Source organism: Siniperca chuatsi, linkage group LG4 (assembly GCF_020085105.1).
Source record: "Siniperca chuatsi isolate FFG_IHB_CAS linkage group LG4, ASM2008510v1, whole genome shotgun sequence".
Taxonomy (NCBI): domain Eukaryota; kingdom Metazoa; phylum Chordata; class Actinopteri; order Centrarchiformes; family Sinipercidae; genus Siniperca; species Siniperca chuatsi.
Window position 1 is genome coordinate 12,042,247 of NC_058045.1, and position 284,390 is coordinate 12,326,636.

General features: G+C 39.7%; 19 protein-coding genes, 1 long non-coding RNA gene and 1 other non-coding gene across 60 annotated transcripts in view; 12 read left to right on the top strand and 9 right to left on the bottom strand.

Moving 5' to 3' along the window:
• Positions 1–1,138: 1,138 nt before the first annotated feature.
• tpm1 (tropomyosin 1 (alpha)) lies at positions 1,139–13,441 on the top strand. 13 transcript variants are annotated; one of them, XM_044192048.1, is made up of 10 exons: positions 1,202–1,447; positions 1,806–1,931; positions 2,108–2,233; positions 5,638–5,771; positions 6,131–6,248; positions 7,322–7,392; positions 8,216–8,291; positions 8,519–8,581; positions 8,703–8,772; positions 12,567–13,441. In XM_044192048.1, exons 1-10 carry the CDS (start codon positions 1,334–1,336, stop codon positions 12,647–12,649), a joined length of 981 nt encoding a protein of 326 aa, XP_044047983.1. In that variant the 5' UTR covers positions 1,202–1,333; the 3' UTR covers positions 12,650–13,441. The 13 variants fall into 13 exon arrangements, with proteins under 13 accessions (XP_044047975.1, XP_044047978.1, XP_044047971.1 ...); XM_044192037.1 differs by lacking the exons at positions 1,806–1,931; positions 12,567–13,441 and adding exons at positions 9,353–9,431; positions 10,513–10,729 and having other exon boundaries at positions 1,207–1,447; XM_044192040.1 differs by lacking the exon at positions 2,108–2,233 and having other exon boundaries at positions 1,139–1,447.
• A 1,521-nt stretch (positions 13,442–14,962) lies between these two features.
• lactb (lactamase, beta) lies at positions 14,963–18,794 on the top strand. Of its 2 annotated transcripts, none has more exons than XM_044192049.1 (6): positions 14,963–15,541; positions 15,656–15,722; positions 16,769–16,959; positions 17,061–17,379; positions 17,480–17,645; positions 17,859–18,794. In XM_044192049.1, the coding sequence occupies exons 1-6, from the start codon at positions 15,164–15,166 to the stop codon at positions 18,382–18,384; spliced, it is 1,647 nt and encodes a 548-aa protein (XP_044047984.1). In that variant the 5' UTR covers positions 14,963–15,163; the 3' UTR covers positions 18,385–18,794. The 2 variants fall into 2 exon arrangements, with proteins under 2 accessions (XP_044047984.1, XP_044047985.1); XM_044192050.1 differs by having other exon boundaries at positions 14,964–15,529.
• A 2,535-nt stretch (positions 18,795–21,329) lies between these two features.
• Positions 21,330–23,929, bottom strand: LOC122874348. The gene is made up of 3 exons (XR_006377592.1): positions 23,813–23,929; positions 21,578–23,376; positions 21,330–21,366 (listed from the first exon to the last, which is right to left on the bottom strand). It is a non-coding gene; the product is annotated as an uncharacterized LOC122874348 (long non-coding RNA).
• Positions 23,876–55,064, top strand: tmem266 (transmembrane protein 266). Of its 2 annotated transcripts, none has more exons than XM_044192051.1 (11): positions 23,876–24,528; positions 25,966–26,074; positions 33,029–33,217; positions 46,099–46,253; positions 48,268–48,341; positions 49,291–49,347; positions 49,509–49,647; positions 50,461–50,576; positions 51,228–51,420; positions 53,151–53,213; positions 53,308–55,064. In XM_044192051.1, the coding sequence occupies exons 2-11, from the start codon at positions 26,061–26,063 to the stop codon at positions 53,940–53,942; spliced, it is 1,635 nt and encodes a 544-aa protein (XP_044047986.1). In that variant the 5' UTR covers positions 23,876–24,528; positions 25,966–26,060; the 3' UTR covers positions 53,943–55,064. The 2 variants fall into 2 exon arrangements, with proteins under 2 accessions (XP_044047986.1, XP_044047987.1); XM_044192052.1 differs by having other exon boundaries at positions 23,876–24,521.
• Positions 55,065–55,068: 4 nt separating this feature from the next.
• Positions 55,069–62,743, bottom strand: etfa (electron transfer flavoprotein subunit alpha). The gene is made up of 12 exons (XM_044192053.1): positions 62,589–62,743; positions 61,306–61,455; positions 60,626–60,707; positions 60,317–60,399; positions 59,749–59,848; positions 59,409–59,519; positions 59,044–59,145; positions 58,792–58,860; positions 58,608–58,690; positions 57,221–57,286; positions 56,563–56,643; positions 55,069–55,565 (listed from the first exon to the last, which is right to left on the bottom strand). Exons 1-12 carry the CDS (start codon positions 62,625–62,627, stop codon positions 55,530–55,532), a joined length of 1,002 nt encoding a protein of 333 aa, XP_044047988.1. The 5' UTR covers positions 62,628–62,743; the 3' UTR covers positions 55,069–55,529.
• Positions 62,744–64,377: 1,634 nt separating this feature from the next.
• On the top strand, positions 64,378–69,470 carry isl2a (ISL LIM homeobox 2a). 2 transcript variants are annotated; one of them, XM_044192060.1, is made up of 6 exons: positions 64,378–64,762; positions 65,221–65,410; positions 65,836–66,050; positions 66,611–66,894; positions 67,867–68,034; positions 68,708–69,470. In XM_044192060.1, the coding sequence occupies exons 1-6, from the start codon at positions 64,705–64,707 to the stop codon at positions 68,822–68,824; spliced, it is 1,032 nt and encodes a 343-aa protein (XP_044047995.1). In that variant the 5' UTR covers positions 64,378–64,704; the 3' UTR covers positions 68,825–69,470. The 2 variants fall into 2 exon arrangements, with proteins under 2 accessions (XP_044047995.1, XP_044047994.1); XM_044192059.1 differs by having other exon boundaries at positions 64,391–64,762; positions 65,791–66,050.
• A 1,505-nt stretch (positions 69,471–70,975) lies between these two features.
• scaper (S-phase cyclin A-associated protein in the ER) lies at positions 70,976–131,957 on the bottom strand. 5 transcript variants are annotated; one of them, XM_044192055.1, is made up of 32 exons: positions 131,631–131,954; positions 124,684–124,801; positions 123,606–123,682; positions 122,650–122,847; positions 120,210–120,310; positions 119,651–119,767; positions 118,852–118,979; positions 118,662–118,741; positions 118,455–118,586; positions 117,592–117,942; positions 116,055–116,222; positions 115,866–115,932; positions 115,647–115,764; positions 115,230–115,341; positions 114,646–114,786; positions 114,112–114,267; positions 113,875–114,017; positions 113,642–113,723; positions 113,394–113,546; positions 111,751–111,858; positions 108,058–108,194; positions 103,826–103,891; positions 103,232–103,358; positions 95,011–95,126; positions 86,756–86,879; positions 84,891–85,120; positions 83,106–83,261; positions 80,508–80,742; positions 78,802–78,951; positions 72,663–72,854; positions 72,032–72,080; positions 70,976–71,724 (listed from the first exon to the last, which is right to left on the bottom strand). In XM_044192055.1, exons 1-32 carry the CDS (start codon positions 131,796–131,798, stop codon positions 71,618–71,620), a joined length of 4,407 nt encoding a protein of 1,468 aa, XP_044047990.1. In that variant the 5' UTR covers positions 131,799–131,954; the 3' UTR covers positions 70,976–71,617. The 5 variants fall into 5 exon arrangements, with proteins under 5 accessions (XP_044047990.1, XP_044047989.1, XP_044047991.1 ...); XM_044192054.1 differs by having other exon boundaries at positions 118,455–118,741; XM_044192056.1 differs by lacking the exon at positions 131,631–131,954 and adding an exon at positions 130,495–130,881 and having other exon boundaries at positions 118,455–118,741.
• A 1,764-nt stretch (positions 131,958–133,721) lies between these two features.
• On the top strand, positions 133,722–136,140 carry rcn2 (reticulocalbin 2). The gene is made up of 8 exons (XM_044192061.1): positions 133,722–133,791; positions 134,315–134,455; positions 134,552–134,654; positions 134,741–134,937; positions 135,030–135,143; positions 135,270–135,363; positions 135,464–135,603; positions 135,817–136,140. Exons 2-8 carry the CDS (start codon positions 134,315–134,317, stop codon positions 135,958–135,960), a joined length of 933 nt encoding a protein of 310 aa, XP_044047996.1. The 5' UTR covers positions 133,722–133,791; the 3' UTR covers positions 135,961–136,140.
• A 245-nt stretch (positions 136,141–136,385) lies between these two features.
• Positions 136,386–146,813, top strand: pstpip1a (proline-serine-threonine phosphatase interacting protein 1a). 2 transcript variants are annotated; one of them, XM_044192063.1, is made up of 15 exons: positions 136,386–137,141; positions 138,473–138,573; positions 138,667–138,741; positions 138,877–138,911; positions 139,011–139,117; positions 139,232–139,294; positions 139,769–139,867; positions 141,029–141,074; positions 141,287–141,366; positions 141,938–142,036; positions 142,146–142,242; positions 142,629–142,716; positions 142,854–142,930; positions 143,802–143,896; positions 144,008–146,813. In XM_044192063.1, exons 1-15 carry the CDS (start codon positions 137,112–137,114, stop codon positions 144,137–144,139), a joined length of 1,224 nt encoding a protein of 407 aa, XP_044047998.1. In that variant the 5' UTR covers positions 136,386–137,111; the 3' UTR covers positions 144,140–146,813. The 2 variants fall into 2 exon arrangements, with proteins under 2 accessions (XP_044047998.1, XP_044047997.1); XM_044192062.1 differs by having other exon boundaries at positions 136,390–137,141; positions 143,799–143,896.
• tspan3a (tetraspanin 3a) lies at positions 146,321–152,232 on the bottom strand. The gene is made up of 7 exons (XM_044192064.1): positions 151,892–152,232; positions 149,893–150,084; positions 149,354–149,428; positions 149,030–149,131; positions 148,737–148,889; positions 148,512–148,595; positions 146,321–147,200 (listed from the first exon to the last, which is right to left on the bottom strand). Exons 1-7 carry the CDS (start codon positions 151,952–151,954, stop codon positions 147,108–147,110), a joined length of 762 nt encoding a protein of 253 aa, XP_044047999.1. The 5' UTR covers positions 151,955–152,232; the 3' UTR covers positions 146,321–147,107.
• A 1,481-nt stretch (positions 152,233–153,713) lies between these two features.
• LOC122875159 (cholesterol 25-hydroxylase-like protein 1, member 2) lies at positions 153,714–154,797 on the bottom strand. Its single transcript, XM_044194001.1, is given in 3 exon segments — positions 153,714–154,174; positions 154,176–154,242; positions 154,784–154,797. Coding segments are annotated over 3 exon segments (540 nt in total). The 3' UTR covers positions 153,714–153,715.
• Positions 154,798–155,485: 688 nt separating this feature from the next.
• Positions 155,486–161,153, top strand: si:dkey-24l11.2 (uncharacterized protein LOC100034462 homolog). Of its 3 annotated transcripts, none has more exons than XM_044192069.1 (12): positions 155,486–155,773; positions 157,128–157,745; positions 158,422–158,481; positions 158,588–158,640; positions 158,723–158,867; positions 159,003–159,394; positions 159,469–159,697; positions 159,792–159,906; positions 160,039–160,156; positions 160,252–160,363; positions 160,711–160,823; positions 160,980–161,153. In XM_044192069.1, the coding sequence occupies exons 2-12, from the start codon at positions 157,140–157,142 to the stop codon at positions 161,047–161,049; spliced, it is 2,013 nt and encodes a 670-aa protein (XP_044048004.1). In that variant the 5' UTR covers positions 155,486–155,773; positions 157,128–157,139; the 3' UTR covers positions 161,050–161,153. The 3 variants fall into 3 exon arrangements, with proteins under 3 accessions (XP_044048004.1, XP_044048006.1, XP_044048005.1); XM_044192071.1 differs by having other exon boundaries at positions 155,486–155,692; XM_044192070.1 differs by having other exon boundaries at positions 155,487–155,672.
• Positions 161,154–161,289: 136 nt separating this feature from the next.
• ch25hl1.1 (cholesterol 25-hydroxylase like 1, tandem duplicate 1) lies at positions 161,290–163,531 on the top strand. The gene has a single exon (XM_044192072.1). It carries the CDS (start codon positions 162,022–162,024, stop codon positions 162,853–162,855), a length of 834 nt encoding a protein of 277 aa, XP_044048007.1. The 5' UTR covers positions 161,290–162,021; the 3' UTR covers positions 162,856–163,531.
• A 149-nt stretch (positions 163,532–163,680) lies between these two features.
• kti12 (KTI12 chromatin associated homolog) lies at positions 163,681–168,735 on the bottom strand. Of its 2 annotated transcripts, none has more exons than XM_044192074.1 (9): positions 168,481–168,735; positions 167,338–167,389; positions 167,198–167,250; positions 167,062–167,117; positions 166,880–166,959; positions 166,567–166,726; positions 166,390–166,449; positions 164,630–164,698; positions 163,681–163,882 (listed from the first exon to the last, which is right to left on the bottom strand). In XM_044192074.1, the coding sequence occupies exons 1-9, from the start codon at positions 168,629–168,631 to the stop codon at positions 163,739–163,741; spliced, it is 825 nt and encodes a 274-aa protein (XP_044048009.1). In that variant the 5' UTR covers positions 168,632–168,735; the 3' UTR covers positions 163,681–163,738. The 2 variants fall into 2 exon arrangements, with proteins under 2 accessions (XP_044048009.1, XP_044048008.1); XM_044192073.1 differs by having other exon boundaries at positions 166,390–166,452; positions 168,481–168,733.
• A 1,193-nt stretch (positions 168,736–169,928) lies between these two features.
• On the bottom strand, positions 169,929–179,529 carry znf592 (zinc finger protein 592). Of its 2 annotated transcripts, none has more exons than XM_044192068.1 (9): positions 179,412–179,529; positions 175,696–177,932; positions 175,030–175,208; positions 174,767–174,940; positions 174,521–174,680; positions 173,743–174,003; positions 172,557–172,669; positions 172,288–172,429; positions 169,929–172,171 (listed from the first exon to the last, which is right to left on the bottom strand). In XM_044192068.1, exons 2-9 carry the CDS (start codon positions 177,910–177,912, stop codon positions 171,686–171,688), a joined length of 3,732 nt encoding a protein of 1,243 aa, XP_044048003.1. In that variant the 5' UTR covers positions 177,913–177,932; positions 179,412–179,529; the 3' UTR covers positions 169,929–171,685. The 2 variants fall into 2 exon arrangements, with proteins under 2 accessions (XP_044048003.1, XP_044048002.1); XM_044192067.1 differs by lacking the exon at positions 179,412–179,529 and adding an exon at positions 178,421–178,622.
• A 4,934-nt stretch (positions 179,530–184,463) lies between these two features.
• slc28a1 (solute carrier family 28 member 1) lies at positions 184,464–190,885 on the top strand. The gene is made up of 18 exons (XM_044192080.1): positions 184,464–184,677; positions 184,916–184,995; positions 185,074–185,150; positions 185,339–185,430; positions 185,606–185,795; positions 185,899–186,040; positions 186,301–186,414; positions 187,179–187,250; positions 187,342–187,422; positions 187,543–187,623; positions 187,806–187,931; positions 188,378–188,508; positions 188,602–188,770; positions 189,145–189,333; positions 189,475–189,556; positions 189,648–189,746; positions 189,835–189,940; positions 190,108–190,885. Exons 1-18 carry the CDS (start codon positions 184,674–184,676, stop codon positions 190,226–190,228), a joined length of 1,956 nt encoding a protein of 651 aa, XP_044048015.1. The 5' UTR covers positions 184,464–184,673; the 3' UTR covers positions 190,229–190,885.
• On the bottom strand, positions 190,590–204,487 carry alpk3a (alpha-kinase 3a). 4 transcript variants are annotated; one of them, XM_044192076.1, is made up of 15 exons: positions 204,155–204,487; positions 203,568–203,713; positions 203,108–203,140; positions 202,598–202,719; positions 201,941–202,058; positions 200,437–201,802; positions 195,070–197,626; positions 194,441–194,588; positions 193,774–193,901; positions 193,641–193,676; positions 193,272–193,546; positions 193,074–193,162; positions 192,756–192,973; positions 192,614–192,662; positions 190,590–192,526 (listed from the first exon to the last, which is right to left on the bottom strand). In XM_044192076.1, the coding sequence occupies exons 1-15, from the start codon at positions 204,221–204,223 to the stop codon at positions 192,193–192,195; spliced, it is 5,688 nt and encodes a 1,895-aa protein (XP_044048011.1). In that variant the 5' UTR covers positions 204,224–204,487; the 3' UTR covers positions 190,590–192,192. The 4 variants fall into 4 exon arrangements, with proteins under 4 accessions (XP_044048011.1, XP_044048013.1, XP_044048012.1 ...); XM_044192078.1 differs by having other exon boundaries at positions 203,568–203,846; XM_044192077.1 differs by lacking the exon at positions 203,108–203,140.
• A 1,397-nt stretch (positions 204,488–205,884) lies between these two features.
• On the top strand, positions 205,885–214,439 carry malt3 (MALT paracaspase 3). Of its 9 annotated transcripts, none has more exons than XM_044192085.1 (16): positions 205,886–206,027; positions 206,327–206,394; positions 206,510–206,634; positions 207,049–207,187; positions 207,313–207,488; positions 207,716–207,812; positions 208,257–208,292; positions 208,420–208,623; positions 209,536–209,713; positions 209,934–210,008; positions 210,160–210,186; positions 210,262–210,389; positions 211,841–211,990; positions 212,622–212,776; positions 213,466–213,582; positions 213,716–214,439. In XM_044192085.1, the coding sequence occupies exons 2-16, from the start codon at positions 206,352–206,354 to the stop codon at positions 214,052–214,054; spliced, it is 1,989 nt and encodes a 662-aa protein (XP_044048020.1). In that variant the 5' UTR covers positions 205,886–206,027; positions 206,327–206,351; the 3' UTR covers positions 214,055–214,439. The 9 variants fall into 9 exon arrangements, with proteins under 9 accessions (XP_044048017.1, XP_044048020.1, XP_044048022.1 ...); XM_044192086.1 differs by having other exon boundaries at positions 205,934–206,043; XM_044192082.1 differs by having other exon boundaries at positions 205,885–206,027; positions 210,160–210,389.
• Positions 214,440–215,567: 1,128 nt separating this feature from the next.
• trnah-gug lies at positions 215,568–215,639 on the top strand. Its single transcript has one exon. It is a non-coding gene; the product is annotated as a tRNA-His (tRNA).
• Positions 215,640–216,795: 1,156 nt separating this feature from the next.
• LOC122874364 (FERM domain-containing protein 5) lies at positions 216,796–278,671 on the top strand. 4 transcript variants are annotated; one of them, XM_044192093.1, is made up of 14 exons: positions 216,796–217,226; positions 259,042–259,146; positions 260,669–260,711; positions 262,663–262,741; positions 264,856–264,953; positions 265,730–265,853; positions 266,779–266,866; positions 267,048–267,136; positions 267,780–267,843; positions 267,960–268,051; positions 268,902–268,976; positions 270,018–270,086; positions 270,288–270,394; positions 273,918–278,671. In XM_044192093.1, exons 1-14 carry the CDS (start codon positions 217,125–217,127, stop codon positions 274,502–274,504), a joined length of 1,722 nt encoding a protein of 573 aa, XP_044048028.1. In that variant the 5' UTR covers positions 216,796–217,124; the 3' UTR covers positions 274,505–278,671. The 4 variants fall into 4 exon arrangements, with proteins under 4 accessions (XP_044048028.1, XP_044048029.1, XP_044048031.1 ...); XM_044192094.1 differs by having other exon boundaries at positions 216,797–217,226; positions 267,969–268,051; XM_044192095.1 differs by lacking the exons at positions 216,796–217,226; positions 259,042–259,146 and adding an exon at positions 260,953–261,057 and having other exon boundaries at positions 260,680–260,711.
• Positions 278,672–279,610: 939 nt separating this feature from the next.
• blm (BLM RecQ like helicase) overlaps positions 279,611–284,390 on the bottom strand; it is a 9,660-nt gene continuing 4,880 nt past the window's right edge. For both annotated transcript variants that reach the window (XM_044192092.1, XM_044192091.1), the window contains 15 exons: positions 284,093–284,269; positions 283,864–283,982; positions 283,636–283,749; positions 283,410–283,508; positions 283,171–283,319; positions 282,970–283,076; positions 282,352–282,512; positions 281,992–282,187; positions 281,570–281,760; positions 281,326–281,470; positions 281,006–281,205; positions 280,712–280,904; positions 280,494–280,616; positions 280,164–280,368; positions 279,611–280,037 (listed from right to left, as the gene is read on the bottom strand). In XM_044192092.1, coding sequence (XP_044048027.1) covers positions 279,851–280,037; positions 280,164–280,368; positions 280,494–280,616; positions 280,712–280,904; positions 281,006–281,205; positions 281,326–281,470; positions 281,570–281,760; positions 281,992–282,187; positions 282,352–282,512; positions 282,970–283,076; positions 283,171–283,319; positions 283,410–283,508; positions 283,636–283,749; positions 283,864–283,982; positions 284,093–284,269 — 2,366 coding nt within the window. In that variant the 3' untranslated portion in view covers positions 279,611–279,850. The remainder of the gene's footprint in view (positions 280,038–280,163; positions 280,369–280,493; positions 280,617–280,711; positions 280,905–281,005; positions 281,206–281,325; positions 281,471–281,569; positions 281,761–281,991; positions 282,188–282,351; positions 282,513–282,969; positions 283,077–283,170; positions 283,320–283,409; positions 283,509–283,635; positions 283,750–283,863; positions 283,983–284,092; positions 284,270–284,390) is intronic.

Sequence of the window (284,390 nt, forward strand, 5' to 3'; positions counted from 1 at the left end):
CCTTGGACTCTTGGCACTGAGTGTTGGATCCATATTACAGACTAAGGCAGGTGCATGAAAGAGAAGGCAATCCTAAAAATATCCTTGGGAATCTTTGTGAAGACTAGAAGACACTTGGTGTGTCCTCAGTCACTGCAGTTGTGTGCTTTAGCTTCACATTAGCTCAGTGCATTCATAAAAATTTTAAATTTAAACATCTCAAAAAGGGGTCTCATGCATTGTAACAACAGAATATAGAATTGTATAAAATATAATGTAACACATTCTTACCCCATCCCAATTTAAAGCTGCTAATAAATGTACTGCATATATATAAACTGAAATATACTTCTTTAATGGTTCGTAAAGAAATTAACATCTCTCAAATGCCAAGTCTATCAGCAGCTCAGCTGCGGTAATTGAGGTATAAAACCTATCCTGCCTTGCTGGTGCTGGATGCTGTGCTGCCACAGTCAAATGACACATCAACAGTTTACAGGGAGGATATCCGATACATTATCAGGTAAACACTTCCCTGTCTTGAGCCCCCCAGACTGTGAACAATGCCTCTAGGGCTTGCTTGGCTTACTGAAAGCATCTCTTCTCAGACAGCCCACTTGCCTTGAACTACTACAACTTATCCCAGAGGAACTTAAGCTACCTACCCACCCACACACATTCTCTCTCTCTATCTCTCTCTCTCACACACACACACACAGAGACACCAGTGGCTGCAAGTTGACAAAAGCCTGGTCAAAGTGTTATTGCAGCTGCCTTGTTGTCCCATTCCCAGCCTGTCACAGGGCAAAATGAGACACAGAAGAATAGGAGAACACTGTCCTTGTGAAATCAGAAAAGAGCATTTACATGACACATGTCCCAGATTTCAGTAATACTGGAAACTGAACAACTGCTTTTTGCAACAGTGGAAAAAACAAACTGTACACAATGGTGACAATAATGATCTAGTAAGAAATGGTCATCTATCTGCCATTCGTTAAATGGCTTCTGTACATTACCATTAGGGAGCCTTTCCGTGGGATCTGCCTGCTTGTCCATCACACCCCATATAAAGGCGTATGAAAAGTCAAATGTTTTGGAGCAACGAATAGGAGCGCAGATCCTTAAAGAACGCCCGGGCACCCACACACGCCTACTCCAAAAAAGTATTGGATGTCCAAAGGAATCCAGTCACCCCCCCCTTGAAAGTACATATTTGACAGGGCACAGTAAGGCAGAGCCTGCACTCCAGCTTAGCGTTCAGTTAGGCACAGACGCCCGAGCCCCTCTCCCACTCTCTCCTTGGTTTTCATTTGGACGTTTTGTTGGTGCAGCCGAACAGCAAAAAGCAGCCATGGATGCCATCAAGAAGAAGATGCAGATGCTCAAGCTCGACAAGGAGAATGCCTTGGACAGAGCTGAGCAGGCTGAGTCAGACAAGAAAGCAGCAGAGGACAGAAGCAAACAGGTCTGCTGATTTTTTTTCTTTTGTGGAAAATCCCAAAGATCTATAGAAAAAGCAGGAATACCAGTAGCATTATTAAGATGCTACCCTTTAAATGGACCGCCTCCTAAATACGGATTAATTACTTTCATGGATAATCCCAAATAAGGATTAAATTAAGAATAACCCATCCTTCTTTGTTTTTGTTTTTTTGGATGTTACAAATCCTCCTCTCCACTGTTTTGGTGATGTAAATATAGCCTAGAAAATGATGTTGATAATTTAGAAAATGTGAGAAATCTATTGTTTAATAATAGCGAATGATTGCATGAATATTTCATATTCTGTTTAACTTTATAATGTCCTTTATATGCATGTATAGTTAGACGACGAAATAAGAGAGTTGGAAAAGAAATTGCGTGTTACTGAAGACGAAAGAGATAAAGTGTTTGAGGAGTTCCAAACTGCTGAGGAAAAGCTGCTGACCGCTGAGGAGGTCGCCACCAAGGTATCTGTTCCTGACGTGCATGAGCTTCCCTAACTTTTCTCTACTCTTTTTCCCCTGTCCTGTCCTCTCCTGTCCCGTGTGTCTCTCTGTACGCGCTCTTGCGCCTGTGCGCGCTCACGCAACTCCGTCTCCTCGCTGATCACCTCTGAAACTGTCTGCACTGAAACTCGCCTCAGCTTGAGGACGATTTGGTAGCTCTGCAGAAGAAGCTGAAGGGAACTGAGGATGAGTTGGACAAGTACTCCGAGGCTCTTAAAGATGCCCAGGAGAAACTTGAGCTGGCTGAGAAGAAAGCCACCGATGTAAGTAAGGAAGGGATTCACAATGGCACCATTCCTGCACCACGCTTCCTCCACATCTTCATTCTCTCATCACTGTGAGTGTGGGAAACGACAGTTCAACACCACAGAGAAAAAAGGTTTCCTCTCTGTGGCAATTCAAACTGCCCTCATCTATTATCTCTGAAATGATTTTCCATTTTGGATGGGTATGTTTTGCACACCCGCCCATCTTGGAAAACTGACCATCAAAGTCCAAATTTACTTTTTGATCAAATGTCCAATTATTGTTGAACTGTCGCTTTATGTTTTGTCAATGATCACAGTCACTTACAAGTCAGCCCAAAGAAAGTCAGATTGGCTGTTTAACTGATACAAACATTATATGTATTAAATTAGGCCTAAATTAATCCAAAGGCTAACGCATTATATTAATACCATATATTGTATGGCCTAGATGTGTTCATTTTTATAGGTCTTAGGCTGAAGAAGTCTTCTTCAGAGTGAAACGTGAAATAGCCTAATGCGCAATCTTCCTATGAGTGCAGGGAGCAAGCGCATGGATAAATATAGCCCACTGCTTTATATGGTCAAGATAGAGCTCACATCTGCGGGCTGCGCTCTTTGCTTACCACAGGGGAAAACACAGTTTCCCATCAAAATGTCCCAGGCAGTGTACTAATTAAAAATAAATGCACTTAGCTTATTTACAGAAACATTTAATAAATGATCCGTTTTAAAATATTTGGTTGCTCAAAGTGCATTTCCCCTTTTGTTTAAGTACATGGCAGGAAAACTATGTAAAGAATTTAGATTTAGGCATTTAAAGGTCTCGACTTGCTTAGGAGAAAAAAACACTTTAGATCCTCATATAATCATTTTTATTTCACGATAAACAATGGCGACGATCAACTTTAAGTGGAGACACTTTGTTCACAAGAGTCAATCAGAGGAATCAATTTGTAGTGTGGCTTATAAATTGCCTCCAGGAAAACCCGTTGTAATAATCCTTTAATTGGATTCCCCCGGGGAGTTAGGCTACAGTGTGACTACTTTATATTCTAGTGGGTTTTAGCCTATCACACTTGATGCTTTATTCCCTATAGGCCTAGATACTGCTGCAGTTTTTTCCCTTAATATTCCCATAGGAACGTTTGTATGGCTGTAGTGCTCACGTGAAATTAACTACTACTCAGTATTTTATGGCCTTGTTTTTTCCCTTTCATATTCTTGAAAGGATTTTCTGTGATATTTGCGAAGTCTAAAACGTAGCCTGTAATTACTGTATTCAATGAAGACTTATTGAATGGCCTGGTAGTCTCGAAATATTTTACTGCCATGTGTATTGCTCACAGATGACCCGCAGAGTGCGCTGTGTCTCTGTCAGCTCGCTACAAGCGTGATTATGACTGGGTGTGTTTTTGTCATTAAAAATGAATTGTTATTTTGAATCAATTAAATTTCACATTTTATTATTGTATGGGGCAATGCAGCAGATTTTCACAATGTAACGTTTTGCACAACCCTGCAGGATACTTATTTGTTTAGGTCTATTTTGAAATCAGAGGTACTTCCTGAACAAGCAGGCATTGCAGAGCGCGTCTCCACGAAGCTTGCGCACCGTCCAGTCTATCTTCACGCAGCTTTCAGCACAATCAAGGACGTCATCTTGCTGCTTGACAATTTCTCGGAAATTGTGCTGCAGCTCATAGACTAGTCTTTACAAAAAAAAAGGGAAAAAAAGTTGTACAGTAAACAATGGCCGGAGCTACATCGCTGGAGGCAGTCAAACGAAAGATCAAATTCTTGCAAGAGCAGGCGGACGGTGCTGAGGACAGAGCCGAGAGATTACAGAGGGAGTTGCTTGCGGAGAGGAAAGCCAGGGAACAAGTAAGCATGTTTACCGCGCGTTCAGCCGGACAGGAGCTGCTTATCAAACGCAAAAATGACACATCCTCTTCTTGTAGCCTTTCCTGTGTAGCCTGTGTGTGTTCCGCTCATGATAGGCGACAGCTTGAATCGATACACAGTGAGATAGCGGGGTTTTGTCTTGATGCACCGCAGTGCTGCAGGCTGAGCTTTACATGGCTCCACGCAGTGCCACCACAAAGTGCCTTACTGAGGGTTTGACAGCCTGCTGCTCCTGGCTAAGCGCTTATAATTGGTAACGTTAGGCCGCTGATGCCAAAGTCAAAGCAGTTGACCAGCCGTGGCACGTTGCATCACTGTGTTGCTTCATCTCCTTACTTTGTGCCACTTGCATCTCATTTGATGCACTTTGCTGTAACCGTCCCATTCAACCTGCTTTCAAGGAATTTCCGTTTTTTATATTCTGCAGGCACGCGAGACGTAGGTTAAACATTTGTTTAAATTATCTTCAGCAACCAGGAAGTTGCAACTAAGATGTGGCAACATTTAAGGTGCCAGTTTGCACTGTGAGCTTATGCTCTTTGACTTGCCCTTATAAGGACAATAGGTTTTCACAGCTACACAAGTGATTTCCCTCCGTGTGAACATAGCGGCAGTTACCTAGACGGGAAATAAATCTTTCTCCTGAGGCTTATAGCGGGCTGAGTCTATCACGGGTTCAGTCTGACAGTTTGTAATAGATCTTATTCATCCAAGAGGTGTTTTAAATGGGGTTGAAACCATTGCTTCAGTTTATAGAGCATTAGTTACTTACTTGTCACACTTTACACAACTTGCACTTTGGTCCAGCACTGCACACACTTTAACATGAACTGCAGGGGGAACAGAGTTAGTCAAACTTCAGGTGGTTGTAGCCTGTTTTCTGCGCTGTCTTCAAGACTCATACCTTCTAAGCAGACACCAGAAAACAGAAGTAGCTACAGGTTGGAATAATCATAGAAAATGTCTGCTTTTTTCAGTCCCTATTAATGCAGATTTTCAAGATACCAGCTCATTTAAGGTGGAGCAATATGTTGCAAATGTGACCAGTTCAGTTACACTTAAATGTCTCCTACAGTTGAGAAGTATCCAGGGAGTGTCCTCTGGTTGTTTGTATACCATGTGAGCAGTCTTTTTCAGTATAATTGTCTCAGGGCGTTTGACTTGAGCCTTGTTAATGTTCTCTCGGGGGCCTAGTAATGAGGCAGGGTATTCAACCTTCTGTCAGCTCGGGACTTGTTATCATTATACATAGTCAGTGAGGAGCACAGGCAAGCCTCCTGGGAGGGCTTTTCCCAACAGGTGGTACACAGGAACACTTTTGAACACTGATTACACTCACCCACCTGGACTAAAGCAACCACTAACCACCCCCCCCCCAAAAAAAACCCAAAACTAATTCACCACCTTCTGTACATTCTTTGGGCTGACATGTATGTATGCACTTGTGTGATTTCCAGGTTGTATGTTAAAGATGGTGACCTCAAAACTCTCCTGACGTGCTCCTCTTGTCTCCCTAGGCTGAGGGAGATGTCGCTTCCCTTAACAGACGTATCCAGCTGGTTGAGGAGGAGTTGGATCGTGCTCAGGAGCGTCTGGCAACTGCCCTGACCAAGCTGGAGGAAGCTGAGAAGGCTGCTGATGAGAGCGAGAGGTGGGTTCTTGTGAGCAGCGAGGACTCAGGCCTCTGGGCTCTGGCTCTGGCTCTCTTGCTGCAGAGACCATGTAGCAGGGCTGTGTTTCTATCCCTTTGTGTGGGGTACAAGCAGAGCCTCTGTGCTGCAGAGCTGGATGTCAGACAGTACACTGTCACACTAGATGTGTTAGATAGTGCAGTCATTTCTTAGCATCCCAAATTCTGTATTTTCTCCCTCTTTCATGTCAGAAAACAATTAACCATTTGCCTTTAGAGGAGTATATGAAAGGTTTACCAGCCAGCACTACTGTGCACCAGACTGTCAGGTCTCAGCTCCTGATGTCTAACATTCCTAAGCTTTGTTTTCCTTCACACAGAGGCATGAAGGTTATTGAGAACAGGGCCATGAAGGATGAGGAGAAGATGGAGCTGCAGGAGATCCAGCTGAAAGAGGCCAAGCACATCGCTGAGGAGGCTGACCGCAAATATGAGGAGGCAAGTTTTCCAGCCACTGGCACCCCGAAACAAACATGCAGTTGCTCATTTACTTAATCTGTTAATTCTACGTAACTTTTCTATGTTTAAATGACAGATTAGGAAGCCTAATTATGGCAATACTTCTGAATTTTCAATCCAAAATCAGCATTCACATGCATTTTTCTGAACACTTAATTTTACTTTAGCATTTATAGTCAGTATATAAACATTTAATAAATGGTTTATAACACACTATAATGTAGTTGTAAGCAGATATAAGCATATATTAATGTATTTGTCAACAACTTTAACTCTTGTGGGTACCCATAAGTGGAAGCTAGTGTATGAACAGATAATTAATGACAATGTAGTTGTCTTAACCCTAACCCACAGTTGTAATTAGTGGTGTAATGTACTAAGTACAAATTTGAGTTACTTGTACTTTACTTGAGTATATCCATTTTAGAGTGAAATAATAAAACTTTTTACTACATTACAGATTTTTGACAGCTTTAGTTACTACATACCTTACAAATTAATATTTTGCATATAAAACATATGAAGATCTTATAAGATATGATGCTTTGTTATAGATTAAACTATCCAGCATTATATACAATTAGAGCTGAATCAATTAGTTGATCAATCTATTAGTCGACTGACAGAAAATCAAATGAGAAACTAGGGAGTATTTATACTTTTGATACTTAAATTACATTTTCCTGACTAGCACACTTTTACTTAAGTAACACTTTCAATGCAAAACTTTTACTTGTAATGGATTATTTTTTACAGAGATGTATTAGTACTTTTTCTTAATTAAAGGATCTGAATACTTCCTCCACAACTGGTTGTAATAATATAAAATATGTCTTCACAGAAGAAGTTATAACTGTTGACAAATACTGTACATTAATAAACACTAAAAATACCCTTATATCTGCTTAACTACATTATAATGTGTTATAAACATTCGTTAAATGTTTATATCATGCTTATGAAGGGAAAATAAACCCTAAACCACGTCCTAACTGTGTCACAGTCATCAAGTATGTGTTGTGTTATAACACTTTGTTGTGCTGCACCTAAAGGTGGCCCGTAAGCTGGTCATCATTGAGGGTGACCTGGAGCGTACAGAGGAGCGCGCTGAGCTGTCAGAAGGGTAAGATGTTTCAACCTTTACATGCACTTAATCTGCACTTACACTTGCATGTACACCGGCATTTCAACAGTTGGAGCTTTGAGCACTAACACACAAAGTATTGGACGTGTTTCCATTTGAACAGTGTGTCCTGTGTTCTTACTGTATGTGTTGATTTGCATGCTCTCCTCCATGTTTTGAATGATTTTGGCTTGCACGTGTACGCCACACCCACTAACAGAAGAGTTCGAAGAGCTGAGGATGAGCTAAGGGTTTTGGAGCAAGGCATGAAATCACTAAACTCCTCAGTCACACAGGTACTACAAACAAAAACTAACACTAACACCTTGATGAGTGGCTCTTCCCACTGCCACTCATGTGGCTGAGTTAAGCCTTTGCTTTGCTTGCTGTGCTTATTCTTTTTCTCTTTTATGTTCTTTTATTCTGGGTATATTAGACTCTTTCATGCCTCTAACATGGCAGAGACTGTCCAAGAATAACACCTCACGTTTAAGAGAAGCATTAAAAAGCATAATATTTAGATGCGGAAATACCGTTTGCCAAATTATTGATTTCATCGTAACCCATTACTCTTACTACTACACTTTATGTGATGCGTGATATTGCTATTCTCACATTCCTGCTCTGTTAAGGCATTTTTAAGGTACTTGGGGTTTCCTACTTGTTTAATCCCTGTAGTTCTTATTTATTTTGTTTCCTCTCCCCCTCTTTCCTTCTACCTGTGTTGTGTCCACCTCTGGTTCTGTCCATCCTTGCTCCCCTCCTTTTCCTCCACCCCCTCTTCTTCTTCTTCGCAACATTATCCCCCCATCTAAAACACCAGCAAATGCTCTGAGCTTGAGGAAGAGTTGAAAACTGTGACCAACAACCTGAAGTCACTGGAGGCCCAGGCTGAGAAGGTAAGCGCAACCTTCTGGTCGAGTGCATGCTGTCAAACTCCCTCATGCAGGGTGGATGGGGAGCAGAAGAGTCTGGGGAGCCGAATCTCTTCTCTTCAGTTTTATTTCATAATACTTATCTGTATAAATGTATTAAAATGTGTGGTGTCAGTTTGAATGCACTAGGACATTCAGAGTTTGACTCCATGCCCATATGTTTGACACCTGCCATTGTTTTTGTCCCACAGTACTCACAGAAGGAGGACAAGTATGAGGAGGAGATCAAGGTCCTCACCGACAAGCTGAAGGAGGTAAAGTTTCACAAGGCCTTACCTGGGGTTGCAGGCTGAGTCCAGGGTCATTTATATAAGCCACAGGGGCTTTATCACAGTTCGAGTGTCAGACTAACTCAAATCTGTCTCTGTAACACAGGCTGAGACTCGTGCTGAGTTCGCTGAGAGATCAGTAGCCAAGCTTGAGAAGACCATTGATGACTTGGAAGGTATGATTTTTTTGTCCCTCACCCCAGAGTGTTACTCTGGTTATTTAGAAATTGTTTTCATTGATGGTATTTGGGTAAGTGCTCAGTAATTTAAAAAAAAATCTTTAGCCAATTCTTTGCTTACTCTATTTCTGCTTCCCTCTTAATCTCATGAGGGTTCTTTTTCAGACAGCATGATAATTTTGTTGCAGTGACCCTTATCCTTCATCTATTAGCTGATTTGTTTTTGAGTTTCAATTTAGGAAAGAAAGGCTTTGATGTTTATCGGCGATATCAGGCCTAAATGATGACTTTGTGTTCAAGGAGTCATAGTGAGGGCTAAGGGCTGAGAGCCATGTGGCAGTGAAATACATGGTCCATTTCTTCATGGTGCTGATGAATTTTCCATTCTATCATTTTCTGGTGTAACTTTGTTTTCCTCTTTCCCCCCTGTTTTCAATTTTTTTCTGTCACCTCTTCCTATCTTCCTCCCTGTCTTGTCAATGGTCTGGATGCTTCACCCTTCACCTCCTTGTCACGCCTTCACCTTTGCTCCCTTACACTGCACCTCCCCCCTCCTGCACCCCTGGCCCACCAATAGATGAGTTGTATGCCCAGAAACTGAAGTACAAGGCCATCAGCGAGGAGCTGGACCACGCCCTCAACGACATGACTTCCATGTAATTTTCAACTTGCTGCACCTGCTTGTTCCGTCGTCACCCTCTCTTCCCCTTGCACCTCTCTTCCCCGTACAACAGCTGCCTCACCTCCATCGTCTCCCTTATATTTCCTCGTACCTATCATCTAGTACATCTAACTCTTGTATCTGTTCCTGCACTTAAAATAGTTATGCAGCTATGTTTTTATATACTCCTAGTTTAATGTCTTAAAACAGACATTGTGGTATTCTGTGTCTGCATAATTGAAGCCCACTTGCAATAATTCCAGCTCACTTTAAGTGGTTTCCTCTCACACTTCTTTAGTAGTGTGTTTATGATACTTTATGATACCTTTGTATCAGTATCACTGGTGTTTGAGAACACTGTAAACAGGACTGAAGTAATCTTATGCATGAACAAAAGTAAGAGTCTCTGTTTACATTTCTTAGTTGGTTCAATTGCGAATTATATTACTTTTTTTGTGAAAAGTAATGACAAGTAATTTGTCAGTCAATTTCGATTTCAGAGTCGATTTCAAAATATTCATGATATTTTCAAATTATATTGTGATATCCTAAGCAACACATGCAAGTTGTCTATTGAAATGTTGTAGACTGTGTTACGAAAGCATTTCAATGAGTCTGATTCACTCACTGTGATTCAAGGTTATGAGTGTTTCCTCTTTCCTTTTCTACTAACATGGTCTACTTCTGTCCAGAAGAAAGGCCCCCTGTGTGTTTGTGAGAGCCCCCTTTGTTCTGTTGCAGTTTAGCATCACTGTGGTAGATCCCCCAGTTTTGCTAAATTAGTGTTGACCCTCAACATTTGGCCATTCTGTGGGAGCTTCACAATCTGTCTGGTCCAGCGCTGCTCCTCGCGTTTTAGTAGAAATGTCTCAATGTAATCAGAGGGAGGAATTGGTCCGACCTTCAGTTTGTGTTTCAGCGTGTTCTACCTCACAATGCGTTTCCACTACGCATTGTGGTTTTTGTAGTGTTGTGCCGTGACTCATTTGGTTCTGGTGTATTGTGGTGCACATCTTAAATTTCCGTAGGTCCCACACAAACCCCCTGGTTCACTTTACTTCTTCTCTCCCACACAGATAAATTTTTTACACCTCATCAAAGACGTCTCCTGCCGGCTGAGCAGCATCTGTCTGCTCTCTCCAGCCTTCTCTCCATTTTCCCTTCCCTCTTTGTCTTTGCTTTCCTTTCCTCCTCATGTTTTCTTCCTCATGTCAAAGTTAATTGCATCACATCTCTTGTACAGAATCCTAGAATCTTTCTGCATTGTGTAAAAAATAAACACCCTTCCTTCTATGTAAGCTGTATCTCTTTACTCTGTCCTTTTTTTCTCTTTTTAATTTCTATTTATTTTCAAATGGCTCTAATAAAACCAGGAAGCCTTGATTTTAAATTATGTTTTTGATTTTGCTTCTTCATCTCCACAAACCATTAGTTGAGCTTTACCCTGCTTCGGTGTAGTTTTATAGATTGCAAAGGATGTTCTTTTTATTTTCTTCAAATATTGTTCTGTGAAGCTGAGATATTAGGGATATCACAGTAGTGCTATAAGCACAGAAACCTCAACTACAGGTACTTGACTGAAAGCTGAGCCAAGATGTCTTCTCTCTTAGCATTTGATGCATGCAAGCACTTTTCAACATTTAGTACTGTGACAGGAGGAGCTGACTCGAAAGATTTGAGAATTGGAGGGAATTAGTGTTGGATTGTTAGCAGGAAGATTGCAGTAGAGTAATGGGTGTAATGGTACAGAACAGTATGTAAGATTTGTTGAGCCTCATCTGGTTGCTGGAAAAAAATTGGATGAAACTGCTATCAGTGATTATGACACATGGGCTTTGTATGATACACAGTATCCTGTCATTTACGTGAATAAATATAAAATCAAACATTCCGAGTGTTTTTTATTAAAGTTGTTCCCGTAAATTCAGACACAGAAAGATAAGCAGAAGTGAGCAATTTTCAGTTGTTGTGTGTTTTCAAGTGGGACTGCAGAACAATATTTGAGCCAAATCCTTAAACTCATACTGAGGCTACAAAATGGTTAATTCTCAGTAACAGTTTATCCAGTTCTAATGTTGACCAGCCGTATTTGAGCATATGATAAGATACACTTGATAGAGAATTCCATGACCAAAATGGCAGATACAGTATTCATAGTGTTCATTCTTTTTTCTATTTTGTTGCCACACTATCCAATTTTAAAGATTTTATTTTAAGGATACGGTTCGCTGCCACAGTACCTTTCTGGGTTAAATCCTCTGTTTTCACTCTACACACTGTCCTGCCTTGCTTCACCTGTTGCAGACGAAATCTAATAAGTGGATTGCCTCTCAAAAAACAAGAACATCAAAACACTGTTTGATTGATGATATTTGAAGGCTATTCAGATATTGTCAATGTTTTTTTTAGAAAGATTAAGAAAGTCTCTGGTGATCTATTCTAGAGAAGGTATGTGTCCACAGGCATTGCACTTCCTCTTTTCCTCTTTTCCTCTGATTTCATGTCCTCTCTCTGTTTTTCAACTTGCTTTCTGACTGCAAAGATCGCCTCTACCAGCAACTTGAGAAAAACCACCTTCTCACTAATGAACTACGCGTGGCTTTGAATGAGGACTAAATTGTGTGAATGTTTTATCTGTTTGTTACGGTTTGTTTTTAATGTGTGTATGACAATCTGATCCAGTGTAAGATCCAAAGCTCTTCCATTTGCATTGTCCACGTACGATGCTGGCACTGCTTGAAATTTGTGTTGCTGTTTTTGGAAATATAATTAAAATATAGTGAAAATCAGGGATTATCTCAAATATATCATTTTCTAGTCTTACAACCTAGTATTATAACATTATACAATAATCACTTTTGTATGGATTGTTGTGTTTATGTGTCTTAATAAGAGCTTTGTTGTAGACTATAACCTGTTTGCATGGTTGCTTGCATATCATAATATGAGCTTGTTTACTCAGTGTTTTTTCTCTTGTTTTCTGTCAGTGTAGGTCGGGTTTAAAAGCACTCAGATATAATGACTAACCTGAATGATGTAGCCAGCTTGATTATTAATGCAAGCTAACCACCTAACTCACTTAATGCTCGCTTGTGTGAGATTAAAACTTCTTCATTTGATGTTCTAACAGAGAAACTGTCACAAGCTAAAGAAGAGAACCTCGATATGCACCAGATGCTGGACCAGACTCTAATGGAACTGAATAATTTGTGAAAGCACGGTCTGACCCCACACACACTGTGGTTTTGGCTTTTTGTACCTGCACCTTGCTTACCATAAACCCCTCGTCTCGTACCTTGCCCATGGTGGAGATTCAAACAGCCAGATGCTATTCCTATTGCACCGTCCTGCCTTCAGCAGAACTCAACCAAGGAGCAAAGCTAAGGGGAAGTAAAGCTTAACCATTCCCTTTGATGAAGCCTAAACTGAGAAACAAGATTGTTTTCGCAAGCCAGTTTTTATCTTATAATGTCATCTGCCTTTTGCAATCCTTGAGATAGTTTTTTATTTTCTTTTTTTTTTGACAAGTCATCTGGTGAAATGACATGTGCCATTAGTTACAAAGATTGTTTTCAACATCTGCATTGAAGCTGATCTGGTACGTTCCATTCCACCTTGATTATGCACATACCAAAGGACAAAGTGGAGAAATTTTGCACTTAGTTAAACCTCAGTATTATGCACATTTTGCATTCTGTAAGACAAACTATGTTTAAAAAGACACATGCCCTCCTCCCAGAACATTTGTGTAAGTATACATTGGCTTTGCCTCTCAGTATGTATACTGGTGCTACTGTCTTGTTAAGCAATGACCGGAAATTACAGTATATTCTTAGTTTTCTTTAAAACCATGGTTCAAAATTTTTTCATCTTGTCTATAAAGTATGATTTCAGTCATCTGGTTGTGCAATGTTTTAGCGTTGTATTAATGTAGATGTTTCAAGTGTTTATCATATCTGAAATGTACAAATGATGAATATAAATAAAAGCACGTTTTGAAAGTTTTCTAATTTTGTTTGTGGTGCATGCATAGCCTTTAGGCATAGGTCTTAATAGATTTTGGGGTGACTGAATAAAACCTGATGCAATGTAAACAAAAATAAAACTTAAATATACCTTATCTTCCCTATAGAGGTGTAGAATGTGTTAAATTTTCAGAGCAAATGAATCTGTTCATTTTGCAGCTTTATTGCATTACTTCTGACTGATTTTTTGCTTGACCCTCAGTTTGACTTCCAGCTGAGCGAAAAACATTGTCATGTGTTTCTTTGGTTCACTGGAGCTCACTAAGCTCTACTGGACCATATCAGTTCAGTTTCAGAATAATCAAACCATGAAGCAATGGTGGAAAACTTTCTAAATGTCTTTAGTTGAGTAAAAGTAGCACCACCATAATTTAGAAACTTACTAAAAGATAGAGGTCTTGCATTCAGTTTAAGTGTATGTATCAAGGTAAAAGCTTACTCCTGAATTAAGGTGCCTTTCATTTGTGTGGAATTATTGTTGCATTAACCTTTAAGAAGTGTTGTGCCTGGACCTGACTTATCAGCATATTGTTGGGCAGGTTATTTAAACTCCAATAATCTACTATAGTTTATGACCTTATGATAAACTATAACTTTACATAACTATATATTTTGCATACTATCTTATTTTACTCAGTAGCCATCAGTGTAGCTGAATCAACTGTGAAAAGCTTGCAAAGTAAAACACTACTATAGTCTATAGGGAGAGCAGCTCAAAATGGTATATATATAGTTTATGCTAATATCCTGTGTGTGTGTGTGTGTGTGTGTGTGTGTGTGTGTGTGTCTACATATATATACATGGTACATATACCATATATATACCATATATTAAGTATTATTTAGTAGTTTATGTAGGCATGGAATTTGAAAAAAAAAGTTCTTCACATGTGTTGACAGCATCTAAGTAGTTAGTATGACCTATATGAAAGTCCTTTGTTGCACCACTCACAAGATAAGGGTGTGTGTGTGTAAAGTTGGCATCCTGAGAATTAGTCAGTGACTTGACCCCAGAAGTGAAATTGTTAATGACAATCAATCAGTGCACTTTATTTCAGACCTTAAATACCAAATATATAATCAAACTTTAAAAGCAAAAATCCTGGGGCCTCAGACCCCCAGAATAACCAAAAGCCCCACACTGACTGGGTGTTTGGCACATTGCATCAAATTTTATTAACTGCAAATTTGTTAGGGAATTAAAGTGCAATATCAGCCAGGTGGGTATTACCTGTCTTATAGCGGGGCCCTGTCTTAAAATCTAGTTTTATTTTTATTTTGGTTATCATTGTGCTTACATGGTGCATCTTACTAAATAAAGTTGATCAAATTGCCTCCACATTAATTGACAAAGAGAACCTGGTGTCAGTTAGTATTATTTCTTCATAAGAGTAACAGTCCTCAGTCATGTGTAGTATGCTGTGTGCTGTGTAGCCTACTTTATGGGAGAGATAGGGTAGTAGACCTACATACATAATGCACAGAAGGTGGGAGATTAGGGGGGTCAATAGGGGCCAAACAACGACTGATACTGCATTGTGTCATAGGTTTATTCTACCTAGCTCGATTGTCTCTGGATCGTGATTTGATTCATTTGGTCTGGTTCGACGATGCTAACAGAAAGCAAGTTGTTGATAACTGGAGCTAATCAACCAGGGGCTGTTATCACCAACAAAAGGCAAGAGAAGCAGCATATCTAACAATGTCACGATTGTTTTTGCCAAATCGTTTTTGCGCCAAATGTACCCTGCTAGCAGCGCAAAAGTCTCCTTTGTTGGCACCGCGAGCCGGAGCGCGAGTCAAGCCACAGCAGTCAGATAAGCGGAGTGTTTTTATTCAGCAACAAAGACGATATGTCGGAGGGTCAAACACAGCCTTTTTTAAATACAGGTCAAAGTCCAGGATTTGGATATGTGGGGTTGGTGTGGGGATTGTTTTAGCTGTTGGACTGAAATACCGCACTGACACAGCTAACGGTTCCTGTGATGATAAAGTAGTGGAAGCACAGAGGACTGATCGATACAACGATGCCATAAAAGTTAGCAGGGACCTTGTGGAGCGGATAAAGGTAGGCACAGAGGTAGGCCTGTGAACTACTTGGTTTTTGATTGACCACCACTTTCCCTGCTTTCCCCTTATATTCCACGCCTAACTTCAATGCCACCTGTATCACTTCAGTGTTTGTGTCACTCAGGCTGAGGTCGGGGCTCCAGGGCTGGTGGTTGGGGTCTCTGTGGATGGTGTTCAAGTCTGGCGTGAAGGTTGGTGCCTGAAAAGTCCACTTTAAAGGTGCTTCGTGTAGCATTTATACAAACGACAATAAAGCCTGTGAAGGTAGTCTGGTGTGCACAGCATCATTTTGTATTGTGGGCCCACCTTATGATATTATTATTATATTAATTGATCGATTAATTATTTTGCCTGAGAAATAACTTGAGAAAATAGTAAAGAATCTCTTCACAATTTCCCAGAGCCCCGGGGATGTCTTCAAATTACTTGTTTTGTACTAAATATTATATGATATTAAACAGTGAAAAGCAGAAAATCCTAATATTGGAGAAGCTTGAGCTTGTAAAATTACTCAAACGATTAATCGAATCTCAAAATAGCTGCTGATTAAATTTTTGTCCTTCAGCTAAGCCAATTTTATTGACTAATCATTTCATGTGTAGGTACAATGCTAACTGTATGTCCGTGTTTTCACAACATTGAATTGATGTTATGCCAACACTTGCATAATTGTGGACTTGAGCTATGTAAACAGGTTGGGCCTATGCATCACCAGTTTGGCTGGTCCAGAAGACAAATTAATGCTATGTTATATCAATGGTCAAGGTTGCTGAAAGTTCCCATCCTTTCCATTTTTGGCAAAACATTGATTGGAGATCCATTGAAAACCAACCAAATTATCAGCATGGGTTTACTACATAGGAGAAACCTGGGAACAATAAGAAAAAAAACATGAGACAAATAAATTATTCACAAAGAAATAGCTTTTAAGCTTTAGCTCACTGCTTTGGAACACAAGTGGTTCACTTCCAGTTGTCAACTTAAGTGGCCTTTTGCTTGTGCCATGAATCAAGCCAGCAGATTCACAGAGAAACCTGACCCAACAGCACACAATGTGAAATTGAACATCATCCTCTGCCATGGTCTCTATGCTTTACTGAAATGTCTCAGAAATGATGTAATAGTGGGATTTTAAAGTAAATGATTTTAAAGTGCAAGACATGGAATCTTTAACATAATCCTCTGAAAACACATTGATATTCTTATATGATGCATTTAATTTCTTCGTGTAATTCAGGGATCGGTTACGCTGATTTGGAGAATCGTGTGCCATGCGGCCCAGAAACAGTGATGCGAATCGCCAGCATCAGTAAGCCCCTCACATCTGCAGCTGCTGCACGACTGTGTGAGGAGGGGAAACTAGATCTTGATGTCCCAGTCCAGAAATATGTCCCAGAATTTCCCCAGAAACAATTTGATGGACAGGATGTAAGTTACTTGAACAAGATGTCAGTTTCCTTATTATCAGTAATAATATCATGCTGTTTTGTGTTCATCTCACATTGACATTGTTTATTCTGTTCTTTCAGGTCACAATAACCCCTCGTTTGATTCTGTCCCATCTAAGTGGTATACGGCATTACGAGAAGGATGCAAAGAAAGTGAAGGAGGACAAGGAGAAAGCTAAGCGACTTTTAAAGCCACCGGTAAAAGAGAAAGAGGATGAAAAGAGCTCATCTGAATACAAAGATAAACCCGCAATAGAACAGAACACCAAAGGCAAAGAAGCCGCTCCGGCTCAGAAGAAAAAAGAGTTTGAGCACGAGGAATACTACTTGAAGGACAACTTTGAAAGTGTCACTCAGGCCTTGGACCTCTTCAAGGATGACCCACTTATTTTCAAACCAGGTAAAGCACATATTTGCTTGCTAAACCATTTAAATATAATACAATTTCAACATTTAATGTCTTGATAAGTATGATTTATTTTTTTTTTTACCATGTGCAGGCACCACTTTTCTGTACTCCACCCACGCCTTTACTCTGCTTAGTGCTGTTGTGGAGCAAGCTGCTGGACAGCACTTCCTGGATCTCATGATGAACATGTTCCGTGAGCTGGGAATGCTCAATACTGTGCCTGATGAGAATGGCCCAATTATTTACCACCGCTCCAGGTAATCTATAATCACCAATGTCAAGTTATGTCCAAATTACTGACAAGTCAAGATGAGTACAGGGGAGATGTATCAGTAATATCAGAGAAGAACTTTGTAGAGATCTGTTATTTATCCAAGGTTGTTTTGATTGCTCGTGTTTGTTTTCTGAGTGCACAACCATGATAAAAATCCAATACTGAGTCCATATTAATTGTTGATTCTCCTCCACAGATTTTATCATCTCAACAAGAGAGGACGTGTTGTGAACTGCCCATACGTAGACAACTCCTACAAGTGGGCAGGAGGCGGCTTCCTTTCCACTGTGGGTGACCTGCTGCTGTTCGGTAACGCTCTACTCTACAGCTACCAGGTAGCCCACCTGAAGGATGCTGAGGGCTTGCTCCCTGGCTTCCTCAAACCCAAAACTGCCATAGATCTGTGGGCACCAGTTGACAGGACAGAGGCCAGCTGGGATAAGGATGGACTGTATGCCCAAGGCTGGCTGGTAGTGGAGCAACTACAGAAATATGGCCAGTGCAGGAAGCGCAGACACTACGTGTCCCACACAGGAGGCGCTGTGGGGGCTAGCAGTGTCCTCCTGGTGTTACCCAGTGATGAGATAGACCAGCACCAAGGACAGACCCCCCTCCTCCCACAGGGGGTGGTGGTCACCATCATCACTAACATGCAGTCTGTGGGACTCAACAGCACAGCACTGAAAATTGCGCATGAGTTTGACAAAGCCAGAAGCCTGTAAGAGCAAGTTGTTTACAGAAATGTGACTTTAAATTTTAGTGAATTTTAGTGAAAAGTATTTCAGATAAACCTTGTCTACCTATATAATTGTGATACAGCTTTTAAATAAGTCCAGGATGTTTTAGGAAATGGCATAAATCTTGAACATGTACTTTCTATAGGTGTTATGAATTTTTCAAAGTAAACTCTACTTACTTTCCATTACAACACTTGGCAGGGAAGCCATACTGCCACTAGGTGGAAGCAAATGACTGCATTTCTAACACAAAAAGAAGGCCACTGGCTTATGAAATCAGTTTGTTGTCTTAATACAGAGGGTCATGCATTTATACCTTTTTAAAAGCTAACACAACAACATTTTAATGTATATATTTCTGCATTTGAAAGTAATAAATACATTTCATACTCAAAGGCAAGAGGTCTGTTGCTATTTCAAGCAGCATGGTACACATCCAAAGTTTCAGGGCCCACCCTGTACAGATATTTCCTCATAGCAACATGACATATGTAGAAAAAACCCAGTTGTGTGTTGACCTAATACTGTCACTCTATCAATAATCAATAGGGTGACATTTTCACAATGTACTCTCTGCTGAATCAATCTTTGAGATCACTATAATAGAATAGTGTTAAAATTGACTTCAGCCAGTGAGTACAATCCTGACTTTGTCTTTGAATTTAACAAAACAATAACGATTCAAGCTTTTAATGCCTGAATGAGTTTGCTGCAAAGCTAGTTCATTAATGGTGACAAGAATTTTAGGGAGTAACTAAGTCCAAATCTTTTTTTTTTCTTCAACAGTTGGTTGTTAGCAAAATAGGAAGACTAACGAACTGTTGGCAATGCAGTCCAACAACTTTTAATTCTCTCCTAGGCTTGCTGAATTGAAGCACATTTGATGCCACCATTCTCATTATGAAACTCCTGGGATCTCCTGTGCCCCTGTTTTTAGATTTAAAGGAACTGATGAATGGCTTGGGGTATGCTAATTATACAGACTCCCACACAGTGTATCACTAACACTGTGTGTGTTCCTGCATGTCCAGCTTTGTGAGAGCCAGTTTGAGTTGTAAAACTGCAGAGTGAAGACATTTTTGTGTGAGCTCATCCTGACCAGTCCAGGCTACTTCAAGGGGCAATTATGGTTTTAGGGTTAAGATTAGATTTAGGATTAAGTTAAGAATAGGCTAAAGGTTGAGGTTAGGAATGGAGTGCTGATGGTTAGGTTTAGAGGATGGGCAATGACTTGTCCCTCAGGATCCTCACAGGTATACAAATGCAAGTGTGTGGATGTGTGTGGGTGTGTGTGTTTCATGTTCTTATATTCCGGTAGGGACTTTAACCTGAGCGCACACCAACCCATGGTGACTAAAATTGAGGTAGAGACAGCTTTTTGAGGGTTAAGACTTAGTTTTAGGGTACAGGTTACAATTAGTTTAATGTTAGGGTAAGGGGGTAGGGAAAGCATCATGTCAATGACTGTCCCCCAACTGAGATAGTGAAACAAACGTGTGTGTGTGTGTGTGTGTGGTCCACAAAAAACACACAGTCAAACCATTCAGTAGGGATCATTGCATATATTTACACAATTACAAAATATTTACTAATAGAATATTGAGCATATCTATTAATTGATACAAGGGGTTATTTCAGAATTCCATATTACCAGTTAAATATTTTGAATAATATTTCACAATATATTTTTTACATAGTCCAACTATGCTTTGTATATATGTTTCAGACAAAGCACATAGATTGAAATGTGATTTAACACAAGTAACACCATTGCCAACTTCATAGCTGTGTTGAAAAGGCTACTGTGCAAGGTGTGATTCCCACCCACTCACACTTGTTTCACATCCTTATGTGTGTGTGTGTGTGTGTGTTAGTTAGTTAATTACACCTTTCTGTAAAACTGCATGGAATCCAGAAATCCCATGAGACAATTAATAAGCTATTAGTTCTTCACCTGCCTTGTGGCCTTTAGTTAAGGTCAGTGCAGCAGTTTTCATCTGTCTATTGGTCTTTCATTGTCCTATACAAAACAGTACTAAGTCCAACAAGGCAAGTGACACTCACAATTATTTCATAATCCAACACATAACCAAAAGAGAGAAACATGTACATCAGAAGAAAGATCATACTCTTGGTTTTACTCTCCAATACTGTTGTGGATTGTTCTGTTGGCTCTGCTGCTTGGCTTTCAACATCCTGTGTGTGTGTGAACACAAGTAATGGTTATTATTTTTAAAAGAATATATTCTGGCTGAAGTACAATAATACCAAGACCTAACACATAAAACACTTGCACATTCTAATGCTATTTTTAGACACCTTGAGAATGTAGGTAATACTAAATCCATTATGTACTTACTTGCGTACGTAGTAGATAACAACTGCCAGCATCACTAAGATGAGGAGGGCAACAATGACCACGGCTGCAATTAACCCTGCTTCCCCTGCATTGGTGGAAACACTGAAGAGCTGGAACTGCTCACATCTGCTGCCTTTGTAATTGTCATTGCACCTGAAGTAAGATATGGCGTACAAAAAAGGAGACAGTCTGTCAATAATATTGCCATGTTGTGACATACATACATACATATATACATATATATATATATATATATATATATATATATATATATATATATATATATATATATATATATATATATATATATATATAGTTCAAGGTTCCTGAAGACTCATTCTTATATCAAAGATAATTAAATATTACATTTTTAATTTAATTGTAACTTACACACAGGAGAGTGTATTCATGGAAGGTATTTTATAGCATGTCCCTCCATTCATGCAATAGGTGGCTTCCTGCCCATCACAGGGATCTCCATGATCTACGCAGACATAATAGCAACATTTCAAGAAAGATAGCTCTAACAGGACTTAATAGTCACTTGTTCAAATTATTTGATGTATAATTACCTGCCATCATTTGGAATGTTTTTTTTCTTGCTGTTTCTGAGAACACAAGAAACATTTTTTTGTCACACAAAAGGAAGTAATCTCTCACCACCAAGGAAAGCATGGCATAACCAGAAGTTTCAGATGCCGATGATGACCTACATATATAAGCAGCTTCTTAAATTTGAAAGGCGTCATGAAGTAATATTGAGTTGTGAGAGTAATATATCATCATCCTGACTGAAATTAATCAAAAATCTGTCCTTACCTGCTCGTGAAATCCCAGCTTTTGGTAGTTAGTGCCGGTTCCCAATGTGAGTCATAGTGAAGCTTCAAAGTAACTCAGAACTGCTTTTTGTTGGACCTCCTAAGAAACTGTCATGTGGGCGTGTTCCTCCCTTTCGCCTAAAAAAATGTTGTGATTGCAGTTTGTCCACATTGTAAATGGCAAGCGAAACGGCAGGATACTACCAACTGATTGTAGGATTTTTGTTAGTGTGTTATTTAACAGCATGTGAGGAATACATACAGAGCTCTCAGAGGTCTAAAAAGTATCCCACAATGTTGATCTCTGTGTGAGACAAACAGATAAAGACTGAGTAGATTTGTAGATTTGTTTTTGTTCTTGGAGGTTTAGTTGCATCATGAGATCAGGCAGAGGACGGGTGAGGCAATCACCTGTTGTGCACGAGAGCTCAGTGTGGCTGGGTTTGGTATGCAAAGAAGGCATGAATGGAATCGTGGGAACTTCTTTTTAGTCTAAGAACACATCACACCACTTCCTTCAGACAAATAGCTACTGCTGAATCCTCAGAACCGTTAGTTGACTCCTCAACTGGCCGTTTTTAATACTTAACTGCGTTCCTATTAAGAAATGTGTTGTCTTGAGCTATGTAGTGATTGTGCAAACAGGGCTAGTCTTGTCGCAGATTATACAGGCCTCAATCAAGCAACATTGTGGAGATGCTGAATTGATTTTGAGGACATTTCTGTTTAGTGTCTGATCATCTGATAGCATGTTATGAGTAGGCTACTAAAGGCTCATAGGCCTACCATAGTTATATTTCATTTGGGTAATTATGTTGGTACCACTTTCTAATTGGGTACCCTTTTATAAAGTTTTTTTTGTAAAAAAAAAAAAATAAATTAATGGTAATAAATCATTCACTAATACTTTATAGATCAGTAATAAGCATCAGATAAGAACAACTTATGGGTTGCCAAGTTGTGAAAAATCCCTTGGCTGTTAATATGGCATAAAATGTGCTCTATCTTTCAGTTAGCTCCATAGTTGATCATGAGGACCCCTCAATGGACCACTAACCTTCTGGAAAAGGGCTGCGGAAAATCTGGACCAAAATCCATTTATTAACGTATGAACATTTACAACTGTAGTCTGCAGAGGTGACAAATTATTGTAAAAACCCTTTATTAAAGACCTATTAACATTTGTAACTGCAGACTTGATGGCTTATTAGAAAGTGAGAACCCAATGAGCATTTATTGATGGATCACTAACTTTTCTAACTGTATTGTTACAAAACAGAAAGGATAAACACCAGCCAAAAGGACTTTTTAATATCCTGGCAACCAAAAGGTTTCTCCCTTTTAATAAGTGTAACTGATCTATAAAGCATTGATAAATTATTTATTAACCATTAAAAAACCCATTAGCTACAACTTATAGTCCTTATTAGAAAGTTGTAGCATATATTTTAATACCAATGACAACATTGATATGATATTTTTTATTCACTTACCCTTTTTTGGGTCCTAATTCCTGTGCTACATTTGTAAGATACAACTCAAACATCTTAGCAAGTCTACCTGGGAACAGCGGTGGAAGAAGTATTCAGATCCTTTACTTAAGTAAAAGTAGCAATACCACAATGTAAAAAAAAAAGCACAACAGTATTAGCATCAAAATATACTTAAAGCGCCAAAAGTAAAAGTATTATATCTTATTATGCAGAATGGCCCATTTCAGAACCACATATATAATATCACCTGTTGGCTGCTTCTCGGGCAGCCCCTTCAACCTGTCTGCAGAGGTCGTCCTTCACATCACTGGAATATAATTATTGATGCATTAAAATGTACATTACTTTAATGTTGCAGCTGAGGTGGAGTTAATTTTAATTACTTTATTTACTGCTGGGTAGCTTAACCAATAATAATATGTCATAATGTATTAGTTGATTTATATTTTGCATTAATCATTTTGAGTAGCAACTAATTTTAAAAGTAACTAAAGCTATCAGATAATTGTAGTGGAGTAAGAAATGCAATATTTCCCTCTGAATTGTATTGGAGTAGAAGTATAAAGTTGCACAAAGTGAAAATACTCAAGTAAAATACATGTACCTCAAAATTGTACTTAAGTACAATACTTGTACTTAAGTAACTTACTAGTTACATTGCGCCACTGCCTGGGAATATTACAGTGACGCTGCAGACTGATAAATGACATTAAATACAGCAGACTCAGTCGTCATAAACTCACCATTGAGCGCCACAGAAACACTTGAGGTCACTGTAAGAGTATTAGGGATTTTTTTTTCTTTTCGTGCGGGTGGGTTGTTATCGCGAGGAACTCTGAAGCTCAAGAGGTGAAGTGAAGCGAGAGTGTTTTTCTACGTCGATGCTTCTAGGGTGGCATAGAAAGACGGACGTCTGCAGGCTCTTATGGCTTAATAGGAAGATAGAATACATATATGCTTTAGTTGATATTATTGTGCGTGTTGGGTTTGTTTTGTAAATGTAGCTTGGTTCCCTCCGCGTTGACGGCGCTGCTCGTCACACATCTGTAGCCGCTGGAATCTCGTTTTCAGCACCTGGACAGCTCCCGGTCGTGAACCTCTTCTTCTTATTATCGGGCACATGGAGTCCCTGGTGTGATTGTGGGGGAAGCCCTGCGAGCACATTATGCCTCCCTCCGAGGATGTCGTTATCTTCCTGATTCAGTGACAGCCTCGTCGTCTCCCCTGAAGGATGGTGCTTTCAGTCCGGAGTAGGTGTTTTCGTCGTGCGCTGTCTTCTGAGAGGCGATACGGGTGCTTGGCCAACGCAAATTTAAGGGGAATCACAGCCTACACACAGCAAGATCCGAGCTTCCCTCACACTGATCGTCGGCGAGGAGGGAGATATTACCATCATCACTGCGAGGGCAAAGGAGTCACGACCACATTTTACACAATGTAGAGCACGAAAACGTAAGAGGTCAGTGTGTCTTTGTGCTTCTTTTCGAGTCAGTAGTTGATGTATTTGTGTTGGCTTAAACAAGAATGAGACCGTGTGGCCTCTAAGCACAGTGGGGAAATGTTAACAGCACCATAACGGTTTATGTAGCTACGACTTGGTGGGAAATTATTGCAAATGCATCTTGATTAGGTTAAATGCAGAAATCCTGGACAGAAATGGCCCACAGTGCTTGTTTAGTGAAATGAAATAGTAAAAAAAAAAAAATGCTGCCTTGTGGACAACCACCTCCGCTAATGAAGCACTTAATGCACTTATAGTGGCAACTCAAGATGCTGATCTCTCTGACACTGTGATGTCCAGAAATATGTTCCTCTGCAGTAAATCACCTCCTGAAACAAATACACACAGCTTTTAACCCACTTGCCTTTCTGGTCACCTCTACAGTGATTCCTTACAGAAAGTGAAGCACCTTGTTAAGTGTTTAAGCTGCATGAACCTCTTTGACTTTCAGCTCATCTTATGGCCAGATCAATATCTTTTTTACTGAATATTATTCATTTTTGGGTGCTGCAGTGAAACAGTCACTCTCAGCCCTTGAATGACCTGCGCTGATTTATCCTGAGTAGCATTTAATCTGCTGTGCTTCACTACATTACTCTGCTGTGGTCTGCTGCGGCTGTGAGTGCTGACTCCTCACCTCTCCATGTCTGAAGGTTTTCGCTGTGCCTCTGTGTGTCACACACTACCCCGAATCCATGAAATATTGTGTAAATCATGAAGGTGTAAACAATGCAAATGTGTAATCGTTGCAGTTATAATTCATCCCTTGTTGACAGCTGATTTCAGTGTCACATTTACTTTACAACGCTGTGAATTTAGGCTTGTTTTTTGTAATAGTGGACATTTCATGTGGTCATGTCATGCCTGTTCCCTGCAAAGCAGCTGGAGTGGGCTTTCACTGAACGGACCTGGACATCAATGGCTCTCTATCCTGTGGCACAAAGAGCTAGCATCCTGCTGTACTTGCTATGCAAGAGGTGTGATGTTCCTCAGCCCCTGATTAACAGAGCGGAGCGTATATTGGAGGAGATTTAAAATCCATTACAGTTTAGTGCTCCCCAGGAAAATAGTTGAACAGAGCATAGCTAAAAGCTGATGTTAGGACAGGGCGCCTTCAGGAAAAGCATAAGCACTGATACTTCATTGATAATTTTGCATGCATTTGTGTTATACTACTCAACTGTATATAGATATTGAATGATTTTGAGATTATATGTTCATTTTTGACCTTGGAAACAGCAGTTGGCAAAACAATCTCCCCTCAAGGTCTATTAATTGCTGCTCTGGAACGCCCAGTCATATCTCCCGATCTTCCTCAGCAGATGGAGTTTGCTTCATGATTTCCTTTTTCTGTAGTAATTACATTCTTCTTTTTTTTTTTTGTATTTTCTACAGGTGTGGTAGGAGCCAGGTGTCTGCAGTGGTGAAATCACATTTCACACTTGGGGTCATTTAGTGTGGACGTCTATTTGCAGCAACAAGACCTCAACATGAGCAAACCCCAGTAAGTATAACACCCGCCAGAATCTTGTTTGAAACCACGTCTGAGAGAGTGTCAAATCTCAAATCTCTATTTATGAATATGCAGTCTTATGCAAAGGACATCTCAGCGTGGTAGGATATGATTAGCAGAATGGGACCTGCATAATCTCATGCCCCTCCTGTGAATGACTTTGAACAGGGATCAGTGGGAAAGTGGAGCTTGGCCTCATCCAGCATCTCTGAGGAGTGAGAGAGCGGCCAGCCATCTCCAGTCTCCGCTGGCATCTCTTAGCATTCAGGAGGGATGCTCACTTGTCATCTTCTCTTATTAATAATTACTCTGTGTGTGGTCCTCCAGACAGGCCCTGCATTCTGATGACAACCAGGGTTGGGGCTAAGAGAAGGCAAAAGAGAGGGAGCAGGGGAATGGAGTGGAGTGGATGGAGGAGGAGTGGAGTAGAGTGAAGGGTGAATGCAAAATGGGTTCAGTCAGCTGCATCTTCTGGTTAAAGGCACAGGATGCTGCTTCCAACCAACAGAGATCTCTGTCCGAGCCTCAGACCAGCAGATTAGTGCAGCTGATGACTACAAGTCCGTTTGAAGGAGAACTTTGATACAAAACACCTGTAACCAGATAATATAGAGAATGGTTAGTAGTACAAAAGCATGATTTAATGCTGCTGAATGCCGGTGACTCTCTGTGAAGTGACAGATGGGAAACTCTCATGCAGAGAAAGGTCTTTGGAGTTATTTTCACCGCCGCTCTTTTAGACTTGATGCTGCCGTAAATCCGCTCTCTCGCACTCTCGCTCTCTCGCTTTCTCTCTCTCTCTCTCTCTGATGTGGAAAAAGTGGGAGGCAGGATGGGGAAATTAATAGATGTTCAAATACAACAAATTCAAAGGCATTTATGGTACATATTTCACAAAACAATTTAATAAAAAAAGTAAAATCTTTCCACGTCTGTCTGTAGTTTACAAAAAACAGTGTATGCAACGATAAAATTAAAAAAGAAAAATTAATTTTTATCAAAAAAGATACACAAGCACTGATTAGGCAGTGCTCTTCCTGTTTGCCTAGTATGGAGCTGTTTGTATATTTATTTTCTCATTCATTCTTCTCAAAGAGTGAACACCACACACCCCAAGGAGCCCAGTGGCTTTGAAACAGGTCAGCTAAAATGTACTGTAACTAACTTCAGTGTCTCGTGATCCAGTGCCACGCTGCTGTTAATTTCTGTGCATAATGAAGCCCTCTCTCCAATCACTAGAATAAAGTCTGCTGATTAGCAGGTCACTGCTAAGCAACTGTTATCTATGTTCATCTCATCATTCTGATTTTTAAATCTTCTGTGTTGAAATTTAGAATTGCAGTTCTCAGTTTTATGCCCGTACACTATATTTATGGTAAATGTATTAAAAAATCTATTAATAAGCCCTTCTTGATACAATCCTTTGGATGTTAATATTGCTCTAATACAGAGTTTCTAGTCTAATAAGAGGCTCCGAATGTCATGCACTACATTTCCAGTAAAGAGTTTACAGTAAAATATTTAGGCTATAATGTGTCATGGTGTTTATAGTATTATTCTGTGGAAGTTTCTAAAAAAATGTATTAAATTTATATAAGTGATTTAAGTAATTTTCCAAACATAGATTCCCTTTTAAGATAATGCATTCAATCACTAAATTACATGGTTATGGTTAAGTCTGGAATTATTCTATATTTTTCTTATTGTCAACAAATCCCATGAAAAGACCAAAACCAACAATTAATTGTTCCTACTTACAAATATTGTCTGTGTAGACAAAACCTGATATACTGTAATTTATTCTTATTCCTCTGTGCCATAGAGCCCCATTGTTGTCCAAAAAATATTAAAAACACATCAATGAGCCACAATGTTGGACTGAATGACATGTTCATACATTATGATGAACCTGGGCACTGTAGTTTATTTTGAATCTATCCCATATCCCGTCCTGGAGCAATAAATTATCACTAGCGCATCAAATGTGTATTAATCTGCAGCTGAAAATAGTCCTCAACAAATGCACTATTACACAGTTGAGATGTGGTGTATTACCACTACATATTGAAACGTGAAGATACAGAGTCGTGACTGAAGATGAAAGAATCTGTGAATATTGTGAGCTAAAGGAGGTGGAGAACGAAATTCATTTTATTTTATATATTATGATTTATGATAAATATTGTTCAAAAAAGTACATTTTCCTGATTTAGATTTGATAGGTATTGAGAATGGAGCTTTAATTGAATATCTTTTTGATAATGTTTTTACATTTTCTGTATGTCTTTCTAAAGCATTGGATAGGAGGAGAAAAGTAACATGACTATTCTATATGGATTGAGGACTATTGGTTTATGAATTGGATCAAATATACAATATTTGACACTTGGATGCAGATGTAGTTTTTGTCTTTTTTGGATTTGTGTATTGTGTCTTGTGCTTAGGGGGCTGTGTTTGTAAATTTGTTGTATTTCCAATGCGGGATATCTCCTGTAGTGTTATTTGTGGGAGGTTTATGTCTGTTTGGATGATGTTGATGTATTGTGCTGTTAGATGGTGGTGGGTTAACATGTAGGAATGCTTGGTTTGTTGTTAGTTAATGTGTACGTGAGGGATGGGTCATGTAAATGACCTGACACGAAAATAAAATATTTATTCATTACTGCTGTTTGGTTAATGTTTGCTAAAAATAACAGTGCCCAGCTGTTTTAGAAAATGAAACTACTGACTGCCTTGCCCTTTAAAATGTTATTGTGTCCATATCCAACATAGTTATGGTTGGTTACTTGAATGCGTGTGCCTGGCACTGAAGATCAAGCATCTGCTGTGGGATGTCTGCAGAGTAAATCTTAATGTTTCAGGCGTCATCTTCACTGCCTGCTAATTGAGGCGATATGGACATAAAAAGACAGATTCAAAGCTGAAGTATTTTCTGTATTAACAGTAAAAAGAAGACTCCAAAGACAAACAAAAACACATTCACTCTTCATTGATGCAGTGGAATTGTCTACTGCTGTAATTTCCCTTTGGACCTTGAAAGAGCGGGCGTTGCAGAAAAGATCTGATCTTACAAATGTACCATTGTGTCAGGAGCTTGTTGTCAGGGCTGCTGCTGCTGGGAAATCTGGCCGGTGCCCATATAAGTGATTTGGCACATTGGTCCCGCTTTCCTGATGATATCAGGACAGTGAATTGCTGTGCACCGAGGAGTAGCCAAGTGTCCGTATACAAACTTATTGGGTGAGACAGGGCAGCTGGGTTGCAAACAGCTGGCCAGAAATACTGTGGCAGTGAGCACTCAGAATGACAATGATACAGATGCCCTCTGCAAAACACCAGGTCATGCTGAGGCAGCACTTTAAAATCATGACAGAAGCAGAGAATTTATTGCTCAGAATAGGTGATTTAAGATATGATGTGACAGGCATCAGTCTCGCCCCTTATCACCTTGATAGAATAGCTATATTATACTCTATTTGATCATTGTTGTTGTCCTGCATTGGAATCGCATTGAACTATAATGATCATAAGCTGTTTAGTTTGACTTTACTTTATGTTAACAGTTATTTATCCATGGAAAGTTCACTCTTGCACACACACTTTTTTTGCCTTGCTGTACAGTTACGCCTTGGTGCTGAAGGTTGCTGTGCTATTGGACATGTCAGCTACAGTTTCACAGCCATTGTGAGAATTTGAAGTAAAGACCACTCTGCCACAACTGCATCTTACACCAAAAAACTATTATCTGCCAATACAATACAGAGAAAAGTTTTGTGCAGATGTTTTAGACCCAGATCTGGTTAACCAAATAACAAAAAGTATGAAATAAAATACAAAGTAATATAACTTGAACACATTCATGAGGCATTTAATATGTCCTGACATAAAAACAAAAGATTAAATGAACTCTGACTTAGTCTTAGTCTCAAACTGGTTTTAATCATGTCTTAACTTTACATGTTACTACAAGCAGACTCACTCTTGAGTGGCAGTAAACACAGCCCCATCTATGGCCCTGGAAGTAAACATATTCACTCCTGATGAATCTTATGTCAGCATTTTAAACCTCCTTTATTTGCACTGGTCTTAGTATTCAGAGTAAAAAGATGTACATTTGTTTTACTTTCTGTTGAGTTCAGCAGTATTGGTCTTTAGTGGTATTTGAATACCTTTCTCACAGAAGGTGATGTAATGTAAAAATGCTGGGGGAATATCTATGCATCGCTGTTACTCTGGAGGAGCCAATCCCTGGCAATAATTACACACAAGGAAATAGACCTCCTTAAAAACACTACTGTACTCTCTAAAACCCAAATTTATATTAAAGATGGGGTCTGCAATTCTGGAGAAATCCAATACCATGACAAATACCATGATATAGAGCGAACAACGACACAGCAAGTAATATAACTAACGCTAGGTTGTGGATTAACAAACTGTCCCTACAGTTGCTGCTGCAAAACTATCATGCAGTGAGGACGAAACGTTTTCCCAGAATGTGACAAAAATACGTGTATTGCATTAGAGTCGCATACCAAATTACAAGTAACAAATTACTAAGAACATGTTATATTTTTGACCAATGCATTGACTTTAATCAGCATTACCAGTTTAAGTTCCTCTTTTGTGTAGTAACAGTATAATTACTGTAGTGGCTGTCCTGAATTGATGCAAATTCAGAAAAAGTTGAGGTATAACCAGTTTTATTTTAGTGTTTTGCATTATAATATAGCAAGTTCATGTAACTACAGCCTTAAGACATGGGTTTAAGAACAATACTATGTAAAAAAATACCAGACCAGCATTTAGAAACATTATCTAGTGTAGAACCATGGGTTTTTGCACCTTTTGGGCTTTATGGTAAGCCTTAGCTCTTACTCTGTATGGGTGTGAAATTTCCCCCCCAGCCATGCATGCTCTATGTTAACCTTTTTGCTTCCTCGTGGCGTTTCCTAATATCACATGCCTCTGAAAAGATCCCACCCTTTAGCATGCTACTGGCTGTCCTTGCCTGCATCGTTGAAGGGAGCAAAGTGTTCAGATGTGAAGCCTCCACTGCCTCCCCGGGATGGCAACCAGCCACTCCACTGGGCTCTGCACATAATGGCTCCTGGCCTGCTTTGTGATTGTCTGGAAATGTGATTTTGATGCACTAAACAGTTTGTGTCTGTCATGACTGATTAGCGTCCTTTTTGGTCAGAGGTGCCAAGTCCACAGATAACACTGGGATGTGCAGGTGTGTTTTGTGGCGAGCATGTTAATATATGGGCGTTTGACCCTCAAGCTAAACAACACATCTAGCAGGACTCACATAACGAAAGGATTAGATATTTAAAGGGAGGAAGGACAAGGCACTTCATGTAGTGAGGACATGAGAATAAGAGTTTGTGTTCCATAGCCCTATTGTGCCATGTTAAGACAATATATTTCAAGTGATTCTTGGTTTCCTGTGAGAATAACAAAATAACATTTCAAGGGAGTCCATTAAACAGCTATGAGTCAGGAAATAAGTCAGGAAAAAGAAAGGCCTATTTTCCTTTTCAGGTCTGCCTACATTAACATTTAACAGGAAGGTGGGTCTGCTCAGTGATCTTCTTCTAACTGTTTCCTCCCACTCTGTTTCACCTCCAGCACAGAGGCTGTAGAATTCACCAACCAAATGGCCTTTGTTCCCTCTGTCTTGTAATCAATGCTTTCCTTCAATGTTAAGCACTTGAGTTATTGATGTCTCCACACTGGCTGCACTGGGACGGCTGCCAAGCCATGTGAGACTCCTGTTCCAGGGTGGCTTCTCCTTGTCTGCTATTGGCTGAGCTCGTAGGATCCAACCGTCCCTACACATTTAAGTTTTAGGACCTCAAAGGCAGTTAAAATGACACTTTGTCTGGTTCTGTCAAATATAGCTAACCTAACAGAGAAAATACAGTGGATAAATCAAAATGGAGAAAACAAAGCTGAAACAACCGTTTTTGAGGCCCTCTGATGTCATTTATCCCATTTTAAAAATATTGTTTTGTTGTAGGATGGTACCGGTAGTTTTGCATATTTTGACCCATGCACACCATACCCTACACTAAACCATAGGTTTTTATTTTGATTTCAAGCAGCCATTAGTTTGCATTAATTTCCGTGTTCTGTCAAGTAGGAACTTAGTCCCATTATTAAATCATAATGCAGCTTTTAGCATTCAGTGGCCACTCATGAGTTATGTTTTCAGAAATCCAAATGCTGTAGGGAAATAATGAATGTTGTAAAAAGAATTGTGTCAGTTCAGTTGGCAACCAATTCTGAAATATCAAGTGTCCTTGAGTGCACCAACAGAGAGAGTTTTCAAAATGGTAACTGCTGGCAACTGGACAATAGCATGATTTTAACCAAAAAGGCAAACAAAAACAAAATTGTTCACTGTAATAGATCCCTAACCTCAAGCAAGTTTCAAGTTTGAGTTTCAGTCTGTAGTGATGAATGGAAACCAGTGGCTGCCTGGAAGATGGAAAATGACTCTAAATATTAATGAATGCTTTGGAAAGTAGTCTGAAAGGTGATTTAATCCGGAAACTGTTAATATTTCCATGTGTGGAATGCAAACTGCCATATTTACTGTGGTTTGAGACTAACATCACTGCATACTCTGCTAACAAGAAATGTAGATCAGCATGTCATCACTTGCCAGGTAAATGTGTCCTTGTTGAGGGTGCCAGCAAACATTGCAAACAAGGAATTTCACACCATGTTTCTGTTTTCATTCATCAAAATTAAGCATATAGTCCCAGTAGTTATTATCACACTTTGCTAGCTGGAGCATTTTTCAAGTAGGTGCACTGACTAATTAAAAAAAACAGCACACTTTCATACAACCTTGCACTGCAACTCTGCCGTCTTTGCTGACATCCATCCTCTAACTCTAATGCTGCTCTGGGTGTGGTTTGTGTGTGTGTACCATAGCGCACCTCCCCAGGCCGGAGCTTCAGAGCTAGAGGTGATCTCCCAGCAGGTGGAGGAGGACAACCAGTGCGTGGCCCCTGTCCAGCTGGTCAGCTTCGCCTACAGAGACTTGCCTTTGGCTGCCCTGGACATATCCCTCGCTGGATCCCAGCTCATCTCAAACCCAGATGAAGAGGACAACAGAGAGGGGTACGTCCCATGAATTTACATCTGACACCACCCTTCACTTTCTGTTGTTGCTTGAGATAATTTGACCACAATCAGTAAAACAATCTCTAGAGATGATTGTTGTTGTTGTTAGTAAGAACTCATGACTGGTTTGGCTAGCCTGAAAAAGCAACTTGAGTGTGGTCATAAGGAATTTTAAGCTCTTTAAGCTTTTTGTTCTAAAACTACATGAAGCAGAACACTTTCAATTTCATCGTTTGAAGCATATCAAACATCATACCTTTTTCAGGAAGCTGGAAACAAATTAGTAGCATGATTATCAATGAAATCTTTCTATGATTAATTTGTATACTATAAAGCCTAAAAATGTAATTACATATTGATTGATGTTCCTGATGTTTGCCACCACAGTTAAGAAGATACTAGAAGTATAGTGTCTGAGACATTGTCTCTGCTTGTTGTGTGAAAGTGCAACATCCATAATTAAGGCAGAATTGCAATTACTACAATCTATAATCTACCCTGGCAGAGAAAAGCTCTGCCGTCACTCTCTCCATTGCTCGTTATTGCACATGGTAATTACACCTGCCGTATTGAATCACCCCTCATTTTATATTAGAGTCCGGGAGTCGAGGATATTTGGCGATGAATTTATTAGTGTCACCATGTTAAATAGACAATGTCTCCACTGATGTGCTCATTTCAGCTCAATGACACAGCAATTTCTCGCTACCAGACAGGCTTCTGTTCATAATGTCGATTTCTGGCACAAAACAAAGAGTGTTGTTAGCACCATAGCTTTCCTGAAATGTCAGAGCCCTGTGGTGGTGCTGTTTCTGTCCATGAGCCTTGCTTGTCCAGGGTTCGTGTTGTTTTCTTATCACCATATCAACATGCTGCAGGCCCAGTACTCTCAGGACAGGACATGCCCCTCCTAGAGCACCCTTGTAGCAAGTGTCCATGGCTCTCCACTCAGGAAGCATGACTCACAACCCTTTGGCATGCTGCGATGCTGGCATCCATGCAGAGAAAGTGGACAAACAGCATAAGCTTAATTAGAGCATCCGGCATTTTGCCATCCAGGCCCTGGTGTGTCAGCTGACCACGTCCGGCTGGACTTTGCCTGGTCAACAATATTCTTTATCATGAAAAGTAAGAAGGTGTTCATTCTGATCAGAGAAACACCCTCTTCATGTATTCAGCAGACTAGTGAAAACAGTGTGCAATCTGTCACCCATGTGAGTGTTACTTCAACTTCAACTTTTAACTTTTTTGTCCCCAGAGGGCAATTGGTTTTCCAGCAAGGCATAGTACAATACATAAAAGAGCATGGACATACAGTACATTAAGGGGAAGGGGAGGTGCCCTGAATACAGCACTTGCTAGTGTCCAACCTGCAGGGTACTAAGCCACAGCAGCAATAAATAAATTACAAGGCAAATTACATAAGTAGCGGCAGAATATGACCATATAAATACACAAGGAGGGTAATATCATCATCATCATCATCACAAACCACATCATGTCATCACAACTACACTATACTACACACAAGTGAGTAGCCTTGGACTCACTAACTCTTCCCCCAGCCTGCATTCAAAAGAGAAATGGCTGTGGGGGTGAAGGAGTGCTTGTACCTTACCCTTATGCTTAACAGGGGGGAATCTGAACCGAGAGCCAGAAGACAAGATCTGAAAAGGGGATGGGCGCTGTCGGATAGGATGGCTTTAGCCTTCATCCCTACCTGTCTGTTAAACAGGTCAGAAAGCATACTCTGCTGTACTTCCAAGATCTTACTGCTCACTTTCACTATCCTGGTTATGCATTCTTAGCCTTGTTGCTGTGTTTTCCGAATCAGCAAGTTTAAAGAAAAAGTTCAGACTCAATAAAATAAAACTGAGTCTGTTTTAAGTAAAATGTATAAAATAGGATCATGAGGGTCTTGTCAACATGAATCTGAGACAGGACAGATGCTGCTGGGTCTTCTTGCACAGCATCTCAGTGTCAATTCAGCTTGTTATCAATTAAAATCCTGTGGTACTTGTAGTTCTCTACAGAGTCTACCACATGTCCCTTGATGATTGTACTCTGAGAAGCTGATGCCTAAAATCAATACTCATGTCCTTTTTGTCACATTTAGTTGTAGAAACTAATATACAAATCATGTACAAATGTGTCGCACCAATGTACAAATTCATCATCAACAGGACCGTGTCTGTTTTCATCGGCATGGAGGAGACTGACTACAGCAGAGTCATCGGCAAACTTTAAAATGTATCTGTTGTTGTGCCAGCTGCAGCAGTCGTCAGAATACAGAAAATATAGAAGAGAGGTGAAAGGACACAGCCCTGAGGGGAGCCTGTGGATGTTGACAATTCCCCTGACATGCATCCATTTACCCTCAATCTCTGGGTTCTGTTAGTTTAAAAATCAAGGATCCATCCCACAGCATTAAAATCTAAACCAAAATTCTTGATGAGCTTGTCTATTAAAATGTGGTGGGGTTGGATTGTGTTAAAACCAGTCGGAAAAACCACAAATAGCAGCTTGGCATGTCTTTTGCTACCTTCAAGATGTTTAAAAACAAGGTTTTGCAGAGAGGCAGTAGCATCTTCTACCCTTCGCCAGCCCTGTACACAAACTGTAATGGGTCAAGCAGGTGCTCAGTATTGATGAGAAGTTCTCTTTTCAGCAGTTTTTCAAAGGACTTCATGACTAGGGAAGTCAGAGCAACTGGCCTATAATCATTAAAAACCTTGGGGTGATTGTTTTTGGCCACCGGGATTACTATGGTATGCTTCCAGCTGTAAAACAGTAAGGTAAAAATCTTGCAGCCGGTCGCTGCACGAGCATGCGCCCTGGTATGTTCAATGAGCCTTTTAGATTGGAATTCCTGATTTTTATTTTTTTATTTTTTTTATTTTTTTTATTTTTTTTTATTTATTTTTTTTAGGTCACAAGCATTCCAAGACATACCTGTCATGACAGCTTCATACACACATTCGTTGTTTGAAAGCACTCTAGCACTCTTGGAAAAAGCAACAGAGCCAGCTTGTCGCCACAGGTTCTGGCTGCCTTTGTGACTCATGTGTATAACCTCAGAGGAATGACACAAAAATGGGATGTGTTGTATGCTGCATGGTTATAAATTAATCAAGAGTATCAAAGAACCTAATGGCAAAGCAATGAACTGACTAATTTACATTGCTCTGAAAACTATTTTTCTCTTGTTTATTGGAATGTATAGTCACAGAGACTCCTCTGCATACTGTAGGCTAATTTTAGTCTTTTGTAAATGATTGTATGCAAGAATGTAAACCCTCTTTCTTAGACTTGCTACTGATGTTGGAGTGGCTTTGTTTGTTTTCTCAAGCTACTATGATTTACATTCCTGAAATGTTTTTATATCTTAGTTATGTCATTTTGTGACTGTCCTGTTTAGATACATGAGCAGGTGCGTTCTGATTTCAATTTCATCATAAAAATGACTGTTGTTCGGTTTGTAAAGTTTATAGTGATCTCTGGTCAGTGCTTTGGTTTGGATATGGACATGGTGAAAGGTTAAGGTCAAAGGAATGGCCTTATACCAATGGTCAGAGATGGGAAAAGAAAGGGCTCATTACTTGTGAATTGATCCTAAATCTTTGATGATGACGCCTTGGTTTTGTTTGTTCCATATGGCTGTGAAAAAAGAGCAGAAGAATACACACCAGAGAAGCGCATTTAGTCTTGCATGGCAGCTTCTCATGGCTCTTTATCAGGAGATGTGGGCGATTATGTAGGAGGTGGATGTTCTTGCGGACTACAAAGGGCACATGCAGTACTTGACAAGATTCTGTGCAGTAGTGAGCTGGATGGAAATATTAATAGATTTTGGCAGCACCATCTTCTCCAGAACTTACTGGAAAGTCCAAGATGAGGGTGGTGTGATTTCACATCCACCTTTGGTCACTTAATTATTGTCTCATGTATGTTATTGTATAATTTTAAAATTCTGCCTTTTTTAATAGTGGATCTTTTTTTGGTGTTGCATGCTTTGTCATGTTTCTTTATTTTGATTAAGCTGTAGCAACCTAACCAACCTTGCAGCAATCCATGCCTAATAGGGGTTGAAAAAAGGGTATAAGCAGGTCTTTAATAGACGTGTAATTAGTGTAAGTGACAACAGCTGTTTGTGTGTGTGCAAAGCATACACAAATTGACTTTTAAAATATGTTGGTGCTTTAATTATTTTCAAATTTGGTTAAAATTTGGAAGCTGTAATAAACTATGACAACATAATGGAGTGTGCATCTGCTTAATCTATTTTTTTAATCAGAGGTTATTTTCATTTGCCTGCATTTGCCAAAAAATAGTTTTGAATGTCACCAATACCTTCCTTCTACAGTCATTTCAGAATGTCATAGATCACAGCATACTCAGAGGACATTTTAGATGAGGCAATTAAAAGAATAATATAGCTGTGTATTTCTTTATTAGACGCTGTACATGTGAATACAATTGAATTTTACGCATCTGAACAAAGGTGCAGCAGCAAGGTGGTGTGCTGAGATTTTCTTCTACCTTAATCCTGAACTCTTATTGTGACCTCCAGACTGGTTGGAGTCTCTCCCTGCCTGCCCCCAGTCTCTGGGACCCCGGGCTGCACATCATGCGCTTGTCCTGGTTTATCTTCCCCAGATCAGCCTGCTGCCCACAGCTGCAGTAGCATATGTCGTTGATCTCCAGGGGACAGACTGAGAGGTGTGAGGCACAATGATGCAGCAATGACAGATGGTTCATATGGGTCAACCTGCTGCTTTGACTGGAGAAGAAAGGAGGCAGAGGAGATAAAGAGAAGGATGGAGGGAGGAATGGAGCAGACAACCTTCCTCCAAACTTTCATTCACAAAGCTGCCGGCTGCAGATCACAAGGAAATGGCTCCATTTGATGAATGTAATATCTGTCCATGTTGGACAGCAGTGTGGGATTAACCCTGTGCCGTGTTGCATAATGACAGCCACAGTTGCTAGCTGATACAGTGTCGGGTGAAATGTTGGATATTAGATAAGCTTAAGTGTGCCCAGACCAGCCTAGATTGATTACATTACTCAACATAGTGCTTAGGCTTCCCCAAAGAAATAAAATTCTCTTGCCACTTTTCACTCACTAAAATGCATTAATATAGCAGTATATCAACATGCACATAATCAAACCCAGGTTGGCATTACTCAAAGTTGAAGTTAAATGGTAAAATTTGAAAAATCTTGAGTGTAGAATATAGCACTGAAGGACCTTGCCAGAGTCTAGTATGAATCTTGGCAGCAGCAATATTTCATGAGACTTTGAAACTAGAGCCATACTATACCTGTTCTACCTGTTATGTGCTGATGGATGTCTGAAAAGAGAGCAGGACCCCCCCAATTCTTTTCAAACACACAGAGGAACAGTACTCTCCATCAAATTGGCTCTCTTGCCTGGCACCATGTGCGACACAATAGATGACATTTGAGTGCAGGGTTTGAGGGTTTGTTAATATTCACAGACATGCAAAGTGTGAGATTGCTTTTTAGGCTGAGAGCGAGAGAGATCAAGTGTCCTGGTGAAAACCCATTTATCAGGGACAGCTTGTCTGCTGCTCTGCACATGGAGCCCCATCCATCTCCATTTTCTTTGTATCTGTGGCCCATTTCTCTGGCAAAGACCAGCTCTGAGTCCCCTCTGCTAGGTTGTACCGTGGTGAAGGATGCAAGGAGTGGAGAGATGATAGCTGATCGCACTTTGAAACCAGTGGAAAGGTCTGGTTATACTGGAAAGCTGCATGCATTTTCATATGAAGATAAAAAAATGTGTTTACTTACTCAGAGAGAATGCTAAAGCCTAAACTTTTATTTATTGGCATCTGTAATCGATTAATAGCGATGAGACATGGAAGCTCTAAAATGTACAATTGATTATCTATGATAACTTCACGTTATTCAGCATATTTATTGCTTAGCTGGTTTTCCTCTCTCAGGGCTTCTTTGCTTCTTCTTCGCTGTGATAACACAGATGACTCAGCAGTGGTTACACAATAAAGGATTTAGACAGTTGTTATGTTGGCATTTGTCTTGATTTTCAAGCCATCTAGGCAGATGCCCCACCTGTGCTTTCTAAAGAAACAGAAGCTTTCAGGTAAAAAACAAAAGGCATACATCAGAGATTAAATGAAATCCTCTTCAAGTGTATAAAGTAAGTTAAGGAACAAGTGTAACATAGCCTGAGTGAGATGAAGTCCTCCAACCTTTGCTGTTCAGCAGCTTGCAGGCACACAGTTGTGGTCCATTTTCCCCTGCCCAAGCCTGCTGAGTTCAGCAGATTGGTGTGAATTGGTTGAATTTTATACTGAAGGAACCATGGGGCTATATAGTTATCAGTACAGAGAGGGAGAAATTGAGAGGAGACAGAAAACCTGAGTCAAGTAGTATCATTTTAAAATGCTGCTGGAGTAGTATCTGACATTGCCCCTTACACCTTCAAAGAAGATACATTAAATTCAAAAGCCAGTGTTCACATGTCTCGCTGACAGTCAGTCAAGAGATTCATGAGATGTCTGCCACTTGATAAAGAACATAGTTTGTCAAAATAATCTATAAAATGAACATACAAGTACTTTTCAAAAATATATTTAGTTTGTAATTTTTAAAGTCTTACTGTACCAGGCTGCAGGTTGGGACCCTCCTAAGGGTCCCAAGATAAATATGAGGGCTCACAAGATGACTTAAAGGTTTGTTTGTTTTTTCTGACTTTCACCTATTAAAGCCTACACAAAATTCTTCAAAAATTGATTCAATATGAAAAGGGAATATTACTCTGCTGCTCACAACTCATGTTTTGAATAGACCCTACCCTGAGATTAAGGGTCACGTGTAGACACAGCTTCATTTTCACTGTACTAAAGTGACAAATTTGAAAAAAAAAATCCTAAAAATAATTTTAACATTTTACCAAAAGCATAATTTGCAGTTGTGCTTGAATAAATGAATGGCCGCTGGCTGCTAGCCACAGTGGTCAAGACTCAGACCACTGTGGCTAGCAGCCAGCCACAGTGGTCTGAGTCTTGACCAGAGAATTTTTTTTAGCCTCATCGCATGATTAATTAATGAGTTTTGGAACCAAATGTAATTGTGTGACAGCTGCCACAGGTTTGGACCCAAATGTGCTGGAGTTTTTCACCGGGCAAAGTTGCTTTGTTGTAAATGTGCAATCAATCAAGAGATCCAATCAATTATTTAGAGGCCTTACACAGCAGTGCAAGTCGTTTAGAGCGACACTATTATAGGCCTTCCTTTGCAAACATTTTGAGGGAGATGTTAGTGTTTGCACTTGTTCATTAGTTGTTTGTGTGTGTGTGTGTCTGTGTGTGTGTGTGTGTGTGTGTGTATGTGTGTTACAATCAATACCTCAGATGAGTTGATAGAGTCTTTCAGACTCATTACTTCTGAATGAATTTTCCTCTTTGCAGCCCCTCCCTTCTCTCTCACTCCATCACTTAACTCACAAACACACACACAAACAGAGCACCACCTCTCTGATTTAATTTCCATTTAACTTGTACCTAATGAGTTTACATTGTATTTTATCCTGTCTCAATTACAGGAGACAGTATAATAAAAGAGATACTCGTTGTGATAGGCTCCCCACCTCAGTGAGAGTTACTTAGCTGGGGCTGGAGCCAAAGCTCTGTCCTGTCTGTGTGAATGGGCCCCAGCAGAGCGACCAAACACCTTCCTCTGTGCCAGTCACTCTGCCTGATGTCTTTGTCCGCTCTGTCCTATCTGGCCATTCTGCTGCAAGGGCCGCTGCAGCCGGCATCATGTACAGCGTGCCATCACTTCCATCTCAGGCTACTATTGATCACTCTCATGATCTAATCCCCTCGTTCTGTGCTGCTGTCGGGTGCACTTCGATCTTCCCTCAGTGTGTTACCATTGTAGCCACTGGCCTGTTAATGTCTTTATGACCTGTCCACAGCACATGCCACCCTGCATTTCTCATTTCCTCCACACACAATGTTCTCTGTGTGTGTGTGCGTGTGCGCGCGCGTGTGTGTGTGTGTGTGTGTGTGTGTGCACACACATATACGTGCACGACCAACCATTAAGGTATTTCCCATTCGATCTGCACCTGCCATGACCCTGGGAGAGAGTGAGGTGATTTTCTTCTAAAGCAGCCTCACTTCCTCATAAATACTTCAGGTCCTCAGCGTTCAAGGTTTAAAGTGATTTCCCTAAAATTAAGTTTCTGAGCTTGGAGTAATCCATCACTGCCATTTACTCTGCTTCCAGACAGGGTTTTTCTTTACAGGTTTATTAAATTAATACCTTTTCTGCCTGGCTTTTGGGAGAGGTCTGAATGAATTTGGATTCCACACAGAATGAGTTAAATCATGCTTTTCGGTCCTGAAGGTAAGTGAAGTGTCTCTTGGAGTGTGTGCTGCTCATTCCATCTTTTAACTAATGGTCCACAAATGTCCGGTGACTGTGTGTTAGGAGTATCATTAGGTAAATGTTTCTTTTTCTTGGCTCTTGTCCACTGGCAGATAGGGTTTGACAATGTTCCTTGGGAACAAATCAGTGCCGGGAAAGTCTCCATGGTATCTGTTAATGATACCGTTACCCTCCACCACCTATTTGCCACCCCAGGTGTTGAGCTCCTAATCTGTTGGCATTGGCTGGTACTGATGGTTGCTGCAGAGGGCTGAGTGCATTGGTTAGCCTCTGGGAGAGCATTGACACAGCGTGGCCGAGCTCCAGCCTCTCTGCCGACCTTGGTGAGAGATGGAGAGGATGTGTAGCTGTGCTACACTGGAGGTTCAGCTGCAACTGCAAAATGATGCCACTCACAAGGATCCCCTCTCTCTTTTTCACCTCAAAGGATAACTCTAGTTTATTACATTTTAGGTATTGTTTTCATGGTTTTGGCCGTGATTCCTATCGGTAACATTGCACTCCCCAAATTCATTGCTGAGATCTGGGAACATAGGGACATTGTTGCAATGCAGTCCAATGGGCCAAGAAACAAGAGACCCATCGGACAAGTTATAAACAAACATTTTTTGGAGGAAAAACCCCAAATAAGTGTGCCTGAAATGTCCATGATAACCCCTCATTGCATAAGTAGGTCACACTTGCACCAAAAAGTCAGTTAGTAAACTGTGATGGATTTTTATAACGGACAATTTGGGTAATAATTTTACCATTTACAATTGTTTTCTCTTCCATGTACAGGTGAAACTACTAGTCGATTGACACAATAATCATCAGCAAAAATACCAAAGCTAGAATACCAAACATCCCCTGTTTCCAGCTTCTGGAATATGAGGATTTGATACCTTTCATTGTCTTATATGATAGTAAAGTGAAAATCGGGTTTTTGGACTGCGAGTCAGACAAAACTAGACATCTGAACATGTCATGTTGTGGTTCAGGAAATTGTAACAAGCATTTTCACTATTTTCTGACAATTTATAGACTAACCGATTGATCGAAAACGATGAAAAGTTCCAATCTGGCTTTCGTCAACACCACAACACTGAGACAGCCCTTCTCAAAGTCACTAATGACCTTTTAATGAATGCAGACGCAGGCATGTGCTCAATTCTTGTGCTGCCTTTGACACAACTGATCATGGCATTCTCTTAGATAGAGGCACTGGGTGGGCATATCTGTTACTGCACTAAACTGGTTCTCATCTTATCTGTCCAATAGGAAATTCTGTGTCAGCATTAATAACTTCATGTCATTCTTTTCCCATATCAAGTACAGTGTGCCTCAAGGTTCAATTCTGGGACCAATACTGTTCTCCATATACACGCTTCGCTTGGGTGATGTCATCCGCAGACATAGGCACAGTTGTACCTCCCTGTCAAGCCCACTGACCTTAGTATGCTGAGCTCTCTGCAGGACTGCCTGTTTGACATAAAAAATTGGATGTCAATAAATTTAGTTCAGCTCAACTCAAATAAAACTGAAATCATTGTTATTGGGCCCCAACACATCACTAAACAAATGCTGCCGTCTACTGGTAACCTGCAATTTATGTTTTGAGCAACATATCATTAAGCTTGTCCAGTCATGTTTTTATCATCTCAGAAATATTGTAAAAGTATGATCTATTTTAAATCTTAGTGATGCAGAAATTGTTGGACATGCTTTTATCTCCTCACGCCTTGATTATTTTAGCAGCCTGTTGTCTTACTTGTTGCCTAACTTGTCTTAATCAAAAAAACTCTGAAACGACTGCAGACTGTACAGAACTCAGCAGCTAGGCTTTTAACCAGGACAAAGAGGTACGATCACATCACATCTATTTTAACCTCTTTACATTGGCTCCTTGTTTGTTTTAGGATTGATTTTAAGATCTTACTTTTAAGGCTCTTCATGGCCTGGCTCCGGACTATATTTTAGATCTTGTAATCCCTTATGAACCTTCACATAGTTTGAGATCTTCAGTCAGGGGTCTTCTGTCTAAGAAAACTAAGGGGGACAGAGCTTTTGCTATCAGGGCCCCGAGGCTCTTGAACAACTTGCCTGAAGAAATTAGGTTGTCTGAGTCAGTGTCTTCGTTTAAGTCTCTTCTCAAAACACATTTTTATCAGAAAGCATATCCTGATTTTACCTGAACTGGCTGTTTATATTATTGCTTTTGTGTATTTTATGTATTTTATTTCTTTATATTTCATCATTCACTGTGGTATTTTATTTCTCTTGTTACGAAGCATTACGTTATTTATTAATATGGCACTTATCAAAACAGTTTTATTTATTTTATTTATTATTTATCAATTAATTGAGAAAATAATAATTGTTTGCAGCCCCACTGTAATTCCAAATAAGTTTAGCTATCTTGGGGGTTTGTTTAAGTTTAATCTTCTGACCGTTTGTATTTCATACCCTGTTGGACTTCTTTTAAGTAATGTTACCACATTCACAAATCCTAGCAATTAACTTGATGAGTTCAGCACTATCATTAAAAATAGGAATGATGGCCAAAATGACAACAAATAAGACCCAAGTTATAATAAACCAGAAATATCCTTTAACTCAATCTGCAGCATTCTCTGTTCTCTCTTTCTCATTCTTCCTTCTCCAACTCCCCCTCCTTCCTCTCTGGCTCTCTCTCCAGTTCACTTTTGGACGAATCCCAGTGCCTTTGAACCGGCTGCACCCCGCTTCCTCTCTGTGTTTGCCTCCTTCATTCTGAGCTGAACCAAGAGGAGAGTAGAATAAATTGCATCCTCTCTTGTCCTCTGACAGACATTGCCCATAGCTTTCTTCCTATGGGAGAGAGGTGGCAATGGATAGCTGCTATTTTCAAAGAAGCATACTGCATTTCTCAGTGTTGCCTCGGAGAAAGGAAAGCAAGTGTGTGTGGAATGCAGAGCTGTGACAGGAAGGGAAAAACCCTGTGTGTCACTTGGAGATTTGTTATTATTTACTGACCATAAATCCCCAGTAGTCCCAGTCACTCACAGTCTCTGATTAGAAGAACTTGTAGGGGAGAGTAGGGATGGGATTAAGGCAGGTCTGACACTTCAGGCACTATGTACCTGGACAAGGAGCAAGCACACAAGGGACATCAGCACACTCCACACTAATGGACAATATATAGCAATGTGAAGATGTATAAAGCAGTAGCTGCTAAACCAGTGGTAGGAATTACAGCGTGTATAACACATATTCTGGGATCAGGAATTATAGGTGTCCCAAATTTCTCCCTCACCCCTTCACTCTGCTCTGCTCTCTCAAAAACCAGCTAGGCATGCAGGTATGAGAGCATAAACATTGTGATGGAAAAATCAGATGAAGGCATTGTCATTCAATTAAGCGATCATCTTTTTGTCTGTGTGTGACTGCACCCTCCAGATGGTGCACACGCAGCCCCACTATCATCCCGGGAGAGCTCAAACAAGAGTAGAACCAGTGAGATAACTACCAGCCTGGTTGTTAGCAAAACAGTCGCCCAGATGGATTAAGCCAGTCAGCTATCCAGTTTTTACCCTGTCCTACCACCCAGTGAAGCAACAGAGAGGGGAATTAAACACAGGAGACTCTAATCTCTCTAGAACCATACTTTATTGACTGTAAGATTATAGATGTGTAATATGTCTAAACAAATATAGAGATTATAAAACATCTACTGACTCAGGTATCGCCTCCTCTATAGATGTTCTGATATTAAATCTATTAATGCTATGTATACAAGCATGTTCTGATGAGACAAAAACAAATTATTTAATGTTTGAATGTGGATCACAACAGATGTAATGTAATCTGTCTCCAAAAATAGGCACAAACAAACTAATGGCTGTTATAATAAGTAGACTACACTGCTTGGTGATGCACAAAAGGAGAGCTTTAATGGGTAGAGGAAGGTTGCAGAAAAGGCCAGAATGAAGGGTTTCTTGAGGAGATGAGGAAAGCAAGGCAATGGCTAGGCAAGGAAGCAATGACACCATGAATTCCTGAACAGAATGACTTCATACTAATATCATCATCATAACATCTCAGTGCCAGCAGAACATTTATGTACATTTAAGTATTTATGCTTCACATTAAATTCAGGAGTGCAATTTAATTTCAGCACGCACGCATGCTGAATTCGTATGATTTGCATGCAGAATAGTACCCTCTGCTGAAAATATTTAGAAGAACGTTGACTGATTGAAAACGGAAGTCAAGGTTGAATACACCTCACGATTTGTGTATCTTGACGTTTCTTGTGTTTTATTGATTAGACCTTGGATGCTTCCTGTCAGATCCGCACTCTGGAGCAGTATTACATTTTAAAATAACAGCACAACAAGACCCACCATTTGTCTTTGTACCCACAACTCTTCTAACCGCCTTTCCTCCCCATCTCCGTCTCTCACCTCCCCCAGGTCGAACTGGCTGAAGCCGTGCTGTGGGCGAAGGGCAGCGCTGTGGCAGGTCTGTCTGCTGTCAGCGGGCTTCAACTGTTTCCTGGTGGCCTGTGTCATTCTGGTCGTGCTGCTGCTGACACTGGAGTTGCTCATAGACACCAAGCTGTTGCAGTGTGAGTGGTAGAAACCAAGTCAGCGTGACTTCACCTGAGATTTTCAATATAATAAGGATGTGGTTTTGAGGGCATTGCAGTGGGGAGGTGGTTTGTTACACTCATTGTTTATAGTCCTGGCTTGCAATAGCATTTTTGGAGAGGGGAAAAAAGTTGACTGCTCAGCACAATTGTTCATTAATTGTTATACAATTATACAATCTATGCATTGACCCAATGCCTTGGGTCAATGCATAGATTCGAGACCTATGACAAAGGAGTAAGAACTTAATTAGCACAAAAACTAAGCTGCAGATAGATCATGCACTCATCTTGTTAGACTGATCTGCAGTTTGGATGGAAGGGTACCTGGCAGAAGGGTTAAAGGTGTCAGAAATGTATAAAGCAAAGAATGAAAAACAAAAAAATATAAAACCATTTTCTCACAGTGTGACAAAACTCTGGTGTGGAAATAGAAATTTCATATGTGAAGCTGTTTCTTTGATTAAGGATAGGCACTATTTATCTACACCTAGCAATATAAGGCTGGCAGCAGCTGTTACCAATGTACTGTAAACGAGCAGCCAACAGTCTACCTTTTCTGGCGAGCTGCCTTTATTATATCACAGCCAATGGTAACATTAACAGTGTTAGTTTGAATATGTGCACCGAAGCACACCCTTACTATATTATGCTATACTGTACTATATATACAATACTATACTTACTAGAGCTAGACCAATAAATTAACCAGGCCAATATATCAGCCAATATTAGCTTTTTGCAGATACATAAATAATGGCATATATAGTCAGCCAATAAATAACCAAAAACAAATTTGTGTTTTAAGTATAGTAATTTAGAAAATGTCTCCATTACATAGTTTGTCTACCAAAATAACTTAAAAGTTAACTGCAAAATGTCACATTGTGGTCACATTTCTATTCAAATTTAAAGGATCCTCATCAAATATGTTTTTGCGTTTGTTAAAAAAAAAAAAGTACATGTATGTGAGACGGTGTAGTCCCTCATTCGTCCAAGAGTGTTCTGTCGTAGAAAAGGTTTCAGTCGTAGTCATCTGGACACTGTTTTCAGAATCAAGACGTTTCGGCTCCCATTCGGGAGTCATTCTCAATTCTCAATTGTCAATTGAGAATGACTCCCACATACATACATGTATGTGAGCATGTACAGAAGGCCTGTAAATACTAAATGCTAACCTGGTCTTATACATCTACTGTATAATGAGTCTGTGTTACTGAAGATCTATCCTGGCACCTGAGGCTCTGATCAATCATGGTCTGGCAAATATAATCCTCCCATTACCATAGCTTTCCACAGTTAACACAAAAATGTCAGGTGGTCGAAATACTACTGTATCACCTTCATCTGCATTATCTGGCATGGTGCAGACATCCTCATTTATCAGAAGTGGCTGAGTGAAGAACACACACGGCAGAAATGTCGCTCCAGCCGTATCCAAATACATTCAAGTCTTTAGTGTTCCCCGGGAACTGACTGACTGACAAGACGGGGCAGACAAAGGGAAAGTAAGACAAATGCGTGAAGAGAGATTAGCGGACAAAGAAATCAGGCAATACAGAGTTGGCTGGTGGATGAGTGTGGGGAGGACTGGAGGAAGATGAATGGACTGATAGACAGATCACTGAACACGGCAAACAAAGACAGATGGGGGGAGAGGTGGTGCGTGAAGAAAAATGCCTCAGTTGACAGCCAAGTGCAGTTTGAAGCTGTCCACAATTAGCCTGATGAATAGACAGGAAGATACAGACACATGAATGTACAGTAGGTGGTGAATTCATATTTATGATGTTGCTTCATGCCTCTGTCATGTGCATTTATGTGTGTGTGTGTGTGTGAATGTGTGTGTGTGTGCTTGAATGTGCTTATTTTTACCACTTTATTGCACTTTGTCAGTGTTTAAAAAAAATACTGCAGCATCCATCTTTCACCACTTCATGTCTCAGAAACTGTCCTTAAAAAAATAACCAGTTATTCTGTTTTATTCCTACAGTTAATAATGCATTCCAGTTTGCCAGCATCATCCACTGGATCAGCCTGACTATTCTCTCTGTGTTCTTCACTGAGGTGAGTCTCTTATTTTCCTCGATCAACACAAAAACAGTCTCACTTACAGCTGATGCAGCGGCCTGTCAATTAATGATATGTTGTTCAGTATGTGGGGCCAGTGAAGTGCACAGATTTTCATTCGAATACTAACAACACCATGAAACGCCCCATGCCCTCTCTGATAGCTTGATTAGATTCTGATTAGTAGAGGTGAACATGAGTACAGCCCCATTAATAGTGTACTTAACGGAAGCAACTATGAAATCACACAACTAAGATCTACGTTAGTGTTCTGAAAAGACTTGTGTAACTGCTGTTGTTAAAGCTGGCACAGTTGGTCCCTCTCGGGTTATTCGATTGATCCGCAGCACAAACACTTTAAAATGCAGATGCAGCTTTTCTGTGCTGCTAGTTTTAAATAATTTCAAGGCCGCAGGTGTGCTGTATTGATTACCGTTTTCTTTACAGCCAGCCACATTTGCCTTAGTTGCCTACACTTGACCATCCCACTGCTAACTTTTGTGTAACTGGAGTTTTACTTACCAATAAAAGTGATACACTGATGAAGTAGAAACTGCAGGGAGGCTGCTTTTGGCTCCAGTGCAACCTTGAATATCTAAAATGAGGATGGGGGCTTGGGGATGGCAGAAGAGGAACAGAGACAAAGGGAGAGTTGTTTGCCCTCTGCAACCCTTGCTGCATCAGCAAAAGAAGCTAAATGCTATCACGCCGCCTGTGATGTGTATGTATATTATGTCATTGATGAATTACCAGTGGACGGATGAAAGAAATCGCAACTGCAAATGCCATTTACTGGGAATGTCAGGTTTATTAGTGGGTATTACTACCCAGTGTGCTCTGCGTGCATCATCCAGTTTCTCCCTGTTTAGCTGTCATTGTTTTCTTCCATCTTACCATGTGTGTAACCTGCTGTCTGTCTCCATCTCTGTCCCTCTGTCTGTCTCAGACGGTGTTCAGGATCGTGGTGTTGGGCATATGGGATTACATAGAGAACAAAGTAGAGGTAAGCTCCCATGGGTCCCATTAGTCCTGCTACTCGGGGCCCCTTTCACTGCAGTGTCATTCCCTCAATGTCATACCACTCTGGAAGCTACAGATATAACTGTAACTGTGTGTGTGTGTGTGTGTATGTATGTGTGTGTTTGTGTGTGTGTATATTCTCAGGTGTTTGATGGAGCTGTCATCGTCCTCTCACTGGCCCCCATGGTGGCCTCCACAGTGGCCAACGGCCCCAGCAGCCCCTGGGACGCTATCGGTCTCATCATCACACTGCGCATCTGGAGGGTCAAGAGGATCATTGATGGTGAGGCTGGGAGGGGCTCGGGGCTGATGTCCCCTGCGTCCTGTCCTTTACTGTCAGGTCACAGAGATAGATACTGCAGTGTGCTCTATGCAATATCAGCTACACAACCTTGAGGTTGTTTGCTCAATTATTTTTTCCTCCTTTTTCATTATTTTACACCAGGAACGATGGTAGCACATCATTTGTTATAATGAACATGTAGTTTTGAAGCTCACACATCAGCTGCTACATGCTAATTATTTTATCATATAGGTGCAGAGCATGTTATTTATTGGAAAGAATGCTTTTTTTAAACTATGTTGCTCCCCCTTGTGGTTTTTGAATATAGTACAGTACGTGTTCAAAGAGATGATTGGTGAGTGTGAGCAAAGAACTTTGTTGTCACCTCTTGCACTAACTGCTCAAAGAGGTAGTTTTTTAACACATTCAGATATAACACAATCCAATACAACACCACCAAAACTAATGTCTAAAAGCTTACCGTGAAATGAACACCTTTTCTGACACAACCTCAACAAACATGACTGAAGCCTCATCAACCCATCGTTTGCAAGGCCATTGTGTTGTTATTTTGTCCACCTTGTGTAGAGTACGCTGGTAGTGGTCACTTATCATGTGCCAGTGAATGTGGAGAACATGCAGGCTTTAATTTCAAGAAAACAGTGGTTGACTTTATATCTACAAGATCCACATTGGGAGGGGGAATGAATGAATGAAGTCAATGTAGTGTTTTGTTGAAATTAAAATTGACAGACACAAGATTAAATGCTTCTTTTGTAGGAAAACTGACTATAATATCCCCTATTGTTTTAGCCTATGTGCTGCAAGTGAAGGTGGAGATGGAGCTGGAGATCCAGCAGTATGAGAAGGCCAAGGCAGTGAGGGAGGAACAGCTTGACCGGCTCACCCAGATCTGCCAGGAACAGGCAGTATGTCCTCTTATCTGTCTCATATCTCTTGCCTTCTTACAGTCTACAATTTATAGCTGCACATAACCAGCAGGGGGCAGCAAAGTGCTATGCAAGGAAAAAAATGTAATCTACTCAAAAAGGCATTTATCCCATTTTATCACTAGATAATAAGTTTTACAGAAGTCTTGTGGATATCAGATAGCCAGCACTGTGCATTATCGCAAAGCAATCTTTTGCCTACTTCACAATTTAATAATGGTAGTTCAATTATTGTTTTTAAGTCATATTACTCAGCTGAAGAATAAGTTTAACTTTATAAGTGTAACTGTGAGTGCATCCACTGAGTGCTCTATATTTCTCAGATGTCGACCCAGAAGGGAAGAGTGTCTACTGTATGTCTGAGAGTTATACTGTAACTATTAGAGAGACTGGAAATGTGCAGTTTGGCACCTGCATACTGTACTGTGTATACAATGGTTAACTGTGATGTAAGCAATGCAGCAATGTAATAAAACACATGGCATGACATGCAAATAAAATGCCTGGACCTAAGTGGATGGAATATTAGCAAGTCGAATATACAAAATGTTGTTAAACAGTCTTAAAAAATTCTGTGTGTATTTACTTTGAATGTCTAAAGTTCTCACATTTGTCCCTCTTTCCTTTCAGTTTGAAATCAGGCAGCTGAGGGCCCACCTGGCCCAGCAGGACCTGGATCTGGTAGCAGAGCGTGAAGCAGCCATGCAGATCCACCATATGTGGGGTAAACAGAGCAGCAGTTTCCAGGAGGTGGACGGACTGGCCCCTGGGGCCTCCGAGCATCACAGGCCAGCTAAAGCTAGAGAGCCCAGGGGTACTGCAGGTAACCGCCTGGAACACCCAACTCCATTGTATTACAGGCTATCAAACACCTCTGCGCATCAGGGGGAATCCAGACTGTGCTTTCTACGGTACATCGTGTCCACACAAAGTAGTTGGTTGAATGCAGAGACGTCCTCAGTGCCTTGAGCCTTTCTAGGCAAGACATGGCCAAAATGATTGAGACATAGGCTCATATTGGAAGGTTGCAGGTTTAAATTCTTTGGGCTTGTTGAAGATTAAATGAGAAATCTTTCCTCTTCCTAAGCAGCAACACTGATCTGTCAGAAATAACACAATACTTATAATGTTTCAAAAGAATGTAACAGACCTTTATGGCTATTAAAAGTGACAAGCACAACATATCACTGCAACCTAGACACATCTGCAAATAGTAAACAACCCCTCGCTCTGAAGCTCCATGTTGGAGGGTGGGACAGCGTATTAATAGTGAACATCACCCACCGACACAGTGTTGGTGTCCTTTTCTCAGAAACATTCGTCTCACAGTTCACATCAAAATTCTGGTGCCACATCCAGATGGACTATAAACCTTTCACACAGTGACAGGTCATAACTTAGAGGGCTTAAAGCAACAAAGCGCTGTCAGGGCTCAAAACACTGAGGCTTTTCCTTTATCAAAGCTATAAATCATAGTGCGACCTGCCATACATCTGAGCTACGGTGTTTCTAGTCAGACATCCCTTTAACTGGGGCTGCTCCTCATATACTCACGTTGTATTGATCATCTGGAGATGGTGCCTGTCACAATTAAGGCTTAACAATGAGTGGCCCCTCTTGAGACATTCATAAAATGAATATGTGAAACCCAAACATAAATGAATATAAGCCATCCAACAGTCCTGTGGAACCTTGAGTAGAACTTAAGAGAAATACTTGGACTGACTTAGGATGTGTGAACCACATCCACACCAAGTGTTCATTCAGGTAGTGCTAAAACAATTTGTTGATTGATTTATTAGTAGATCAACAAAAAAAGTTATTTATCAAGCAAAAATGGAAAACATTTACTAATTTCACCTTCTGTAATATGAAGATTTTGTACTTTTCTTATATGATTGTAAATGAATACCTTTGGGTTTTGGACTGTTGGTTGGACAAAACAAGCAATTTAAAGACATAATCTTGGGCTCTGGAAACGTGATTTATTTTGGCATTTTTCACTAATGTTTAATATTTTATAGATAAAATGAATAACTAAAAAATTAAAATAATAATTAGTTGCATCCCTATATTTAGCTACCGTGGGCTTTCTGGGTAACTCTTTACTTTAAGTCCCCCTATTTAGCATTTATGATCAGTATACAAACATGTAATAAATGGTTTAATACCAATGTAGTTGTGAGCCGATATACGGACAGTTTAAGTGTTTATTATTATTATTATAATATAATCATTATTTTATATTATTACAACTCTGTTTTACTATATTATCTATTCAGTATCTGTTTATACATCAGCACTTATGGGTGCCCACAGGAGGAGTTATAATTACATATCTGCTTACAATTACATTATGTGTTATAAAGCTGTTTATTAAATAAATGCTAAAGGGCTACAAGTAGTGTGTTAAAGTGTTACAGCTTTCTATTATCTAATTATTATAAGTTGTATTGATTTTTAATAATTCGAAAAGTTACTGTTCACACGTTGGACTATGAAACTAGTCTGGTCTCTCAAGTTGATTTAAGTGGCCATTTTGACCTTCTTTAGATCACCATGGTCAAGATGACATGAACAACTACATCAGCCAGTACTACAGTGAACCAAGCAGTGGTGAGCATCATCAAGATCCTGCTTCACTCTTTTCTACAATCCACGTAGCACCACAATATTTCAAGGCCCTGTACATTGTGTGTCGTTCTTGTAGATATGGGGATCCCAGACCCTGCACGTGTCATCACCACAGCAGCCATAGACGTCCACCTGCCTAACAACCCCAGCCAGCTTCCCTCCTCTTTGGTGAGTGCTGACGCAGTGACGTCCAGCCGTTTGCAACGCACCGGCAGCTCAGTCAGCGAAGCCTCCACCACCACAGTGTCCCGCACCAGCTTCAGCGCCCGCCACAGCATCAGCAGCCACACGCTTGGCTCCACCACGGACTGCAGCTCCACGGTGCGCGAGGCCTCCACCTCCACAGATTTCAGCGACCAACGCTGCTACCCTCCACCCTACAGCAGCCCTCTAGCCCTGGGCACTCAGCCAAGAGGGAGTCCCAGCGCTGTGGTGCAGGAGCTGCTCTCCTCTCTGACCGAGGACTCCTGTCTCGCCCAGAAGGGCCTGGACCCTGTCAACCTTAAACCGCCCAGCCCAGCAGGTTCCACCAAAACCAGCCCTGAGCTGGAGCACAGGGTCAACATCTACAACAAGAGGAACCAGGAGAGCAGAGTGGGGCTGCACTCCAAGCCTCTCATCCATCTGCAGGGCAACGAGCCTCTTCTAGAGGAGAAGTACAGGATGATGGAGCCAGTAGACGCCCCAGTCAACCGTCTGTCAGAGACATAAGACTCTGCCTGACACGTAGAACTTCACAGGACTCGCTCTTCAGATCAACCGCAAAAATTAACGCTCTACTAAACAACGGTGTTGTTGGGAGTCACTGGCACATAAACTGTATGTCTGTCATCCTCTTTGTACTGTTGGGACTGTGGGGATGAACTTGGAACATGGAAGACTGGAAGAGGCAGACTTGTTATCAGGCACCATTTATCAGGAATTGACACTCACAAAAACACTTTTTGACTTTTATGAAAAATTTTAACAAAAGAAACCAGCAACAGGGCTCGAGCCCAAACTTTTCAAACAACTGGTCTGCGCAGAAAAATTTGGCTTTTGATATGTTAAGTTGTGGTTTGATCTCTAGGAAGTGAAAACAGTGAGGGGATGGTGCTGAGGGCTTAGTTCCTCTGATACACTTTGTAGGAATTGGAGATGCTGGACTGATCAGATCATGTATTGGTGGGCCACCAACTGTGAATCACAAGTGCAAGCTACACGGCATGGATTTATGACAAGTGCAGGTCTATCAGCTGTTTTAGTCAGTCTAGTGTCTCCAAACTCACAAAGAACAGTCCTCTTTGATGGGACTGCTGCAGGGTACACTGGATCAGTCTAATCTCTTTCTAATCTTTGTCTTTCTATATTAGCAATGTTAACATTTTTATCTAAATTCTATGAGTGGAAAGAGTGTGGCAAACTTTTGACTGGTGGATGATTCAAGTGATTCACAGAGTTTTTATCCAGGTGCCATGACTGGAATCTGACCAAACCCAGCTGAGTCAGTGTTTACTGAGATTTTGCAAACTACAGCATGTCCCTAATGCACCGAATTAATTGAAAATCTACCTGCACATGATAGATTTGATATCATTCAGGTGTAAAATATTACCTTCTTATGATTTTAATGTTTGGAAGCTGTGTAAATATTTCAGGATAGGTTTGATCATCATATCACAGCCAAAAATAGTGAGGGAATTTAAGTAGAGCTACAATTAAAGTGTCAAAAAGAAAATTATAGCATGAACCTTCAAGATTTGCCTCTTAAATATCGAAACTAACCCTGTTTATTGTACTGTCAACAGGCATTTTCTATCTCCACCAATAAAGGAAAAACATGGCAAAATGAAACGACTAGTTATTAGTTGTCAGTTTAATACATTATTTTTCAAGAGCATCTCAGCAAGTACGAATCCTCTAGGTTAGCATGAAGAGCTACATCTTGCAGAGTCAGAGGTCTAGAGACAAGTCAAGCATTCCCAAAGATGCCTTTTACTGTACCAGATTACAAATTAAATACATATTACACCCAGTACTACTGGAGACATTAAACACCCCCCAATAAGTACAACCTTATTTCATTGATATTTAATGCTTGTATAGTATGTAAAAACAGTATTTATGTCTAGTTTGAGAGTGTTCTTCTGTTTCCAGTCAGAGAGAGATGTTGATGATGAAAATTATTTCTGCAAGCAAACACTCACAGCTTCAGAAATGTGTTAAGGCATTGGCTATGGGTTCCTGTGGTCGCTCTCTGAATTCTTCTTACTGTGGGTTCCAGCTGTGGTTGGAAGTTTGGTGGGACTTTGTTTCTCCTCACTTGCCCAGTGCTTCAGTCAACTCAGGAACAGCCTGAAGAGAAAACAGCGCAGAGACTTAAATATAATATTCTACCAACATTTTACACAGGCACTATGGTAGGACCAAAAGCAGTGAATATTTTCTGCAGGAGTTTGTTGCTTGAACTTAAACTACATGTTTGTAATTGATCCTGTGTACTTTTAAATGAATCACTTGTTAACTAAACTTAAATACACTGTGGATTTTTTTTTTCAAACTACCAGATTATTCAAAATGTCTCTCCTTGTGAGTCGAGCAACTTCAGAACTGAATCATCACCGTCTGAGTTGGTCCGAGGTATCAATTGTCCATTTGGGGAAAAAGTAGAGAGCCCATCCATTTTAATCAGCTATCTGAGGAGTGATCACATGTAAGGTGATCTCACCCAGTAGGTCACAACCCTACTGCCACAAGCTATTATTACTAATCACTTCTACAGAGTTTGTCAGGACACCTGGGCTGCTCATGCACTACCGAGGGGCTAAATAAAACATGACCAACAGGACACACATGAAAATATAACCTACTAGCTTTTCACTAGCAGTACTGCACTCCAGTGTTAGTCATGCCAACACTCCTGGCTCACTATCTCGAAGTACCAACTAGATACAAGAAAGCAACTAAGCGTGTAAAAGGCCTGGCAAGTGGAAGCTGAATACAAAACCGAAGCCACAAGTAACTAGTGATCACTTTTTTATATCTCCTGAAACGCTAATATGTTTGTCTCTTAACAGCAAGCTCAACCACATCTCTCCTCTGATTAATTCAAGAACTTAATAATTCAACAGATGCACATTTCCATTAGGTGGAATAAGGCATCGTGCAAAATTTATCAGTGAGAAGGCAAATGTTATATTCTGACTGTCACTCTGGACTCTTAGCTATGAAAACATACAGAGTTAGTCTAGGCAGAAGGTGCATGAGTGGTGTTTTTGTCTCACTGCTTGGTTGTTTCCTAATGTAAGATCAGATTGACATTACTGCAGCTATATCTATCCCAGACACTTACCTTGAAAAGATCAGCGACCAAGCCGTAGTCAGCCACCTGGAAAATAGGAGCCTCTGGGTCCTTGTTGATAGCAACAATTGTCTGAATAAAAAAAGAACATATTTAAGCACGTGTACACAACAACATAATGAACAAACTGCCTGAAATGTTACCTGCCTATGTCTCCTGCTCAGCCAAAAGCACAGAAACAATGATCATCCAATTAATAAAAATAGAATTTGGACTTAAATACAGAATTTCACAGAAATGTGATATTTTACGGCAACAGACTAACATTTCGTTCTTAATTGTAAACAATACATAAAGATACAAACATCATGGCAAAGGGTGTGACAACCAGAATTATGTTTGTGTGTGTGATGTGCGCACGCAGACACTGGTATGCAACTTCACATTTTTAATTCATGTTGTACTAATTCCTTTGTAGCAAGGTAACAGCTGTTTTACAAATTCTGCCACATGTCTGTGACCAAACTCAAGAGAGCTAAGGCTACTTGATATCATCAGTTTTCATAAAATCTACATTGCAAGTGAAACATTTTGTTTAGTTTAATATATGGGAAAAAAACAGGTAAGAGAAAATGCATAGAAAAGGATAAGAAAATGGTAAGAAAGGGGAGGTTGGGAAAATCCTTTCATGTGGCTCCAGTGACTTTACCTTGCTATCTTTCATTCCAGCCAGGTGTTGAATAGCTCCAGAGATACCAACAGCAATGTACAACTCCTGTGGACATGAACAGAAGATAACCAGACAAGTGTTACTTGCTTGTAGACATGAAGTGTAATCTCAGGCCTTTGGAAAAGGTACACCTCAGAACTACGGCACAGCAGAGCTGACTGATGATATAATGGCCACGGGTGTCTAATCTATCAGACGGTGCTGGGGCCAGTGTACAAAGGGTCAGCTGTCTACACATCTCCCCAAACCCGCTGGGGAAATCCTCTCTGCCTCTCAGTTTAATGCACTGCCATATGAATATTTCAGTGCTTATTTAATGTTGCAGCTGAAGTCTCAAAGGAGCAGAACATCAATGTGTGAACACAATAGTGTCTCATAACTGCAGAAAATACATTAAGCAACATTTTCCACTAACTAGACAATGGCAACAGAATCTGCAGGTTTCCATTCTTACATTATCAGTTTATAAAGCGTAACTTGTTCCCATGAGATTATGAAAACTTATAAGGACGGTCCAAGCAAGGTACTTTTGGCCATTGCAACTGAATCTTGATTTTTTAAACTAAGATCCTACATCACCTTACATTCATTTTAACACCATCCCTGGATCAATTAAATCAATACATACATCTCTGGATGGTGGAAAGCATGTTATTATGATAACTGACCGGCATTTTACAAGTACACTCATTTTACAACTTAACACACTCTATTCAGATACTAACCACTGACTCAGATGTTTACACTAAATTTTGTGACGATAAATTGTACTTTAATCAGCAGAAAACAGATTCTCGTACATGCATACATCATGTAAATACATTGTGAATCTTTCATTTTACTGAATACACTAAACATTTTTAGATAGGTAGGGTGAAGAAACAAACCAGGTTTATATTATATTTAAATCAACTTAGCCAAATTCAACAAGCTTGTCATAACATGTGGAAAATCTAATTTGGACAGTCTGGCCTGGCCTGAGGCTCTGACCAGACATCCACTGCACTCTGCTTTAATGGATCAGCTAAATCACTTAGGTAACTAAATGTGCCATCAAGTACATTTTGCAGGGCCTAATGTGTGGATAATCGCAGCTGGGGTAACCCGGCTGAATCACTTAATGGGAAGTTAACCTTTTTAAAAGAGCAGCCACCCTGACCATACTGAATTGCAGGCTTGCTGTGTAAAGGCAAATTTGTCCACTCTGACACAGTAACTGAGTTCAAGTGTTCCCTGACTTGAAACCTGTTTTTGAATGTGAATGTTCACATTTTGCCATTTGAAAATGTTCCATTTGTTATTTTCTTGATTTACTGGGCAAGATGAATTAAATCCAAATAACCACTTCAGAAAAGAAATAACTTACTGGTGCTACAATCTTGCCTGTCTGTCCAACCTGCATGTCATTAGGGACATACCCAGCATCCACTGCAGCTCTGGATGCACCAACTGGAAAAAGATTATTATTATTATTGTTATAATTTAAACTCTACCTTAGTAAAAATGAAGTGCCCAAGTAATTAATAACAAAAATTATAATCCTATTCTACCTGCAGCATTCAGCTTGTCAGCAAGGTCATAAAGTAGCTTGAAGTTATCTCCACTCTTCAAGCCCCTTCCTAGGAGAAGAAAACACCATTAGTCTATTTTGTGAAAAAACTCAAATTTGAAAAAGCAAACATGCTACTGAATTCTCTACAAAACCCCAACAACTACTACAAACACAGAAAGTGGCTTTGCAATTGAATGGTGACATTGCTTTGGCCATCATTTGTATTTCAGAACACAAAAAGATTTCACACCTCCTGACACCACAACTTTAGCACTGGTCAGCTCTGGACGGTTGCTCTTTGTCAGACTCTGTTCCAGCCACTCAGAAACTCCAGTGGGAGAAGAAGCAGCAACTGCAGTCAACAGATGAGAGGATCACAAATGACAAGGAAGAACCTTGTATTAAAGATACACTGGTAATGATAAACAAATAAACATTTGTAGAGGAATACTGTATGATTTTTTCTGTATCTGTATTATAAAAACAACATCAAAAGTGGTTAATCAATTACCTCACAAAGAAACCCACAACAATACTTTAACATCCATTATATCAAATCACATCTTAACATGCACTGTATCAGAGCTCTCTGGATGAATCTGGGAGCTACTGTACCATTTTCTGAAGTACCACTTCCTCCCTCTGTTGGAGCTGCCTCAAAGGATGTCCCTCTGACCGTGAAGACCTTGATCGCCTCATTACATTTCACAGTACTGAGAGCATTTCCTATGTAATCAAAATATTAACATGCAATATTAAATATTTGAAAAGCAGAAAGAACCTGCCAAAACTGAGTAGTGTATAAGTTACATCTGTGTCATACCAAGGCTGTATCAAATCCAGTTAACATGATTTAACACTTCTTCTGAAGCATTTTATGAGAATATTTAAAAAAAAAATAAATAAATAAATAAAATAAATCATGTAACTTCTTTACTATAATAACAGGGCTTACCAGCATAAATAGTTCTGACAAAAGTGTCTGGAGACTTGATCTCAATAATATCTGAAACTGGAGCAACATCCAACTTGGCAGCCACTCTGGGAAGCAGGTTCTGCAGAACAAAATGGTGGTGAGTAAGCAGGGAAATAATCACTGATCAAACTTGTTGAAGAATGAAGAGGAGAAAGAGGGACTACTTGTACTTAACAGTAGCAATACCACAGCGTAAAAATACTCTGTTACAAGTAAAAGTTCTGCATTAAACATTTTACTTACTTTACAAAAGTATTAGCATCAAAATATACTTAAAGTACCAAATTGCTGGGTAGCTTGGGAAATTTTATCTTAATCTATAATATTACATAATAATTTATTTGTTTATTATATTTTGTATTATTAATCTGCCAAGTAACTAGTAACTAAAGTTATCAAATAAATGTAGTGAAGTAGAAGTATAAAGTAGCAGAAAATGAAAATATTCAAGTAAAGTACCTCAAAATTGTACTTAAGTACAGTAAATGTACTTAGTTACTTTCCTACTTTACCTATTATACAGGTATCGCTCTTGTCCATGACTTACCTTTCCGAAGGCAGATGCACCAGCACAGATGTGGGTGAAATTGAATTGCTTTTGTGTTTCCAGGATAAGTGGAGTCAACTCCTCTGAAGAAAGAAAATAGAATGAGAAAGCCGAAACAAAATCAAGTAGGTCTGCCTGTGACTGCAGCAGTGCCAGTTCTAGCCAGCGTAAACATATGAGCAGGGAAATCAAATGAAAAACAATCTCCCTTCCCTCAGTTACTACTGCCAAGCTGCCCTTGCCTTGAGCAAGTCAAGCATTACATCATCCAGCTGTGAATATGAGCGAAGTTTCCTTTGCGTTACATACCTGGTAGGAAACCTTTGTAAGAATCCTGTTGGGCAACCAGAATCTTCTTCACACCTGGTACTTTGCTGATTTGCTCCACAACCTGAGAAGACAGAAAACTATCTGATGTATCTTGATTTCCTGGTGACCTTTTATATTGCCTTCTTGTCTCCGCAATATGCTACACTCTTAACTAGGGCTGCAGATATGGTAAAACAATCATATTGGAATTATTTTGACATATTACGATTGCTATCGTAATATGTCAAAATAATGATCTGGAATGATCTATTTTGCATCACAATTTTCATTTTCACTGAAAAAACTATTAAAATCATGATGATGTGACATTTGTTCGGGTCTGTACCAAACAAACATGTTTTCTTACATCTGGAGAACAAGATTTGTAGGCTAGGGCATCTCTGCAGCACTACAGTACTTCATTATAATGTTGTTTTCTCCCACATTTACCCTTTATCAAAAAATTGCAGCTTCTGCAATTTGGATATTACACTTATACACATATTGCGTTTAGGATAATATTTCGATGATTTGTGCAACCCTACTCTTAACTATCCACTCTTTTTGCTTATCTGTATATTAATGCAGTATTGTCATGCCAAAATAACATCTAAATTATATCACAAATACAACACATCTGGTAATCCCTTAAGCAGATCAATCTAAAAAGCTTTGCCTACCTTTGCGCAGTCTGTTCCAGCAACCAGACAAGACACCTCTCCACCTAGCTTACTGGCGGCAGTGATGGCATTGAGTGTAATAGGGGTCAGCTTGTCATTGTTGTGCTCTGCAACCACCAAGGTGCTTTGAAACCTTTGGAGGATACCAGTCTGTTGGAGAAATTGTCAACATCTCGGTATACAACGCACTCACGCATCAGTAAAACAAAAGATCTGGTGGGGCCGCCTTTTGAATGGCCTGTCACATTTGAGATACATTATAGACACTGCTTATGACTTTCAAAGTTATTTGTATAAATAAAAAAATGGAGAAGACTAGAGCTGGGCAATGTATCAATATTTACCACTGAAAAGATGTTTTTCTTCATCTTGATAAAACATTTTGATTTATTGATAAATTAACAATACAAACTAATCACTAAATCAAAATTACTAAAGAAATTATATATATATATATATATATATATATATACACACACACACATATTTCTGGGCTGTCATTTCTGCTGGCATGCTTGATCCTTCAATTTCCCGTGTGATCAAAGATGTATAGGACATTAATTTGTTTGTAATATCACTCACCTCAAGGATTTAATTAGTTTTATTTGATTAATCAATGTTAGTCTAGGTTTTACTGATACTAATAGTTCTCATTGATTCCGAATCATTCTACATATGCAATGTCGAATAATCGGTGCACATTTTGAGTAATCTACAGTGCAACCTCTGAAACAGCTGTATCAGGCTCTGTCAAAGTAATGCAGGATAATACCAGCCTCATCTGGGTATGACTGACCACTATCAGTGTATAAAGGTCATTCATATTAAGTCAAACAAATATAGAAAACATAAAATACCAAATACTACTTATTAGCCTATTATATACTGCTACACGTCTCACAGAAGATTCAATGTTTTTGAGTACTGCTTTAGTTTCTTAACTGCTGTTTATTGTTACGAGGTTTCATAACCGCTAGGCTAGCTATGCTAACACCAGCTAGCACTAGCTCAAGAACAAATAGTTCACTTATATCCTTGCTATATCAGGATGTATATATAGAGATAGAGTTAATGTCAGAATAAGTCAACCAACGCTGGCACACGCAATTTCAAAATAGTACCACGACCTGCCAGACATGACTAAATTAGCTAACGTTAGCCATCTAGCAGCTGCTGCAAAAAAAACAACTAGTAACGTTAAGCTAACTGACATGTTTCATGTTCTTAGTGTGCTATGACAGATCAATAAAATGTCTGTTAAGTTATAACTGTCACACTCTTACCAAATGTTTCAGACTTGTTTTGTTAAAAGCTCTGTTCATCTTGGACCCTTCTGGCTGCTTGCTCCTCAGCGCTGCAGAGACAAAAACTGTGCCAAAGGTTATCTGACGTTTGCAACGAGTTCTCGCGAGATAGAAGAACGCTGACTTCCGGTCATATTGCTCTCTCTCTCGCTCGCTCTCTCGCTCCCTCTCTCTCCGACATTCAATTAGCTTGCAAAAAATCTAACAATTAAAAATATATATTTTAAAATAAACAGTAGCTTAATGCGTTATGATAATTTAAACAAATTGATACATACATACGATTCATTGAGTATTAACAGTCATAAGTTATTTAAGGCTATGAGTGAAATTTTGTTCAATTTCTCCCTCAAAGACAAGATAAAGTAGGACGACACTTGAAACTCCGCTTTAGAAAGACCAACATGTGGGCTATCTTGCTGCTCTTCAGCCTATTTTCTTAATTATAGTGGTACTGTTACAGCTACTGTCTCAAATTGTCTTTTCAATCTGTATAATTAACCCGAAAACATGACAGGCCGAAAAATATTATTACATTTCATAAATATGATTAAATATCGTTACACATATAGTCACAAATATGTGAATAAATCCAATATGTGAAAATAAAGTCCCTTGTCTTTTTGTTTTTCTGTGTAGGAATATACTTTTTTGTTGAATTTACAACCATTAGCTCAACATGTGTGGGTTGCACAGTAAAGCCCACATAACAATGTGTGCTGTAGAGTATTTAATCAAATAAAATATTTTGTGAACATTTTATTTTAAGCTATAACTTATTTCCCAATTACCTATATCGGAGGAGATATTAATACATTTGACTGAACTGCTTTAACAGCACCTTGTGTTTTCAGCGGGCTACATGTTTCTGCCTTGTAGAACGTTAATGTTCTCTGACTGACTGAGAAACAGATCCATTAGGCTTATCTGAAGATGATTTTGAACTGCAATTAAAGACCTTTTTTCAGTGTTTGGTATTATAGACTGCTTTTCCACAAAAGCTAAATTTATTGTGCTCATGCTCTCTCGCTCTCTCACTCTCTCCTTCCCTCTCTTTTACGCTAATGGATATAAATGGTTGATTCTTGTTTAAATAATAGTAAAGAAATTATGAATAGTCATCTATCGGGTGTATACATGTTTACAGTATTTATTTCTTTCCTTTCAGCTATCAATCACAAAATGTATGAAGCTCTGGTGTACGAATTTATGGATAATCCATATAACGCAAAAGAAAAATACTTTTTAAATTGTGCAGTGTATTGATCGCTCTATAGATCCAAGATCTCTATATGATATTTCATCCAGTAGAGGGCTCTCTACAGTAGGGTGAGAGTATTGAATATTAGCTAACTATTACAGTCACTTAAACAAAACAAAAACAAAACAAAAAACTGTATTTTATAATAGTTTTTACAGTAAACAATCCGACTCTTACACAACAACAATAATAATATCCGTTTAATCATTTATAAGTAGTACTAGAACTAAGGAACAAAATGATAACTACTGATATTAATTCATTTTTTAAAATTAACATTTTCAACACTGTATTTTAGAGGAAATCCAAACTATTTGATGGATTTACTACAAACAAAATCTCACAACAAAACTATAAAACACAATATCATAGTAATATAGGATGTGGATGAGCTTACCATAAACAATACGTATTATGAGCCTACAGAGAATGTGACACCAAAGGAAATAACAACAATAGCATCTAAACTCGCACTTGCTGTCACACGGTAAGTCCCTGTAGCTGCTCTGTGAGTTAACAGGGAAATTGCTTTTACTTGGGAAACAGAGATGGCCAGGCAGCGCGCTGGGACCAAAAGATAAAAAGAAATCCCTACTCTCACAGCCAGTCCAATGAGGAAAAAAGGGGAGGGGGGGTCCAGGAGGAGATGTGCATGACACCCTCTCCCCGGACCCACAGAGGTCCAGGTTTGCAGACGTCACTGGTCGAGGATCTTTGTTTTCTCTCCACCTCTCGGTGGAGGACTACGAGTTTATCATCCAGTCAGGGACGGGACGGTCTCCTCTGCCGCTCCTCTCCTCCATCTATCGGCTTGCACTGGGCTATTTCTCCTGTATGGTGGATATCCTGCTCAATGCTTCTTTCTTGGATGATATGGGGGATCATTCAAAAAGTACGTTATTCCTCTTTCTACTCTTATGTTACTATTCTGGGGTTTTATTTTGAGTTTGTAAATTTCACCAGCGTGTAGCCTCTTGAAGTTGATAAATTTCGAGGTTTGTAGATTAATATCGAAAACTGCAATTAAGCAACAGACCTGTCCCAACGACAAATCACTATAATATTCATACAATATCCTTATATACAGTAAACTTATATTGTATCTGTGGTGCTCATGAGTTTAAAGTGACCCATGCCATAGGCTGCTTGGTTATACTTTCAGCTCCTGTGGACTCATTATAATAATTCAGTAATATTCTTAGGAAAACCAACAGGTTTGTTGTGATACTGCACAACATTTTCACTCCTTGAGGTGAAGGGGTGAAAGGGGTTTAACAGGGATGTAATGGGGATTAAAAGAGCGCACACAGTGTTGCATTAATGCATCCCCCCTCCCCCCCTCATACACAGAGAAGTTGGGAATCGCAATGTGTGTGGGCTGTGGAAGTCAGATACACGACCAGTACATCCTGAGAGTGTCCCCGGACCTGGAGTGGCATGCAGCCTGCCTCAAGTGTGCAGAGTGCAGCCAGTACCTGGACGAGACCTGCACTTGCTTCGTCCGAGACGGAAAGACTTACTGTAAAAGAGATTATGCAAGGTAGGCGTTTTCAGGATTTTTTACATTCCTTAATTTTACGGGCCATGTGCTGGGAAAAGAAAAAAGAAAAGTGGTGGATATAAAGGGGGCAACTGAGACGAGATAAAATAACATTCACATAATGATAGTCCATTTCGATGGCAAATGTGCAGGGTGTGTAAATAAAAGTGCGCAAAAGTGTGCATCATGAACTGAATTCAGATTTGTGTTGCAGGCATTCAGTTTCTATATTATTTAACTGCGATCATTATATCAGCTCACAGCTTTTTTTTGTGCTTCTTTTGATTGGAACATGAACTGAGAGCAACATCAGATTCGTTTAATTCAAGAACTCATAGGGCCACTGCATGAGACCAATACGTCTCCGTGCTCCTTTTCAGGTTATTTGGCATCAAATGTGCAAAGTGTAACATGGGCTTCTGCAGCAGCGACCTGGTGATGAGAGCTCGGGACAACGTGTATCACATGGAGTGTTTTCGGTGCTCGGTTTGCAGCCGACACCTCTTGCCGGGGGACGAGTTCTCTCTGCGGGACGACGAGCTTCTGTGTCGGGCGGATCACGGCTTGCTGGTGGAGCGGGCCTCTGCCGGGAGCCCGCTCAGCCCGGGGAACATTCATACCAGACCGCTGCACATCTCAGGTAGGCTACAAACTGGTTTATTATGAAGCTGGACTTAAACCTAACACAGTACACTAGAAACTGATCTGGATAGGCCTAAAATCGTGGATGCTATATTATTATTATATAATAATTATTGTTATTATTAGGCCATTATTGTTATTAACAAGCCTGCTTATCTTTCTTGCAAAAGTTTTGTTTTTCTTAGGCTAAATTTGAACAAAGTCGACAATTTAATTTTGTGTGCATACAGGCCTACTCTGAAAATGATTTTCGGGGCAAGGCTTGAGGCGTGTCAATATAATTCACAATTTTATTCTCTAACAGGCTTAGGCTGCATGTACTGTAGGACAGTTTTAAACCTAATATGTCTCTGGCACCATATGAGTGCAGTGACCTTATACTATTTGATATTTCTATAGTTTAATATGTTCATAAACTGCAGAATATTTGTTGGATATTTGTAACTTTAATTTCTTAATTTAAGTTTACTATAATTCTTACAGACATAAAACATTAATTTGCTTATTTAGAATAATTGATCTGAGTTTCTAAATTGTTTTTTTTCTTCCTCTCCTCAGACACGGTTTCGGTCCGGCATCCTTCTCATCACCGGAACCACGTCCACAAGCAGTCCGAGAAGACCACCCGGGTCCGTACGGTGCTGAACGAGAAGCAGCTCCACACCCTGCGGACCTGCTACAACGCGAACCCGCGACCGGATGCTCTGATGAAGGAGCAGCTGGTGGAGATGACCGGCCTGAGCCCCAGGGTGATCCGCGTCTGGTTTCAGAACAAGCGCTGCAAAGACAAGAAGAAGTCCATCCTGATGAAGCAGATACAACAACAACACAACGACAAAACCGTGAGTTAATTATGTTTTTACTGTCATAGTATGCTATAACTTTAAAAAAGAATGCATTGTTACAGTATAGGGCAGGCCTGCTCGTTTCCCATTTCAAGTCCCCTGTATCTTAGGCAACACCTGCTTTCACTGTCACTCTTTCCCCGCACAACTTGTGATTCATTCCTCCTCTGGTTTGAAAAAAATATGCAAAACTCAACATCAGTCTGTGTGAATGATCATGTAACCACGTAATGTTCATGTGCAATGTTACTGCCACACATTTGCTCGATAATATAAAGAAAGAAATAGCCTGATGACGTGCTAGAGAAAAGCCATGGCAGAACGAGAAAAAACGTGAAATCAAATCAGATTGATTTAGAAATTTAAAAGGGCTGATAACATGACATAAACACCATTCAGACTGATAATTGTGAATAAAAAATACCTAAAATTATTCGTCACACAAGTCTTTAAAGAATCAGGAATAACATCAACCCTTCTGACACCACTAACAACTGCTTCTTGTGTTTTCATTTTCTCCACTTTCATTTTAAGTATACAGATGGTTTATTTTCAGAAATCAGAAAATAATTGTAAATTGAATTATTGAATTATTTTTGAATTGAAAAATAAAAGCATTTTCAGCAGAGCAGACCAAATTAAACCCACTATTGCAGCATTAAATGAGGGCTATACAGGCTCATCTAAATTTATTGTGCTTTTTCACAGATTAGTGGTTAGTTAATGATCATAAAGTTCAATATTTTCCTGCATTTTTTGTGTTTGTTGTCGCGCAAAATTAGCTGTTGGTTCCCTCATAATGACAAACAATGTCTTGATTTTTATCTATCTGTGCATCACTCATTCTCCTTGCATGGAGTCATGTGGCTTTACAGCAGAAAATCCTTATCTTCAAGTGTCTTGACCCTTTCCAGACTGCATCACTGGACAATATTTGCTCGAACTGAGTGTTTTTTGTTCCTCTTGTAGAATCTGCAGGGCCTGACAGGCACACCTCTGGTGGCAGGCAGTCCTATCCGGCACGACAACACCGTGCAAGGGAATACTGTGGAGGTGCAAACCTACCAGCCACCGTGGAAAACCCTCAGCGACTTCGCCCTGCAGAGCGACCTGGACCAGCCCGCCTTCCAACAACTGGTAGGGTTATATTAAATAAATCATATTTAAAATAAATTATAGGCTATTAAAAATAATACAAAGGGGCTGCTATGGGCTTATATTCACAGAGAGAGAAAGAAAAGGGAAAGAGAGAGAATTCTCATAAAGAATAATTCAGACACACAAATTAAGATGATAAGGAGGAAGGGGGAGGAGGAGGAGCTGCATTTAGTTAAAAAACAACACTTAGAAACAATTATTCCACCTAGTAATCACAAAGTTATCTTAAGACCTGATTCGAAATATATTCACGCCTTTTGATTTAGATTCACGTGCAAACAAGCTGTTTCTTGTTCCAAACAGTTTCTCAACCTTGTGTCGGCCCCCACTTGGAGTCACTTGATATGTTGATGGGGCCTTGTGAGATTTACAAGACTGATAAAGTGATGTGTTTTCATATGTTTTTTATAGATAGGCCAACTAAAAATTAACTAGCCTATGTGATTATTTCTACATCCATTTGGAGCTCCCATATAGCTTACTCTTGAAATTACAGCATGGGCCTGGTCATTCACATGTTGACATGTCTTTAACTGGAGGTTCATGAGAAGATTGGCTCCAGCAGAGATAGACAAGCTGTTAAAAAAAACAACATACATTTAAAAAAATATTTCTTGTTTGTTTTTCTGACTCCCTCTGTTTCTTCATGCAGGTGTCTTTCTCCGAATCGGGCTCTCTGGGCAACTCCTCGGGCAGTGATGTGACCTCTCTGTCGTCGCAGTTACCGGACACACCGAACAGTATGGTGCCGAGTCCCGTGGACACGTGAAGATGCCTCGAGGTCAGCTGGAGCCCCCGAGCGCGCACCCGTGTCCTCTGCAGGGACGCGCAGAGACCTCAGTGACATTAAATCAAGAAAAACGAACAAAGAACCAGGATTATGCTCGAGGATACATTAAGGTGCTGACTGGAGGGTTGGAGGTCTGACTATTCCCTTTACATTTAGGCATTTTAGCTCACTGTCTTGCTCACGGACACCTCGGCAGGAGTCAGGGCACACCGCTGTTGATGGACGCCTTCTACCACGATGCCAATGCCTGAACTGGCCATAACGCAGTGAATATGTTATGGGATTCAAACACGTGAGCCTGTATTGAACGTCTGAACATTAATGCTTACAGTATGTTTATCAGGAACTCAGAATGATATATTACAAACTGTATAGACGTGCATGATTTGTAAGTTTCAATATCAACTCTTGTAAATGAATGAAACAGGTGAGATGTGCATTGTTCACGTTTTCTCCAGAAAATAAGTTATTATTATTTATTATGAGGACAGACATAGCCGACCTTATCAATAAAACCATAGTTCTAACTGATTATTGCATGCAAAATCCATTTGTTCGTTCCGTAAACCTTCAGACGATTTTTAACTACGGTCGGCAAAATAAATCACCTTTAAGGTCAACGGAATCTGCTGCTTCTAATGCTTGAAACTTTTTAAGTGGAGGTTAGAGCTGGAGGAGCTCCCCTGTTTACACTACAATGCAACCTGTTATAAGGGCTAATTCAGTAAAGACTCAAATAAATACATACATATACACGTTTAGGCAATTAGAAATGTAATACTTAATTGTTACAAATGTTCATCTGCCCAAATGTTTGGGTGCCCTTCTCTGTCAGTAAGCTGCAAGCTTCAGTTCACAAAACCCTGGGGTATAGCCTAGAAACCCTGCTTATATTTAGACATGCTCAATTTCTGAGCCAAGTGGATCAGTGACTGGTGGCTGACAAGATATTATTAACTATTTGGCCAATGTGTCATAGGTCACCGAATCAAACACAATGGGCGGTTTAATTCGCCTCCTGGTGTTATTTTGTTGTTGTTGTTGAAATTTTGGCCTACAAATAGCCTGGGCCTATACAGCACATTTTGCATGATGTTTTGTTCCCGTCATAGTGATAAAACGATAAAATTGGTCTTATTTAGACAAATGTCATAGTGCCATACCAACCTGAGGCCCATAGTTACAAGTCTAGACAGAGGACAGGCAGCGGCGGCCGCTTATCTGCATCTGGCATCACCTGCAAAGGATACACTGAATGGACCCACAACAAAACGCGCAGCGCTGAGGGGACTCCCAGGCTGCGGACGCATCCTGGCGTGTCTTGAGTTTATTTTCATTCCAGTAGGAATCCTGAACGGCAAATAGCCGCTGGACAAGAGAGCATGCAGGTCAAGCCGGGACTGACACACTACACCTCAATTTGTTGGGGAGGATCGGCTTTTATCAGTGACGGGAACGGGAGTCTAATTGAAATTCAAAATCCTGTTAAGGCTTTAAGACATGCTGATATACTTAATCTTTAAACGGTGTGCAAGAGTACAACAGCAGCAGTAATTCATTTAAAAAGAAAATGTTAACTAGGAAAATACTAGACAGGGCTATCTAATGATAAGCACCCCCCCCCCCAAGGAAGCTCTCACTATTAATTTTAAAATAAGTACACTTTGTACGAATTTGAATAGTGAAATTTACTGATTTTTCGTCACACCTGACACAGAGGACTTTAAATATTAAATAGGTCCCAAATTTTCAACACAAACACTGCTTTCAAACGAAAATTAGACAAGCTGGGTGAATGCTCCAGAAGTTTGACACTGTAGAAAATGCAAAGGGCAGTTTTGTAAATTTGAATTTTTTTCTTTTTGTCTTTTCTCAACACATTTCTTTCACACCAGTTCTTATATATTCATGTTTCTTTCAGATCCAATAACGGAATTTGTTTTCAAGCAAATTGTGTTTGTCCATTAAATCATAGACCAAATTAGGTCATTTTCATTATCCAAGTTCATGAGGGTCTAAGTGACAGAAATGCAAGACTTAACAAACATCAACACTTTGTGGTAAGTCATACTCATGATATTAATTTAACTTTGCAGTTTACACAAAATAAAACTGAAGAACAACAATACATAACCATAAGTATTTTATTTCGTATGATAAAGGTAAATAACTCAATAAATTATATTAATTTGTGAGTGCCTCCTAACAGAGAGAGAGAGAAAGAAAAAGATGTGAACTTGAAAAATATAACTCTTAACAATCAAGGCAGGTCATGTAAATTGTAACGGACATTATGTAGACAAGAGATAACATTCAGGTCATTCACATTAAAAAATGAGACAAATACAATAAATTAATACAAACAGTATTGATGACAATGCTTGGCAAATCATAAATTACAGTATAAGTAAATGTTTCAGGTTTTCTGCTTTGAAATTTTCATTTCTATCTACAATAGAAACAAAAAGAGAAACAAATGGCTTGTTTAGACATTAAATGCAATAGTTGTGCGTGTGTTATAGCTACAATGTACAAACAAGACATTTTGTGCAAATTCCTCATAAACATCTGATTTCCAAGAAGACAAAACAGATGCACTGACACAGGATAAGGCTTCACAATCTTTACATTTGACAACGTCTGAAAGAACGTACTTTACATGTCAAGAAAAAAACAGAACAAAACAAAAATCCCAAAACAACTCCACATCTCAGTCTCTTCTGTAGTATTTATACTGGGCATTATCCATTCTGAGGACAGTGTGCGACTCCATTACTCGTCCTGCTTCTTGAGAAAAAACTGCAACGCTGAGTCCCACTGATCTCTTGGAAAGCGGTTAGACAACTCACAGTAATCCAGCGGCTGGGAAACTTTACACACTTTGAAAGAAAAGAACAACTACATTATACTGGGTGTCCAACAGAAATCCTTAATCCTTTTAAAACTGAAATTAAATCAGAATTTCACCAAAACAAGCCCAACGTATGCTGAGAGAAATTCTTCATACTGAAAGTAAATTAAAAATATTATTGGAAATCGATTGGAGAACCTACATGTCAAAAATAGCTCTTTTTATATGAAGCAATTTTAAATAATTAAAATATCTTTATAGAACTAAAAATATGAAATCAATACAATTCTTCAAATTTTTATCATGCATTTGATACATTTATCAGAATAACTTACCTGCTTGCTTTGTTTTGTTGTCTGAATCCTTCTCATTTGCAGCACAGTCCTATAGGAATTAATTAGTATTAGCACTTACTATAACAGTATACTGCAGGTACTACTAGTGTTTTGTATGTACAATTTCATTTGTCTTATCTAAGATTAATTCAACCTTTGAGCAAACCCCCACGCATAAAATATTAAGCAAAATTTAAAGCTGCTACTACAACTCATTGGAATTTAACTAATCAAACTAAATGTTTTTAGTATAATGGGTGATAAAGAACCATCCAGGATCAAACTGTTTCACTCCGAGGAATGTTCTTGAGGTTAACTCAACAATGAGGGCAGCGGGGCAAGACACCATGCATTATTGCTTTGTTTGAAAGAAATGACAATAGCTTGTCTCCCTTTGAATGGAAGTTAATCAGCGTCTAAACAGTGGTGGTTGCAGAGGGGTGAGGGGCGGGTTGTCAGAGGAAGATGAAGGAGACAAGCTGTTTACTGAGAGTCGAACCAGTGGCAGGTAAATCCACTGTGAAGGAAACAATTTATCTTTGTAAAAGCCTGCCTGTTACAGATTCACCGGGGCTCAGATTCATTTATGTGCATACATATACTGTGTGTGTGACCATGTTCCCATATTTACCTGTATGAATGTAGCCAGCAGCACACAGCTCATCTCCTGCTGCAGGATGACCTTGTTTTGGGAGTTGTTGTAGCAGGCTGAGATGAGGGAGGGGAAGAGCACTCTGATAAGGCGCGGGTGGCTGAAGTACTGGAAGGGCAGCTGACACAGTTTCTGCAGCACGCTGGGCTGGCGGCCAGACTGCACTATCACCTGGAACACACAGGGAGCAGGGCCAGTCAGTCACTAAGCCAGTCAGGCGGCCAGTCAGTGGCAGTGCTGGTTGTAAATCACCGCCCTGTGCCCCTCCCACATGTAAATCTTGCCACTAAAACAACACACAAACAGCCATTAGGAGGAGACCGGGGGCACAGCCTCCCACTATGCAATTATGGGCTATAAAACACAATGATGGGATGTTTTGTTCTTCCTTTGTACCAACAGCAATAGCAGAGCTGCTGTAACATAAGAGGGAAAAGAGAAATGTGAAATGAAGTCATTATCAGCAATTAAAACTTCACTTTCAAGTTCTGTGTTAAGCTCTTTAAGCAACACTGATGCACAGAAGCAGTGCAAAAGTTTACCCCCCTTATAGGAGTGAAGCTCAGGTTGAGAGGGCATTCATAGTGCAACAGGGAAATGAAGGGGTGGGGTGGTGGGTGAAAGGCAGGGTGAGCAAACCTCCACTGACAATGTGGCCACCCCCACTTTAAGAAATGAGCAATAACATTAATGGTATTTTCACCCTGCCGACATCCTGCTCTCCATCACAGCCCGTCAATCACACACCATCACATCCGGGCCACCAGTATTCCAACCAAATCACTCCCTGCCTCATTTGATTAGAAAGGGGACCAATGCAAAGGAAGGGGTCCTGGCCTAATGCTCTGGTCATCTCCCCTGAGCCTGGGAAGCCCATCAGCCCCCTTCTGAGAGCCACAGGGTCAGCATCTTAAATCCTGGCTGAAAAAACGCTGCACTGCTTTACAGGTACAGACTACAGGACTGGGGGCTCAATGCCAATGGAAACCAGAAGGGCAAGGTGAGGTCCCCAAGTCATGGTGACATAAATTCACGAGATTTACAAGATTTTAAAAATACACTCTCTAATACTCTTCCATTGGCTTCTCCTTTGATAATGCACTCCAAGTTTGAGCAGCAGGATAAACAAAGCGATAATTCACCGCTTTTATCAGTTCAAGGTGAAGCTTCTCAGAGCTGCCGTCTACAGCAGCGTTCAAAAGGGACACAAAACAGTGCCATTTCCTATCATCATTTGTTTAACGACTTCATATGGACAGTTCAAACAATCTGAACTTTAATGCATTACAAATACTTATAAATGTGAAGAGCACTGAATTTGTCAACCTGAAATGTAAGTGTTAATTTTTGAAGCTAAGAGAACACATCGTTTCTGCACTGGTGTGTTTTACTGAGTGTAGTATTGAATTAAAGAATGGTCTTGACATTACAAAGATGAATACCATGCTGTGAATATGTGTGCGTGACTCAGTAAGTGTTTTCCCAAAGGAATGTGGGACTCGTTGGACAAATTCATCCACTGAAGGAAGGGGGGAAAAAAAGGCAAGCTCTGGTTGTTTTCAAAAGTAGAGCTGCTTATTTTCAGTGCATGTAGTTTTAGCATTTTCATGCTACCTTTCACTAAATCCTACATCATATTTATCTTGTCTGTTGCAACACTGCCCAAAGACAAACTGGCGGGTAGGGGATGTCATACATTTATGCAGCAGAATTCATTAGAAAGTCAAAACCATGATTCTGCAAAAGCTAAAGAATCCCTTCATTCTTGTGTTTTAATTCAGAACATTTATGGTTAAGGTATCATAATTTAACACTAAAGCAAGTGCTGCTCTGAGAAGATCCAACCCACAAATCACCCAGCGATCTCATAATCCTCCACTACGCACAGTTCCATCTTCAGCTGCCTAAACAAATTGTCCACCCTCGAGTGCCTGACGCAGAAAGACATAAAACAAAGACTGGTGGCAGCAAGAGTCTGGAGGTAACAAAGAAACACAGTCCCTGCCAACTTTCCACGCCTCCACCAGGTGAAAAGCAACACCAGAGCCCGAAATGGTTTCCAACTAGAGATTATGCCGTAGCGTTACTTCTCCCAGCTCAGCTGAAGTATCTGCAGCTCAAAGCCTGACATCATAAAACTAACAACAAGCATTTGAACCCATGCATCTGGCCCACGTATAACCCAGACCCTGTAGAAACTCAAGTGTCTTGGCTGCTCTGCTCTTTCTTAAGTTCAGAGACCTGGCATTTTCAAACAGTGCCGAGTTTTATGATGCTTCCATTACATAACTTCCTCACTGTCACAATGACAACAAAGAGTGTGTAAAGTTAATGTTCTGAAACGCAAACAAATTCCTGGGAAAACCCAGCGTTGAAGCGGAAACCAAAGTTAAAGCAGATTTAAGAATGGAGAGGAAAAAGAAGAGAGTCATCATCCAGCTATGCAATAAAGTATAAATCTCAAACAGCATAATTAGCCTGTGTGCATGAAGCTGCAGCACTGCTGGATCAGGCAAAGAAATGTTAAAAAAAATAAATTTCTTACTGCAAATCTAATTATACATTTTTAATGTCACACAGAAGAAAAGTGACAATCTTGAACGTGTAGAGGAATCTCCATCCTCCTCTCTAGACAGCTTGAACACTTTAGGAGGAACCAGAGCTGGGCCATATATGTGACACTTGAATCCACAAGATAAACCAGATCAATCAGAGTGCAACTGCCTTACTGATAAGACAAGCAGCACAACAGACACCACAAAGCAAAGTTAGTCAAATAATGGTTTAGTGCTTCTTTACAACATTTACAATGGCCTAGAGATGTGCACAGGATGCTGTGTAAATTGCCTTTGGACGATTATGTGCTAGCGACGCAGACATTGACATACACACTCTAACTTGACTTTTAAGGCAATTGTCAGTTGTTTTAAAATCCCATAAAAAAACTGCTGTTTACACAATAAAGCTTAATAACTCTTTATTTATCTCTATGAGCTGACGCCGTCATTCCATCCCAGATCCTACTGCTGATAATTCTGCTCTGAAACTAACCTGATGACAGTGTTACAGACAAATGGAAACTCCTCACTGAAAGGTTTGCTGGGATAAAAATGTCCTCAGCTTCACTTAAAGTCAGTTGGAACTGCGTTCACCCTTGAAGCAGAGAATAAATCATCTACCAAGCTAACAATAAGACCCTCTCCTGCCAGTCAGTGGAGAGTGTGTATGTCTGCGTTTCTCTGCCTCTGTTTACTCTGCTGGGTGATACAGAGTGTGCATTCCCCTGTGCTGGCTCCCTATGGTCTGCACGAGCTGCACTTACCCTGCAGGCAGTGAGGGCTTGGTTGTCTTGGCAGTAATGGACTCCTGAAGGGAGCGTTTCAACATCAGGTTAACAGGAATTACAGGCCTAAAGCTTGGTTTGGGCCTGCGGGGCAGAGGAAACGCCCTCGTAGAGAATGGGAAGAGGAGGAATGACCCCACAGATAAGGTTGAGCTTCGGAAATGTGTGTGGGATGTTCAGTCTAGAGATGATCCATAGCTCATGTGATGCTTACTGGTATAAAGAAAACAGTTTACAAAATATAAGCACAGAGGAGTCATGTAATCTCAGGAGCCAGTGTAGCAACGATCCAATTACATTTATAAAACGTCCATATGCTACCTGAAATTGGACCTGCTTCTGTGTGTATGTGTGTGTTATAAAGGCAAAAGCATGTGTGTTTGTGTGTGTAGCTCACTCTGCTTGCGTGTGTGTAGCCATTTTCCATGTACTGAAAAAAATAAAATAAATAAAGAAGCCAAGTTTTCTTAAGATTTCCACACTCTCAAACTGCTTGTGTCTTTCTAAAAAGCAAGCAGGAATCAGGTGGGTTAACATGTCAACAGTTTACAATTACAGTCACGTCAGCTCACACATTCAGCAGATCATCACCTTGGATGATTCACAAATGAATCACTGTATTTAAAGACAAGGAGATTACCGGCACATATCTCTTCAGGGAAAAAAGAAGTATAGTAACATGTCTGTTACAAAATAGGTGTCTTTCGTTCTGCTTTTTTTTTTGTCAAAAGGTTTCTACGGACGCACCAAACAGACAATGAAACATATGGCTACATGGCTTAGTGGCCCCCATGAGCAGAGACACACTTGAAAAACACACAAGCCTACATATGTCACTCTCCCAATGGCTTTTCGTGTGACAAGGTAAATTATTCATGCCCTCCAGAGCAGAGGGAATACATCACTACGTATGGTGCTGCTTCAAAGTTCTATTATATATATATATATATATATATATATATATATATATACACACACACACACACGCACATACACAAAAGCTGGTGTGCCGACAGTGAATCAGCAGTCTCCGCGACCGCACAGGCCTCGGGTCGGGCTGCTTTTGTGTTCTGCCAATGCTTACATTAGCTTGAGAAAAGCTCAAGCTGCTCTAAATATTCTCCTTCACGCCATCCATCTTGGTGCGGAACTGAATGGACACATTCCAAGAACTGGACCACTGGCAAAGATCAACTCTGTGTGGAGGTTGTGTGGGATCTTGTTTCCCAACAATCTCGATTAGATTTTTTTTTTTTTTAACTAAATCCTTAACCTGAAAGCAAGGTAAGGATGTTTTTTGTTTTGTCAAATAAAATCAAGCATGGCTGCTCGCAGTGGGTGTACAAAGACAAATCATCTGTCACACGCTTAATTTAATCATCAGTGCTTATTCAATTATTCAATATAATATGCAAATTGGATCTACAATGACCAACAAATGCTAATTCTGTACATCAGAATAATTAAATTGAATAGGAGCTGAGAGGTAAGGAAAGCGCCACAGACTGGAGAGAGATCCTTTAATTACAAGTAAAAAATCTGGTAAATTATAATCAGTAATCAGCCTATAAATTGTTGTGAAGGGGGTTGACTGCGACCGCGCGAACATAAATGACATCAGAGGTTTGAGAATGAAGCTGTGACTGCTGCCTGTGTGGGTCGGACTTAACATAATCAAAGCCCAGCCAACTGTAGCATGGCTAATCAGGGGCCCGGTAGACGGGCCACGCATGACAGCCAATTACACAGCAGCCAGGTCTGCTCCATCACATCCTACTCACTTCCATACAGCCCCCTAAGTAGTTGTAACACCGAGGCCAGCACGCTGCTCTGCTTTACCAGGAGGGAACAATGGGTCACTCTGTGGGACAATAGACGACACACAGACCAAAAGCAGGAAGGTGCCAAGGCATGAATCTTTAAACAGGTGCTTTTTGTTTCAATTACAAACTACACCCCTTTTCTGACAAATAATACATGAACAGAACAATAGTAAGATTATATTACCAGACTCTTCTAACTCAGTAGACAGCTTTTCACAACTAAAAGCATTAAATGTAAGTTGTGCTGAAACAATTAAACGATTTGTAGACTGACAGAAAATGTATCTATTACAATTTTAGCAATTTATGTGTTTAAATTGTGTTAAGTAGAGCTGAAACAATAAGTAGATTAATTGATTACTTGGTAGACAGAAAATTAATAGGCAACTATTTTGATAATCAATTACTTGTTTTAGTCATTTTTCAAGTAAAAAGCCCAAATATTCTCTGAGTCCAGCGTCTCAAAATATAAGGATTTCATGCTTGTCTTTTCCATATATGATAGTAAACTGAATATGTTTAGGTTTCAGACTGTTGGTTTAATAAAACAAGCAATCAGTAGACATCAGCTTAAATTATGGGGAATTAAAATGGACATTTTCAACCTTTTCCAAACATTTCTTAGACAAAATGTTAGTTGGTCTCATGATCTCAAGTTTTTTTTTTTGCTTACATAATTTCTGAGTACGATATAATGAAAAAAAAAGAAAGAAAGTTTTTACTATTGGCCTGACAAATAAAACTTTTGGTAATTAAGATGAGAATTTGTCATAACCTTTTATATTTTACACACTGATGAATTAAATAATTAATTGCCAAATTGGCAGATTGATTAATAACAAAACAACTGTAAGTTCCAGCTTTAACTATAAAAAAAAATTACGTTTAGAGTAGTTTGGTTTTGTTTGCTTGTGTATTGAATTCAATTCTGTGCAGGTTCAAGCTGGTTTACCTGGTTGTCAGGGTGGTTAACTGTAAAGTATCCAATACAGATGATGACTTCGTGCAGCAGCTCATCAGAGGAATGCTGGGTACAGTACCAGAGCAGGGAGCTGACGATGTGTCGGAAAGCTAGAGACAGACCCTCGGCTCCTAAAACAGACTTTGAGGTCACAGACAAAGCACGTTAGTATGTTTTACAGTAAATTAAGCATAAATTGTCTATGACTGTGGTTACAAAAGAGCTCAATACAATAACAAAACAAAGTAATAAAAAAAGACTATATGTTTTGCTGGTGGGAACATGGTGTGAGAGTATAAGCAACTGAAGCGGGGTCCCAACATTAAACACCCCAATTGCGCTCAGAAATGAGATGCTAGGAGCAGCTCATAGACAGTATTTATTAAACATGTCAGTGTGACAGAGCACCATAAGATCATCACTATTCCACTGGAAGTTTGGATGTGTTAGCATTGTAACATCCATAAACGCAATACCTGAGAAGCTAAAGGCTGTTTTTAGGCCTCATAACTCATGCATGCAGGCAACATATTCAACTCACTGAACCATGTAAGCGGCTGTCAAACGGAACAAAAGCAAAATGTTATTTAACAATCGATAAATAAATTTAGATTAAAAATAACCAACAACAACTCCCAGTTTGAAAAGGCAAACAGGAAAAATACTATCTTGTGCTCCTTTTTCCACATTAATTTTCGAACATCACAGATTTGTTGTGGCAAATTCTGCCAGAATGCAACCAGTGCAGAACCCAGATATTTATACTGCATTGAACCCTTTTGAAATTCCTCTCTAAACATATTGATGCTGCAGCAGAGCAAGTTAACGGCCTGGATTCTGATCATCCATCCACCGCAACACATATTAGCCAGTGCTGTGAAGTAATGGGAAACACAAGGTGATTACAACTCCCGGCCCCAAAAAAGAAACATTATTTAAAATGTTCATAAAACTCCGGCAGTGAAATGCTTTCATTTCCAGCTGTTTTGAGTTGCCTGAATGTGGCGGGTCAGTGAGAGGAAGCTGCTTCAAAGTAATTACCACAAGACATTAAAATAATTAACAGCATTCTCGCTTGCTCTCGTGCCTTTCCGTCTATGTGGTGACTTAGCACAGTGAAGCTGTCGCCCTCTCCTCCTCGGGGTGGGTAATGTACGGCCCTGCATACAGTGCTAATCACTCGCGCTCCATCCTAACTGCTGACGCACCGGACTCTACTCAACCCCAACAACTGACCTGGGGTCAAAGAGCAGCTATGTTTATGTCCACAGGTCAGTTTTGTCCTGAGGAGAGTAACTCCTCTTCTAATGGCGCTTAACAGAGGAACTAGCATCAATCTGATCATGTATACAGATTTATTAAATCCAGAGAGGATAATTTAAATATTTGTAGGCAATTTTATGATCGCCCGCTGTTTGTGTCAAACAAGTTATTTAAATTGCTCTTTCTACTGTTTATTCAAATTCATGTTAGTTAATGCCAAGATACCCAGCTATTCCTTCTACAAACCATGTACTGTGAATGTCATTCTATAAAATATATATCTACAATCCAGAAAACATCAGATGCAGAAACGTAAAGAAAATTAAATCTATGTCTAACAGTCTGTCACCAATTGCAAAATCTGCTAGATCTTTCAGGAATCTTTAATTTGTGAAAAGTGAAAACAGAATATATTTTGGATTTTTTATGAATACCTGGAAGGCGGATAGGTCAAGCAGGGCAAAACTGTTGAGGAAGCGGATGCCTTGCAAAGCCACCTGGATGACCCCGGGGCTGTAGGGTTCCTGACTCTGGGAAGCAGACTCTGGAGAGAAACTGTGCAGCAGGATACAATACAGGGTGTGCACCACTCCCACCAGGTCTGTGGACTGCAGCAGGGCCGTCAACCCAGTTGGGTCCTGGCGTTTATTGTCAAATATAATGGGAGCACTGGAGAGGAAGAGAGGGGAACTGTGTGGTCAGCAAAACCAAAATAAATGTAAGTGTTCATTTATTAATTACACACAGATATGATGCTAGGACATACTACGTAGCATTATGGTCTTTATTTTGTGCCTTTCTGCTGCTGGTGTCATGCACAACAAACCAAAATGAATGTCAGACTGTTCTCTTACTGTGACATCCCAAGACTAAGGATGCAAATAACAGTATAGACCTCTGCGGCTTCTAGATTTACTCACCAGACAAGGGCTTAGAGATAACTTTTGACCCTTTAGATAAGAGATACTATAGTACTGCTGTATTACCTGACTTAACTGACTGCCGTGAATGGAAGAGCACCAAGTATAAAATGTGTTGCATATTGACATGTTGGATCACAGCTGCTCTCAAGTTTTTGTTTTTCATGTGCTTCTGTTCATTTACAGAAAAACAGTTTTTCATTATTTGCATGCAAGGAGCTCCCAATCCGTTTTGACTTAACTAGTAAAACTCAATGCCAGCCAGTTTGGTTGCAGCTGAAGAGTGGGACCTTCAAGATTCTAGATCAGCTCTTCCGCTCCCACTCCAGCTACAGTAAACAAAGTAATGCCATGACGTGAAGCTCATGGCAGTGACTTCGAGTTGGCGGATTGTACTGAGCTAGCCGACAAGGTGCTAAGTGCTCTGGCACACTTAATCAAGGCCCAGCTGAGAGGATTCAAGGTGATATGTTTGTTTGGCTCCAACAAGATGCCACCCCATTGGTTAAAGGCATCCTTTAACATCATACTTTCAATGAAAATCACATTTAACAACAAAGCCAGGGCTAATGCTGGTTGGAAAGAGGAAGTACCAAGTTTCTTTGAATATAAGCATGACAGTATTGAGAAAAGGCTCCATTTAGTAAGTCAAAGATCTAACCAACCCATTTTGCATTACTGTAGGAGATTTAAACATTTTCATGGTTTTAGTTTTTAAAGGGAATTTGTCATGCTAGGAGCTTCAAAAGATATTTGACATTTAGGTGGAGAATCCAATCATAGAAAATTAACAATTACAACATTTTTAACACAACATGAAATAAGTTAAAGTATTAAGTATCTAATCATAGTGCCTGCAGGATCAACTGGATTATACATTCAGAATTGCTGCATTATCTGACATAAAAAAAACCTAATATGAAAGTAATTAATGCAATAATGTTATTAATTCTTTTCAGTCGTGTTGCAAAAGACTCCAGTGAAAACCCTCGGCTAGTAGAGACAATTTAAGACTACCGCAGCAGCACCAGCTATGATTTGCAGCCATGTAGAATGGAGGGTGTGTGACCTCTGGATGGAACCTTCAGTGCATGCTGATACTTGATGTTAGCCAACAGGCTCTGCGTGAAATATGCTGCTAGGCAAGAACACAGCCTCCTAATGCCATTATAATCCCCTGACACAGCAACTGGCATGGCCAAAATATTCTACAAGCCCACTGAGCATTCTTATATATGACACACAGAGAATCTTGGCAGAATAGCATTTGCTGGCTGCTGTATTGATCATAACACTGGTCTCATTAAACCTGCAAAGTCTGACACTATGTTTTCTCACAGATATTCAGTGACAAACCCAGAGTAGCTGTCAGGACAAACGTCCTGCTGTAGCGGCCTTCTACAGTGCTGCCGTGAAGCAGCTGGTCATTGTCATTGCCAGCTGCAAGGTGCTGCAGCACACTGGGCGACACTTAAAATGCAATGACAAGATCTTGGAGTAATGTACTGCCAAGAGGTGGGGTTGTTATGGAAGAAAGCTTGATTGATACCCACATTCAGTATACAATTAAAATGCATAAAGCTTATTCCAGTTCAAATTTTATTGTTACGCAGGACATCAAAGCATATCTGGCCCTGCTACCATGGTCAGCATTTCTTTTCCTTGAGTAAAATGAAGTGAGGAATTGTGGTACTGATGTCCCTTGGTGTGACTGTGTGCTTAGCCTCTGTCAGCGGCGCCACTGAACCTCTCTGAGTGGAGGTCACTGTAGCACACATGTGTGGGCTCTCCCCACACTGCAGGCTAAGGTTTATGGTGAGTGACAGAGCGCTGGCTCAAGTAGATGCCTATCTCTATCTGCAGTAACGACAGCTTAGCCAGCTAGTTGGTTGGAGGAAACGACCTGCTGGCTGATTGCAGACGAACCACAGTCTTTGTTTGAGTAACCATGAGCCCTGTCTTTATGGATCCTTGTGACATTAAAGAACTGACAGTGACTCACATCTCTGTGATTAGACGCACAGAGAAAGGTGTGTTTGTGTGTTTGTCAGAGGAAGATCAAGAGATCACAGATTTGTTTATGGTGTGTAATAGAGTAAGAGACATGCTCACCGTCCAGTTACGACAAAACACAGCTTACACATGCTGTGCAGCAGAGCTGAGGCTTGCTGGAGGAAAGCAGACATCTTGGGGTGCTCGTCTACAGGACTTTGGACCGACAAGAAGCACCCGTACAGCTTGTCAATCAAACCCATGTTTACTACATAGCTGGAAGAAACACAACAAAAAAAAACATGCAGTGGTATAAATGTTAAAAACAAATTTACTATGGGAGACTTTTGTAAAAAGCTAATCTCACAAAGGCAAACAAAGGCCTTTACTGTGCATACTTCCACAGCACTGCAGCTGAAAGCAGATACCTCACCTAAGTCCTCCACCCCCTGCTATTACTGTGATATCTCCAATTTGTCTTTGCCAATGACAGGTCTCATGATCATGTTCCCTGTACTCTTTCAGCCACAAATCACTGCTAATAGTGTCATTAGAGGGCTGTTGTGGCCCCCGTGCCAGCCCAGCTCTGGGCCAGTTTGCTGACCTGGGGCTGTCTTCTCACAGCTCCGGTATGCCTGGACCTTTGGGCTCAGCTCAGGTCCCAACAGTTTACGGAAATCTATAGAGCACTACAGTTGCCAATCAAGGCTTTCTAGTAGCTCATATGATCACTGTGAAGCCACAGTTCCTCATCTTATCACTGTCTTGACTCTTCACTTCTTTCACATACCTTTTTGTTAGAGCTGTCACTCATTGAGGTCCTTTCAAAAACAGGTGATTATGACTGTTTTCAACCTCCACTGCAGGTCATCTGACACTTGAACCAAGTACTACTGTTTTGACTTGATCCTCTTCCACAGCTTTACTTGGGTTGAAAGAATCTTTCCTCACACTGACTGCTTTGTTCAATTCCTGCTCTCTGTTTGACAACCTGCTTGGTGGTCGAACTTGCCACTTGGTGTCTCATCATTTGAGCATGAATTGAAAACTTTTATGATAGGGGATTAAAAGCAGTGAAAGCCAAACTGAGACACTGGTAATGAGAGGAAAGGAAATGGTGATCTCTTCTCTATGTGATATATAGGTTGGCATAATGGGGGAGTGTTGCAAAAGCTAAAAATGTTTTGATCTTTTGTCCTTCCTCACTAGCATATATACATTATACAAGCCACTTGAGGTAAATCTTGCGCTCGTACTTGGGATTACCAGTCTGACGACACCATTTTTCTCAGGCGCTCCCCTGTCTCCAGGGTTATGACTGGGTCAGTGGATGAGAGTGGTGGGCTTGTGCAGCTGCTCCGTCCAGATGAATCATGGCTTGTGGGAGGGATGGTAGAAAGACTGTACTCTTCCACAAGGCTTCATCAGGCTGGGCCTGCCTTTCCTCATAGTCCACATTTCTCCAACACAGCCTCGACTCCTACAGCCCAGACCCACATGGCTAGCTCCAATGCCAGGTTCAAGGAGACCTTTCAAAGCTTTGGAAGTGCTCTTTGTTTATGCTACTTTCTGCCCCCCCAGAAATTGATTTTACTTGAAATGTGGCACTGAATGTGTGGAAAAAGTACAAGTTGGAAGGAATACACCCCCATTCTCACACTACTCCCATTTTAACAAGACACCAGTTGGACCATTTCCAATAGATCTGACATTGTGTCAGCCTATTCTTTACATAAGGCACGCTGTTGAGGAAATCAGAGGTTGACCAACTCTCAACCCAGTGAAGAGGAGTGAAGGAAGGATGTACTAAAGGAGGTAAAACGGTTGTGAGATGAGAAAAAGAGGTGCCATGTATGAGGAGGAGAAGCAATGTGAGAGTAGTACAGAGCATGGGATGGAAAATACCTGATTAGGTCTTGTGTGCGAGTGTTGAAGGACTCTGTGGCAGAGCTCTTGACCTTGGCATCTGGGGAGGAAATCCATGTTTTTTCACCTTGTCCAGGCTCAGCGATATGTGGCCACAGGGACCCCAGGATGGTAGCAATGGTCTGCAGCAGGCCTGTCGTCAAACCCTCAAAGACTTGTTTGTTCACACTGCGCCCAAAAATGGATTTGTCCTCATCTGGGACATATAGCTGCAAGAATGGAAGAAAAAAAGAATGTTTACAGAAGGTAGCCTACCTGTATATTGAGCAATTAATAAACCTATGTTCTTTGATAAACCCTGATGCTGACAGGCTGCATTAGAAATCTGACAGCATCCAAATGCCACTAGACACAATTTCATGAGTGTAGAAACAAAAGACAGGTCCATTTAACCTTTAGCATGTGCATAAATGGCCATTCAATTAAGAGAGTTTACTGGCCAGCTTTAGGCCAAGAATTAGTAGATTACACTCACTGTGATTTGTAATAGCTACAATAAAGGCATATAGTAGCTGTTTAAGGCATTTCCTCAGCCACACAGATGACAAAAAAGCTGGTGTAAAAAGGTGTACTTTCAATGAGCTACATGCTGACAAGATGGAAGCCTAAATAAAAAGGCTGTAGAAGGAAAAGAGACAGTGAAGTCCGATGAGAATTTTTCTCATTTGCATTTCCAGACAAACTTCAAGAAACACACAAGCAGAGGTCCACATTTAAAATATGGTGCTGCTGTTATAACGTGGAGAACCTTGCAAAGGTAAAAGTTCTCATTTGGTCTAATGGTTGGGGTGAATGCTGACAGCATAGGTAAATCCACCAACATTCTCCACAAATCTAATTAAAAGCGTACATGCTCAAATGACAGTGCAACCCCCACTGCTCTACTCTATTGCTCACGAACACGCATACCAGAACATAGCCATGCACATGAATACGCACTCAGTCAAACAATAACAAATACAAAGCTGTGTTGTGTCTGAGTTGTAAATTAAATCACAACTTATTAAAGCAGGGTGTGTAGGAGCATAAATATGTTTTGAGCCCAATTCTTAATCTGAATTAAACACATGGAGAACAGTTAGTTTGTCTCCTGCAGTGCTGTTGGATGTCAGTCAGCAGAGCAGCTGCTGGGATATGTTTTATATAAACTGAAGCATACAGGATAACCTCTCTCTGTGTGCCCTAAGGAAATATGACTGCTTTGGATTGGAACTCGGCACTGGAGAAGGAAGCCCCAGTAGAGTTCATGCATGTACCACAACCCTGTGCCTTGTCCTGTCTGTGTTGTGAGTGTAGTCGGCCCCAGCGAGCCGCCACCGTTAGAAGTTTGGAGTGGGCTGATGTTTACAGTCCTTCTTACAGAGTGCTGAAGGATATGGGTTGACATGTCGCCGCAATGCAGCCTGCCTGACTGACTGCGCTCTCACATTCCCTTAGTCAGGAGGCATCTGTGGAGAGGTTGGGCAACGGTTTGTTACTCGCTAGCTTGTATCTTGCTCTGTCTTTCATTAACACTGTGGCAGGAACTGACACCAGCAAAAAGGCAGGGTTTTCTCAGTGGTCAAAGCACTGTATATCAACAGCTGAATGTAAAGAAAACAAAGAAGGCTTAATGAAAAGGCTAAATGTATGTGTGGCTACATTAGTTTGATCACGCTTTGAACACCCTGTATTCAAACATATTCAGCATCTCCTTTACATTTACTGTGCTTTATACAAATTGAAATAATGCTGTTGGCACAAACTAATTACACAAATATTGAATACCATTGCATAATTTATGAAACATTTTGTTTGTGATGGCAAATTAGGTCTCAGTAATGTGCTGGGATGCATAAACTTACTGTTAGCTGATGCAGCAGCAGGTCCATGAGGAGTGCTATCTTGTTGCTAAACAGCACATAGGAGCAGTTGATGGGGCAGCAGGAACATGTCAGGTAGTAGGTATTTACAGCAGTACAGAGGGATCTAACACAGAAAGATGACAAACCATTATTAATCACAAGTAAAAAAAAAAACGAAAAAGAAAACACACCTGAAGGCAGGCTGCTACTCCCCTTGCAATTTGTTAAAGAAACACTACTACTGGGATGTAAATGTCTAGCCCTGGGCACTGACAAGACTATCTGCAGTCATCAGGAAACCAAACACACTCTTCTGTATTTGTGGTTCCTTAAGGGTGCAGTTTGTCTTCACAAGTCAAAAGCATATCTCACTGACAGCGCGAGTAAGGAAGCAGATTTGAGGAATAAAACACTCATATCAGCTACTTATACAGAGACTCCCCTCACTACAGCCACCTTTAGAGGAGCTGAGTGCAATCTCAGTCCCATCTTGGCTGAGATGGTGCAGCATTTCCGCTGGAGAGATAAAACTATTCCTCTCAGCAGCTCCTCACAGCCGCCAGGCATTGGCCAAAGCTGAGCCAGTCAGCATGCCTCTGTATTATGTCTGCTCTAAAACAAGCCCCAGAGAAGATTAATGCTTCAGATAACTGACCAATAGTTCTGCTGTGACTGCTACTCCCCCTCACCCCCGTTTCATCAGTTAATATTTTCTGACAACTGTATATTTTAGCCATTGGCAGAATGGCGTGTCCTATCTGCTCACTGGAAGAATGGAATCTGCCTCTCCAGTGCCTAAAGTAGGCCATGTTTATTTCAACTGGTAAACATTTTGATATCTACCGAAACCTTCACATCTGCTGTGCGTTTTCGGTCAAACCACGCTGGCATAGTAAAGGAAAATAGATTAGGCTGAGGCAGACCCAAGTCTGTCAATAACTTCCTCTATTCTTTGCTATACATTTGCAAGTGGGCAGATCAGTCGTTTCGGCGCATCATTATTGACATTGCAAAGTAAAGCTGTCAGACTTGGAATGTGGTGTTAATGTGAGAAGCACTATATTTTGAGTGATCGGATAGTGTCCAAATCTGACATCAAAGCTTACGTCTGTCCACCTGAAAACAATAACAGAGCAGAGTCTTCTTGCAAATTGTTAATGTCCTATATGGCAGCTATATTGACAGTAATTTTATTAAAGCATAAAGACGGCAGAAAAAGTTAAGGTAAACCCATAATGGTTAAGTGCGCTGATAGAGCAGTCTGTATGGAGCAAGAGGTGAGGTAACATGAGATCCCAACCAAACTATGCTGTGTGCAGCCATGCTGCATCAGGACTCTGATTCTCTAGTGAACATGGGACAAAGATCAGCTTCTATGTAAATACCAAAACGACAACTCAATTACTTTTTCTCAAATACTATTGTATAATTATATGCTTCACACAGCTTATGAAATTCAAGCTGTGGTAGCTGCTGTGTACATTCCTCCAAAAGGACAGGAGCTACTTTAGGTGCCTTCAGTCACTACCCTGGTATTTAAGATCATGTCCCTGTTGAGTAAAGTAGTACACAATAGTAGAGATATCATATGCCCTATCAGAGATAAAATGACTAGGCAGGACTGACTTGATTACTGTCAAATAGCGGTTTCAGGACAGCCAGATAAAGTTCATCTTGGTCAATGGTAGCATTCAGGTTACACATGACAACTGAGATTTGGTGCTCTCTTCCTGCCAAATGTTCATTGTGTGAATTTTACAAAGTATACCTAGGAAGCAGTAGTGTCACCATTTTTTTTTTTAGAACCGCTTCAATCCTCCTTGGAATGCTGCCATACAAGTCCTAAACTGTGCATAATTGGATATTTAATTGTTTCTTCAAGAAGGAACGAAAAAGGCAGTAATCTACTTTGAACTCTGAACTTCTCGTAAAGATTTATAAGTTTTAGATTAGCAGACTGGAGAGGCAATGCAAAATGTCTGACTCATTCTGGTGTTCACGAGACCCCGAGTCCTGGGATTGTTTGACAGAACAGGTAAAAATATATGGTTAAGAGGACACACTGAAACCTCGTCAGGGTGCCCTGGTAATCTAGTGGTTAAGATGCAAACCATGTGGTTACAACGAAAAGGATTTGATTCCATTTGGGGACATCTGTTACATGTCATTCCCCTCTCTCCCTGTGTTTCCTGTCTCCTGTCAATAAAAGCTAAAATGCCCAAAAAACAATAATTTTAAAAACATTTTCTCTTATCTAAGACATTCACAAATGACAAAAAGAGTCAAGGACAACTCATGAGGATGTGCATGGATCATATCTTTTTGTTTTTGTCTTTGGATACAAGCAGTTTCCACATTGCATCTTTGCCATCTAAACATTTCATCAACATGAACTTTGTCAAACTTAGAATGAAATTGTGTAACCGGTGTGTTAATTTGATTCTGTTAGCAATTTTGTTTTGGTAGTTTTGTAATGTTAAGAGAGCTTCAACTGTCGGTCTAACTATGTCGGAGACCTTTTGACCCTCGTTCAACTTTTCAAATGCAGTTTGTCCATGTTTGGTATATGGTGCAATGATTTTTGAGACTGCTCCCCTTGTCACATAAAATGTAGGTATATTTACGTTTAGATATACTGTAACCCATTTTCAATGTTGTTTTTCCATTATTTGGCCTTCGCAAAAAGATTTTGTTTCTGCTATTTGGAATTTCCCAGAGTATAATGCATATATGCATAGATACATCATTCATGGACAAAACATAGTGGTTTTCACTTGAATTAACACATATTACTTAAGAGTATAAACAGGGTACTGTAAAAGTTAAGCTTTTAAAGAAATAGATTTTATTAAAAAAAAAAAAAAAAGACAAATACTTTGAAAGCAGTATTACACACCAGTGATTTAACTATTTTTAATAATTTAATTCAAGGCATAGCTATATTTTCTCTCTTCAACCTGACAAGCATATTCTAATTAAATCCCTTCACTTCTGTCAAGACAGATCGGGCCCTCTGGCTTCACAATCAACTCACTCAACTGCTCATGTAATGAGCATGCAATTGCTTTGTAACATAGCTAATCAGGCTTGTCTTTGGTCATCTCGGAACAAATGAGGAGGCTGTCAAAGGCATGTTTGAGTTATGCCCTTACACCAGCTTGTACAATGAACCATCACAGTGATCTGTCTTTGGTTTCCTCCCACCTAATTGAGCTTGATGAGCATGACACCTGATAGTCCACCCTCTCTGGGAATCTCACTATCTCAATACCCCTCAATGACAGCTCCAGTGAAAGATTTTAAGGAACAATTCGGTAAAGTGCTACGCCACCCTGTCTCATGTTGCACAAAAACTTTGTGGGGAATAATGTGTGCCAGTCTATCTAAGCAGGCAACATTCCTCCACCTTCACCACTGTGGGGTTCTCATTACATTGAGATCATGCTTCGCATGTCCCCAAAATGACCACAGCCACAATCTATCGCCACCCATCCAGTGTATTATCTCTCTTAGAACAATTCTGCTTTGAAAATAGAAGTAATAAACTATTGTCACAAGTTTTAACTGGTGGACGAACATGATGGATCCGACGCTGATAAAAACAGGTGATTGAGAAACAATGTGAGATGCAAATAATGAGCGATGTAATCTACACACCTAAACAGGTTAACCTCACACAGCCAGGGGATACCATTTTACCCGTAAAGCTATTCAGAGCCATAGAGAAATGAGGCCAAGAGGTAGAGGGATGGAGCACACCTGATCCTGTCTCGCCCCCCTACAGCCCTCTGGGGCTCTGCCTGGGTGGCCAACAGGCCTATGCACAATAAGAAGGGGGGGGGGGCTAAGAAGAAGAAACTATTCCTGATTTGTTCACAAAATGCAAAATTATTTAAAAAGCACCTAGACTTCACTGCCTGGTTGACTTTACAGCATAAATCAGAAGTAACAACCATAAACACAGTTTCCCTAGCAGGGAGATATACAGTTATGGATTGTGTCCATCTTTCAACAAAGACCATTTATTATAGTAAATAGCCAACTGTTAATTCAGTTGACAACAGGACAACAAGCATGTAAAAGGCTCTTTATGCTTTTTGTCACTGCCTTGAGTTATCAACCCTGAGATCTGTGCTTCTCAACCTGAGTCTCACATTTCTCGCCCTCAGTGTGTTTCCTATGTGCGCAGTCAAGCCTGACTGGAGCAACGCTACAGAAATCTGACCAACTTCCAGATCAGGTTGAGTCCCTGCCTCTTAAACAGGGTAAATTTGTGTTCAGGGGAAGAAAAAGAATCCTAAGCCAAAATAAAAGGTGAGGAGCAAATCCATTTCCTTGTGCTGTCAAACAATCCCTTCATTCACTGCAATCTAAATGACATTTAATTTGATTCTGCTGTTGATCTCTCCGATACTCTGAGTGCTTCCAAGACATCTACTCTGGCTGTCGTGCCACACTGGCCAGGTATGAAGGGGGGAGAAATCTGATGAGCCATCACACACCATCATGCACAGAAACATGAGTGTGTGCACGCACGCACACACACACACACACACACACACACGCTCACAAATGGTGGACAACATCCTGAAATAAAACCACAGATAGCAGGTCTGATTTCACAGGATACGCCAGGTCATGTGAGACAGAGGTGGAAATACAAATTGGGTTGCACGCAATATCCAAGGACTCCTAAACCCTGTTCTTGAGATCACCTGTTAAAGTCAAGATTCAGTGGAAATTGTCAACATACAGTGTGACCAAAACATTATAGACACCTCTGTTCTTTTTGCTGTTTGGTTTTTAAAAGCATAAGGTGTGTGCAGGCTGATGGAGCATAGTGATGAGACCATTTGCAAGCAGTACATCAGTCTTCCTCTCTTCTCTTCAGTGACCCCTATTGTAAGACAGAAGGACAAGCCAAACAAAGATTCTTGTCATCTTTGGGTTTAACTGATAATATGTAGTTGTCATAACAGAAAGACAAAAAGGATTCTTCCATCCACACTAACTATTGAAACACAAACAAGAGTTGGTCTATTTATTCATTTAGTCCTAACTAATATAATAGTGATTATATATGCTACTGGTACTGATGCTGGTATATATGATGGGTATAACGGGTACTTCATACAGTACAACACTACATATATAGATAGATCTCAATTTAAAAGCATAATTTTATATTAAAGTAAACAATTAAGAAAACTAATCTGCAACAAATTCAAAAATTGATTTGTTCTTTTGAGCAAAAATACCAAAAAATTCACTGGTCCCAATGTCTCAAATGGGAATATTTACTGATTTTCTTAGACTTCAATGATAGTTAATTGAATATCTTTTGGACTGTTAATTGGATAACACAAGCAATTTGAAGACAACACCGTGGGCTCTGGAAACATGTGATGGACATTTTTCACTATTTTCTAACTGTTTATAGATGAAACAATTAATTGTTGTTGTTAAGTGATTTAAGCATATGAATTAACGAGAAAAATAATTAACATGATGCAAAATTTGAGATGTTATTGTGCATTTTGTGAGATATCAACACTCCAGCTGAATAAACCCTGACCTAGACAATCCTGTGACCACAGGGTTACACCAGGACATCAACGGAGCCTCGTATAGGAATTAGCTCATTAATGTAATGGTAACAATATGGAATCAGCCTCCCTGGGGAGAGATATGGCAGGAGCATCTCGGCAGCTGCCTTTTTTGTAAATCACTCTGCTTATCTGGTAGGAGGAGGTGATCAATACGGCAGCGTCACTGTAAACAGATAATGTAGCACACTCTGGGGCTAGCATCTGTATAGCAGCCCATTAGGCCACACAGCCATCCAGATGACGGATAGTGATAACTAGACAGCCGGGCTGCTTCCTTGTGTTGTATCTCGTCGCCAGTTCCCAACTACACTGACCTGACTGAGCGGCATCACAAAGTGTGACCTCTCCTGTATTTGCCATGGGAGATTTGTTTGAGTAAAATTGTGACTATTCAAACCTGCACGTGGATTCATAAAACACAGTTGTAGCCTACATAGTCGTTACAAAATCTATTTATTATGGTACATTCTACAAGCTACAGAACAAGCTATTTCAATCTACACTACAGAACATATTGTATACAGCATATGTGGTCAGGATGAATGTCTCCACAGGGCTGGATGGACGTGTCATTACGGGCTTATCTCCAATTCAGTTCTCAGCTCTCAGCTGGCAAAGCAGTCAAGGGTCCAGCAGTATTAGCAGCACAGGACTAACTGAGGCAAGCCGGTGAACCAAGGTATCAAGCTTGATTCTAAACAAGCTACTAAAATAAACTATTAGGCCTGCGAAATACCGTAGTGTTTGTGTGACTGCTGTTAATCTCATGCACGTGTAAAGCTCCACTGCAGATAAACCTGTGGAAAGGTTTAGATTTTTTAGAAAGAAAAACTAATTCAATACTATTCTTTTATAATTATTCATAACTCACTCCAGAGATTGATTGGGCTAGTGTGCAGAAACACAAGGCCCTAGTCTTCCCCTCTTGTTCCTTCACCACAGCAAGAAGATGCATTAAAAGCCAAGGAGGTCTTGTGTGCACTTAAGCTAACACACCGTCATGCACGGATGTGCAAACAAACTGTGCAAACAAACACTTTGTACAAGAAGACAGTCTCTCCATTTGAGATAATAACATTTCTTCAATTCAGAAGTCTGCTTGAAATTCCCTCAGATTACAATGATTGAGGAAGAGAGAGTACAAAAAAAATCAATATACATGTGATGCCCTTTAAAAGCCTTATAAATATAAGAAGCATTTGTCCATTAGCAGAGATTCAGAGACCAGTAAATGCTAATGAATGGGAGAGCAAGGCCATTCGAGTCCATTACAGAGTCCCACTAGTGAGTACGGCAGCCTCTCTGAGGTTATCTACTGGCAGGCCATGCAAACACCAGACCCACAACTCAAAAATACTCTGCACTCTAAATGATAGATGGGACACATGTGCTTTTTGTGTTTCGAGTGAAAAGAATGAACACAAATTGATTACGGAAATGGAAATGCTTTCCATTTCTAGAACGGCAGTGCTGTTACTCATTAATACATTTTGAGAATATTTATTGAGATGAAGCAATTATAAACAGTGATGAAGTAGGTTAGTTGAGATTAGCTCATTCACTTTATGCAATTGCAAAAACAATCACAAAGAGGAAATAAAGAAGTGTGTTATCAGTAGGGTCAGAGAAAGGATACAGTCAAAGAGAAGTCATTGGGAAGAACGACTGTAACAGCTGTTTGAGGCCTTGTGAATACACAGCACAGAGTAGACAGACATTAAACAGTGTGGATCCCTTAAAAGTGTTGTCTTTAAGTTTTGTAATCAGAAATGTCAAAATGAAATCTGTTAATACTATTTCTATTCTTTCAAGACTCTGGAGGCTTTTTGTGTGGGGATAAATGTTAGCCAGTGTATTTATACACAGCCAAAGAGAAGTCATTGGAAAGAACAACTGTAACAGCTGTTTCAAATGTTAAACTGTGTTTATATTTTTCCAGTGATTAGGGTGTCCTGCCAGTCATAAATAACCTAATCCATTTCTGATTCTTTATCATTTACGTAGTAATAAAAACATGTAGAATCATTTTTTCTACTAGTAAATCATCAAGTAAGCCAGTCCATATGCGTTTTCATAATCTATTTGAGTACAGCCTTAATAGAAGCTATTGATGTATTTAGTCTAACAAGATATTGCATCAGAACATACACCGACATTAGATAAATACCATGGACAGACATGTATTAAAATATGTAATGTGGTATAACAGTTACTTGTGCTATTTTGGGGCAAGTTAACAAAAAGAATACTGTGAAGAAAAAGAAGAATGTGTATTTTCATCATGTAGAAAATCACTCCACACCTGTTCTAATCCTGACAATAAACCTAAATTTAGACTTACACCTAGTCAACAAGATCACTCTCACTCATGGCTAATGTCACCACTGATCTGAACAACAACTGGTCAGCATTTCAGAAATTAACTGTTCCGATCATAAGCTAAAGAGACAGCTCACCCTGCTGGCTTGAAACAGAAACTTGATTAAGTCATGACAATAAACTGAAAGGCATAGCAACTGTTCTTTTGTTTTGAGCTGTGTGTTAAATCACAGAAAAATATTCAAGCAAACCATCCACTTTTATCCATTCAAGTATATCATTATGTTTATCAAAATGTAAATATTTTAATTTGGTGACGGTACTCACTTGAGAGGAATACGAGGGACTGCAGTGGGTGTGGAAGCAGCAGCGATGACCTGCAGAATTTGTTCAAGAGCCGACAGGCCGCCGCCCACTTGGAAGGCCACTTGGTCTGCATTGTTCTGTGGAGGCAAGGACAGAGAGAGAGAGAGAGAGAGAGTGAAACAGAGGTACAGTCTGGGGACAAGGAGCCACAGGCTGGACAGGGGATTACATGGCTCTCACCAGAGGGGGAACCTCTCTTTCTCCTACAGGGGCGAGGGATTGAAATCTGAAACAAAGTGATCCCAGAAGTATTCCTGTTTAATCTCAAAAGTGCACAACCCGACTCCGCCCCACAACAGTTTCAGTGGAAGGCAAATGCTCCGCAGGCTCCAGTTAGCACCAGGGTGGTCTTAATGGATGACCACAGACCGAAGTGAAACGGAGAAAATGCAACTTGGCCCAAGAATGGGGCAATTACAGAACTTTAAAATTAAGACAATCATTCTAATAGGATAGGATACAGACAGACATTAGACTCTTATCATAATCAAACCTAAATTGATAATGCATTAGATCTACTGTGGTAACAAAGATGCCGCATTTACATTACTGTACCTATGGTGTCAGCATTTACAGGGATTAAAGAGCCATGTAATCCTTTTCAGACTTTTTTCAACCTTTAACACTATCCAGCCTCACACGCTTGCTGAAGAGCTCCTCTCACACTTCTAGTTACTTTAGCTCTGAAAATTCTGCACTGATAGCAAACTTTTCTTACAACCTGATTTCAGGGTGCTTGACTAAATGGTCCCATCTCAAAGTGATGCTTTGCCTCTAATGGCTCTGTTCAAATTACTTTTTTCCTTTCTATAGTCGTATTTATTTAATTGTAGACTAAAGAGTGCAGACAGTATGTTGGAAAAAAACCTTTTCAAATATTCAAATGAGGGGGATAGCAGTGGACATGGTAAGGCCATTGAACACATTATTTGCTAGAAACTGGAAGTTGAAGGCTCTCAAACCAATAAATACACCAATACATTTTTAAAGGGTATAAATCCCATACCTACTGTACAGTAATTACAGAAAATGCATTGGTGGATAATCTTACAGTAAATAGCAGGCCAACTGTTGTTGATGGCAAACTTTTAGACAAATGGAGATCCAATTTGAAAGATACAGTACAGTTTATTTTTCCCATGTTTTAAGTATTTATGGGAAAAAATATTTCTTTGAATATCAAGGTTAAATAAATAGCTTTTCAATATTTTAATTTTCTGTTAATGGCTTTCTGGAATTATGAAAACAGAATGGGGAGCTTGAAAATACCCAGTCAACAAAGCGCAACTCACTAAAATGTTAAAGAGAAATGTAATGAGGGAGGTTAATGTCATTTGACTTCCTGGTCACTCTTATAGGGTATTTTTATTCACCTTGTAACTCGAGTAAAGCTACCAGTAACATATTTATTGCTTGCACAATCAAACTGCTTAATTTAAACATTGAACAGTTTTTTATGTCCATACAAGAACTTTGTTTTGCATTTCCTTTATTAGTCTCTCTTATGAGTAAGCTTGACTCTTTTTGTTTTTTTACATACTGGTCTACAGCTTTATTAGGTACACATCCCTGTCACAAATTGCTTGTTCCTTCAGTCAGTGAGGACTTTAATAAACTACACTGCCAATGTTTCCACACAATGGTGTAATAAACAAACAAACAAAAAAACATCCAGTCAGCAGTAGTCCCATGGATGAGGATATTGGCTAAAATGACTTTCTTTCATACTACCATGTTTATAATCATTATTTTAAATCATTTTCTGTAAACAGAACTTGATAAGGGAATAAAGGAATTTTTACTATTTTATTTCTTCAAGTTGAGTGCATTAGTTCCTGTCATGTTTAAGTTGCATTATTTTTTCTCACTTCACTTACAATATAATAAATGTAATACAAATAAACTAACTCAGTAGAGGGAAAAATACATCAGTTCAGTACACTAGATTTATGAACACATGTAAATAGTTAGGTTCTGCCCTCCTGTGATGATGGAGTAATTGGCAGTAGGTCAGATGCTGTTGCTACAGTGTCTTATAAATCAACAAGTACAAAGCCAGGAGCGAACGCTGACTATCAGGCATGTTTGTGCCTGGGTTGACAGGGAGGAAAGGAGCTGGAGGGGAGCTGCTGAAGCTGCTGATGGAGGGCCTTCTTCACACAACTGCAGAGGGCTGTGTTACACTGCAGGTCACTCCTCGAACTAATGAGGTTATAGGCTCCTCAGTGCTGTGACAGCACTAAAATCCAGCCACTTCATAGTGCTTTTGTTCCGCAGATAGGAAATTGCCAACAAGCCTGAACACATTGAGAGAGAAGCGCTTTACCAAATTACAGATAAGCTCTTCATCTGTCATTCATGCCTGCTGCTGAGGTAACTGCTCCTCGATACCAGTGTTAGACACATACAGAAGACGCTCTGAACAATCATTTAGGGTTTGGGACAAAAACATTAACAAACACACCAAAGACCCTTTGCCTTCAACATAATGAGAAATGTCTGAGTCTCAAGAGTCTAAGCAGTGTTTGTTAAAAAAAAAAAACAAAACAAAAAAAAACCTCATTATGACTTACTTTCTGTATGTTGCCAGCAGTTTCCATGCCTAATCAATTGGGTCTCAGTCAGTGAGCTTGGCTTAACCCCTCTCTTAACCCTCCCCTCAACACACCTACCTAAAAGCTTCAATGCTAAATGAGAAAAGGCAGCTCTTTCATAGCAGCTTATCAAATGGTATTAAAGGGGGTAATTGGGACCTGCCCAGTCCTGGCTGTCTCCTGTGAAAACCAGACAAGAGTTTCTTGGCTAGTCAGTGCCTTTTCTACTCTGTTGACAGATTTATCTGTTGTGATAATGGAACAATACGAGTGAAGAGGATTAAGTTCAAACTACCTGGCATACTATCTTTAGGTGGTCTGTGCATGCAATGGTACACAGAAAACAAAGAAGGCACCAGAGAATTACTGTGAGGACACACATTTCACCAGAAACACAATGTTTAAAGTAAAGGTTTGTTTAGCATGATAACAGCTCTGCGAATGTTGATCTTTGTGCTGTGCAAAGCAGTTGATTTTCTGAGCAAATGGGAGACAGCATCTAGTGATGATATATCCTTTCTACAAACCTAACCATACAGGGCAACAGAAATCATGTTTGTATATAATTACAGTGACAGCGTATTTATACAGTAAGCTGAATTTGCATAGAAACTTAACTAGGAAGAAAACAATGTTTTCACCCAGTTCCACTCAGTGTTCTTAAAGAGATAATCCCACACTTTGGGAAATACACTTGTTTGCAGTCAAAGTTAGATAAGAAGATCAGTTTCCTCCCTATGCATTGAGGCACATCATTTGCACACTCTCACAGTTAAGAATAAAACCCAAGAGACTCTTAGATGCATAGGTGGCTGGCTTGCTACTTGACAAGATAGAATATGTAAGTTATATCAAATCAAGTTTATCTATAGAGCACATTTAAAAACAACCAGAGTTGACCAAAGTGCTGTACAATAATTTAACATAGACAGAACAAAATCACATAACGTGGTAGCATAAAAACCCTATTGGATACAAAAAATGAATTGGTAAAGGAGAATTTTTAAAACGTAGAGGACTAAAAGTGATGCATAAAACCATTAAGGGCATTCAAAGGCCTGAGAAAACAAGTGGCTCTTAAGTTTAGCCTTAAAAGTGTCTATAGAGGAAGAACACTTAACTGAATAGATTATATAGGATTGGAGTTGTCAGAGAGCATATTTTTCAGCCACGTTAACCACATGGCTCTAGGGATTGCAATGTTAGTCGGTTGGTTGGTCTGTCGGTCCACCACATTAGTCCAGACTGAAATATCTTGACAACTATTGGATGGATCGCTATGAAATTCTGTACAGATATTCATGATCCCCAGAGGATGAATGCTACTGACTTTGGCAATCCTCTGACTTTTCATCCAGTGGCACCTTGAGGATGAGATTTGAGGTTGTGAGTACATGTCCACGATTTTCAGCATCTCTGTACTGATGGATTGCCATGAAATTTGGTTTAGACATCCATGTCCCCCTCAGGATAACTTTGGTGTTCCTTTTTCATCTAGTGACATCATCATGACAAAATCTTTATTTGTCCAATTCATTGGTTTATGACTAAATACCTGCAAAACTAATGACACATGTACAGACTCACAGAGCTGCGAGTGTAACTGTAGACTCTTGTTTACTTTCAGAGGGTCACTGCACAGATTTTACATGTCAAAGTCAGTTTACTAGTCACAAGGAGTACTGTTTAGCCTTTGAAAATGGGTATATAAAGTTCTGTAGTCTGAGAAAAATTAATGAAGTGACATACTAAATTGCTTTTTTAATGAAGGCTGGTAACTGGTAACCCTTGCTCTCATTCTTTGCACTATGCTAGGCTAAACATGTCCTGGATTTTCAGCATCTCTGTACTGAAAGCACAGAGATGAAATTCACATTGTGTTCCTTTAAGTTCCAATCTGTGTCACACCCCAACAGAAGCTACAACAAAACACATTAAACAGGATGAGCAACTCATTTTCCCTCAAACAGACAAAACAAAAAAAGAGCCACCACCAAGAGCTGAGCATTAAGACACAAGCAAGAAGGATGGCTCCTGAATTATACAACAGGGGGAATCTTATTAAATTATTGTCCAGGGTGACCATTGTTACCCCAGCTGATGGGAAGCCCAAAGCAGCTGGCAATTCCTGCTACAGTGTCCTCAGACCAGCAGACAAGCCAGATTGCACTTTGTAGTCTCATCCCAGACACTTTAATTAAAGCAGAGAGGAGGGCACAGCCTCAGTTGTCCTGCCCCACCAACAGATGGACAACAACTGGCAGAGTTCATTAAGGACTGGCTTCAACTTTGATCTGCACCTTCAAGTCATGAATTCACTCTTTCGCAACTAAAACTTAATAATGACAGATGAGTATGACAGATCGCTCTCTCCTCACATGAATGTCATCATTATGCAGCCTTATAGAAAAGCTTGATAGTGGATAAACAAAGCTCTGTGGGCCGAGTAGACTGTAAACCACAACAAGGCTGCTGGAGTAAACATTTTAAGGTTGAGTATAAACTTGTGTGTTTACAAGACATAATGGCATATGATTTAGTAGACTGTGTGAGTGCAGTGCAAATATGGAAATGGGTAATTCTACAAACTGTGTTTATTCTATAAAATGAACCAAGATTAATCAAAGGCCAGTGTGGTGCAAAATCAAACCTGCCACAGAAACCACAGACAACCTCTAGTTGTAACTATTGGTGTATTAGTTACAACTATAGTTTAGAACTATTTCACTCCCTATTGGAAACAAAAATGAGGCTGTTTGGGAACAAATGACAGCCTAGAATGAGAAAAAAGCAACAACTCACAGGGCTGAAACTCATAGATGATTTTCATTTTCCATTAATGTACAAGTTATTTTTTCAATTAATCATTTGATTATACAACAACCAAACGGCAGCCTCCATGATAATTATATACAGGTCTGATTGGTCAAAGTGACAGGAAAGGAAATGTAAATATTAGGGCTGAAACTAACAATTATTTTATTAAATATTAAATATTCTATTATTTATTTGATCAATAATCTCTCTCTCTCTAAAATTTCCAAAATAATGACAAATGACCATTATAGAGGCCAAAGGAATGTTTCAATATTAAATAGTATTAAATATATGAAGCTAAGAAAGCAAGCAAATTTTACAAGCAAATCTACAAGCTAACTTACAAATGTTTGGTAGTTTTGCTTGATGAAGGACAGTTATACAGAGCATTTTAAAAATGACTAAAACTAAATATTCATCCATTAACAATCATACATGTTTAAGATAATGTTAGAATTGATGCTTTTGAAAAACTTTGGTAATGGTCAATGTTATTCACAGAAGACAAACAAGGAATATGGCCATATTATTGACACATACTGTAATTACAGCATCTGTTTTTGTAATGCTATACAGTTTTCTTAAAACCAAGTAAGCAAGTAAGTAAGTAAATAATGTACAACACACTGACACTTTAACTCAAGAGTGGCAGAAGAATATTTTGCTCATAAAGATGGTTAAATTTCTAAAGTGAACTGAATAGCATGCTGCTCACTTTTGCTATCTCTGACAAAGTTCTGACACTGCTGATCTGGGCTGTATCTGTCAGTCTACTTGAGGCCCAAGCAAGAAACCTTATTATCCTGCCACTCTGCCCTTCACCTTCCCCCATGTCCCCAGATACAACTCCCACCAGTCTCCCTGGTTGGCCCATCCAGGTTCTGACAGCTGGCAAATGAAAATGTAAAGTCTTTGCTTCTCAGAGCACCATGCTCTATGCAGTTCCTTATCTGTCATACGTGTTGCCCTTTTCTAGATACACTTTAACTGAAAGCAGTGGTAAACACTTTGGAAAAAATGTCTAAATACAAGTGCTTAATAATAAGGCAAGTGTGCAGCAAAAAGAAAAGAACAGCACACTGGGAAAACTGCTATTCTCAATCACCGAAAGTAAAGAAAAAAAAAATCAGGTTTGACACAAAATAAACCATTAGAGGCCACAGAGGGAGAAACACACTGGGGTCAGAGACTAGACGAAGCCTAGAAAGCAGGGGAGGAGTGAGAGGGGTGGGACCCAAACAGCAGTGCAGGAGGGGGAGTGTTGGGTGTTGTCTAAGGAATTAGCAGAGAAAGTGGAGACTGAATCAGATATGGGGGAGAAAAACAAATCTCTAGGTGAGTCAATGACATGAGAGATGCTTGTTAGGTCAAATAATCTAAACGGGCCCGACTTGACGTGACTCAGGGGCCAGACAGCCATGCTGACGGAGACTCTATTTATTTGACTTTGTCCAGGGATTACAGAGGGAAGTGCTCCCCAGGCTGCCTCATTGGCCAATCACATTGTTCCACTCAGTTTTGGGTGGATGTTTCTGTAAGAAGTTGGTGAAGCAGAACTTGACAAAATAGTTTAAAAATTAGCTTTTAAACTGAAGTAAAAAACAAAGCAAAAGCATTCAGACAGAGCCTTGATCAGCCTCTTTGCCAGCAACACTACTGTTGAATGGAGCACATCTCCTGTGGCCTACTGACCTCTGACCTCCCACTGGGACTATGTGGAGCTGAGGGGAGGAGCCCTCATGTAGTGACAGCTTGTGAGCTACTCACATCACACCGGTCACCTCCTCTCTCCTTACAGGACGCTCTGCCACCCACCTCAGCCACCTCTTTCTTTGCCTCTCTGGGGAAATTCGATAATAGCCTCTCCAGCCGTCCCCCTCGTCACTGATGGGACACCATAATCTCTCTACCCTCACGCCCAGAGGCATGCACAGTGGGATGTTGTGATGGCTCGAACCACAACTTGGCAGGAAATTTATGCCTCATTACAGGAAGTGGGCTGTATATTCTCCCCATCATAAACACGGTGGCAGGTGTTTTAATTCCTCCTCTCAGTATCAAATTGATGTGAGTTTTACTGTAAAAAAAATGCCATGCAACAAAACCTCTGGGGCAGATGTTTCAAATCAACTATAGTTATAAATGTCTGCCATTATATCTGACAATTATATATATTTATACAGCTGTAAGGAAGTGTAAGAAAAAAGCAAAATCTCTGAAAAAATGTCAAATTCGCTTGCCTTTGTTCAATAAAGTCTTGTGCATCAATGGCATTTCATCTGGAAATCCAATTTACTATTGTCTAAACCAGTGACATCTGAGTCGTGCAAGCCACATAGACAGGAGACAATGCTTGCTCTCGTGCTAGGAAGCTCCTCTATTGGTACCATGTGCACAATGAAAACACAGTTTATCTGGTTTTCATTAGCCAATAACCAAAGGCAAGTTGGTTTGGAGTAAGTGATACTCTACATTGGGAGGGTAAGGCACAGGGAGACACAGCCAAACACAACTCATCACTGAAGAGACATGCCAAAGGGCTGGCATGACCTCTGCGCTGCTGCAGCCTGTTCAGTTGACAGACAAGCAACAAAGCGGGACACTCTCTGCAGACCAGCACATAATTCACCAAAGAGGACGTGACGTAGTACAGACAATTTCAAACCAATGTAATAGACATCTACGTTAAAGAAAAGTAAGGGTATAGGTGCATAAAAATTATTTAATCATTAATATACAACCAATATATTAAAAACCATTTGTTGCTCTACCTGTTTCTCTAAGATGCGAGAGATCTCTCCCAGAGTTCTGTCTAGTCCAGACACTTTGTTGTTGGTCCACTGGCCGCTGTCTTGGCCCTGCAGCTGTTTCAACAGGTCCTTCACCAGGCGCTGCAACCTGAACATGCAGGAGCAAATAGTTATTACAAATCTATTTACAAACATCAGTTCTTAAACCATATTTCCATGCTACCTCAGCCATCTCCTATCCACCACAGAAGAGCTGAAACTATTAGTTGATTAAATGATTAGTCAATCAACAGAAAAATAAAAAAACTTGATTATCAATTAATTGTTTAAGTCATTTTTCAAGCAAATATTACAAAAAAATTGCTGGTTTGAGCTTCTCAAATGTGAAGATTTGCAGTAAATGACAGTAAACTTAATATCTTTGGGTTTTGGACTGTTGGTCTGACAAAACTATGGAAGTTTTTACCAAATAATCAATTAATTGTGAAAATAAGGGTCAGATTGATCAACTTAATTGCAGCCCTACTAACCTATCACAGCTTTATAATCATTAGAGTAAATGAAGAAAAACTACAAAACTTCAAATTATGAAAAAAAAAAAAAAAAAACACTCACTTGGCCTTGTATGGGGAGTCAGGGACCTGTGTCCTTGATTCCATTGACGTCTCATATTCCTTTGCCCTGCAGAGGGAGAAGTAGGAAAAAGTCTTTGAATCCCAAAAGTGTTTGGTCTGTCAGTAAAGAACACAACGGATGAAAGTGTGAAAAGAGAGAGGAAAAAGTTCAAGCTGAATCTGTTTATTTGGCCTGTCAGACATTCGCCAAGTAACTTGGCTTAAAATAATCAGGCACCAGCTCTGTAGGGACGGGTGTTTTGCTCATATCATGAAGACTTAATTCTACCTCTAAAATCAACCTTCCTTTTTTATTTCATTTTTAACAAGGGAGGCTCAAGTTCTTCACCACTCATTGTCAAATAAACAGTTAATGAGGGTTACAAGCAACCTGTGTTTTGAATGTGTGACCTCCTAAAAGGTCATGGTCATTAGGGGACTGGTATTTCTGTGGCGTTACTCCAACAGCCAGACTCTGAGTCTGAGAAACACAAACGGTGTGTGTGCGTGCGTGATAAACTAGGTGGAGGATTCTATCCGTCAATCAGGCATTCCCAGACATGATAAGTAACTATTGATCAGTTAGATAGAGCGCCTTCCGGTTACCCATCTCTACATTGATAGGATCAAAAACTTCCTGGAAGACGACAGGTGGATTTGTCCCGGCAGCCCGGACATGGACCAACCAATCACAATCTCTTGTATTCAAGGGAAGTCATCTGACAGCAATTGATAACTCACCTCACAGCTAGATCAGGACATTGAGATACCAAAAACTGGGGAATATATTCTAGCATTCAGAAAAATAGTAGTGTTATTACTAATTTGTTGTTCCATGGTTTAAATTATTTACTTACTATCTTGTTTAGATAAGTGCTTCACAAATAAAGTTATTATTCTTATTATTATTTGTACAGATGTAGTTGTTACATAACTCTTGTAAAAGACGAGAATAAAAAAATGCAGCCTTGTCGTATCAAATATTTACCAGTTTGGGAGCTATATTTTAAATTAATATTTAGGTTAAATCTAAACAAGCAATCTACAAGATCAGCCATACTACTATCAGAAAGAAGAGAAAAAAGTACACTCTTTCTGTGATAGATATCAATGAATATAGACCAAGTTGTGAGCGAGGATAACAATATACTTTTGTGCCACTCTTCAGTATTAATTCTAGGTAGTCATTTTCCGTGTCCTGTGAGTAGGATAAATGAGTGGCACAGATTTGCTTTCAGAAGGGTCTGAACTATATCCGCCCTGTTTGTCATTCATGATATTACAATATTAATCTTAAACAGGGAGCAATTGCTGAGCAATTCATTATTGTCAGAAGTAGCCCGTGTTAAATGGACCTCAGGCAATACGTATCAATGATCAGCAATAAGAGAGAAAGCAGAAATCTATAAGCAGTTCATAACACAACATATCTTAATTCCTTATACTCCTATTTCTTTTACAGAGACACACTTCTCTCCAGTGCCCCTGAAGCACATTCAAACCTTGACTACAATGTACACAACACAGACCTAGAAAAGGAGGCCAGGCATCAGTTCAACGGCAATAAAGATGAGTGCAACCTACAGAAACCTAAAATTATACTAATACTTAACTTAATGTACTTAAAATCCATTTAGCTTGTATGTACATTGCTAAGGATTTATTTTCATTTACAATCAGGACCTTTTTACCTTACAGCAGACTGGGTAAAATGAGTTAGGGCCATGCTTACCACCTCACTGTATTCCATACTCTATACAGGAGTGTCTTTGTATACACACCACTATCTGAGGTCCACACACACCACAACACACTGGCCACTCTGTTCCCTGCTGAGCGAACCACAAGCAACCAGCTACAGGCAAGCAGCTCGTACCAGAGCCTAAGTGGAGAGCCTAAAAAGTTCAGAACCCATCTGACACTAACTGACAGGCTACTTACATGAAAACTTAACAGCATATTTTCCTTCCCAAAAACACTTATTATTAGAGAGGGTTAGCCAAACCACAAAAAAAAAATAAAAAATGTGGGTTAAAATGTGTGTGCACCGCTTTATGACAGAACAGGGCTGCATGTTGGCTTGGTGAAAAGTCTAGTGAGAACCACTCACGTTTTACGGACACCATACGGTGTTCCAATAAAATGGCTCATTTCCACCCAGCGGTGAAGCGGCTCACCTTCATGTTTACTGGGGCTCTGTGTTATTTATGACCTCTGAAAGCCTGCTGCCTTTGAGTGCTAGTCTCAGCAGGGCTGGCGCAGGAGTGACGGTGAACAGAGACAGATCATGTTGTCACATTCTCAGTACCGCTGAGCCTCACAAAGCCAAAAACAGCAGCACTGAGAATAAAGCACTGTAGCAGAATGGGATGAGTGTGTCAGTCTGTAGCTGCCTCTTATTCCTCTTTTGAATAAAGAGAATACATACTTTGTCCTGAAAAGCATAATAATAATAATAATAATAATAGTAATAATAATAATAATGAATTCTCTTTTTAGTAATCTCACTCAGGGTCATAATATGACCCAGGAAGAAATGTCCTCCAACATGGCCGGACTTCAATTGGCAAGGGAGATTCACGCAAGAGTGGTACAAAAGTCTGAAAGATGTTCTAAAGAGGTCATCTAGACAGGGCTGCTCGCTAACTCCTCTCACCAAATTTTCTCGAAACGTTCTACACAATGGATAACACAAAACAATCCAATTAACAGAATAAAAATGATTGCAGGTGAACAGAACTCGGCTTTTTGCAAATGATATAGACAATTGATGTTACTATCCAAATAACTCACATCTTCATGTTAAATCATAAAGATAATAAAGAGCAGACTCTTTGCAATAATTCAGTTAGTGTTGCCAAGTTGTTTCATAATTATCTTCTGCACATCTGAAGATTTAATACCGTACCTAAGTTTAGAAATGATAAATGCCCTTTATAGATCTTTTAAATACACACATTTATTATTATCATTATTACTCTGTATTATTATTATTATTATTATTATTATTATTATTATTATTATTATTATTATTAACTACAAATTGAATAATTATTCCAGTAGCCCACATATACTTCATGAGTGGGAGGGCATATGCAGACAACAGCAGAAAACAAACTCCTGGAGAGAGTTTAAGGAAGTTGTTTGGTTTCTCTGTACCTTTGCTCAAAGGAGGGGGTCTTAAAATTAGACTGATCTTAGGCGAGTCAATTTTGACAGTTTGACATTTTGGAGTCGTCCCTCTGTGCCTCTCCTAAAAACAGTTTTTCATACAAAGTTGGAGAAACTTATATGGAGGCAACTAAGTATTAAAATACTGGGGCATGTTAGATGTATTTTATTTACAGATGACAGGAGAAGGAAATACGGTTCCTAGTGTTGATGAATACATTGATCCAGTGTACAGTATATACTAATTACTTATAATTTGAAGGTTTCTTTTTAGGTTGCTTTCTTAACTACAAAAATGTGACATTTATAGGCTACTCTACTTGTCTACTATACACATATTTGTTGTTTGTTTACATTATGCTAGTGATTCCTCAGCCACTGACTGAGGTTGATAGAGGCCATATCTTGCTTTATGCCTCTTAATTATTTTTAGTATGCAACGTTCCTGTCTTTAGAGTGTACATCTCAGACATTAATGTTATCCTGCTAGTAGTAGAATACTTCCAATAATCTGCATCAATAACATCTTACAGTAAGTATTATCAACATTGTGTCTCTTTCCACTGTTCTCCCTCCCTGTTGTGACAGCCAGTTAAATTAATTGAGCTCAGGTCCAGGTTCTGACACACAGCAGCTCTGCCTCCTATTTGTTGATTACTATTGATTTTCTTTGATACTTCATTTAAAAATCAATAGCTCAGAAGAAGAAAAATAGGCATGGCTCATACATACTTTTAACATACATCCTGTACACCGAGGAAGGCTCCAGATTTGGCAATGCCATGGCAGCAATTTGGAGGAAAGCTCTTTACAGGTGAAAGCCGGGGCCCTACAGATCGATTTGCAGTTTTGCTTCCCAATCACAGAAAGTGGTCATAAATTAAGCTCATCAGTGTTACCGTGTGGACAGCCAGGATGCACATAACATCTGCTTTCCATCTCCTTGTCACTCATAAAAAAGTCCTGGCACAGTTTTGTCCTCTATGCCTCTGAGAGGGTGGAGGGAGAAAAAGAGAAATGGCAGACTGATTATCAGAAAGAGAGAGAAAACGGATGTATTACCTGGAGTTCATCCTGGCGCGGAGCTTCTTGGCCTTCTTCCGTGCCTTCTGCCTCTCTTCTCCATCCTTCATGCTCTCAGAAGACACAGAGCTGTCCGTCACAATATCCACAATGTATTTCTTCAAGGAAAGATGCTCCTAGAGTAGACAAAATCAATACATCAAAGACATTGCTTGCAAATGTTTGTACTATTACTTACTAAGTTTCTAAAATAAGTACTTTTACTCAAGTACTGTACTTAAGTACAGTTTTGAGGTACTCACAATTTACTTGAGTATTTCCATTTTCTGCAACTTTGTAGTTTTACTCAACTACATTTCAGAGGGAAATACTCCACTACATTTATCTAACAGCTCTAGTTGCTAGTTACTCTGCAGATTAAGATTTTACTTACGAAATACGTAATCAGCAAATAAAATACAGTATGATGCATTGTTATAGATGAAACTACCCAGGATACAAAGTGGGTAAAATTAGCTTTACCTGGTCGGCTTTTACTACAATCAGGTATTGTTACTTTTAAATAAGTAAAGGATGACAAAAGGCAAAAGGGAGACCATATTGCCTTATTCTATGAAGAGTTGTGTCTGTCTATTGGACACTATTAATCATTAAGACGTGTTGTCTTCTTCTCAGTGAGAATTTACCATGTAAAACAATTTTTGTCAAAATTATTATGGAAATAGAACAGCAAATATAATACTTGTTAAATGTCTCTAAGTAGAGGTTATACACTTAAGATGTGGCACTGAATATATTGTGTGACATGTAGATCTACACGTCTCAATAACACCATTGTATCCTGTAATTACTTCCAATACTCTACAGTCTTTTGAAGCCCCCACCCATGTACATGTTAAAAGGCTGGAGGTGTTGCCTCCTGTCTGGCCCTGTCAGATGATTCTGATACTTCCACCAGGAGACAGGGGAATGTAACCCAATTTGAACAACATGATGCATGGGCAAGAAACCAATTACCCAATTATGCTGTCATCCAGCACCCCAGAGGATAGGATGGCCTCACAGATAAAGGGTTTCCATTCAGTAGTCAAGCTAACCTGTGTGTGGGATGCCATACCCTTTGGTCACAAGTGTTGTCAGTGCACCTGCTGCCTGAATAGAGGTTTTCACTTAGGGTCGTTTCACTTAGGTGGGCTAAAGTGTGCAAGAGTGAATTAGTGCCACAAAACTTCTAAACGAATCTAAAAGGTTTCTTTACCCTTTTGACTTAAAGGCCCTGAATACCTATTTTCTAATTGAGCTTCTTACTATGAGCAATGGGGTTTCCTAGGAAGGATGTGTGTATTTGTATGAGCACACCTCTGCCCTCTACTCCGTGATACTACAGGTCAGTCATGACTCATGACTGTAGCTGTTCCTCACTTGGGGGGCAGCTGTTCAGTAATCTCTCTGAGAGGCTATCCAGTGCACTAGCCACTCACTTAATGGAATTGTTTCAGTAACACATACAAAACATCTTCAAAATCACACGTGACATAAAAGAGTACCTGAAATATTGAGCTGTCAAATAGAGTACAATGCTGACATGTCATCCTTTAGCAAATAAATATATAATGATTACATCCCATTTCTTGTTGCTAGGCGGCTAGTTAGAATGAATGTTATGTAGACATTCAGTGTTTGAGACAATCAGACTTGATTACCACTGAACCATTGTAACAAAGAAGCAAAGACGCTGGTCTAAGGGCAATGTTACCTCACAATACCACAGACTGCCTCTGGTGGGAGTAATATGATACCACTCTAAACATCTCTCCCTTTCCCTGACACAAACAGACATATAACAGATCTAAAAGGCGGCCAAAACAAATACAGAGACTATGGGATATCTTCATCCACTGCCTCTTTTGTCACATACAAAGGTCTGAGAGGTAGGCTTTCCATTTGGCGTGAAACAAACAGCTGTATTTCATGTTGGCTGTTAAGTAAGATATGATACTACACTGGATTGAGTTACCATCACTACAATGGTTTACATGACAATTTTGTATCGAACTGCATCCTATCAGTGACATTTAAGGAGGGGACAAGTCACACAAAGACAAAACTATTCACTAGATCTCTCTTTCAACAGCAGCTTCACTGCTATAACTAGACGAATGTCAGATCTCAAAACAGTGTGGGGAGGGAGAGGCTCGCTTCAGCTGGCAGTCTGGATATTTCATCACCGTTCTCAATTTGTGCAGCTTTAACTACAAGACCTTTAGGACTATTCAGTACCGCTGGGAGGTCAGCTCTGATACTCTCTGCTGCCTGGTGATCTATCCACTGGCTGTGCGTGCCAAGCACTACAGACAAGCAGAACAGAAGAACAGCCTTTCCTCAAGAGAAGCCACCTTTTTTTTGAGCTGTTGTGGCTAAAGGTGATCAATAAATAGAGTCCATATGTCGGAAGCCATGGGTCTGGGATATTACCTGCATCTTATTAAACCAGGACAGATGGTGAGTATAAAGAGCGATTGCAATCTCAAGCCTTCTCCCCATACATAGATCCTGCCCTGTTGATAATCATTGTATTTTTAATTTAATTCGCAAGTCTTTCAGAATGAAAGAAAATTACTAAATATGAAGGCGCAGGGCATTTGCTGCCCGCTTCTGCTGAAAAACTATGGAGTAACCTCTGCACAGTTGAACCAACCATTTTCATTTTAATTAAAAATCTTTCATTGCAGGAAGAGTTATGGAGCAGCAGTCTGGAAAATAGTTGGCAGTGGTATGAATGAAATAGTGGACACCAAAATTAGCTTTGAGATAAATAACAAGGGGCCACATAAGTCTATCTAAACAAAGTCTCCGTAGACCTACTGGACAACTTGATTAACTTTCACATAGAATAAGAAAAAGTAGTTATGGACATCTAATATAATTATATAATCTATTAGAGATACTACAATGATTAATAACCCAATCCAGTAATAAACACGCTTAATACAAATTGTCAAGTACAACATTTAGATTTAGCCAAATGCAGAACAGGACAAGGATGACTTCAATTTAAGCAAGGGCTTAAACTAGACATTATGGTTATTGGTAAAACTATATCATACAGTAGGAGACATATTGCAAATGTATATGAAGTAGTGCTCATATATGAACTGTTTATAGGGCTATATTGGTGAAGTGTTTCTCTCCATTGCCTTGTTTATCATACTGTCAAACAAAAAAATGACCTGCATTTGGAAAGGAAATGATTTAGCGGAAAGGAAGGAGGGGGTATCAATTATTCCCCACTGAAAAAAGCTTTGAATGAAGGAATTGCTGGGGCCAAAGGTGCTGCGTATAGCACCAACAGTTGTCAGCCTCACAATGAGCACTGCTGAAAAGTCAATCTCATATTGCAGCCTGAGAGGTTACCTTGCATTAACGAGCTGCCTTCCCATGGAAAAGCACTCCATGACAAAAACAGCCTGGAGACAGGGGGGTGATGTCACCCCTCCACTCAAGCATTAAACCCTAACTGTGTACTTTTCAAGGCCCATTTGTAATCTCACAAAGCCAGCAACAGAACCGTGGCAGTATATAAGGGGATGCATAAACAATAATAATGACCATGTCATAAAAGACAACCACGATGTCTCTTTGTCTTTTTACATGACACAAGAAGCAGTAGGGCAGTATTCTTTGACAGGATGAGTGAATGTTTGTTCCTGGCAGGGTGTGGGTGATACGCACCACTTCCTCATCAGAGAGCTCCCGTCCCTGGATACTGCTACTGTCTCGCACGGCCTGTTGGTGCCTCTTGCCCCTGGTGTGGCTGAACAGGTGCACCTCCGAGGTGATCTACAAATACAAACACAGTGGTCAGGGGTCACTGCTGTGGGAACAATGGAGACAGAGGCAGGAAAGGGTCAACAGACCCCCATGGGACATGGTGAAATGATATTCCACATGGGCTTGGAACATGACCTGCCTCTCCTGAACCTGAAAGAAAATAAGATGCCTTTATGGTTGTATTTTCATTGTATTATCTTTTTTTTTTATATATACAGTGGTGTTTGCCCCCTTCCTGATTTCTTATTTTTTTGCATGTTTGTCACACTTAGTCAAAGATAACACAAGTAAACACAAAATGCAGTTTTTAAATGAAGGTTGTTATTATTAAGGGAAAACAAAATCCAAACCTACATGGCCCTGTGTGAAAAAAGTGATTGCCCCTCCTATTAAAACATAACTTAATACACCTGAGTTAAATTTCTCTAGCCACACCCAGGCCTGATTATTGCCACACCTGTTCTCAATCAGGAAATCACTTAAATAAGACCTGCCTGACAAAGTGAAGTTGACCAAAAGATCTTCAAAAGCTAGAGATCATGCCGAGATCCAAAAAAATTGTTTGTTGATCTGAAACATTTAAGTGTGACAAACATGCAAAAAAATAAGAAATCAGGAAGGGGGCAAACACTTTTTCAGACCACTGTATATACTAATTGAGACTACGTCAGCAGAGTGTAGCTGGAGAAACACAATAACTCCCTTCTGGGAACAAAGAAAAGTTCAATATCTGGAGGGGGGGGGGCATCAAAATGCCTTACAAAATGTCTAAATAAAAGTAGTGCAGGTCTGAGTAATGGCCACAACAAGAAGCAGGTGTACAGCAAGCAATGTTGTTCTTCCATCTCTGGAAACAAGCCCATTTAAAATGGTTTGTGTTTAATGTCATTAAATTAAGTGCTTGCTGCTGACCAATCTATGATCTCTGGTGTCAGATGCTGGCCAAGGTCATCTAACATTTAACAAGATTCCCTCTTTCACCCCCGACCCTCCTCTTTATCTGATGCTGGTTTGAAGCCTCAAGGTGTCCCAATCTTGTTGCCATGGTAGCCGGTCCATCAGAGATAAATGTGTCTGCTTGTGGATTTGTTGCCTGACACTTGAAAAAGCATAAGCATGCCCAATCATAAATCTCTGTTTAAGAGTCCACGTTTAATCAATGCAGTTAAATCCTCATTTGAATGTGCCCTCTTCCAAAATCCTCTGAATCACCTTTCTATCAGCATTTTTATGTATATACAGTCAGCAAAATAACACAGGGGAGGTGCCCAGAGCTGTTCTGCTGCAGCATCTGTGTCTGTGTTTTCTTTTCCTCACACACACACAAAGTTACACACATATTAGTTCAGGAGAATAAGATAATTAAATGAAAGGTTGGAGAACAATTCAAGCCCATTTGAAAGTAATGAGGTTTAACATCCCATCTCTCTACGATAATAGAGGCCATGGAAGTTGTACTGTTAGATTCAACATAGTGCATACGAGTTAGTGATATCAATGGACATCAGTAAGCCCTGAGACGGACATGATGAAACTGTACATACCACAACGCCGCACAGAGAGCACTGTTTCTTGCGCTCATACGGTGTCAGTTTGGGGGCGTAGTCTGTATTAGCATGTCGACCACTGCTGAGCTCAGCAGCCTTCTCCTTCCTCTGCTCGATTTGCTCCATATGCCTACGGCTGCTCTCATCATGCTATGGAAGGGACCAAAAAACCAGGGGTCATATAGGAAGCTGGGATTCCTGTATGGTGTCCGATGGAGATGCAAGGTGGCACGGTATAAACTTACCTTCATCTGAATTTTCTTCTGCAGCTCCTCCATGGCCTCCTGTTGAGCAGCACTAAGAGCAGCCAGACGCTCCTCTCGGTCTCTTCAGATAGGACATAGAAAAGCAGTGTGAAACAACTGCACATGTAAATACAGTCTCACATTTATCAAAGTGACTGTTGGAATCAAATGAGAATTCGTGCAGCCACCTCTGTGTATATACTTCCATACTGACGGGATTTGGGACTACATACCTGGCCCTTTCCCGCGCTGCATCTTCTCTAGCTTTGTCTTTTTCCTGCCTCTGCTGTTCAATACGAGCCTCCTGCTCCTTCCTCCGTATCAGCAGCTCCTCCACCCGTGCCTGCCGCTCTGCTTCTAGGACCCGTTTACGCTCCTAAAGAGGAAGTAGAAGAGATTGAGATTCACCTAAATGTGAAAATTACAAGTAGAAAAATTTTATGTGAACTGAGCATTGGTTTTTGTAGCACCTGCACAGCCTCATCTCTGGCCTGCTTCTCCTCCTGTCTCCTCTGTCTATCCTCCTGCAGCTCGTTAAGGCGTTGCTCATACTCATTTAACTTGGCCAGGGCATCGTGCCTCTTGTTTTGGGCTTCCAGAGTGTTGATGAATGCGATTTCATTCACCTGTACAGACACATATGCTTATGAACGAGGATATAAACACACCAAGGGTATATAATGTGTAAATAAACATAAATGCATATACACAGAGAAGCTTGGGGGGGAGGGGTCAGTTTGGCTGTCTCTAGGCTAAATATTGTAACCTATGAAATGTGTTAAAAAAATAGGAACTATATTTTGGCTAGAACCAGTCGAACAGACACACCTCCAATCCACAGCAGTTATTTTATAGGGACATTGTGTATGCATTAATGTAATTTAACACTTAACACGTGTAAATAAAAAAGAAAACGTATGACTGCAAATGTCCCACTTCCAGAAAATTCCTCAGCTGTCACACACATTTGGTTACTGCTTTTCAGGGGAGATCCCCTCCTCTACCTTGGCATCTTCTTCTTGGGCCTTCTTCACAATCGCCTGGAGCTGTAGCTCTCGCTTTAAGTCTGCATGTAACAGCTTTTCCTCCATCATCCTCCGACGCTGCTCCAACAACTCCTCCTTCCATTTCCTCACCTCCTTCTCCTGCAGAGAGCAAAGAGTGAGAAGCAGGAGTGGGTGAAAATAAAAACAAAATAAAATAATGTACATTCTCCAGGACAACACAGAAAATGGATTCTTAATCTATCAGATGCTACCCTTTCCAGTTTGTCCATGTGGGGATTAATGCGAATACACAACACTTCATGTATTTATGTGGTTAATCCTGATTTATTCTAGGACTCACTCATCTTGCCATGGCCTGGAGAACCAAAACAAACTTCATGAAAGGCTGTTGATTTTGGCCAGGGGTCTCTCTCACGAGTGTCTGCGGCCAGCTGGCCTGAATGCGACTGGAAGGGGTTATAATATTTAGTGATTCTATCAGGCAGTGTGCTGACAAAACCTCTCGTTAAGAGCCAGGCTGGGCTTAGCTTGCATGGAGTTTCTTTAGGGTACTTTCCATCAACTTGGCACAGCTTACTCACCCTCTCCAAGAGCTTCTGCAGTTTGAGCGTCTTTTCCTCACGGAGTTTGTCCCTCAGCTGCTGCGCCTTCAGCTGTTTCTCCTCATGTTTCTTCTTTGACTCTGCAATAGTTCTGTCAAAAACATTGAAACAAATCATTCATCCGTCTGTTTCCTCTTTATCAACAATGTGCAGGGGCAGACATAGACTCTAGTCACTAAGGCCTGTTCGGACGTTCTGGGTGGTAACCTAAAATGAAAGAGATCAGAGATCAGTGGGCCTGTGACTCCCAGGCTGCTGGGTTAAATCCTTGTCAAAATAAAGTGAGGGGATTGCAAATGAGTAGATTGAGGAAGGCACTAGACAAGTAGAGAAGCTCATGTGTGAATGCTGTCAATGTGTGTTAGTGTGTGTGGGTGTGTTAAAGATGTTTTGCACCTTTTGCGTGACGGTGAGGACAATTTCTCGTGCATGTGGATCCCATGTCCAGGAGGTCGAGCAGGTTCCTCTTCTACAATGTCCCCCCATGAGGTACTCTGACGCCATGGCTCACGAGCTACAGAAAAGACAAGCAAGGGAAATAAATAGGCTTCAGTGTAATGTTTACCATTACAAAGAATGAGAGTTCAGTTTTCATTTAGCTGTTGACCTCCATACCATCATAATCTGCTAGCATGTCACTCCAATCTATATTGGCTCCACAACCTCCGTTGCCGATGCTAGCCTGTGGTAAAGATTTTTTTTTATATGTTAACATACAACATGTAAAAAAATCTAAATCCAAACTTTAACTTGCTGTCAAACAAAAGGTGCATTTACAGTATAAATGAGAATGATTAATCTTACGGAGAAGTCACTTTCGTTGTCAGTCTCCAGGTCGTTGTTCTCGGCCTGAATCTCTCTGGTCAGCTGCTCTTCCTCAGCGATGGCACTGGCAATCGCCTCCTCGTTGGCCTTCTCCAGACGGTCGGCAAGCTCCTCTTTCTTGGCCAGGACCTCTGCCATGGACTGGGGCTGAACACATGACACAGATACCACCTCACACACATAGCATTTCACACTTCATAAATGTTGAGTTCATACAAACAACCACTGAGGAACCAGAAAAACAGAAATCTGTTGTTGGCATATAATAGGCGTTTTTCATGGCCGTCATTTTGACATGTCACAGTTGATAAAAACACAGGTATATATAGTCAAATTTAAGTTGGCTGAATTCCATTTAGCTGCTTCGGTTGCAGGGTCATGGTATTGTGCATGCTGGACCACTGTCACACTGTCATACCTTACTGGGACACAACTGAGTGGAAATTATGAAATATTTTAAAACAGACAAATGTGGTAAATATTTCTAATTGAATCAAAAGTATTTGATGTGTAGCACCTGTAGTACTAAATTTTAGCTTCTGTGCAGTTGTTCTGATTTGTACTTGGGTGCATAATCCAAAGACTGAGGGGAACACCATATCAACCCAATCACAGTTTGTACCACACAATCATCACAAGAATCACAAGTGAGGACGCATTCAAGAGTCATGCAGGGCACATTTACTGTGAGGATGAAGAGATGGTGGAAGGAGGCAACTGATGGTTTTGCACTAGGAAACTGTTTACTTCAACCTTTTAAGTATTTTCTGAGTTTATATATTTTCATGACATGGCAATAAAGGGGAATGACTCACAGATTACTCCAGAGCAGCAACTACTCTAAATCAATTAAAGAGCTTTCTCAACAGTATGTGTCTTTTACGTGAGGTATGTATGGGAAGGTTAAACAGTTCTGGGTCTAAATCTTAGGCACACAAGTATCGCCTGGACAAGGTCAAAGACTAGACGGTTGTTAAATTAGAGGCCAAATAGCCTTCACAACTACTACTTTTTTTCCATGTTTTCATTCACCACCTGTCAAAATCTGACAGCATCCCACTTAGAGGTGTAGTCATCCTTGATTAAGTGTATGGAGCTCTGTGTTTACACACTCCATGATGCTAAATAATAGTGACAACACTTGATTTAGGCAGACAATGTTTGCCTAAAATGTGATGCTGGGTTGAATACAAACTGGAAAATCAGTAAAGGTTTTGCAGCATTATTATTTTTTTGCACAGAATTTTAAAAGTGGCCAAAATAACTAAAACCAGTTGAGAGATTAGTTTTGGGCAACTCCCTGGAAGCACTTGCTCGAGTACAAAAGTAATTTACTCACAACTATTCTTCACAGTGAACGACGCTATAACAACACTACACAGAGCTATGCAGTCTTGCTTGCACATTTGGTCTGGAGGTTTCTTAAGCTTGACTTTGTTTAGGCGGTAAAGGACCCTTAGGGATCCCTGCCCTCCCGCCCTCCCCTCCCTCTGCTCCTCCATCTCTCAGCACTCACAGTAGAAAGCTCTGTGGGGTCCAGCACACTCTCCAGTTTCACCGCTGCCATGGGAGTCTCAGCCTGTCCTGGAGCAGATGTGGCCATGCCCTGCGACGCGCCCCCCTCAGCCCCACTGTCCCCCAAGGCCAACAGTGCACCGAGCACATCCGTCTGGGGAAGGTCTGGGGATGCGGAGAGGACCAGAGCAGGGACTGGGACTGATAAGGTAATGTCTGTTGGTGGGACTGTGACTGAGGATGTGGTGGGCTCTGGGGCTGGGGAAGGGGTATGAGCTGCTATGGGGGGAGGCGCGTCTTCACAGGGTGCGTCGACACACTGCCCCGAGTCTTGTACACTTTCTGCTGGGGGCTGCACCAACAGTCACACAAACACACGCAAACTCAATTAAAGACATGCATATTTCAAGCAATTCATGAGAGCAATAATAAAAAAACCCAAACCAAACCAGTCAATACTCAACACATAGCTGAAAACACAAGTCATGCAGGAAAGCTGGTACTGACATGCCCTAAACATCCAATTATGATTAAAATAAGCTGATAGATTGTAAATAATGATTTGTATTTCAAAGTCAACCGATGGCTATAACACACTCTTACCAAGTGTGCCTTGAGGCATCGACAGAACATTTATTTCATGAGAGTGAAAATGGGTTTTCTGCCTCTGAAATGTCAGTTTACAATCAATCGCCTTAAAGTTGATATGCCTGTCTGGACAGTCTGTCTATGAATACCATGGAGCCCAAAACAACAACAAATGTGGCTGATAAAATGGTCTAGTGTTACTCTGCTACTCGTGAATAATTGATATCCATAGACTGCTCAGGGAGAAAGATGTCACAAGGTACTGAACCTTAGTACCTCCATCATGTGTCCGTTCTCTGGACATCCAACCTTCTCCAAGGGGTCAGGCTCCACAGGGACTTGCTGCTCAGTGTCCGTCTGGGTCACGTCCTTGTCCAGGGGACACTGAGGATGGAGTTGTTGCTTCTCCTGTGGCGGCAGATGTGACTGGTTACACTTGGCGCTGTCCTGTTTTGGGGTGACATGAGCCAAGACAGGACTGACCTTAGCAACTATGGCGGCAGAGCGAGGCTTGGCAGCACGTCCTCGCTGGACGGTCTCCCAGCCCTCAGCATCCTTTTTACCTGGAAAACACATGGCGTACTGTGTCAGTCAAGAAGAAGAAGATGTGTTGCTGTGTTCTCCATGTTAGAAGAAACCGCATTCTGGCTCTGTGCAGGAGGAGATTTCTTACCCATTTTTTCTACCGGGAAGGTGGTCGGTTGACTGGAGCTAGGGACGGACTGAGTACACTTCACTCGGTCTGCCCAGCTGGGGCCTGTGTGGGAGAGCCGGGCTGCAGTCAGTGTAGATGGAGGACCACTGAATGACATATACACATACATACACACACACACACACACACACACACACACACACACACACACACACACACACACACTGCATGAAAACAAACAAATGTGCACCTGTGCAGTGGAGCCTTTACTGTCGGCAGGTAGGATTTTCAATTTTATTATGCTATCACATCTAATCTCTGAGCGGCTCTTACTGTGCTGCCTGTCTACAACACTTCAGCGGACTGAAGACAGTGCCTATCTAACAACCCTGCACTCTCCACTCTGAGATAACATGGGACTGTATTGGACAACAGGCCTCCGTCATGATCAATATCCATTTCCTGCAGCATCCGATTACAGAGCAGTGCACATATTGAACTGATGCTTCAGCAGTCTTTAACTGACACTTTCATCTACACCTTCCACTGATTCTGTGGCCAAAGAGTGAGAGACTCAACAAATTGCATTAAACAAATGCTTAACCATCAGCAATCAATGTCTGTATTGCTAGATAACGTAGTCTGCATTTTCTAACCCCTTCAGGATGCCTTATGATACAATTTTAATCACATAAAATGTTGCGTTGATCTTTAAAACAAAATCAAATGTCTAATGGTGACGATGAAAAATGGGGTTTGGTGCAGGATACAGGCCTTAAAACAGGACTAAAGATAATGACAGTGAGACAGAGTTTACCCAAAGTTGAGTGTGCGACGTGCACCGGGAGAAGGGACCATTCTGTCCGCTGAGGGGCTTGGCATCACATGGCGTCCCGGAGACATCTTACGCACCTCCCAGGCTAAGGATGTGGGCCTGAACAAAGTGAAAGTGGCGAACATTACTTAACTAACACTAATTCCTAGTTGCTAAACACACACTGACTTGGATCACACTTTGGCAAATCAGTTAAATGGCTGATTCACTTGCAGCAATTTATGCAATAAATTGAGCATGTCAAAGTTTCAGGTTGTCTTATTGATTAACAGTACGCTTTAAATGAACAATTTGGGAGGCAGCGGGAATCTCTTTTCTTAGTCAATTTACGGTTGCAGTGGTCACTGTGTTAAAGAGAAGCCAATAAACTCATGGATCTCTTTGAATTAAAGCCAAGGCTATTGATCCAGTCTGTTTGTGACTCAAAGCCAGGGACCAGACACCATCACTTCTAGTTTCACCTCAGGGAACAATTGAAAATGGGGAGTGAATGAGAGTGAGTGATAAAGAAAGGGAGTGAGAAAAATAAATGGAAGATCACCTGTTCTGGGCATCTGTTTTCTCCAACTTCTCCTGAAGCTGGATCCAGTCTATGAGAGCTTTGAAATCCCGCACGTAGTTGTCCAACATCATCAACACCTCCTAAAGACAGCGGTTACAATAGGATGGAGAGTTATTACACAGATATAATAAACACATGAAGAATGGCACAATGTACAAACCAATAGAAAGGTAGGTTTAAAAATAAATAAAGATAAATTGTATGCATTTGTGTCACTTGAGAATATTTGTTGGACAATATTCATGTAAAAAGCTGTATATTTCATTTCATAAATCTAGAAAATACCACAACAATTAAAAAAAAAGTAGCACTCAAACAAATACTTAAATCATAGAGCAGAATGTAATTTTAAACCTCAATGTAATTATGTTTTCGTAGATTTTGTATTGATATTTGTATAACCATTGCATAATCTAAGCATAAAATGATGCATTATATCTTTATGTTAGTATTTTCTACAGGCTTGTGATATTAACTATTTCTGGGATCAATTAGGCGTCATTTCTTTCAACTAAAACCAATAACTGGCATTTCAAATGCTTGTTGAGAGCCCAAATCTGCCTTCAAGTCAGTGTAAAAACTGCTACAGAGGTAGGTAGATCAAGAGTGTTGCTGGCACGCAGGAGCTGGCCCACACATGTTCATGTGCAAAGACAAACAATTGATTGAAAAAGTTTGAGGAAGAACAGAGAAGGCAAATTCCTTATAGCAAATGTCTATTATCTACACTTGGACTGCCTCACAATGTTGGTTATCCAGAGGTGGTGGGCTGTGTGGAGCTTTTTCCCAGAGCTCTAATGAAACGAACACAACTGATTGATGGGGAGCGTGAAGGGAGTGGTAATTGAGAGTAAAGCTTCACAGTGCTTTTAGTTAATAGACAAGTCAGGCCAGTGAAAGATGTGTCCAGCAGCAGGTCGGCTGATTAGAGCTGGTTAACAGGCAAAGACCACTGCTATGGCCTGGTGTTCATTTGGTAATGAAGGCCAAGATGAAGAGAGGTTTGTTGCTTATCTGACAGATAAACCAACGGTGAGTGAAGGCACCATAAAGTGGCTTTCAGCATGTTAACAGGCATACTTACCTAAATACAGCCCTCACATAACATTTCATGAGGAATGACAAAAAGTTTAACCTTCCAAAAGCTAAAAGCCTGTGGTTCTTACAACAAGAATGAACAGGTACAGCCTAGGTTAGACTGAGTGACCTCAAGTAAATAATTCACAGTTTTGATTGTTGTTTTTTAAGTAAGTCATTTAAGACCAAAATAGCCTATTTCAGTTCACTTTAAAAATTATATTAATAACTTAAGAGGTGTGGGCTTTATTAATAAGCATATATGAATCATTCTGCTGGGTGAACAATTTCCCTCTGAGTGGGAAAACATTTAATAGTAGGTCAGTTCTCATTTAAAATTATACAAAGCATTACAGTAACATTACAGAGAGTTAGGCATCACTTCCTGACAATGGTTATGTTTATGTCCATACGTTTTGGGGTTGAAAGTTTTTAGCTATTTGTGCGAGAGCACACAATGCAGATTGCCCACAGCTACACTGGGGGTTTGTGGCTGGGGGATATCAGAGCACTCTGCCTCCCCTCCAGATGACTCATTCATCTATCAGTGTCCATTAAGCCCAAGCTGGGTGGGATGGGGGGTTATGAACAGCACTGAGCTCCATGGCTATTAGACAGCATTAGGGTGTAGAGAGATACAGTGGTATGGGGGGAAAAAAACACGTACTGGCCAGATGTCTGACACAGGCCAAGTGACAACATGTTGATCACACCACAGGGAGCTGCGCTGTGGCACTGACAGCAAGCCAACCACACCACAGGGAACTGGGCTACGGTACTGACCGCAGAATGTCACCAGAACCATGCTCAGCATAATGCAGCATGGCAGAAGAATCAATAAAACACAGGACCAGCAATATCATACCAGTACGCCCTGGAGCAACATCACAGTGCCACCGCAAGGCTTCACCAAAACAAAACACACAGATCCACAAAACAGGGAAAAATGTCACAAATGCCAGGATGTAGACCAAAAAGGAGCCGAAATGGCCAAGCACCATTTCAGCAAATGCCTGATGACAAACACAATCCATATACAATATTGTTTACAGTCTGTCATCAATATTCAATCAGCCAGGCCCAAGAGAGAGTCCTGTGATAATTCTCTCACCAGAAAGCCTTCAGAGAGCCCCTCTGACATTAAGCAGAAATCAAGAAGAATGTGAGCTCTTTGTTATGATCTCAATGTCCCCCTCTAGTGTTCATAAATCCTAACACCCTTCAGTCTCCCCAAAGAAGGAATTTCTGTTTTGTCAGTTCAAATCATGAACCCACTGATCTTGAAATTAGAATTTGCATTTCTACATGGGACATTGTTTTTTTCTCCTCAAAGCAGACTAACCCTGCATTCCACGACGCTCTGATCAGATTCACAGGTGACGTAAATCTCGTCCACAGCACGACGGAGGTTGTCAAAGAGGAAAGCCCAGTAGCGTGCTCGCAGGTCCACCTTGCGGGGCTGCCTGGCTTTGGTGGGGCTCTTCTCTGCCCCCTTGTCCAACAAGGCACCAGCTGTGCCTTTACTTTCCACACCAGCATTCTGTGGAGACAAAGCATGGACCAAACATTATAGTAATAATTTATTAATATCAATCTAATTTAATAATTTATTAATAATAACTTATTACAGTGTCATGTAAGTCTCTAGTTGTTATATAGCAGCCACAGCACTTTTTTTTTGTTGGCTGGGACAGGAGGTGCAGATATTATATACCTTTTATTACCAACCATGCATAACATGAGGAAAATAGGGAGATTTTAACCAATTGCAGCAATGGTGACACCACGTATTACCCCAGTGGTTTCAACCAGAGTGCGTCAGGAAGTATTAAATATTAAAATAGAAACTATCAATATATATGGGAACTAAAAGAAAATACTACATTAGGTTAAATAGCATTTTACAAGCCCAATCAGTGGCAAATTGTTGTTAACAATATTGCTGTCACACTATAATGCCCCATCCCATAACATTCTCCTTCTAGCCTGCTGCAATCTAACGCATATCTTTTTTTAAATTTCACAACCTTATGTAAGAACATCTAATGGACATAAGGCTATATTGAAAATGAAGTTCAGAAGCAGCAAAGGAATATTCAGGCACTTCCCATACTATAATTGCAGACTAGGATTTCTCCCCTTTTTCCCGTGAAATCAGCTTTTCTAAGACTGACTTACACAATGCAAAAACAGGAAGTTTCATGATCATCACAGATCCACTTGCAGTGTTAGGCAAAAGAATTAGATGACTTAGCTTAGTGAATGGTGCCCTCTAGTGAAAAGAGATGATATACCAACCTGTTTCTTATTCCTTTGTTGACCAGAATTTATCCTCTGGGCCCTGGAACTGCCACTGGAGTTGCTTTTGGACTTTGCTATATGAAAAAGACAAAAAATAGGCTTATATATAGTAACTGATGATCATGATGAAGGTAACAATCAACATGCATATATGATGATCATGGACAATTATTGTGTTGATAAATGTTGATAAATCCAAATGTCACAAATGTACAATAACAGAAAAGTGGAAAAAAACAATAACCCTAATTGAAGTGTTGAAGGTAAATAATTGACTATTCAGTTGCAGAAGATGCATGTCAACAGAACAACCCACATGAGGCCCACAAAAAAGAGTGAGAGTCAGAGAAAAACTGAGAAAGTGTGAGAGGCTGTGGTGGGGGTTTCTGAGTAGGATGGTCTAAAACAAGTTTTCTTTGATATAAAGCGTAAATAAATGTGATGGAGCACTGCAATGCTATACAGGAAACTATACTGTTGAACAGACAAGTTGAAAGTTACTATCTTACCAGTTATTTTTCTTTGAAATTTAGGGATTTCAAAAATTACATCAAAAGCTTTGTGAAAACAAGTCAACGCCTATTACATAATAGTATATTAACCAAACACAGTAAACCACAGTATAGCGGGGACTTGTGCCACCAAAAATGTAATGTTCTACATAACAGAGGACCAGGCGTCGGTTTAAGCTTTAGCCCGCATAAGAGATTCTCAGCACTCTATCTTCATTTATCAGTATAGCTATGAGATGAAAAATGATCATTGTGTTCCAGCTGATATTGTATTACAATGAACAGCACTGTCTGGTTTGGGTATGATCACAGACTGTGCATGACATTGCCAAAGACAGTCAGTGTAATGCTCCAAAAAAACCAAAAACAACTAAACATGTTCCACTGGCCCAAAGATATAGGAAGGTAGGTGTAGCTGCTAAACATCATCAGCAACACCTACCACTGAATAAAGACCTAAACAATAAAAATGTCATACTCCATTTACTCTTGTGATGTGCTGTATGGCAATAATGTAGCATATTAGCATGTAAAGAAAGTTTGTTTTGCATGCAGCTACCAACCTTCCTCCTCTTTGTTCTCTAGAGGTACACTCCAGGCAATGAGGTTTCGAGCAGCACGGCCCTCTTCAGCAACTATCTTCCTCACCTTGTCATGGCTGTTGGAGCGCTGAAAAGATGCCTGCAGGAGAAACAGATTCAACACATCAATTTTGCACTTTATCCAAGAGCAAAGGAAAGATGGTGTAGAGCATGACAAGATGACATATGTGACAAACAAATGTGGGATTCATAAGGTGAATTTGAAAATGATCACGATATGCTGCCCAGGCTACGGCTAGTTTGACATTAGGAAATTCTGAGAAACATGATGTATTGCAAGACAAACACAAGGTGTCCTGACATTCTCAATGAAGCTTCAGTGGAATAATAGACACAAAGCTGAGGGGCATTTTCCATTACTTTCCAAGTTGTGACACCATAGAATGCAATATGGGCTTATTTCATGGCCACACATAAAAAGAAAGAAAGGATGCTTTTTAAAAACATCATACATTTTTTAAACTTGGTTTGTAGTCAGTTTAACTTTGGTCATACTCTTATTGTCCACAAATTACATGAAAATATTAACCTGTGTAGCCAAAGCCTGATATACTGTAACTTGTTTCTCCATGGCATAGAGCTCCATTGTTGTCAGAAAACTATTAAATAAACATCAATGAGTCACACAGTTGCACTGGGTGACATGTTCCTTTATTATGATGAACCTGGGCACTGTAGTATTTTGAGGCAATCCCACATACACTCTTTTTGCTGCAAATATTCACTAGCACAACAAATCTGCAGCTGAAAATAGTCCTCAATAAATAGACTAACTCCTGTTAGAGTAACATTTGCTAAAAACTACAGTACAGGAAATTACTTAGCATTTTTTCAAAATGAAACCATTTACATCGTCAGTAGGAATGAATGGGCTTGGGGCTGAGTGTCACAGACATGGTGGGGATGTTGGAAAGTATTTAGAGACAGACTAACACATTGCTGGTTTTGGTCTCCTCATGGGATTGTATTGTTGCTATGGTTACCTCCATTTTAATACACCTTGCACACTAACTTTGTACAGTGGTTAAAGTAGTGTGTACACCAGTACAGTGTGTTTTCATAGCCCTTCAAATAATCAAGGAAATCAATTATATTGTGTATTTAATCAATGCATTACGAATTTTAAAAGGTAACTGAAATCAAACAGTGCGTAACAGACGGCCTATAGTCCATTTAAGACACACCATTCAAATCTAAAACATAAAGACATAAATACCACAAAAAGGCAAGATTGTTAAATGTTTGTAGTACAGGGAAGATATACCTAACCTGTGCTTCATAGTAACGCAAACCTTTCCAATATGTGCAAAACAAGCTTAACAGAAAATTCAAAATTAATCAAAAGTACTAAATGCCATTAAAATTATTATATTAAATCCATAATCCTTTCATTTAATGCAACCGCAAGGGGGCAGAAGTCTTATAGTCTTCTTGTGCCAGTCCCAAGTCTGGATAAATGCAGAGGGTTGTGTCAGGAAGGGCATCCGACGTAAAACACATGCCAAATTAAAAATGCGAATCGTGCAAATGACTTCCATACCAGATCGTTCGGGGCCCGGGTTAACAACGACCGCCACCGGTGCTGTTGACCTACAGGGTACCGGTGGAAATTGGACTACTGTTGGTCAAAGACGAAGAAGGAGAGGAGGAAGGTGTGTTCGCAGGCAGTGAGAGAAGAGGAAAGCTAAGAATGTAGGACTGACAGTAGGGACTTTGAATGTTGGGACTATGACAGGGAAGGCTAGAGAGTTGATTGACATGATGCAGAGAAGGAAGGTGGACATACTGTGTGTCCAGGTGACCAACTGGAAAGGTAGCAAGGCTAGAAGCTTAGGAGCAGGGTTCAAGTTGTTCTACCATGGGTCAGATAGGAAGAGAAACGGAGTAGGAGTTATCCTGAAAGAGGAGTTTGTGAGGAATGTTCTAGAGTGTTCTAGTGAAAAGAGTATCAGACAGGTTGATGAGTCTGAAGCTGGAAATTGAAGGGGTGATGTTCAATGTTGTGAGTGGTTATGCCCCACAGGTAGGATGTGAGTTAGAAGAGAAGGAGAAACTCTGGAGTGAGTTAGATGAAGTGATGCAGAGCATCCCCAGAGGTGAGAGAGTGGTGATTGGTGCAGATTTCAATGGGCATGTAGGTGAAGGGAACAGAGGTGATGAGAATGTGATGGGCAGGTTTGGTCTTCAGGACAGGAACGCAGAAGGACAGATGGTGGTAGACTTTGCAAAGAGGATGGAAATGGCTGTAGTGAACACTTTCTTCCAGAAGAGGCAGGAACATAGGGTGACATATAAGAGCGGAGGTAGAAGCACTCAGATGGACTACATCTTGTTTAGACGTTGTAATCTGAAAGAGACCAGTGACTGTAAAGTAGTGGTAGGGGAGAGTGTAGCCAGACAACACAGGATGGTAGTGTGTAAAATGTCTCTGGTGGTGAGGAAGATGAAGAGGACAAAGGCAGAGCAGAGAACAAAGTGGTGGAAGTTGAAAAAGGAAGAATGTCGTGTAGTTTTCAGGGAGGAGCTGAGACAGACTCTGGGTGGTCAGGAAGTGCTCCCAGATGACTGAACCACTACAGCTACTGTGATCAGGGAGACAGGTAGGAGGGTACTCGGTGTGTCATCTGGAAAGAGGAAAGTGGACAAGGAGACTTGGTGGTGGAACGAGGAAGTGCAGGAGTGTATACAGAGAAAGAGGTTAGCTAAGAAGAAGTGGGACACTGAGAGGGCTGAAGAGAGTAGACAGGAGTACAGGGAGACGCAGCGTAAGGTGAAGGTAGAGGTGGCAAAGGCCAAACAAAGAGCATATGAGGACTTGTATGCTAGGTTGGACACTAAAGAGGGAGAGGTGGATTTGTACAGGTTGGCCAGACAAAGAGATAGAGATGCGAAGGATGTGCAGCAGGTTAGGGTGATTAAAGATAAGGATGGAAATGTATTGACAGGTGCCAGGAGTGTGATGGGAAGATGGAAGGAGTACTTTGAAGAGTTGATGAATGAGGAAAATAAAAGGGAACGAAGAGTAGAAGAAGTGACTGGTGTGGAGCAGGAAGTAGCAAAGATTAGCAAGAGTGAAGTGAGGAGGACGTTGAAGAGGATGAAGAGTGGAAAGGCAGTTGGTCCTGATGACATAAATGTGGAGGTATGGAAGTGTCTAGGAGAGGTGGCAGTGGAGTTTCTGACTAGTTTGTTTAACAAGATCTTGGAGAGTGAGAGGATGCCCGAGGAATGGAGGAGAAGTGTACTGGTGCCAATTTTTGGATGACATTGTGATTTGTAGTGAGAGCAGGGAGCAGGTGGAGGAAAATCTAGAGATGGAGGTCTGCTCTGGAAAACAGAGGAATGAAGCTTAGCCGCAGTAAGACAGAATACATGTGCGTCAATGAGAGGGACCCAGGTGGAATGGTGAGGTTACAGGGAGCAGAGGTGAAGAAGGTGCAGGACTTTAAGTACTTAGGGTCAACGGTTCAGAGCAATGGAGACTGTGGAAAAGAGGTGAAGAGGCGAGTGCAAGCAGGTTGGAACGGGTGGAGAAAAGTGTCAGGTGTGTTGTGTGATAAAAGAGTATCAGCAAGAATGAAAGGAAAGGTGTTCAAGACGGTGGTGAGACCAGCGATGTTGTACAGCTTAGAGACAGTGGCACTGAAGAAAAGACAAGAGGCAGAGCTGGAGGTAGCAGAGCTTAAGATGTTGAGGTTCTCTTTGGGAGTGACGAGGACGGACAGGATCAGGAACGAGGACATCAGAGGGACAGCTCATGTTAGATGTTTCGGAGATAAAGTCAGAGAGGCCAGATTGAGGTGGTTTGGACATGTTCAGAGGAGACACAGTGAATATATTGGTAGAAGGATGCTGAGGTTGGAGCTGCCAGGCAGGAGGTCTAGAGGAAGACCAAAGAGGAGATTTATGGATGTAGTGAGAGAGGACATGAAGTTAATTGGTGTGAGTGAAGAGGATGGAGAGGACAGGGTTAGATGGAGGCACATGATTCGCTGTGGCGACCCCTGAAAGAGAACAGCCGAAAGGAAAACAAGAATCCTTTCATTTCAATGAAAAATAGCAATACTCAGCAGTACCACAAGAGAGCGTATTGCAATATGCTGTTTCAATTATTTGTCCCATCCCTGGTGTGTGGTTTTGAGCCGGGGGTTGAAGCCACAATACTTCAAGTTTATGGAAGAGGTCTACTGGCACTGACTGTGACAAGAAACAGCTAGAGGCAGGAGCTCTAAACCGGCTTTATGCCCAGCATGCATCATGGTTGACCTACACATTGAATATGCATCAGTGAACTTAACTGTAACCTCGGGTGAAGCAGATACTGTGAACCAAATTTAATGCTGCGAGAAGTAATTCAACACATCGTTTACCTATGGGACATTAAGATGCCCTGTGATGAACCATGACATCAACATCTCTCTGCATCACCATCTCACAGAGAAGCATTCTCTCACATAACAGTTTGGTGAAACGGCTTATGCATTAATGCATAGACCGAATCTGCTTAACACCCTACAAGCAATAACATCTACAACTCAATTTTGCTAGGCAATGACAAAAATACACAGTGTACCCAATAGTCTATTTGATATAATTTGGCTTTGTAATCTTAAAATCACTAAACATTCTGACTTCTGGCAATCTGATTACAAAACAACACAGAAGCTAATACCTAGAGGCTTATCATTCTGGATCTTCCACTCACTGTGTTTCCTCTCCCAGCAAAACAGCCTGTACCACAGTACTGTTCATAAATGATTTAATCTAATGTTGACTAATCCAGAGAAAATGTGGGTATTTTGGTCAGACAACTATAATATGTGGTTTAAGACTTAAAATACATTGTTACCTTAAACCAACACAAAAATTGAGAGCCAGTTCTCCTCTTAATAGCAAATGAGTCATGGAACAAACCGTTCTCTCTTTTCCTGGCTGCCTCTCACTAGCAACACTATTCAGACAAGAAGGCTACAGCAAAATTATTCCTCTACCAGAAGAGGGACACAGTCTGTCTTGTCCAAGGCTTTGAGGTAATTCAAAGCAAGTGATAATTAGGCCAAGGTTTATGTAAAAATAAAATGTAACAATATTTTCAGACTATCCTTTAAAGCTAGTGGAATAATGTGAACATGGCTCATTAGGGGTTACACATGCAGAAACAGCATGCGTGTATTGGTCTGATACTATTTAATGTCCCTAAGGGAGATACCCAGCTGACCTACTTTTGGTGAGCAAAATTCTTAACATGTCGACTGGCCTGGGTTTTATTCGGCCAAGTAGAAAGAGACTACAAAGAGATAAAAGAACATCAATCAACACAGCTATAATGAGCAAGAACTAGTGAGGTGGGTCAGCGTCAATGCACCCTCTCCCATCTACAAATTGTAAATATTTACTCTGTGTTTCCTGGGCTTGGCAACCACTGGATGACAGATGTTGTGAGAATACCTTACCTACTCACAACTCAAGGCTAACTGTGTGCAGCAGCCTGAGGCAAAAAAGGCTTACAGCAACATTCCCTTGATCCACTTAATCAGCTGCAAACAAGCTGTCTCCTGGGCTGCACTGTAGAATAAGATACATTGTGGAGCATAATTCTGGTTATATTCTCTAGCCAGGCAATCCTTCCCCATGCACTGTGCAGAGTAAGAGGCAAGTGTAAGGTTTCCCTTTTGGCAAGGTCTACAAACAGGTGCAAGCAGCAAGACAGTGGGTGAGATCTAGCTCATTAGGAGAGACACAGAGAAAATCAAAAGATTAGAGGATACATACAGAATAGAAGTACAGTCTGTAAGCAGGTTCCTCGGCCTTATCCACCCCTGACATACTTTTGCAGCCCACTTCAGACAACCTGTTCCCCCTCACCAGCACTGCCACTTGTGCAAGGTGACATCGTCATCTGACAACAGGACCAAAATAGACTCCTACTGTGTAGTCCACACTGCTATAGCAACTTGCCCAGTGCCAACTCCTCTCCCAGTGGCGATTGAGAGAGACAAGTGCTCAGTAGTCCACCAGTCCTGCCTTTCACTTTGACTACTCTGTCTGTAACTCTGTCTGTAATCTAGCCTGAGCCCTCAGTGCTCTGCTGAGTTAGCAGCCACTTCTTAGGCCCGACTCGCTGCCTGCTGCTGTCTATCTGTCTGCCACTCTCCTCTGCTCTGCTCTCCACTGCATGCACCTTCCTATATTTACAGCTTCTCTGCTTTCCCTGCTCTGCATCAGAGCCCCCACTCTCTCTGTTTCTCATCTCTCACTCTCCTTCTGCCACAACACTGCGCGGTCATGTGTACACAGCAGGCCTGCAGCTCTGCCTCCCATCCTGTGTTGCCAGTGATGAGAGTGTAGCTGCAGGCTCAGAGACAGTATGTGCTAACGCAAGCCTGGCCATGCATTAACCACACAGGGTGATGCTCTGGATCTGATTTGACTCAGCATTCAATGATTCATAGGCTGCTGGGGGAACAAAACACACAAGCCCACATGGTTTACTGCCTACGAATGAAACAAACTTACAAAGTCTGCAAGAAGAAGTTGAGACAAACAGGGAGAGCATTTGTCACATTCTTGTTTTTATGACGATATGACATATATATATATATATATATATTCTCACAAGGCCAATTATCGTCCTTTGGTAACAATGCACCAGTGGGTGTGTTTAACAAGGGTATTGATGGAGAGGGAAACATTTCAGCAACTTATGAGACCACCAGAGCTGACACCATCACACCTAAAGAAGGTACTGTCATCCAAAAATGCTCCTTTCCTGCTGGAACTGTTGGCTAAGTGAACCCATTCTAAATTATCCAGTCACTTAGCTCAAGCTAGCTAACAGTGCATCGGAATTCTACTGTTCTTGACAATTATTTCAGCTATAAGCAACGAGCTAATAAGTCATTACGTACCTTTAAAGCGGTTATGGATGCATTCTTGCTTTTGCCTCCTCCATGAGAGGATCCCGAGCTGTTGCTACCAGACCTCTCCCTCCCGTCTCCACCTTGGCTAAGTCTCGGGCCGAGACGGTGCTGCCCAGCGCCACGCCGTCGTCCATCATGGCGGTTGTCTTTGGACATCGACAAGCGGTATGTTCAATGATCTGTCAGTGAGAAATAAAAGTCTACGAAGGTCGAAGTTATCTTGTTGTCAGAGTTGATTGAAAAAAACATGTCAGGTAAATACATGACAGTGAGGACAACCTAACAGCAGCAAGTATGTTGAGTTTACATTTTTGACTGGCGATGGGATTATCCAATAAATTCACCGTAACATGGAAACAACATACGCGTCAGCCAATCATGTACAGTCTAGTCTGGGTCAAAGGGTGGAACAGACTTTCTTTGGGCGGGACTTCAAACTGTCTACCATGGCAACCATGAAGATCGGGCGGGACGTTAGGTTGATTTCTCACTGTGTCACATAATCTACAGACAAAACAGGAAACCCAGAAGAGAAGTGAACCTGCCTTCAAAATAAAAACATTTGGGAGCAGCCCTTCCTCCCTTGAAACTATGAAACTAGATACACCAAGCATGAAAATATTGCAACAATTAAAGAGAGTAGAACACATTACACTAGTACTTTAACAGCTCACTAGTTCTTTAGACCTTTCAGAACAGTATGTTATCTGCTTGCACTATTTGTGTATTAACCATGTATAGGCTACACAGTTTACAGTAACAGTTTGACCTGTTTATAGGCAGTGTATGGTGTCATCTATTTGTTGTTTATATCGCTGTGTCTATTTTTTCACCTACTGTACATAGCTTATGTTTACCTTATGTTGCTCAGTTTAGCTGTATGTCTATCTTGTACGTTTAAACATACTAGGCCAATAAAGTTGATTCTGATCTAATTGTATATAAATCACTAAATGGTTTAGCCCCAAAATATATTGTTAACCTGCTTGTACAATATGAAACTGCCAAGCCACTCAGATGTCCTGGAAATAGGTTGATACTATTCATAGAGCAATAACAAAGATCGGTGAGCTTCTTTTTGTTGTATGTGCCATACTTATGGAACAAATTACCGAGGATCTAAGGTGTGCCCGAACTATGACCACCGTTAAAAGCAGGTTTAAAACCCTATTAAATCAGGCCTGCCTCTAAATTTGTATATATGTGTTAATTTTTATTTTCTTTTTTCGTTTTAAATTCACTCTATTATTTTCTTCACTTTGACATTGCGTTTTAATTTTTTGTTTTGCATTCATTTTTAAAGTTAAAGTGTCTGTAAAGCACACTAAAACGTCCTCAGAATATTGATTGTGCTATATACTCACTTGCAATGCCTTGCCTAAAGGGCTGCTAAAATCTACAGGGAAAACTTGTTTGAGACAGGCTGTAAAAACAATTTCCCCCAAGGAAAGAGTCTATCCAGTAATCCAACACCCAAAAAGTGTCAAATACACACATTAATTCAGAGAAAAACTCTCAGTGTCAACATTTTATTTTGGTTTGCCCTGTCTGCACACAAACTCACCAAAGTTATTCAGATCACTCAATGAACATGCTTTGTGAAACAGGCCCTGAGCTGAAAACTAGACTGGAAAGATAAATTGGGGAAAGTGACAGTTGTCTACAGCTTTGAATCAAGTACAAATGTCACTTTAGGATGGAATACTGAAAGATAAAATATTTTAAGGAAGACAACAAACCTGGAAAAAGCACATGCATCTACCAACAGAATTCATTTCTCAGTTGCCCTTATAGATTTGTATTAGGAAACTCAGTCATCAATAATATATCCTCTGATTGTCATACATACAAGTTGCAAAGACAAGGAAATGTTTCCATGCAAAACTAGTAGCCATACCTCTATGTTCTTAAGTGGAAACTTCAAAGTATACAGTTTGTTAATTTGTCTTTCTATATTTTTATCAGCCCTGTATGCATGGTATCATAGATAAGCCTGGGTTTACATGCATTAGTTAGATTTTTAGTTCCAAAAAAGTTTGACATACGCCAGAATAATAAAATGTTTATTTTGAAATTTGTGACCGGAAGTACCTCTAGCCTCTCGTGTGAATGATACTGGCGTCAACCCTTGTACGGAGAACTTTCCACGGTAATAACAACATCTTCCCCTTACATTATTTGTCAGCTTTGTCACAGTTACTTTATTGTTGGCTTGTTTGCGTTGTCTTTAACTGTGCCTTTTTATTTTGGCCACCGCTGTCGATTTTGTCCTCGATTCTGCCTGTGTCTCTATCTGTCTCATTTTCATTCTCTCTCAAACACATTAAGTATAAACAGGAATTAATTAAAACTAGACAAGAACTAGTATTTCTACCAGGCGGTTTTATTTTTTGCCTTTTTGTCCCCCTCTCTCTTCATCTCAGCCGCAGTTGTTCCTGGTAGATTTTGGTTTTATTTTCATCACACAGGACGAGGTTCTCATGTGAAGTTTAGTTTGTTTGAACTTCCACCAGCTGACCACAAGGTCGCGCAGTTGCACTTTGACAGCTTTGTTTTGCCCTGGTCATTTGAGTTTTCAACTAGTAGTTGAAAACTAATTAATAGCACTCTCTCGTGTTTTCAATTCCACAGCCCATTTTATTTTACTATTAATGAACTGTGTTACTCAACAGATGGCATCCTCTGCCTTGTTGGTGTTGCTGGTACTTCAGTTTGGATTTGGACAAAGCTCCCATAAACATCTTCAGGAAGATCATTATATTGGCCAGCAGCACAACCCTGAACATGACATGAACGTCCTGCTGGGAGACAAGGTTTCTAAATATTTTTAGTAATTATTTTTAACCCAATTTCTACTCCACATCCATGACCTGCTCACTCTTTGCTCTTCTTATTTTATGCACTTCTAGGACACTGAGGAGATAAAGAAACTTAGCCCAGCAGAACAGAGGAAAAAGATCATGGAAATTGTAAAGAAGATTGATACAAATGCTGACAATCTGCTAAGTGCAGGTAAATGTATGTCTCTCTCAACATTTGTAAAGAAAGCAAACATAAACAGAGGTGATAAAAGTTCATACCCAGTGTTTTATCCAAAGAGGAGGTGACGCTATGGATTCAGCACGTCTACAGAAAATATGCTCTGGATGATGCGAAGGAGCGGTTCCCTGAGTTTGACACTGACAAAGACGGTGTTGTGACATGGGAGGAATACAACATGGTCGCTCATGACCAGCTAATTACTTTTGATGACAGCACTGTTCTGGAGGATCCAGAGCAAGAGTCTCTCAGACATGTAAGTATACTTTTATTGTCCTGTTATTACTCACATTATACCACAGCCTAATTTATCTATAATGCCTTAATATAGGCTTATATGCCCATTAGCTCCATCTGAAGGAGAGGAGGCGCTTTGACTTTGCTGATGCGGACGGCACATCCGGGCTTAATGTGACAGAGTTTCTTGCCTTCACCCACCCATCTGAAGTGGATCACATGGCTGTAAGATGAGTTTAGCTCCTACTCAGAACTGCAGAACCTGATAGGATTATGCATTCCTCCACCCATTACAAGAGTTCCCTTTGTGTTTCATGTTAAAATTGATTGATTTCCCTTTTTCTCTAACAGGATTTTGCCATTGAAGATGTGTTGGGTGAATATGACACAGATAAAGATGGATTCATAAGTCTAAGTGAATTTATTGGAGATGTTCGGGGTGATGGTAAGACCACAGAGATTATTTTGAGTCACAGAATAATTGTTTTTAAATCCTTCTGCTATGCCATCCCCTACGCGGTGTTAACACTATATTTTGCTATCAGAGGATTCTCCTTCACAGTGGGAGATTGAAGAAACGGTGCGGTTTAAAGACCTCTATGATCAAGATAAGGATGGCAAGTTGAATCGAGAGGAGCAGCTCCGCTGGGTTGCGCCTAATAGCTACGGTTCAGCAAGAGAAGAGGTAAGACTCAACTGTTCCAACGTGTGCCCAGTTTGTTTTGGCATAATAGATACAATTAATACAAGATATTGCGTTTTAATACATGGGCAAATAGTGTATTTGGATGCTCCTTTAGCTATTGCTTAGTAGGTTTATATATAATTTCGCTCTGTGATGGTATGGCAGTGTATTCACTAATTTATTTTCCTGGCTTTGCTCTCGTGTCATCAACAGGCTCTTCATCTCCTCAAGGAGATGGACCATGATGAGGACGGGCAGATCTCAGAGGCTGAAGTTTTGAAAAATCAAGAAACATTCATGAACAGTGAGGTGACAGACTATGGCAGACAGCTGCATGTATCACACGATGAATTATAGCAATACTGTATGTTCTTGTTTATTGTAGAGTTTTCTTATTTGTTTCCATGAAGGTGCAGTGTAGTTTATTTCCTGTTTTGTACTTTGACATTAGTCATGGGATTTACGTTGCTCCCTGGAGATTGTTGACCTTATGTGTTGTAGTGGCGATTCTTCAGAATAAAGAAACACTCACGGCAACCACTTGTCTTTCTGTTGGTTTACTTCAAACGTCTGCAGACGGACTCACAGCAGCAAAACATACATCAGTATAATCTGCTCAGAATGAGTACAGTGGGAAAGGAGCATCAGTTATTTATCCAGTCTTTAGGGTCAGGCTCCTCAGCCCGGGGGGGAAGAGTGTCCCTGAAGTCTGGACATAACAGTCAGTAGGATGTTTTGTAGTTCCATCTCATCATTATCAGTGTACTGTTCTCATCACGCAGTCAAGTACTGACGCCAAACAATTACGTATAGCATCTGTATGTTATTATATCAGAGAGTCCGTTTGTTCTTGCCATTACAGTGTCTGTAATCAATTTGCGATAGTAAATCACCTATACAAAATAACAGGGAAGCATATATTGCAACACATAATATACAATACACATAATACATCACCAACTCTCCAGCTACACCGTTTAAAATGACCACAGTGGTGTGGCAGCACCTCTCTGACAATGTTTCAACAAAATCTGCCCATCAGAAGCTTTACAAAATAGTAGGTGTTGCAGGTCTGTTATATTGGATTGCATAATATTGTAAAGCTTTCCTGTTATTTTGTCCACTCCCTACATGCATATACTGAAGAATAGGGAGGTTCAACTAGGAATATGATTTTAACCAGTTTGGGAGCAATTGAGGTTTATTTTGATTTACATTTATAGAACAGGTTTGTTGAATTGTGGCGATATATCATCATTAGTTGTACTTTCACATGTGCCAAAAGTGAACTGACATGAGTATCAGTCCAGTTGTGGTAAGCGCTGACATGTTGCAGCTCTTCCTCATTTTAATGAGTGAGTGTTGCTGTTTGAAAGGCTGGTTTCCTGAATGTGTCATGATCCGTTTCAGTTGCATCGAGCAACAGCCTCTTACACTGCTGGGCGTAAAGACATTGACTTAAAGTTGAGCAGATTCACCAACAGGGACTATTTTTGACCACTGCCACGATGACATTACAATTTAAAGATGCCTTTTGGGTGAGTTAGAGTGATTATCCCTACATTTTTATTGACATTTATGTTTTTACTGAGTTATGAAGTCAGTGTTGTATTCAGTATGTTCACTGGAGTTTTGAGGTAATATCTTTTGTGTACTTTTCCACTTCTACTGTATTTATGCTTTTCATTTTGTCTGGACAGTATCTACTATACCATGTACTTATAACATATTTAGTTATCTGTAGCCTATCTTTGACACTTTGTCCTGTCTTTAGACTTCTAATCATCTTTGCTTTCTTTTCTTTTTCTTACTTTGAAACTCACTGAATGGGTAGTGACTTGTTGCTTTGATTAAAACATTAACTTTTGTTTCTTTTATGTACGAGGCCCTGATAAGCAACAACAAAAAAAGTTTTTATCTCTGGGTTGTGTACTCTAATTTCTATCTAAAACCAGATCTTTCACACAAACAGTTCTTTCTCAGTACAACTTTTTTTAGATAGTGTATGAAGGCCAAAATAACACTTTAATACAACGACATTATGGTGGTAACTGTGTGTTCTGCATCATTATTGAGGGTTTCCTGTCAGTCAAGCTAATCTCATCTTCCTTATGTGCCTTTGATTCTGCCTTTCCAGAAATGTACAGAGCACCTGTTAACACGTGTCTGCAACAATGCAACAGACCAGAACTCAAAATGTTCATGTCACCAGTTGCCAACACAATACTTTACACAGTCATTTTTTATCATAACTATAAGCAAAGCATCAGGAACGGGCTAATCAGAAACAACAATCGGTTGACCTCTATGTGAAGTTGTGTGCTTCAATTTCCCTCTTTATTCTCATCCTATCATTACTTATTTTCAGTAAGTAAAATGTAACTCAATAGCAATACAAATCAGATCAACGTCAGAGATTTTTACACCAGTATTTTCACTTCTACTAGTCAAATTTCAGCAAAGTAAGAATACTTTTACATAAAGGGGTTTTTGGTACTTTTTCCACAGCTGCTTTCCATTCAAACCTCAGCAGCAGCATGTAACAATTTCCATTCTAGATTAGATACAACTATAACACCCCAACGTGGGAAAAAAAATCAGTCTCAGAAGTCATCAAAGTAAAACTTGCTGTTGAGTGTCATTTAAATCCTCAGCTATTGCCTAAAAGTGATCATTTAGGTCTTTTAAATACCGAGCAATAAAGAAACTTTTATTTCCAATGGACATAAAACATTTTCGATTACCAGCATTTATTTTGACTTTTATTCCAAAATTTAACACTGTGTGTGGTTTGAATTAAGGCTGAGATTCCCTGTGAACATTTTCCGTTGTCACTGAAAGTGTGAGTGTTATGGTTTCATGGTTCCAGGGAGAGGACTTCATCAGTAATATTGGGTATGAGATTATCAGTCAGAGACTTCATGACGGTCGACGGACATGCAAAGACATGGAGGAGCTCTTGAAAATGAGGTGGGCTGCCAAATTTTCTGTAAATTGTACGTGAGTAAATAAAGTGAGCTCATTACAATGTGGTTCAGCTCTGTTGTGGTTTTGTCTGCATAGGGCATCAGCAGAGGAGAAATATGGCAAAGAACTGGTCACAATCGCCCGCAAGGCTGGGGGTTTTTATGAGATTTGGTGTGTGTGTGTGCATTTGAGCACTGATATACTCTGATATACAGTATTTCTGAGTCTACCTTTATAAGCAATACATTTATTGCATGAAATTTCAGCATCTTTTGAAAATGTCCTGTGTTCATTTTGTTTTCACAGCACTTTGAAAACATCTTTTGATGAAATGAAAAGACGTAAGCACAGCATCTATTTCCTGCATTATTTTGCTTGTGTACTTCATACATGGCCCAGTCAGTTCTGAGTTTTTAGTTGTATGTTTTGGTGTGTTTCAGAAATTGAAAATGTAGGAAACTTGCACATTCAGCTTTCTGGATTCCTAAAGGAGGAGGTGAAAAGAATGGAGCAGTTCAGAGAGCGACAGAAAGAACAGAGAAGAAAGGTACCCATGAAAAACTTTTTTCTCTCTCTCTTTGCATACAGCGGAAATCTAAAAAGAGTTGCTTCTCTCAGTGTCTCAGTTTTCAGTAAAATTGTGTTGTCCTTCACTTCTTAGTTTGAAGGCATCATGGAGAAGGTCCAGAAGACAAAAGTCTCCCTCTACAAGAAAACTATAGAAGTAAGGTCAATTCATACGGCACTTGTTAACAGTTTTACAGAAAAAGTCAATTCAGTTTCAGCGAATGTATTTATATTACTCTACATAATTATGGCAGTGGTTAACAGCATGAATCAGCTCAGGTGCAGTTTTAGTGCAGCTACATCCTGCTTGTATGTGCAAGAAAGGTGCATGAAGTGCACCTAGGCCTCATTCTGAAAAGACTTTTGGAGAAAAGCATTGCTCCATATATTTAAGATTTGTAAGAAGAAGATGGTTTCGAAAGAAAATAAGTGTGTGTGCCATGTCACACTAGTGTGATAGACACTTAGGCCTGAGCTGATATTTCTCTCTGCTCAGAAGAAGGAAGTGAGGTTTGACTTGATGCACTTTGTTTTTTCTGTACATACATAACATCTTCACTCCTTCCTGTCAAGAGTTCATATAGCACGGGTGTCATAGTTTCATATAGTTTCTGTTCTGTTTCCCTCCTAGTCTAAAAGATCCTATGAGCAGCGCTGCAAGGAGGCAGATGAGGCAGAGCAAATCTCAGAGAAGATGGGTCCCACAGCCACTCCCAAACAGATCGAGAAGGTACGTCTGTACTGTGGTATGACTCATTAAAGGTCCAGTGCAATAATTTCAGTTCAGTAATGAAAAGTTATGCAGGATCCTAAAAGGATGAGTGCTGTTTCCCAGTTTTTGATTGTTCATCTAATTTATTGTAACTATTAGTGTCCTTTCTTCTGGGCACAGATAAAGAGATTGTTTTTTCTCTTAATAAATCCATCCAATGAATCTTGAAAGATCCCCACTAGACATGTTTTAAGAAATATAAAACTACTCTGTTGAATAATAAATAGTGTCTGATATGTTTTTTTCAATTTCCTAGTTAAAAATTCTTAAAATTAGATCTACTCCTTCTCCCTCCTTTAAAAATCCATAATCTATGAATATGCAAATATTGTTCATTTGAAAAGTTACTACTGGACACAAGATGTCTCCTGCTTCACTGAAAAATCCATCCTCAGCATACAGTATGCGCACTGGAGGTTTCAAGTTTCCACATCACTCATGTGTAAATTGAATATTGGACCACGATTGGCTTCCAAGGTAGTTGTGATGTCACAACTTGCTTGTACGTACATGTCTTAAACTCAGATTAAAACTCTGAGCATGGAGAAACTTTTCCCTTTTAGCAGATTCATTTGAAAACAGTCTTCAAGTGTCAAACTGTGCACATGCATCATTCTGCACAGTGAAGATCAAACATCCAACTGAAGTAACAATAAGAATGTCTCAGTCTTTTGTTTTATCATAACTGTCACTGGCATTTGAGAATCTACGGGGCACCTAATGCATGCTATTAACAAACGCTAACATCAAATGTAGGTACATTTTACATAGACTACTTTTTACTATTAAGAATGATTGTATATTTAAAAAGAACTGCTGTTGTTGGCAACCAGAGGGATTGTTTCTCAAACAATACTGACACTTATTCCACAGTTACTCCACACCACTGACAGAGATTGGGAAATTCAATTATCTTTGCCCTGGACTGTATTATTTAAGTCATTATAAGCTGTGAGTTTGTTTTACAGTTTCTGTTCTGATTTAAAATGTCATTTACAAAGATTATGTCAAAAAACATAAACTTATATAAACTATATTTCCTTTTATTGGGAAAACTACAGGCTTGCAGATATAAAGTATAAATATATGTGTCATTTTGTGTTCTCTTTTCTTTTTCAGATGAACAACAAATCCAAACAGTGCAGAGACGCTGCAGAAGAGGCTGGTAGGGACAAATAATAAGATGAAATAATGACAACTGTTTCATACAGGAAGCTGCTATGGTTTACCAGAAACAATATTTTTAAGGATGGTGGTCAAATTTACTTCCCTTTTATTCCAGAAATAGGTTTAGATGCACTATTTAAATCCATATACTGTTATGTTTTTTATGTAATGTTTAAAGTTTTTAAAATGAACTCTTTCACTTATCTTTAGAGAAACAGTACATGTCAAACATTGAACAACTTGACAAGACTCGTCAAGAATGGGAATCAACACACATCAACACTTGTGAGGTAAAGTAGCAGAGAACATGCACAGTATTTCTCCTCTTACTGTGTTTATCAAGTGAAGAATGCACATTATAGCTTGATGCATTTTAAAATGTACAGATTTAGAGAGGCCTGTTTCAACGAGGATGTGTAATACTTCCTATAAGCAGGCTATGAAGTGAGTCACTAATCTACGAAAATGTTTCCAGGCAACAAAATCTTCCTACATGTGATAACATCAACAAAGCTAACGCAGCCATTTAACTACTTTATTCATCCCTATTCAAAAGGATGTAAGCTTGCAACACAGGGCAACTCACACACACAATAAAGCAGGAAACAAAACAGGAAAGCCAGTGCCACTGAGAAATACATAAATTTGAATGTATGTATGAAGTATTAAAAAGCACTCACATGACAGCTATGAAACTTTGAGTTGACAGATCACAGAGAGATTAAAGGCCATGCTGGACGTTGTTGTGCAAGAAGTCGCCTGTTGCATTACTATATTACAGTACTGTGTAGTGTTGTAAATGTGCTGTGCTTCAATGTTTTCTAGATTATTTACTATTTTTCCAATCACACTGTTTTGCAGGTGTTTCAGCAACAGGAAGAGGACCGCCTCAATGTGCTAAGGAATGCTTTGTGGGTGCACTGTAACCATTTATCAATGCAGAGTGTGAAAGATGATGAGGTGTGTGCAGCTGTTCTTGCACATCTGTATCGGGATAGACCCTCAACAAGCCCTTGCAATATACTGTACTGTATATTTAAAATTCATTCTGGACAAACTGCTCTTTCAGTGTTACGAGGATGTGAGGAAAACATTGGAAAAGTGTTGCATAATCACAGACAACAACTGCTTTGTGGAGATGAAAAGCACTGGCTCAACCCCCCCAGGTAGGTACCCTCCCTGCAGCCTTCCTGATTTGGATTTGAATATGTTCCAAGTGGGAAATTTTAATATTATCTCTCAGCTAGTGCTAAAACATGCAACCAGTAGGCGATATGAGGGGGGATGCCATCCCCCTTGTTAGCAAAATGACCAAAATGAATCCCTGTTTGTCTCCTGTCATCCCCCCTCTCCATCCCCTAGTAGCAGAGAGAGTGCAGGGGCAGAGGGGTTGTTTAGTGGAATGTTTTCTCTCAGTCCTGCCCTTCTGTCAGTTTTATCTTTGATCTATAATATTCTACCCTGTTAAAAATGAAGAAATCACCACTGGAAACAGGTGAACCCGTGAAGCACTTGATTTTTTATTTACTGAATTGCAATGGTCCTTCCACAGCTCCAATTGAATACCAAAATTACTACGAGAGGGATGCCACGGCTGAAAGAAATGGCACTGCTGGATTCGTAGGAGGAGTCATGAAAAGGTCAGAATTACACAATGGAAAGCACTGTGACCAAATGAATGATGATGAAGATGATGACAATGATTATTACGTAATGTTTTTTATCCTCTCAATACATTTTTATGTATTTCTTACTGAGTGCTGTCCCTCATTCGTAGGTTTTCAAATCTTCTGCAGGGGAACTGTTCCAGTGGCTCCAAAATGAGCATCAATGAACTAGTTGCACAACCTACTGGTATAGTACTAATGTCATTCAAGTAACACTGCAATTTCCAAAATGATGACAGATATGACTGTGAAAGCCACTTGATCCTTGTAACACACGATGTGGAGCAACTATAAGTTATATACTGTAGTTATTAGTCTTTACACCAGTGATTCCTAACTTTTACTTGTACTTGTACTCCAGGGGCCACTTCTGCAGTTTTGAGGGGGTATGTGGAAACATTGTGGAGTAGCTCAGCTAATTAAAAAAGATAGAAGTTATGATTTGGTTGAAGGCGTGAAGTAAATTTTTGTCACAATTGCCAATAAACTACCTTCTACGACAGACGTGCCTCCAACATGCTACTGACCTGAATCAGTTTTAACAACTTAACTTAACAAGTGTTGATTGAGAGTGAAAACTCTCAAGACTAGTTAGCAAGCAAGCAGAGAATGGAAAATGAATGGATACATGGTTTAAACGTCCAGCTTCTGCCACTCCAGGTGGTAGTAGTCCGAATGCAAACTTGACCAAACCTACACATTGACAATTGCAGGATCACATGTTTTGTAAGAAAAAACAATATCCACTTTTACATAATAAACAGTCTCAAACATCCAGGTTGAAATCAGTACAACTGAACACATTTGGAACATGACAGGTAGTGCTGATGAAGGGATACTTGAGCTCACCTGTGGGGGTACATCAGACAAAAAGGGTTGGGAATCATTGCTTTATACCACCACCAGCATCAGATCATTTGTTCAGCTTGCCAATGATCTGATGAGATGTCGTACTATCAACTTAGTCACTGGTTTCGGAAAAAAGTTGCAAATTACAAGTGGCTTCATACAACAACTGAGACAGTGCTGATTTGCAATCCTGTCAAACTTCTCAGCAGAAACATCAGAAGGAGTATATGCTTCCATTCCTGGACATCCGGTGACCCAGCTGAGCAGTGACCAGTACATGGCCTTGTATGACTATGAGGCACAGGTCAGCGTCTTGGCATGGATGTCTAACCTCTACATGAGACACATTCAACTGTTCTAATTCTTGTTCATTTTAGGGGATATCTGTTGATTGATTGTTTCTGTCCTTGTTTAGGGGGACGATGAGCTCTCTGTATCTGTTGGGGACATTATGGTTGTCATAGATCAAGGTGAGGACGGCTGGTGGACGGTACAACGAAATGGACTTACTGGATTGGTTCCAGGCTCTTACCTTGCCAAAGAATGAGTTTAGCTGACAGCCATACTGTATGTAGGACTGTATGACTACTACATTTCCTCATGTAATATTTTGCCTTGTCATTTCAAATGACCTTATAGTTTGATCTTATCTGTTGTTCATATTTCTGTTACATGCATCATTAAAGCCCCTATGAGTAGGATTTGATCATTTCCAACTTTGGCACCCGCTATGTTAGTATCATAAAGGACTGTGGCAGAGAGTACACCCCATAGTTGTGACCCTGATACCTAGAGATGGGCAGATGATATTGAAGCTTGTTTCACTCCTGTGAAGCGCACTACTTCAACACATTGTGATAGAGCTTTTGTCAAATGGGTAATATCATGTGACTGATGACATCCGAAGCTTCAAACGTCACTGGTGCTTTGGAAAGTGCTTCATTCAGTTTGACAGTTTTCAGTTAAAGTATGTGATCTGCACATTAGTGGGATAAGAAGAGAGGAGAATAATTGAGAAATATGCCGATGTACATTAGAAAGACAATCATAAGTATGAGAACATTTCTTCCCGATACCAAGTAATAATGTAATAAAAGTAATTTAATGAAATATCACTCACCAATCACATCACGACTATGAAATGTCACATAAATATCAACGATGAAGTTTAAAAACATGAGCCCACGGTGGCACTCGGACTAAACTACACCAAAAAGGTACATTAATGTTTCGTGTCAGCAAAAATATTTTATCTAGGCTTTTTGGACAATGCATAATTATTTTACTGTAACAGAGAAATATGGCGATGCACAATAACATCTATATTTAGTACAGCACTTCTGAACAAAGGTATACAGATTTAATAATAACACGTAGGCTTCTTGGACTTTTATTGCACACAAGACTAAAAGTGTTAATATCAGCGATGTGTGGTGGTGCTTCGGCCCCAGTCTTGAAGGGCTGCTATGACTTTACTGTGTTTGCTGAGTTTGAAGCCCCGAAACTTCAAATCTTTTTCGGCACAAATAGAAAGAAAGCCCCAAAGCTTCATAAGGCTTCATCTGCCCATCACTACTGAGACCATGTGAATGAAGGGCTGACTGTTCCAATTTTTATGATTGTCTTGTTTTTCTTCAAAAACTCATGCCATTAGAATAATTTGAAAGACACCTTTATCATGTAATAATCCTACAGATAGGGGCTTACACATACAATAGCATGAGACATCGTTGAATGGTGAATTATTTATTACTATGGCACATATTCACATTACTTTGCCCTTACTGCTTGTGTGTTGAGTGCTCCTCATACCAATGACAGCTGAGAGACTTAGTGATCTTTTCCACAAGGTCAATGCACTAAGTTTATGCATATACTGTGGTATTTTTGTATATTTGAGGTCCTAAATGTTGATTTCAATGTGTTATTGTTTCTATTCTGAATGCCAAAAAGTGTGAATAGTGTGTTTACTGTATTTGTATTTATTCAATATTAAAGACAAATCTTCAGGTTTTAATTTGTTTTTTGCACACCATCAATGCTAATTAACAAAACTGAACATGTGATGAAACCTCATTGCCCTATTGTTTCTCTCATGCCCCATTTTCTGTGGATAAATACTGTAGATTATAAGAAGACCAGACCAGAACAATCCAAACAAAGTCGCTGAAATACATCCAGGAACTATTCTTGCTGTGCCTGAGCAGTCTGCTCTCTTTGGTTCAAAGGTATCTGGTTACTCTGCTACGGGTGATGCATTGCTAACTCTAATCAAGTCTATCAAGTAACCAAAGCTGAGCCCTTTTACCTACATTTTATGAAGATCCAAAATGGTTGCTCTGTGGTCACAAGATGTTCCAGAAGCAGACACAACTAGGCCTAATGATTGCAGTAAGAGTTATAATATTCATACACGTTACATTTTGAGCCCATGGTAATCTAGGACCTTGTTTGAAAACGTAAAGCTACAAAGCATAAAAGATAGACAAAGATCAAAACATCTGACTAAATATGTGAACCCCTTACACCCCTCCCTCATGGGAAACACCTGAACTTTGACCTCTCTTTTTTGGGACCAAGTTGACCTTTCCATCCGACGACAGCCAGTGAATATGAGCTTTGTCAGTATAGATAAAAAAGTCACACTTGGTGCAGTAACTTCATCTCTTTGTAAAGATGTGAAATTTCTGTCTGAGAAATTAAAACAATAAATCAGAAAACACACTCATTTAATTTCAAACTTTTCCCACAATTTATTTACATTTTTGAGTCTTGCCATTGCTACATATCAGCAAATCAAATCCTAAAACTACCATCAGTAGACTGTTGAGACAAAAACAAACAAAACTGCTAGAGGACAAAGTATCTAGAGTTAAGAATGCATTACTACTTGAAAAATCCCACATACTGAAGGGGATTACAAGGTTTGATTCTTAAACGAAAGATCAGCAAAAGTTAAGTTACATAGTATTACTCAAAAACTTGCTGTGCCATTGACTTGGGCTATGGTGTCCACTATTTCTTGACAGAATACTGCTGCTGAAAGGTGAGAATTTAACCCAAACTGAGCTGTAATAGTAGTAGTAGTAGTAGTAGAAGTAGAATAGTAGTTGCAGTAGTAGTGAAGGTACAAGGTAAAATTATAGTCTTTCATTCAAGTACATGACAGATTTAAATATAAAATATTCAAATCCATACACATAGTGCAAACTAACATATAAGGAAATTACCCTGTCCACTTTTTCCTCCATACTAACAAGGTTTGACTAACAAGGTTTGAGTTTGGTAAGAATGAGGTCTCCCACGCTCTCCTGCCATCCTCAGAGCAACAGAATTTACATTTACATTGACCATTAAAGAATTTGGTCAATAGCTTTTTTGGAAAAACAGGTAAAATATATAACTTTAGTGTGGTTAGTGTATTAAGGTTAGTGTGGTAATAGATTATTTTCACGTCATATTTTCATCTCACCAATGACACATGTAAATTCTAAAAGTGTGTGTTATGGTCTCCTTTATGCATAGGTGCCTCCTGTAATGAGAAGCTCGTAGGCAGGACCTCTGCTTCTGCGGCACAGCACAACACAAGCACACAACATCCCCAGCATCTAGAAGAAAGAGACAGATGCCGTATTAGTGTTTTTAGTTTTGAAATGTGAAATGTTTTTATCGTTAGCCAGTTACAAGCCTTCAGAATTTCACTGTAGTCGCTTCTTTGTTTGGACTTGAGATAGAAAACAAATAGACCAAAATAATTAAAGGAATAATTAAACATTTTGGGAAATATGCTTGCATTTTACAAAATACAATTGCAAGCAATACATTTGCTTTCTTGCTGAGACTCAGATAAGAAGATCAATATCACTCTCATGTCTATATGGTAAATATGTAGCTGGAGCCAGGAGACCGTTAGCTTAGCGTATCACAAAGATTAGAGACAGAGGGAAACAGCTATCTTGTAATATTTGTTATTTTTGGACAGAGCCAGGCTAGCTTTCCCCATTTCCAGTCTTTATGCTAAGCTAAGCTAACCGGCTGCTGACTGTAGCCTTCTATTTACTGGACAGACATAGGAGGGGTATTTATCTTCTCAGACATGTAGAAAATGATGTACGTGTTGGGATTTTTAAATCATACTGCAAGTATCTCTTTGTTGTAAAACACTGTACTCAGCCTTTTAGTGTTGCAAGCACGCTCCTCTCCTTAATGACAGCTAGCTCTACACTGCAAGCATTTTGCGGATTCATAAGATCAGATGGTAACAAATCTTTTATCGCTCTCTTATTAGCAAAGACCAGTATACAAAACATTCAGCTAGCAGCTTCTCATTTTTAGCCGTCGCTTTCACCAGCTAGAATGACAAGTGTCACCGGTGGCCATATCAGCTGTCGGGAATTAAAAGTTAATTCTGTGAGTAACTTGATGGCAGGCCAAAATAAAACTTGGCTGTTGTTGGGCGTGTGTGCTCTCTGCAAGCTCTCTGTCTGTAATCTGCCAAAGATTGTTTATGAGGTAAAAGAATCATCACTCTGTAAACACCAGTGTTTTTCTAGTTCAAACAACTCCAACAGTGATACCTCTTCTCTCTAGCTGATCATGTCACATCAGTTTCAGGAGTCGCATTCTCCCAGTTAATCTCACATTCATATCATTATAAATAATTTAAGCTTATCAACTAAATGTATTTGATTTTAAGTAGCTCGTGAAAAATAAGGTGTGCCAAATTTAGGAGGCTACACATGTTATTTCAATGTGTCAGATAAATATCATAAAGAATTTAATATGTAAGTATCGGATCGGACTCTGTCAAAAACAACCCAATCGGGACATCCCTACAGAAGTCATGAGTTAATATCTTTTTTTAAATTAAAAACTGGTGATGTTCAACAAAACAAGGTATCTTGATGAAAGTTACATACCTGGATGGCAGCAAATGTCAGTGCAGTCCAGATGACATACATCATGATCTCCTTCAACTTCTTCACAACCAGAGCTTCACAACCCTACACACACACACACACACACACACACACACACACACACACAGAAATATGTTCAAAGATATGAAATTATAACAAGTCACTCTTATTTAAAAATAAGTGGTGTTTGCTATAAAAACATGACAAATTTAGAGGTTGTTTTACTTCTTGGTAGAGATCTTCAGGATGAGTGAGGGACCCCGTGCAGCTTCCAACGTTAACTTTGCAACAGCTGATGGGTACGCTGTTGTTTTTGGATTCTTCATACCAGTGTGTATACTGCCAGTCTGAGTAATTGTGGATCCCACAACACTGAAGCTGTGGAAATAAAAACAATAAAAACTCAAGATTACTGTCAACTACTTGCTCAGTCAGAACAATTCTAACAGAAATACAGGTAAAACAACAATAAAATCATTATATCTGGTTTACAGAAGAGACAGGATTTCTATCCTTACCTGTCTCTGAACGTAGTCGATGGCACGACTCTGGGCATTGCTGTTGGTGCCATTATACTCATCATACACTTTCTTGATGGAACTATTAACTTCATCTTCAACCTGGCAATGGTTAAGAAAGGTGAGACTAAACATTTGATACACATCTCCTTGAACAGTACAAACCAACATGACTGCAAACACAAGCAGATTACATTAGGTTATCTATGTTTGACAGATTGTCCCTGCTCTTCTGGGTGGGTGTGATCTGCTGGGATACAAGTTAAAGCATGAAACAAGGCCAAGAAAAACAAACATGTACTGACTTGTATTTGACTTTCTCACCTTTGCTCTGTAAACGTATCCGAGAACCACCACTGCCACTTCCGTCATGAAAACCAGCAGGAGAATGACGACAAACTGTGGATTGAATTTCAAGATTTAAGAGGCACAGACAACAGACACTTTGGGAAACTAACATGCATATAAGTAAAAAGTGGATTGTCTGACACTTGCTCACGTTAGACAGAATACCACCACTTGTGAGAAAAGGGTTGAACGATAGGCTTTTTGTGCAGTTTCTGCTCCATGGATGAATACAGTATATGGAGTCAGTTATTTAATATCTTTAATCTCTTCATATATATATTAATCACATATTCATACCTTCTGAAGTTTTTTACTTTTGCTATGTCTAATTAGATGTGATAAATAATAAAATGCTTTTAAGTCAAATTTGAAATGTTAATGCCCTGTTCTAATGCATCCTAAAATTCCACTTTTCTCTTCATGACGTTTCAAAGCTCATCATTGATTAATCACTTATTACACAAGGGCATTAGTACCCTATCTATTGAGGTAAATTTCTAAGCTGGTTCACTGACCGCTGTAAGTCCGCAGTAGCTTTCTCTCACTGTAGCGCAGCATCCAATGAGCCCAATAATGAAAAGGAGGGCTCCAACTGCAATAATGGTCACTGCTGGGATGAGAGTGTACACGTCTTCAAAGAAGTGATCGTAGTCATCGTATGTAATGAAGACATAGGCTCCAACATAGCACAGTATACCAGCAGCGGCCTGAGGGTGACAAAACACAGCAAAAAGGAAATCAAGTGATAACACACCATGAAGAACTCACTTTACAATTCACTAGCCTGGAAACCAGACAAATCTGCAGAGCTCATGTTTCATTTAATAAGCATTTGTGAATTAGTCTGGCAAAGCCAAGCTAGATATATATATCTAGTATATATACATATACATATATATATATATATATATATACTAGATATATAGTATATAGACCATAAACAATTTTCCGATGGTTATTGTTCAGTATCTAACATGCAGCAGCATACAGTATATCATCACTGACAGTACATGTATCCTCAGTGGTGAAGTACATAACTCTATTTAAGTACAAGCTTGAGGTACTTGTTCTTCACTTGAATATTCCCATTTTATGCTACTTTAAATTGCACTACATTTCAGAGAAAAAAGCTTGTTACTCCACTACATTCATTTGACAGCTATAGTTACTTTGCAGGTTCAGATTTTACATACAAAACATACTGATTTTTGTAGGTTTAACTACCCATAAGTATGTAGTTAAACTTAGCTCCACCTCAAACTGCTGCAACATTAAAAAGCTACTTATGTATTAATGCATCAGTAACCATAATGTACTATTAGAGTATATATAGTAATTACACACTAAAAATAAATGTATTTAAGACTTTATGTACATTTTGCTGGCAATATGTGTAAATGAGTCCTTTAAGGTAAGTAAAGGATCTGAAAACCTCTTCCATCACTGCTTATTAAAAGTGGTAGTGATTTACATTTACTCAAGTACTGTATTTAAGTACAATTTTGAGGTACTTGTACTTTACTTGAGTATTTTTATTTTATGCTACTTTATACTTCTACTCCACTACATTTTGGAAGCCAGTATTGTACTTGAACTCAAATGCATTTATTTGACAACATTAATTATTAGTTACTTTGCAGATTCCGATTATTAATACAAAATATAAATCAACTAATAAATGATGATGTATTATAATAGATTAAGCTACCCTGCAGTATATAAAGTAGTTAAAATCAGCTCCACCTTTACCAGCTGCAACATTAACGTGATGTACACATGAATGCATAAATAATTATAATCCAGTAATATAATATTTATTTTTCTTAAATGGGCCATTCTGCATAATGACTACTTTTACTTTTTGTACTTTAAGCATATTTTAATGCTAATAATTTTGTAGTTTAACTTATGTAACTACTTTTACACTGTGGTATTGCTACTTTCATTTAAGTAAAAGATCTGAATACATCTTCCACCGCTGCTTATTAAACACCTGCGAACTGCATCGTCATTCATAATGACTGGACCTGCAGATTACGGGAAGGATTTGAGGGCTTTTTACCAACACAAGATGAACAACTTCAACATATTTTGAACTAGGTTAGCTAAACTGTCTTCTGGCATTTTTATGCATTTATCAGCACGTATAGCTGAGTCACAATCTCTGCTCCCTGGTTGATTAAGTTTAACCTACTACCCACAGTGAGGGTCAAAAAGTGATAGTTTGACTTCAGCAAGCATCACTGCATTTCTTTAAGCAGACAGAGGGTCTTTTTACTCTGAAACGCAATGAGAGGTGCATCATTTAACAATGTGTTGTTTGCGGAAAATCATTAAACCTAACAAATCGTATCTCTTAAATCTCTGTCTTTCATACTGTATTCTCAAACTAATCCCTCCCTGGTTAAACAAAGGTCGGCTGCCGCAGCTAGCAGAGCTGCTCACTGGACACACAGCTAGCTAGCTGGTGGGCTGTGACGCACGTTCAAAACTGTCAGAAATCTCCAAACTTACCCAAAATATCAGGTTCAGGAACACCAGGACCGTCTTTGAGGACGTGATGCCGCACTGCCCCATCTTCAACACGGGGATTTAATGCTGTACGTGTTAGAAAATAACGCAGGTTTCTACTCAGACATGTCCCGGCTAGCTCCAACACTCACACGCCATTCCCCAACTCTGTCACTGGAGCTGGTTGCACCGGCGACGCAGCGCCACCAACACAACCAGAATAACAAACCCTCTACAAACAAACGAGTTAACCACCCATTTAGTGAATATTATAAGACTAGTTACCAGAATAAGCAGTAGGATATATTATTTGTGATATATGCAGTCAACTATAAAAAAATAAAAGTATGTTAGATTCAATCGAAATGGTAGTTGGAGTTTTTTGCTGACATCTAGTGTTGGAAAAATATAATTTGACTTTTGCCTGCTTGTCCTTTATACATAAAACATTTTGAAGTATCAGTACCTCTCTGGGATCACTGGTCAGATTACATGACCTGAAAAATACAAGAAACATGCCGCTGTCACAATAGAAATCCTAAAATAAAGTAATTTATGGTTGAAAAATAAAGGGGACCTGAGTCAGTGGTCACTAAATCATCAAATGTGCATTTTGTTGTGATTTATACATTATATGTATAACTAATGACACCCCTGCAATGAAGATTTAAAGTGGAAATGTAGAAAATTATTTTGTCCCTTTTGTCCACACAGTCAAATGAAATAAAACCAACTGAAAGGAAACCTAAGTAACTTATTACATTAATCATTCAATATTTATTCCAGCACCCTTTGCACTCTGCACCCTTGCACTATTGTATTCTTTTTTACAAGTTACAGAAACAGTTTGACTTGTATACAGACATTGTATGTTGTTGGTCATTGTTGCTTTTCATATATATTTATATACGCATCTATTTTTTCACCTACTTGTATGTACATAAAAGTCCTATGTTTACTTTTACCTATCTTTGTTCAGCTTTGTTGCCCTTGTTTTTAGCTGTATGTCTATTTCTTCCTTCCTGTGAATTGTCCTCGGAACTGTGTGTAACACTGAGAGCAATGATGAATGAATGAATCCACATTAGGACCTCACCTACAGTGGACACTTTTAAAACTTCCCTATATATTTTCTATTTATTTTGTGTTTTAAATATATTTAATTTTATTGTTTCATATATTTTGTCCCAGCAGCCTGTTTCTTTTAATTTGTGCAGCACTTTGGTCAACATCTGTTGTTTGTAAACATGCTTATAAATAAATTTGACTTGACTTGGACTTTGACATGAAAAACCGGGGTCAATGTCCTTGTATGTGTACACATACTTGCCCAGCAAAGCTGATTCTGATTCTGAAACATTACACTGGTAAAGAGTGGGAAAGTGGCTCAGAGGATGTATTATTTACGTGAGGAAGAAGGTAATGTAAGCCATGTCTAAACCTCAGGATCACTTTCAAAGTAAAGCAACCAGACACACTGGGAGACAGATGCATTTAGGCATTATTTAGAGTGTGCACATAGTTCAAATTCTTCAAGATATGATGAGCAGATTTGCTCATTACCAGTAAAGCTGCAGGAAACTCTAACACATCTTATTTTGACAGTGTTGTTTTTCAAATACAATAAACTAACATGCCTCCATTTGTGTGTAAAGGAAAATGTAGATTTCTCTTCAACATTCACCTCTTTACATTTTAATATCCACATAATCTGTAAAAACAAACACATAAAAGCACCAGTCTCTATCTATAGCTGCTACCAATAGTGTTATAGACTTCTATTTCATAGCAGTAGAGAAGCTGAAATCAGCATGTGTGCCAAATATTTTATCCCAGTGGCTGAAATGGGGTGCAAAACGGTATGAGACGTGATGTGGACCAGGGGAAATCATAGCCACAGTCATCCCCTTTAGAAACGTAGACATGCAACACCATGAAGGTCCATGTGGTGAGTAGGTGGCATCTCAGGATCACAGGACTCAGAATGATCCAAAAGCCTGCTGAGACCAGCTCCCAGCCGCTGAGACACTAAGTGGCAAGAGCAAAGAGAGATGAGTAATTATGAAGGATGGCATGGAAAGTGACATACAGCCAGCAGATCCTGTGATGGAGCAGGTGCCAGATGAAGTACTGGAAGTCAAAGAGCAGGAGGTTGCCTATCACCCCAGCAATCAGCTCCAGCAGGGACGGAGCCCTGTGCGGCAGGTCCACAGGTGGCCTCCATGCCCACTGGGCCACTGATGTTGGCAGCACAAGAAACGCACGGTTGAACATGGTGACACCTGCACAGTGCAGTAGTATAGAGGCTGTGGCAACAGCTGGGTTGGATCTTGAATTGCTGGACCCATGCCCACCTTTATCCTATGATGTCGCAAACAAAGAAAGGAAGGCACAAGACAAAGTAGGAAGACACAGTCAGAAGAATGGGGAAGAGTGGAGATCTCAAATAGTCTCTGTAGCTGAGCCTCAGGCTGTTTCATAGAGGCTGCAGCAGAGTTGTTTCCTAAGCATCTTATCCAAAGATCTACACTGGTATCTGTAAGATCCATCCCCACGTAACAATCACAAGGTGAATATCTTATGAATGAGGAATGTAGACATTCCAACCAGAAACAACTGCTACGATAAAGACTTTATAACATCTTTATAACGTCTGCTTGTGCTTTGCTCACTGTGTGGTATCAAGTGACAGCTGGGTGCAACAATACAGCAAATTATTCATACACCCTGGGTAACTGGTAACATATCGCTCTCCACATTATGATAAATTGTTCAGTATGGGAAATTATTCCAAAATCCTATTTCACTCTCAAACTTTCTGTTAGTGCCATGTCTCTGCTCAAGTTCTTGTGAGTTTATCTGCCATTTTACAGGGATACACAAGTACAAGCACACTGGAATTCTTGCATTGTTCACTCAGTCGCTTAAAGAAATAAAGACCAACAAAGAGGAAAAGGGAGAAAGGAATAGTAAACAATCAAACAAGTCACACTTTAAATAAAAACAAAAATAGAATAAAATAACACAAAATGCAATAAAATATTAAAAACATATAGTATATGTAGTGTTTCTTTGGTGTGTTCAGGTGCGCTCAAGTGAGCACTTGTACTGATGCAGTACAGATTTTACCAGCAGGTCTATTTTCATGCAAACCAAGTGCACAATCTGGATAATATTTAGTGGAAAATTTATAAAATACCAACATTCCTATACATAAAGTGAATGTTAGATCTATGAGAAAGTACAACAGCTTTCATTTTTCATCATTCTGATGTTTGAAACGTTTTAGTACTTTAACAGGCTCACTACTACGCAGACCTACAAGGAAATCTACAGTTCCATTAAGACCTTAAGGGCAAACTCCATCTGCTGATAAAGATCATGTGATATGATTGAAAACTCCAGAGCCGCTACTAAATGGACCTTGTGGTGAGACTGTTTTCTCAACATGCTATGTTCAAGAATAAACTTTGAACCTGGGGAAAAAAGTGCACTCTTCGCGTCCATTTCCACTCCCAAACTGTAGAGGGCGACAAAACCAATTTCTATCCAGTGTACAACAGAGGACCTTTCGACAGACAGCCTGTAACTAAAATCTTCATAACCTTTACACGTGGTAGTCTCGTTTGGTTATATCACGGACCGGATTGTTATCGCAACCGTTTTGGAACCTTTTTGTCGCACGTAATGACGCAATATTACTGCGCTGTTGTTGTTGCACGAATACGTTTCGTGTAGCACGTAACGGTTACAGTCCACGGTGTAATCACTGGACAGGTAACTGGTAAGGCCACTCTTTAAAAGGTTATTTGAAGTATTTTTAACACTTATAGTTTCATCATTACACCGAATACACTTTTACGCCGAGCCTTGTTTATATTTGAGGTAATGTCATTTTCCAATAATAACTCCTTTGATCTGAATGAAATGACTAACATTAGCAAGACACGTCCCCCTGTCAACTGTACGTAAAGTTTAGCTAGTTAAGTAGATAGCTAACGTTGGTCTTTTTCTGTCCATAGTGAACACTAGGCTGGTTAACATTGGCGTAAATAGGAGGGTAACGTTACTTAAATAAAATACTGATTCGGACGATAAATGGCCCCCTCTTCGGCCAAATGTAATCAGTTCCAACAAAAATGTTTATGGGCAATTCTAGCTTCATAGATATTTCACATAGATCATTCACGTGGGGCAATAAAACTGTTTCATTCCATTAAACATCTGAGATATTTAACAGAGACCAGTCTGATGTTGATGTTTGCCCAGGCCTCTTACAGATCATGAAGCTACATTATATGGCCAAAGTCCAACTCAAATCACATTTAGTTAATCGTTTTGTATTACTAAAAGGAAGAAAGGAGGTCTTTGGGGAAATATCAGAAATGCTCCTTTGTCTCAGCTAGCTGGAGGAGCGTGTTAGTGTCTGTGTCTGATTGACAGCAGCTGGCAGGCTGCCAGAGTGCCAGTGTTACACTGTAGGGAAGATACTTGATTTGATAAACAGATACCGCCATCATGAAACCAAATAATGTACATTTCTCCCTTTTGGTTTTAGATTTGTTCTCAAAGGAGAATACAGGACAAGTGATTCACAGAGCGGATATGTATGCTGTAGCAGACACATTTTTTTATTTCAGTTGTACTTGCAACTTGCAACCCCTCAAGGGGTCCCAAGACCCCAGTATTTCTTGTGAAATACTGGATACTTTATCTTCTTCAGGCCTCCACAGATCCTTCAAATTAAACAATCTGAGAAGGAAAATCACTCCTTAGTTGAACTGCTCACAACTCATGTGCACACTAAGGCTATAACCAGTGATGAGGGGTCTCAAGTAGATATTACTTTACTTTATTTTAAGGGATCACAAACCAAAAAGGTTGGGAACCAATGTTTTCATCTAAAGTTTTCTTCCGACTTTGAGGCAGCAGTTTGTCTGTTTCAACATGACAGTGCCCCTGTACACATAAAGAAATGACTTTCCCAGTTTGGTGAGGAAGAACTTCAAATTCCTTGTCGCCCAACATCAGTGCCCCGACCTCGCAAAGGCTCTTTTGGCTAAGTGAGAGCAAAATACCTGTAGGCAGGTTCCAAAACTGTAGCAGCATTATTAATGCCCATACAAATCACAAATGGGTGTAATGTTTGTGCACTTACTTTTGGCCCTGTAGTATTTATATGTAAGTAAAAGAAGTAGATACATGTCTATAATTTGTGTTACTGTATTCATTCATTCAGGTGATAATAGTGATGGACCATGGTGTTGCAGAGAAGACAGGTGAATCAGAGCCTGTGCTTCATACACAGCCGCTTTGTCGCTTCTTCTCTCAAGGAAGACACTGCAATTTTGGGAAGAAATGCAGATTCGTACACATAAGAGATGATGCTGAAGCTCATGAGAAGAAAACCATCAGGACACCCAGCCAGTCAGATGTAGCATCTCTAAACTCAGAGGTCCCTGTGGGAAATGTGGGGCGCAGGCCTCCTCCCACTAGCAACTCCAGGGTTGTCCCAGCAGCTAGCCGCCGCCCCTGTCGCTACTTTATCTCAGGCCACTGCACCATGGAAGACAGATGTCGCTTCTGGCATCCACCACAGTTGTCCCCACTGGATGGCCAGCCTGTTCCCAGCAATTACACAAGACCTGCGCAGAGGATGCTACCAGTACCCCATCCAAGCATCCTCCAGGAGGTCAAGCTGTGTGACCTGACAGAGGATGTCGTCAAGCAGCTTCGAGACACCGAGATCGAGCAGCTGAAGAAACGTTTTCCCAAAGACCAGCTGATTATTCAGGAACGAAGTGATGGGAAAGTTACTTATTTCAGGGCAACTGTAGAAGCCACTGATCCAGACTGGGTAAACATTTTCTTCTACCTTCTTTTCCCTCTCCTCCTCTGAGAGCTTAGAGCAAAAATCCACCCACATATTATTATTTCTATAATAGAGTTTTAGTTTCACTTTAATTTGTGAATTAGAACTAGTCTCTTCTTAATTGATTAACAGAGTGAGACTGTATTTGAAGACAAATACTGAAGCTTCTTCAGACAATAAATTGTAGAACAATTCCTACTATGCTGTTTCAGCATCCATGGTGATTTATAGAATGATTGTTAATTAGTACAGGATAACATTGGATAACATTTGTATCAAAAAAGATGCACCACTGAGATTACATTGAGCCTATTTGTTAAATGGGAAATGGGATAAAGCGGTGATTAAAACTTGGCTGATTTGAAAACAAGTACTTGCTATTCCACTGTTCACTTATGGTGTTTCGTAGCCAGTACCTCCCAGTATAGGGTAAAACATAGTCAACCATTTAATTGAATAAATATTATTGGCATATCAGAACTGTTAATCAACCTAATCAGCATTGTTACGGAGGCCATCATCCACCAGTATTTTCTGTAAATCATTAATGAACCAACTTTTCTTACGCTTGTCATGCTTTGGTTTGACAGTAGGTTACATAGGTGGAAATGACTCTACAGTATTATCTGGAAATATACTAACTCTGCATTTCAATTTCTAGCCTTTTGATTTGAAAGAAATCGTCATCATGATGAGCTTCCCATACAATTACCCCCAGGAGGTAGAGACCACTTCTTCCATTTACATGACAGGTTCTGTAATATACTATACAGTGAATGGTTTACATGAAAAGAACAGTTCCTCATCACCTTGATACATTTTCTTAGATTTTCACATTGGACGTACCGTTGGACCAGGATCTGCCACCAGTAATGGCAAGGTAAAAACATGTGCAGTTTATTTTAACATTTAATGTTTAGAGTAATTGGCGTTGACATTTCTGTAAATCTCTGGCTACACAGACATGTACAGCAAGCATCAATAGAGTGGCTTCAAGCCAAGCATGCAACCAATCAGCTTCTGGGAAAGGTAGAGCTGCTCTTCCGGCCTTTTCTTCGCTGGCTAGATCGTAGTTTGGAGAGACTGTTCACTGAAGGCGCCAGGCAGGTGAGAACCTGCACGTACAGATTGTGAATTGTGATTGTATGTTTTCTCTTTGAATTTAGTGAAATTACTTGTAAATCGCTGCTTTATATTATCAATGCTGATAGTAAGATTTTCTTGTTTTGAATGTTTTTGCAGTTGAAAAAAGACATTGATTTAGAAAGAGCTGGATTGCAGTTCATACCATACCAGGAGCTCCAGGCAACAGTGTGTGAAAAATCTGGGAACGATCATTCATCTGACCCTGCCTCTGACACTGCTGCTGCAGATGAGGATGTCAGTGATGAAGGAAAACTGGGAAAGACAGAAGGCGAGAGGACAATGGAGGGAGGGAAGTCAGTGCAGCAGGAGGATCCAGGTTGTGATGAAGGGCAGCAGCTGGAGCAGGAGGAAGCCAGTCGTCTGGTGGAGAACATTAAGATCAGTGATCCCCGCAGAGGCACAGAGGTGAAGCTGCTGGGACTGAGGCTGGGAGAGAACACAGCCACTGTTGTGGCCCAGCAAATCACAGTTTGTCTTCAATGTAACAGGTAAGGAAAAAGAGCTAAATGTCATATCCACATCACAAATTACAATTGCTTGACTGTATTTGTACTTTCTGCAGGTGTAAGGTAACTGCAGACCTGCCACTGACAGGAAGGACACCCTGCACAGCTCAGTGTGAAAAGTGCAGTGCAAGCATCAATGCTGCATTCAGGCCCTGCATGCTGCACCATTACAGTGATGTCCTGGGATACCTGGACCTTCACAATGCAGCACCTGCTGACCTTGTGCTTCAGGAGTGTGAACTCGTTGTGGGCTGCCTCAGCTGCTCCCAGGAGGGCCCTGCGCAGGTGATGAAACATGTCCTGCTTTTGTGTGAAATGTCACCAGAAATAACTGATATATGATATGTCTTGAGGAGTTTTTGTCTTTCATTTTCATCAGAACATTTCCTATGGTCAAACAAAGGAGTTTAATTGTGAACACTGCCACAGCAAACTCAGTATTCTTGCTGACAGCACAAGATTCCAGTATATTCAGCCACGTGCCAACAAAACAGGTCAGATCTAACCTACATTTGCCAACAAAGGGATCAGCAAAGATTTAAAATAAACAAACTGCCACACTTGGCTCTCTATACAATGTTACATCATATTGTTATATAAAAAGCTACACATTAATCCCCGTGCAGGTTCAAGTGCTTGTGCTGTTAATTATAAAACGATAAGAGATCCTGCTGTGCAAAAGGGGAAGCCACTGCCGGAAAAGGGAACATGCAAACATTACAAACAGAGCCATCGCTGGCTAAGGTATGATCATCACTGTGTCCCATCTCATTTCTTCTCTGAGAGCTCTGAGAACATGTAGAATATCGTGAAAGCTTTGTGCCACTGACTGCCCTCAGGTTTCCCTGCTGTGGCCGGGCTTACCCCTGTGATGGGTGCCACGATGAGGACCAGGACCACCCCATGGAACTGGCCACCAGGATGATCTGTGGCTACTGTGCCAAAGAACAGGTGAGCTATATACTTGACATGACATTACATTTTAGCCACGGAGCTTATACTGTTATCCCTATTATTTAGTTTCATATCAATCATTTTGTATGCGTAGGGGAAGATCATAATCAGATCAATAATGCACATCTCAAACTTATTAACAAATATTCCCACGCCTTGTCATTGTTTACATTAAGTAGAGAAGTGTTGCATATAGATTAAGATCCAGGCAGGAAGTGTAAAGTATTTATTAAAGACCAGGTGTAGGCAGAGGAGTAGAGGGGTTGTATAAATGCTAATGTTAGACTTTGTTTCTGAATGGAAACATTTTGAAAATTTTATACCTACATTGTGTGTTGTTGCAGCCGTACGGCAACGGAAAGCCGTGCATCAGCTGTGGAAGCCTGATGACGAGAGGTGCACGCACCTGCCACTGGGAGGGAGGACTGGGATGCAGAAACAAAGTCAAAATGAGCAGGTACAGCCACCTAATGACATCAAGGTCCACGCAAGTTTATTGTTAACATTACTGATTAAAACATAATGGTAGTAGTAGAAATGTTTTATTCATTAAAAAAAATGGCATTTATTTCTGTGGTTAAAGGGATAAGAGTTTTTTTTTCTTTCTCTTCAGAAATGATCGACAAAAATATGCCAACACCAACAAAACGGTTTCAAGGAAGGCAACCAGTGACAAGAAGTAGTTGGTGAAGAAGAACATTATTGCCTTAATCTGTGAAGACATTATTTGATACATGATTTCAATGAAATTGTGCATTTTCCCCAATAAATCGTGTTGTTATGATCATTCAGTGTGAGAAGTGTTAATATTTTGATCTGACATTTAAAGTCTGAAGATTCAGTGTGGATTGAATCAGAGGACTTATGAGTTTGTATTCATCTCTGGCACATCTATCAAGGTTTAACTGTTCAAGTTATTACAAATAATAGGATGGACACAATTAGTAAACAAGAAATGCATGCAGGTCATTTGATCAGATTACAAAGTGTATTAAAAGATAACCTGGTCAATTCAAGTAGTCCAGCGTTCTAATCTAGCTTTCCTGGTTAATCCTCTTATATCAGGAGAATGGACAGTGCAAGAAAAGAGGTACTAAAATACAAAATGGGTCTGACCATTTTATGATGATCAGCTCAAGGTATCCAAATTCTTCGTTTGAAAAATAGTTACAAAAAGCATTCTGATGATTTCTCCTAAACTGTATTGACACAACATTATATGCCATGTGAATGATTTCATCAACACTAAAATAAGCGGTTGTTTTGTAGTTTAATTTTAAAATGTTGGGAAATTTCTCTAAAACACAAATAAGGGTCTATTCTGCAACTCAGATTAGAAAACAAATATTTGGGGCATATTTCACTTTTACAAACAATGTTTTTGTCATCCTTCCTTCCATGATTTAAAATGTTTAAATAAACAGATTCTAAAGCTTATCAATTTGTTTTATCTAATGCATGTGCTTGAATGGTTTTGGTTAATCTTCTTGTGAAGGTCTGTTTGTCAACATTGAGCTGCTGGGTGTCTGTGTGTGTGTGCTGGTCTGTTCTGATCGAGAGAAAAGCCTCTCTTCGTTGAACTCCGCTATATAAAGGCAGAACTTTCTCATGATCCTGAGACTTGCAGCAGCAGCCTTCAGTGTTACCACAGCGAGATGTTGAACATCAGTGAGCGGTCTCTGCAGCTCATGCCCTCCAGGGCCTCGGACCATCTGCTGCAGCCATTCTGGGATTATTTGCTTTTTCACCACCTGCCTCTCATCTCATCTCCTTTTTTCCCCATCCTACTCGCCTTCTCCAGCTATTTCTTCTTCAGTATACCTTTTGCTGCACTAGACCTCTTGGGAGAAAGAGTGCCTTTAGTCTATCAGTACAAGATCCAACCAGACAAGCAGCCAACAGTGAGAATGATGGTTAAGAGCTTCACGACAGTGCTGTATAACCACACATTCTTTGTTCTGCCAACTGTAATAATTGGCATGTTCATACTGCCTACACCAACACTGCCACAGGATGCTCCTACTCTATATGAGGTATTCATTGATGGACTGGCTGTACTTCTCCTCTTTGACACTCAGTACTATATTTGGCATTTCATACATCACAAGCATCCACAGCTCTACCGGTGGATCCATGCAATCCACCATGAATACATGGCACCTTTCTCTTGGTTGACAGAGCAGGTCAGCATTCCTGAGCTGATTACTGTTGGACTCTGGAGCAACCAGGACCCAATTCTTTTAAAGTGCCACCCATTGACCACATGGTGCGTCACAGTTTTCAGTATCTGGATGTCTGTGGAGGACCACACAGGCTATGACCTGCCGTGGACCCTCAACCACCTGGTGCCTTTTGGTCTGCTGGGTGGTGCACCGGCTCATGACATGCACCACCAGAAGCCGAGCAGTAACTACGCTCCTTTCTTCAGCCACTGGGACAGAATCTTTGGCACTGCCGTTCCTCTGAAGAAAAAAACTATGAGAACATAAGTGAATAAAAAAACAAGTGAATGCTAAATGTTTTTTAGCACTATCACATTGTTTCCCTTTGTGAAATTCATAATTTATCTTGTCTTTAATTACTATTAATTTTATACCACTTGCCGCCTCCTTGATGCTCCTCTTTTTTTCTGAGAGGCTGCTTTCTCAATGGACTGACCTTGTGAAATACAATTATAAAATGTGTTGAAAAGTGTATTTTCATTCAATAAAATCATGTTTACATATTCTCCCACTATTGTTTCTATTGGTGTTATATGGAATAAGTCAGAAATGTTGACATATTCAATACATTTTTCTCAATACATTGTGTACATAATCACACTTTATTCAAGTCATTCCAGTGAAGTAATCAACAGTAATTAGTTATATTTGCAAGCAAAGCAAGTACAAATTCCTGTAAACAACTTCCTGTTCTTGCTTTTCTCACAATCTTCTTACATAATACAAAATCTTTGAAGGCGCTTTAGTCAGCAATATTTTGCTTACAAATTCCACGAAGAAACAGGGAGCTTTTGAACAAGAAAGCTAAGTACTGTTTGTTTTTCTTGTCACCAAGAGGTCAAGTACAACGCAAGGGGAATTAATGTTAACTTGTACTTGAGAAAGTGCTGAGCTTTGACTGGAAAGTGTTCCAGACTGACTTTGTTTGTATATAATATGTAAGTATTACATATGTCAGGTGACTTAAATATTTACTTTGATACTAATTTCTTCTCATTAAAAAATGCAGTGCTTTTTGGTATTTCAGCTCATAAATGTTTGTAATCGAATTGGATCATTTCAAAATGGCCAATAACACACAAACATGCAACAAATATTTAAATATATTTATTTGTCACAGAAAAAAAAAAGAAATAAATGCTATAAAATTTCAGTGAAGACTCTTATTTAAATATTGCACAAACATGTTGGAAATGTGTCCAGTGTTCTCTGTTGGGTGCATCTTGGTGTAGCTGATGAACTGGCGCCGTAATTTTCTCAGCTCTGCCATGTTGATGCTTCTGGTGAGCTCAATGTTAAACATCAGGTTAAGGTCATTTGAGTACAAGTCTTTCTGTGCGCAAGCTGTTCTCACATGAAAAGAGAAAAAGTTTTCTACAGTACAGCTGAACACTGAGGAGGCGATAACTAACAGACCAAAGGTATGTGAAGGTCACAGTACCACATCTGAACCTTTAAGGAGAGCAACACAATGAAACAACACAAAGTACTGAATGTTTGACGTAATCTCAAATTTAAATAATGCAACTGTCATTAAAGGTTGACCAGCGCGTCAGTTTCTGCTTGGGCCAACATGTTCAAAGAGGAAAATCAAAGTGTTTGCTTCTGAGAATGTCGGACAGTGCAGCTGCCAATAAAAATCTACTAATCTATGCAATTTGGTTTCTCTCCTCCATACGTATCCCACAGTATGTTATTACAGGCAAGACCTTTAACAGTGATTGGTTGCTGTGCCTTGCATTTAAGTTCTTTGATGGACATGCATTCATCCACCTTCCCCTTCTAACAAGTCATTTGATATGGAGTACTTTGCCTCCTGCTGCTATGACTTTCCTTAGGAGATAGATGATGAAAATGAGTCATCACAACAGAGGTAATACAAATAACAGACAGACATTAGCTGTGAAAGATTACTGCCACCCGGACACCTTGTGACATCACATATGAAAACAGAACTATTAAAATCTGTTTAATGTGAAATGATTCTTCAAAACTGTGTTTTAAATAAAACATGAGGACATAGGATATGTAAAAAGGATATCTTTTCTGTAGCTCCTGGAACTGAAATGAGATCCCCAGGAACACTTGTCTTCTGTGCGTTAAAAATTGCCTGAAACATTTCAATTACTTTTATCAAAACACATTACATACAGAGGGTAATGTTTTTACTGAAAAATGCAGCTCCCCTGGTGCTTTGGTTTGTAGGGAGCTCAAGATCATTATTCAATGAGAATTAAATGGACCGATGACTCAAGATTAGAAAAGTACTTGTTCTTCTAATTATTCATTGCATTTACAGGGAATTTGTTTTAAAAAATGACAAGTGCAAAAATGAAAACATTACTGTCCATACAGACTTCAGAATGGAAGAAAATGCAATGTAGAACATACTATTTCAGGCACATCAATAGGTAGATATATAATTACAGGAAGCAACCATGAGGTCACCCGTTTACAGAGGGAGGACAAACTGGTGATTGTAATGCATTTGACCCAAAAACTTCTTACCAAGTGAAGCAGAAATCAAAACAATTACATTCTTCACTTGGCTGAGATATAAAGCACCGGAACATGTTGTCTACTGATCATACTGACAAAAAGATACCTAACACAATTATGACGCTCCTGTACGCGCCAACACATTAAGAGATTCTGACGTCAATGCTGACGTCATGTTTGGACAACATGACTGGTTTCTTGCCATTCCTCCTATCTGTCTTATAATAGAAATGCATTAAGCATTGGGAAAAAGCATCAATATATGCATCACATGTCGCAATAATAGAGCCTCATGGTAGTTCAGGCAGACATGGAAGTCACGTTCCACACACCCTCCAATCATGTATACAAGTAGACAAGAGTACATCTTGACATTCTGCAGTATTGATAAGAATCTTCCCAGCGGCAGGGCAGTGAATTTGGAACAAAGATTACCACATTTTTTAATTACATTTTTATATCGTATTTTTGGAAACACCTTAGCTCCTGTACTGTAATTATTTGCCTACCTACTGACTATATTTGATGCTTTTTGTCTGCTAATTGCTATTCGCCAATAAGTTGCCACTGACTCTGTTCTCTTGATGTGCTATTGATGCCATGTTCACATCATTTGGGATGGATGGTAGACATTTGAAAGATTCCCATGTTTACAACCTGCAAGGGTTCACGTCATCAGATAACTCAAGATGGTTGAATGATGGAATGATGAGTTGACTGCATCAGGGTTAAAAAATACTTGACAATATATCACTATATTTGGGTTTAATTACTGTGAACGGCGGACTTTGACTGGCGTGAGATGTCCATGTTCATTTGGTTTTCAGGCATTTCCGTATTATCATTATTAAAAGTGCCAAGCCAGATATAGCGACGTTTCCAGAGGTGTCTGAGCTTGCCAGTCATAAATACGTCTTGGACATTGACGTGAACACTATTTACAAGTTGGAAACTGGTAATTACGACAACTCTGATATAACATGAACATGGCATTAGTACACCTGCTAGTGGGCTATAAACACCTGCATTATCTTACTATGCACTGAAGAAAGTCTACGACTTGGCTTGAACTTCAATTTACAAATCACCTGTTCAACAGTGCAAACATTTCAATCCCAACTATTTTTCTGAATATGTCTCCTCAGTCCATTATTTTTACTTTTCAATGTGCAGGTCTCACTTTGGTGATCTTGAAATATGACATAACTCCAAAGACAGACTGCTTCCAGCAAAATATCCCAGGAAGAAATCTGACTGACTGGCAAATGAACAGAAAATCCAAAAGAACATAAGATGACATACCATTAACACATCTTGTGTGATCTTGTCCAACTCATACAAGAAGTTTGCAGATGACAATGGCTGCTGCAGAGAAAAAGAATATCTCTATTAACATTAGAGAGTCAAAAAGGCAGCATGACAGCACATACATCTACTGAATATTGTATGCGTGTAACATGTAGCATGTATGTCACTTACACTCTGTGTAGACTGGTTAGGTGGGGGTGCTTTTCTTTTGAAAAGTGCGTCAGAAATGGCTTCATATGGAAGTGTATCGTCTTTCAGGATGGTGAAGAGAGGACTGTCCCATCGGTTTCTGGAGTCTGGAGCTTCAAATCTAAGCACTAACGCATCAAGGCTACAAAAAATTACAAAAACAAAATTGGACGGAGGTCATTTTTGACAATAAAAAGGCATAAAAGGTATTTTTAAAGCCTATCCAAAAGGTAAAGACACCCCTTCCAGAGACTGACATGCACTTTTACTGTATGTATAGAGGCTTCTTACTCACATGTCCTGGGTGTACTGCTCAGCAGCATCTCTGTTGGTATTCCACGTTGAGCTCACTTCATCTGACGTCAGACAGTATACCTTCATCAAAAGAAAGCATGCAATTTTGACTTGTGAGATTAATATTTGGATAATAGTTTTTAGATATTAAAACTCCATTAGTTATTTCACTAGTATACTTACAAGGCAGTGTGGTGTCTGTGCGTGTTTGATGAGACAGAACAGTTCATAGCGGTAGCCTGTAGGGTATTTCAACTTTAAAAGGTGAAAGCATAAACAAATTATGTCTGCATAGCATACTATTGTTAGCAAGATTTACCTTTTATGTAATTTAATGAATCCAGAATTACAATGTCATCCTTGTTGACTTTCCTAAACAACAAATATATAAAAGGTTAAAAGGGCTGAGATGGTAGAACACTGATGAATCTAATCCAAAAACAGATCTGAAAAACCCACCTCTCTACTTCAGCTTTCAGAGATGCTCTGACATTTTTTTCCTTTTGGGAATCTGCAACATATCCAACAAGGTTAAATTACAGGAGTAAGCAAAATACTACCTTACTTACTTTCTAGTAATCCAGTCTTCTTTGTGACTGTCTATTTGTGGCAGTGATCTCAAACCACAGAAGTGGGTTTTTGTTTTTGCAACTAACAAATATTTCCATTTCCAATTAATCTGCTAATTATTTTCTTGATTAACTGTTTGATTTATAAAATTTAAGAAAATTGTGAAAAATGGCCTTCACAATTTCCCAGACCCAAGTTGACATATTGCTATTTTGCTTGACTGTCTAAAAAACTGTCCAAATACTGAAGATACTGAAAATTTCCTATCAGAGCGGACAAAGAAAAGCAGCCAATTTTGACATCTGAGGTTGGAACCTGTGTATTTCTTTTGCTTATTAAATTATCAAAATTGTTGGTGATAAATTCTTTTCTATCAATTAATTGATTATTCGACTAGTTTTAAGCTTTAATTGCTGAAAAGCTTAAAAACGTTTTAGCTGCTGATATCTGGAACTTCTTGGCGAGAAAATGATCTTGTAAACCAAATGTAATAATATCTAAGTGGTTTAAGTTATAGTAGTATTACCGGTATGTAAAAGAAGCGAAAACTATAGATTCTTCTGTAAAGAGAATATCGACTTACGTATGGAAAAGGCTACGGTTTGACAGGAAAACCTTTATCATACGACAGTGATGACACTCGCACGCCAAACTCCATTCAAAATACCATTAAATTAAGTTAATGCTGCCCAAACCCTCTATAAACACACATACTCCGTAGAACACGAATTAAATACTCCTATCAGATTTCAGCATACAGTATTTTCAGACACCTAACAACGCTACAGAAACAGGTCTATTTTAATAACAGGTTATCTTTTTTTAGCGAACTGGTTCCCCTCTTATTCATCACGTTTCTTCCCCAGTTAAGCTTCAGTTCACCGCGAAGGCGCTCATCCAGTAGATAATTGCGGTTTGATGGATAGCCAATAGGTTGAGGACTTTCCAACAGGACTCTGAATATTCACACAATATTAACAGATACAAACACGTAACAAATAACTGAATGGCGACATAGCTAGTTTAACTTGCCTGCGTAAACAGTGTTTTTCTCAACGCCCAGTGCTCCGTCTCCCACAATATGAACCTTTCGGTCAGTTTTCTGTTCAAAACACACCTTCAGTTCTTCTGCCCTTCGTGTTTTACCACTACAGGGGTAACCACACATCACTATCAGAGGCATAACTCCCGTGTTATCAAATAAACTAGCCTAAAATTTGATAAAAAGCATGTTGCCACTTTCACCCGGATATGGTTACTACAACCATTTTTACGACGATCAACAGGGGGCGCCACAAAGCTAACAATTTACTGATTTGGCCTTTCTTCCATATCAATTAGTAATATTTTAACTATTATGTGAAAATACTTTAAAAAGGGCTGACAACTGATCTGGCTTTCAGTACTGGTTTATTAACAGGTGGCACTACAGAAATATTACGTTCAAATAACAGGACCCCAAAACAAAGCAGTGCAGATTGACATCATATACAATGTAACATCACATTAAAAAACAACAACATAAACATTTAAATTAGAGCTAATTTTTCACAAGAATATTTTATAAGCCTCCTCTCCATCAGTAGTATTTCATATTGTTACAGTAATGGTGTAACAACTGTTGGTTGAAATGTTCCTCAAGCAGGATCACCGCCTCCTCTAAATGGATGGAAAAAATAATCAGTTGTACAGTTAATATAATAATACAACTAATATTACTACTAATAATACACTTACATGTCCAATGCCTGTTTCCGTTGTGTTTGTTGGCTAGTTTTCAACATCTGAATGAGCAGTGCCTGCAGGTCTTCCACGCGGTACAGAGGACTAACAGCTCTGACTTCAGTGGGAACATTTACATCTTCACAGGCAGACTCCATAAAGGAACTGTCCACAACACTTTTCTTTCCCATGAAATGCCCTTAATAAATACAAAATACAACAATATAACCTGTCAAAATATATATATATTTTAAATAGCACAAGAATATGAAATCATTTGCCAGAATAGTGTTATTTCTCTCACCTGTTGCCCACAGATTCCCCCTTGGATTCACCTTGATCTTTGAAACTTTATTTCTCAGCTCAGTTAAATCAAGAGTCATTGAAGATGTCATGGCAATGTATGAGATAAGGATGAAAGAAGACAGGAATCCTGCTCTGCAGATTTTTGTCAAAGTGCCTTTCATTCCGCAAAGGTGTTCTATGCACTTTGGTGCCGGTTAATTAAAATCTCTGCTCTTCTGTTACTTTGGGGACAGGCAGTTATACTGAGATAGGATGGGCTTAATATTCTTATGGTATGAAGTCATCCGTCTGTGGTTGGTTTCTTATTGGATGAATGATGCACATTAGAGTGCCTTGTGCCATTCTGACTTGCTATGACGATTACATGACCTTAATAATCACATCCAAATACCATTAACTATTTCCTCCCCCGCATCCAGTACTTTAACACGAGACAAAAGACAAAGCAGATATATGTTTATATGCACCAATTTATTTGTAAGTACTTTACGTGAACATTACAGCAAGGCACACGGGCCACTGCATGCTGAATAGATGTAATGGCTTAAGAAATGCTGTGAATCCAGGGTTCACTGGCTACTGTATGTACACAGGTTACTTTCCTTTACAAGTCCTCACTGTACACAGTATGAAAAGTACAAATATCTTTCAATGAGCAGTACAAAAGAACAAGTCATTCTTTTCAGCCTCTGCAGTTTAATGGCTGCAGCGTGGTGATTTAAGGACTTAACATAACAGAGAAATAAAGAGCTCATATAGCACTTACATAGAAAAGTTCACTTGCCAAATCAAGTCAATATGACCACATAGCCTTAATTTCATTCCCAAAATAATTTATAAAATTTAATATTGTGGAATAATACACATTCTATAACTAATCTTTACATTGCACTGAGATTACCTGCGACACCTCAAAGCCTTTCGTCGTTTAACAATCACTGCCATTAACCATGGAGGTAGGAACTGTCATGTATTCAATACAAAACAATAAGTGCTGCTTCACAAATCAGGACCTGCGAACAAGAAGCACCCACCATTATGAGCACTGATCTAAGAAATGTCTGTCCTCTGAAGTCCTCATGGATTTAACAAATTCCTCAGATCCTACTAGTATTATTATTATGAGCAACTTCATGTTAAGAGGTCCTGACTTACAAAACATTATCTCCGATATGCAGCCAAACTTCACTTTCACACCTGCTCTGGATTATCCAAAACAATGTACCCTGATTTGACATAACGCTGACTGTTCACTTGCCTGAAAAATACACTTCTGGCAATTTGAGGTATTTTCATTACTGCTGCACCACACATCTAATACCTCTCCATGCTTCCCCTGAACACTCAAAGAAAAAAGAAAGACAAATCTTTTCTTTTTTTTTTTTTTAAAAGGCACATGCACCCACAAATCAAACACGTTCAATAAACAAAAACAAAAGCATTTCAGAGTGCTTAGATAGTCAAAAGAAAGTCTTGTTCTTAAGTGTAGCCTAACTTTAATAGACGTTACTTAGCAAGACAACTCGCCTGAATTTGATCTCACAGGATAGTTTTTCAGATAACTGTTTACCAAGAACGCAGAAATACGGCTTTTAAATGAATATTGAATTATACTATGTTTTGTAAAAAATGCTCAATCAAATTCTAGCTTTGTACTGCAAATTAATTGCAACACAGCCATGTCATACAAACTGCAACCTGAATCCCATTCAGGTAAAAGTGTGTGGCATTAAATACTTCACACAAAATCCTAGCAATTAAATTTACAGTTGATTACAAAGGTGAAAATCCACCCCTTCACTGTTACATCAATCAAATCAGACCTAAGAACTAACAGAAATTCCTGAGTCTCCTGTCAGGGTGGATGGAACATTTGAAAAAAAAAATAATAATAAAGACATAGAAAGAATGCAGTTATGTCTGAAAGGCAAGACGAATATACTACCAACATGCAAAGTTAAATAAAAACAATTGAAAAATGGATATTAATTTGTCCTCACTAATGGAAAATACTGCTCTTTACTAAATGTTGAGGATCTGCTTGAATATACTGCGCAATCTCTGAATAACTTGAAAGAAATTTCAAAATTACAAAGGCCTAAACACTTTGTACCACCTCCATGCAGAACATCGAACATCCCTTGTTACTTTCACATGAAAACTGAAGATAATCAAGCAGCTTTAAAAAGAGGTATTGAGGTGGCTGTCACTACCGTAGAGAGACTGCTTGTGTCTGAGAGTGAGTGCTCAGTTTTAAATTACAGTCGGTGGTCTTGTCACTCTGCTCCAGTAACAAGTCATTCACCTCATCAGTATCTGCTGATCTAACTGGCTGATTATCCTGCTCCTTCTCCCTAACCTCTGCCTCCTCCTCCTCCTCCTCCTCCTCTTCTTCTTCTTCTTCTTCTTTCCCCTCTTCCTCAGGATCTTTGACTTTGTGTACAATGAAAAGATGTCTGTTGAGAGACAGCACAGATGTGAAACACAGGCCACAGCGAAGGCACTGAGGAGTGTTTTCATCAGTTTTATGCTGTGGTATGTGCTGCTGGAAATGTGTACTGCTGTCTGTAATGAAACCACACTTTGAACAGCGAAACTGAGTTTTCTGGCGCTTCGCTGAAGGAGCCTCGAGACTGAAAGTGCAATCCCGCCCCCTCTCCTGTGTGTCCACGGCAGGTCTTTCTGATACAAGCCCCTGCAAAACACAGAAGTTACACACTTTAAAATGATGACTAGTAAGGTTCATAACATTTGCATTGGTGCCTGAAGTTATTATTTTGTGGTTTGTGTTAAAAAATAATAAATAACTACCTTGCCCAAAGCCTTTTTTGATTCCTGGATGGCTGTTTTCGGCATTTGGCCGAGATCAGGATTTTTGATTCCATGCATTAGACTGATGTGATTCTTCAACATCACACTCGTTGTGAATATTGTCTTGGAATCCATGCAATACCTCAAGTGTAAAAATAAAAAATAAAAAAAAGGAATGGAAGTGGAATTAAATTATTTCCTGGTTAATTTGATAAAACACTCAACTGTGACAACTTTGACTTGTTAATTTTCAAACATAAAAATCTTACCAACAAGTGTAAATTTTCTTTTTTCCATCATGGTCATTGCGAATATGTCTTCTCAAAATGGTTGTAGAGTTGAAAGACTGCTCACAATGTCTACATGGATACTTTTTCACTGACTGTTGAAAAAAAAGTATGGCGATATGAGCTTGACAAATAGCAGTAAAGGTATCTTCCAACTTTTATTGTACTTGTTAACTTGAGTTATGAGGTAATCATGAACGTCTAATGAGTTCATTATCTATACACAAGTAACCATTAAGAAATTATTATAAATGTGCCACACTCATCTACAAAAGGGTAGTTTTAATCTGTATTACTAGGTCACCTAAAAACCAAATAAAAATCTAGATGACCAAATTGAAACAGTCATGCTACATGACATCATGTCATGTAGCTGACAGTTAGCAACAGGGCAACACTTTAGCAAAACCCGTTTGGCTATAAACTGAAATTCACACCAGAATCAAGACATAAGCAGTTTCAATTATTTTTCTTCTGCTGACGTAACTGATACGCTTCTATTTTATTCAATACATGTGTAACAGTTCGGGTTCCACTCACGCTGTAATATATACGCTATAAAGTGTATTTTTAAGCTAGTGTACTCTATTATAAGTGAGCCAAGATGTTAATCTCTATAAACAGATATCTGCATATGAATGCAGAATCTGTAGGCAAGGGACAGGATTTTGGTATCAGCATTCTGGTTTCCGTTTGTAGTGAGTGAGTGTTGGTTGCATGCAGGTAAACAGTCCGTGTGGAGAGCAAAAGAGGCGGAACGCATTGGCCCAAATGTATTCTTGGAACCCATCGACTATCGTCTGGCGACGATTTAGCTTTTTATCAATCTCGGAACCCTAGAGATTAGATTTTTATTTTTTATTCATCTGCATTCAAATTGTCGTCAGACGATAGCTGATGGGTTCCGAGATTGCTAATCGGACTGTAAACAATGACCGGCGCACGGAAGAGGAAGTCTTGGCCTGGATATCCATTATCCGGATATCTGCTGGCTACACTGGAAACCACGAAATATTGGTTGTTGCCCCCAGAGGCTAAATCGTCATCAGACGATCATAGCCAATGGGTTCCGAGATGCCAAGATATTAACTAAAAAACAAATGCATATCATGTCATTCGTGTTTTGGTTGAACACATACATATTCCAGCATGAGGAATTCATAATCACCTTTCCGTGTTTGGTCTTCACATGAGAAACATAGGAGTCTCGTTCAGGGAACCATTGGAGACAAACCCCACATGTCCAGCCGGTGGGCTTCATGCGGGGTCCGCTGTCCTGCTCAGCCTTTTTTCTGGGACTGTCTGTGTGTTTAACTGGGCTGTGACTCTTCTGTTGCTGGACGGAATGAGCACCCTTGTACCAGTCAGTATTGTCTGTTTGTTTACTGCTCCTCTCTGTCTCTGCTGTCATGTTTCCTACATGAACATCCTGCAAAACAGGAAATACATGGCAAAAATCACAAGAGGTGACAAATATCAGACCTATCCTCTCCTCCACGTTAATGATGATGTCCAATATTCATCATTTATTAGACAATATTTGACTACTTATTTGCCAGTGCCATTTAAAAGAGTCTGCATCATGTGCATGATTTGTAGATTAAACAATGTGACAAAAGCCAACATAACACAGCAACAGCTAAGCTTTGCTGGCAAATTTAATAATGCTCCCAAAAATCTCAGGTTAAATTTCACTTTTTGCAGTTTTAACATGCAATTTTCATGGGAATAATGGAAATCAGTAGCCAGTTGCTATTTGCTGTCAAGTTTCAAGTATCAAATAGGTAACCAAGTACGTGGATAAACATAAACTCTAAACACACAATGAAATCCAACCCACAAATACATGCCAAATAGATCCCTTGCAGGTAGCTTATTTTAAACTGACAAATATACACAGAATCTATTAATAATTCATTTATTTAAAAAATACAATCAGAGCTAACCTTGAAGTGCTGCATTAACAGCTGCTTTTGTGAAAAGACCGAGTTGCATTCTGGACACTTGAATACACACGTAACACGCTTGTTGGCATTCTGATGGAAATGCTGAAACAGTAACTGCTTCTTCTTGAAAACTGTCTCACATGAACACTTACATATTAATCTGCATAAGAAAGAGAAAACAGTTCAAATTAACTGTAAAAACAAATGTACAACTTTCAACTGTCAGGTCATGAGATGTTAACTTACTGAGGGGATATTTTGTTAGCACTATGTTTATTTTTTAAATGCACTTCACAGCTGCCGGAGGTCTTGAAGGCAACTGGACAGATGGAGCACTTGTAAAAGACTTCACAGTGTTTCTCCTCAATGTGAGTCTTTTGTCCTTGAAGGGTCTTGAAAACCATATCACAGTGAAGACATCTGGAAGAAAATTAAACATAATGCCACTTTTCTGTAACAATGTACTGTATGTTTTCAATAAGGCCTGCGTTTCATGCTTGCTCACTTACTTGTACCAAGCCTTGCGAGCATAGTGCAGACAGTTTTCTTTGACATGCTTCTGTATGTCTGCAGAACGACTCAGGGCACCGCACTCAGGACAGCAGTACGGGGACTTGTGTGCATGAATGCGTTCATGAGCTCTAAAGCTGCACTTGTTGGGTAACAACATTGAGCACACCTTACACATCTGTTTTATAAAGGAAAAGGAGAGAAAAGTCGAAAAAGATAAACGTGAAACATGGAAAATACATAAATATTGGTCACAGTGCCGTTAAAGGATCAGTCTGGTGATATTCTATATTTTTCTTTTATTGTCAACAAATCCCACATACTCCATCCTGCTGCCGTAAATACCCACAAGAGCACTTAATGTGTATTAATCCTCGGCTGAAAATAGTCCCCAAAAATACACTTTATAGGCTACTCCTGTTTGAGTAATTTTTGCTAAAAAACACAAAGCCCAGCTGTTTTAAGAAAAGACTGAACCTTTTTAAAAAATGAATCTATATATTTATGACCCATTTTTAAAGATTTATATCTTCAGTATGAACAAATGGGCTTGGGGCTGAGTGTGACAGACAGGTAGATCTTTTCATTGGATTTGTTGACAGTAACAAAAATATACAATATCAGTCAGCTATATCCTTTAATATTTCAAGAAAACATCTACTCACTAGTCCTTCCACATCTTCTGACTGCCTCTGGTAATGGCCTGCAAGTGCTTTGTAGTCAGGTAACTGCTTGTTACACTCCAGGCAACGGAGTCGGTGACGAATGACATTGTCTGGATATAGGGGCAGGACAGGTTGGTTTTTAGGTGAGGGTGAGGTGTAAGAGTCCATGTTTACAGATTCAGTACTCAGGGGTACAAACATTTGTTCCATTGCTATGGGTTTCATATGGAGCTGTGTGCACTGCATCACCATGCCATTGTTCTTGTGTTCTCGCGCATGTGCCAACAAGGCACACTTGTTGAAGAACACCATTGTCTTTGCGCAGTGCGTACATCCTACTTCAATGTGAACACTCCTCCTGCTGTAATGATACACAAGACTCCTCTCCACCCCAAAGGAGTCCCCACACTCGAGGCAGCAATATCCGCGCAGTGGAAGGTTGATATTGCTCTCTGGAGGGGGGTTCAGGTTTGGCACATATGTAGGCACAGGGTTGGCATTGTTCAACAGTCTGTTTAAGGTTCCCGCTGCTGTGTTGGGGATGGACGTGCAAGGATAAGGTTTAGCTGTTTTGACCTGATGCACCAGTGGGACAGTGCTGTACACTGTAGAGGAGAGTGTGTGTTGGCTTTGTTGATGAGAGGTGGATCGTGCAGCTACTGAAGCGGCAACACTGTGAGGGACCAGGTTCAGACTAGCTAAGTGCATTGCTTTGGGAAGGAAGTTTGTGCTAGTTGTATGGCCTAATGTGGCTGATCCTCTCTTTGGTTTCTGTCCCTGATGTGCAACAGATCGTTTGACAGGACCACTAGTATTATGGAATATTGTTGCAGACTGCGTTGTGCCTGACCTCCTGGAGTTAGCCTCTGATCTGTTGTGTATAACTTTCCGTGAAGATGTACTAGCTGGGGTAACTTTAGTTTGCATTCCAACAATCCTATCAACAGCTGCAATTTGAGACTGATGAGGAGACATATTACAGTAAGAATCTTCACTAATCATACTCTGTGATGGAGAGGATTCATATGCAGAATGAACTTCATCTGTTTCTGAATCCGGCAGCACACTAGTGACTGTGCGCTTGATCTGCCCAGATGTGGTTTTGATGGTCTTAATTCTGACCCTGGGTATAGCAGGGGGTGACCCAGATGCCACTGCAGGGGATGCTTTGCCACTGCTATCACTGCAGATGCTTACGGGGCTATCAGAGGGTTTCATTAACCGTTTCACAGCTTCAATTGGACTTCTGGGGCTTCGTGGGGATATAGGTACGTTGGGGCTTGTTTTCATGCAGTCATTTTGAACCGCTGATGACTCTCTGGGATTTGTCTGCTCTCTGGGATCTTTTCTAGCATTCAGAGCCACAAGAGCCTCAAGGTAAGAGGATAATTCAGATGTCTGATATTTGACATGTGGACAAGAAGTGGGAACATTCACTGTGGTTTCTGAATTGCAGTTGGTCTCAATAAAGTTCTGGATACTGCCTGGTGGGGGAAGTGCACTGTGTATTTTAGGTGTTTTATCCATTTCGTTACCGACACAGACGTCAGCGGGCTCCTCGCTTCTACTACTGTCTTCTCTTCTCCTCTGAGTGTTCTTGGGAATAAAAGAGTCCTTTGCACAGTCATCAAACATACTGAGATCCAGTTTTTTTGAAATGTCTGGGATTGAAGGTTCCACCAAAACTGAAGCTTCTGGGAAACAGGGTCTCTCTTGTTTTGGATACATTTCATCTCTACTACATTGAGCGTCTTCAGACTCAGGACTGGAGATGGGACTAAAATGAGAAAGTGACTGGGAAAATATTGGTGTTCCATCAGGTTTGTGCTGAACAGGTGCTTTTCCAAGAAGCTCTCTTGAACTCTCCCCATTCAAAGCAGAGACAAATGATTTGGAAAAGCCAGTATTAGTTGTCTCAACAGAGTCAATGGAGGTCTCTTGTCCCCTAAATCCATTTTGTAATACTGGTCCAAAACCTTCCAACGACTCCTGGCGACTTGTGTTTTTCACAATAACACTTACAGCAGGAATATCTGCTGTTGTGACAGCTTGGTTACTCAATAAGCTGTCATCCAGACATATCCCTGTGTGTTTCAGCTGACTCTCTGTCTCCTCGTGACTCCCCTGGATGGGCTCTTTTGCATCCAACCCTGTGGCATCTGGGATGTCAAAGGCAGCCAGAAGATCATCAAAATCTGGGGTTTTCATGTCACCCATGGCTGCACAGGCTCATAAACCTACAGAAACAGATACAGAGTTAGCTTAATATGTTATTTTTCAATTTACACAGTGGGCACTGCAGGCAGAGCTCATGGAACAGTTGTTGGCATAAGACAGTTATTTTACAATGACTGTTTAGCAGCTGAGTGACGTCCTCTGTAAACGTAGCTAGCTAGCTAGCTAGCAAGCTAAACGTTAACCAGGTCTGCTGGTCTTCGTCTATGCAGCTACTATTTTGTACCAAGGCATGTATTAACACACATGTAAACATTTAATACAGACTACTATGCTCCTAGCGTGATCAAATATCAACTCCTCCATATGCCGACCTACATGAAAGTTGTTTTGCTGTTAGCGTAGCTAGCATAACATAGATACCTGCTAACAAGACACAGTCAGCTAGCCGAGTAGTTAGCTACATAACGGACCCAAGATAGCAAGTTAGCAATCTAGCTTAGCAACATGCTATCGCGCATATCATTTATCAGTGCATAAGCGCGCTTACCATTTGATCTGGTTATGTTTAACAGATCTAGTAAATTAGCAATACAGTCAGTTAACTGTTGGCGCTAAGTGTGTACCAGCTAGGTTTAGCTGTTGCAGGGGTTCATAGCTAGGCTACAAGCTACGAGCATTAACGTTGTTTCGTGTCTCTGGGTAATTCAAGCCCTCGGCTCTGTCTTACAGACGAGAGGCGGTGCCACGCACCACTTGAACGTTACTACCACATGTCCCTTAAAAGAAAGAGGAATAAAATTGATTGTGTACTGTGGCTCAGCTGCTACAATACACAACCGTTGGTATTACTGCATAGTCAGAGGTAGGTAGGTAATGCATCATGCTATACCGTAATTACACCACAATCAAATATAAAACATAAGCGTCCTTGGCATGGCTGGAACTATGTTATGGACCATGCCAACAACCTGAGAGCTAACTAACCACCCATTTGCCATTGCCACCAGTCAACATTGTCTACTCTTTCTCACCTTGCTTGTAACCTTTCTTTCAGTGATAAATTGGTAAACAAAATATATTGATTGCTCATATTATACATTTCTTAAAGCTCAGGTGATGTCTCAAATGCCAGACTTGCTCTGAGGGTAATTAAAGAGGTACTCCAGCAATTTAGTCTTGCCCTTCCAATAAGTTGGGGGACTCACAGGAGAAAAAAGAAAGGCCAGGCCAAAACTGAAGCAGCAGAGGCTGGATATGCTGACCTGTAGTCCCTAGAATAGCTCAAACTCCAAAAACACTGCAATTCCATCATTCAATATCTCTCTTTCATTAGACGCTCCCTGCCTTGTAAAAGTCCAAATGAAATGAAATGAGGTACATTCAAACGACTTGTAAATGTGATGATACTGCACATGCAGTGAAATACAGAAATATAGTTTAAATTAAAATAGTGTACATAGCCTTTCAATTAAGATTTTGTTACTCTGAAATGGGAGATTTGGCCGTGTTCTTCAGACACAGTGTTTTGTGTTCATTACCAGTTGGATGTTGATGTTAACAGCAAAACAACCGATGTATCCTTTTGATATGCTCAGTGCCCTCCAATCCATTGTAGCAGTCAGTGCTTTAATAGTGTTTTGTTGATCCATGTAAATTTAAAATCAGGGTGGAAATAAAGGAAACCAGGCATCAACTCCACTGTTTGTTTTTGTCAGCAGCCTGGATGTGCTGTAAATCACGTGGTATTACAGAGAAAGATAAGATATTGTTTTACTGTTTGTTTTGAATGTGTACACAGAGGATTTTCTGGCAAGCAGTATTGATACTGAATGGATTTTCCTTGTGAAGTTGAATTTAATTTAGATAGATTATCAATGAAACAATATTAAAATAAGAACTGGCACTAAACTGCAACTTGTCCTAGTTTTGCAGTGATATTTACACTTTCTGGGCCATTTAAGGGCAATTGTCACTTTAAAATTGTTGTCTGTGATTTAATGCGGCCTGCCCAAATCTACCAGTCTCCTTCGGGGATGAGGGCCAGATTCAGTTTTTATGTTCTCAGGAAGATCCATGACCTCAAGAGCCTCTGAGTTGGGACAGAACATACTCTATGTTTTAGTGAAGGCCTACTTTTTATATCCTGTAAGACATAATTGAGGGTATTAATATACTCAAAGCTCTACCTTCCCGCTAGTCAGGCTGTAACTGATGATACAAATTCCTGTTAAATTTACAGGCACACAGGCCTGCAGCACTTCGGCATCAGATTTAAAAAAACAAACAAGAAACGATTCTGTAACTATCAACCTAACAGAAGCAATGATGTAACAGGATCTAACATCTATGTGGAGTTTTAGTGACTATATAAACACATACACACAATATATACTGTAATTATATACAGTGCATCCAGAAAGTATTCACAGCGCTTCACTTTTTCCACATTTTGTTATGTTACAGCCTTATTCCAAAATAGATTAAATTCATTATTTTCCTCAAAATTCTACAAACAATACCCCATAATGACAACGTGAAAGTAGTTTGTTTGAAATCTTTGCAAATTTATATATAAAAAAATAAAAATAAATCACATGTACATAAGTATTCACAGCCTTTGCTCAATACTTTGTTCAAGCACCTTTGGCACCAATTACAGCCTCAAGTCTTGTAATCTGAGTCTTGAGTATGATGCTACAAGCATGGCACACCTCTTTGTGGGCAGTTTCCCCAATTCATCTTTGCAGGACCTCTCAAGCTCCATCAGGTTGGATGGAGAGAGTCGGTACACAGCCATTTTCAGATCTCTCCAGAGATGTTCACTCGGGTTCAATCTGGGCTTTGGCTGGGCCACTCAAGGACATTCACATTCACATTCATTTTTTATTTTTAATAAATTTGAAAAGATTTCAAACAAACGTCTTTCACGTTGTCATTATGGGCTATTGTTTGTAGAATTTTGAGGAAAATAATGAATTTAATCTATTTTGGAATAAGGCTGTAACATAACAAAAAGTGAAGCACTGTGAATACTTTCCAGATGCACTGTATAGTCAGTGGTTACAGCAAGGTAGCCGAATGTTATTTGAGAGATGAAACAAACTACATTTGGGAAGCTATTTATTTTATGTATAGGTTTTAATTTGTTAATTTGTAGAGAATCATTCATACATAAGTAAGATTAAAAGGTAGCAATGGACACACTGAATGGTGAGATACTGCATATATTAAGTTTAATATTGCTTAAATTAGGGAGTTTTTGTATTGTGTGCTTTACAGTCATCCTTCCACAAGTGTTTTCACAGTCGTCACAGCTTTGACTGTCACATCTAAATGGTCAAATTCAGTCTGTTGGCAAACAAGTTGATGATGTACATAAAAAGAACTTGGGTCATTGAACCAAGGCATTTAATGTTATGCTACAAAATCTGTTATTAGGTCATTAACATCTGCCAATGAATTTCATGGTCTGCAAGGCTTTCTGAAAACTTAGCGAATACAAAAATCCTGTACTTTAAAAACAGGAATGATGATACAAATTCCTGTTAAATTTACAGGCACACAGGCCTGCAGCACTTCGGCATCAGATTTAAAAAAACAAACAAGAAACGATTCTGTAACTATCAACCTAACAGAAGCAATGATGTAACAGGATCTAACATCTATGTGGAGTTTTAGTGACTATATAAACACATACACACAATATATACTGTAATTATATACAGTGCATCCAGAAAGTATTCACAGCGCTTCACTTTTTCCACATTTTGTTATGTTACAGCCTTATTCCAAAATAGATTAAATTCATTATTTTCCTCAAAATTCTACAAACAATACCCCATAATGACAACGTGAAAGTAGTTTGTTTGAAATCTTTGCAAATTTATATATAAAAAATAAAAATAAATCACATGTACATAAGTATTCACAGCCTTTGCTCAATACTTTGTTCAAGCACCTTTGGCACCAATTACAGCCTCAAGTCTTGTAATCTGAGTCTTGAGTATGATGCTACAAGCATGGCACACCTCTTTGTGGGCAGTTTCCCCAATTCATCTTTGCAGGACCTCTCAAGCTCCATCAGGTTGGATGGAGAGAGTCGGTACACAGCCATTTTCAGATCTCTCCAGAGATGTTCACTCGGGTTCAATCTGGGCTTTGGCTGGGCCACTCAAGGACATTCACAGAGTTGACCCGTAGCCACTCCTTTGTTATCTTGGCTGTGTGCTTAGGGTCATTGTCCTGTTGGAAGATGAACCCTCGCCCTAGTCTGAGGTCCAGAGCAGGTTTTATTCAAGGATGTCTCTACATTGCTACATTCATCTTTCCCTCGATCCTGACTGGTCTCCCAGTTCCTGCCGCTGAAAAACATTCCCACAGCATGATGCTGCCACCACCATGCTTCACTGTAGGGATGGTATTGGCCAGGTGATGAGCGGTGCCTGGTGTCCTCCAGACATGACGCTTGCCATTCAGGCCAAAGAGTTCAATCTTTGTTTCATTAGACCAGAGAATTTTGTTTCTCATGGTCTGAGAGTCCTTCAGGTGCCTTTTGGCAAACTCCAAGCGGGCTGTCTTGTGCCTTTTACTGAGCAGGGGCCTCCTTCTGCCCCTCTACCAAACAGGCCTGATTGGTGGAGGGCTGCAGAGATGGTTGTTCTTCTGGAAGGTTCTCCTCTCTCCACAGAGAAACACTGGAACTCTGTCAGAGTGACCATTGGGTTCTTGGTCACCTCCCTGACTAAGGCCCTTCACCCCCCGATCGCTCAGTTTGGCCGGGCGGCCAGCTCTAGGAAGAGTCCTGGTGGTTCCAAACTTCTTCCATTTACGGATGATGGAGGCCACTGTGCTCATTGGGACAGAGGTGCAGAGGTCTGTGCCTTTCCAAATCATGTCCAATCAACTGAATTTATCACAGGTCGACTCCAATCAAGTTGTAGAAACATCTCAAGTATGATCAGTGGAAAGAGGATGCGTCTGAGCTCAATTTTGAGTGTCATGGCATAGGCTGTGAATACTTATGTACATGTGATTTTTTCATTTTTTATTTTTAATAAATTTGAAAAGATTTCAAACAAACGTCTTTCACGTTGTCATTATGGGCTATTGTTTGTAGAATTTTGAGGAAAATAATGAATTTAATCTATTTTGGAATAAGGCTGTAACATAACAAAAAGTGAAGCACTGTGAATACTTTCCAGATGCACTGTATAGTCAGTGGTTACAGCAAGGTAGCCGAATGTTATTTGAGAGATGAAACAAACTACATTTGGGAAGCTATTTATTTTATGTATAGGTTTTAATTTGTTAATTTGTAGAGAATCATTCATACATAAGTAAGATTAAAAGGTAGCAATGGACACACTGAATGGTGAGATACTGCATATATTAAGTTTAATATTGCTTAAATTAGGAGTTTTTTGTATTGTGTGCTTTACAGTCATCCTTCCACAAGTGTTTTCACAGTCGTCACAGCTTTGACTGTCACATCTAAATGGTCAAATTCAGTCTGTTGGCAAACAAGTTGATGATGTACATAAAAAGAACTTGGGTCATTGAACCAAGGCATTTAATGTTATGCTACAAAATCTGTTATTAGGTCATTAACATCTGCCAATGAATTTCATGGTCTGCAAGGCTTTCTGAAAACTTAGCGAATACAAAAATCCTGTACTTTAAAAACAAGAATTAATGTTTATCATACCCATTCAGACAGACTGAGCCCCCATTGAGTGTTATGAACCATGGACAAATGCCATTTCATGAGGGATAAGAGTTTATTTTGTGTGTGACAAGATCAAATTTGAACAGCAGTGAGTAGAACAAATAGCTGCCATTATATCCAATCATGAATCATTACCCTTGAAGTAAAGTACAAACTGCACTGCAATATATTTAATGGTCCAGATAACAGCTTTAACTGATTTCGAGGCTATCTGATTCTGCAGCAAATACTTAGCATACTTATTCTTTAAAAGAATCGTTTAAAGAGATGAGATTCTGTCATAAAAATACAAGTTAATTAGACATTGTGTGTATCACAGCACACAAGGTAGCATTTAACTTCACATAGTTATATAGTATAGTTCATATACTTATCTTTATCAGAGTAATGTGTGGTAAATTCCACATAACATAACTAGTTCTTTCTATTCTAGTCATGTAAAATGGGTTTGTCCACTGTAGCCTCTTTGAAAATGTGAAGGGTCATTTGCCACAAACAAAGATTTATAATTTATAATTTATAGTATAATATACCTGTATGTCTGTCTGTATGAGAGCTACTTAAATTTGGATCTAAGGGGAAAATATTTGCATCCACCATAATCTAAATGTTTTTTTCTCAAGATGTTTAGTTACTTTAGAAACGAAAGTAAATGTGCTATTCATCATGTTGTTGATTTACATGCTTCTGAGAAATGTATTTTTAGAAATCCTTCTTTAAAAATAAGAGCACTAAGCATGACATTTTATGACTTACTTAAAGTATGGGTGGAGCACACCTCCCACAAACTCATTCATGATTAATCCACTTTGTATTCCCCTGTATGATCAAATATCAGCTTTACAAGCTCAAAGTCTGACCCAATTCATATTTGCCAGCAAGAATTCACACCTGTTGTTCCCGTAATTTGTCAGACTTGATCAACATCACGTCTGATCAAATGTTGCTTCCTGAGACAGATCAGAGCAGCATGTCTGTTAATTAATAATAAGGTGTTTCATAGAGGGCAGAGTATATTTTCCCACAGTGTATTTTACAGCACAGCATTTGACAGCCGGGGTTAGGAGGAAGCACAATGAGTAAGCCATCAGCTCTGTTTTTCCTTGAAATAAGCTGTTTGTTTTGCAGTTGTGAACTGGTATTTTTGTGCACCATTCTTCACAAGATATGCCAGGAGGACTCTTGTGTGGACTTCTTTTATCTCACAGAGTACATAGAAACACAGCTTGTTATTTGTTTGGCAGTACTGGTTGTTAAAGTTGAACATGCTTTACCAAAGGCTGCTGCATAGACGTGAACAATGATTGTGTTTTTCAGCGGAAACCAACAGTGCTCAGCTCAAAAATATAACCCACGCTGACGGAAATGGTGTGGACAACCAGGCTTTTGAAATAGAGGTATGTATCACATTTCATTTTTAAAGAAAATGGTACAACATGATCATTTAAAAAAAGTAAAAAGCCTTCTTTTCTTAGGAGGACAACATTACAGATACTAGCAGTGTCAAAAGGCAGTCTAGAAAGACTAAAAAGAGATTGGGATCATACTTAAGGTGCGTCAGTTCAAGTTATTGCATTTTGTAAAACAAAAATAGTAATTGTTTTATTGGGAGTGCAATACTTCTGGGTGCAGTCATAACAACAGGTGCAATGTTGATTTTGTTTCCACTGTATTTTTTATTCACTCAAAAGGACAGTAGTGCACAATTAGACCTTACTTCTAATTTGTCCTGTACTTCAGCCACGTTTCCAAGCCAATTAATGCCACAGAGGATTACATCAAGGCTCACTTAAAAACCTTCAAATACATTGTGCTGGGCATACTTGGAGCAGGTAATATCAAAAGTCTGTTCATTTGCGTTAAAATTTTACAATCAGTAGCAGTTTATTCAATGGTCGTGTCCTGCACAATTTGATATTGATATTTGTTTTGAAGACTATGACAAGACAGGAATAATCATGTGAATATAGACAATGATTTTTGATTAAGCACCCTTCTGTTCTGTAGGTTATGTGGCATACTTCATTGCAGCCTGTGTATTGGATTTCCAGAGGGCCATCGCTCTTGTAGTCCTAACAAGTTTGGCTGTTGTCATTAAATCATATGAACTTTTGAAGGAGTACAAGGGAGAAAGCATCAGTCAGTGTTTCAGACCCGCAGTTAGATGCTTTAAATCTAACTTGAAATGGATAAAATGGTGAGTGGATGCCTTGTTTTCAGTTGCGTTGTCATCTGTATTATAACGAACTACACATAATGGAATCTGTTCATGAGCGAAGGTGTGTTTTATTGTTTTTCAGGGTTTTCATCTTAGTGGTTGTGGCCTTGCTTGTGGCGTGGATCATCTTCGACACAAGCCAGCGTCCTGAGCAGCTTATCTCATTTGGAGGAGTGTGCATGTTCATCGTGCTTATATTCCTCTTGTCAGCACACAGGACAGCGGTGAGTTTTGCATTGTGTCAACCACTAACTCTGCTCAAAGATGACTAATTCCTGTGGTGACAACTGTTTCGAAACATGCTTGGGCGTTATCTCAAGTTATCTGTGGTCCGTTTTGCTGAGACTTTGGATATCATTTGGCTTTGTGTCTCTATTATCTTAGCGTTAAACAGAAGTGCTTCCTTGTCATAACATAAGGCTTTATGCAGACTCCCTGATAATGGTGTAACTACTTTATTTTTTATTTTTTATCTTTTTTTTAGGTATCATGGAGGCCTGTGGTTTGGGGCCTCGGGTTGCAGTTCTGTATTGGCATTTTTGTTATAAGAACAGAGCCCGGACTCATAGCTTTCCGATGGCTTGGACATCAAGTGCAGGTATTACACTTGGATGTTTTCCTTATCTAAAATAAACTCTGTTCAAATGAAAAGGTGTATTCTACCAAGAATAACGGAAACACATATGTATAGGCCAAAGGTTAGGCACGTGTGTGACCTCAATATATTGAATAATAATAGGATACTCACGGATGATTATTACACAAGCTCAGCTCCAGTCCTCCTCCTCCAACGACATCACACACATTCAGCATGCAACTCTCAAATCATTAGCAAGCATAACACTAACAGGTACACACTGTAAAACCACATTATAAAACCAATTATTTTATAAGGAACCTTGATTGCAAATACCATCCATTTTGTATTATATTAATAACATCCAAAATTTACATTTTGGCAGTACTGGGAAATGTGTGATCCAGCATTTCTAACCAGTCACATCATATGTGATCCTGAAGCTCTTTGTTTGCACAACAGACTTTACTTGTATAGCACACAGTGTTACTTATCTACCAGGGCATAATATTCTTTAACTGAGTGGATCATATGCTTATCTTTCAGGCTGTTCACTTGTATTCTTGGGTCATCCAAGGGTTAAGTTAGTGTAGTGTACGCACATGCAGGTGGTCTGTTAATCACTTTTTAATGTGCCTGCTGTCTCTTCTATGTTGCTGCTTTTGTTCCATGACTTCCTATTGTAAAATCTAAATAATAAGTAATTGTGCCATAAATTACTGATTGAGGAAAGAAATAATTTGAAATAATATAAGCCATGTTTCTTCTTTGTCTTAAATCTACAGACATTCCTTAACTATACCAAAGAAGGGTCAAAATTTGTTTTTGGGGATCTGACCGACATTTTTGCCTTTCAAGTAAGTGGATGAGTAGATAATGCAGTTAGGAGTCCATATTTAAGTTACTGAAATTGAATGTATTTAACTTTAGTTTTGATTTCTTCCTCAGGCTTTGCCTATTGTTGTGTTCTTCAGCAGCGTGATGTCAGTCCTTTACTTTTTAGGGATAATGCAGTGGCTCATTCTGAAGGTAAAGAAAGGTTCAAACTTGTACCTCACAGCATTGTAGCTTCCTGTAGGTCTGGGTGTATATTGCTTACGCCTGCAGTAACATACTATGACCAAGAACCATGTGTTTTTGCCCATGCAGATCTCATGGGTTATGCAGATAACGATGGGAACCTCTCCCACAGAGACCTTGAGTGTGGCAGGCAATATATTTGTTGGGCAGGTACTTTGGGCAGAGCTAGATGTCTTTGCAACACTATCTTTGACACTATTCTATTCTGACTACATTTTGCTTGAAATTTCATGAGCTCGATTCTCTCTGTACTTTAGTTTTATGATTACATAAACAAATCAGTTACAATTACAATTACTGTTTATTTTTGCTCCATGTTTTTTGACTATCAGACTGAGGCTCCGCTACTGATCCGCCCCTATTTGAAAGACATGACCAAATCTGAGATCCATTCTGTTTTGACTGGCGGATTTGCAACAATTGCAGGCAGTGTCATGGGGGCATTCATCTCATTTGGGGTGAGATGAAGCTGTTTTCATACCACCACATAATACATACAATAACTATATTTATACAGCAAATTTCAGATAAAAAGATGCAACAGAATGTGTTTCACAAAAGACAAAGTTTCTTGGTAAAAGCAGGTTTGAGTTTTCTTTATAAGCTAGGTGCCCATTCTTAAGTTTAGAGGGAGACTGCTCCCGAGTCTGGCGCTATAAAAAAATGCAGCATTGCCACAGGCTTTAGTTCCTGAAGGGAGGAACAGTTAATGTGTGTGTCAGCACAAATCAATGATTTGTTCAGAACATAAACTGTGAGGCCAGTGATTTAATGTGGAATGAGGCAGTGAATTGATTTGAAAACAATGAGAAGCGCCTTAAAATAAATTCTGGGGAGTGCCAGTGGAGATATTTTAGCACAGCACAGCACCCCAAATTAGATGACATTTCGTTGTATTTTGCAGATCGATGCTTCTTCCTTGTTATCAGCCTCTGTGATGGCTGCTCCTTGTGCCTTGGCCATCTCCAAACTTTCTTACCCAGAGACAGAGGAGAGTCCCTTCAAGTCAGAGAAGAATATCAAAATAGCTTGTGGGTGGGTATATCTGTCCCTTAATTTCTTCTTTTCCCTTTCAGGATTTTTCTACTTATGTGAATTAAATAACTTTTTTTTAAAAAAACTCCTTAGAGATGAACAGAACATTCTGGAGGCTGCTAGCAGCGGAGCTTCTGCTTCAATTGGTCTTGTTGCTAACATTGCAGCAAATTTGATAGCCTTTCTTGCCATCTTTGGGTTCATAAATCAAGCTTTGAGTTGGCTTGGAGGTATGGTGGGATATCCTTCAATCACATTTCAGGTATGTTTTAGCAAAAGACTGATAACTTAAGTGTGACATTTTGATAATGTGCAATATTTTTTATTGATTTTTTAAATTAGATGTATTCGTTTTGCACAAGTGTAATATCAAAGGGGTTATCCAAAAATGCGCAGGTGGTCAAAAGATAAGAGCTTATGACAATCCCTGTCAAAAACAAAAACGAGTAGATGTAAAAGAATAATAGTATTTTGTTATTTTGATGATATTTTACAATTAAATATCATACAAAATAACTAATTATTCGGACACATATATTTATTTATACACACATTTCACAGATTTTGCTTGCATGTACTGTAAATTTAATAAGTGAGTCTATATCCAACTAAACTTAAGTCTCTCTGTGTTCATAGATTATTTGCTCTTATGTGTTCATGCCTGTGGCCTTCATGATGGGAGTACCATATGATGACAGTTACATTGTGGCTGAACTAATTGGCACAAAGCTCTTCCTCAATGAGTTTTTGGCCTATGAGAAACTATCTAAGCTGAAGAACAACAGACTCAATGGACTTATTGGAGATGATATACAGTGGATATCTGTGAGCAAATGTTTTAAATTGGAGTTTGAATATTGTCAGTGTGGGTGTGCTACAGTACAAGGATAAATTCATGAGCACTGCACAAGAAATGGAAAGGAAACGCAAAATAACGTTACATGAATTAGTTTTTTCTTATTTCAGGTCCGATCAGAAATAATCACCACTTATGCTCTTTGTGGGTTTGCCAACTTCAGCTCACTGGGTATTGTGATTGGAGGCCTATGTGAGTATTTGATCATCCCATCCTCAATATTTTTTTAATCATCACTCTCTCAGTAATGATTTTTGACACAGAGTATTTTCTTTTCTCATAGCCGCCATATGCCCATCCAGAAGAGCTGATGTCTCGTCTCTGGTGTTGAGAGCTATGCTCACCGGGACTTGTGTATCTCTTGTCAATGCTTGCATTGCAGGTAAGAGCTTTTGAATTGAACTGGCAGCACACTTTAGCTTGTTTCCTACTGTACTGTAACTGAGTAGCTTTTTCACTTTATTTCTCAGGGATCCTCTTTGTTCCCCCACTTGACTGTGTGGAGCTGTTCAAGGTATCTGCTTTCAATGCCACAGATGTAAATATACAAACTTGCTGTGAAAACCTGCTTGGAAGGTAAGCATGTACATTTTCATTACAAAACTGCTTTCCGGTGACTGTATTAAAATGTTATGGAAAACATCAGTGACTCACAGGGTTAACAAATTCTTAAATGTGCAGTTGAGTATCTCTCTGTGATATGGGGCTATTTGAACTTACACCTCAATTGAATTCTTTTGCAGCACTGTAAGCAATGGGACCATCTCATTTGAAGGATCGTGGAGCACAGTAGCAAACGTCTCTGTGTTTTTCTCTAAATGTTGTCAGTGTTGTGGTTTTCCTGATGTGGCAGTTTGTAACTAGAGAAGAAGAATACATATCACTGTCTGTTTTTATACTGTAGTTCATTTACATGTATCTCCATGTTTGTATATTTGTGTCACAGTTAATATAAAAATGTAAAGCCTATATGCATATCTTTTAAAGTTGAATATATCTTTCATGTATTATATTGTAAATTTATTTGAGATATGGGCTTTTACTTAAAACCAAGGATTAAAAGGACACACCTTAAGATATACACCAGAAATCAGGAAATATTCAGGCATCAGCGGTTCAATGAATGTAAATATTTCAAATAAAATTGAGTAACTAAATTATTTCATAATGTTATTGATAATTATACATACATAGTCATACTTTTTGAAAAAAAAACCCAAAAAACTATGAAAATGTGAACTATGCTTTTATGCATTTACATTTATTTAAAAAAAACATTAGCTGACATGATATAACATAACGACAGCACACATTGTAAACACATTTATTCTTCTTTCTCAATTACTCATTCATTTACTCACTCACATATTCACTCCCACATTTATAATTTTTACTGCACACTACTTTAGATATTCAGTCCTTTGACTATATGTATGTATGTATATGTATTTACACATAAACACAATACAACAGTTTGTTTGCATGACACCACACCTTAACATTAAAGTGTTTTCACTGTCATCTGCTGGTCAATATTTCAACTTCACATCTTTTAGAATTTGGGTTTTCTATCATAAACAATCATACAATTACAGTTTTTTAAGTAATGGCAGCTGAAGTTTAAGAGTGGCTATTTGGACACATTTCAAGACTCTCATTAATCATTAACCAATAATCCATTACAGAAATTCCTAAATATTTCTTGTCAGTTTTTTATTATTTGTCAAAGGCAAGTGACTCCTGTTGGAATTTAACCATGAATATCTGTGCAAACTCATGAGATAACTGAATAGTTTTCATTCAAATTCTTATTCTAATTTATGTTCAAGTCCATGCTGGCTTTACAACTTATAAGAAAGAAATAGGCAATGTTTAAGATTGGTCTGGTTACTGGTTAATCTGCCATAAAACTTTACAGATTTCAGGGTGATTGCAGGGAGCCTTACTTAGTGATCAAAAGGCTTCTGAAAGTCCTGAGCCTGCCCTTTTGGTTATTTTGTTCAGTGTGCTTTTATCCCACAGTCCATAGGGCAGGTCTAATTAACTGTGTGGAGCTCATTGCTTTGACTGTGGCATGCACCAGCACATATTCTCAAATACTGTAAGAGGACTGATTAAAGACACAGACACAACGGATACAAAGTACTCAAAAACTACTAAAAAGTAATGCCAAAAACAAAGTCCACACAAACATCTTTGACCTTGCCATGTAAATAAATTCTGCATAGGCAGTTCTAATGCAAACCATAAATAACATCTCCAAAATAAACTTTATGCCCTACACACATACTGTACATCACAGATGAACATGCAGCTTTCATATGCATACATTACCTCAACCCCCTCTGTGGCTGTGGTCTTATTCTCCATGATTCTTTAAATCAAACCACTAAAACATCTCTTCATTAAAAGAAAAGAGCAAAACTTCACTGCAAATTCTATTGCGTGAAGTATGGCTGATTTGAGCTGACAAATATTGCTTGGAGAGTTGTTTGTCCACTCATAGAGCTGATAAGACTCTGAGGCAAGTGTTTCAAACTATTTAATAGTGTTATGTCAACTCTATTGTAGCCCGGTGTTGCTTTTCATACTGTTTAAATTAAGCGTGGGAGCTATAAGGTCAAAAACCCTGCGCCCATTGCTCCAAACATTTTCATAAACCTTTTAACTGAGAAATTCACAGTAATTCTTTATGACAAGTCAGGTCAACAAACTATTATTTTTAACTATTACAAGTCCTTGCTGGCTTTGGTAACTGGAAAGAAACAGGTAATACTAAACCATTAAAAGCAATAAAATCTTGCTTGACACAAAAGAGGCACTTTTCCCTATCTCATTTCAAGAACAGTTTCTGCAGACTTGCATTTGGTGTCTGATTTATTGTCCTCTGTCTCCTGAACTTTTCTAGTCACCTTTGGGCTAGAATTTGCCTTTCTAGACACCTGAGGGCTTTGTCCTTTCCGCTGCAGCTGTGGGCTGTTAGAGCCCAACTTGCGGTTGAGCAGGGGGCTCCTGGAACCCTTCATCTTGGTGGGCTGCTGAAGACTATCCATAGACTTAAGTGGGTGCAGGCCAAGAAGTCCACAGTAGTAGTTGCATTGGTGGTGTGTCAAGAACTGTTCGAATACTTCAGGAGAGCCATACTCTGTTAGTCCTTGGTATCTGAAACACAGGGGTCAACTTTTTATTTCAGCTATTCTAATACAAAACAAACAAATAACATTTGCATGTACTGGTTTAGATACAAACCCTTTTGACTTGGTCACAACTCTAACATTTGTGATCTTCGTTTCAACACCTGCAAAAATAAATCACAGAGGATTATTAATATTATTATTCCCACAAATAGATAAATGATTGCTTTCATTATAAGCTTGTATGTGTGTCTTACCATCCAGCCGAGTGACCAGCAAATTGCCGTGCGTCCACTGATGGATCCAGTGCTGGAAGGTGTTGCATTTCTGCTCCACCTCAGAAACAGTTTGTGTGACCAGCCTGCCTTTAGGATCCACCATACAATACTTGAGGAAGACACCCTTGAGATCAGCCTCCACTGTGGCGTATGGCACAGAGTTTGCAGGCCGGTACATCAGATACTGAGGAATCACTCTGTGGGCAACACAAAAAAAATTGTGGCTTGATCACAGGCAGTGTTGTACATTTCAGGAATCAATTATCAGAGCTACTGTATAATAAGTGTGGTACTTACTCCAGTGAACAGCCAAAGTTCTCGATAACTCTTGCTTCAGCCGCAAAGATTTTACAGTATTCTCGAATCATGTTTTGGACTTTGCATTCCTGACAACGCAAGTAATTTAATAAAGATTAATGTACTGCAATTATAATCACTAGGAATTTATTGGGAGCAATTTAACGAACATTCTTAGACAGTAAATCCACTACTCACTTTCTTTGTAAGCTCTAGATTTCTCTCTGTAAGGTTGCTCTCCTGTTTGGTCCCATAGGCGATGGGGTTTTTAACTTTGATGATGCAAGCACTTCCAGACTCAAAGACGGGATCCAGGCCGTAAATGACCTTCACTCTGCTGGCTTTGTGAGCACAGCCCTCCCCGATGTGCACCGTCTCGGTCATGATGCGGCCAAAGTACTTGTCACCCCAGTTGCCACAGTCGGCCAGGCCTTTGGTGAACAGCAGTGGGGTCATCTCGATCTCCTCTCCAACTAAAAGAAAACAAAAACAGATATTTACAATGAGCAGTAATTTACAGAAAATGTACCAAAAAAAGGCTGATATGGTACATATCTAAAAATGTACCTTCCAAATCATCTCTTAGTAGTATCTCAGACAGAACTGTAAAATAGAAAACAGACAAAGACTCATAAAAGCACAATTGATATTATAAGATTTAGATTGAACACTTGATTTCGCCAGGCATACTGTATCTTACTGTCTTCGCTGAGCAGGTAGTCAGTGGTGTCAGTCCCATATTCGTTATTGATCGAACAGCCATATACTCCACAGTCTTGGCTGGATGCTAGAACAACAGCCAGTGCTACTTGGCTTTCATCTCCTCCACTTGAGGACAAAAAAGGGAAAAACACATCATTGTGAACATGACAAGTTGATGCACCTAACCTATTCAACAACAACCCACAAGGTGTCACTGTGAGACAAATGGTCACACTGTGTGGCAGCAGTGCTGGTGCAGCAGCCAGTAGCACATATATAGACTTTTAACGCCCCCCGGAGATGGGAAAAATATTGTGTCAGGTTACAGTTTCTGTGTCTAGCCAGAGATTCACCTCCCCGTGTCACAGCTGTGAGGGTTCACAGTCACATGAGCTGGACGTCTCTGCAGTGAGAATGTGAGAATGACAGAAGGCCATGGGATGCACTCTGAGGCCCAAATAAAAATGAAGTATTATTGTTTCATATCTGGAGCCTGTCCATTTTAATCATGTTGGCTAGAAATCCTCAAAATAATGGCAGCGAAAAGAAGTCACATGTAATAATGTTAATACCTACAACAAATTGAACACCATGTGACATTGCTGTTGATTTGTGTTACAGGTGGTTCAAGTAGTGTTGATACTGAAAACAAGAAGGGCATTTACCTTCTCTTCACCTCTAGTATTTCCTCCTCATCTTTGTACCACTTAATGGTGCAGTCACTGAGCACGTTGAAGAATTGGCACCACAGCTTCAGGTGTCCGGAGGCATCTGGGAACGGCTCTCCCCTGATCTTACGGATGACCTGTGGAGCTGGTGGTGCATGAGAGAGAGGGTGCTCAACAAGAGGCTCAAAGTAAATATATACTGTACTGGAGAGAGGAGACTTTCTAATGTTTCCACTTCCTCAAGCACTGGTGTACTTATCACACTTATGTGTTGGCAAACAAAAAAGTATTTCACAGAACCATTTGTATTGTGATATTTCATGAAAACGACACGAAAAAGTGGAATCAAACAGGTCAAATATGTTACACTGCAGACTGCTGTTTAACACCTACTTACTTTATACAGAGCCTGACTATTTAGCCATATTGTATATAACTTCTATGGTTTATATTAATAAGTTAAGTAAGATAATAAGTAAGTTATTGTGTAAACAAGATATTTTGTTGTGCAAACAAGTTGATAAAGCCGTTATTGGAAAACATGCAGAACTTGTTCCCACAACATAATATCTTCACAAGATAAAAACAAAAATCCATCTTTTAGGACTCAGTGATTGATTCTTTACCTTTCAAAGGGTCCAGCTTCTTTTCAGCTGGTTTCTCCTCTAGTTTGGTGCTGACTGGTTCTTCTGTGGGAGTCTCCTCCACAACTTTTGGCACCTCCAACGTGACCTTTCTGCGGCTCAGCAGCGGAGAGCGCCTTTCCATTGGTGGGGTATTTTGTCCCGTGGGAGCTTGTAGTAACGCTGCTCTGCGAGCCTGGCTTGGTGACATGTAGGGGGTCTCCTTCTTGCCTTGAGTATCTAGTGCTCCAACCACTGCTCCTTCTCCATCTTCTTTAGGTTTTGGGATGAAGATTTTGCGACGAGCTCCGGAGGCCAACTCCTCAGGCGTGGCGGAGCGTATGAGTGACAGACTGTCTCTGCGTTTCAGCCGGGGACTACTTTCACAGGAGAGGGATGTTGGTGTTGAGCCTCCACTTAGATCTTCGTCTGCCTTGTCACTCGGACGGTCGCCCACAGTGATTACCGGGACAGGCGTCACAGCCTCATTGTCTGAGTCTGGAGCAGCTTTGGACATGAATTTGCGGAGACTGGCAGGACTCAATGATGCATGTGTTGGGGGTTTAGAGCAGAGTCTCTCGACAGGCGATCTGTTTCTTTGGAAGTCCTCAACAGACACAGAATTCTCAATCTTGCCCTCTTGGGGTTTTGTCTTCAATATTTCAGGGACAATGTTGTCTTCTGTTGTTTTACTGAATGATGGCACATTGTCACCAACCTTTGGTATTAGAGCCTTATATAGCATAGAGGGAGTGTTCTCTTTTATACTCCTCTCTGCCTTTTCGTCTAGGTTCTGTTTTCTACTTTGACTTTTTCCAGGCTTAGTGGTCATATTATTGTCAACATCCTGCTTTATTCCCCTTTGCAGGGTAGCTGAAGTTTCTGTTGCTGTCCACTCACTTTGACTGGGCAGTCTGAGTCCAGAATCCCTTTCATGACAAGTAACAGAGATTGGTGGCACCACAGACAAAGGCACCACAGTTTCCAAAGGCTGTGGTGTATCTGAAACATGGGTGTTCACATTTACAGCATCCTCCTTGTCATCAGTACATGAAACATTTATAACAGGAATCGATACGTAGTCCATCTGAGGGAGCTGTTCACTGCTTTTCACACGTGGCTGCTCCTGCTCAAACATTTCTGTCTTGTCATCTAATTGCGCAATTTCCTTTACTTCCTCAGTAAGAGAGGGGTTATAGTCATTCTGCATACCTTTCTGTGTGGGGAACAAGCTTGGAGAATCAGCCACGCTCTGGTCTTGGATTATTACCGCTGACGCATGAGTTGCATCATGTTTTTGTAAAGCAGCAGGCATTGATTCTTGCTTGTTTAGTGCTAAAATAGTTAGTGGCAGAGTGCACTCTTTGAGCTCAGGCTCCATTATTTCAATTTTTGGGATTATAAAATGTTCATTTGGGTTTACATGTGGAACAGTTGGTTTAATATCTGGGGTGTCTTCTACAGTAGATATCTGGATTTGTGGAATATTCTCTGAGGGCCAACCCTGCTGCCTCTCACTGCTGTCTTGATGTGCAACATTACTGTGTTCCTCCAAAACATTAGCATTACCTTCCTTGTTTTGTGTTACTGAAAGGCTCTTTGATTCATCCAACTCCTCTACTTTCATTGGATTTCTCTTTCCTGTCTCCACTTCAGACTGTAAACTCTCATTCCTTGCTTGAGTGCTCTCACCGTCTAAGGTTACCTGCTCTTGTGTTTTTAGATTGTTACACAAGTTAATGTCTAAATCGTTCTCTAAAGCAGAAATCAATACCTCTTTCAATTCACTTCTCTCTCCACTATTTCTAAAACCTGAGTTTGCACTCTGCATGGCACTGAGAGTGGGGACTTCTGTGCTTTCCTCTGCTACAGAAGTAGCGCATTCTTGCTGTATTTTTAGGCCACCCATCTCTAAACTCTCTGGGGCCGCAGTGGGCGGAAATCCTACATTCATTTCCTGAAGCAATGAAGTACATACAGTCTCTTCTTTTACATTATCTCTCTCCACACAGTATGCTGCCACAGCAGACAGATGTGAAAGCACCTGATCTGGTGTTTTAGATTCACATGGCTCTATTATCTCTTCCAGTGAAGATGTTGTTAATTCAGTAATCTCAGATCTGTTTATATCTGGGTATGGCTTTTGGTTTGATTTCACTTCAGCTTTCTCTTCCTTACATAATTTATCAGAAGAACAGTCCTCTTCTGTGTCAGGTTCACCTTCTTTGCCTATCTTATCGCCTATCTTATCAACACTCATCTCCTCTTCTTGCAATGTTTCAGTGGATTCTTCTCCAAGGCCGTGGCTATCTGATGCCGAGATAACACTGTGAAAGGGAGTCCAGCTTTCTGCCAAACTAGTGAGTGTGGGTGTGGGGGAGAATTTTTCTTCACAAGGGACTTGGGTCTGTGGCAATACAGATGTATATCCCATGGGTGAAGACTCAGCTCTTGCAGACTGGTGATTAGGCTGTGGTGAAACTATCAGCTGATCTGGCTCTTGCTGGTATATGGAAACGTCTTTGATAACTGAGACTACCTGAGAATCTTTCTCTTCAGCCTGATGGAAAGTAAACAAATAAAGCATTTTAGTACTTCATACCATTTGCAGCTACAGCAGTGTTTGTCTTTCACAATGAACTCCATGAAACACACATGCCTTACACTGCTGGTTTTGATTCTTATACATGCAAAATATTTTTAAGAGTGTGATTTGTTAGTGGAAAAGAGACCTTACAACCTACTGGAAAAAAACATTCAGTGTCATGTTGAGGAGTTTAAAGTATTTTTAAAAAGCTTGTTACAGCAAACTTACTGCAGTGACCTTTGACAGTGTGACACTGCGACACTTTTAGAATGAGACACGTTTTTCTACCATAAATCAACAGAAGCACAAACAGTGATAGATTCCGAAAAACTTGATATTGCAATGCGGTGAGCACTGTAGTCACTCTGTGAACAAAGTTGATGAAATACTAGTTGAAAGGTTAACAATAAATAGTTAAAAAAATATGCGGAACTACAGTAAGTCAATATATTCTTGTGTTTTATGACCTGTCAACTTATTTCAGGAACTTCTTTACTTCATGTCACATGCAAGGTAACGGAAACCAAGTGTTTACACATGCAACAGGGGTCCAACAGGGTTTATCTTTTTTAGATTAAATTTTTCTGAATCAAGCCCTCACCGAATATCCATTTTCTACTGACTATTTTGTCTATGATTTAAGCCATCAAACTGAGTTTGAAAGTGCTCGTGTTCTCTGACTCTTATGTTGAAACATGGACAGGGGAATTCCCACATTGTTGCCACAGGTGTGTTGTTTACACAGAGAAAGAACCTGCTGGACAGTGAACAAATGACTTGTTTCTCAGCAAGAGACCAGTTATGCAACATGCATGATTCACATAAATATGTTGAGCACATTTGGATCAATCATCAAGCTCTTAAGGGAACCAAACTATAATTGACAAAGAAGAACAAAACTTGACGTTGATGGGAAATTGTAAAAAAATCAGATATTTCTGAAAGAAAGAAATTTGATCATGCATAGGTAAAGCTTCAAGCCACATATAGAAGTTTTGTTGGGTTTTCCCCCTTACTACCTGTTTTTGCTATTCACACCATTAAAATGTATGCAGATAAGTAATGAAGTCACATGCCGCCTCGTGACAACATGTTTGGCCAGCAAGCAGTGACTACTAAGAAAAAAAGAAGTTGCTGCTTTCAATGCAAGGGAACTGGTGTCACACTCAGTCTAAAAATGAAGTTGTGGTCATCACTACACCTCTGTGTGTAAATAGATGTCACATCTACATCGAGAGAACATTGTTCAGATATTTGGTTTGACCTTCCCCAACTAGTAATCCATGAAACCTCACGGAACAAAACAATTCATAAACTCATAAATACATTTGGATTTGAATCAATTATGAGATCTTATTGTCTATTGGCAACAACAAATATCTAACTTTCAGTGACAGTTTGATTTTGATGGGTTAAAATAATCACATAGACTTTCAGAAATTATCACACATTATCACATAATTCATCAAATTCTTCCCAACTTTTTCCTTAAACAAATAGGCAAATTGAACAAAATATGAAGAAAGAGAAATAGCATTCTAATAACATTAACAATAATATTTGAGTGATTTTTGACAGAACGGACAGCTAGTGGACCGTGAGGAGATATTTGCTGAATTTGACAAAAAGACGTGTATTGGATTAGAATCGCATGCCCCACCTTTATCTGCTTTTCATAAACTATTTAATGAGTGTCACTCTGGCATCAACAGAGACAAATTCATCTCATTTAAAAAGAGTGCAGGTAAAATCTGAGAATTTTATGGTTTTCAGTCTAACTGTTGAATGTCTTTGTTTAAAATTTGGGGGAAAGACCTAGGCATGGCTTTAGATGAAGATACATGATCATGTATTTGCAGCAACAACAAAAAAAGAGTTTCAGCCTTATCACTTTAAAATGGTCAAACTAAACTAAATCAGAGCCTCGAATATAGCAAAAATGATAAGTCACTGAGTATCCCTATCAGCTTTCTTACTGAATGGGCCTATACTGTACAGCACATTAATCATAGCATGATAGTCCTAGTTCTCTACACATAACAGACATGAAACAATTCTCCAAGCTGAACTGCGATGACAAGTAATGCCTTCCTCCCTCTTCTATAGATGAGGAAGGGGTTTATTTTAAGAAGGGGGGGGCAGGAGGAATGGGTCCAATGTGAGGAGGCCCTCCTTTCATGCTGAGACCTGCCGCAGAACTCGCTCTACTCCCGCTCATCCACATCACACAGCCGCCTGTCATGCAAAGCGTTGTTTGTAACGTGAGAACCTCTTCTGACATTCAGGTTTCATCATGATCTCTGACGCACTGTGTCCCACTCATCACAGCCCATCCTATATTACAGTGTGCAGTGTAGATACACAACATCCCCCACCCCCACATGAATTAAGTGCAAGTTGTCCAGGTCTTATAGTTCCCTGTTTCTCCCACACTCTCTTGTTTGGCTTGTCGCTCTTGAGTGAAGCTGATGCAGTAAAACCACATGGCCAGGCTGACTCACTCCACCAGTCGCTAATCACTGATATAATACTGTAATGTTTTAGAGTGGTTGTATTGTTTGACTGTACCGCACTGTCCCATGACTATAACATAGCTAGCTATGAGTTGTCATGTGCTTCTTATCTACCACATTTTCAACCAACAGCAGCTCAAAGCGTAAACTATGTCATAGTTCAGGCTTTGGCCCTGAAGTAGCTCATCTTGTACTATCTTGTCACACAAATGCAGTTTATATATAACTCTCAAGTGGCAGCCAGCTGCCCTGTAAGACCAGTGTACATACCTCAGTGAGAACTTGAAGCCCCGACAATGGCATTTCTTCACCTGGACCGCTGCTCTCTGGCCCCACAGACACCTCCATGGCCTCCACAACATCATCAGCCTCCTCGACACTGTGCCCTGTGGACTCCTCCATGCTCTCAGGTGGCAATTTATGGGCTGGTGGCAGGTTTGTGTGTAGAACACTGTCTTCATGCTTATGTTCATGCGGCTCCAGCGACACTGACAGTTGTTCTATATCCACAGTTCCTAAAGGCTCCTTTGGTTTATCCATTTCCATAGGCACGACATCCTCTGTGACAGGCTTGCACACTTGATTACGCTTTGGTTGCACCCGAAATGATGGTGGCGTTTCTGGTTGAGGAGGCTGCATTGAGGCAGGTGAGAGGTCAAACTCTCTCTCCTTGTTCTCAACGTGATCATGAGAGTCCTTCTTACTCTTACCAAAGAAAAAGTCTTTGACTGTGTGGAGCATTGAGGAAATGGAAGCCTGGATATGGTGGTGGTCGTGGTCCTTATGAGCCTTGCTGTGAAGTTTGACTTCGGAACCATGTTTTGTGTAGGGTACTGTATGCGACATCTCCAATGGCCTTTCCCTTTCTTTCTCCCTCTCTATGGCCAATTCTTCTTCTCTCCTTTTTTCTCTCTCATACTCTTCCTCTAGTGCTTTTTCTTGTTCTTCCCTCTCTTTTCGCATCCTCTCTTTCCCTCTCTCTTTTTCTTTACTGGCACTTACAATAGGTATATCCATCTCTTTAGGTTTCTCCCCTCGAGATGAGTTCTGTTTCTCCTCTGCAGCCTGGGACTGCAGAGTCTCTGCCAGAAATTGTGCCAAACTTAATCCTCCATCATAACAGTTTTCACCTCCATTCCCCATCATGTGGGTTCTGCTGCTGCTGCTGCTAGTGTTAACCCCAGAATCTACACCATTTGAGATCTTTATTTTCTTTTTGGCCAAGGTTTCCTCAGATGGAGATATCGCCTTCTCCAGGTCACTATCTTTGGATGTCACAGGGGCTGTTTCCTTGACTTCAGCGCTAACTCCATTAGGTTCTTCAGCAGCTCCCAGTTGTTCCACAGCTTCAGGCTCCTTGACTGCTGGCCTCTCCTCTGGTGGTGGGACATGCCGCTTCCTTTGAGGACGCTCTGGGCTACTCTGCGGTTTCTCTTTCTGAATGTTTTCTTTATCCCCCTTCTTGGTTTGCTCCTCCATCCTCTTCTTCTCTGCTTTCTGTTTCAGCTTTGCAAAGAACCTCTGGTGGATCTTGTACTCGTTCATGGTGCCAACCTCCAAAACTCCTGAGCAGGAAACAATACCTTTGCTATTGCTGGCTGAGACCTGATAGATGGCTGCATCATCCAATGTGCAGCTGAAAATAGAAACACTTATCAATCTCATAGTATAGGTACTCTGACAGTGTTCAAATTTGCAACAAAACCCCCCAAAAAGCTTTTCAAATCATTTGAACAGATGTAATAGATTACTCTTGCATGGTTGTGTTACATACTTGTAAATATGGAGAGTGTGAGTTTTCCCATTACGACGAATTTCATATTTTGGGAGTCCACAATAGCGGTCCATTTCCATATCATCTTTATACCATTTCAGTTCTGGAGTTGGGTAACCTAAAGACATGGATAGACTATGATGAACTGATTGCCTCTGGGTTACAAACATTAAACTCCTAGTGCCACAAAGTACTATTTATGAATATTTGTTTCATAGGGACCATGTCTGAAGATACAGTTTACTCTAAATATCTTTTTATATGAATAATTAGTTTTGTGAACGTATACAGTAAACAAAATACAGTATAGAAGCTTTGGCATGAATGTGCTTTAGGCTGTTGCATCATGTTTATGATGTGTCACACAGGGGAACAGCTGCTGCTGTCAGATGGGCCCACCCATCCAATCTGCTTGCAGTTAAAAACACAACATCCTGAAAAAACTTGAATATGATGTGGTATGTTGTGTTTCAGTAGCAGCTCAGGAAGAATAGAGCAGTTCATTTTGGTGCCTTCAAAGTGAAACCCTTTCTTTCAGTTTTCAGATTAGTTACTTCCTGTCGCTCCACATCACAAACAAACTGAAAAGTTTCAGTTACTCCAACAAACGACAAGCAGAGGCACACAAATGAAAAAGGCTGTTAAGTGCAGACCAACCTGATACCACACAGATGAACTTCACATTACAGTTTTCTGACACTGCCTTTGATTTCAAGGTGGTCTCAAAGGAAGGCTGTATGTCCTCAGTCAGCTGAGCCATGATGCTACACAATGTGCTCCTGGAAGCAAACACTAAAGCATTAGAGTCTCAATTTCTTGCCTTCAAAAAGTAGACAGTTTTATACTTCAGTATCATTTCAGTGACATTTTCACCTCTATGCAGTACATTCCAATGACTTGCTCAATTAAGAGGAAAAGATGTTAATGGAAATTTCTGGTAGTGACGAGAGTGTGAAAGAGTGACACAGAGACTTGTGAGATGTCAAGCAAAACAAAGTTGTCAATCCAACACTAAAACCGATGTTCATCGCTAAAACTGAACGCAACACTGGACAACCTGGACACTTACATTACAGTTAAGAACGTGTGTAGGTTTTATTCTTGGGGTAAACCAGTTTTTGTGGTTAAGATGTTAGTTGGGAGGAATGTTTCAAAAGTATGGATTACCTCGTTGGCCTGTAGTGAGAATACCTTGAATAGCTATTTAGAGAGGAGGCAAATGAAGGGACGTCACTGATTAATTAAGATCTGCGTGTATGGAACCCACCTACATAATATATTTTAATAATTGCCCTTCTCTTTGACAAAGGGGCACTTTCTCATTCTTATGGTTTGTAGATTAGAAACAGAAACACGCATAACTGATAAATGTGATTTTTGACCCACAGTGTGATGTGCTGAACAATACAGTAACAATCTATGGTTTGACTAGCTTCATCATTCAGTCTTTCCAGCTAAATTAATTTAGACATGCAGAGAAATGTTCAGTTATGTTTTATGATTGTTTTAACTTGATCTGCCTGACCCAGATGCAATATAAATCTATTAAAAAAATATAAATCTACTTCACAAGAAACAAAGATTTACATGCACTGCAAATACATGGATTATAGATGAGGTTGCCTACCTGTTTTCAGGCCTGACATTTGAGAGGTAAGTATTGCGGCTTTCTGAACGACCATTGGAAGAGCTGCCCTCCTCTTCACTGAAGCTGCTTGTCCTTCCATTGCCAGAATAAGAGCGAGTCATTGGCCTTCTGGAAGTCATTGTCCACTGAAGCAATTCACAAAAAATGTAAAATCCGAGATAAATGTATTACCCACAGTATAAAACTACTCCGTGTTCACGTCCACAGCTTGTCAAAGTTCAAGGCTCAAATTTAATGGTGTTATCCATGTAAAAACCCCTGGAGAACAAAAAAGAAACACTTCAGAATGGTAACAAAACCTGTTGGAAGTTTATGACAGAAAGTATAAGATACACTTATTTGCTTGTACAAAACCCAAACACACAGTTCAGACTCAATGCTTGTCCTTTCTAACCAAGCAAAGTACTTGCATTGGAGCAAGTTATAAATAGGATCCGCTATCAGGTTGTGGAAGGGTTGTTAGTGGTCAAACACAAACTTAAGACGTGCTATTTACTTGTACGTGTTAGGAATATAATTCAGGTGTTTCTTGGTCACCTTAAAACTTGGTAAATTTTCCAACTTACCATTGAGATGTTATCAGTGTTGCTTTGGAGCCAGAGTCTGTGAAGAAAATCTCTGTAACTGCCTATCATAGACACGCATGTGTTGCCAGCAGGGGCCTATTTATAGCAGCCCTACAAATAGGTGCAAGAGCACATCAGATTTTCTGAAACTAGACTTTAGATTTAGCAAAGAAGTCTAAAAACTAAACAGAATTTAGAGTAAAAGCTAACCATTTAAACCAGAACACATTCCTAAAAAATCTGTCATTTCATCAGTGGTCATACTGTAATCATTTCACTGCTTTGTTTTGATCCATCTTAATAAGATGGAAAAAGTGTGTCCCATCCTAGTGATACACTGTAGTGGATGTGCAATTGCAAAACATGTCTGTGGAATATGGTTCATGATGTAGCTGATGACAACCAATGGTCTATGTCCTATGCTTTGCTCAAGAGTTGCTAAAGGACTGCCCCCCTCACTTCGTATTGCAACACATGGTCAAAACATAGACACCCACTTGCTGCTCACATTTCACAAAACAGGCTCAGCTGACAAAATTTATACTTTGATTTAATGATGGAAGGGTATTTTAGTATATTGATTAGTTATGTTGTCGTTTTTGATTGGTCTTATTTATTTTTATGGTTTTAGACAGTTCTTGAGTTGTTCTACAGTGATATTTTGTTTGTTTCTAGGATGAAATCTTTTGTACAATATTATGATTTTATAAACACATTTCCTGGTTAATATTTCCAGGTAATACTGGTTTGTTTGCATCTCATTTCTATCTTGGCCAAGACACTCTTGAAAGTTAGATTTTATGCTGCTCACTTCCCTGTTAAAGGTTTATTTTGGGGGAGAATTTTCCTTATGTGAATCAAGGATCTATGTACAGGGGGTGTCGTATGCTGTACAGATTGTAAAGCCTCTTGAGGCAAACTAATGATTTGTGATATTGGACAATATAAATAATATTGACTTGACTAAACCAGCAAATATCTTTATTTAAACTTAAAACCCTTTTGTAAAAATACCATATACCTTTATGTTTGCAATGTGAAAGGGATGCTAAAAATTATATACTTAAATGCATACAAAAAAATGACAAAAGAGTAAAGACTCTTAAAGACATAACACATTATGCTGTGTTAAAATGTTTAGTCTTGTGTTACCCTTCAACAATGAGACACTTGATACAAAATGTGTTCTATACTTTACACACATTGAATATTGTGTACTAAAAAGGTCATAGTACATGGTAGGGCATTTTATGACATTAAAAGGCTGTTTTCTGTATAAATAAACCAATAGTAGAAGAATTTATCTTTATGATGATGATGATGGATTTTATTTCATCTCTGTAATTAATTGAACACAAACCAGGCTACAACTAGAATAGCCTTTGATTTCTTTATCTGTATGATTTCTTTATTCTTTATCTTAAACTCAATCTCAGCCTGTACAGCGCCTGAAAACAAGCCATATTGCTCATTACCGTAATGTCACAAAAAGTGGCTCTACTTGCATGATTCCTATCGACTTAACCGGCGTAGAGTTCGTCTGTTTGGATGTTTTTTTCAAGTTAAGACATATTGTTATTTTAAAATCAAAATAAATCTCTCTATTTTTTTAGTGTATCATAGGTGAGAGACTCTTTGTTCTATGAGATGCTCCCATATCATAGGCTTACCGGTAATGTGTTTGTTTGTGTGTGTGTGTGTGTGTGTGTGTGTGTGTGTGTGTGTGTGTGTGTGTGTGTGTGTGTGTGTGTACACACTCATTCCAGGAAAAGGAAGAGTTTAACCGATACTTTAAATTATGAAGATTGAGAAGAGGAAAACACACTGAGGCTGAGGTCCGACGACTGCTCAACTGGTACGAGGCTGACGGCAGGTATCCACTAAAACATGTGTGTTTATGGACATTTTGAACACTTAATCATTTTCATGTCTAAATTAGGACACCTCTAACTGAATCTACAGTAGCCTATTGTTTGCTGCGGTGTAACTTATATTTAAAGCTTAGGCGACTTCACTCGAAATGAGAAGTTAGGGGCTGAGGCTAGGCATCACGTTTACAGTGATTTCCTAATGCTAGTCATGTCGTAGTTTTCTTAGTTTTTCGATTTGGGCCGGCACTATAGAGAGTTACTGAAAAATACTAATTTTAAGCTTTGCCTCAACTTCCTACAGTCTGTTATAAGAAGAAAATGCGCTTATGACTGGATCCCCACCCAAACCCTGTCGAATAATGATCAGAGGTATGTCATATCTCTACACCACACCACACTACAGCTTTAGCATAGGCCCACTGTGACTTTTGAAAAAACAGAGGACGATTTCAGATGACTGATATGCTCACTTGATTTGTTTCAGAAATTGTCATAGTGCGCCATCCTGTTTCTGTGTGTGTACCTGTGAACCATCAGGTGACTCTGAGCGTCCGCGCTGAGGGCACAGGAATCCTCAACTACCAGTGGTTCACTGGTGATGAAAAGGAGGTATGTGGTTTTTACTGTGTGTGAGTTACATAACACTTTGAGATTAAACTATGTCATTCTTTTTGAAGGTTTTAAAACATGACACTTTTGAGTGACACTTGTTCATGTTTTCTTTAATGTGGAAATAATGTCTACTTTGTATAAGAAATGTGTGTTGTGTATTTCTGTGTGTTTGTCTATGCTTGTACTGTACATGTTTATTCTGGTGCACACATGTTTTGATCTGAGATATTGATCTCAATGAAACCAGCTGTTTTAAATAAAGGATAAATAACAAATAACTAGCTACTTAAAATGACAACTGAAAATGTCATTTTAATTTAAATTAAAAAAATGTTCTCCTGCCATGAATGTTTCTGTATTTAGTTTTACTTAATTATTATTTTCTTTTGTGTTTTTTTGTCTGTTTTCAAGGTGTGTGGTGGCACTGAAGCAGACTTGACATTCAGAGCTAAAAAAATTCAGCTCTATGTGTGTCGAGTGAATGACCACTTTTGTAACTACGTGTTCAGCGACTGGGTGAAAGTGAAGGTGTTGGACATTGATAAATCAGGTATGCGTTGTGCCATTCTCATGTTGATTTTATACTGTAGTAGTGTCGTGCTTGTGTACTTTTTGTTGTTGTAGTTTATTGCTGTGGGTTTGAATCTCTATCTCTTTCTTTTCAAATATCATCAGGTTTGCCAGTACACTGGCAGGGTGAGCCACACATTGCTATCAACCCTAAACCCCAGACAGTCCGACAAGGTACAAAACTCACTCTCTGCTGCGCTGCCTTTGGCATCCCCACTCCACACTATCAGTGGTACAGAAATGGACAGCCGTTGCTGGACAAGACTAGTGGCACGCTGCAGGTAGGGAAGGATGACAAGCAAGTGTTTACTTAGCTCACTGCTGATAGTGATTGTTTACACTGTGCTTTATTTGCTGTGTCATTTCACAGACTCCTTCACCAATCATGTAATTCATTTAGAAAATGTGGTTAATATTTTGCCAGTGTTTTGATTTATGGTTGAGTAATCTTACATGTGGGGGAATAGCAGTAGCACAGTAGGAATATAATCTACTGTGGTACTTGCAGATTGACCGTGCAACAGCCGAACATGGAGGATCATACCTGTGCTCCATATCTAACGTGCTATCAGAGAGATGGACTGAACCAGTTGATGTTGACATTGGTAAGTCATAACTGAAACTACTTATTTTTTATCATTGTATTTTCTCAGGCTTTTCCTCCATTTCCAATGGAAGGGCTATGAAGAAAAAAACGTTTTCTTTACACTCCTTTCATTCCACTCATTTAGCACTTTAGGCTTTAAGTTGTTTCCATTATGCTGGAGGTACTTTCCCAATTCTACAGACTAAAAAGGAAGTTGTTAGACTCCTATTAGTACTTGATACGATCCTTAGACACACAACATGAAAGTGATGTAAAGTGAAACTAGTTCTTGCAGTGTTTCGCCTTATGTTGTAGTATGTACAGTGCATATCACAAAAGATAGTTGTCAAAATGTACAGCCCTGTATGTGCCTTCTGAACAGATAGTACTTAAGATCAGATTTTTGTTTAAAAAAAAAAAAACCCCAACTGATTTTGTGCTTCTCTTTTTTTATATCCTCTAGTGCAAATTGATCAGCTTCCTCCTGCAGCAACCACAGGTACAGTTGTATGGAAAGAATCTCCACCCACGCTATTTTAAGTGTGCTAGAGAGGAAAACTATCATGGTATGTATTTGAATTTCCTTGTGTGTTTCAATCTGAATTCTACTTTGATCTTTGTTTTAGCCACTGATAAAGTTGCCCTACTTATTGGCAACCTGAATTACTCCAACCACCCTGGCTTGATGGCCCCCATTATGGATGTACATGAGCTGGCCAACCTCCTGCAGCAGCTTGGCTTCAGAGTGGTTTCCCTGCTGGATCTCACAAGGGGGGAGATGCTGGCCGCTATTGACAAGTTCATTCAGCTCCTCAACAGAGGAGTTTACGGTGAGTGTAATTTGCCTATACATCATACATACATTTTCCTAAATTAGCTACATTTGTTTTTTCAGTTGTTGTCCTTGGGGAAATGCTGACTTAGTCATTTCAAGATTTCTGTTGGATCTGAAATATAACATTGTAACTTCCTTTGTCATGTTCTGTGGCCCTTATCTGTTGTCCACTTATCATCGGTCATGAACTCATGAGTGGATTGCGGTATATTTTGCTTTAGACGTACGTGTGGCTGACTGGGCAGATGAGGGGTAAAAAGAAGCCTAGTCATTTTTTAACAACTTTGCATGCAAGGTATGGCACTTCCTAAATGCCTGTAACACTTTAAGGGTTAGATTAGATTTAAGGGTCAATTTACATAGTATTTGTAGAGGGTAATGGACATTCAGGCAAAACAGTCAAACTTCTGTCTCTGTGTGTGATAATCAGTTTTACAGTGTTAAACAAAAAAGAAAGGCGGCATTGTAGTGTATAAAAACATTCAGTGATTAATAATTAGAGCATATAGCTTCAACAACTAGTCATATTGTTCAGGGGAGCTAAACCACTACTGTCGTTAAACAGCAGACAGTTACACAAGTACACACTTTAATCACAGAGCTGTAATATGAAAATTATGTTGATAAATGACAAAAGAACTGCCATGATGTGTCAGAATGATAATGTCTGTCTCTATTATCTACTTACTCTTGCTAATAACACAACAAAGACGGAGAATTGAGAAACCATGTGTTTTGAAACATATCATACTGTAAAGAAATCAGGCATCTTTTTGCTCCTCAGTGTGATCTTTCTCTAAGCTGCCCCAGGATTGCAGAATATGTGCAGTTCAAAATGTGATGATTACAATTCTTACTTTCTTGCAAATGTAACAAGATGTGTAATTTATTTTATTACTTTTCACAGGCCTTTTCTACTATGCCGGTCATGGGTATGAGCACGCTGGGAGGAATTACTTGGTAGCTGTTGATGCTCCACAACCGTACCGACCTGAAAACTGTGTCTGCGTGCAGAGGATCATGCTCAGCATGCAGGAAAGACGCACTGCACTGAGTGTAATCCTACTGGATACCTGTAGAAAATGGTGGGTGCAGTAATTAATTTCTGTTTTCACTAAGAGATGACCGTGACACATGGATTTTCACATTTATTTGTAAATTGATGATTATACATACTTTATTACACAAATGTAAACTATTATATACCGTACATGTACATACTGTTGATTTTGTCATAATACGGAAGTTATCAGGATTTATTTTAATTGCTTCATTCTTCTGGAAACTGTATTTTACTTACTAAAGGTACAACCAGGATTGCATACCCTCATCCATCATGCCATTGGGACCCAGTGGGAACACTGTTTACGGTTATGCCACGTATGTACTTTTTATTAGTTGTTTTATAAATATTTCATTACAAATACAGAAACCGATGCCCAAACCAACACACAACTCACTGATTCAACAGTGCAAGCACAATTATTATTAGCCTGTCACCTGAGAATATTTTTTCAATATTTTTTCTCAGACAACATGCTGTAGAATGGAAAGTTAGGTATGTATATATCAGAAAAGCAGAACTAATCTTTTGCTACCTGTTTTTGAACACTTCCTTTATTAACCAATGCAGATGTGAAGATGCTGAGGCTTTTGAGGTCCAGGATGGGGGGAAAAGTACTGGAATCTTCACTAAGTACTTGAACGAGCACATCCTGCAGTCCGAGAAAGTCACACATGTTTTAGAGAAGGTGTCTGAGGGTAAGTATTTCAAAGACGGCTGCGGTTTTGGTTTTTGAAAACCTGATGCTAAATCCAAAATATATCAGCCTAAGAACAAACCTAAAATGATGCTGTAGCAAGGATAGGTGTTGTTTTTTTTCTGACCATGCTGGGTTTTTTTTAGTAGGTGAGTGGACATGTGTGCACCATAGAAGAAGTGATTGTTTCAAGTGAACAAATTTATGGCTGATACTAAAATCATTAGTGTTTGAGTTGATTTACAGTAGATTTATACTTATATAATCTCAAAGTGCAAAGAGTACAAAACCTTTTCAGCTTTTGTTTTTACTTTTATCCATTCACTTCTTCCAGATTGAGGGTAAACAGATCTGAAGGGAACAGGTTGTTCTCGGGTGTTTTTATAATCGTTGGCAACTCTTTTTAGTGTTGTTTACTCAGGACTTTACTCAAGCATAGCGGTGACGGAGCCGATGTGGGGAGTTATCAAGTTGTCCCGTCTTCAGAGTGTTTGTCTGTTTGATGGGTCTCTGGTAGAATAATTTTTCAAGGTACCATTAGCATGTGACCTCATTCTCTGGAAATTCACACTGTTGGCCAGAGAACAGCAAGAAACCTGAGAGCTGCAGAGTGCAAGACAGCTGCTCTGCCATTTGGGCACCTCCTGCCACTGCTCTCATGGGTTCACTCACAAAATCAGCGCTAGCAGGACGCCCTGCTGACAGCACTCTGTGTTTCCGTTTGTGTGTGGACATATTTAGATCATTTAGATTTAGACCACTGGTTATTATTGCTTTACTTTTAACTCTTTGTACTTTTAATTTAAAATCCCAGAGCCACAATATGGTCAGTAACTTAAAAATTCCTAAGCCTCTGCTCATCATGTCTGGGACTTTTAGAGATGGAAAAAGAGCTGTTAATGATGAGCTGCTGGTTACTCATCCATTAAGAGAACATTGTGAAGACAGCTTGTCCCAGATATTCCTGACACCAAATCTTCTCAAAAACCAAGCATAAATCTATATTAAATTATTTGAACGTGGCTTCACTTCTGGCTAGCCATTCCACCCTGTTAACCTTTTTAATGATTCCTGTTTGCATGTATTGAATCTTGTGAGGAGGGGTTTTCCAAAACTAATTTAGTCCAGTCAATTACTGTGAATATTAACCATCTAATTTTTCACATTTCCCAAAGTTCCTCAAAGCCAGTCATGTGAATCTGATGAACTTTTCTAAAACTAATTCCTCTCCCCCTGCTATTGCAAATGATCAAAAGAGTGTGCTTGCACAGGCTGTTGTAGTTGGTAAAGAATTATAAAGGTTTTAGTAGTTAATGAAGTGGACTGAGTAAATATGGGAACAACGCCCAGGAAATGTGTATGGGTCTGTGAGTCTTGTCTTGTCTTGTCTTGTCTTGTCTTCAGATCTTACACATCACATTTAGCCACATTTTCTCCCTCTGTCGACACCAGATCTAGGCAGAGACCCTCTGGTCGCAGGCAAGCAGGTGGTGGAGATCAAACACACCCTGAAGGAACCTCGATCCCTTGCAGACCCAGTTCGGACCACTGGCCACACAAGGGAACTACACCAGCGAGATGCCTGCTGGAGACAAGCAAATGGTAAGTTGAGGAAAATTTCCCCAAACCTACATGTTTTTTCTGATGTTTGTTTTCCAATGACCTATAGGTCAAATCAAATTGAGGACAGGATATGTACAATATATCCACAGTCCAAATATAGTTTATTTTCCATTGTCACCTTGAGTAAGACATAAGAGATTGTGTTGTTTACTCTTCCTCACACCTCCTACACTCCAGCATGTGACAAACCAAGTGCAGAAATTGTGGTTTAATGTGATGTTTTCAGCACCATTCAAAAGGCTACTCATTGTTTTTGATAAATCAAAACAGGGAAATGGTTCATTTTACAAAGTGTATTTTCATGTCTGTGGAAGGAAGTCGTCTTTTGACACCTCATAACTTCCTCTAATTTTCTTAACCCCTTTTTAAAATGGAATTTTGATATGTGCTTCACACTACATAAAAGATCAAAGTCTACAGCTTAAATTAAGAGAGGCTGAAAGTTCCTAATGTGGTTAATCAAAGTCTTGTCAACATCAGCTGCTCTATCTCAGTAATTTAATACCATAATGATACATAAGTACAGTCAAAGTAAAACAGTTTTGGAGCATGTTATTTTAGTCTTGATTTTTAATTTTTTTTTCAAACCCTTTTTTATATTTCCTTTCAGAGCTACCACGGAAGACGCGGTTGATGTTCATCTGTGGTGTAGAAGTAGAAGTCAGTTTCTCAGCTTTGTTCTCTAATGTCTTGGTGGCGTTTGCCACTGTAAAGACTACTGGCCAGCGAACCCAGGACTGCACAGTCACTCTGAGTAGCATACCTGTAAATATTATTTTTTTTCTTAAAACTATCAGACATCCTGTCAAGTTTTATTGTCATCCATATAAGAACCAATAGATCTATACAGTGACATTCTTGTACCAAGGCATTTTCATTTTTGATAAAGACTCACACAGAACACACTATAGGTAAAAAATAAATGTACAGCATACAGAAATGTCACCTTTCCACTAGTACATAACTGCCTTTAGTTTTTTGGCACCTCACTGAAGTCTGACTTTCTTTTTTAAGAGTTTAAAAACTGCAAGTTGTATCTACATCATAAATTCCATGTTGATCACCATAGAACAGTCATTTTCCATTAGCCAGAAGGAATTTCTCAATGATGACCATTCACCCCCATGTTTCACATGTCTGAGGAAGGTCTGTCCATATATAGACTTCCAGCCTGCTGCAACCACAAAGAGAGAACAGGAAGTAGTAATAGTAATCTGCTTTACTTCTCTTACATGCGTGCTTTCCACTACAGAATCTTGGAGCATACTGACATCTAGTGGCTGATTTATGAATGCATCAGTATATGTATATGAATGTATCAATATAAAGCAAGTACTGCGGGTCAAGATTCATAAATCGTAAATGCAGGACATGATTATTGAGAGTGAAATTATTTGTTTTGATGAACATTCTGATGATGCTGATAAGACCTTTTTTATGCTTTCAATCCTTAGCCAATGGAAGACATATTTTCCGGACCTGGCAGGTCAGAGGAGATGGACTCTCTACTATTTAAGAAATCTAAAAACCCAGACTGTACTCTGCGACTTTGTGCTCTTCAAAAGCTTACGGTATGCAGTCAATAATATGTGTCCCAATTCTGTTCTTATGAAGTGTTACTTAAAAACAAAACAGAGTAAGTCTTTACAATAATGTCTGTACAATAAATGTGAAAATATTTTGTTTATTATTTGCCTTTGTTAGAAATCACTGGTTATCAAGGTGGATCTACACTATACTCACATGGACAGTAAGCTGCGCCAGACAGAAAGCCAAGAGGTGGACATAGGAAAGCCTCTTGTGGCATCATGTAAACTGTACATGAGGAATCATGCATCAACAGCCAAGAAACAAGAAGGTGCTCCTGCTCAAAGTATGGGCAACATTCCAAGCAGCAAACCACTGCTGCATCAGACTCCGGCTGGTCCATGTCGCCCTTTCACCAGAAAGGCAGTGTGTGCTGCTAAAGTTGCAGTTCCAAGGAGCAACGAACCTGAAGAAAACGATGAGAATGAACTGCCAGACTTCACTCTTCGACAGTAGACCTTTCTGTACCGATTATTGTAAATACTAGTTAGAAAATGGACTGTTTTGTACTGATGTGATTAGAAATGACTCTGTTGCTGAACGTGCATCTTTCTTGTCTGTGGTTGGTGATGATGAATGAGTGAGTGAATGACTGAGGTTTGTGTTTGCTTTGCGTTACCAGCCTTCAATTCTTAGCTCAACACTTTAGAAACATTAACACTTACTTTTGCTAACAACTGATTTCATCATAAATTGTGTAATACTTTAAAAACATTACTTTTTCATCAGTGGCAAGCTGGCTAGCCTTATTTATCTAATAAAGACCATTACTGTTAATAATTTATCTAATAAACACAATTACTGTTAATAATTTATCTAATAAAGACTACTTTCCTCACTATTTTGATTGTCAGTCTTTTGAAACATGCCAATCTATAATTATCTGTCTTACTGTCAAATTAACCATTTAAATGTTATTACCGTTTGAATGGATTACAAAGGTTGTGCTTTAATAGACTTCATGTAAATGGTTTGTTATGCTGCTGAATGCTGATTTGTTTAAAACCTGACAAAATTTTGACCACACTGCATGACTAAAGACTTAAAGACAATGTATTTCCATCATTATGTGATGAGATACCTGGACAAAAATGATCAGAAACGGTTAGTCATGTCAAGATTAGTTACGGTAAGTAACCCAAAGGGAAATAAGATATTTCAGTGGGGTTATAGTGTAGTCTTAATCAAAATGAATCAAATTACCACAAAGTAATAGCCACTCTGACTCGGTCTGGGGCCACATGACATGTTTTGCCCTGTTTGTAATACAGCCTTGGATGCACACATAGTTTTTAAGAGAATTAGGTGGAATGACTTCTAGTGTGTTGTTGCCTTTGTGAGTCAATCTATGACCCTTTTGATGATTTCTGTTTACTGTGTTGGCAACAGCTTTCTGATCCATAGCAATTTGACAATGCCTCTGGACTGGTCAATATAATTTCCTATAAAAACTTAACAGGCATGTTTGCACTTTAATTTGGGTAAAGGTTACTTTTATTAACTCCAAAAAGTCTGGAAACACCTGGTAAATGGCCAGTTGAACTCTTCATTAAAATCTGTTGAATTAAACTGACTACATTAATTTGTCTGTAAATGTTTAATAACTCTAAACACAAAAGAATAACCCGCTAAGGTAACTTAGCATAGCGTTAAATTGAAAACGCAGCTAAGTTACAGCATCTTACAGAGCTGGCGTCTGCATTAGGCCTATGTCGAACAAAAACAAGACGAAATACTGCGAGAAGGTATTAACTTTAATGTAAGCTTGGCAAAATACACGAGTTTAGCAATTTTGGTCCACCAGTGACGGCGCTAGCTAAACCTTAGCTGAAGTTAGCACACCTAACGATAACTGCGATAAACGTTACAATGTCAAATTGTTTGTTCATAGCAACATAAACCCTGTGCAGTCACCTGTATTAGTTTTATAGGCATAATGTGCCCCTGCCATACCAGCTCCCGTTAGCTCGCCGTGATCGTATAGTGGTTAGTACTCTGCGTTGTGGCCGCAGCAACCCCGGTTCGAATCCGGGTCACGGCAGAGAGTCAATCAGGGGCCTCCATTTTGGATTTTAGTTATTCAATGTTATAATATTCCCAGCACCGGCACACAAGACCACAGTTAATGTGAAATGTGGGATGCTGTAATACAAACTTCGAATTTTCATGTCAGACTCCCCAACCATAAGTAGCTAGTCGTCTCCCTCTGATAAGACTTGTTCAACTCTAAGAATAATGTTTAGCTGAGTTTTATTACGTGTAGTTTAAACGTTAGGAGGGGAGATAACACCAGTGCGAGTGAAATATAGCTATAAATTCGGCTTATAATCAAGAAGTTAATGCTTTTATGCCGTCTTATTGTATAGTCGTGCTGTAAGTAATAGTGGAAATAAGTGGAAATTAAATTTTAGTAAAATTGCACCTCGGTTGATTGTTCTGGAGATCCTCAACCACCCCTCAGAGACCCCATAGGGTCCTCACACCAAACTGCTTAATGATTTTCATACACGGGGGCACTGATGGATGTTTAAAGTGCACTAACGACGATTGGCCTGCAGGTGGCAGTCGAATACATTTCATATTCACCCACTATGACAGGAAGAATTATTATAAATAATGCCTTGTCCCCATTTTCCGGATGGCTTACCTCAAGTTTGACAAAATTATTTACATTTAAACAAACCTATTAGAGTGCTATGAAACCCGAGGCCAGTGGCGTAGATCAGTCTGGCATGGTTTTGGTTCCTTTGCAAAGAATTGCCATGAAAGCCAGTTAGTCAACCCCACAAGACACATTAAGTGCTACAGATATTTTCTATTCAGGTGTTTCTTCTGGACCTCCTCACAGTATTAACCAAGAGGATATTTTGTATTTAGGCTCAATCACACCCCTAATTAATAATTAATACTTCAGCCCAAAGAAGCCTAGCCTGGGTTTTCTGGACTGGATGCATTTTGTCACCACAGCTTTTGGTTAAAAATGGGGTAAGGCACTGCAGTCATCACCCAGTAGTTTTGCATTAATAAAATATGACCCTATATTTAATTGTAAGTCTATGGCGGATATTTAACAAACAGAAGACATTATTTAATATTTTCCGGATATGGGTAGCTGTCAGTCAGGACAAATTGCGGCGTGAGAAAAACAATATTGGATATTAACGTGCAGAGAAAATGCCACACACTCCCGTTGGTTCACTTTGACGTCAGTTTTCATTGGGACCCGCCCGCTCGCTCAAGTGGCAGTGGTTAATGGTGAGAGATAATCCTCGGCTCTACCACAGACACACAACAGGGCTGAGCTGCCTCTGGATCTGGATGCGGGCATCCTTGGATTCTGCTCTTAGCACGGGCCCACCGCACGAAAACTTAAAGAGGACAACAATGGTGCACGCCTCGGCGGCGGAATCCGTGGCTGCTGGTCTTTTAGGGGACCGGGGATTGTGGTCAATGTGACATTCACTTGCACGCTCGTGTTGAGTTTATTGTTCTGGTTTTAGACGCAGAGCAGCGATTCTCCGAGAAGATGTTGAGCCGATTTATGAGTGGCAGCATTAGAAATCTTGAGCGGGAATACAGCTGCACCGTCAGACTGCTGGATGATACGGAATATACGTGCACCATTCAGGTTAGTCACCTGTCGACCACAGTTTCTTCACTATAGCGCTGAGTAGCGCTGCAATTGTGTCTGACCTGGCAGACAGAAAAGCGAGTGTTTGAGCAGAGGGACTGCAAGTGCCTGCATGTCCCGCTGCTGGTGTCTACCAAGAGAAATTACAGACCCTGAATAGAATTATGTAGAGTTATTTTTTGTCATTTCAAATAACACAAGGCTGATTCAGGGGAATGCATTTCCCTCACATGACCCACTATTGCCAGAATACACGAGTGAATTTGGTGTCAGGCTTTGAGATGTCAGGGAGCTCTGTAGGACAGACATGGCATTTCCCTCAAGCTCAGGTTGATGGGATGTCAAAAGCATTTTACATTCTGAAATGTATGACTGAAAGAGCGTTTTGGCAGGATTATTTTTCTTCTGTGTCATTCTGTCTCTTAGTTTAAACTAGTGTTGCTTACTGGATTATTGCTTGTTGGTTCATGATTTAGTGTTGTTGCTCATGCAGTTTCCCTTGAACCCCTGACATCAATAATGCACATGGGGTATCCCGTTGCTGCTCTGGAGAACATGCCTACCATGTTAAATGTGGCTCTTGCAGATCTACACAGGTAGAAGCATAGCTAACATGTTCGTGTTGTGATGTTTGTGCAGGATTGAATGTTATCATTAGTGACCATAGCATCCGTATGTGCATGTATGGCATTTTCTTCCATAAAAATGATCATTGACCACAGTGACACATATTGCTTGTAAAGATATTTAAACTGATATTAAAAATGCCTTTCTCTGCCTTTTGTCTCACCACTACAAGCATTGCTTTGATGGTTGTGCAGTTTTATGTTCATGCTGATTTCATAAAAAGTAGGTGAGAGGGCCTGTCACATCAATTACAAGACAAAACTGTTCCCTTTGTGGATGCGGTTCAGTTGTAGGAAAGGGGTGTAAGGAGATCCATAGAGAATTCTCTGACTAGTCAGCAACATGTCGACACATTAAAGCCGCTCCACAACATCCCAAAGGAACATTTAACCTGCAATGTGAAACAATGAAACATTAAGAAGACATGCAAGATTCTTGTCACTTTGATATCTGTTATCACCAGCAGGCTATATTGCAAGCGCTCCTCTTTTCTCCTATGACCAAGCGTGAAATAGATACTGCAATTACTTTAGGATCGTGACTGTGTGCCCAGGTTGTAAACAAACCTGCATTTCTGCTTGGAGAGCTGGGCCAGAGATGGAGCTGGGCCAGTGAAGCCAGCAGGTGTGCTGTTTGCAGCAGAGTCGTGTGGCCTGGGTGGCTGACGTCAGCAGGCTGGAAGGAGGGGAGTGGAGTGAAAGAGGAGAATGCTCCATCTCTGCTGTGACTGTCTGGCATCCTGACTATCTTTCTGTCTAACCTGGCCCTGAGGGAGCAGGCTAACCCACCTGACTAGTCACACCGCTGGAGCATGTTCCTCATTTAGTTCAAACTTTGCCCTTCCTTCCTCCCAGGCTTCTGGCCTGCCAGAAACCAAAATCACCCCGGATACCAGGACACCTAGACTAGGGAATGCAAAGTAAGAGGCATAAGTAGGTCATATATGTCTCTCTCTACTTCTCCTTCTGGCTCTCTGGCTCTCCCTCGTTCTCTTTTTCACCTTCCTATCCTGTTTCCAGTGTGCGGAGATTTCATTCCCACTAGACCTGTTTCCATTACACTCTTATCCTTTTCCTAAACTGTTTAATCGCTCCAAATTCAGATTTGCCCCTGACTTACGTTAGCCTCCTTCCTTTCTCTGACATTGAACCAGGTGTCAACTTCTTAAATGACAGGGATAACTCCATGGTGTTTGCGTTAATAAAGCCACCTTCAGCAGAAACATCCTCAGCAGAAATTAGAAACACAAAATATGCATGCACAACAGCTGAGCACTGAGGGCTTTCAGAAGAAGGGCAGAAAATGTGTCCACCTTTTTAAAGCAATGGCAGCTGTAATGCATGGACTTAAGTTTTGCTTTAATGAATTATGGATCTTTCCACTATGTTTGGGGGAGGAAAGAGTGAGCACTCATCATTACACAGCCCTGTAGATTTAGCTCTCATCTAGTCGCAGGTTGATGGAAGTGCCTGAAATCCTCTGTTGCCCTCAGGACTATTCTGCTCTCTGATTTTAATGCAATGTTGCAGCAGAGAGTCAGCAGCGCCTCACATTTTTCTAATTTACATTTACATGTCAGAGTAACAGATAAATCATATGTAAAGAAAATACTATATAGTTTCAAAGTCAAGACCAAGTGGATTCGCCCACTATGGGTCTGCTCCTGAAGCAAAACTCTAACATTATTCTAATTTAGTTCTGTCAGATTCATTATTAATGAGTCTTAAGACATCTAAATGCAGGTTGTTTATCCTGAGTTTGCCTTAAAAGTTCTGTCTTCCAGCTTGTGCATATAAAGAAGTCTAAAATATGCCACTGTTGCACAGTCAGTTGCCAATATTTCTTCTGGATCTCCATTCGTAAAGTGTCTGGTATGTCTGTTGTCACAGTAAAACAGTTGAAAAGGTATTGTGAATTTTGTGTGGGGAGAGGAGGCACAAAGAGAGCGAGAAAGACAGTCTCTACAGACATGGGGAAACTATTGTTTATCCCTGAAAGGATTGTTGGGCTTTTTGAGCAGCCTTTTTTATAGAAAGAGTAGGATGTGTTTAAGCTCCCTTCCACCCAAGTCTTGTTGTTTCTGACGATTTGCATTTTCTCATGTTTTTGCTGATTATTACTTCTTCAAATGCTTACAATGAAAAAGTGTGATGATGTAAGACATAGATTAGACTTATTGTCTCCTTCACTTGTGTAAATCTGTTACGCATTCAGAAAACCTCCAGGATTTTGTCATTATTAATTAATTACGGATTTAATGAATAGCTGTCAGCACAGTGATCTGGCCCACTCTAATCCAGATACAGAGTTAATTATAGCTTACACCCTGTGAAACCTGTGATTTGCCTTGGTTTTCTGATAACTGTTTTTTTTTTCTTCGAGGAAACCACAACCACCAGCTTTCAGGGTAGTAACCTATGTCAACCCAAAAGTAAAAATGTACATAATATAATAAAGAGTTAGTGTAGGACCAAAGTCAATGCTTTACAAGTTCTCCTGAGGTCTGCTGACATCTTGGTGAGGAGACTCCCGGGGGATGGGAGCCTGTGTGTGTGTGTATTGAGGGGTGCCAGGGTCTCAGCTGTTGCTACGGCGACTCCACAGTTACTCTAACAAAATGTGAGATCACTCACTGGTCAGGATTACCCTTCCAAAAGCCCTGACAAAGACTTGGCTGTTAGCGCTCACAGGAAGGTAATTTATTGCCTGAATGCCATTGGAGGGCACTGGTGGTGAGGTGACTGATGCCATGCCCACACTGACCAGGATGATCCCGGGACTGTCCCACTGTTCCCCTGACACACATTCAGTCTCGTACCTCCTGTGAAGTCATTATTGTCGTAGATATTCTGTGCTTACTGTTAAAGCTCACATGAATAGCTAGATGTGTTAGAAAGTTGGCAAGTGCATTAAGTGCTGGGTATCATTTAAATTGTTTGTAGTTTTGGTACCAAAAGGCCTTTTTCACAGAAGACATTAGGACACGTCACAGTAGGAAAAGCACAGGTGTAAATGTTACAATTAATAATAGCTGAATTCCATTTAGCTGCTTCAGTTTTAGGTTCCTGTCATGGCTTACTGGGGAACTAGAATAGAACAGAGCCATCGTTAGTGTTATTAGTTACACCTGTGCTTTTCTATGACAAGTCAAAATGTCTGCTATGAAATAGGCCTATATCAAAATGATAGAAAGTATAAGTAGTTCATTCAAGACACAAAACAATGTACATGTTGTCACTAACTTTGCTTAAATAAAATAGTCTAGAACTGGCAAAAAAAAAATCAGGAACTATGTGATCAAAGACTAAACAAATAGAAGTACAAATCTGATCCGACTTTCATTGGCAGATTTTGGTACTTTTGGACAGTTTTCGATACCAAAAAAGTATTAAGGTTTGATACCCAGCCCTAAGTGCAATTGATTTTCACTGTTTTTGTTTTCAGTGACTTGCTTGTGTTTTGTCATTACAGACTGCATCAATACATTTGAGTATATTCATAATAACAAAAAAGAGAAAAATGTTTTTGACAAAATAATTGTAACTCCAGGTCTTCACTAGTGAACGTAGCTAGCTCAGAGCAACGATATTTTATCGTATAGTTATTACACTTTTAACTGCCAGTGTCCAGTGTGACACTTCAGAGATCCCTGGTGACTGCAGGTCTTTGCTGACTTTACAGTCAGGACCTTCAGAAGTGGCCTGCACCAGGTCCACTAGGCATACAATATGTCGTTTGAAAGAGTGCATACTTTTGTGTGTGCAGATGTGTGTGTTCAGAGCTCACGGTGACTGACACACTGTTGCTATGCTTCATATGAATGATTAAAATGTGTGCTAGGCCTGAATGTTTCATGAGGGGTAACCTCAGGAGAACGTCACTTGTGTTTACCAGCATCACTGCACACCAGCATCATGATTGGCTGAACTTGTGGCACATGGCTGGTTGCAATTAAGGATTAGATCAGTGCAGCGCCTATCTACACAGCAGAGCAGGTCAGGACCACCCTGGCTTGCAGCTCTCTCCAATCTCTTTCATGGGAATTTGATATGTGAGAGCAGCCACTTTCCAGTTTGGGCATACTTTATCAGTCAAGTCTGATTGTTAATGGAAGGGCTGATGCATCTTGTCAAGGTTGCAAAGGGCTGCTGCTCTGTTTCTGCCTTTGGATGTGGTTATTAGTCTTCACTCTTGTGTTTCATTGCTGTCTCACACACAGCTCTGATATTCCAGCGGGGTATTACAGGGAAATTAAACTTTGCCTGACCTACATTGACTTACTTACATATAAGAGCTTAGCTGAAGTCGAGATGGCAAATGACTCTTTTGTTACGCACTCGTTGAAACATGAGCTCACGCACATTAACACTTTTCTCCCTCAGAAATGTCATCAGCTCTCTCGATTTGTTGTATCAGGATGCTGAGGCCACTAAATGTTGGTGCAGAGCTCGTTTGGGTTTGTCTCACCAAATGGATCTCTCATATTACCCAGTGTCTCTTTGTGTGTGTGTGTGTGTGTGTGTGTGTGTGTGTGTGTCTGTGTGTGTGTGTGTGTGTGTGTGTGGGCTGGATGGAGAGCAGGGAGGCAGTCTGTCAGTGTGTGTCGGTAGCAGTCTGCTGAGCCCTCCATTGTGCTGCCTGGGATGTATTGTGTGACAAAGTGAAACAGAGAGGGGCCTGAGGTTATTCTCCACCTGAAAGCATGAATATTAAACCTCCTACCAGAGCAATATATTCCTGTGTTGACTGCTCTGCAAAGCGGACAAGAGCAGAGCAATGTTGATGATCCTGTTCCCCTATTAGGCTGAGGTTTACTTTAAAAGGAGATAGCCTACAGCCATAGTAATGCAAACAGATTGCACAGCTTGTTGGTGATATTTATATACTTCAGTGGCCTCATAAATGACTTAACGCTGTGCAGTGCACCTCTTGGTAGGGATTGCAAAAGGGAGAGCCTCGGATAGCTTAACAAATTTAAAAGGGGGAAAACAGTATCGAGTTGAGCTTTGATCAATTACAGATAATAAAGGGTGTTTGTAACCTGCAGTTATGATGCACAGGAGTGATGCACCACCTCAAGCCAGAGAGTTAATCAGATTAGAGCTGTCTTCAAACGTTGCCCTCAAAAGTTTACGAGCACAATTTGGTCTCAAACAGAATTTTAATTGCAATGTTATATCAGGCTCAGCATTTGCTGTAGGAGGACAACGTAACAACTTTTATAATGAGACACATTTTGTGCAGAGCAGTTTTTGTTTTGTAACTGCCCTAATGTTTTTGTTTTGGGACCATAGCGTGCTTAATTGCACCTTTGTAGACAGCAGCTAATGGAGGGCACAAAAGTGTGATTTTATATCAGTCGTGATATAACGGATAACTGATATAACTGTAATATGTTTTCTGCCTTGTATTATTCTATGGTGTCTAAACAAATACAAATTTAGAAGAAGGAGGAAGAAAATGTTTAGGGATTTTACACAGTGCAGAATACATTGTTTTGATTTTTCTACAAAAAGTAATCAGTGTTGCAATCTGAAATTGAAATAAATTCTGATTATTTACTATTTGTTCTGATGTGATTGCTCTATGTATGCAGCTGTGTTACTACTTTCATGCCTTCAAAAAGTTTTAATGTCACTGTACTGATATCCATTGTCAGACTTTACTTTTGTCCTCTCCTCGCTTTGTCTTTGGGCCTTGGTGCTCTCTGCTGTATGAGAATCCAGCCTTTGTCTCGCTCTGTACTTCAAGGCCCTGTGCCTCTGCAGACTAATGAGGAAACACAGGGATATGCTCGTACTACTACACTCACAGTGAAAAACAGCAGAACTGCACTTTTAGTTGGCTTAGCAGGCTGAAAATGTTGTGATCTGCAGCATATTTGTGTGCATTTGGATTCTTATTTTATTATCAGCTATGTGGGATATTGTTTAAGATATTTTTTCATGTTCATAAAATGTTTAACAGAGCATGTGTATATTTCGTCTTTGTCAGTCCAACAATGCTGTTACTTGTGAATAATCCTTGGTCATGCTCTCCAATACAAACGTTGCTTTGTGATGGAGATTAATAATAATGTGGGTGTCATCAGCACTCAGGCCAGGTGCTGAGCTGAAATCAGACGTGGTCTGACAGCCGTGACACTCGTCTGTTGGCCAACCAGCTGACAGAAGGCCAACAGAAGAGTGAAAGTCAGAGAAGAACTGATAGAGAGTGAGGCAGAGAGATTAATTTAATCTTCAACTCTCAGTTCAGTCTTCACTTAAGCTTGATGTCCTACTAGGGAGCATTTTTCAAGAGAAAGTGAGCCGTTTTATTTATGAGACATATTTCTCTTTTTTCCCTTTTGTCCTCCTTCTATTTCTCTCTTTCATCCTGCCCTCATCTGCTCCACGGGTCACCTCTTTCTCTCTGTCTGTGTCATCAGGCTTGTGGTTCTGCTGCACACAGCCTCACTGCAGGGTTTTTTGAGCTAATGATTGCCCTTCCTCCCCTCCTTCTTCCACCTCCCTTATCCCGCCTCCATGCCTCAGTGTCTTGTGTCGTATTTGTGTCCTCAGCAGATTCACCTACTCAGTGTGCTCTGTGGGATCTTGCTTCTGTAATGTTTTTGGTGTGGTCATCGCTGTTCAAGAAACAGATGATTTTCTGTTATCATTTTTTATGTCAGGATAGCCAAATGTTTTTAAGGGCATAGTGACAAGAACTAGTTTCTTGCTGTTATTATAAATGTTCCTGCTATGCTGTTGTCCATCAGATAAACAAGAAAGCACTTACACATACAATAAATAAACATTACTTAGTTTGTTTTCTGTGATAAGGCCAAGGTTTATTCCAAGGCTGACAGTAGCCTCTTGCTTTCAGTTTTCTTATAAACTGGATTTGTGGTTCAGTTGATTTTCATAAGACAACTCGATTCATAATTCCTGTCATCTGGGATTTAGCTTCAGGAGGTTTAGTTATTACTTACGGTGTATTCAATTGACTGGAAGGATCACTTTGTCTTGGCTGGATAAGGTCACACATAAAAAGATCCTCAAACAAAGAGCTGTCAGGTCCTCCAGGCTTTGTGTGTAGCAGACAGAATTACTGTTTGGTAACAGCTTGTTTTCTAATTATATAAACAGTACTTAACCACTGTATATCTATAGCCTCAGTATCCACTTTGTACACTATTCTGTTTAAAAAAGCAGGTAACTCCACCAGACAGTGAGTATGAAGCATGCCGACAGGGTTGAGAAGTTCAGCAGCAGACTAAATAGTGCACATGTTTTCATGTAATATGATGATTGCTGCCAGATGCACTGGCTTCTGGCCTCTTAGAGATAACTGGTGTTCTGAGATTTGATGCATGATATTAATTTGCCAAAAGTGGAGCGATAAACAAAATGCACAATGTCAGCAAAAGCCCTTCATTGATGGGAGAGGTTATGTTTGGTGTTTTAGTGATGTCTCAGAATGCACAACCTGTCCACTGCAGCTGGAGAGGACAATGGAAGTTTCAGCTCCTGCAGCAACTACTGCGAGCTGGTGTTTGCAGAACTTGGAAAATGAAGATGTCTAAACTAGGGATGCACCGATACAACTATTTCTCTACTTCTGAATACCAACCCGAAACGAGTGCTCTCTTAAATTTACAATCTGTATACTTCTCTGCATGGAACTTTGAATTCAGCCGTATATCATATTGGTGCATCAGTGCCTAGTGTAAATAAGCACATGCTGACATTAAAGTGGCAATCTCGAAGACTTTCATTTAAATACATGTCTGTTAAGTCACTATCTATCGCCAAATGAGTTAACACAATGGTGATTGAGCCTATGGGCCCACTGATGAATTTATATGAAAGTCCTTGCATTTGCAGTATTAAGAACTGGGAAGTGAGTTACTGCTCATGCAAACCAAACATTTCCTACTGCTGCAGCTTCACATTGAAAGCATTTAACTGGCGAAACACGAGTTGACTTTTATTATGAAATAGTCACAGGAAATGCAATGCGTTTGTCTGTGAGCTTGACACTGACTGCTATCACTATGCACTGCTGTTCACAGACTCATCATGTGCAGCATAAAATCAGATCACAGTTGCTCACAGAATGATGGAAAAAGGCCAATTATTCCCTATTCTTTATTAAGACGACAATAGTTTGTTTTGCTGCCCCCAGATTTCTGTGATCTGTATTATTAAACTACATTTGCTGTTACCACCAGTAACTAGGTGTCGCCAAATCAAACAGGACTGAAATCTCAAGGATTGCCAGAATTTGATTTAAACAGCGAATTCTTGCTGGTACGTAATGTGGGTCATGTTTTGCTGGCACACATTGAGCTCTTTAGTGCCAAATGATCATCATTTTAACACCACTGCATGCTTAAAACAATAACAATAATAATCCCCTTGACAATAATGTATAGTTGTAATGAAGTGAAGGAGGAATGGCAATTTATCCCTCTTTAATATCTACTTGATATTCATGATTAAGTAAAAGGTATCTCCTGTGAAGCAACAGCACCTGGCAGAATGTCTTTTTCTGTTGCTGTTTACCAGGAGGACGGTGGCTGATCTTGAGCATCACAGTAAAAGTGGTCACTAAGAAAAGCCATCTGCACTCTCACAAATTAGTGACTAGCTCTAAAATAAATACGAGATCCTGTCATCTTCGTACAGATGTGGCTAAGAGCCTCTGAAGAGGGCTACTTGAGCTGCGCTGAGAGTACAAGGTCTGTTCATTCTCTGCAGATCTCACTCCTGCTCTCCTTTACTGTCTTTTATCTCCGTTGTGGCAATACACGCTGTCTCTCAGGTGTGCCACGGCACACAGTTGAAGAAATCTGCTTATGAAAACGAGAAAGGCAGACAGCGGAGGAGCTTGAAGAGAGCCGTGTGTATTGGTGCAAGAAGACGTTGAGACGAGGTGGGTTGGTTGTTTTTGGTATTTAGACTTGAAAAATCACCCTGTGAATGTTTAATTCATCTAAGTCTAATTTGCCACCCACTCTGGATAATTTTCCTCCAGAGAAAGAGTTGTGTTTTCCGCTGGGTAGATAGATGACAGGCTGAGTTGCTTTATGAGAGTCATTATTTGTGTTAGCACTGTATGATTGCATTTTGTGTGTCTGTGTGCATATATATTTGCATGCCATATCATCCATCAATCAATGTTTTATTCCATCTTATAGTCAAATAAAGGCCTGGGTGGCTCCCGTTGTTCCACGTGCATCTGGGCCTGCAGATTACACTAACAGCCATTCGTGCATGCAATCAGTCTCCTTTTCCTTTGTGTGAGTGTCAGCGCTGCAGTCAGAAGAGATGAGTGTCTCTGGAGAGGAGATAGATGAACACACATAGGAAACAAAGAGGCTGGCCAGTGGAAATACACAAGAAGCCACAGACACAAAGCCAACTGTCCACTGCAGGTTCTGGGTTATTTCAGCAAATGTGTTTTGATAAAAAACAGTAACAGAAGTGTAGTGATTGTCATTAAAACATTGTTCTGTCCAGTTTGTAATGATATTTATTTTTTTATGTAATAAATGAGGGCGAAGATTCTCCCATTACACTTTCTAACACTTACTAGAAGGGCAGGCATCTACATGTGCTGTTGCCTTTAGGGATCTTGGATTTTCACTCAGTCCTTGTTGATGTTTATGTCTGCAACAGTGTTTTTTTAGTTCATAGTTCAGCTGATGTAACATACATTTCTGTTTCTGCTCCAGCCAAATGTCACCCTCAGTTGCATTAGAAGATTACGTCTTCTATTTGACATTTCGTCTAGTGTTTAAAATACATGAGGATGTATTTAATTTGCAGCATTTGTTGTAGTAATATTTCTTTTAACACAAATGAGCAGAAAAGCATTTTATTTTCCACAATTTTTAGGTTTTAAGAAACTTTGCAAAACACAAAAATGTGGACTTCTTTTGAGTGATTTGTGTGATGGTTCCATTAACACCACTATTGTTTTGCTGTCTTGGTGCTGAAGTCAAAAAGAAAAGATGGCTCGTGACATGATTTGCAGTTGGCAAACATGTTGCTGCTGCTGAGCTGGGGCTTTTTTATTTCTCCTGAGTAACGCTCATACAATATAAATGTGTTGTTACTAGAGCTGAAATGATTAGTCAATTTTTTAATTGACAGAAAATTAATTGGCAAAAAGTATTAAATAATCAATTAATTATCTGAGTCACATTTCAAGCAAAAATGCCAAATATTTGCTTCTTTTCTCTGTCTTGTTTGATTGTATACCAAATAAGTTTTGGCATGAGACTGACAAAACAAGCAATATGAGGATGTCACCTTGGGCTTTTGGAGGTTGTAATGGCCATTTTTCACAAGTTTCTGATATTTTATAAAGAATTATTGATTAATTGAGAAAACTGAGAAAAGCAAATTAATCGGTAATGTAAATTAATTAGTTAGCTAGTTAGTTGCAGCCCTAGCTGTTACTTTATTTTTCATCAGGTTTGGTAAGAAATTGTCTAGCCCGCACATAACAGCATCACTAAGAGATATCCGAGGTAATGTGTATACCTTTATCACATTACTTCTCTGTGGAATGTCTTTCTAAGTCATCTATTCAGTCTCTGATTAGCTGGTCAACCTGGAAAACAGCCAGGCTGGCCTCAATGACCAGGACAACCACTGCCTGTCACAACCTATTTCCCAGGTGTCCTCGTCCTTTAGCCGCAACAGCTGCTAGAAATCAGTTAAGGAAAAACATTCTCATTATTCCTGGTTCATTAGGTTGTGTGTCTGGATATGTTAGACAACAAGCCAAGAAAAATACTTGTTATTTGGGTATCTCCTCTCCTCTCCTCCCCTCTTTTCAGTGGCCTCTGTCTCCATTTGCCTGTATGCCTCACTGACTATAGTGGAGAGTGAGTATATAGCGGACTCAATCACAGGCATCTTTTCATTTGGTTCAGAAAATTCCATTCTGTGCCCTATAATGTTTGTAATTGTAACAAGGTGATATTCCCACATCTAGCACAAGAAAATCACATTAAGAACAGCATAAGTGCTGAACAACTGCATTGCTGTCTTGAGGAAAATGGGTTTTCAGGCCGAGTAGTGACATGGAAGTAGGGTTTAACAGTTGTGCATAAGATTGTCACTATGAAAGTCTCTCTGGGGGTGTTTGTGTCATGACTGACTGAATAGAGCATCTGATATCTTCTGAGCCATCAGATGCATTCCCCTGCTCTCTGTTATGTAAAACTAGAGATGAGTTGCTGCCATTGTGTCCTGTCTTGTACTCTGTCTGTTTCTAACCAAATATCAAATTGAGAGTTCTCAGCACAGTCTGATGCCAGCATTTTCTGTTGTAAGAATTCGATATGGAATAATGGTCCTTAAAGCCATATTATTTACCAAGTGTCCTCAACAACCCAACAATATGATGTCCACCAGTGGGAAAGTCAAATTTATGAAAATTGAATCCATAAAATTATTTCAAAACTGTAGAAATTTAGGTACAAAGGTCCTGTGTGTGGTTAAAGTCTGAGAGCCTAGAGTGGCTCAGTGAGGCTGTACTTAGGCACAGCAGTGCTTTGAGTTAAATGCTAATGCTGGAATGTAAACACAATGAAAATGCTAACATGCTGATATTTAGTAGGTATAATACTTGCCATGTTCTCCATCTTAGTTTAGCGTGTTAGCATGGTAACCTTTGTTAATTAGCAATTAACAATAATTTATTGGACACATTGAAATTTTGACCTGATCATGGCACTACAGGAAAAGTCGGGGATCACCAAAGTCAGTAGGGTTCATCCTCTGGGGACCATGAATGGCAGTACAAAATGTCATGGCAATCAATCCAATGGCTGTTGAAATATTTCAGGCAGGACCAAAGTGGTGGACAGCTCAACCATCAGACTGACATTGCTGTCCCTATATAATAACACAAGCATCCTAAGAGTGTCCATTTTTGTGACATGCACATACTCAGTATATTGTGCTTTCCAAAGTCTGAGCTTGTAATTGAAAACAAATGAGAAAGACTTGAGGGCACATGATGATGCTTTAAAAAAGAATGCCCTTTAGATGAAAACACAGCTGCATTTGTGGCTGCAAGATGACCATTCAAGCAGCAATATTTGATAAAAGAAGTTGTAGACAACCGTCTCCCTATTTTTCTCATTGTGTGTTGTGTGCATATGATATGAGCTCTGGTAGTACTGAAAATCTGCAGACTTTGTACAAAGAAAAGACCTCAGGAAATAAATTTAGCTTTTGGTCGCAGGCTGTGTCTTTGTTTTGGCTGAGTACACAGACAGAGGTGTGCCATATGGCAGCAGAATAGCAATCTGGAGGGGATTGTTTCAACAGTGGTGCTTCTTTCTCAATAAATGGTGTTCATGGAGCTCCCCACTGTCCCCAGGGTGGGAGACAGGTGCTGCTGAGGGGAATAAAGGGCTGTTTGCACAGCTACCCAGCCCGTCAGTCTCCCAACTCATTTAGAAGGGAAGAGTGATTGTTTGCCCCAGGCCTCTCTAGCTGCATATACAGTGCAAGAGCTGCCTCAATAGAGTTTCATATAATATGAAATGGTAAGAGGACAGTACAAAAACCTCATACATCTTCTCAGTTTTTCCTGTTTGCATAATATTTTGTAAATATATTAAACTAGATGAAATATTAAGCTTTTATTCTCTTATATTGGGATAATTGTTTAATCATTTGCAGTGGTATGCCTGATATGCCAAATTTGGTATGATCATTATGAGGCAAGGCTGTAAATCTAAATTGCAAATAGAGCTTGTTTTCCTATATCATAACCGTCCATGTATCATAGGAGCTATCCTAATTGGAATGCAGTTAAGTATAGATCAGTCCAATCACTACAGAGATCTATTAGGTATCCTGTGGGCTGTGGAGACACTGATGATGCTGATGATGCTGTGGTCCAGTTTGTGGTGAGCTTAGCTATTTTTAACACAAGTCATTCCTCTGTGCAGGTACAGAGAATAAATTCTACAGAGGAGTTGGCCTAGCCACCTCCCACATGCTGCCTCAAGCACAATGCAGAGCTAATGAATCATGCACCTTCTGTGACTATCATTATCTGATCTGCCGGTGCCCTGTGTACAAACACTCTGGGAAGATTCAGTGATATATCTTGGATTGATTGTGTTGCTCATCCTGTGCTACAGTTTTATTGCCTTTCAAGCCAAAGGAGTCTTAGACGTTTACCACATTGCATAATATGTAGCCCATGGCCTTCTTCTCTGATAGAAAGCTCACAACAAGGCACAAAGCAGATGCTCCAGTTGCTGTTTTTTAGGCCGATCCAGTGACAGCAATCATGACATAACAACATGAATAAGATGCAACACTGCAAACATCTAATCAGCAGTAAAGCTGCAAAAACAAACAAACAAACAAAAACAAACAAGCAACCTAAGAAACATGTTTGCCACTTTGACATCACAGACGCTATGTAAAGAAATGTGATGCAAATACAAATTTAACATTCTGATAATATTGGAGATTTTAGCTACCTAGTTGTGTAAGACGTGCAGTATTTCTCTGTGTGCTTGTTTTCTGTATTTCTTGATGTCGTGCATGTGTTTTGTTTTGTTCAAATTTGTAAATGTGTCTCTTCTAGTTTTTTTGGATGTGATGTATGTGTTGTCAAAATGGTGTCTATTTGCTTGTTTTTTCTTGCAGAGCATTGAGCTCTCTCAGCCACTGTAATACTTTGATGTTTCCGAGAATAGATATAATACTGTTATTCTGTGAGCTACTGAGAACTGGGGTAAAGTATGTGTTAACACGCTTGGCCAATAAACTTGATTCTACATGTGGAGCATTAAGCATCATGTGATGCTTTAATAGTGCTGTATAGAAAACAGATGCTAGTCTCTTGCCGTATGATCAGTTTGTAGTCTGGCTTACAAAACAAACTGTTTTCAGAACAATATTGTCACCCCTAGACATTACTGTAATAATAGTGAGGTTGATCTATTCCTGTACATTTGGTTTATCTGTGTTGCTTGACTCATACTCATACATACTTTATTGCTTATACTTTCTCAGCGTGTTCAGCAGAGAAACAAGTTTCACAAGTTTCCCTCCTGAATGAATAGCTAAGTTTTGCTGCACCATCTTCATTGACCACTGCTCTCACTCCCAGCTCCTTTGGGCTTTCCTGAAACGCCTCTTATACGGAAGGAATTAACTGGCCTCTATAATTAATGAGAGTAGCTAACTGAAGAGTGGCACCAGAGCTTTATGGAAAGCCCCCAAGAGTGCCCTTCAGGACATCCCATTACCCCTCTCCCCTGGTGGAAGCAGACTCTGACTGTTGTTGCTGGCTTGGTAATGATGTAGTGTGGTGGCAGTTATGGCTGAGGGGTGCTGCGGTCTGTAGGAAGTACAATCAAGCTGAGATTATTCTTTGTTATAGCTACAAATCTAGTGTAACTGTTGTCAGTACATTTTTTTGTCTTTTAGAAAAAGAATGTTTACTTTTATTTACTGCAACAGCTGTGAACCTTTTCATCCCTCAATCACAGGTCTCGATAAGCTTGATTCTAATTCATACTATAGAGAAATTTTCATCTGTACACAGTGACATAATTGAAAAGAAACAACAATTAAGCAGGTTCTCTGTTTTTTGCATTAATTACATCATTGCCCCAGCCAGAATGTTTATTAAAATTTCAAGCGACTAAATAATAGAGGAGTGAATATGTGAATTATGTATTTTTTATGGAATACTGGGGACATTTGATATTCAGACATTAGTATACTTTACCAGGAAATTGGCAATGCAGTAAATGTAGGCCACTCTTCTTGATCAAATCCAATGTTGGTTATTGCTAATTTGGCAGAAACCAACACATTGCCTATCTCTAATAGTTCGCTTTCATCTTTTTTAACTGTAGTGCGGGCAAACTATTAGCGTTTGAGTCTTTGCCAAGGCTGTGCCCTTCTGCGAATGGTGGAGTAATTACCACCCAGCTGTCAGGCCCTGTTTGCTCTGTGACAGTTGACCAGACTTTGCAGTCAATACTTCACTGCCCACTTCATTCACTGCAAACATCACCTTGATTTGATTTATCGCTAAGACCCCTGTCTCTGAATCAAAGCACACAAGACAAGGATTGTGGAGGATCAGCAACATTTTGTTTTGGGATTTTTTTTGGCCTTTCTTACAGCAAAAGGCTTTTTTTATGGTGCACATTTCGACTTTCCAATCACTGGTGTAACTTGTAACATTAATTATTGCAGCATGCCATGCCAGGTGTGCCAGTCCCACTGCTCTGTAATTGCACATGCTCGATCACTGGTATAGCTTACTGCTGCATCTAAACGGTACAAAATCCTCATTAATGTGATAAAGTTGTGAAGTGGGAGGAGCTATTTTGAGCGCCCCTAGTTCCAGAAGTAAAAGCCCATTAGTTGTTCCCTTAGACAATGTTGCATGACTCACAGTTGAAACACTTCTACGGCTTGGATCAGCATGAAACTCTCCCGGTTGAATCATCAGTACAAAAGATTAAGAACTGTGTTAGAAAATATCTGGTTCTTTGATAAAAAGTCGAAGGTACAAGCCCGTGTACATAAAAACTCCCAAGGTGCATTGTGCTGCAAGAAACATTCAATCACAGAGCTTAAAATTCTGTTACATGCGCTGCTAACAGCGGGCGGAAGCTAAAAATTGCGCTGTTGAGGAAAGTGATTCTACAACATGCAGCTTAAACCAATTCACTTTTAATTTCTGTGTCACTTCTGGATGAATTCACCAACTATAGCACCGTCTTTTGTTCCCAACTGCAGTGCCAAAGCGTTTTGACTCTTCTACGGCTCACACACAATGACGAACAACACATGATTTCTCAGAAACAAAGTTGAAATAGTTAAAACTGGTGGTCATAGCATAAACCTATAGAGTTGTTGCATTATCCAGGAGAGTCCCATGATTCTATGTTAAGTAATATTGAGGAAGGATACTGTTTACAGAAAGTTTGAAACGGGAATATAGAATTGGGACACTTCTGGAACCAGCTGCCCTTCCCACTTTGCAACTCTAATAGTTACACTTGTGCTTTCCTTTTACAACAAGTCAAACTATCTGCTGTGAAAAAGGTCTATTAAGATCTCTGTTCAATGGCACAGTTGTTGCTAAACAACACAAATCCCTTCTATGTCCGTCTCTGTCAGTGGAGACTTATGCACGTCTGTTAATTTCTCAGCATTTCTGCTGTAGAAGTTCATAGCTTTATGATGTACATAATGATTTATGGATGTATTAAACATTAAATGGATCATCCAAATTGAGTAGTCCATCCATTCCAGTAAAAGCTGCTTAGACAGCACAGCATTTGCTGAAAAGGTAGCCTATCTATTGCTTCTTATTTGCATGTCCATAATGCATGTGCATTAGCGCCGTTCTCTGGCTCAGCCTGGCTGACTGCTGGCCCACATTACTCTTTACATTTTGTAATGGATGAGCATGGCAAAGAGTCTTTGTGGACGAGTTTGAGACTGTGTGCTAAAATGGCTGAACACGATAGTGCTGTCTTTGGAGGCTTGGTTTACACCTACACCACACAATTTTTGCTATTTGAAAGCAAAATGAAGACCTATACTTACACTTCTGGTTATTTTATACTCAAAACAGCAGAGTGTCCTCAGAATACATGCATTTCCTCTAAACTACATGAGGTGTTCAACACAAGCATGTTTCTTTGGCCCAATTCAAACAGGCACAGGAATTTTTGGCAATAATATACACACAGCACATTGCATTTTTTCCTCAGGACAGTGCTTGGCATATTGCACTGCACCACTTTTCTTCCTTGCGTGCTCTACACCACAGATAGTGGTGGCTTTGTTTTCTTCTCATGACTGACAGTAATCCTTACTCATTTTTACACAAATATAAAGAAACTAGATTCCACAGCCCTGTACTGTGTGAAATGCAAATACAATAAATATATAAGGTTGACAAGTTGGTCAACAAGACTGCACCAGGTACAGCATGAAATCACCTCTAATACTGTATTGAGTCAGGCAATATTACATCTCTGTAGTGCACCAAGCCACAGCTTTTCCCTGGTAGATGTTCAGAAGGAGAATCATGACTATATAAATGCTTGGAGACCTATATAATTGGAAAGAAATAAAGGCCAATTCTTAAGTGCTTTGTAAATCTTGTCAGTGTTGCTATGCTGAGTGTGGGTGTTGAAGGTCTTTTGTCAAGGTCATTACCTGATGAGTCACCGTGGGGAGGCAATGAGAGAAAGGGAGAGGGGGCACAGCAGACTGCCAAGCCAACAATATAATATTATTTAAGCACGGTCACAAATCCTTTAATATGTCACCACCGGAGAAAGACAGATGGATGCCTCATTCCTTTTAGAGAATAAGGTCACAGAAAGGCACCAGAAATTTAGTTCACAGAGAATCAAATATGCGTGATATTGAAAGCTGGTTTATATATTACTGCTATCTCTCTTGTTTTATACTGTCCTTCCAAGTAGAAGACAAGGTTTTCACTAATTGAACCCCATAATCATCTCACACTTACAAAGTAGATGTTTTTGGCTGTTCATGAACAGCAGAGAGATGTTCTGAGTCTCCGTCTCCTTCTGCACACAGACCGGTATGTGGATCACAACCCACTCTGCAGGTTTATTTCTCTGTGACCCTGTTCTTAGTAGTAGTGGATTATTTCTCTCAATCAAGATGTTTTATGTAACCACTAGCCTGAGAGGATTATAGAAAGACATTCCGCTTTTAGAATTTAGTCCAATAAACCATGAAGATGCGACCCTACTTTCTGTCGTATGTTGTATGTGAATAATAATCCTTCTGGTGTGAAACATGGTTGGTTGTGTTTCCAAGGCATCACTGGATATGTACTTAATATATCATTAAATATTTACGAAAATAAATATCAGGTAGAAATGATACACTCCTTGATTTCTCGGCCAAAATGCCGACATTAAAATTGATGTAGAGTAGCTTAAACATGCACTTGTGTTGTAATCCGTGTTCTCATTTATCTTTGGTGTTCCTGAGTGGCAGCCAAGGAAAAATGACATTTCCATGTCCTTGGAGTTCTGGGATGCTGCACCTCATCACCATGGCAACTGCTCATTTCGTCATTGCTCCCCAGGTGTGCTGTGTAATGTGTGCCCAAACTCTCTCCCTGCTCCCAGCTATGTCTCCCCTCATGCTGCACTTTCTCGCTCACCTCATGTAACACTTGATACCTTCATCATGACAGAGCTAGATGTTATTACATTCATGATTTAATGATTATTCGTTGTTTACGCTAAGCGTTTCCTTTTGTTTTCTCACCATATCACCAAATCTGTGAGTCATCACCATAGTTGACAGGCAAGCTGGGTACCTGACCTGTTATCTCTAAGATTTTCCGTTTGGCTCACTAAACAAACTGCTGTCTTCCCTTCCTGTATTTACAAATTCAGCATGCCAGTAAAGACTGGAAAACAACAGCAAGTGGCGGCACATCACAGTGAGCAATGCAGCCCGCAGATGAAAATCCACTTGTTCTGGTACAGTAATTAGTGCCTGAAGGGTGCAGCATTAACACATTCTGCTAATCCAGCGCCGGTGCTCCAGTGGGCTCAGGGCTAGGAGAGTAGGACTGAATCCTAGTGGAGCAGATGGATGGCGTGATCCGAGGCAGGCTGAAAGGGGCCCTGATCATTAAAAAGGCTGATTACATGGTGGTAATGAGATCAGCATTTTGGGCTGGCGGTTTGCTGAAGATCCAGTTCTCTCTGGGCTTCTACACCAGGGTTTAGATGACTTTTGTCTTAAAAGTATTTTTCTAGTGCATTCGACTCGAGGTCGTGGTTCTCTAGAGGGAATTTGTCATTGAATTAAAATAATGAAAATGGATAGATGGCTGTATGCGCCCTCATTCATCCTAGAACAGGGATTACAATTTGATTACACTTATTTATTAATTAGGCAAAGTCAAAAAGAAGCAAGGGCCTCGTGTGACAGGATTAAAACTGATGTAGTGGCTGTGATGTTTCTGTGGGATGGAAACAACTTGGCTCTATTCATTTTTGAAAGTCAAGTCGTTTGGATGGTGAGCAATCTGTATAACCATAGAGCCATAAATGCAGGCATGTTGATAAATCTATCAGTATACTTCCCAGTTGCAGTTTTCTTTTGCTGACTAGAGAGGTTCTCATTTTATGGGCTGTGAGATTTTCACCCAACAGCTCATCTATCTAGAGCAGAACAGCAGCAGCAGCACAGTGGGCGACGAAGGTGATGATAATGTTGAGACACACCTTTTTCTTCTGGGACCAATGCTCTCTGTGCGCTTTATTCTGAGGTGGTGGATGTTCTCTAGCAAAACCACCACTGTAAACGTCATATTCAGCTCAGTACTCATTCTTGTCATGGTGTGTAAAAGGATAACTCTTGATTTAACTTTTAGGACAAGATGTGAACAACATTTATATGCAGCAGTACTGTGTACAGATGGAATGATTTGTTTCCTTAGCTCACGTTGCAGTTTTCTGTTGATGGAACTTTCTAATTGGTTTCCTGACCATCTTCTGCTGGGATTTGAGGGAAATGTTTATGCATGTGAGCACAACACAGATACATCACCAGTTGACATTAAGGATGACTAAGCAAATAGTTCTCATTTAACCATTGAAAGGTATTTAGTTTTAGCATAGGGCATAGGAAATAAACACAGGAATATTTGAGCCTTTCTTTAAATCTCAGACTTTGCACAGTATTTTTTAATGAGACTCACCAGGGAGACTGCCCACTGCCTGCAGCGCTGGATGACATCATCGCTCCCAGAGCTGCATGACTGTGTAGAGGTTGGAAAGACAGGGGGAAAGGGCCTGCAGTAAAAAGTGCAGCCTCCCACACCACCCCGGTCCCAGTTACACCACACCACATGCCACCCTGTGCAGCCAAGCCATGCCAATCTAGCTTCCCCCTGGGCAAACAAAGACCCCTTTCAGGCCAGTCCCTACTGTGATCATGCAGAGCAGAAGCAATCTGTTCCTCTTGGCTGCTCACTGTGAAGTGACCCAGCCTTTTCCTTGCTACAGCTTTACTGATTTGTGCAACGCTCAACCAGCCAGGCTGATTCTGCTTGTTGAATTTTCTGTTTGGTCCTGTCTGCCTTGGAAAGGGCATGGAGGCTGAGATGAGAAATCCCCTCAAGTGTCTGTGGCAATGCATCAGCGTATTCTGTGTGGGTTTTGATTTGAGAGGCAGAGGTCCACGGTCTATAGCCTTTAAAACAAACCACAAGCTAATGATTGAGGGCAAACTACAGTTTATTACAACAGGTTTACTTTTTGTAACTCATGTCATCGGTTTGCGGCGACATCGCAAAAAATAGGTCCAACGCGGAAAGAAACACAAGCGGTCAGACAATTACACAGGTTGTAAACAAGCCAACAGTTTAGCCAGATGAGCTACCACTTTATTCAGAGGTAAAACAGAGAGTGAACACATCCGTAATTGTTGCTAATAATCCCCCAGTGCACAGAAAAACCAACTAAAAACTAAATCAAAATCAGGTGCCAGAATTAACAGATTCTCTGACCAGAAAAAAAAACTGAGAAAAGGGAGTTACAGCTTTTTTATTTGGAAAAAGTTAAAGGCCTGTCTGTATGAGAACAGTAAAATGAAAGTGCAATTTACTGACCACCATCATTGGATGAGTGTCCTTTAGAAAACAGAAGTTGGTTACTTCATCAACCTATTTATAGCATTGTATACTGGCCTTGCAGTGTCCATCACATTTATCACACACCACATATGTTGTTCATATCCTGCAGCCTTAGCCTTTGATGATGTGGATTCTGTTAGTGAGAAAGTGGAACAGTAGCTGAAGGTACTTCGCTGACATTGAGTGACTTTCCTGAACTCACCTTCCTTTTGATAGTTTAGGATGCTCCAGGGCCAGAATGCTATTTGCTTCACTGACGATGTCCAGACTGGCCAGTCCTCACCAGCATGCACCTGTACTCCCATCAGCCCTCTGGGGTGATGTCACATCTCCACTCTATCATTCAGCATACTCCCATTTCTTTCTACCTGCAGCATCAATTCACTGGCCTCATTCAGTCAATTTCTGCAGTAGTTAAGGTGTTCAAGAAGCCTCGACCTACAAAATAAAAAAGCCTTTGAGCCCCCAAGATGTTTTTAAGGTTATCAGAGAAGCTTTTGTTTGCAATAGAATGAAGTAAATCGCAGCCCCGTGAACTGTCAGTTTTTATTAGGAAGACAAAGGGGAAATTTAGCAAATTAAAAGCAAAGGAGAAAAAGTGGAATAATAATATTTCACTAATGTCCGATTGGGAAATATCACTAGTTTAGAACCATAGTCACTGTAGATGTTTAACTCTTCTTCATAGACAGGTTATTTAGTGTTAAACTCTCACACTCTCTCTTTATCATTAGGTAATTTGCTACTCATCTATTCTGAAAACTAATCAATAGCTGAGTAAGATGTATTTGTCAGGATATTGACTTGTTGGTTTTCAGCAGTACCCTGTCTTTTCCTGTTCATCAGCAAAGAGTCATAGCTTTTAGACCAGATAACAGAAAACCTGACCTGAGTATTAATACATCCATCACAGCATTTTAAAGGCATTTTAAAGAAAGACTGATCGAGCAATAAATTAACAATGAATATTTTGCATTTTGCATGAAAAGAGTTTTTGTGCTGACATTACACTATCTTCAACTCTTTATCATCTGGCAATTTGGGAAACTTTTTTTGAGATAAAAATCCCAGTTCTGTTAATTCTATTAATTTGGTTATCTGTCCTGTTCAATGACTGCAAGCTGTAACAACTGTCGGTGAGAACTCTTTCTTAACAGCACTACAATCTTAGTTGGAGTTGGGTATTCAAAAGGGGAATATAAAGGAGCTCTCCATTTTTGGTCACACTGACTCAGTCACACTGAGTCTACTTTTTCCAGTGTGGTATTACAGTACTGTGGGCAAGAATCTCATTTTACCCAGTGAAGTAGAAGGCTCTTGTAAAGACACTTTCAAATGTGAAGATGCAGCTATCTTAATTAGAAGTTGAAGATTTTCTTACTCAGAGAAGAATGAGACTTCCATAAGCCGTAATGTTGTTAGTGCTTTGTCTTGTATGCATTGTTTTATTTATGGTCTAACTTCCTGTGTATACAATGTTCTCTGAAGGATAATAGGTATTTTCAGGTGAAATATACAACCTGACCAATGTTTGTGGCACATTAAGATTTTTATGTGCATATCTTTAGCATTTATCAGAAATGTACAAAATATGAATATTTTCAATAAGAATTTTATAAGAAAATAAGAACATAAGTGTGTTAAATTAAATGTAAAATTTTACTTTAAATACAACTATACAATTAAGCTTGTACTAGTCTAAACTTTTTGATTCAACACTAGTATAAAAAAAACGATACTCAATACCTCGTTCGATACCACTGCAAAAACAAAAAAAGTCCTAGGCACACAGAATAGGATCATTTTTTCTTTTTTTTACTAACAACCAGAGTGGGAAATTAGCACTAGCCACCAGCCATATGCTGGTAAAATATGAAAAAGGCTGGTTGATTTCAGACACAAAATAATGATTTACTATTGAGTGGCTGATGAATTTGAACATTTATCTGTCAGTGGCTGGTAGATGTTCACTTTTTAAAAACAACTTGCAAACAGTGCTGGTACAGAAAATCTGTGCAGTCTTGGGTTAAAAAAATCTCATTGTAGATCTTTTTTTATAGCTTCGGTACTTTCTATACTATCGAATGTATAATTAATAAGATCGTGCCATTTTAAACATGTGGTTGTGGTCGAAGTAGCGATACTTTTGACAACCTTAGTGTGTACTGTAAGTGCCAAAACAATGATCAACTCACAAGCAGCAGGCAAACATGTTTCTGTATTTGCCCTTATAGTATCTTCCACATTTGAGATGTTTCTCTCTCACCCATGGCATTTGCACTGTTATGATCTTTCAGTGTCACATTATTCGGTGTAACGATGCCATTTCATCTTCCATTTTCAACTCATTCAACTGTACAAATGATTTATGCCAAATAATACCACATCTCTTGTTAAACCACTATACATAAAAATGTTAAGCTTACATGATTGATATTCTGAACATCAATTCAAATGGTCTTCCTAAATATCAGTTACGTTGTTTTTTGTCTTTTCTGTTGACCCACTCGCATCTTGATCGAATGAACAGTTCTTTGCTCAACTGTTAAGTTTTTGGGTGAGGTTGGCACCTCAGTGTTTTGCTTCAGGCAAAAGATTATTTCTGAGCTCACTCTTCGCAATCTTGAAACGTCAGTTTGCTGTCACTTTACAGTGAGTTTGAAAGCAATAATTTTGAGTCAAACAGATCTTCTTTGATAAGATTTAAATATTTTATTCGCTAAGCTATTTAGAGTTGCGTCTTACTCACTTGTTTTTCCATTTGAAGTCTGGCACACTCAAATCAATACCTTATGTAAGCTGTGTGGGAGACAGCTGAAGATGTATTTGAGACTCTGTTACTTAAGAAGACTGAGTGCTATCTTTACATTGTGTATGTTCTGCAAGAAGTCGCCTACCTTCATTCAAAGGGCATGCATTGAAGAATAAGGCCCTGAGTAAGAGAGGCTTATAAGAAGTGCTACTCACAGATACCACTGTTGCCATGAGACTGTGGTTTGAAGCACAGCTCTGTTTTGAGAAAAGTTCAAATATTTTTAACACCTAATGCTTAGGCCGATGTGCAACAGAGTTATGCTAAACCCTCTGCTATGAACATGCAATAGTGTGCCTATAAGCGGCAAGAATAAGAAGCCGGTGCTGCAATAGTACACTGTATGTTGTATGTTTTCTGCTCAGCTCCCCTCCTGTCTCTTTCACTGTCGACTGCTGTCTTATCAGCTTATGAGGGACGATATTTTCACACAGCATGAATAACAGGGAGAGAAAAGGCCATGTTTGTCCCTCCGGGTTTGTGTTAAGTTTTAGGAGGTTGAGGGAACTGGTTACGGGAATACACTCAGATTGTCAGTGATGGTTTGACATAATGTGTTTGAAATGACTGTGTCTACTAAAAGCTAAAGGACACAGTTAACCACCTGTGCTTCAGTGTGTCATTTTTGTTAACATATCCTCCTATTACCTGCTCAGCAATTTGTCATTCTCTGCTGAAAAACTGCTGGAACATATTCAGTCTCTGCTTTGTATTACCACATGATGATACTGGATCCCCTATGATTGCATGGGAGGTTTTTAACCTTCAGTTGCTGTGGAGCCATAAGACAATCAGCACCATGTCTCCCCTGAGGAGAACAAGCTAAGCTGCATAGGACTGAAACTGAAAGTCGGCTAAAAGAGTTCTCACAGCTGCCTTTGAAACTTCTATTTTTTGCTCTACTTCTGGAGATTCATCCTAAGAGGCTTACTTTATATTAGCTGTACAATCAGATTGCTCTCAAAATACCAGCTTTTAATTAAGCATGCAAACCAATTAAGTTATGCTCCTCTTCATTTTCCCTGTGGTTAACCTCAGACAAGGTTAGCTGCAGAGGCGTCCACTCTCACAGGGTTTGTGCTCAGATTCAGAAGCCTCTCTAGTTTAAAGTGAACAAGCTGAAGCCATGTCAGCTGATTGAAAACTCCTGTCAAGCACTCCATGCAGGTGACTTACACACACATTAACCGTATCTGTCACAGCTGACCTTGTGGTGAGCAGTTTCATGTAGGAAATATCGGTAGAAAGAAAATAGCTCCTACATGAAACTGCTCACAACAAATCTGTGGATTATCTTGAGTAACCGGGTCATGATTTCTGGAAAGAGACATTGCTGTTGAGTTTTTCAAATGTATTTTTGTGGCGCTTTGAGCACCACAAGCCGAGTGCCTACAGTGGTGTGCAAAAGTGTTTGCCCCCTTCCTGATTTCTTATTTTTTTGCATGTTTGTCACACTTAAATGTTTCAGATCATCAAACAAATTTAAATATTAGTCAAAGATAACACAAGTAAACACAAAATGCAGTTTTTAAATGAAGGTTGTTATTATTAAGGGAAAACAAAATCCAAACCTACATGGCCCTGTGTGAAAAAGTGATTGCCCCCTATACCTAATAACTGGTTGGGCCATCCTTTGCAGCAACAACTGCAATCAAGCGTTTGCGATAACTTGCAATGAGTCTTTTACAGCGCTGTGGAGGAATTTTGGCCCACTCATCTTTGCAGAATTGTTGTAATTCAGCCACATTGGAGGGTTTTCGAGCATGAACTGCCTTTTTAAGGTCATGCCACAGCATCTCAATAGGATTCAGGTCAGGACTTTGACCTGATGCCCTTTGCGTTTGTGTTTACTTGTGTTATCTTTGACTAATATTTAAATTTGTTTAATGATCTGGAGTGTGACAAACATGCAATAAAATAAGAAATCAGGAAGGGGGCAAACACTTTTGCACACCACTGTATATTAAGTGAGTATAATAAGTGCATATATTCATTATATTAAAAAAAGGCAGACATCTCTACGGCTGACATCTCCAAAACTCTGCAACTCACAATAATTCTAGATGAATAAATAGCACTGCAGATAAAGTGAGGTTTGATATGGGCCTGTAGTATATCCTTTTCGAGAAGAGATGGCAAAAACTTGTCATGGGATCAAGTTAATTCTCACATTTTGTGCAACGGATGGCCACTTTGTTTACTTTTATCCTCATTAAAACATTGATCAAACAAAAATATTTCCAGTGTGTCCAATTTAGCTCTAACAGTGTCAAGGATCAGGCAATCGTGAGACTCCTCCTTGAAGCCTCATAAATGACACCACAGTAAATCTCTCAAATAAGCTGTCACTCCAACTCCCCAGCCGACAACTCAACAGCACTTTTGAGCTTGTCCTGCCTCGCTGTTTGGTTGCCAAGTACAGCACAGTGGGCCACAAACAGCAGCCGCCCTCGCCTTCATAGTTAAATTCTTCACGGCTGTCACACTAAATAATCAATGAAAATAACACAATCTCAAAGCAATGATTCTGCTTGCCATTGTGTCTATAAGATGGTGAAAAGTAAGGAGAGAGCTGCTGTGCCCTCAGTTCATCTCAGCAACCTCCTCTGGACAGTTTGGAGTGTGCAGTGCCTGCCATGAAAAGTTGAGAGAGATTACATCACATCAGATTAGATCAAACAAAACGGGGTTTACAGATTTTCAGAACATTACTCTTAAAGTTAAATCTCTTTAAATTAAAGCAATAATAAATTAAAAACTTGTGGTGTGCTTTTATATCTGTTCTTGTTGCAATCCTAAAAATATGTTGGGTTAGAATTGTAAAATGGTCATGACAGTGGGTTTGATGAGGCCTAATGGCTTTGTCGCCTACAGTACAAGGCCTTGCTACAGTGTCCTCTGGGAGTTTTCAAAGACAGCTCAGTTTTATAGGGCACTGGAGAGCTCAGCGGCACTGAAATGGCCCTTTGTTTCCCAGTAGGCCATCCAATTGTGTGTGACCAATAAGGTTTCCTAATCTCACCCATTACAGTGGAGCCTGGCATTACTTGGCTTTAATGAGAGCTTCTGACTTTTTAGGTTATTCCACCTTAAGGGGAGACACTACGGGTGAATAGGGTAAAAATTGTAACTAATATTACCATGAAACTTCCCCAGTTGATTAAGACAATTATTTTAAGTTTTCTGAAATTTAATGTATAATATGAAAATGAGGCATTATCTAATTAAAAATGTGCTAATTTGCATACATTTCCAGAACAGAAATCTGAACATTGGATAAAGCCAGGTTCACAATTCTTGTGTCATTTTGTTGACATATTAGAGTCAAAGGTTTTTACTGAGGGAATTTTGGATATCTCTTTTTATCACTCTATAAATGAGAAAATACTGTCAACAGCCATAAAAAAAAAAAAGCCATGTTTTTAGGAATAAAATGTTATATAAATCAGGCTATGAATGATATATGAACAAACCCCTCTGTGAAAACCTTCGGAATATAGATAGGAATAAAACTGGAAAGTTTGGTGTATGTAAGTGCTACTGAAGTGGATATGTCTATATTTAACTAATATATATCACCATGAAACTATCCCAATTGATTACTTACATTAAGACAATATTTTTTACTTCAAGTTTTCTGAAATTGTATGTGTAAATATGCATATGCATTATCTAATGTTAACTTTTGGTGAATTTAGGAGAAATCTACAGATGCAAATAGACAAAGTATAGTAAAATAACACCTAAATGTCTATTTCTTTAAACTAGTCTGAATGAAGACATGTTATGGAAGCAAAGTAGCCTAAAATCTCAAAATTGACCAGTGCATGAAAAAACTATGTTTTTTGCCTGTAGTATCTCCCGTTAAGGCAGCCCCTGATAGTAATAGACTTTAGGGAGTGCTGGCATGTTTTAGCCCTTGTACTACAAATCATGCAGACTTTATATGACTGCTGACCATTGTTTGAAGCAAGCCACAGTGTTTTAAAGATTTGAAATCAATTTGCAGAGACTTGAATCTTTCCTCAGCTAAGTAATTCTTTGCAGTGAACATTAGGGCTGAAACTAACGATTATTTTCATTATTGATGAATTTGCAGATTATTTTCTCAATAGTTTTGGTCTATAAATATCAAACTGTGAAAAATGAATAATAACAATTTCCCAGAGCCCAAGGTGACATAATACAATTGATTGTTATCTCTGACCAATAGTCAAAACCCCTCCAAAATTATATTTAGTATCACAGAAGAGAAGAAAACCAGCACATATTCACATTTGAGAAGCTAGAACCAGTGACCTTTTTAAAAGTTTTTTTGCTTTAAAAATGTACTTCACTGATTACGTGATTATCAGAACTGATGCCAATTAATTGTAATTACCTAGTAGCTACAGTGAACATAATATCTGGTTTTATTGTTGTCACAGTTATGCAGATTTAAGTGTAGACAGTTACAGTGAATATTAAACTCTTACAGCAAGCTTAATCAGCCTCTGACTCCTAAAATAAGATTATCTACTCTCTATAATCTCTCTGTGCTGAACTGTTCCTCAATGCTGAATTGAATTGTCAATCTTCTCTCCAACCATTCAGGGGCAGGAGCAGGATGTTTGATGACCCACTCTTAGCCAGATTTACCATTGTCATAATTATGTGGAACTGCATTCTATGAAAATCCTGTTTCTCTGAATCATTTATTGGGAAGATTGCATCTCCCTTGGGCCTCCATTAGAGCGTTGACACGCAGGGGCAGTGGTGGGCTTTTCACGCCTGTGTGCACAGGCAGCTAGTCTCCAGGGCCAAACAGCTTTGTGCATTTTTATGGCTGGATTCGCCACTGGAAAGTGATCTTTCCTGGGGCTCTGAAGACAATGGAAAGGGTGAAGTGGCACCACAGAGGGCTCCTCTGCTCAGAATGAGATGTTTAAAACAGCCAAAGGGTGCCAGTTCTAAGAAATGGAGCTTAACATCTTTCCACCAGTCAATCAGCCAGCTTGTCTGCCAGTCACACAAGTACTGCTCTTACACCATATACAGACCCAGATATTCTGATACGTGCCCATTACAGTAAATCTGGCCAGTAGACAACCAACTGTAGTAGCTGTTGTTACATGTTGTAGCAGCAGTGGTTTACATCAGAGGGCTAAACAGGCTCTGATTTACAGTGCACTGATTGCCTCTGGCATGCTGGAGTCAGACGCAGCTACAAAATATGTGGACGGTCATCATAAGTACTAAAGGCACACTGAGTGAAATTCAGTTATCACTACAGTGAAGGGGCAATTGAATGCAGCTTACAAAGAAGCACTACTTCATATCTGCATTGTTTGACAATGTAAAGAACAATATATATATATATATATCTATCTATATGAGATATATATATATATATATATATATATATATATATATATATATATATATATATATATATAAAAAATACAGCAGAACATCTTGTGTAATGTTCTCATCCTCTGTGCTCGTATTGATTGTGTCCAGCTATCAGACTGATTAAAATGGCTTTGTCCAACCAGATAACTTTGACTTAAATATGTTATGTACAGTACTAGGGGTGGCGATATGGTGATTTATACGGAAAGAGAATCTAAATTTGTCTTCCATCACAGATTTTGCCAAACCGTTTATACCATGGTAGCTATCCCTTTAACATCTCTGGGTGTATTAGAAACACAAATCAATGAGCAGGACTGCTTCATGGTTTTATATGATTTTTGCATCAATGTGATGATGTGATGTGTTGTGGTGTACTTTGATTAGTCAGTCTTGTCCAGTTAATTAATCTATTAACTATGTCATGATATCTATCAATATCGAGATATAAAAGGACATATATCATGATAGAGGATTTTATGCATATCGCCCACCCCTATTATGTACTCTGTTTGTGCTATAAAGTAGGAAAGATGTAACCAGAATATAGAAAACATCTCAACATTTAACAGAACAACAGTAAATTAAATTTTTTTGTTTTATGATACTGAATACTAAGATTTTTTAACTAAAAACAGGATTTCATCTTTAATATCTGACAAGTTATTTTTGGTTGACTGACAATGACTTCCTCAGTGGGTCCACACTGCAAAGTCACACTGAAAAACAGGTGTGTCTGTTGAGCAAACAGTATTGCATCTGGAAGTGACTTCATCAGCAGAGCCAGAAAAATCAAGCTTCCGCCTACTCACTACAGAAAAGCTTGAATTCTTTCAAAAGGATTCTGCTGCCTTTGCCTCTTCTTGCTCACTTTAATGTGCTGCCTTTGACTTTACAGCAACAGTCTCATCACCGTGTCATGCTGGCAAATGTGCAGTTTACTTACATTGCCATGTCAAGTAATAGAGCCTGTGTGCGCCTTGGGTTTAAGGAATCAGGGATTACTGTCACAATATAATTTTTAGGTTTCTAAAGGCATCTGTCAATAGGCTGCACAGTGCTATCGGTGTGCTGCTTCTGCATGTTTTTTGCTGCATGGAAAGTAGGAAAGTTGGAGAACCTGTCTCCAGAAGCTTTTACATTAGAGACTCATGCATTTGCTGAGATATAAAAAGATTTAAAGTCCTCTCCACAATCTATGCATGTCCATTTACTGAGGTGATAAATTAGTCGAGGTATTCAAAAGCTCTTAATTATGCAAAATGGAAAGATGCTCTCACCACAGAGACTGTTTTCATTGTTTCCGTGATCTGCAGATATACCAGACACTGAGGGCAACAAGAAAGCAGAGCCTATGTCTGCGGGTGTCAGTCAAGCTTTGGTTTAAATGGTTCCCTACTGAGCAAACAATACAAACAATGACACTAAAGCTCAGCCAGACAAGAAAGTGCTCCATTACAAAGGATCTCTTCTGGAATTTCTGCCTCATAATTTCTCCCTTTTTCACATTCCCATACCTGCAATGAAACAAGACATAAACAGGTCCCATCTTATGCTCTGCTGAAGCTATTTATTAGACACCCTAGACTAGGTGATTTGCCTGTCATCACCTCTCTGGTCAACACTGGTTCTAGGCTCTCAGACGAGTTGACTGTTTTGGAAAAGGTAGCCTCACATTAGACTAACTTAATGTGACAGAGGAGGAGAAAATCTCAGGAACAGAAATCTCCATAGATGGAGCCCTGGGGCTTCTTCTTCACTGCAACCCAACTGATTCTGAAGTGCAAAACTATTCTTCACAGGTATCCAAACACAGCACACAAATCAGAGTCATTGTTCTGTATTTTTAGGAAAAGTTTGCAAACTGCTGGGAACAATAGCATTTGTCTATCCTGATCTAATATTCAAGATTAACTATTTTTCCCATGTAACTGCGAGTCTATTGAATTTTGTCAAATGTACAGGTAAGATGGCAAAAGGGTCATTCCCAACTGATGTTTTCTCCTGTGATTTCACATTCAATTAGCCCACTTGACAAAAATAGGAGAGGCTGCGGCTGGGAAATATCCCTCTTCAAAAACGATAGAAAAAGTCCAAGAATTCAGAAGGGAAATTACAGTTTGACAGTAAAAAGATCACTGTGTCTGAGTTAATTCTCTTCTTCCCAGAAAGCCTTTTCCTTTCTGCCCTCTATCTCGCGCAGTCTTGCTTTTTATTAAATATCTGACGGCAGCAGTATAGAGACACACAATGCTTTAACCAGATGTTTTGTTTGTGTCAACAGATTCTTTAAGTAGTAGCAAAAAGGACAGTTTTGCAAGGACACTGTTAAGTGCGATAAACAGGAGGAACATTGAAAGTCTCATTTGAAAGTAAAGTCAGTAAATGTGCAGATGAAATGCTCTGACACAGGAAGGCAATCAGAATTCCCCTCACAGAAAGGGGTTTGGCATTATCAGCACAGTATCACTGACAATCATGCCAAACAGAAGGTATCGTGGTAGTGGAACAATTAGGCCCGATGGGTGTCCATGCATGTTATAGAGACGGCAGGCTGAAGAGAAAGAGCCAGTGATGAAGACTTCCTGGTAAGCTCCAGCTGCTTTTGCCTGAAAGGGGGTTAGCTTTGGCAAAGAGGATGAGGCTGTAGCGCAGTGAACTGGTCGCCTCATTGTTTTAAAAAAGCCCAGGGCTGAGACACACTGTGGAAGTTAAAGACCAATTAGTAGACCATGTGGTGCAGCTTTAACAGTAACTTCTCACAATGAACCTGCTTGGAAATAGTTTCTGTTAAGGTCTAATGTTCTTAAATGGTATTTATGAAATGGATAAAAAAACAAAACACTAAAGGCTCAGAGTCATTAATAGCTGCTCCTGCCAAGAAATCCAATAGTGCAGTGCTTATAGCTATTACACTAATAAACAGACATTAGTCAATGTGTGAATGAGTCTTTGCCAGCAACTCAAATGTGCATGTCTGGTACAACGCGTCATGCCTGTGGGCTAAACCTAGATTTAGTTATGATAATACTGCATGCTGTAAGACTGCCCAGTTCTCATTTAATGTAGAGGTTAACAGTGCATGAGAGTAAATGTCAGGTCTGAGGGGCTGATATAGTCTGAATTAGCGACACTGAGTCATTGCCCGACAGCCTTTCACTACACTGGGGGAGACCGTACTGGCACATCACCGCCAGAGCTGTGCAAATGCCAAAAAATGAAGCATTGTTTATATGCTAAATCCCAAGCATGACACCAATTGTGCTGCTCATTCTGTTTTGAGGGTATTTGTCACACTTTTTAGTACAAAAACCTAACTGTTGTAGAGAGGGGGGACAACTCGAAGTTCACTAAAAATATATATAGTAAGCAGAGATGTGGATAGTAAAACATTTAATTAAGTATTTAGCTGTCCAAGAAAAGACCACTCCAATGCCTGGGTGATTTTTTTGTGTTATCCTTGCTTTGATTATTTAAAACCTAGCTCTGCACATTGGGGTATATTTTAAAAATAGTTGTACCCACAATGCTCAGCTGTTTGTGCAGCTCAGAGATGTGACAGAAAAGCTATTAGAGCCAGGCTGGCAGTGAAATCCATCACTGGTGGGCTGACGGACTAATGACTCAAATCCTGATTGAGAAACATATTAATTTCCTCGTGCCTGCAGGAAGGCGCAGAATCATTTAGGCACATCTAGAGCCAGGTGCTGAGGGTACATCCTGTTTCTATGTCAGTAGTCATGTATGTACAGAGTGTTTTGCATTGGTTATTTATGAATGACAGTGAATGCTGTTATGAATGCTATTTACTTAAGAGTGATGGCACTGTGTATGTACAGGCAAAAGTAGTCACTCCTCTCCTCCAAATCTGTGTGAACTTTACAGGATTAAGTTCTCCACTGAAGACTGAAAACCATATTCAGCTACAGTGTGGCAAAGACGTCTTCCTAATACAGCATCTGTTTGTACAAAAGCAACATTTCTTTTGAAAACATTTGGGAGTGATTAGCTATTAAACACTTCTCTTTATGCCTTTTTAGCAATGCTAGCTGCATGGCTGTGTGGATGGCAATGTCTGTCTGTCAGTGAATCCATCACTTTGGGCTAGACTTAAATATCTCAACAAATGTTGGATGGATTGCCATATTTGGCACAAATATTCATGTCCCCCTCAGGATGAATTGTAATAACTTTGGTGATCCCTTGACTTTTCCTGTAATACCTGCAAAGCTAATCACATTCCCACCAGCCTGTACTTTGTGTTTAGTGCTAATCACCAAAAACGATTGCGAACATATATTAATAATATTATGCCTCCTTAGCATCAGCATGTTAGCATTGTCATTTTGACCATGTTAGCATGCTGGCAGGCCTAAATACAGCCACACAGAGCCGCTGGCGTGGCTGTAGGCTTCTTAGTCTTGTTTGGAAATATTTGTAACTGGTTAGCTTCAAAAACCTTTAAATTATGCCTGTTTAAGATAGATTCTTCAGTTCAAATGTAAGATGTTTCTTTGGTTGCAAACAGTTTAAAAAAACACATTTATTTGAATTTGCTAATGTAACACAAGTAATTCCTTAAATACTGCTGTAATCATGATTTGTAACAGTAGACATAGAGCAGTGGGACAGATACAGTATTTTCAAATGTGTATTATAGGCAGCTAGGAGAAATACTACCTTGACTAATCTAACACATCCTGTTGTTTGCAGTTTTTCCTTACATGACTTCATCATGCAGTTAACTATCACTTTCACTTTGACTTTAAATGAAACCCTTTTGTTCTCCTACAATTACTTAACATCCTATATCCTAAAGCAGTGTTTTGATCTCTGCCTGCCTCACCACCACATAAGCCTCTTGTTCTCCAATAAATCATTGAACTTTACCAGCTCTGCCTCTGTGCCTGTGTTTGGGTCCAACCCCTTGTATTCCCAGTGTTACCACATTGACAACCCATGACAACTAGAGGATATCAGTTGGCCTCATTTGGCAGATGTCTGAATCGATTCTTCTCTGCTTTTATTTGTGCAATAACACTGGTCATAATGCAGAGTATTGATTTATTGAAAGCCCTGCCAAAAGTAGGGTTACAGTTATACAAATCAATTATGAATCATTTTTTAGTGCATTTTTGAACAAGAGATGCCTAGGCATTTCACTGAATAGAACATTACTCTCATGAATTCCTCTTTTAATTCCATAAATGCCAACTCACATTTCACCCTTTCAAACTATCTACCGTTGAGAAGCTTTAAAAAGCAATTATGCATATCGCTGTCTTTTGCTGTACTTATTCTCTCGATTCCTTACATTTCTGGGGCAAATCCTTGCACATTCCCATCATGTTATGATGGCCCACTTTTCGTCTGGTGAGATTGTACAGCAAACTGTTTCTCTGGTTCACAGCATTGTCTTGTACAAAGACTCATTACAACTGCATCTCATTATGTATGTGTATACTATTAAACCAGTCCATTTTTTATATGAATTAACTACTTGGAAAAAAAGAAACTGATGCGTATTCTGTGTACACTTCCTTGTGACTTTTAGGGTCAATATTTGTTCAATCTTAAAATATGCATGGCTTTGTCTTTGCACTTTATGCTGTATTGTTCCTCAACGTGTCACTCTGACATTGTGATGTCAATTTTGTCTTTTCTCTTTAGCATCCGTATTTCATGATTGATGATTTAGATGTGAAGCATTTTAATTACTCTTGAGATATTCTGTCACTATCAATTACATGTTATGTGTCTCCTTCAACCGCCCAGGGTTGTACATAAGTTAATAACCCTATTTAAGAGCTGCCATTGAGCTTCTACAGTGGCAGCAAATATTCGACCATATGCTGAACAATTGGTTCCACACCTTAGGGAGATAAGCCATTTTGTTTTATTGCATTTTATGGAGTATTTGGCCTCACCATTTCTTTAATCGTATCATATGATATCAGATAAAGCTTGTAATTTCTTTCGCTCCTACTGACCAGTGGATCCCTGTGAGGCTGATGTTGTTGATTATGTTATTTTGTCTCAGAAATCATATTGTGATTATCTGGTCCAGTCCTCCTCAACTACTGAGATATTTGCTGGCTGGTTGTGGCTCAATGGGAGAGGAAGTTTTTAGAGTTTTATATTAAACACAAGTCTTTTTTGCTTTCACCCACTGGAGTTATCTTGAAGTGTATTTGCAGTAATGTGTTGACTGTTTGAGAATTAAGCCCATACAAGGGTGTAACATTGGTTTGTAAACTGGGAGGGACACAAAGCAAGGGGTCTGAGGGTCTTCCATTTTCCGCATTTCTACATTCTTTTATCATATTCTCAGCTACTTAAAAGCGACACATTATGATTAAGAAGGCTATCATGCTTAGTTTAATAATTATAAGAAGAATCATAAGAAGTCACTTGAATGTGTTAGCTTTTGTTTATGTTCAAGACCAGTGTCTAGCACTCTTTATACTCTTTATTATGGGGGTTACATTATGATTATATCCCCCCTGTCCCTAGTGGATGTTGTGCCTAATACCCCATAAATGAAATTCACAGCAGTCTTACAACTGTAAGACTGTCCTTTCTTGTGGACAGAAGCCTGCTTTATGTGTCAGTACTGTGACATCGGAGTAGCACTCTCTCCAATGTTTTTCATAACTCAGCAGATTTTATACAAAACAAATTCTTCCCCTGCCCACATCAGCTTCAAACTAATGCTATGAAGTGGCATCATTTAATAATTTTCAAAGACTGGATTTCTAAAACGTGTTCAATCACTGTTGGACATTTTTGCTCTAATACTGCAACAGGCCACATTAATAGAATGGCATAATTATGACATGCACCAAAATACTTACTGTATTAATAATGTACATGATTCACAACTAAAATTGTTGTAAATGCATGACTGACATGATGTGGTCTATTTAAACACCTGTTAGGTAGTAACTACTGATGTGTGCACTTGATAAAACAATGACCTTCCTTTTATTGTTATAATGTGTAATGAATTAACTTGATCCAGATTCATTGAAGCATTTCAGTTTATGCCTTTCATTCTAACTGTCAGTTGCTGTGGGTTGGCCTTTGTGTGCTCCCCGTCCCAGCTGATGTGGCAGGGTCACGACTTAAACTCCATGCAGTTCGGTCAGGAGACTGAATCGCTCCGACACATCAACCAGTGCATCCACTCAGCCTCCTGGGACAAAAGAAAGTAGTCTGTTTATGAAACCAAAGAAATCACCTCAGGGTTCAAGGTACCTTTAGCCTTACACTGCTCACACACACATAGTCCCACACAGTCAATAGCATCGTGTTCCCACTCCTCTCACTATAAAGTGATACAATCTTTTATTAATGGTCTGTGCTCCTTCATTGACATGGAGACCATTTCAATGATTAATCTGAAAAGGAAAGTGTCCATTGCACACTGGGGGCTCTTTCGGGAAGTAAGAGAACCACTGTGTTTTCAGTTATGTCAGAAAGATTTTTTTAATTATATTGTGTCCCATCAGCCTGTGAGGGAAACATTTATCACTATATTTAGACTTAATTTATTGATCGCACACTATTTCAAGCATACATACAAATGAGATAATGAGCTGAATTTTAAAAATGTATTGAATTATTTCACAATTCCATGGTTACATTATATTTATTCATATTATTTTAGGGCTGCAACTAATGATTATTTTCATTTTTAATTAACTGTTCATTATCTTCTCAGTTAATTGATTAATTGTTTACTCTATAGAATATCACACAACAGTGGAAAAACATCCATTCCAGTTTCCCAGAGTCCAAGGTGACGATTTCAAATGTCTTGTTTTGTCCGACCAACAGTCAAAAACCCAAAGATATTCAGTTCACAATGATATAATACGGAGAAAAGCAGCAAATGCTCACATTGAAGAAGCTGGAACCAGAGAATTTGGGCTATTAAAAAAAAGACTCAAAACTATTAATTTATTATCAAATTAGTTACAGATGAATTTTCTGTCAATCGACTACGTTTGTTTTATTATGTCTTATTTATTTAATATCGAACATGTTAGTGTTAGCGAAGTGTTTCCCAAACTAGGGATCGGATCCCCGAAACGGGTCACAAGATGAATCTAAAAAAGATTTTGGGGGCTGGAAATAAGTGAAAACATCTTTCTTAAAGATTTCTCATAGACAAATGCATAAAAATGTCTTTCTTGACAAAGACCATAAAAATTGTTGGAGCAAGCAACTAGGAAGGAGCAGCTCTTTATAGACTACATGGATAAACATTGCATTCTTGATGAATTCTGAATTTTCAGAACAAGACTGAGCTTTTGATTTCTTTGTTGAAGCCTAGATCTGTTGATGTACATAGCATTTGTTTTTTGAATAAGAGCTCTTTTTACCTCTGTTGACTCAGCATCAGGCAGCATCTCTTGAATAATTTCTCAACAGAAATCATTCAGTGATGCTGTTGGAGGTTTTATTATTTCACTGTGTTTTCTGCATAACAGGGACATTTGGCAATGACAGGTGATTTCCTAGTGGACAAATCCACCCCCATTGCAGGCTTGTTGTTACATTTGCATTCTCACAATTTATCCAATTCTTCTCTCACAGTTTAACTTTTTTTATTCTTTCAAACTAACAAAACCTTTTTGTAAATCTTTTGAGACTCCTGTAGGGCTATATTGAGAAGGAAATTCAAGACGAGGAAAAGGTTCATTAGTGTTAATTAGAAATTTCAGGACATCCTTTCTCTCCCGCAATCACCTCAATCTTGTAATTAGAGAGGTCTGCAGGGGAATAATGCAGCTGTGCTCGGCTTGGGGCAGAGACAGAGGTAGGGGACACTGGGGAGCAAGAAAAGGGGGAGAGGGTGGGAGTGCTGTTGAATACTAACAAACTTGCTCTTTCCTTGCAACAAAAGAGCAGATGTCTTTTCCGACTCAGTGTGTCCTCTCCATAGAGAACCATTTTTTAATTTGTGGTTGACTTTGTCGCTCCCTTTGGCTCCCCATTCTCAGCCCAATGATAAAACCACAGGAGGAAGCAGGCTTTACACTTTAAAAATATCAACATTTTTAGATTTCATTGTCATTCTGAATATATAAACTCTGGCCCTGGCTCTGTAAATGAGAAACAAACACTATTCCAGCCATTCCTGCCATGATGTGTGTGTGTCAGGTAACGTTAAATGACTTGGCCACGGACATTTAGCTTACTTTCTAGTTTGCCAAGATATGTTGTTGTTGCGATGTTAGCTATAGTAGCAGGAGAGTTGTGAGTATCGCTCTCTGGAGCTGGTTTGCTGGCTCTGGGAAACCGTCTCGTCCTCTCTGGCTGTTATCTTTGCAGCAGCAACTGTAGCGACAGTTTGCTAACCCACAACCTAGCTAACATTAGTTACATTACTTGCTATGTCGTTGTTCGCTCCATATCATGATATTTGGCCAATAATATCTATGAATCATTTTATAATATATAAATTTGCTGGCCAACCCATGTTATGGACAAGCTCAAGTTCAGTGTCCAGGTCCCTTTGCCATATTATCCTCAGACTTTCACTTTTACCATACAGAGCAGTCGCTGCCATTTTATAAAATACAGAGGATGATTGTACATTATGTGGAAGCTTTAAAAACCTTTGCAATACACTTTCATTCTGTCCTATATTGTAACCTGTTGACTGTACACAACTCTGTAATTGGAGGTATTTCCAAAAGTCCTCTTGATTAGTTCAATTATATCGATCTTTTAGCCCCAATTGATTAGCAATTGTGGCTAAACCCTTAAGGTGCCATGCCCTCCAACATACTGTTTTCTTATCTTAATCGCAGGATTTTCCCATATAGATGTGTAACCTTGTTTATATTGACACAGGCCAAACATTTTATGAACTTTGTTCTAAACCTACCGTGAGTGCTGAAGTAATGGATTAAAATCCCCTTCAGTAGGTGACAGTGATGGCTTTTGAGACAGAGCATCTATAAATCTAAAAGGAGATGTAAAGAACTTCTCTATCTCCATCCAACGCAGATGTGCCTGAAGATCTTTAATTAAGATTATGTAGGATTGGCAGATTATTTTACGTGTTTACTTGACAGAGCTTTCTCCAGGATAAATCAAGCTGGAAAAATCATGTTTCTCAAATACACACATGATGTTTTGAGAAATCAGGTTACTGTAGAAAGCCAGTTGAAACCTGGTTACTTCAGAGCATTTTTTAAGATTTTATTTGTGTGCGTGCATGTGTCTGTGATCCTTCTAAAATTGTTAAAGTGTCCGTGCACACCAAAAGGGTCCCTGCTTCTTTAATTTATCGAAGCCCTCAAAGTTAGCTGGCACGTCAGATTGGTTAGTAATGTTACAACGAGGTAATAATCTCAAAGTGACAGTGGCGAGCACCCATGAAGCCCCTCAGTCTCGTTACAGAAAGGTCACTTACCTCCAGTAGTGGAGCTCCTATCGTCATTTGGTCACAGAGTCACTGCGGTTAAGGGACAAGCCCAGCATCGACAGGCCTTTGTCCTAATGAAGTGCATGTTATCTGCTGCCTAAGTAATGACATGGAGGAGAGTGCTGCCAGTGACATTTCTACTTGCCGTCACAGGGTAAACGAGCAGAGAGAGAGAGAGTGGACGGAGAGGAGTGAGACATCCGACTGTGGCTGTAAAACCTTGACCTTAGCTGACCTCCTCATGAATCATTATGATTATGATTCATGAGGAGTGATATCACTTTATGGAGTTGATGCAGATGTCTTTTACACATTCACAGAGTAACATTAGCATTCATTTGCAGTCATGTTTTTAACCCCCTGATGAACATAAGTCCAATATATACTCTCTTTTTAACTTTGTTTTGGTTTCCACCAGCTCCCGAGGGAAATATCTGCTAAATGCTCCACTGTGTTCACCAGCTAGTCACTAACTTTGTCTCTTTGCTATGTGGATGGGTTGCGTACAGTGTGTTTATATAATTTTTTTGCTGAAAACAGCTGCCTGGTGCGGATGGATACAAGGTTGATGAGAGAGATGTGAGTGAACCAAAACAGTAAAGTTGTGGGCTGGATAATCAAAATGATGAGCTTGAATACACTAAAATGCTTCATACAGCTGAAGGGAACTGCAGAGGCGAACGACACCTTTCACATTACACATAGTCATTTGACCCATTGTTCATAAAAATGTGGATTAGTGCAGCTTTAACAGACGCATGGACGTACAGTAACTACACATAAACTTGTACAAAGATGTAAAGAAGAGAAATACTCTGGAAATACTGGATTAAAAAAATCCTTTCAATTAAATAAAGAGTTGCTTTGACAGTTGCCTCCAAATGCTCACAAACATCATGTGACTCATGTGATCATGTGTGACTCCTCATGGGTGTTTGCGTGTGTGCTTACTGACCCATTAAAGCACTCTTAATAATCCCCCATTAGGACAAGTCTGGGATGTGGGACTTGGGCATGATGTCTCCCCTGGCATGGAGGGAGACAGTGAACTGTAACAACACTGGAGGTTTAATGTTTGCTCTCTCCCTGATACTGATTAATCACACCCACCTTCTGACCACATCACATGCAGTCCTTTAATGCCACAGAAGTCAACATGCTGAAATATCAGACAGCAGAGTTTTACTTACTTAATTAAAGCTATTTTGAGGTAGCAGCACTTAATTTGTTTCTGTCCTGCCATCTTTTGAGAGGAGTTTCTAAACAGTGAATGCTGTGGGACGTTTCAAACAGTATTATGTGCTACTGTTGGATCTCTACAACAAAATCTATGCCAGTCTGATCCAAATGTTCTGGTTTGAGCCAGGATGTTCAGTGGCGTTACACAGATCCATTGTTGTGAATGGGAAGGAGGGTATCAGATATGTGTTGGACACAGTGGAGGACACCCAGGCTTAGATCTGTGCTGCAGTATACACAAGTGTTTCTCTCAGGGAAGCTTCCTCATGTGGTTCAGAATGCAGAGTATTAGCAAAACCCTAGTGAGATCTCAGCATATTTAATCTATCCTCTCTTTGAGCTCTTGTTTTAGCTGTGGACGGGGCTTATTTCTGACACTTCAGATGGCTGTGTATTAATATTGGATGAATCTGAGATAACTCTGGCAGGGTTTAAAGAAATCTGAAGCACATTCTGCTAGCAGGAATTATTTCTTTTGTTTGAACTCAGGACAGTGCCTTTTCTTTGTTAAATGTTTTCCTGGCCACATGTTCAAATATGTTTGTGATTTGTTGTCGTGGGTATGCTTGTTGAATTTTTGTTTTTCTTCTCTTCTATAACAGCGGGATGCAAAGGGACAGTATCTGTTTGACCTCATCTGCCACCACCTCAACTTGCTGGAGAAAGACTATTTTGGCATCAGATATGTGGATCCAGACAAGCAGCGGGTAAGTGTTTGTGTGTGTGTGTGTGTATGTGTGTGTGTGAGCATGAAAGAGGTCTTTTGTCTGCATTCCTATGTGCATTTATTTGTATTTTTAATAAGAGTGAAGTCTATTTTTTTAAGAGAGACCTAAGAAAAAAATCATATTACTCATTTGTTTTTTAAATTAACCAGTCCTGTGTTTAAAGGAATAGTTTTTGGAAAATACCCTTGTTTGCTTTCTTGATGAGATTTAGATGAAAGCATCAATACCACTGTCATACCTGTGCGTTTAGAATGGAGCTGGAGTCCAAAGGTGGTTATCCTAGCTTAGCATAAACACTGGAAGAAATATTTAACCACACAACTCCCTCTAAAACCACAAATTGTTGCTTTTACATTTCTGTATTTGTCTGGATTAAACAAAGGAGCTTCAGCATGTTAATTAGTGAGCTTTAAAGGTGCTGGTAGGTGTACTTTTTCTGCTTCCAGTCTTTATGCTAAGCTTTAAGCTAAGATAAAAGCTTCCTGGCGTCAGCTTCGTATTTAACACACAGACATGACAGTGGTATCAGTCTCCTCGTCTAACTTGGCAAAAAAGTGAAAAAAAGTATTTCCAAAACTGTTGAACTATTCCTTTAATAGTCAGCAATGGGCTCCAAAATTAGAGCCTTGTTGATAATAAAGACAAATGCATAGTTCCTACTCTTGTTGTAAGACCAGGTAAGCCAAACTTTGTTTTAAAAGTAGAAGTGGTTGAATGTGAACTCAGAATGACTGTGTTGCTTTATGTCCATCTAAAAATCACTTGCGTGGCTATAGTTAAAAATGGATCGGATTTGATTTAGTTGGAAGAGTGAGAGTAAGACTGTGGGCCAGAGTGAAAAGTTGTGTTCTTCAGTTTCTCTTATTCACGCCGCCTTTCAGACTGATGGTTGTTCCATCAGACTCTTCTGCTGGGAGGCATGTAGTGAGCACTGCTTGATTCATGAAGTATTCACATGTTCACAGATCATGTTGTAGTCCTGCAGACAACAGCAGGGCCTGCTGATGCTGCATTTCCCATGCTGTCGCTCAGGACTATTTTGGTGGCTGTTGCTGTGGGTGGGTTAGGTTGGTGAGAAGGCAACCTGGGAGAAAAATGGAGAGAGAATATGCTCCCAGAGAGAATGAAGGATCTGAATCTGGCCATAGACACACAGATTCTGTGTAACTGTCACCACCAGCAGGAACTTACTGCTGTCTAATCGGCCTTCCTGCTTTAACAGTGTCTCAAGAGACCTCTGCTGTAATATTTTCAAAAGAAAACCCTGCAAACTCTTTATATTCGATGCAGCTTTGGTATATTGCATATTTCTCAACCGTGCTATTGTAACAACATATGTGGCACTAACAGGTTTTCACGGAAAACTGTCAGTAGCAACAGCTGAACGTCATGGCAACTGATATTGAAAGTGTCGGCTGAATGATTTGATGTGTGGGTTACTCACAGGATTTTTTTGAGACATTTGATTATTTACATTTATCTGTTTTTCTTTCTAATGCAGCACTGGTTGGAGTTCACAAAATCAATTGCAAAGCAAATGAAATGTAAGTACTTTGAGTTTATGTTTATAATTTTGGAAGCTGGGTGATTAAATCTATCATCCTCAACACGAAGTCTGCACTGATGTTGATGAATAACTTCATATATATTTGATCTATATAATATACTGTGGAGTTGATTTAGCAACAGAAAATTAACAATAATAAAAGACGTAGTTTGATGACGTTGTGAAGTAGTGTTGGATCATGGGGGTTGTTGTCTTCACTGCCATTGCCTTCATTGCAGTCAGCTTCCCCCGTTAGGATTCCGTGTTCATGGTTCAGGATGTTTTTACCAGGAGCTGAATTATCCGCAGAGGTCTCCTCCTCTCCTCCAAAACAGTCAGACCAGGTGAATAAAACCGGTAAAAACACAGAATAAAGCAGTTTCACGTTAAAAATCTGTATTTCTCCGATGCTGTTCAGCGGACACAGGATGTCGCGGAGGTATGCTGAGCTGTCGCTAACGTTTGCTCAGCTTGTTTCTCTGATAACTTACCAGATATCTGATGACTAAAATCCATCATCCGGTTCAAACATATAGTTAAAAACAACCGAGATCTAAAAAAAGTGTATCGTAAAAATGTGATTTTAAACTGGTTAAAGAGTCTATTTATGAGCTTCTGGCAGACAACCACAACTCTGACGCATATGCAAAGGGGTTATGACGCCATTGACAGGCGACCAAATGAAACGCACCGTTATCTTGATTAAAATTACATATTTCTTTAGATTTGAAAATTGTTGGAAACATTTCAGATAATGTAAGAACACAACTCAACAAAATATATAACATAGGTCTAGTCGTTTCTAGACATTTGAATTCGGAAAAGTTACATAGTATACCTTTTAGCAGAATTTTGAGGTACTTCATTTGAGTATTTCCATTTTATGATACTTAAGACTTTGTTCACTACGTTAGGCAAATATTGTACTTTTTACCTTACTCAATTTGCAGAATAACATTTTAAACACAAATCCACAGATGAGCTTGATTAGATTAAATTACCCAACAGTATATAAAGAAGTTAAGATTAGCTCCACCTCGATCAACTAAATCATTAAATACTGCTTATAAACGCCATAATTGCAGCAGTAAAAATAATTTAATAGCATAATATACTGTATAATAATAAAACACTCACAGGGGCCATAGTTCTGGTTTTACTTTGTGTACTTTTACTTTGATACTTTTTACACTTTTTTTAATGCAGGACTTTTGTAATGGAGTATGTTTACATTGTTCTATTGCCTTTAAGTAAATGATCTGAATATTTCTTCTACAAGTGCAACTTGTTTGCTTTTCTCATTCTTGTAAATTCAGTACTTTTGGATTTTTTAACTGTTAACCAGAAAAAAAGACTTCACTTTGGGCTTCTGTTCCTTGTAATGGACGGGTATCATTATTTGTGACATTTTATAGTAAGTGAGAAAAAATAGATTGCTCTATATTGAACAATATATTTATTTTTAGGATTTACTTCAGTAGTTAATTTAACAGTGATGATGCACATTGAACAACATAAAACATAACTGAGTTTTCATCTGATGTTCCTGGCCAGATGTTAAAAGGCACCCTAAAAACAGAATAAACATAAGTAACATAAGTAACATAGTAAATATGCACAAGATAGTACAGTAAATAAATAATGCCACAGTATAACATGTGGTACTGCCACATGGATTGTAGGTACTTCCTACAATCCATAATAAGTTAGTGAGTAAAGAATAAAAACATGGACAACAATAGCAGAGGACTGATCAATACAAACAACTAGTTGCTGCCCTAATAAGCTTTTTGATATTGGAGTACTCTTAGTTGGTGCAAGACATTTAATCTTCTAATTTATGAGTCTCAAAACAGTTTTGCTGTCTCCCTCAATCCCCTGTTGATTGTTTGATCCATTACAATGGAAGGATTCCTGTCCATTTCTTAATTGTTTCGTGTTTCCTCCAGCTCAGCCTCCATTCACCATGTGTCTGAGAGTCAAGTTCTACCCTCCTGAGCCTGCTGTTCTCAAGGAGGAAATCACTCGGTATGACCTGCTGTTGTTGCTTTCACTTCAGATGAGTTGATAAGGGCTCTTCATTTTTTTTCTCTACAGCTTACCTTTGTTTCAATATAACAGTAAGGAAGAGAGACAGTTTTTTATGGAGAGACTGCCATCATTTGACAAACCTGTGAAAAGCAGCTGTGCATGGTTCTTGCTTTTTTCAGATTTGCATGTAGTACAGACTGTGCTTTAAAATCAGAGCAAACATGTATCTTTCTAAAACATTATGTATGTGCCTTCATAATTAAAATGCCTCAAGTGCATGAGGACTTTACTGTCAAAAACATTATGATAAATACACAGAACAGTTTGCAAGAGGAGTTGTGAGGCAGAGAGGAATGTAAAAGCCTTCCTTAGTAACTTAGTCTCCAGATTTTTATGTATAAATGCACACATTTTTTCCATGGTAATTTCTCCTAAATGGGGTCCATAATATTTTTTTTGAATTAATTTGCAGAAAGGTGAAAGTGACAAATTAAAACTAAGAGTGAACAGCAGTGAGTTTACACTGCCTCCAGATAATACTGAGAGTAGCCAGCTGGTATATGTGTGCATGTACAGTTTACTGATGCATTCATCACTCAAGGGAGGGGAGGCCTCTCTCTCTCTTAGGTATAATGAGATGAAATGTGCACCACATGTAGAGTGTACATAATGAACAGAGCAGATAGAGGAGATAGGAGGGCAAAGGGTGCTGATTGAGAGTGGAAAGGAATAGGAGGGAGAATGAAAGGCTGGGGAGTGGGGGTGAGGAGGAGAGAGAGTGATACATGATGATGAGTGTGGAGAGGGCAGACCACAGAGGGAGGGAGAGGGTAAATAATCAATCACATACAAGGCTCATTCAGAGGGGGCACCCTCTCATCACATTGTGTAAGGATTGTTTTGGAAAGCAAGTTAATGCCATATTAAAATGCTATAGACACAAAAAAACAGGCAGCTTTTCCATAAAATATAGTGATGTCTTTGTTATTATAGGCCTTCGTCACAGCAGACATTTTGACTTGACATAGTAGGAAAAACACAAGTGTTACTAAAAACATTAACAATGTTCTATTGAAGTGTCCCAATAAACCATGACAGTGTGACAGTGAGACAGCATGCACAATACCAGAACCCTGAAACTGAAGCAGCTAAATGGAATTCAGGCATCGTTAATTTGATTATTTACACCGGTGCTTTGTGTCAAAAGGTCCTCTGTGAAATGGGCCTACTCAGTATTGTTAACATCCTTTCCAGGTGTGTTTCCCCAAAACAAATTTAGGGCCGCTCCGGTGGGGGAAAAAAAGCGAAAGAATCAGCTCATTATAAGAAATTTCAAATAAAGAGGGAAAAAAGAGAATAAATAAAAAGTGCTCGCCAAATACAGACAATTCTCAACTGACATTTAGGAAATAATTTACTACGCACTGTAAATACTGTAAAGGTGAAATAAGTTTATGGTTGTATTGTACAGATGTTTTGTAATACAAGCATTATTAGCCTTTGTGGAAATGGTCTAGATAGAGAGAAAGGTCTGCCTGGCTGGTTGTGGGAAAACAATGATTATTTCCTGTTAAAGGTTAGGGGTATTTGTAAAAGAAGAATTTTAATAGTCTCAACGAATGTGTTGTTTTATCTCTGATGATAACAATAATAATAATAATAATGATGCAGTAATGATAATAATAATAGTCATCATCATCATCATCACTATATTTGCTTCAGGTGTTGTCTCAGAGTAAATTTCATGCTTTAGGAGTTGATTGGTTGGGTGAGTCTGAAACTAGGCTGGAGGCTTTAAGAGAAGCACAGCGTCAGTAGCAGTTTTGCCCTCAGGGCCTTCCTATCCTCCTTTCCCCAAAAACAAAACCCTCATTTCAGCTAAATCAAAAAGAAATATTCAAACCATCCATAGGGAACAGGAACTCAACAGCCTTTGAGGTTTGTTGTTTTGCTGCACCTACTGCATCTTTTCTTATTGTTTTATTCCATCTATGTTTTCACTGAGAAATGTAACTGGATGAGTGGGTTGGGGTATTTATGAAAATCATCAGTAATCTTATAAGCAGGCCTGTCAGACTGTCTGACATGATTTTTGTCCTTTGCTTTGTAAGATATCTTGTCTTCCTGCAAATAAAGAGAGACCTCTACCACGGTCGGCTCCTGTGTAAAACCTCGGATGCGGCCATGCTGGCTGCCCACATCCTTCAAGGTAATGGAAGGTGACTGATGGAAATGACTTGCACCACTCCCCGCTTTGCACTGTGTTCATGACCTCTGTTTTTACCATGCCCTGCAATTCACCAATCTGATAAATACTGCCAGCCAAGCAAATTGATTTTTATGTGGAAAGAAGCTGAATTAGGTGAGAATGTATAGTATAATGTTCCTCAAAGAATATGCCTGCAGTGGTTTTTTATTCACACATAAGATTGTCTATGCTTTAATAAGCATTTCATGCTCATCAGATGTGATCTTTCATACTGATATTGACTCTAAAACTAAGTGAAAGGTTATTTTGTACTTTGCATGATAACTAGTTCAGTGACTTGCGCACTCTTTCGTAAACAAGAAATAACACTCAATTATAAAGTCTTTGAAGTGGTTATCTGGCATCTTATCATCCTTTCGCCACACATGCAAATACAGACATAAACAAACACATACACACATGAGGTATGGTGGCACAGCTAACATCACTGAAAGCCCAGTGTTTGAGGAGAGGCAGGTCCTCTGGAGGAGGGGCTGATGAATTAAAGATGGGCTGCCTGGTCAGCTCCTCCTTACAGAGAGAAATTGGCATCAGGGTCATCCGAGGGAGTGCAGTGTGGCATGAAGGAACACAAATAATCCTGTGCATGTTCAGCCTGTCTCCACTGACACAAGCACCACTGTGCTGAAAACTGTAGACATCGTTTTAACTTTTATTTGCTCTGAATGTTTGTGAATATGTTTAACATTTCACTTTTTTTCTGATCCTTCCTCCAGCTGAGATTGGTAATTACGACCCTGGGAAGCACCCTGAAGGTTACAGCTCCAAATTCCAGTTCTTCCCTAAACACTCGGAGAAGCTGGAGCGCCGGATTGCAGACATACACAAGACAGAGCTGATGTAAGCGCCAAAATATAAAAATGCACCTCCACTATCAGTCTCTCTCTTGTTTTCACATACCTGCAGATCCTGCACTCAAACAGGCTGATCAAACACCAGGCTTCCTCTGACATTTATGTAATTGACTGCAGTAATGAGGCACACTTTGTCTGTATTGGGTTGGCCAGACAGATTATTGTTGCTTTTGTGAGCAGATAGTGGAGAAAAAAAACACTCTCTTCTCCACTATCCACTCTAATAACTCGGTCAGATTGTCTCGAGCTCATAGCCTGCCCATTATTATAGTTATTAGTGATGGGTCCTAGCCAGAGCTAGAAGAGCCGCAGAGCACAATAATAAAAGGTCCATGCACAAACACACACTGCTCTCACAGACAGCAGGTGAGCTGATGAAGTGTGAAGTGTTCACACACTGATCCATCCAACTCCCCCAACTGATTCTTATTTGCACTAAAACAAGTATTTAATCATTTCTAATGTGGATGAGCCACTGTGTTATCTTGCATTTGTTAAGAGGTAGTTTAAAAGTTAATTCTGGTTCAAAGAAATAAAGTTCAAGAAAAAACAAAAGATGTCTGTTTACTGATGTACAGTTAGACACAATAGAGGTAGAATGGCATCAATAAAGTCCAGTTTTGATGCCGTGGGAGCAGAAGGATAAAGAGCATGAGACTCTGCTGCCCACTAGTGGTTTCTTCTTTCTTCACCACCAAGTACTAAGAACTGTGTTTCACTATGAATACATTGATTTGCCTGAATGTAATTTAGTTGACGCTGAGATAAATAATATGATGTATCACATCACTGGAAATGAATTTGTTTGTGCCTCTCTCAGAAGGGTTTGGCCTTTCAAGACTTTTGTGTTGCATTTTTTATGCGTATTTTGGACTGACACAGATGTTCGGTGTGTTGTTGCTCCCCCTCAGTGGACAGACACCTGAAACATCAGAGCGAAATTTCCTGCAGAAAGCCCAGATGCTGGAGACATATGGTGTTGATCCGCATCCATGCAAGGTTTTTCAAGCACTGCTGTACTATTTTTAGATAGTAAACATTTCAGAAAAACAGTTCTGTCCAGCTTGAACATTGAAATATTCTCATGGGATATACATTACATGCTAAAACATGCATCTGATTTATGTTTGTATTTGTGTTTAAATGTGTGTGTTTAAGTTATATTTTGAAATTCTTTCAGGATGTGTCTGGGAACCCAGCTTTCCTTGCCTTCACACCATTTGGTTTTGTGGTGCTTCAGGGAAACAAGAGAGTTCATTTTCTCAAATGGTGAGCCAAATGTGCAGCATTCTCCTATGGGAGCCAAAGACAGCAGATGACATAGACAAAGACATACATGCTCTATATGCAGGGCGTTCTACATGAAACAGCATGTGCACTACAGCTGGTTGTACAGTCACAGTCAACAAAGCTCATCCATCTGCCTCTACCTGTGACAAGAGCCGGTGGCTAGCATGCGCACAGATGGCTAATTATACCAGCTATATTCTAGACCAGGACACTAGCTTGATACCAGTAGCTTCTACTTGTAGTAGACGCCTATTGACATGAATTCAGCAAGATGCTTTATTGACAAATTGAAAATGTATACAACATGGTGCATTTCTATTTAACATTTGTCTTTTGGTCTATTTGCTTTTAACTGAGAAGGTTCCTGTAATGAAGACAGACTTATTATGTTTGCAGTATTCATGCTGGCTTTGTTTGCCTTCAGCAGGGCTCAAGTTTCCCCCATTCTCCATTCTCCTGTCTGCAGGGAATATTATCAGTTATTTGTTTTGTCAGCCAAACATAGAGCTCCGTGGCTGTTTATGTGATCTCAAAGTGGCTGTCATGAATATTTAAAGAAGCTGTGGCTTTCTGTTTCCGCTCGCTGTATGTGTAACTGTTGCTGGCCATCTCTCCTGGACAGGAACGAGGTGACCAAACTGAAGTTCGAAGGCAAGACGTTCCACGTATATGCAAATCAGAAGGAGGTGAGCGCATGAATTATTGGATTGTTGGGTTGTTCTAATGACACTGCCTGTAGAGGGCGGTTTTCCATCTCAGTTTGTTATATTCTCCTGCACGTTCTCTTATTTTCAACGTGCAGGACGAAAAGATCATCTTGACGTACTTTGCACCCACACCAGAGGCATGCAAGCACCTTTGGAAGTGCGGAGTGGAGAATCAAGCTTTCTATAAGTGAGTCCACAAATTTCATACATATATTTTCTTATCTCCCCCCCTTGCAATGACATGATTTAGTAATCTGCTCTGCATCCTTGAGCGCTGTCGGGCAGGTTACCGTCACGGTACCTTGGTGTCCTTAAAAGCTCTTCCCTCCAGGTTGTTTGTCAGTGGGAAAATGAGGTGTGAGTTGCCTCTGACCTTTAGTGAATGAGTGTGCACTGGCACGAGACTGCAAGCACTTCAGCGCTCCTTCTGAGATATAGCTCCCCTGTCGCAGCCATGAATAATAGCGCAGGTCCTCTCTGCTCTCTCCAGCTCAGAAAAGGTGATTTTAAAACAAACAAACAAAAAACAAGCAGCCTGTGAGCTCAGAGGCCCAGGAGTGGTGTAATAATGAGTCGGGCTGATGGTTCAGGTGATGAAGGGTGTGTAAAGGAGTTAGCAGATGGAGAGAGAGAAAGAGAGGGGGCACAGGAAGGGCAGAGCTTAGCACACACATTGATGGAGTTAATATGATGTGACCTTTTGATGACTCTCTGAAGTGGCAGACAGATAATATTTTATCAGCCTCCCACTTATTAAGATCTTACTGTTATAAAGATTCTGGGGAACTAAAAGGCAAGACAATAGGTGATAAAGATTTTGTGTCTTGTGGAGAAGCGCGCATATCATTTGAAAACAAAATGAAACATTAATGGCTAACTTGCTATGACAAAATAAACATATTGAATACTGTACGGAGCCGTGTCGAGGATGGAGGATTTGTTTATATTTTCAAGTTCATACTAGTAGTTTTCCTTCCTGTTTCCCTTGTTTAGGTACAGTAGGCTTCATTGTTCTTTTTTTTTTTTTCTTCCAACAGGCTTGAGAAGTCAAGTCAGGTTCGCACGGTCTCCAGCAGCAACCTGTTCTTCAAGGGCAGCCGTTTCCGTTACAGGTAGAGTACACGACAAGACCGTATGACTGATGACAGGGAGGGGAGGACACTGCAGAAAACCCCCAGATGGAAGCGGAGAGAGGTGTTCCCAGAAGACGTGGCCTCCTGGCCTTGTGTGCTGTTATGTCAGCCTTCTGTTGCCTGGGGGACAGGACTGACACCAGATAGAGGACAGAGGGGAAAATGAAGGGGAATGATCACATGAGGCATTATCACCTTGTATGAGCTGTAAACCTGTAGTATGGCCAAGTTATTGTCCTTTATTAAAGGATCAGTTCGCCCAAATTATATGACAGAATTCTCACTTAACTTTAGTGGTATCTAGCCTTTCTCAGATTTTGAGATATCTGATGAGATTTTTTGCCTTTAGAGGTGAAAGAAATTTAGTTTGTAGTGCTCAGCATTAAAAAAATTACATTTAAATTGTTTAACAGAAACGTGTTTGCAAAAAAAACAATGCCCTGACAATTCACAAACGTTGCTGTGAAGAATTTTCATTGAAACTACTTACTACTTTGCTGAAACTACCTCAGCACTTAAAACAAACTATTTGCATAGCTACATACAACTAGAGTTATATGAGAAAATATATTTTAATTAAGATAATCTGCCCCTTTACGAATAAAATAGTCATATTTGACTATTGAAAGGTCAAGATTAATAATGGAAAGTAATGTTGCATTAAAAATATCTGATAATATTCATATATGGAGACTGCATATGAACTGAAATCACAAGCCCAGTCACTTAAATGTTGAGTTTACTGTTGAAGAGCAAACCATGATCATTGTTTTGATATTTTTGCCTGCAAGTCTGTGTGTGCATTTGTCTGACTGGAGGTAATTCAGTTACACAAAGCTGAATTCACCGGGTTAATTCAATCATGATGCTCATGTACTGTACTCATCCACTGCAGTGATGGCTTTCATGGCATTGGGTGACACCAGGGTGCCTGGTTATGTGTGTGTGTGTTTGTGTGTGTGTGTATGTATGTGTGTGTATGTGAAACTCATCCTGAGCATCGTCTCTGTGCTTTAACAGTGGACGAGTGGCAAAAGAGGTGATGGAGCAGAGTGCCAAAATCAAACGCGAACCTCCAGAAATACACAGGTAGAGTTGTAAACTCAGGAGAGGTCAGAATGTTCTCAATCAGATATTTCTTTAATTTTCCTCCATTTTCTTAGGCACCAAGCTACTGTAGATGTCTTTATATCAGCAGCACCTACTGGCTACAGTATGAGTTACCTCCACTCGTAGCTGTCTCTCTGTGCAGTGATGTTTGTACATTTGGTTCTGTGTTTGTCTCTGCAGGGCTGGCCTCGTGCCCAGCAGAAGTTGTCCATCCATCACCCACGGTCCTCGCCTCAGCAGTGTACCGCGCACGCGTCGGAGAGCTGTCCACATATCTATCATGGAGGGTAAGAACTGAGCTTCACCACCATGCTTCACCAGGCCTAAGCAAGCAACAAATCCCCTACGGGCCATGGAAGTGCTGGGGGCAAAATGTGTTTTCACAAGGCATTATGTGTTTTTTTAGAGGCCTCACAGTGAGTATGGTATTGTTTACACTTCATCCGCATCCACTGAAACACATAATGTGTTGTGTCAGTACTGTCCAGGAAGCAGTTATGATTCCACTCTTCAGATATAATCAGGGGATAATGCCATTATTGCAACAACAACCAAGCTGGCACAAAATTTTAAATGGATCAGGGAGCCATTAGTCACATTTGTAAGAACTCCTCCCCTTCTGGAGAAAACACACTTGTGCATGCACTCACATACACACACACACACACATGCTGTACTGTAACTAGAGCCATTTGGCCCAATTTATGCTTATAGCACGGGTGGGGCATACTGCAGGTGTGTGCGTCAGTCAGCCTGCTCCACTTCAATGCAGGGTTTCGGAGCTGTGTGTGTGTGAACGATTGTGTATTCTTTGTGCTAACACAGTGGCAGCTAAAGTCACTTATTCAACCCACCTGTAGGCTCTTGGCCCAGAACAGGTGGCCTCTCTTCCTCGGTTACTGAGATTGACACAGCAGGTGTACTGTCCTGCATGGCTCTGGGTAAAACCAGCAGTGAGACCCTTGGACTTTCAAGTACATACTGTAACTCTTTGTACACTGAGATAAACAGAGATCAGAAGCAGGTGTGTTGTGTATATTGAGGGTCTTTTTCTGTGGGTTCAAGAGAGCCATAAGAGCTTCCCACCCCCAGTGTGTGCTGACTGGGTGTCTTACAGCGGTATTAATACCCCAGCTGAAAATAGCCTGGGTCTTCTACTCCATGTATGTCACTGGCCTGGGTGGGGCCAAACCAGGCCAAGCCAATGCTGGCGTTTGTAGCACTGCTGCAGAAAACCACTGTTTTAGCTCACACACTCTCTCCCCAAACTGCAACTAAGGCAAAACCCTTTGGCCTAACACACACACACACACAGTGAGACTGTGGCCTGGACTCTGGGACAGGGACCATAAGGACGGGATAAACACTTGCATGCTGCAGCCATGGTGAAGTGTCTGATCCGGATCACCACCCGGGTGAACGTCCACCTGCGTATGATCAACCACTGCTACCGGGATGTGAAGGTTCGCGTGCTGAGCCTGGGGCCTCGCATGCTGGGCAAGGCCCTGGGCGTCCTGCCCCTCTACCCTGCCTTGACGGGGCAGCAGGAGTCTGCCAGCGGCACCCCTCTTCCTGGCACTCCGCTGCCCTGCGTCCAGCCCAGCAACCCTCCAGGTAAACTCACCACAGAGACCAGCCAGGGGTGTTCTTTACATGGAGGTGCCAATGGCTTTCTCTCTTTTAAATCTGTCTCTGCCTCATCAATGTTGGTGGGGAGGGAGCAGCACCATTCCTGTGGTTGTCTGGGTCTCCTGGAGGTCTCAGTAATTGGAAAGGCATTTTTGATTTTTCTTCTTGGTGCGTTTGTTGAGTGCATTTTGTTGATTTAGATTGGATGACTCTTTATGTAGCAGCTATATTTGGCTACAACCAGTATACAGTATTTCAAGTGGTATGGTGTGTTTATATGGTGTATGTGCTTCTTTTAAAGTTATGTTATAGTGTTTCAAATTAAAAGCTCTAAACATGGGAACTACAAATTAAGACAATGCATTTTCTGCTTGCTGCCTCACTGTAAGCAAAATGTAGGACAAGCTGAGGCAGATCAACTCTGAGTGAAGATGGCTGTTGACACTCATCCAGGCTTTATGCCTCCTTCTTTTCACTTGACAGGAGTTTCATGTCAGCAGAGGCTTAGATGCTGGACATAATCTGTCCTACTCGTCCTGCAGTTTTTAAAAAGTCCTTTTCATAATTTGCTTCCTCATCAAAAGATGAATTTTAATCCCTTCTCTTTATAGTGAAGGTGTAATGTTGCTGCTTTGACACTCTGGAGAATATGATATCGTCAGCAAGGGGCTCGATCACAGCTCGTCTCCGCTGACATGTACAAAGTAGTGAGGATCTCAAATACTGTACTGTAACTTCTACTGCAGAATGAACAGTACATTTGTATAGTAACAGTAGAGTATAATTGTCGTGCCTTGAAGCTAATGTATTCTTGAAAAGTTTTAGGTAGATATAAATTTGTCAACCGTTTCTACCGAGGTAGCTACTGTACTGTACTCCCTTTAATATCTACAGTTTCATAAGACCACTGTGGGCAATGTTGCAAGTCCATGAGCAAATAGCAATATTGGATTTCTGTACCTTCATTTGTTTGGTGTTTAATCTGTTAAAATTAGCAGACATCCCTGTCTTGTTATTTATCCAATAAACAGATTTTCCCCAAACATTCTTTTTATCACAATATCAGATTACATGTATTGTGATAGAAGATTTTATCCAGATAGCCCACTCCTAGTTGTAGGTTAAAATATTTTTGTGTGCCTTTTCATTTTCAGTTTGATTTAATAAGGAAATAATCTTTGACTCTTTGGTGCTAATGCAATCAGGTTGATTATACGTTTTCTACAGGCATTAAAGGATAGTGTTGTTTTAAGATAAATAATATCTTAAAACAACACTCACATGCCCGTATGCGCATTGAAACTATTTTTGGTCGCTGCAATTGCTCCTATGGTGGAGGGATCATACCACAAAGAGGGAAATTTGTACTAAAGACACTGTAAGTTTGGAAAATACCAACTTGGCTTGTCTAACTAAGACCGGAAGCCTCATTTTAACGTACAGCTTAACTTTGTACTGCATTTTTGCACTCAACGAGGACTGTGAATTTCGTCCCTCTTCTCTTATATTGGAATTGCATTGGAAAGGGATGTCTTCTGAGCCAGTATGGACATGTGAGTGTATGGTTTGTATTTGTGTTTGAGGCAATGAGGCTCTGTTAAGAATATTAGGCATCCTTATCCTAAACAACTAATACATACAGAAAAATCTAATATCCAAAGTGGGATCAGTAATGTAACCTCTAGTATCTGTTTGTTTAGAGATTGTGGCTCAGAAAGTGCTAGTAGATAAAAAGAGGATGTTGGCTGTTGTATCAGGAAGCAGGCTTGATTTATTTTATTGTCTCTAAAGTATACTTTATCTGGGTTTTTACACTCTGTGGTTGTTGAATGTAGCTCTACACTTCCAGTGCAAGTGGAACATGATGATTTATTCCATTACAGCATTCTGTACAATGACAATACTCCCCCTTGTCGGCTTGCCTCTGGGGAAAGCATGATCAGAATTCTACTCTCAAGTTGGAGACTCAGTGTCTGTGCTCTGTAATAGAGAAGAAGGGACCTCTCAGCATTCAGAACCAGAACTACAGTATATTGTGTCTGTGAATATGAAGTATATGAAGAGTATGAATGGCCACATCATGTCATGTCAGTAATATTTTTTCATGCTGTAAATGTGTGTAATATTCCTTTCTTCCTGTCTGTTTCCCTCCTCCTCTTCCTCCCTGAACCACTCCACAAGGTCTGGAGTCATTGCGTGACAGTGCCCATTCTACGCCGGTGCGTTCAGTGTCCCATGGGGAATCCTTCATGCCACGCTCCCGGAGCCAGGCCACAGACGCCAGCGAGAGGACTGCGGTGATCTCGGACGAGGCCTACAGCCCCTCCGACAGTGTCCTGCCCACCCCGGTGGCCGAGCACAGCATGGAGCTGGCTGCCTCGCGTCAGATCAACGGGGCGCCCTGCAGCATCGAGGAGGAGAAGGAGTCTGAGGCGGGTACCCCCATGCGCGGGGAAGGGGGTGATTTTGGTGCGGACGGTAGATCTGCACAGGGAGGTGCAGGGGGGGACTCGGCCCTCAGCGAGGTGGAACAGGTGAATAAATTTGTCTTAAGTGTCCTCCGTTTGCTCCTTGTGACCATTGGACTCCTCTTTGTCTTGCTCCTCCTACTCATCATCCTCACCGAGTCAGACCTTGATATTGCATTTTTACGTGATATCCGCCAGACCCCCGAATTTGAGCAGTTCCATTACGAATACTTTTGTCCCCTCAGGCGGTGGTTTGCCTGCAAGCTCCGCTGGGTGGGCGGGTTGCTCATTAACAAGTGAGAGTGAGGTCGTAGAGTTCGTAAGGCCGTTCGGGGGTCTGAGATGATGGTTAAGACTCCGGAGTGATGGAGGGCAGCCTCGTCCCAACCATGAACCCTGCTTCTCTCATCATCCTCCTGCAGACATACAGCTTGGACCACTCCTGGTAACACCGGGCCAGGATCTCTCTTTCCCTCCTCCACTTTGAGTTAACCCCCCACCCAACCACCTCCTCGTTTCGCTTGTTTTCTTCTTTTTTTCTACAAAGTCAGAAGACATTTTTTGCATTATTTTTGTTTTAATTTCAAGTCACTTCAGGTATTTTATTTTTTCAAATAACACAAAGGAAAAAAATTAAACTGAAATCAAAGAACTGAAGAATTTTCAAACAGTTCCTTTTACAGGAACGGAAAATTTTGTTGCAACAGATGAACGCTGCCTTCATTTATTATTTATTGCTTTTAAACATGTATTTGCATAAGAAAAAGAGATGATGAAAAGTAATCGAGGAAGTTGATTTGTCATTAAAAATTAAGATGGAAGTTATGTTAGAGTTGATAGGCCTAATGCTGTGAAGTATGTGAGGTAAAGTAGTGTAATATCTTTTGATATTGATTCATCCCCATCAGAACTCAACTAGACAAACAGAAGATTCACCTCATCAGGAAAAACAGAACAATCTGAAGGGAATAATAGTGAAGGTTCATGAAACAGATTACCAAATGCCTTTTTTGAGAAGATGTCGATGACTTTTGGCAGTTTTGAATTTTGAGGATTGTTTTATCCACAATAACACTTTAGTATACAAAGGGTGTACAAAATTAACTGGTGAAGATCAAAGTTGTTTTTCTAACATTTTATAAGGATACAGTAAAATAAACCAGTACCAATAGTGATATGTGATCCAGTAGTGTCAGATGCGGTTAGAGAAATATTCATGACGAGCAAAAATTCACTGGCACCAATAGATAATAGTCTAGATAGATGTGCAATGCTCATATGGTTTTAATAATTAAGTACTTTTGAATGTGCTCATTTGTTCAGTTGTTCTGTTATTTCTCCAATTAATTTGATTTGCATTTTTTCATCAAGTTGAAATTCGATGAATTTCAATAATTTCTTTGTATGAAGAGTTTGATTTATTTTGGTTTCATATCAGCCGTGCTCTTAGGTTCATGTATCATACTATAATTATTATTATTAGAATAAGAATAATGATGTACTTTTTGTACAAATTACTTTGTTTCCTAATATATATTGACAGGTTTTTCATGTATATTTTAACAGAACTGAAATGTTATTTTGTTATTGAAGATTAAATTATACCTTTTTTAGTGCTGTGTTTCAAGTAAGGTCAGAAGCATATATGGAAATGTGGAAGGGGGTGGGGTGGGGGTGGGGGCTAAAAAACAGGGTTTTTATCCAGATCCACTCAACACTGATCGCACCTCATCGCTCCACCAGCAGTCAATCATCCTTCAACATGTATTTGTACAGAACAGCATCTGGAGATATCATTATACCATCACAAATGCCAAATACCCAAAAACACATTTTCACCTTTCATAACTTTACCATATCTTATTTTACTTGAAGAGTTTGGAGAGGTGACTGTGAGCCTGACCGATGCACTTGTTCCTTGACCCATGGCCTATCTTCACAGTAAAATTAATTTACAAATGTGTGAAACAAAACTAGAGCTGAAACGATTAGTTAATCGATTGATAGAAAATGAATTGGCAGCTATTTTGATAATAAATTAATCGTCACATTAATCGTAGCATTTTCTGGTTTCAGCTTCTCCAATGTGAGGATTTTCTGCTTTTCTCTGTTTTATAGCAGTGTAAATAAATTGAATATCTTTGGGTTTTGGACTGTTGGTCAGATAAAAAAGCCAACCCAAAGTGAATATGTCACTTTGGGTTCTGAGAAATTATAATGGGTATTTTTCATTAGTTTCTCACATGTTCTGACAGTTAATCGAGTAATCTAGAAAAAAATAGGCAGATTAACTGATAATGACGATAATCGTTAGTTGCAGCCCTAAACAAAACACTTTGTCACTAATAAATTAAGAATTAAAACATAACCTTCTTGGTGGAGGTAAGAAAGGAGTTTGCTTGACTTTAGTAATGATATTTCATGCACTTTTTTCTGAATTATGTACTTCAGTTACTTTCTTCCCTTAACTTTCATATCAGCCAAAATAAAAGCAGATACCAACATATCTGTGATAAGCCGATATCGGCGAATAATATCTGGCCTTAGATTTGTCGGTCAGGCTCTGGACTCTTCAGCCTCACAGCTCCAGGGAGCAATAACTGTCACGGCTGCTGGATTCTGGGTAAAATCTGTTTTTTTGAATTGCGTGTCTACCTACTGTACCAAGTGCAGGTGTAAGTGTTAGTGTGTCTGTATGTAGGAATGGAAACAAGATTCAAGGTGATGGCAGTGGAGGTTTAGACATAGAGGAGTTTAAAAAGTCCTTTTTTCATCTTTTGCAAAAGGCGAGAAGGACTTAGAGGAAAGAAAAGAGAAAAGTATGAAATGAGATTAGAGAAGAACGAGGGAAATAAAAGGCCTTCGAAGCGATCAGTCTGCTTCTTTGAAAGTGGGATTTAAAAAACAAATTGGGAATGGAAGACATTGGTGACTCATCACTCATAATGGCTGTACAGGGTTGCTTGTTTTTTGGCCTGCTATTTCAAACGCCACACTCTCATACCAGCAGCTGCAGCTGCTCCACTGAAGGCCCGATGGTGCTACCTTCTTTGTTTGCTCCTGTGTAATCCGAGCGCGTCCTTTGCTAAATTGTAGTCCTAACCACGGGGTAGCATGCACTTTGGCGTTGTGGCTGGATCCACTCCTGTAGCTCATTGTCCCTCACAAACTACAGTTATCTGTGGCGGAGGGAGCAGCCCTGACATTTCCCAATACGATGCTAGAGGGAATATCAAATCATTAGAGCTACGTTGGCAAGAAACCTGTCACACATACGGTGCAGGAGCTTATTTATGTCATGTTAATCATTTTTAACTCGGATACATCCAGTAAATAGCAGATGCAAAGATGAAGCACATTTCTCCTAACGGGGTGGAGCAGGGTGAATGGGTTGACCTTTTTTGTGTACATTCATACTTCACATTTATTGCTTCTTTACTGACATAAAGGTCGACATGACCGACCAGTCCAGAGTTGTTAGCAGGACATCTTTTAAAAGTCAGTCCGCAAAGGTGTTTCTCATACATCTATCAGCATTATGTAGCTTCAGTGGTCTGAACATGCAACAATAAAAAAAAGGCAGCATTATTCAAGGAGCAATAATCAGATATGAGAGCAAAAATATGTGATTTACAAACTTGTGTATGAAAACCCAATGATGAATTAAGTCAAATATGTCCTTTCTGTTTCTAGAAAACCACTTACCAAATTGCTGTTGTGCTGACTCAATGTGACCACTGAGAAACGTAGTTGCCGTTGCATTCATTAATAACATTGTTTTTTATAAAAACCCATTTTCCTTAGAGACCTCTTGTCTGGATGTTTGTTCTGCTGTTGTTTTTTTTTTTTTTTTTTTTTTTTTTGCCGTTTCATTGTTAAGTGACAGATTGTTCCCTGTGCCTGGATCCTAACTCTGCAGTTTACCAAAGTGGCAAAGATGAAGGAATGGAGAACGAAAGACACAACATCCCTAACAACTGTACTACAGACTACTCCATCCTTAAATCTCCCAGGCCGAGAGGGGAAAACAGTGTTCACCTCTGTCTCAAACAGTTTGAAATGTACACTGGACAGCCCGAAATCTCTGTCTTAATTTGTCCTTACAGGCATGTTTCCTGTGACAAACCTGACTTTATTTTTTATTTTATTTTGTGCAATTTCAGTTGCTGTGTCATGTTTACATATTTTACAGTTCTTTTACCTCATGGGAGATGGCTACAGTTTTGGCCAGATGTGTGACTTTTGATGAACAAGAATAATAATACATCAGAAACAGCTTGTCCATCCCTGAAAAGCAGCAGTGAAGTTACAGCCATGTAAATACAAAGTGGTGCAGTAAATTTCATACACAAGGGATGGACTCAATAACAGAGACACCCGCATGGTAAAGTGTAATTCCATATAACCAAGCAACAAATTTGTGAAACTACATTTGTGAAATAAAATTTTTCCTAAGGCGGTGTCAAATGTTTCAGGTAATTTCTGAGGTCGCAGTTTGTGGTGTTATTGTACTGGACTTACCTGTACTGTGAGGTGTTCTTGTTATTTTGTCTACTGCCTGTGTTTTGATACACATTTTCAGCAATCATCAGATATCTTAATTAAAAAAGTCTCTAAAACCCATGTATGTATGACATAATCAGGAATAGTTTCAAAGATTGTCACTAGCTCTCTGGCAACATCATTTTTTAAGGTTTTTGTTGATATTAATGTGATGAAAAAGAATTACATAATCAATTTAGATGACTGAAATCAAGTGACTTATGCACAATTGGCTTCCTAAATTTCATTCCTGGCCAAAATCCGTCACATTAATGTGGATGATGTAAGTAGGGCTGAGGGGTTGATAGATGAAAGTCATAACCGAAGACATCTTGATCTGCTTTTTGCCCCTCTGCAAGCTCCCAGTGGACAGACCCTCACACGACCGTGCATACACGTCAATAAGTGTATATGCATACATATCTGGTGGCGTTATGTAATCTGCATCGTTCTATCCTGGGATTGGAGATTGCTGTTTAATTATGTTATATATACACACAAGTGTATATATATATATATATATATATATATATATATATATATATATATATATATATATATATATCCATCCATCCATCCATGTGCCAAATCCAGTTCTTGTTCAGTCTGATCCATTCCGAACCCATGTTTGTACTGTAGGTAACCTTCTGTACAAGTCAGTATAAAATATTGTTTTTCTCCCCCATAGTCCCTTGTAACTGGTGCCATTAAATAAAACTATCCAAACTTGAAATAAACATTGAATAAAAATGTGATACGGCTCCTGGTGGCTTTGTGGTACAACACAGATACAGCTCACAGCTTGCTTTTCTCTGGCAAAACAAATTCTTCTGAATGTAGACCAGTTGAAACAACAGTCATTGATAAAATTTCAATTTGTCTTTAATATAAAAAAATAAGATGTACACCAAAACAGAGTGAAACATTTACAAACAATTTACAACAATCAATACAAAATCTGGAAAGACCCCATGACAATGACTGGAGAACATAAATATACAATTTTAGCAGTTTCCATAGACAGATCAATACTTTACAACAATTACTAACATCAACTCGTTTGAGTACTTTGCTATCCTAGAAAGGCAGATCAAGAGGATGGCCCTAGCCCAAGTGTGAAAAGACTGGTTTTAAGAAGGGTCGCTGGTTTGTTTGAGGGGTTGGGGCGGACAGGAAGCCCGGTCTCCTGCCTGCTGATGCATCCCCTGCTGAGCTCCTGGACCCCCGGCCTGCAGCTTTGGATCCACCCCTGGAGCTGGACGATGACGATTTATTGCTGCTGTAGCCACGACTGAATCCACAACAACATGACAGAAGAGAAGAAATGAGGAAATAAGGTTTCAGCTATGAAGTGAAGATTATTGCTAAATATGATCCCCAACTAGATACTAAAATGTGAGACAAACACACTACAGACCCATAGGAGTTGCCACTTGTGTTGCCATATCCTTTTCTCTTCTTGGAATATTTAAAGAATGGAGCTTTCTTTCTCTTCTGTCCCCGTGCGGCCTGATTACAGAAGTAGGTGGAGGACTCTGTGTCGTCCTCGTCATCGTAATCTCCCTGTGCGCGTCCTCGTGTCGTGTCTATCCACCCGTCTCCACCATTGTCAGTGTGCTCCTCTACAGAGGCAATGTAGGATTAATACCACAATGTGCATTTAAAAAATTAAAAATAAAATAAAACCAGTAAATGAAATGAGGTGCAAAAAGTTGAACTGTGCAAAAACTTGAGTTGGGTCCCTTACCAGGCAGCTGCCACTCAGCGTATTTCTGTAAGACCTGAATGACTTCTGCTCCATACTTCTCCAGTTTGTCTTCTGTCACACCATCAATTTGTAGGAGGACTTCGGTGTCAGAAGAAAGCTTCTCTGTTCATGTGAAAGAAAGTTTGACAAGTTATAAAATGCTAGTTATTTTATGAGCTGTTGCAACATTTAAAAAGTTAAATTGTTTCAGAAATTACCAGCTATCTTTTTCAAGGTGGCGGTGGAAAAGATGTTGTAATAGTGAATGCCAAACGCTTTCCCTAGCTGCTTGCACAGATCGGTCAGTTCCTTCAAGCACTCCTGAACCATCTTCTCTCTCTGAGAGACGTTCTTGGCCACAGCTTTTTGTTTCCTGATGCTAGACGCACTCTCTGTCTCATAGAACTCCACCTGCAATGAGACAAGTGCGAGAGAGTGTTTAATGTTTTGATATCTATAATAGCTATATTTCTAGCTCTTCATACTGTCGTTAAGTCGATCTGTCAGGTTACCTGCATGTGTCCAGACAGAACGTTCATGGCTTTGGATCCAGCAGAGATATAAGACACAGCTTGGCCGTTGTTAGTGATGTAGAGATCCTCCACCAGGATGTTGTCCAGAACCAGTTTTTTGAAGAGACGGTCAGCATTATGCCTGGAGTAAGCTCCTCCCATCCCAAACATTCCTGTCTGTATCTTGGCAGATTTAGACCCTGACAGAAAGAAACGATACCCCACATAAGACCATTCACAGACAACTCTAATTACATACATCATGCAAGATTCACAGCTGCAAAATGCCTTTTCATTGCAAGCACGTGCATGTACTTTACCTACAAAGATATCCACCAGCATGTTCAGTGTCAGTCGGTTTTGCTGAGCAGTCTTGCCAAACCTTGCTCCAACTTTCTCGCAGTTCTCCTGGACAAACCTCACAACCTTCTTCACATCTTCAGTTACATTTCTCATCTTGTATTGCTGCAGGAATATTCAAACATTGTTGCTCAATTAGAAACGGCCAGGTAGGTTTTGAAATTGTAATGAATAAAGAAAGACATGACAAGAAATGATTCCTACGTTGGGTTTGGAACAGTTGTCACAGCTGACGTCTGCGTGCTCCTTACAGAAGCTTTTGTTGAACTTCAGCTCCCCAAAGTATGCAAGCAGCTGAATTCTCCTGCACTCCATCACGTTCTCACAGAAGTGCACCATGCTGTGTAGGTTGTTGAAATGAGTCGACTTGGCATGTCTGTCACCTTCTCTGTCCACTGTGATAAAAAAAAGAACCATCTGAGTCTACATGACTAATATATAAAGTTAGTCATTTGGAAAAGTAAACGTGCTTTTAACGATTTCATAGGCTTGAGGATTGCAGGAGAAAGGAATAAAATAGTATTTAAAAAAAAAATAAAATAAAAAAAAATATCACAAAATCAAAACCCAGACTATCCACATACATTTTGCCTGCAATAAGAAAGGTCTATATTTTTGCCACATACTGCTGATAATCCTCTTGATGCGGTGGACGTCGGTGTAGGAGTAGAAGAGAATACAGTGAGAGATCTCTCCATCTCTGCCAGCTCTCCCAGACTCCTGATAGTAACCCTCGACTGATTTAGGCAGGCTGGCGTGGATCACATAGCGCACATCAGGCTTGTCAATGCCCATGCCAAAGGCTATGGTGGCACAGATGACCTGGCAGACAAACGGAAACAGTGAAACAAGAGCAATGTACACTTTAAAACCTTCAAACCGCTACTGGTTTGCAGAATGTTACCTTGATTTTTATGCTACTTGCTTTGTATCCAGTACTATCTAGTAATCTTTATATCATATCTGTGATTGATTGATGACCTCACCTGGCAGCCGTCCTGATTGATCCACTTGGTCTGCACATATTCTCTGTCACCGTCATGCAGACCTGCGTGATACGACAGAGCTAATATCCCTGCTCTCTGCAGACTCTCAGCCATGGCATCACAGTCATTACGAGACAGGCAGTACACAATGCCAGAGTCACCTGCAACATGCAGAGATGCAGGTTAATAAACAAAAGACAAATTCAGAGGGGGTTTGTAATCACTGACAAAATATGCCCCACTGGGATAATTCAAAACATGGTCATTCTTTTATTTTTTACAAGGCTACTTAGAAAAGCAATAAATCATTTGACAGAAACATGGTTTTAAAGTTATTTTTGACACAAGCTTAAGAATTTTACATGCTTCCATTATAAAAGTCCTTAAATCTGTAGTAACAACACAGATGTGTCAGAATTTAACTGATTAGACATAATGTATTCCACTGGACTTCTGAACTACAGACTGATTTTGACTAACTGTCCCTTCAACATTATTCAGATATGACAGTCTTCAGACTGTGTTCACATACAAATCTGAGTTGAATTTTCAACAAAACAGTTACGGCAGTGTTCTGAAAATAACCGGGATCAGAAAAAGTTCTTCTGAATTATTTACGTGGGTAGTGCTTCTTGATCCAGGTGATGCAGTCCTCGTCAACTTTTTTGGGTTTCTTGGGCAGCACGGCGTACTTCAGGTTTGTTCTGTTAAAACTCATGGTAAACCTGAAAATATATAGGATGGTAATCAGTGAATTCAACAATATTAAAACATAAGTGATTTAAAAATCTGAGACAGAGCCTGAGATGGAGCACGTACACTTGCGGCCGAGTCATATTCAGCTGGTTAAGGATGTCTTTCTGAACTCGGGGGGTGGCGGTGGCTGTCAGGGCCATCATCGGCACGTTGGGGAACTTCTGACGTAGTTCATGCAACCTCTTGTAGTCTGGACGGAAATCGTGGCCCCACTGAAAGATTGTATTTCACAGGATGATTCACAGTGACTGTTGCAAAAATAAAAGTATACTGCAGATTGCGAATAAAGCAGAGGAACACACCTGACTGACACAATGGGCCTCATCTATGACAAACCGGGCTAAAAGGCCTCGCTCGTACAGGTTCTGCAGGGCGGAGATCAGCCTGTTACTTGCGCTCACCTTGGGGAGAAGAGAAGATGCACCAGTCTTGAGTAAAAATCATAGTTACTGCTAACTTTATTTATAGCAAACATGAAAACACGCTTACAGATTCCAACATTTAGGGTGTGATTCATCCATTTCTCACCTTTTCAGGAGTGACATAGAGCAGTTTAATGATGGGGTCTTTCCTGGAGAGCTGCATATAGATCCTCCCTGCTTCACTGTCACTTTTATCACCAGAAGGGCTTGTTGCTGGGATCTGAAATGTGGGACATTACAAAATAACTGATGCACCCTCTGAGTACCACACATATTATTAACAACATCATACTTCATACTGATCCAGCAGACCAGCAGGAGCAAATATACTTACATCCAGTGTAGTGAGTTTCTGGATCTGGTCTACAATGAGTGATTTGAGTGGGGAGATGACCACAGTGACTCCTGGTGACACGCAGGCAGGCAGCTGGTAGCACAGGCTTTTACCCCCACCTACAAATGCATCAGTTACAGAGAAATGTGGACATTTTTACTGCAGTTGACATCCTAAATCTATTGTCACATGGCTAAAATAAAATTTGTAACTTTTGATTACTACTAACCTGTGGGCATCAAAACAAATGTGTCTTCTCCCTGAAGCGTTGCATTAATTGCTTCTAGTTGATTGAACCTGAATTGATGAAGACCGAAACGCTTGTGGAAGATCTTCATCATCTCCTGTGAGTGGGGGAAGTTGAACCCTCTGAAGCGATCATGGGCTGGGTTTCTGAAGGTGGGTTCTACAATGTAAAAAGATTAAAGCTGAGTCAGTAAAATGTAGCAGAAGACCATCAACCTACTCCATAAATTCTCAAAATCAGCACCTGTATTTATTGAGTATTTATCAGGTATTCATAATTT

Bases quoted from the DNA above. Each gene is read 5' to 3' on its own strand.
- tpm1 (XM_044192036.1), top strand. From the start codon at position 1,334: ATGGATGCCATCAAGAAGAAGATGCAGATGCTCAAGCTCGACAAGGAG. The intron at 1,448-1,805 runs GTCTGCTGATTT...ATGCATGTATAG, and splicing joins CAGAGGACAGAAGCAAACAG to TTAGACGACGAAATAAGAGA. The intron at 7,393-8,215 runs GTAAGATGTTTC...CTAAAACACCAG, and splicing joins CGCGCTGAGCTGTCAGAAGG to CAAATGCTCTGAGCTTGAGG.
- lactb (XM_044192049.1), top strand. From the start codon at position 15,164: ATGTCACGATTGTTTTTGCCAAATCGTTTTTGCGCCAAATGTACCCTG. The intron at 15,542-15,655 runs GTAGGCCTGTGA...TGTGTCACTCAG, and splicing joins GGATAAAGGTAGGCACAGAG to GCTGAGGTCGGGGCTCCAGG. The intron at 15,723-16,768 runs GTTGGTGCCTGA...CGTGTAATTCAG, and splicing joins TGTTCAAGTCTGGCGTGAAG to GGATCGGTTACGCTGATTTG.
- tmem266 (XM_044192051.1), top strand. The intron at 33,218-46,098 runs GTACGTCCCATG...CACCTCCCCCAG, and splicing joins GAAGAGGACAACAGAGAGGG to GTCGAACTGGCTGAAGCCGT. The intron at 48,342-49,290 runs GTGAGTCTCTTA...TGTCTGTCTCAG, and splicing joins TCTCTGTGTTCTTCACTGAG to ACGGTGTTCAGGATCGTGGT.
- etfa (XM_044192053.1), bottom strand. From the start codon at position 62,627: ATGAACAGAGCTTTTAACAAAACAAGTCTGAAACATTTG. The intron at 58,861-59,043 runs GTGTGAAATCTT...TTCTTCTCCTAG, and splicing joins TAAAGTTGTGGTGTCAGGAG to GAAGGGGCTTGAAGAGTGGA. The intron at 56,644-57,220 runs GTAAAGTCACTG...TTTTTTATTCAG, and splicing joins CTGGAATGAAAGATAGCAAG to ACAATTGTTGCTATCAACAA.
- isl2a (XM_044192059.1), top strand. From the start codon at position 64,705: ATGGTGGATATCCTGCTCAATGCTTCTTTCTTGGATGATATGGGGGAT. The intron at 66,895-67,866 runs GTGAGTTAATTA...TTCCTCTTGTAG, and splicing joins AACAACACAACGACAAAACC to AATCTGCAGGGCCTGACAGG. The intron at 68,035-68,707 runs GTAGGGTTATAT...TTCTTCATGCAG, and splicing joins AGCCCGCCTTCCAACAACTG to GTGTCTTTCTCCGAATCGGG.
- scaper (XM_044192054.1), bottom strand. From the start codon at position 131,798: ATGTCCAAAGACAACCGCCATGATGGACGACGGCGTGGCGCTGGGCAG. The intron at 123,683-124,683 runs GTTGGTAGCTGC...TTTTTCATATAG, and splicing joins AGAGAACAAAGAGGAGGAAG to CAAAGTCCAAAAGCAACTCC. The intron at 103,892-108,057 runs GTAATACATCCG...CTCCCTCTGCAG, and splicing joins CGCGCCAGGATGAACTCCAG to GGCAAAGGAATATGAGACGT.
- rcn2 (XM_044192061.1), top strand. From the start codon at position 134,315: ATGGCATCCTCTGCCTTGTTGGTGTTGCTGGTACTTCAGTTTGGATTT. The intron at 134,938-135,029 runs GTAAGTATACTT...TATGCCCATTAG, and splicing joins AGCAAGAGTCTCTCAGACAT to CTCCATCTGAAGGAGAGGAG. The intron at 135,144-135,269 runs GTAAGATGAGTT...TTTCTCTAACAG, and splicing joins CTGAAGTGGATCACATGGCT to GATTTTGCCATTGAAGATGT.
- pstpip1a (XM_044192062.1), top strand. From the start codon at position 137,112: ATGACATTACAATTTAAAGATGCCTTTTGG. The intron at 139,868-141,028 runs GTACGTCTGTAC...TTTCTTTTTCAG, and splicing joins CTCCCAAACAGATCGAGAAG to ATGAACAACAAATCCAAACA. The intron at 142,243-142,628 runs GTAGGTACCCTC...GTCCTTCCACAG, and splicing joins CACTGGCTCAACCCCCCCAG to CTCCAATTGAATACCAAAAT.
- tspan3a (XM_044192064.1), bottom strand. From the start codon at position 151,954: ATGGGGCAGTGCGGCATCACGTCCTCAAAGACGGTCCTGGTGTTCCTG. The intron at 150,085-151,891 runs GTAAGTTTGGAG...TGTCACCCTCAG, and splicing joins TCCTGAACCTGATATTTTGG to GCCGCTGCTGGTATACTGTG. The intron at 149,132-149,353 runs GTGAGAAAGTCA...AACCATTGCCAG, and splicing joins GATACGTTTACAGAGCAAAG to GTTGAAGATGAAGTTAATAG.
- si:dkey-24l11.2 (XM_044192069.1), top strand. From the start codon at position 157,140: ATGGACCATGGTGTTGCAGAGAAGACAGGTGAATCAGAGCCTGTGCTT. The intron at 157,746-158,421 runs GTAAACATTTTC...TTCAATTTCTAG, and splicing joins AAGCCACTGATCCAGACTGG to CCTTTTGATTTGAAAGAAAT. The intron at 158,868-159,002 runs GTGAGAACCTGC...ATGTTTTTGCAG, and splicing joins TCACTGAAGGCGCCAGGCAG to TTGAAAAAAGACATTGATTT.
- ch25hl1.1 (XM_044192072.1), top strand. From the start codon at position 162,022: ATGTTGAACATCAGTGAGCGGTCTCTGCAGCTCATGCCCTCCAGGGCC.
- kti12 (XM_044192073.1), bottom strand. From the start codon at position 168,631: ATGCCTCTGATAGTGATGTGTGGTTACCCCTGTAGTGGTAAAACACGA. The intron at 167,118-167,197 runs GTAAATCTTGCT...AATACCCTACAG, and splicing joins TTCATTAAATTACATAAAAG to GCTACCGCTATGAACTGTTC. The intron at 164,699-166,389 runs GTATGTCATCTT...GAAATGTTTCAG, and splicing joins TCACACAAGATGTGTTAATG to GCAATTTTTAACGCACAGAA.
- znf592 (XM_044192068.1), bottom strand. From the start codon at position 177,912: ATGGGTGACATGAAAACCCCAGATTTTGATGATCTTCTGGCTGCCTTT. The intron at 174,004-174,520 runs GTTAGCTCTGAT...CCTGTTTTGCAG, and splicing joins TGTTAATGCAGCACTTCAAG to GATGTTCATGTAGGAAACAT. The intron at 172,670-173,742 runs GTGATTATGAAT...TTTTTTCAACAG, and splicing joins TGAAGACCAAACACGGAAAG to TCAGTGAAAAAGTATCCATG.
- slc28a1 (XM_044192080.1), top strand. The intron at 185,431-185,605 runs GTAATATCAAAA...TCTGTTCTGTAG, and splicing joins GCTGGGCATACTTGGAGCAG to GTTATGTGGCATACTTCATT. The intron at 188,771-189,144 runs GTATGTTTTAGC...CTGTGTTCATAG, and splicing joins ATCCTTCAATCACATTTCAG to ATTATTTGCTCTTATGTGTT.
- alpk3a (XM_044192076.1), bottom strand. From the start codon at position 204,223: ATGATAGGCAGTTACAGAGATTTTCTTCACAGACTCTGGCTCCAAAGC. The intron at 202,059-202,597 runs GTTGGTCTGCAC...CCATGTCTTTAG, and splicing joins GTTCATCTGTGTGGTATCAG to GTTACCCAACTCCAGAACTG. The intron at 193,677-193,773 runs GTAAGATACAGT...TCTATTTTACAG, and splicing joins CTACCTGCTCAGCGAAGACA to TTCTGTCTGAGATACTACTA.
- malt3 (XM_044192082.1), top strand. From the start codon at position 206,352: ATGACTGGATCCCCACCCAAACCCTGTCGAATAATGATCAGAG. The intron at 206,395-206,509 runs GTATGTCATATC...GATTTGTTTCAG, and splicing joins CTGTCGAATAATGATCAGAG to AAATTGTCATAGTGCGCCAT. The intron at 207,813-208,256 runs GTAAGTCATAAC...TATATCCTCTAG, and splicing joins ACCAGTTGATGTTGACATTG to TGCAAATTGATCAGCTTCCT.
- LOC122874364 (XM_044192093.1), top strand. From the start codon at position 217,125: ATGTTGAGCCGATTTATGAGTGGCAGCATTAGAAATCTTGAGCGGGAA. The intron at 260,712-262,662 runs GTAAGTACTTTG...TGTTTCCTCCAG, and splicing joins AATTGCAAAGCAAATGAAAT to CTCAGCCTCCATTCACCATG. The intron at 265,854-266,778 runs GTAAGCGCCAAA...GCTCCCCCTCAG, and splicing joins ATACACAAGACAGAGCTGAT to TGGACAGACACCTGAAACAT.